Genomic DNA, 288358 nt, shown 5'->3' with positions numbered 1-288358 from the left:
TATGGGCAAGAATGCCTTAGAAGAAATGGAGTAGCCCTCATTGTCAAGAAGAGTCCAAAATGCAGTACTTGGGTTCAGTCTCAAAAATGATTTCTCTTCATTTCCAAGGCAAACCATTCAATATCATAATAATTCAAGTCTGCGCCCCAAACACTTAAGCCAAAGAAGCTGAAGCTGAACAGTTCTATGAAGATGTATAAGATCTTTTAGAACTAATACCAAAAAAAGATGTCCTTTTCATCATGAGGGACTGGAAGGCAAAAGTGGGAAGTCAAGAGATACCTGGAGTAACAGGAAAGTTTGGTCTTAGAGTACAAAATGAAGCAGGGCAAAGGCTAACAGAGTTGTGCCAAGAGAAGGCACTGGTCACAGCAAACACCCCCTTCCAACAACACAAGACACCTGACAATACACATGGACATCCCCAGATGGTGGTTACCAAAATCAGATTGATTATCTTCTTTGTAGCTGAAGATGGAGAAGCTCTATACAGTCAGGAAAAACAAGACCGGGAGCTGACTGCTGCTCAGATCATGAACTCCTTACTGCAAAATTCAGACTTAAATTGAAGAAAGAAGGGAAAACCACTAGACCATTCAGGTAAGACCTATATCAAATCCCTACATGACCTATATCAAATCCACAATTATACAGTGGAAGTGACAAATAGATTCATGAGATTAGATCTGATAGAAAGACTGCCTGAAGAACTATGGATGGAGGTCCATAACATTGTACAGGACGCAGTGATCAAAACCATCCCCAAGAAAAAGAAAGGCAAAATGGTTGTCTGAGAAGGCCTTACAAGTAGCTAAGGAAAGAAGAGAAAGGAAAGACAAAAAAGAAAAGGAAAGATATACCCATCTGAATGCAGAGTTCCAAAGAACAGCAAAGAGAGATGAGAAAGTCTTCCTAAGTGAACACTGCAAAGAAATAGTGGAAAATAATAGAATCAGAAAGGCTAGAGATCTCTTCAAGAAAATTAGAGGTACCAAGAGAATATTTCATGCAAAGATGGGCACAATAAAGGACAGAAATGGTATGAACCTAACAGAAGCAGAAGATATTAAGAAGAGGTGTCAAGAACACACTGCTGCTGCTGCTAAGTCGCTTCAGTCGTGTCCAGCTCTGTGCGACCCCATAGACAGAAGCCCACCATGTTCCCCTATCCCTGGGATTCTCCAGGCAAGAACACTGGAGTGGGTTGCCATTTCCTTCTCCAAAGCATGAAAGTGAAAAGTGAAAGGGAAGTCGCTCAGTTGTGTCCGACTCCTAGCGACCCCATGGACTGCAGCCTACCAGGCTCCTCCATCCATGGGATTTTCCAGGCAAGAGTACTGGAGTAGGGTGCCATTGCCTTCTCCGTCAAGAACACACAGAAGAACTATACAAAAAAAGATCTGTGACCCAGATAACCATGATGGTGTGATCACTCACCTAAAGCCAGATATCTTGGAGTGCAAAGTCAAGTGGGCCATAGGAAGCATTAATATGAACAAAGCTAGTGGAGGTGATGAAACGCCAGCTGAGCTATTTCAAATCCTAAAAGATGATACTGTTAAAGTGCTACACTCAATATGCCAGCAAATCTGGAAAACTCAGCAGTGGCCACAGGACTAGAACAGGTCAGTTTTCATTTCAATACCAAAGAAAAGCAATGCCAAGGAATGTTCAAACTACCACACAATTGCATTCATTTCACATGCTATTAAAGTAATGCTCAAAATTCTCCCAGCCAGACTTCAACAGTATATGAACTAATAACTCCAAGATGTTAAAGTTGGATTTAGAAAAGGCAGAGGAACCAGAGATCAAATTGCCAACATCTGTTGGATCATAGAAAAAGCAAGAGAATTCCAGAAAAACATCTACTTCGGCTTCATTGACTATGCTAAAGCCTTTGACTGTACTGATCACAACAAACTGTGGGAAATTCTTCAGGAGATGGGAATACCAGACCACCTTATCTGCCTCCTGAGAAACCTGCATGCAGGTCAAGAAGCAACAGTTAGAACTGGACATGGAACATCAGACTGGTTTCAAATCGGGAAAGGAGTATGTCAAGGCTGTATGTTGTCACCCTGCTTATTTAACTTATATGCAGAGTACATCATAGGAAATGCCAGCCTGGGTGAAACACAAGCTGAAATCAAGATTGCCGGGAGAAATATCAATAACCTCAGATAGGCAGATAACACCACGTTTATGGCAGAAGGTGAAAAGGAACTAAAGAGCCTCTTGATGAAGGTAAAAGAGGAGAGTGAAAAAGCTTATTTAAAGCTCAAAATTCAAAAAGTGAAGATCATGGCATCCAGTCCCATCACTTCATGGCAAATAAATGGGGAAACAATGGAAACAGTGACAGACTTTATTTTGGGGGGGCTCCAAAATCACTACAGATTGTGAGTGCAGCCAAGAAATTAAAAGATGCTTGCTTCTTGGAAGAAAAGCTATGACCAACCTAAACAGGATATTAAAAAGCAGAGATGTTACTTTGTTGACAAAGATCCATCTAGTCGAAGCTATGGTTTTTCCAGTAGTCATGAATGGCACTGAGAGTTGGACCATAAAGAAGGCTGAGCACTGAAGAATTGATGTTTTGAGCTGTGGTGTTGGAGAAGACTCTTGAGAGTCCCTTGGACTGCAAGGAGATCCAACCAGTCCATCCTAAAAGTAATCAACCCTGACTATTCATTGGAAGGACTGATGCTGAAGCTGAAGCTCCAATACTTTGGCCACCTGATGCAAAGAGCCAACTCATTAGAAAAGACCCTGGTGCTGGGAAAGATTGAAGGCAGGAGGAGAAGGGGACAACAGAGGATGAGATGGTTGGATGGCATCACTGACTCAATGGACATGAGCTTGAGAAAGCTCTGGGAGATGTTGAAGGAGAGGGAAACCTGGTGTGCTGCAGTCCATGGGGTTGCAAAGAGTCGAACATGACTGAGCAACTGAACAACAATGTTTCACAAATGAATAAGCCTAGGCTCTGAGAGGTTAAGTGTCTTGTCTAAGTGAGGTGATTAACTGTCATGATTTATTCAGTACCATCCTGGGTTTAACACTTCTAGGAAAACCCTTAGCCTTCAGCAAATTAGGACACCTGGTCACCCTATGCCAAAGCTACATAGCTAATAGGAAAACATGAACTTCAATGAAGGTTTGTCTGGCTTCACATCTCACTCTCTTTCCACTGTGCTAGAGTGAATCCCACTAAGGGAAAATATATACATATACACACACACAGAAGAAGGAAGGAAGGGAAGGGGACGGAGAGGAAGAGGGAGGAAGAAAGAGAAAGAGAGGAGGAATAAATCTACTTTAAAGGAAAAAGTATTTGCCTATGAAGCCAAGAAACATAATACTTAAAACAATATACTGAACTTTAACTTTTAATTCTCAAATTTTAAAAAGTATCAAAAAAAAAGGTCAAATCTATTGTAAATGGTGGACAAACAGATGGTAGGGATGGAGGAGGACATCAGGCTAGCTGATTCCTCTGAGCTAACACATTCAGCCTCTACAAAACTCTCAATGTGCTGTGGGATGCAGGTACACTTCTGAGGGTTTCCCAGCTAAGGAAGTCTGAGGTGTGATGCCACCCAGAGGGTTAAGGAAGGCTCATGGCCCCCTGTCTGCAGGCGAAATCCCTGATCCCTCAAGCGATGATAGCCAAAAGCCACCCAAAGTTCACTGGGGTCGGGTTTGGGCTGAGGCTCATTTCATCTCAGTGCTAATCTCAGGTTAGAGCGCTCTAGCAATCTGAGATCTCAGTCAGTCTCCACCAATCAAGAGTTTTTCCATTCCTTTCTTGTCTCGAGTGGAGCTGGATATGACCTGCTCACTCTGGTCTCAGTTTTGTAACCAGTCCAGGCTTTCCCTGTTATCAAAGCTGCCGCCCTTAACCTTTGTTGACAATAAAAAGCATATTTATTTTGTTCAACAAGCCAACTTGAATTTCCCCAGAGAATTTTTTGAAAGGTAAAATATCAAACATATTAATCATGTAGGACTTTGGCACCCATACTCATTGCCCAAAGGAGGACAGTTGCCATGGCAATGGTTCTGGTAAGGAGGATGGAGTCTGGCTGAAGGGTGAATAAAATACCGTAATGGGGCAGAAGCCACCCAGCCAGCCAATCCCTTATGATCCTGGGAGTGTTTGCCCAAGTTTCAGGAGTTAAGTCATAACTAAGAGAGAGTGAGAGAAAGAAGTGTCCAGCAAACATTTTGAGGGGTGGGGCTGAGGGGTCAGAATGTGGGTAGAGTTATTTTGAAAGTCAATGGAGGGTGCATGTGACTGTGTCTTCTCCTGAGAGCTCCCAGAGCCCTCCCACCAGTAACACTTGTGTAGTAAGGCCAGCCCCATTCATCTGCAAAGAGGCACAGCCAGTGGGGCAGAGAGAAGCCAGGGAAGAATGCACTGGAGACTTGGTGTCAGAATGACCCTCACGGCCACTTTGGCAACATACTCCAAGTCCCTACCTGGTTCATTCTCTGTGACCCAGTGCTCACTTCCTGGGAAACTGCCCAAAGAGAATCATGCACGTGGAGGCTCTTTCTCAGTCACGTCCGATTCTTTGTGACCCCGTGGACTGCAGTTTGTCAGGTTCCTCTGTCCATGGAATTTTTCAGGCAAAAACACTGAAGTGGGTTATCATTTCCTTCTCCAGGGGATCTTCCCCACCCAGGATTGAACCTAGGTCTCTTGCTTCTCCTATATTGCAGGCAGATTCTTTACCACTAGTGCTACCTGGGAAGACCCAAAAGGGGATCATTCTGACTTAAAAAAACTTGGTCTGCAGCTAAGGAAACCATCAACTGAAGGTACTTGGTAGTACTTCTGGTACTAGTATCAGACAATATATGTATTTCCATGTGCAAGAAATACCACTGAAAGTGGTGGGAGAAAGTTGAACACAAATAAAACTTTACCTTCTAAACAAACAAAATTCAGTCAATATTGAGAGAATAAGTCCTCCACTTGCAGAATTTACAAAAGTTCTATGCACCAACCCAGGTTCTCATTACTGCCAGGTCTGTGTCTATAAAAGGAACATCTGTGCAATGTGAGGGAAAAGGGCTTTAGATACCAAAATCCACCAGCAAACATCTGTCTAGATGATTGATGCCATTGCTGGCTTTCAATATGATTTTACTTTCTTCTTGGACTTTTCAAGGCATTAAGTAGATGTTCAAGTTACAAAATAATATGTTTTAAGACAAATACTTAAGTTTAAAGCAGGAGAGTTGATAGGTGTTCATTCTTTCCCTCTCAAGAAGTTCTGAATAGCAACATAGTTATTTTCCTTACAAGCATTTTGTTGAACTAGAATAAGTGGCAAATTTAATGGAAAAAATTTCCTGGTTCAGAAGCACTTTTATTTAACATTATTCATGTAATTCTTATTATCCTCTCCCTCTATTCTATTACAGATGCTGCAGATGTGAGCAGGATATTATTAATATTTTGATCTGAACTTGGCATCCAGACTTAAAACTCTCTCCTCATTGCCTTGGTTGCACAGTTCTTCAAATCAACAGTTCTTTAATTAATTACAGTTTCACAGAGTATTTAAATATTTGAGACCATTGTTGCTAAATAGTTGCCTTGTAATCTGCTCAGACCCAAATCAAACAGAAGTTGTACTTATGATTTTTTAATTTGTTCTTGAAGCCAAAATGTCAATATCTTTCACATGAGACCAAGAACACAAGGAACACTCCACATAGGTCCAAATGAATACACTGGACTTCAGAAAGCATCACACATTAAGTGGAATTCAAACTGTCGTGAAAGACAGGAAATGAGCGTTCGTGATGTAAATGAATCACCACTCTTTGGGAAAGTTGTTTGAAGCAGAAACCAAACTTTTCTTTTTAACCTCTTCCTCTCCCACCAAACTAGATGATTGATGATAGATACAAGATAGGTAGATAGACAGGAACAAAGGCAGGGAAAGGATTTGGGCACAAAGACGTTCAGGACAGGGTTGTTTTTAATTCTGTAAGACTAGAAAAGTGGGGTGAGGGAACCTTATTCTTAACAGCAAGAAAGAGGTTAAACTATGATGTGGTAGCATCGTGAGGTATGATGCAGACAATAAAATGATGTTTAAGAAATCACCATAACAGAGAGAGAAATGCTCATCCTTTCATATTATAAGAAAAGGTAAAATTCATCATTGTAAATACAATATGATCTGAATCATAGGGAAACCAACAAGAATCTGGAAGGAAATGCATCAGCTATTGACAGTTCTTGTCCTGAAGTGCTGAGACTATGGTAAGTTTATTTTCTTCTACTCTGTCCTTCTAGAATTTCTATAACAGGCAGGTAATTTTTATTTTCTCAATAATAATCGACTCTAAAAGACAGTATTGTCTCTTACCTCATAGCTACTCCCAACCCTCATTACTCTTATCTGCTTGTACTAAAGAGGCTGGAAAACTCAAATGGTCACTTTTCCAGCCACCTCTGACCTAGCAGAAGGCACGTTGCAGTTCTAACAAGTGAGATGTGAGTGGAAGTCTGAGACCTGCCTTTCCCCTTTCCTCCTCCTTCTTGTCTAGAATGGAGTGACTGAGGCTGCAGCAAGCACCTGGTAACCAAGCTGAAAAGGCCAAGAGACCCACACAGATGCTGGCTGTAATGCTGTCAGGTGCTGAGAGTTGTTAAGAACATGATGCAAAATGTTGGAGAAAGTTGTGCACCAGCAAGGCCAAGAGCAGAAGTTCTCAACCATTAGATGATGTATATGGGGAGATCTTATAAATACTGATGCCTGGGTCCTGACCCAGGAAATTATGATTTAATCAGCCGGGACTGTGCTCTAGACATTGTGGTTTTCTTTAATTCCCTAGTTCATTCAGCAAGAGTTGAGAACCAAGTTCTGGAGGTATACAGAACAAGGATGTCTGAGCTAACATCCCACTACCCAGTGGTTCAGACTTTCCATTATATAAAACCAATAAACCCCACTGTCATTGCATTTTCTGTTGAATGTATTTCTAACTCATGTAATTTTACTGTTTCTTAAGGCTGGCCCAAGAATCTGAAAACATGAGCAAAAAATAAAATTTCACAGCACATAGTAGTCATGTAGCTATTTCTGTGTGGACTTTTCTCCATTTGAAATCAAACCCAGGCAAAGACAGATTTATGAAGTATGTAAAAGTACAATTTCATTGCCAAGACATGACACCTCATTTCTCTATGCCTCCACTGGTACTAGCCCCTTGTGGCAAAGGTCAGGAACTATGGCAAAACTCCCTCATCTCATCCTTGTTCAGCCCCTAGTCTCCCTTCCCTTGAGGTCAGCACCTGGCTATACCTCTGAATGGAAAAGCCTTGATACTCAAAGTATGGTCCATGGGCCAGCAATTTTGGTATTGTGACCAAGAAGGACTCTTTGAGACTTTCCCAGGTCAGACCCCTCCCACATAACCTTTAGCTTTATCTCCTCTCAGATGTACCTAGCTAATAGTATCCAATGCACATTTGCAGCAGGCTCTTTCTCCCTCCCCCTTCTCCCCAGGCTAGGGTTGGGACCTGAAGCCCCCTCGGCCTCAACCCTCTCCCTACTACTGCGCATCCCAGGATGGAATGAGAAAGGAACATATTAAATCCCTTCTTTTAACATTTTTGCTGCAGCAAGTATGCCAATCCCACAGCAAGTCCTTTAGGGACGTAAAATTTCAGACAACTTTGAAGGGAAAAACATTAATCCCCTCTTCTTGTGTGTATCTAGAAGAAAATAGGACCTTAGAGGAAATGAAGGGATCAGGATGGGAGAGGAGAGGACAAGAGAAGTGGAGTTGGGTAGAGCCTATATACCCATTCAGAAATTCTTACACAACAGAACATCCACCACGCAGGAAACCTTTTTGCTGGAGGATCTGGGAGAAAGATGACAGACATCTATGCGACTAACGCTTAGATCCTGGCACAGGAGGTTAAGGCTTTAGCAACAAGAGAAGACAAATTCTGTCTCCCAGTTTACAAAGGAAAGGGCTATACATGAAGAGGAAAAAGTCACTCTGAGGCAGGAGAGAGGCTAAGTGCCCCAGTGGGTCCTGGATCAGTGATTCAGCATATCTGGCATAGGACATTTTTAAGTCAGACACAGGCTGGCATTGCTCCCTAGCCCCTTGTCTCAGCCCTTGGGAGCTTATGCCAAGGTCTAGGCAGAGGAGTTTGGAACTGGGTGGGTGGCATTCCTCTTGGATGAGAGCCTCCTCCCAGCTCAGACAGAAGTAGCTAAGCAAACTGATGCCTGTGTCAGCTGGAGTGGCAACACTCGCCTCTCAGTTAAGGTGGCAAGCTGAGCTGACACAGGATTCTCACCCCCAACCACCACCAGTTCAATTACACAGAAATGCTATACAAAATTGACCAAAACTTTTTTCTTCTCTTTAGCCAAACTGGAGTAGGGCACCCACAAGTGATGGAAATGAAAAAAGAAAGAGGGAGAAAGGAAGGAAGGTAGGTGAAAAGAAAGAAAGAAAACGGCCTGAAATAACTGAAACTATAGGGTCCCAGAGCAGGTGGAGGCATCCACATCCCACCATATACAAGCTTCCCTCACAAAAACATCTTTCACTAAAGTTAGGCTTACTATCAAAAGTTATAAGGCATGTAAGGAAATAAATTATGATGAGGAAGTCTCTAGATTTGACAACTAAGAGGAATCAGAAATCAGGGTCTATGACTAATAGAAAAATATAAGAGGCTGTAAAATAAGGACACTTTAAATGTATCCTCCCCAAAAAAGAACTGGGGTGGGGGTGGGGGGGGCAGGAAGCAGGTGGTATTTTAAAATGAACCAAATAAAAATGCTGGAAATTTAAGACTTAGTTGTTGATCTAAGAATCATGGTCAAATTAAATAGTGGACTAGACAGACACAGCACAGTATCTCAGAAGAGTGAGTAAAGGAAATGAATTAAACTATACTTAGGGACACAGTCGTGAAAATTCAGAATATCAGGAATAAGAAAACCATCTTAAAATAAGTAAAAAATAATTCTAAATCCATGGCAATGAGACTGACATCAATACCAACAAATACCAGAAGACTTTGTAATCATATCTTCAAAGTTCAGAGGAAAAATAATTCTCAAGCTAGAATTTTACACCCAGCTAGGCTATCATTTCAAAGTAAGGACAAGATGAAGGCTTTCTAGGGACCAGCATAGATGATACTAGCCATTCCCGCTGTCGTTGTGCTCAGAAAGCACAATGTGACTATATGAGCCACCCAGAATTCCCCCAGTGGAAAAGGGTCATGTCTGAGGAACTAGAGATCTTGTTGACCTTACTAGGTGGGTATTTTCCAACCTAACAGTCCCTAAAAATATTCCTAATATTCCCAGGAAAGTACTACTGAGGATTATACTCAGACACTCAAGAACAAGTGGGCCCTTAAAGATCAAGCATCATCTTTGCTTTAGTGCTTTTTATACATCAAAATTGCTTCATTAGTTTGAGAAACACAAAGATAACAACACATTCTAAGTAGGCAGAGGGACCAGCTAAATCTACATTGTTCTCAACCTCGGATGCAAACATACATGTATATCCTGATCAAGTCTTTTTGTATACAAGATCAGAAAACCCACTGTAAAATTTGGGGCCTCTCTGTCAGCTGCTTACTCCTCAACTAAAAATGGTTGTGTCACCCAGATCCAACTCTGCATGAACTTTTAGTTAAAGTATCTATTACATTCTAAGCAGAACATATGTTTCTCTTAAATTATTCTCATGAGAATCTGATTGATTTTCTAATCATTAATCAACAGAAAGTTTTGTCACCCTCTGTAAAGCGTTCACCTGTGATCCAATTAGTTCTGTCCCTGCAGTAGACTTGGCTATTCAGCATCCAATCTATTGCCATCATTTTTTCTTGCTAAATAAGTGTATCTACCACTCAAGGGATATATTTTGACTGACGTAATTCAATCATAGTGGCTCATTCCCTTTCCCAGTGATTGGTTTAGAGAAAAGAGCATATGATCCAGTTTCGACTGCTGCTGCTGCTGCTAAGTTGCTTCAGTCGTGTCCGACTCTGTGCGACCCCATAGATGGCAGCCCACCAGACTTCCCTGTCCCTGGGATTCTCCAGGCAAGAACACTAGAGTGGGTTGCCATTTCCTTCTCCAATGCATGAAAGTGAAAAGTGAAACTGAAGTCACTCAGTCGTGTCTGACTCCTAGTGACCCCATGGACTGCAGCCTACCAGGATCCTCCATCCATGCAATTTTCCAGGCAAGAGTACTGGAGTGGGTTGCCATTGCCTTCTCCTCAGTTTCCACTAGTGATTCCTAAAAGAAAGTCTGTGGGAAGATTCTAAAACAGATTTCTTCTCTCATAATGAGAAGACAGCAAAATCTACAGAACCATGCCCCAAGATACACACACACACACACACATACACACACACACGCACACACCTTTCCTCCTCTAAGCATAGAAACTGTGAAAGTCACTCAGTCATGTCCAACTCTTTGTGATCCCATGGACTGTATAGTCCATGGAATTCTCCAGGCCAGAATACTGGAGTGGGTAGCCTTTCCCTTCTCCAGGGAATCTTCCAAACCCAGAAATGAACCGGGGTCTCCTGCATTGCAGGTGGATCCTTTACCAACTTAGCTATCAGGGAAGCCCCTCCTCTAAGCATAATCAAGATTAAAAATGCTGATTGAAAACGCTGAAGCTAGGTTGCTATCAGCCTGAAGATGAAGGAAAGCAGAAGAGAAGCCTAGGAAAAGTGGATCCAGAACACTAAATTTTTGCTCATTTGCAGACATTCCATTTCTAAACTCTTTGTGATATATTATAGTTAGCTTTCTTTATTACATAACCAAGTTTCAGTATAGATTTACTACTACTCCCTGGTAGCTCCGCTGGTAAAGAATCTGCCTGCAATGCAGGAGAGCCTAGTTTGATTCCTGGGTCAGGAAGATCCACTGGAGAACGGATAGGCTACCCACTCCAATATTCTTGGGCTTCCTTGGTGGCTCAGCTGGTAACAAATCTGCCTGCAATGCAGGAGACCTGGGTTTGATCCCTGGGTTGGGAAGATCCCCCAGAGAAGGGGATGGCTACCCACTCCAGTATCCTGACCTGAAGCATTCCATGGACTGTATAGTCCATGGGGTCACAAAGAGTCGGACATGACTGAGCAACTTTCACTTCACTTCACTTCAAAGCCAATGCATTTTAATCCAAAGAAACATGGACACCCAGGCCAGGCTTTCTCAGAGGCCTTGAGCGGGTACAGTTCCCACAGAAATATCCACTGTGCCAAGTGGGTTTGGTAGACTTGAGGAATATGAGGAATAAAAAATGTCCTAGGACATCCCAAGAGAAGAAAACTGACAAAGAACAGATTTGCCTGAAGCATGAGTAGGGATGATTCTGGATGCAGCATGAAGGTGGTCATTTTGATTGTCATCTAGTCTAGTGTGCACACATAGATTTGTGCTTGAGTCTAGTGCAAGTGCATTACAAAAACAAACTAAATATAGTAATGACAATAATAGTCCTCCCCTTATCTGTGCTTTCACTTTCTGTGGTTTCAGTTATCCTCCATCAACCACAGTCCAAAAATATTAAAAGGAAAATTCCAGAAGTAAACAATACATAAACTTTAAATTATACACCATTCTGAGCAGCTTGATGAAATCTCATGCCATCCCACCCTGTCCCACTCTGTCCTGTCCAGGAAGTGAATCATCCCTTTGTCCATCATTTTCCTTCCATTAGTCACTTATAGAGGAAAAGAACAGAATGGGAAAGACTAGAGATCTCTTCAAGAGAATTAGAGATATCAAGGGAAAATTTCATGCAAAGATAGGCTCGATAAAGGACAGAAATGGTATGGACCTAACAGAGGCAGAAGATATTAAAAAGAGGTGGCAAGAATACACAGAAGAACTGTACAAAAAAGATCTTCATGAACCAGATAATCACGATGGTATGATCACTCATCTAGAGCCAGACAACCTGGAAAGTGAAGTCAAGTGGGCCTTAGAAAGCATCATGTAAGAATTGAATCGCCAGTCTATGTCTGACGCAGGATACAGCATGCTTGGGGCTGGTGCATGGGGATGACCCAGAGAGATGTTATGGGGAGGGAGGTGGGAGGGGGGTTCATGTTTGGGAACGCATGTAAGAATTAAAGATTTTAAAATTTAAAAAATAAAAAATAAAAATAAAAAAAAATAAAGAAAGCATCACTATGAACAAAGCTAATGGAGGTGATGGAATTCCAGTGGAGATATTTCAAATCCTGAAAGATGATGCTGTAAAAGTGCTGCACTCAATATGCCACCAAATTTGGAAAACTCAGCAGTGGCCATAGGACTGGAAAAGGTCAGCTTTCATTCCAATCCCAAAGAAAGGCAATGCCAAAGAATGCTCAAACTACCATACAATTGCACTCATCTCACATGCTAGTAAAGTAATGCTCAAAATTCTCCAAGCCAGGCTTCAGCAATACGTGAACCATGAATTTCCTGATGTTCAAGCTGGTTTTAGAAAAGGCAGAGGAACCAGAGATCAAATTGCCAACATCCGCTGGATCATGGAAAAGCAAGAGAGTTCCAGAAAAACACCTATTTCTGCTTGATTGACTATGCCAAAGCCTTTGAGTGTGTGGATCACAATAAACTGTGGAAAATTCTTCAAGAGATGGGAATACCAGACCACCTGATCTGCCTCTTGAGAAATGTGTATGCAGGTCAGGAAGCAACAGTTAGAACTGGACATGGAACAACAATAGGAAAAGGAGTACATCAAGGCTGTATATTGTCACCCTGCTTATTTAACTTATATGCAGGGTACATCATGAGAAATGCTGGGCTGGAAGAAACACAAGCTGGAATCAAGATTGCCGGGAGAAATATCAATAACCTCAGATAAGCAGATGACACCACCCTTATGGCAAAAAGTGAAGAGGAACTAAAAAGCCTCTTGATGAAAGTGAAAGAGGAGAGTGAAAAAGTTGGCTTAAAGCTCAACATTCAGAAAACGAAGATCATGGCATCCAGTCTCATCACTTCATGGGAAATAGATGGGGAAACAGTGGAAACAGTGTCAGACTTTATTTTGGGGGGCTCCAAAATCACTGCAGATGGTGACTGCAGCCATGAAATTAAAAGACACTTACTCCTTGGAAGAAAAGTTATGACCAACCTAGATAGCATATTCAAAAGCAGAGACATTACTTTGCCGACTAAGGTCCGTCTAGTCAAGGCTATGGTTTTTCCTGTGGTCATGTATGGATGTGAGAGTTGGACTGTGAAGAAAGCTGAGCGCCAAAGAATTGGTACTTTTGAACTGTGGTGTTGGAGAAGACTCTTGAGAGTCCCTTGGACTGCAAGGAGATCCAACCAGTCCATTCTGAAGGAGGTCAACACTGGGATTTCTTTGGAAGGAATGATGCTAAAGCTGAAACTCCAGTACTTTGGCCACCTCATGCGAAGAGTTGACTCATTGGAAAAGACTCTGATGCTGGGAGGGATTGGGGGCAGGAGGAGAAGGGGGCGACAGAGGATGAGATGGCTGGATGGCATCACTGACTCGATGGACGTGAGTCTGAGTGAACTCCGGGAGTTGGTGATGGACAGGGAGGCCTGGCATGCTGCGATTCATGGGGTCGCAAAGAGTTGGACACGACTGAGCGACTGAACTGAACTGAACTGAGCCATCCTGGTTATCAGATCAACTGTCCTGATATAAAAGTGCTTGTATTCAAGTAACCTTTATTCTACTTAATAATGACTCCAATTCACAAGAGTACTGATGAAATTCAGATGTGCCAAAAAGAAGGCGTAAAGTGTTTCCTTTAAGTGAAAATGTGAAAGTTCTTGACATAGAAAAGAAAAAATACACTAAGACTAATGATTAGAATGATTTTTTCTATCTGTGAAATTGTGGAGGAGGAAAAAGAAGTTTGCTGGTTGTGCTATCATACTTCAAAATGTAGAATTTATAGCCACAGAGCATGATAAACGTACTTTTATTAGTATCTTGTTATAATTACTCTATGTTGTTATTAGGTATCATTTAACAAGTATCTCACTGCATCTAATTCACAAATTAAACTTTATCTTAGGCATGTATGTATAGAAAAAATACAGTATACATAGGGTTAAGAACTATCCGAGGGTTCAGGTATCCACTGGTGGTTTTGGAATGTATCCCCATGGATAACAGGGAACTAATCTTACTGGCATCCTGAGAGGTTCTAGTAGTTTGGTGCTATGACCTAGCCATGTCAGGAGACTAGAGTGAAGCCTCCTTGGAGGGAAGAGAGGTCTTTGAATTGTGAGTATTAAATGGGCACAAATGTCTCCCTGTTTGGAGCCAGGGACAACAATGATTGGGTATTAAAGGTCAGACAGATTCCAACTGACTGTGCTGAGAACCAGGGCTTCCCAGGCGGCGCTAGTGGTAAAGAACCTGCCTGCGAAGGCAGGAGACGTAAAACACGTGAGTTGGATCCATGGGTCAGGAAGACCCCCTGGAGGAGAGCATGGCAACCCACTCCAGTATTCCTGGCTGGAGAATCCCATTGACAGGAGGCTGGCAGGCTATGGTCCATAGGGTCTCTAATAATCAGACACAACTGAAGCGACTTAGTACAGCATGCCCCTGCTGAGAAGGACTCAGGCATGAGAGAGTCCCATGGTCAGCAAGCAGCGTCTGTCAGGAACTGGCTGGGGACAGGCAGCACCCATGCCACCTGCCTGCCCTCCCAAATCCCTTTTAAGACCTCAGCCAACCACCACCTGCATCACAGGGAGGATGCATTCCCTCCAACACATCATGTATTCAAAAATCTTATGTTTTATTCTTCAAGCTCTTAAACAAGGATACACTTACAAAAGTGCACTGTCTCCAACCAATTCAGGCATTGCTGAACAATCCTTCAAGCACAAGAGCCACTCTCATCACATTTATTGTGCCTCGCCAATCCTCAGCTTGACACTCCTCAACTTGCTCTTTCTTGAAAATCAACAGCACTCCACCTAGTGAATTTTACTTCAGAATTTTAGCATTATTGTTATTTTAGGATTTTTCATGTCTTCCTGCTTTCATCCTAAAGATTTTAACCATGAGTAGCTTTGACGTACTTCAGAACTGCTTTTGTTCTTTCAGGGAGCTTTTGGAGAGGGTCCAACTTCACAGCGTCCCTATGAGATAAGGCCATGGATTTACCTTCCTCAAATATTTCTTGAGTACCTACTTTGTACCAGGTGCCATGGCAGATACAGAGATGAATAAAGAAGGAAAAGAAAATATCACTTATTGAGATTCTGCTGTGATGTGTAATGTCCCAATACCATGCCAGGGAATTGGAAGTGCTTCAGCTCATTTCATCCCCATAGCAACATCCCAAAGCTTCATTCTCACAATGAGAGCTGAGGAAATTGAGACTCAGAGAGGTTACATGACTTGTCCAGTCATTCTTCTAGTGATTAGTGGAGTTGGCATTAGAATCATGTCTGTCTGACTTGTGGACAAAAATGTTGCCTGTCATATCATTTAAAAAAGGATGTTGGAGCCATCAAGCCATCAACAAACTCGGTTCCTGACTGTGCACCCTAAGGGGATTCAGGATGGAGACAAACAGGACACTGGCTCTAGGTAACTGAGGTGTATGTCAAAGGAATGATTTAAAGGAGCCCAGACTCTTACATCTTCCCATGCATAGAAAGGCACTAAATTCATTAACCTGAGAAGTCTGGTTTTCTCTAATTAGCAGAAACCTTTTGATGTTCCATCTATCTGGGTATTTTTGTTTGAACTTTTGTATGTTATGGCTCCTGGCTTACCCCTTCAGATCAGTCCCTCAGAACTGTCTCCAGGGCTTAAGTCCTCAGTAAATGTAATGAATAAAACATAATTCTCGGTTTTTAGGGTGTGGACTTTTTTTCAGTCAACAGACTCAAAGCCCATAGTGTTTCAATGCACCAAGACAATGGACCAAATGAGAACTGAGGCTAAAGGAAAGGTCGAGGAGGAGTCCTGGGAAATTTGGAGCCAAACTATTTGCTAGTGAGTTGTACAAAATCAAGCCAGTTACTAACCTTTCTCAGCCTCAGCAGCCCAGTCGACACGGGCTAACATCTACCTTGCAAAGTTGTTTTGAGGATTAAAAATATTATGTGTAAAAACAACTAGCACATGGATCTAGCCTGCAAAGAATAATTATTGTTATTCATAGCTGTGCAAAGAGTCAGACACAAGTGTGCACTAACACTTGCATGCGCTTTGTCTCTCAGTCATGTCCAATTCTTTGTGACCCCATGGACTGTAACCCTCCAGGCTCCTCTGTTCATGGAGATTCTCCAGGCAAGAATACTGGAGTGGTTGCCATGGCGTCTTCCAGGGGATCTTCCCAACCCAGTGATTGAACCCAGGTTTCCCACATTGCAGGCGGATTCTTTACCTTGTGAGCTACCAGGGAAGCCCCAGAGGCACATCCAAAAGACCACTTGCTGGCACAAGGGAGCTCCCAAAGGGGGACTGGCTGCAGGGCCCACAGGTCAGGGCCTCAGCATGAGCTCTCTTTCCCTCTTCCCTCTCTCGGGCAGCATGTCCCCCCCCCCCCACATCCCCCAGCCCCTGGCCTCAGACTCAGAGGTGGGGGGACACCGTGTCTTTCAGAGCTATGCAAATTGCCATTTCTTATAAATATAGATATAGAAAACACTTTCATAGCTATGTAAATTACCATTTCTCAAAGAGACGGGAGCCATTTTCCTGCATACCAAGTTCTCAAGTTTATGGGTATAAATTCCAGAATCTAAGATAACAGAATTTTGCTATATGGCTTTGAGAAAGCCTGTGTTTGTCTCAAGAATCCCCAGAAAGTCTGTAAGAAGAGGTAAGTTCAGAGACTCATTTCCCACTCTCACATCCTTATTCAGGGTAGATATTGAGCAAGAACGCCAAGAGGACCCACCATTGTTGGAGCCTGCTTGTGAATAGTCTGGCCCCCTGGAATAGCCATGGGCCATGAGAGGAAAGCTATTATTTAAACTGCCCGGAGTGTGTGTGTGCTCAATCATGTCAGAATCTTTGCGACCCTGTGAACTGTAGCCCACCAGGCTTCTCTGTCCATGGGATTCTCCAGGCGAGAATACTGGATCAAGATTGAACCCACATCTCTTGTGTCTCCAGCATTGGCAGGCAGATTCTTTTCCACTGAGCCACCTGGGAAGCCCCAAACTGCCTGGAATCCTACCGCAAATCTTTACAGAAAAACAGACTCACATTGGATCAGGCTTTCATGGGTCTCCAGGGAATGCTGATTTTGTTTGTTAATGTCACAACAAATGTGTCCCTGAATGAGAGAATTGACAGGACACCTGTCTCTGCATTGAAACCTGATTAAAAGCAAGTCCAGCCCCTACTATTCTCAGGAGTCTTCACAGTTTCTAAGCTGTTTAGTCCTTTGTGATTTAGTCATTTCTATGGCAGGAAGGTTTCATCCCCGTTTCTTCTAGGGATAATCTATCCACAGCACAGCATGAATACTTAAGGAATGGGCTGCCTCTCAAATAGAGACGATTGTCTAAGTGGAAGGACTTGATAGGAATGAAAATGCATCACCATGACACCAAAACCCATCCCAACAAATAAGAATTTTTACCTACCTCCTGTCCCTGACACTGTGAATTCTCCTCTGGAGGCAGAGTGGCTGGCAGGCAGCACCCCAAACGTTTTCACAAAAGAACTCCTCAAAAAGAGAGTAGTAGTGAGGTGGTTGCACAACATTGTGAATATACGAAAAACTACTGAGTTGTAGACTTTAAAGTGGTGACAATTATGTTATACAAATTTCAGAAATGGGATACTTCCTGCCATATCGGTAAACAAGAATGGCACGGTCTTCAGATTGCAGCCACCACAGATGGTGAGCTGGTGAGCCCTGAGGGAACTCAGGAAAGAAAGAATACCTGCCATCTAGCACCCATCAGACTACAGCCGCTCCCTAAGGTGAGCCCTGAGGAAACTCAGGATGAGACAGCACAGGATACTGGCCCCAGATAGCTGAGGCACAGATCAAAGAAACAATTTAGTAAGCCCAGACTGTTGAATGTTTCATACATAGAAAAGTGCTAAATTCCTTAACTTGGGATATCTGGTTTTCTTTAATTAACCCATAATTTTTTGATATTCCCAACTACCTTCCTTTTGTTGCAAAAACTCCTAAATATCCTAGCTTCTCCCCTCACCTCCTCAGAGCAGTTTCTCAGCGCTATCTGAAACACTGTCTCCCAGACTGCAGTCCTCATTTTGCCGCAGATAAAGCCTAACTTACAGCTCTCACATTGTGCAATATTTTTTCAACAATTATAACTCAAAAAAACAATTTTTTAAACATGTTTTTAAAAATAGAGAAACTCAGCATTGGGAAACTTGTCCTTGGGAGGCCAGGAGAGCCCAGACTCAATTACAGTTCTAGGTCGGAACTCATTGCACATTGCATTCTGTTCCACAATATATCTATACTTGTAATGTTTTAAGGGTTAAAGCTAGTTTAAATGATCAACCTTTATCCCCTCAGATATTTGAATAAAATTGATAGCCCAGGAAGATGTGCCTTGGTTTCCTGGCTGTTTGGAGAACCTTGTGGCAGCACCACTTGCCTGTGGGCTGAAGAAGCATGAGAAGACAGCCAGGCTTACCAGGAGGTGATCCTAGGTGTTAGCATCCCAGGATCTCAGGATGCTATACCAGTGCTTACCAAAAAAATGTTGTCTGCTGTTCCAGTAAACAACAAATGCTGTCCACCATCAAGCCATCAGCCACTGCAGCCACCTCCAATGGTGCTCTATGAAAGGAACTCTGGACGAATAAAAATGGGATCCTGGTCCTGGATAGTTAGTATGAAAATCTAAGGAATAATTTCGATGAATCCAAATTCTTGTCTTTTCATATATTCAGAAAAGCACTATTATTAACTGGAGAGGTCTTTTGTGGTTAGCAGTAATCTTTCAATATTCAACTATGTTTGATTTTTTTTTTGGGGCAAAAATTTCTATATATCCAGGCTCCTCTCTTACCTCTTTGAAACAATTCATCAGAGCTATCTGAGAGGCTGCCTTCCCAGGCTTTAGTCCTCAGTAAGGTCCCTGAATAAAACATAACCTGCAACTTTTAGGCTTGCATTTTTTTGGTTGACAGTCCTAATGTGTGATTCTGTTCCCACTGAATGCAAGTTTCTTTCTCTGTCACAAAAGGATTCAGAGACAAGGCAGAGAGATTAAGAAAGTAAAGCGAGAGTTTATTTAAGCAAGGATACACTCACAGGGGGAGAGCAGGCAGACAGATGAGGAGCTGGCCCCCTGGGTTTCTTTGGCAAGCTGGTCATGCAGGGCATGCAAATGAAGGGACGGAATCTTCACTGGGGAAGGAGGAGTTTGGACGTCTTATTCCTTGATTGTCATCCCAGCTCCATTTTTCAAAGGGGAGGAGGGATTTCTATCTTTATTTAGCTTAGATCAGAAGTGTCATTGCATCGGTGCATGATGGGTACTTCTTACCTGTAAGGCTGCTGCTGCTGCTGCTAAGTCGCCTCAGTCGTGTCCGACTCTGTGCGACTCAGAGACGGCAGCCCACCAGGCTTCCCCGTTCCTGGGATTCTCCAGGCAAGAACACTGGAGTGGGTTGCCATTTCCTTCTCCAATGCATGAAAGTGGAAAGTCAAAGTGAAGTCGCTCAGTCGTGTCTGACTCCTAGCGACCCCATGGACTGCAGCCTACCAGGCTCCTCCATCCATGGGATTTTCCAGGCAAGAGTACTGGAGTGGGGTGCCATTGCTTTCTCCGACCTGTAAGGCTAATTTTATTGTAATAAGAGCAAAATAAGCAACAGGTGACATTCAGAAGCTGGAGAGTTCCAGGTGAAGCAAGAAAGAAAAGTTCCTCCATCCAGGAATGGAGCCCTGTGAGGCAAAGTTTAGGGCTGACTTTTGCAGATGAAAGGACTGTCCTTTCCTCATTGCAGGTTCAACCTGTACATCAAGAACAAAAGAAATGCTTGTTTTCACAACAGTATTCACCCTAATAGATCAAATGATAAAAAGAAGTGATGATTCCAAAGAGAAGACTTAGAGGATCTGGGTCCATCCTCACCCACAAAACTGGAACTCAGCCTGACTTCCTTCCTGTGCCAGTATGCAGAGGCCGAGGGCTGACTCCACAATCACAAGTGTGGAGGTGGTCACTGTCGTGAGGAGACCAGCAGGAGCAGTACAGGCTTAGCCCTGGGCAGGCAAGGGGCCCTGTGTCTTCAGGTGCCTTCGCTGACAGTTTCTAATTCCCCTTCAGGGCCTGGAATTTGCTGGGGCCAGCAGCGCCATCTGACCAGGCGCCTCAGGCCCAGGCCCAGGACTCAGAGAACTCCATCCATCTCTCCCCTTCTCGGTGCTGACTCTCCACCCTGGATGTGAGGATGCCCAGAGACCTCTGGAGTGTGTGTCTGTATGTCCCCACACCAGCAGTTGGCCCAGCAGCTCACCCTTCCTACTTAATGCAGTATTTCTCTGTGATGACATGCAAGATCAGGCCCTTAAAATGGTGCTAACATAGTGATCTGGGGGTGACACACTTTCCACAGAACAAGTTCAGGGCCACCCTCTCCCCCTCCTCCATGTTCTCTGCCCATTTCCATCTCAGATCTACAACATCAGGCAGCAGCAGACGTGACTTATCCTGTGTGTCCCTGCTGCTGGAGCCCAGGGAGGTCTCCCAAGCCCTCACAGGCTCTGCGCCTCACATCCAGCAGTCCTCTGGGGGTGGTCTCACCCACAGCCTCTAAAACATCTTCAGATCACCACCCTGCAACATCAGCAGGTGCATTACTTGACATCTCTTGCTCAGTCTTCAGCTGTAGAAGACAGATGGACATGCCTCTCAAAATGCTTGTACCTTTCACTTCTCACTCGCCCCTTAGGTCCCTCACCCATCCTCCCTGCAGACAACATTGCCTATCAACATTGAAAGAGATCACATCCTAGGAAGGAAGTGATTCAAGCCTAACAATTTCAAGAGAGGATGTGGTCAACCTTTAGGTTAAAAAATTCCAAACGGTAAAGGCAACAAGACCAGAAAGCTATCACTCTCGTTTTCCTATACGCTCTGGGTAAGATTTTTGTGCTCCTCCACCATGAAAGATGGCAATATTTGAGAGAGTCATTGAAAGCCAGGATTCACGATAGCCTGAGGCAGATGTTAACTATGAGGGCTACTCCATTTCATCTAAAGGATTCTTGCCCGCCATAGTAGATACAAAGGTCATCTGAATTAAATTTGCCCATTCCAGTCCATTTTAGTTCACTGATTCCTAAAATGTTGATTTTCATTCTTGCCATCTCCTGTTTGACCACTTCCAATTTACTTTGAATCATGGACCTAACATTCTAGGTTCCTATGCAATATTGTTCTTTACAGCATTGGACTTTACTTCCATCACCAGTCACATCCATAGCTGGGCAATGTTTTCTCTTTGGCTCCATTTCTTCATTCTTTCTGGAGTTATTTCTCCACTCTTCTCCAGCAGCATATTGGGCACCTACCGACCTAGGGAGCTCATCTTTCAGTGTCCTATCTTTTTGCCTTTTCAGACTATTTATGGGATTCTCAAGGCAAGAATACTGAAGTGGTTTGCCATTACTGCCATTCCCTTCTCCAGCCAGTTCAGTTCAGTCACTCAGTCGTGTCCGACTCTCTGCGACCCCATGAAGTGCAGCACGCCAGGCCTCCCTGTCATCATCACCATCTCCCGAAGTTCACTCAGACTCACGTCCATCAAGTCAGTGATGCCATCCACCCATCTCCTCCTCAGTCATCCCCTTCTCCTCCTGACCTCAATCCCTCCCAGCATCATAGTCCTTTCCAATGAGTCAACTCTTCGCATGAGGTGGCCAAAGTACTGGAGTTTCAGCTTTAGCATCATTCCTTCCAAAGAAATCCCAGGGCTGATCTCCTTCAGAATGGACTGGTTGGATCTTCTTGCAGTCCAAGAGACTCTCAAGAGTCTTCTCCAACATCACAGTTCAAAAGCACCAATTCGCTGCTCAGCTTTCTTCACAGTCCAACTCTCACATCCATACATAACCACTGGAAAAACCATAGCCTTGACTAGACAGGCCTTTGTTGGCAAAGTAATGTCTCTGCTTTTGAATATGCTATCTAGGTTGGTCATAACTTTTCTTCCAAGGAGTAAGCGTCTTTCATGGCTGCAGTCACCATCTGCAGTGATTTTGGAGCCCCCCCAAAATAAAGTCTGACACTGTTTCCCCATCTATTTCCCATGAAGTGATGGGACTGGATGCCATGATCTTAATTTTCTGAATGTTGAGCTTTAAGCCAACTTTTTCACTCTCCTCTTTCACTTTCATCAAGAGGCTTTTGAGTTCCTCTTCACTTTCTGCCATAAGGGTGGTGTCATCTGCTTATCTGAGGTTATTGATATTTCTCCCTGCAATCTTGATTCCAGCTTGTGCTTCTTCCAGTCCAGCGTTTCTCATGATGTACTCTGCATAGAAGTTAAATAAGCAGGGTGACAATATACAGCCTTGATGCACTCCTTTTCCTATTTGGAACCAGTCTGTTGTTCCATGTCCAGTACTAACTGTTGCTTCCTAACCTGCATATAGGTTTCTCAAGAGGCAGGTCAGGTGGTCTGGTATTCCCATCTCTCTCAGAATTTTCCACAGTTTATTGTGATCCACACACTCAAAGGCTTTGGCATAGTCAATAAAGCAGAAATAGGTGTTTTTCTGGAACTCTCTTGCTTTTTCCATGATCCATCAGATGTTGGCAATTTGATCTCTGGTTCCTCTGCCTTTTCTAAAACCAGCTTGAACATCTGGAAGTTCATGTTTCACGTATTGCTAAAGCCTGGCTTGGAGAATTTTGAGCATTACTTTACTAGTGTGTGAGATGAGTGCAATTGTACGGTAGTTTGAGCATTCTTTGGCATTGCCTTTCTTTGGAATTGGAATGAAAACTGACCTTTTCCAGTCCTGTGGCCACTGCTGAGTTTTCCAAATTTGTTGGCATATTGAGTGCAGCACTTTTACAGCATCATCTTTCAGGATTTGAAATAGCTCAACTGGAATTCCATCACCTCCACTAGCTTTGTTCGTAGTGATACAGTCCACGGAGTCGCAAAGAGTTAGACACAACTGAGCAACTGAACTGACCTGAACTGAACTGAACTGAAAATCACTGTAGATGGTGACTGCAGCCATGAAATTAAAAGACACTTGCTCCTTGGAAGAAAAGCTATGACGAACCTAGACAACATACTAAAAAGCAGAGACATTACTTTGCTGACAAAGGTCTGTCTAATCAAAGCTATGGTTTTTCCAATAGTCATGTATGGATGTGAAAGTTGAACCATGAAGAAAGCTGAGCACTGAAGAATTGATGCCTTTGAACTGTGGTGTTGGAAAAGACTCTTGAAAGTCCCTTGGACGGCAAGGAAATCAAACCAGTCCATCCTAAAGGAAATCAGTCCTGAATATTCATTGGAAGGACTAATGCTGAAGCTAAAACTCAAGTACTTTGGCCACCTGATAGACCCTGATGCTGGGAAAGATTGAAGGCAGGAGGAGAAGGGGATGACAGAGAATGAGATAGTTGGATGGCATCACCGACTCGACGGACACAAGTTTGAGCAAGCTCTAGAAGTTGGTGATGGACAGGGAAACCTGGCATGCTTCAGTGCATGGGGTCACAAAGAGTCAGACACAACTGAGCGACTGAACTGATGCATATGTAGCATTGTAATCAGTGATGTCATGTTACAAGCATTTAATTGCAGGTATCAGGGAATTTCAGGGACTAGAAGATGTATGTTGCTTCAATACAAAAAACCACAGTAATGGGAAGAGTAACAGCATTGCTAACTTTTTCTCATAATGAGGAGTACGAAATTAGCCAAGAATGGTGCATTTGACAATAAAGAACCTGAAGAATGGTTCCTGGACCTGAACAGGATGGGAGGATGCCAGGCCACCACAGAGTCTTCACATGCACCAACTGGACAATGAACAAATCGATAAGTACCTCTTCACCCATTTTTCTCTGTTCCAACAACAAATCACTGTGACACACAAGCCCCTGACCATGGAGTTTAAATTCTTTAAAATTAATTAATTTAAATTTTAAATTATTGCAATTCTTTGTCTTAAATAGTTTCATAGACAGCTTTACAAAAAATATTTGCTCAGAGTCCTGCACATTCTAGAGGTTTCCTGGCAGGAATGCATCTTTCTTAGATAGAGAAGGAAAGAGCTGGGCAGAAACATGCTTGGGAAAGTGCATTCAAATGTGAGAACAGGAAAACCTAGTTATGAGTGGAGACTTTTGTCCCCTTTAAGTAATCTTTATTAGCCCACTAACAGCTTCCCCAAATATAATAAAAATAAATTTTATAAAAGAAAAATAAACATACTAAGTTTAAAAACTTGAGGCTAATATCAAAAGGAAGTATAGCAAGAATAGTAGTTGCTAAAGCGTGTGCCCCATGTTTAAACCCTTCCTCTACTATGTATAGCCATGTGACCTTGAACCTACCTGGGCCTCAGTGCTCCATTCTGTAAAATGGGGAAATAATAGTACTTCTCATCAAGGCACTTATGGTACAATAAATTACCCACCACTGTCAGCTGCTATTATTTGTTTGTGGAAGGAACTAGCTAACCATATGCAGAAAAAAAAAAAATCCTAGATCAGCTTCTATAAAATCCAATTTATATCTTTATATTTAGAATACTTCAAATTTTAAAGTTCTTAAAGATATAAATCCTCCCATTTAAAATCATACTATGTCTTAATAAAGACAGACGAAAACAAATGAATCCAGGGACCTCCCTGGCAGTCCAGTGGTTAAGACTTCACCTTCAAATGCAGGGGGTGCATGTTCGATCCCTGGTCAAGGAGCTAAGATCTCACATGACTCATGGCCAAAAAACCAAAATACAAATAGAAACAATATTGTAATAAATTAAATAAAGACTTTCCAAAATGAATCCAAATTTATAAACACCATAATTAAATTGTAGAATTGCAGCAGTAAAGAGATCATAAACTTAAATCAAGAAAAAAGACAGATTGACTACAAAGCAATAGCATTTAGAGTGATAATAGATTTTCTAGAACACAGTAGAATCACATCTTTAAAGTAATGATGGAAAACAATCATCATGGTGCTAAAGAAGATTATTGAGAGTGACTGCAAGGAGATCAAACCAGTCAATCCTAAAGGAAATCAACTCTGAATATTCGAAGGATATTGTTGAAGCTGAAGCTCCAATACTTTGACCATCTGATGCGAAGAACCGACTCATTAGAAAAGACCCTGATTCTGGGGAAGACTGAGGGCAGGAGGAGAAGCAGACAGCAGAGGATGAGATGGCTGGATGGTATCATCGACTCAATGGACATGAGTTTGAGCAAACTCTGGGCGATAGTGGAGGACAGGAAAGCCTAGCATGCCACAGTCCATGGGGTAGTAAAGAGTCAGACACGACTGAGCGACTGAACAACAACAAATTCTACACCTAAGTATTCTATAATTTAAGAATGAGAGGGAAATCTTTTTATTTTCTATTTTCACTGACTCTAATGCCTTGGTAACCTAATCAGATCATCACCCCTAAACCCCTTCTACAGGGAAACTGGCAACCACCTATATGACTAAAGAATATATTGGGAACGCCTGAATCCACATCTAGAATGAGAAATATAGACACAGTCAGGGAGCATTAAACCCAAGTGTATCTGCCACCTCACCTGCAGCAGCTGATGAGTAGGAATCATGTGATCATTCATACACAGCCACACACCAGACATGGATGCTCCAAACCCTGTGTCCTTGACTAATAGGAATTTCCATGCTTTGCTGCAGTGTCCTCCCTAAATGTTTCATATCTCTCAGAATTTACATGTGAAATCCAAATGTACCTAAATCTACCCATTTGTGGGTACCAGGTAAGGTCTCATTCCTTCCTGGAGGGCCTGGAGTGCCCCACATCAACACAGAAATTCCGCCTGACCCACCACTGGCTCTCACCTTCCCAGAACTGAAGCTCCAATAATTTGACCATCTGATTCAAAGAGCCAGCTCGTTAGAAAAGACCCTGATCCTGGCAAAGACTGAAGGAAGGAGGAGAAGGGGACAACACAGGATGAGATGGTTGGATGGCATCATTGACTCAATGGACTTGAGTTTGAGCAGACTCCTGACCTGCCTTCTGAGAACTCTGTATGCAGGTCAAGAAGCAACAGTTAGAACTGGACATGGAACAACAGACTGGTTCCAAATCAGGAAAGGAGTACGTCAAGGCTGTATATTGTCACCCTGCTTATTTAACTTATATGCAGAGTACATCATGTGAAATGCCAGGCTGGGTGAAGCACAAGCTGGAATCAAGATTGTCAGGAGAAATATCAATAACCTCAGATATGCAGATGACACCACCCTTATGGCAAAAGTGAAGAAGAACTTAAGAGCCTCTTGATGAAAGTGAAAGAGGAGAGTGAAAAAGCTGGCTTAAAACTCAATATTCAGAAAACTAAGATCATGGCATCTGGTCCCATCACTTCATGGGAAATAGATGGGAAATAATGGAAGCAGTGACAGACTTTATTTTGGGGGGCTCCAAAAATCACTGCAGATGCTGACTGCAGCCATGAAGAACATGAAGAATGGTTCCTGGACCTGAATCAGGAACGCTTGCTCCTTAGAAGAAAAACTATGACCAACCTAGACAGCATATTAAAAAACAGAGACATTACTTTGCTGACAAAGGTCCGTCTAGTCAAAGCTATGGTTTTTCCAGTAGTCGTGTATGGATGTCAGAGTTGGACCATAAAGAAGGCTGAGCACTGAAGAATTGATGCTTTTGTACTGTGGTGTTGGAGAAGACTCTTGAGAGTCCTTTGGACTCCAAGGGGATACAACCAGTCCATCCTAAAGGAGATCAGTCCTGAAAATTCATTGGAAGGACTGAGGCTGAAGCTGAAGCACCAATACTTTGGCCATGTGATGTGAAGAACTGACCCATTGGAAAAGACCCTGATGCTGGGAAAGACTGAAGGCGGGAAGAGAAGGGAACGACAGAGGATGAGATGGTTGGGTGGCATCACCGACTCGATGGACGTGAGTTGAAGTAAGCTCCAGGAGTTGGTGATGGACAGGGAAGCCTGGTGTGCTGCAGTGCAGGGGGTTGCAGTCAGACAGGACTGAGCAACTAAACTGAACTGAATGGGAGAGTTTGTTCAACTCTGCTGCCCCCTGCTGGTCTCACTGGACACATTCATCCCTTCCCCTGAAGTTCAGACTGCCATTTATTAGCTTCTTCCAGGCCACCCTTAAACCACTGTCTACTACAGATCTTAGAGACACCACCTGCATCTGGTCTCAACTACTCCCTTCTCTCTTCCCAGAATGGGATGCTCTCCTTTCTGAGACCTAGTTCTCTCTCCGTGATGTGTGGGCCCCTAGTGACACAGTTATGAACCCCAGAGTTCCCACAGGGCTTTTTTAAAAGTCATTTTGTTTCTGTTATACATTAACCACAAAAGAACTAATTCCAAAGCAAAAAAAAAAAAAAGAAAGAAAGAAAAAGAAAGAAAGACAATTATGTGAAAAACGGCTCAGAACCATGAAATAGATGTTGATTATAAATATAAGCCTTAGGCATTATGAAATGAGGCAGCTCTAAATTTTCAAAGAACAAAGAGAAAGCAAGAGGATCTTTTAAATATCAAAAGGACTTTCAGGTTATAATTAGTAAATTTACTAGCCTTTTTAAAGGTAACAGTGAATTTCCAAAGCCTCAGGCATTCATGGGATTATAAAATACTGTAAGTCTACAAGATCGTCACTGCCAAGCTTCTCACTTCACAGGTGAGAAGACAAATGTTACATGACTTTCCCAAGGTCACAAAACAGGTCTGTGGCTTTCAGGATTTGAATCAGGGCTGCCTAGTTCCCTGCTTCAGGCTCTTTCCACTTAGTCTACGGTAGAAGCTATGTTTACAAATGAGTGACCGTCCCCAGAATTACTGTACAGTGGTGATGGTTGTGGAGGTGATGGTGGTGGTGGTCAGGAGGCAGAGGCAGAGGAGGTGGTGATGATGACGGAGATGCTGGTGGTGGTAGAAAAGATGGTGGTGATGGTGAGGATGGTGGTGATGGTGGAGGACGTGTGGTGATGGTGGTATGCGTACGTGCTGGGAAAACTGAAAAGTAGGGGACAATTCATCGGCAGCTCAAAGGCATGTCAGCCAAGACTGAGATTCAGTTATGACTGGGTTTATCTAGCAGATTGATGGAATGAGGCCTGGATTTGGCAGGTATGGACAAATCAATTAGATGTATCTATAAACAAACTGAAAGAAATTGGAAAGCAACTGAGGAAGCAGTGAGGTCATAAGGACTTTTCTGCGCAGGGTTGTCCCCTGGTGTTGGATACTTCCAGGCTGGGGAAACCTCCTGAGAGTGAGCCTCCTTGAGAACACAGGTTGTGAAAACCCATCAGTATCTATTGATTGCCTTTCCCACACAAGGCTCTCTGCTGGGCTTTGGCGACACAAGGGTAAACAGGAAAGCAGAACAAGTCCCTGCTCTACACTTATCTTCAAAGGTTTTTGATTTTTGCTCTTTTATTGATAAGGCAGTTGCCTGGCTGAATAAGACAATCTGCCAAGTCCTGCCCATCTGATCTGAGTGGTGGTGCAGGATGGAGGAGCCCTGGTTATCTCTTGCAGAGGGGTCCACATGCCCTTGAGAAGTCCTCATGAGCCATCCACTCTGTGGCCCACAGTGCCACTGCATGGTAGGCACCCGTGGGCTGATCTTGCTGAAAATAAAACAAGTAGCAGCTGCTAAGCCTACATACCACTTCTGGTCAGGAACTCAAAACACTTTCTCTATATGACTATTGTGCTGAACTATGGCAAAGAAAAGACACTTGAATCTTGGGGCTCGGTCCCAAGTTCTCATGGATCTCCTCTATAAGATCTCTGATTACGATCAAAATCATGGAATTAGGACTTCCCTGGTTTTCCACTGGTTAAGACTCTGCACATCCACTGCATGAGTTCAATCCCTGGTTGGGGAACTAAAACCCCACATGTCACACAGCAGGGCCAAATTACAAAAAAAAATAAATAAAAGATAAATAAATAGAGCTCTCCCTCAGGTTAGTTTAGATTGTTGCTAATGGTTAAAAAAAAAAAAAAAGAATCATAGACTTAATGAGCAGAGGGCAGATCTCTACTCCTTTAGACCACCCATTTGATCCATGCCACCGATGGGCTCTGTTAAGTATGAGCACATCTTCATTCCTACAAAGACCTGACACTGACCAGTTATTGCAGAGCCAGCAACAGTTCAGTTTATTACCTCATCCCAGCCCAGGTCCTCCCATTGACCCCCCCTCTGACCTTTATTCTGAGTCCTATCCTTTGGGAATGTTTCTTTCCTTGCCTAGGTTGGTTCTTGTGTCTTGTCATTAGGTATGTCCTCGTGACATACATATGAAGACACTCCTGGCACAGTAATTGACTTGGAATCGGCCCCGTCAGCTTATCAGATGGCAAGTGTCTAATCTCTGCAAAAACAGGTGGTACAAGCATCAGCGACACATCCCCCTCCCTAAAGAACTTAGCAAACGTTAGTGTCTGGCAGCTCTATCTTCTATTATTCTAATGCTGAACCTGCACCATTATGTCCAGCAGGGAGTCGGGTGTGTAAATGTTTGTAACAGCCACAGGCACAAGAACAGACACAGAGTAGGCCGTATGGGTCAGAATGATTCCACATCCTTTCCTCCCACAGAGGATTTGAAGGATCTCAGTGGCTCCCCTCACAAGCTGGCAGGAGATACACACCATCAGGTAGAGAGAAAAGTACAGGATCACACCTCAAGTTTTGTTGACTTTAGAGTCCGCTTTACTTCAATTCCCTATAAACTGAGAATTGATAACAGTGTATAAATTAACTTATAACATGTCATTTCACTTTAGATTTTCTAAAACTGAAACTGGTCTTAATGTGTATCTCAGGTTCCCATCACTATTAGATTCCAGCTATGATATCAAAGCATCTTCTATTTCCTAAATTATAGGTTCAGATTTTAGATAATAAAAAAAATCTTCTTCAGGATGTAGCCATCAACCTATACAAACTTCCAGTCATTGTTATCCCTGCATGCATGTTAGTCGCTCAATCGTGTCCAACTCTTTGTGACCCCATGGACTGTAGCCCACCAGGCTCCTCTGTCCATGGGATTTCCCAGGCAAGAGTACTGGAGTGGGGTGCCATTCCCTTCTCCAGGATATCTTCCTGACCCAGGGATCAAACCCAGGTCTCCCAAATTGCAGATTCTTCACCGTTGGAGTAACCAGGGAAGCCCCCATATGCATGCTGCTGCTGCTGCTAAGTCGCTTCAGTTGTGTCTGACTCTGTGTGACCCCATAGATGGCAGCCCACCAGGCTCCCCATCCCTGGGATTCTCCAGGCAAGAACACTGGAGTGGGTTGCCATTTCCTTCTCCAATGCATGAAAGTGAAAAGTGAAAGGGAAGCTGCTCAGTCGTGTCCGACTCATAGTGACCCCATGGACTGCAGCCCACCAGGCTCCTCCATCCATGGGATTTTCCAGGCAAGAGTACTGGAGTGGGGTGCTGTTGCCTTTAAGCTTATTGTTGAAGTTACATCAGAAGATACAACTTATTACATTTTTGTTTTTATGTTGAATCACGCAACCATGGAATGGATGGTCCACAGATACAAACTGTGCTTCCCAAGTGTCAGGCTGGGGACCAGAGCTGGTCCATAACCAAGCCTTTGTTTGTTCACCACATCTCAAAGTGAATGAGTGAAATGAGGGATGCATGTCGTTTTAAGGGGCCTATTCTTGGGAAGTTCAGTTTTCTATTCCAAGATTCACTCCATCTCATTCTTCTGGTATTAAAAATCTTCTATAAAATAATGGAGCTAGTGTGTTAATGGTTGCATACTTTCTGTTACAGGCAAAATAAAAGCTGTTAACCTTGAATCACATTTTGTAGATTGAGCCTACAGCACACTGCTGCCCCACACTAACATGGACTATGCTCCCCTCTACAAAGAATCAGCCTGATGGGAAATCTAGAAAGAATTGTGAGATCCAGGAAGAATTGTGAGAAACAGAACACTCTACCTACAAGTATTCAAAAGACACCCAATTAAGGTTCAAGATAGAGCTTTGCTAAGATTTCAAATGAGTTGTAATTAGGATTCATGAAGCTGCATGTTGAGCCATCCATGTTTGTTCACTTATAAGAATCTGATATAATTTCAACTTTGAAAATTAGCCAGTAGTAAAATTCTGAGATGTAAAAATAATTTTGTGTCCTGCAAGATGATGAATTTTAATGTTAAGAACAGTACAATTCTAGTGCCAAAACTGTCGATTAATGGAATAATAAAAAGTCCAAAAACAACTTAAGTAATACAATAATTTACATTTGATAAAGGGGATATTTTTTAAAGTGGGGAAAGAATAAATTGTCAAATAATGTTGATGAGACCCCTGGCTAATTTTTTGAAAAAAAAAAAAAAAAAAAGGTAACATCCTTAACTCACAGCTTATAGCCATCAATCCTCCACACACAAAGTCCAGATATATTAATAGTCAAATTTTAAATTTTGTAATAGAAGTAAAAGAAAAATATATTTGAAACTGTATGAATACTGGAATGAAAAAAAGCCTTTCTAATTCTGCACCAAAGACACACATCAGTTGGATATAAAGGAAAACATCAGTTAGATATATAAGAATTTTAAAAATCTCTCTATGAGAAGGAACCTATAAACAAAAAGACAAAAAGTAGCAATATGACAATGGATTAATATTTTCAATATGTATAGACTTTTAATATAATGTATATGTAATTTTAATATTTTATATATTAGCAATATATATATAAGCTATATGAAGCAAATTAATTAAGATATAATCTCTAAAAATCAAAAGTATAATGAAGAAACAAACCAAAGTATATAGCCATTCAGTAGCATAACCACAGAGAGAAACTATTGGATGTGATTTTAAAACATAGTAATTTAACTGCACATCCCCAGTGAGATATACCCTAAGGACCCCAAAACTCCAAAATGTAACAGCAATAAATGTTAAACTGTTTCCAATTATCACATTGTGGACAATAAAGTTGGTGTTGCTATTCTGAGACTGAGATTGTGCTGTTGGGAGCCAAGACACTTGAGAGTGGAAGAAAAAAGATACAAACAGATATTAGATCAATGAAATAAAGCAAAAATCCCGTAGTCATAAATTTGAATGGGAAATATCAGTATGAACTTATCTTTTCTTACTTATTTCCTGTCTCTGTCCACTGAAAGGGCTTAGAAGTAATGAGAAGACCAACAGTAATCAGTACCCCTTGCACCCAGATTGTGTCTGTAAATACCATTTTCCTCTAAAAGAAATCAGGATTCACCCAGAGAAATTACTAATTTCACATCTGAGGCAGGAAATGTATGTTATGAGCCTGGATCACCTCATAACAGATAGCAAGGAAGCTATCAGATTACTAAGGTCATTCAAAAGGACCCAGGAACCAACTTGAAGAGGCACCCATTGGCCAAAGATGGGACAAGTTCAGCAACAATAAGGATAACAACTACAATCAGTTTCAACAAATCAAATATGTTTCAATGTAGGAGTTCGTATGGTACCCATGGAGAATGCTAGGAAACCATCTTATTATTTTGAAAGAGGAAAGAATCAATCTCATAGGGGCCTTACCTATATAAACTATATCTTAAGGCAACCAGGCAGTTCTATTTGGGGAATTCCCCCTTATAGAAGTTTCCCAGCTAGTAAGTGCCAAAGGGATTTTGGAAATCCCTAATCAATAGATTTAGGCAATGATCTTCAATATATCAGCAATGTCATCACCAACACCACAAAAAGAGAGAACCAGGCATTATGTGCCTCCTACCAGAGGTGCATAGTGCTACATAAGAAGTTCTTGTCAAAAAAGAATAAAAAAATCATAAATGTTGAAACTGATCATGTATTCAGTCCTTGTTAGTCACTCAGTCATGCCCGACTCTTTGCAACCCCATGGACTGCAGCCTACCAGGCTCCTCTGTCCATGGAATTCTCCAGGCAAGGATACTGGAATGGTTTGCCATTTCCTTCTCCCGGGGATCTTCCTGACACAGGGATCAACCCAGGTCTCCTGAACTGCCTGCAGATTCTTTACTGACTGAGCTACCAGGGAGGCCTGATCATGTATTTAGATCTAACTACAAATTTACAGATAGTTCAGGGGAAAGAGGAATGCATTAGACACCATCATAGCAACGTAGTCAGCAAAATCCAGACCAGGGGAATTCTTCTAGGCAAATAACTGAGTTTCTTTAGCAACAAAAACAAAGTAATAATAAAGATTGTGAGGAAGAAAATGTGGGAGGGAGGGAAGGAAGGGGAAAGCAGAGAAGAAATCTATGGATTAAAAGAGTCTTAAATATATAGGAAAAGAGAGGACCCATGAGCACAGTAGATATTAGATGATGTTTAGAAGGTAACACTGATTTTTTTTTAGTGGTGGTAGTATAGTGGTTATTTTGGAAATAAAGTACATATGGAAGATACACATGAAGTATTTGTAAATATAATAACATGACTATTTGGGGGAGGTTGCTAAGAGGTTTACAGGAAATAAGAGTCATCACATATTGATAATTATTAAAGCTAAGTGATGAGAACATCAAGGTCATTATACATTCTCTGTATTTTTATATATGCTGGAAATTTTCCATAATAAACAGCTAAAGAAAAAAGCAAGTAGGAAAATTGCATCAACTGACCAAAAGAGCACTAAGAATACAATCAGGCAATTAATGAAAGAAGAAATAGAAATAAGCAATAGGAAAATGTAAAAAAAAATCCTGCCTTAGGAGAAAAATTAAAAATGTAAGTTTTTTCAAAGATGAGGTTTCATTTTTTACATATCACGTTGTCCAAGCATTTAAAGATGAATGATACCCCCTGGTGGCAAAGGAATGCTAAAAGGAGCATCTCAAACATTAGACTCAAGTGGCTCAGGTTTTCTGGAGAGCATTTATGTAACAAAAATTTCCAAAAATACACGGTGAGGAGCCAGGGCTCCAGGGCTTGCCAGCCCCATTGGATCCCAGTCATACCTCTTACTGGAGACAGGATTCAAGGCAAGTTTCTTAACTGCTCTGTGTCTCAGCCCCTGGTCCCAAAATGACTGTAAGAGCATCACCACCTCAAAGAATTGCTGTGAAGTTCAGTGAATATTCCTAAGAAGCGTGGACCAGTGCCTGGCATACAGTGCTGGCTTTCATTACCATGTTGGTTCAGCAACCTCACTTCTAAGTGCTTATCCTAAGGAAATCTTAATTAAGCACACAAAGATGTATATACATATTTGTTTATCATTCCATGATTAATCAAAGGCCCAAAGTAGAAATGCCTGGTTAAATAAATTTTTGTAATCTTTTCCATGTGATACTATGTGGTCATTAAATATAATTAAGTTGATACATATGTACTGATGTAAGGACATTTATAATCTATTTTCAAGGAAAATCAAGTTAGAGAAGAATAAATATAGTTGAACTGTAGAAAGGAGACAGACATATTTTTTTAATCAGTGCTTGCATATCTAGCAGTTGACGCTGGAATCGGGGGTTATTCAAATTCATTTTTCTTTTGGATCATCTGTGTTTTCTAATTTTTCTACATCAATCTTACTGTTTGGATAATTTTAAATAATTTAATAGATTACATATTATGATGGTTAATTTTATGTGTCAACTTGACTGGGCAGAGGAATGCTCAGATAGCTGGGAAAACTTTATTTCTGGGTATCTTTTAGGGTGCCTCTGAAAGAGATTAGCATTTGAATCAGTAGACAGAATAAAGAAAATCACTCTCACCAGCCTGGGTGGACATCATGCAGTCCACCAAGGGCCCAGATTGAACGGAAAGGGAGGAAAAAGAAGGAAGCATGACTCAGCTCTCTTTTCTTGAGTGGGATGTCCATCTTCTGCCCTTGGGCATTCCAGCTCCTTGTTCTCGGCCCTTCACACTCCAGGACCAACACCAGGGGCTCTCCTGGTTCTCCACCCTGCATACAGCAGGTCAGGGGACTTTCTGGCCTCCATACTGTATGAGCCAATTCCTATAATAAAATCTTTTCTGTAGCTAAACCTACATCTGTATCTATATCCTATAGCTTCTGTTTCTCTGGAAAAGTGAAAGTTGCTCAGTCATCCATGGAATTCTCCAGGCCAGAATACTGAAGTGGGTAGCCCTTCCCTTCTCCAGGGGATCTTCCCAACCCAGGGATCGAACCTAGGTCTGCTGCACTGCAGGCAGATTCTTTACCAGCTGAGCCACAAGGGAAGCCCGAGAACCCTGATTAATACACATGTTCCAAACTTCTTATAAATCTTGCCCCCCAATTTTTCAATGTATTTGAAAGTGGGAAGGGGTAAACACCATTTGCTCAGTTGCTAAGTCATGTCCAACTCTGTGACCCTATGGACAGAAGTACACCAGGCTTCCCTATCCTTCACTATCTCCCTGAGGTTACTCAAATTCATATCCATTGAATGGGTAATGCCATCCAACCATCTCATCCTCTATAGCCCCCTTCTCCTCCTACCCTCAATTTTCCCAGCATCAGGGTCTTTTCCGATGAGTTGGCTCTTTGCATCAGGTGACCAAAGTATTAGAGCTTCGGTTTCAACATCAGTCCTTCCAATGAATATTCAGGGTTGATTTCCTTTAGGATTGGCTGGTTTGATCTCCTTGCAGTCCAAGAGACTCTCAGGAGTCTTCTCTAGCACCACGGTTCAAAAGCATCAATTCTTCGGAGCTTGGCAAATGAAAAACTAATACATTAGTTTCCAAAGTAGAAAAACAGATTCAGAAACATGGAATTTAATGATGAACATTCAGGACTAGAGTAATTCTTCACGGATGATTATCACCAGTGTGTGTGAAAACACATGGGCTTTCATGTCTATTTCACTTGGGTCATCCTGAAAGCAGAGTCTGAGGCAAAGATTTGGGTACAAGTGAATTTATTTCAGAGGTACTCCCAAGAAGCAAATGTGAGTGAGAAAAGGGAAACCAGAAGGAGAAAGGCCAATAAAGGATGCATTAACAAGTTGTAATGTTCAAGGCAACTGGGATTCACCTATCCTGGGGACTTTGAAAATCTGTAGAATAAACCTCTGAATTGTCAAACCAAAGCGCAGGAAGCCGGAGCAATTATTCACCAACTCCCACTCCATCTCGAGTGCAGGCTGCCCTGGTAGAGTCAGCTCTCTGCCACTTCCAGGCTACACATGCACGTAGCCCATGCAGCCTCCCACATCAGAAACAACCCTGGGGACAAGCAGGAGAGACCCCAGCATGCACTGTGATGTGGGGAGCTGGCATCCATAGTGCACTCAGAGCTACAGGAAACCAGGAGGTGGCAAGGGACCCCACAAGCATCTTTTTTTTTTTTTATCCTCCCTCGCCCAAAACCTGTGAATAGAAAAGCATGACTTTGTTGGCAGAATCCTGAGAGAGGGATGAACCTCATTACCACTCCCAACTCACTGCCCCTTCCCCTCCTCACCGAGTCACTGGGATAATCCATACATATTCTCAGTTGGTCAAAGGTATAAGATCCACACAGTGAATTTACTCCCCAGCAGCTAAGGTGGGCTGACCCCAGGTCCCATATAAGGCCCTTCATAAACTGTGCCCTGGCCTCACTGAACAGCTTGGTACCGTGATACCCCCAAGCCTCCCCACCACCAGATCCCTTTATCCTCGGCAATGCCTTTCCTCCTCACTTCCCCTAGTTCTTCCCGCTAGAACCTCAGGCCTTACCACCCAAAGGTCCAAAGAAGCCCGGACGAAGAGCTACGGAGAGACCCGAGGTAGTGGGGAAAGACAGATGAAGCCAGATTGACCATGAGCTGAGCTGATAAGAATTGAAGCTGGGCGTCAGGGACATGGGCTCATCACTCTGCTCCCTCTACTCATGAGGCCTGGAGTGAACAGCGGGGCTTCCCTTTAGGGAAAACTATGGCTGGTCTACCAGTTCTCACTCTCCTGGGCACCGCAGCCCATGGCCAAGCAGGCTGGGGCGCCTGGCTCTGGCCATCCTGCCCAGTGGGACTCCCTGGTGGGCTGGGCCTGCTCTGGACCCCACCGCCTGGGTGGGGCTGTCAGCTGCACGGTGGTCTGGCCTCCCCTTGCCCACTCCTGCTCTTCTCCTCTCATGGAGGTCAGACCCACACTGCACTTGAGCACTTGCCCGGATCCAGCTTCTTCTGCCTTCACCTTTCACAGAAGTGACTCCCCACCAAACCCACTGCACCACCACCACCATCTTGGCAACTTCACCCCAAAGTCCTAAACTGACAGCTGGGGTACAGATGGCTCTGGCCCCCACCCAGTCTCTGCTGATGCTCCAAAAACAAAGAAGAAATACCAGAGAGTGATAAACATGCTGTATTTAAGGGTTTACATATAATAAATTAATGCTCTTCATATTAAAAAAAAATACTATAGATATGTATATAACCTAATTTTAGAAATATTATCAAAACTTAATTTGTGGTCCCTTGGGGATATGAGGCCCCAGCCAGGTGGCCCGCCTTCCCTCTCACCCGTGAGCAGGTCCTGAGGACATCAGCTCTGGGCAGCACTCCCGATTCACACCCAGCTGCACTGAGAGGCTCTGTCTGTACTCCCAGAACGTCCCAATCTCTATTACGACCCCGTACTTTTCATCTCCTCCCCATCTCTGCCTACACCCCGGCTCAGCAGTAAGAGGCCAGACGACCTCAGTAAGTGACTTTGGGTCAATTATTGAATGGCTGACTCAGGCGTACATCCCCCAAAGGACCCCATAAAAGACCCAGCTCTACAAGGTTTACAAAACGCTGCAGAGTAGAGACCAAGTGTCTCCTTTCAGTCTGGAGCGAGCATGGAGGTAGATGAAGGATGCTCTTTCAAGGTCCTGTTACAACACTTTCTCAGCCCTGGGACCCATGGGACACTGCCAGGGCTCTCATGGGGGAATGGGAGAAATCATATCTGTCTTCTACTCTGCTTCTGTCCAAGGAGAAGACCTCTTGGCTCCTGAGGAAGACAAGAGGCCCAGCGGCCCCATCGTTGGGGGGTTCTGGGCCAGCCCCACACAGCTGGGCAACAAGGCTGGTCCTTTGGCTCCCAGAATCAGAAGCAGGCTCACCAGCCAGGGACCCTGGGTTGACTGGGGCTCCAAGAGCTGGCACCAAACTTCTCCGGGAGCTTTGAGCGAGACAAGGGCTTTGGTTTCTCTCTCTGGTTTAGGTCCTGTGGGAGATCTTCCAAGGAAGAGATCTCCAAGTCACTCTCATCCTCAGAAAGCTGCAGGGAGAACAGGGGAGAAGAAAATGCATCTGACCAGGGAGGACGGATATGCGGAGAAAATGCAGATCTGGAAGGAAGCAGGAGGGGCCACTCCTCTCATCTTCTGGTGTCCACGTCTTTGAGAACCTGCTTCAGAGACCTGGGGTCACAGCCATTGCAAAACACCCCTGAAATTCCACCGGCCATACTGAGGCCAGCCCCAAGGCCTGTAGAAGATCAGGTTGCGCTTGTCGAAATTTAAACTTTGTCCAGATTTTTGAACTGCCCACAGTGACGAAGTCCAGGGACTTAACTTCTCCAAACTCCTGAGCTGACTCACCAGAGCCTAATGCATCCACCGCACCTGCCACAGACCGCTGGTCCAGGGCTGGGAGACACTCTGACCAAAGGTGCATGAGGGGAACTCCAAGTGCAGGAATCCTTCAGCCTGGAAAAGGTCTGAGCTGGGCCAACAGGGGAGCCCAGCGTGGGCCAAACTCCCAGGCTGTCCCCGAACCAGAATCATGGTCACCCCACCCCCACCAGAGCTCTCAGTGCCCAGAGCATTTGCCATGGAACGTAAGGAACCAATCAGAAATTTCCAGGGCCCCAGGTGGCAAGCAGGCTCTGGACAGTGCCTCAACCTGCATAGCGCGGTCGGTGCTCTCTCACAACTGAGGATGAATTCTTTTTGAATACATTTTGAATCATTTAGACTCATTACTCATAAACACACATGAGCTACATAATAAACCGAACATATTACATAGCACAGGGTGGGTGTCGGGGTTGCCAGGGGAGGTGTATGCTAGGAAAAACCGAAAAATGATTGCCCATTATTTCTGAATTTTAGAGCAATAACATAGGTCATCCTAGGATGCATCTTTCTGATTGAAAAAGGAGGGTAAAGTTACAAGAGCTTGAAATGTTTCTGCCTAAGAAAACACAACAGGAATACAGAAGTGGTTCCCTTACAGGGAGAGGGGAGGTGGCAAGGACATCCTAGCAGGAATTGTCCGGGAGGCTGAGCATCTGAGCGATAAATCTGATGGCAGCTGGAGCTGGAGAGAGGCAAGGCCATTAAGACATTCTTAGTGATGAGGAATGGCCTTGGATATTTGGAACAAAGGTGCCTAATATCCCCACTGTGTATTGTGGAGCAGTCTGCTCTGCACACAGTCCTGCACTGGGGTTCTCGGGGAGTGAAGAAAGGGGAGAGCTTGGCTGTGGGATGAGCTGGATGGAGCCCGAATAGAGCAGCTACTGCTGGAAGCCAGGCACAGAGCCAGGTCCAGGCCCCATCAGAGCCAGAAGTGGGGGCATGCGTGGCTGGGAGAAACAACCCACCGAGTGGTTGTTCATGTAATGAAGGTGAAGGTGAAGTCGCTCAGTCATGTCCGACTCTTTGCGACCCTGTGGACTGTAACCTACTAGGCTTCTCCGTCCATGGGATTCTCCAGGCAAGAATACTGGAGTGGATTGTCATTTCCTTCTCCAGGGGATCTTCCCGACCCAGGGATCGAACCCGGGTCTCCTGCATTGGAGGCAGACGCTTTCACCTCTGAGCCACCAGGAACCACAAGGCTTTTCGATGTTAACAAGGGACACAAACAACAAGCACTGGAGAGTGGGCATCCCACCACTCCTGCAGGGGCAGAGGAGACGAGGGGCGTGAGGTCAACTGTAGTGTCGCACACGGGCCCTCCCTCAGGCCCCGCCCAGGGCCCCAAACTCGAGCCAGCTCTGTAAGAGACTGCAGGGGCGCCTCTTAGGTCCTACAGCCTACCTGGGGCTTTCCTCCTGGCACAGCAGCTCTCTGTGGCCCGGCACTGGGCACTGAGAACAGACTGACCCCTCCAGCAGGCTTCTTGGCTGGAGCCTCCAACTGCTTCTCGAGGTTTCTGACCATCGATTGCACCAGCGTTCCTGGAAGGCAACCAGGGGAGAAGACCAGCGTATGAATGCATCATCCCCATGGGTCAAGTCCCAGCTCCAGTGTGGATAAAGGGAGCATGGAGAAGAGTCCGAAGGGAAAAAAGAAAGACAAAAGCAGTAGAAGAAAGGCAAGGAGAGAGAGGCTCAGGCCAGCATGGGTGGGGAAAAGAGGCTTGGAACATCCAGAAATGTGCTATGTCCTGCAGGGCACGGCTGGGCACAGAAGCTGAGCAAGCTGCCCTTTCCTCTCAGCAGGCGAAACTGCTGCTCGGTCGGTACATGAACAGCAAGATCAATGTGTAGGTTTTCCTCCAACATCTTCACAGAGAAATGAAGAAATATCATCGATATAAATTTGCACAGGGCAGACCCACTTTCTGTGAACTCCTAGCAGGAAGGCGGCTAAGCAGTGACTACATTATCAGTGTGAGAAAGCAAGGTGGATGTTCAGACCTCAGGACTGGCCAGGAAGCAGGGAGCCAGCCATGGCCTTCCAGGACACAAGTGTCTGGGGGCCTGAGCAGAGGTCGAGCGATGATGACCCTTGGCTCACTGATTGATTAAAAGCCAGTTAGTTAAGGGTCTACTATGTTCATACTATACTCCTTGCCCCTCACCACTCATCTTATCCAGATACCTCCCTTTACAACAAAGGAACCAAAGCTCTCCACGCCAGCACACAGGGAGCAAGTGACAGCCCAGAGCGTGGTCAAGGACTCCACACTCCCAGTTCCTAGGTGTCTACACCCTATCATCCACCTGGCAGGTCGTCAGTTCTTCTCCAGAGATCTGGTTCTGGTGGGTTCGATGGGCTGGCAGGCTGGGACCATGCCTCGGACAAGATGAAGTTCCGCAGAATTCATGACACTGTAAGCTTGACAGATGGCACAGAACTGAGCTTACCCCGCAGCTTGTCCACTTACTGCCTTTGGTAAGACAAAACCTAAGCTCTATAGTCTTTAAACTTTGGCTAGAAAATGCAACTGAAGCCAGAAGCTAGAAGCCTCATTAATAGTCTTACCAGAAAACCTTCCTCACCTGAGGAGGCCAGCCCGCCCGAGCCCTTGCCAGGGGCCTGGGCACTCCCCTCCGAGGTCTCGGTGTCAGACCAGTCTGAGTCATCCTGCGGCCGGGGTCCCACCCTTGAAAGAGCTCTCAGGGGCTGCAGGGAAGCACGCGGCCCAGCATCTCTCTCTGAGTCCTCTTCAGAACTGAACGGGGGCGTACTGTCAAGAAGGAGAGGAAATGAGGAGTGCATGAGCTGGAAGGAAGATGGTCAAAGCCACACTTCACCACTTGCAAGCTAGCTGGTTGGCCCAGAGCCAGTCCTGCCCCTGACACCCCTGGGCCCAGACACCAGCCAGGAGTCATCTGGAGAGGGGCAGCCACCCTCTGTTAGAAGATGAAGACCCAGCCCCTCCAGGGTGGCAACTGGGACTTGGGGATGAGTCAGTAAGAGGAGGGGAGGTTTGCCCTGGCCAGGAGCAAGGGACTCCAGTCTCTTCATGGGTTGAACCCCACCTGAGGCCCCTCCTGTTCACTTCTTTCTCTGCCCCTCACCTGTCTGCGAAAGCTGGTGGGAGGCCCAGGACAGGGTGGGAGCCACACCACGGGCCCTGCGAGAATGCAGAGCCCAGCTCACCTCAGCCCAGGCCCTGGGGAAGAAGGGGTGCCAGAGGGCCCAGGTGCTCTGGAGCGAGGAGTAGGGGTGGGCCCCGGGGCCAGGCCCAGGCTATGGCTGCTGCGGCTCTGGAAACTTGTCACAGCGGGCTCTGCAGGCTTGGATGGCTGTGCCACATGCAGGGTCCTGGCCTTTGGCTGGACCTCTTTGGTGACCAGTGGGCTCTGCTGGCTTTTGACTGGAAACACAAATAAGAATGTGTTTCAGGGCATATCCATCTGGACCCTCAAGCCCGAGAGGAGGCAGAAAGAGGCTCCAACACACTGGAAAAGAACAAGTCACTCTGTGCAGTGTACTGCTATAACCACAGCAGATTTAATTATTTCCCCCACCCCAAGTATCCCACAGCCAGCCAAGCCTGGAGCTGGGACCCACGGTTTCATCAAAGACCAGGAGAGCGGCTGGTATTCCGGGGTCATGTCATCATTCCAGGAGAACTAGGGGAGGCAGCAAGCCTAAGGAGGGCCAGCATGTCTGCAGCTCACCCCGGACACAATCCTGGAAACTGGCCCTGCCAAGGCCACCTACCCTGTCTACCCAACTCCAGCAGCTGCTGCTGGAGTTCAGGCAGCCTTGCAGGAAGGCCCTGAAGCCACCAGGGGGCACTGTAGGACCACCTGGGCCGTCAAGATCCACACACCTCCTCCCAGAAAGGGGCCTGTTGCTGGAGTGTTTAAGGCAGAAAATCAGACACAGCCCCTCCCTCTTCCCAATTACCAGGAGGGCCAAGCGTTGGGCCGGGCTGTGGTGAGGGCGGGGGGCGGGGCTGTGCGGCAGGACCCACGATTTTTAGGGAGGCAAAGTAAGTACTGTTTCATGAAACTCGAAAGCATGGACTGACCCACAGCATAAAATGCATTTCTTACTGTAGTTCAAAGTTAAAGGTGTTTGAAATGCACTACTCTCGGAGGATGCATTTACACAGAAGTGGGCCTTCTAGGAAAGAGTAAACTAAAGGTAACTTGCTAAAGTAAACTTGCTGAGGGAAAATAATAATAGCTACAGTTACAGTGCACAGAGCAAGCTAAGCACTTTACGTCCAACATCCATTTAGCCCCAGACAGGCTTCCAGAGCTTCAGGAACTTGCTCAAGACCCAGGATTCCATGGGAGTCCGTGGCAGATGCAAAGCCAGGTGGTCAGTCACCCCAAATCTCGGGCCTTTGCCACTGCCTGGACTACATCCCCCAGCTTTGCCCCCAGACAAAAGCAGCACGGTCTGAGCAGAGATGGGAGGTGCACATTTGTACAACACTCCTGGGGACTACAAAGAGAGCACGTGGGGGTGCAGAGCCTAAGAAATGTCGAGAGAACAGAGCTCATCCCATAGGTCAGTAACGGGCTCTGAGAAGGGACGGGCCCCCAGGGAAGGGGAGAGAGACAGCGGGGGGCAGGGATGTTCCCACCCCAGGTTCCGGGACCACAGGCACAAGCGCCGGGACAGGGGGTGGCACCACAAGAGCAAGAAGCCTTTCTCTTCTCTTTGAAACCAGGACTCAGAGGGGCTTCCATCCACCCCGCCAGCCCCCAGCCCCAGAGCCTGTCCCCTCTCCTCTGAGCTGCCCCGGCCTGTGTTGGCCCCATCACATCACCTAGTTCTGGCTGGTTTCCAGCTGAGGGTCAGGCCCTGGCCCAGATCAACTTCAGTAAAGGGAAAAGTGAAAGTCTCTCAGTCCTGTCTGACTCTTTGTGGCCCCTTGGACTGTAGCCCACCAGGCTCCTCTGTCCATGGAATTCTCCAGGCAAGAATCCTGGAGTGGGTAGCCTAACCTTTCTCCAGGGGACCTTCCTGACTCAGGAATCAAACCGGGGTAAATACTGCACCTCAGTAAATACTGCCCGAAATTAAACAAATTAGGAATGAAGGGCAGAGGGCTTTGTGACAAATTTCCTTCGGTCTGAGATTTCTTTCTGTGAGACTGAAAACTATCCTTTCCTTAGAGATTTTAAGGTCAGGTGTTTAAACCAAATAGAACAGTTACCCGGACCATTGACACAATTTTTACCATATTCTCATACCAACTGTCCTGTCTCCTATGTAACCTTTTTATAGAAAATGATACCACTTTTAAACATAAAATTCCCACTTTATACTTACCTAAGTAGTCATTTCCATGAGCTTTCAGGGTTGCTATGTTAGTAATATTTTTCCAATGTACATGAAGAAAAATAAAGATTAAATCTTAAAATTATTGATTCATGTACCAAATAACTAAAATATAGATAACTAAAATCATCTTGCATACCTCCCAGAGATATGTGGACCACACTTTGGAAACTTCCTTTGCACAAAGAGCTCAGGTTGGGTCTGCCTGGACATGAGGAGATAATAAAAGTGACCCTCCTCTGACCACATACACCCATGACTGCAAGGAGCTAGGGCATCGCCCTGCATGAGGATCTGGGACCCCTATAGAGATGGGGGCTCCTGGTGCAAAGACAATTCCCTTGCTCCCTAAGTTCCTTGAGGACAGAGACCAGAGGGTCCTCGCCCACATACTTCAGTCTTCCACAGGAACAACAGGGCCTTTCCTTGTCACAGCCCCCAGGGACAAAGCAGCTGGCTCGCCCAGGGAAGGAGTCTGAGCTCTGAGGATGTGTCCACCTACTGAACTGGCCCAGCCTCCCACGCCCTCCCACTGCTCTAGGGCAGAATATTCCATTTGTTTGATCCTTGCTTCCATATGCAGCCCCAGTGCTGGCAACACTCAGTTGGAGCCAAGTTCAGCCTGTGGTCCAAACAAGCAAAACAGTGCAGAACTGAGCTGCTGAGGAGGCCTTATGTCTGAGCAGGGACAATGGCCCTGGTTCTCCTCTGCTTCCCTGAGGGACCCAGGTGACCACCCCACCCCTAGACCCTGTTTTTCCAACAGAGGTCTTTTGGACTCAGCCATCTGCAAGAGCCCTATTGTCTGGCCCTTCTGAGCAACGAGCAACACCTCGATGAGGACAGAGATTATATCCCTCCTCTGCAAATGCAAACAAGCCTGGACCCTACCAGCTCCCAGTCCCAAGCAGGCCCTCTTGCCAGCTCACCTGGCACCTCGCCCTCTGGCTGGGACATCGGGGCCCTGTCCTTCTGTCTGTCCTTCACTCTGCTGGTGGCTTCCTTAATGAGCTTCTCTCTCAGGCTCAGGAACTCAGAAAACCTCCTGGCCTTCTGCTCCCGCTGGGCTCGCAGGATGGATTCCAGGTGTCTGAGGGTCTGAGCGGGAATTCCCTTGGCATCCTGGAAGACACAAAGGTCCCCTTCAAAGATGGGCTCCCCTCCTCCTTCCCTTGGCCTCTCACACCTGCTGCTGGCCTGCGAGTCGCTGGGATCCGGGCTGGTGGCTCTGGGAGAGGATGAGCTGAGCATCAGGGCAGGGCGAGCAGGCTGCTGAAAGCGAGGTGGGCTAGGGCTTGGGAGCCCCAGCAAAGCACAAGTAGGATGATGCAGAGGGGCTACGCACGTGCTATCAACATCAAGCATACAGGCTGAGATGGGACACGCCTCTCCACTATCCTTGTGGGAGACCGGGGCTTGCTCCTTTCTGTACTTGCATCATCATTTGGCCTGAAACATTGTCCTCCGTGGCTGACAATGGCTGAAAACATCAACTGCAAAAAATCGAAGCCAGGCACCCTTCCAACACTTAATGGAAGTTTCTTGGGGCTTCTGACATCCACCCTTGAGGAATAATTTAAGATTAGAAGAAATGTTTTAATCAAGTCTGAACATAGGCCAAAGTTAGATTGTGCAGTAGTTGAAAAAAGTCAATGATTAGAGAGCATCTTTGCTAAATTAAGCCTAGGTGTTTGGGGTTTTTTCTTATTTTACTCTATACACACAGTATCCTCAATGATGTGATATTCCAGCTGCCTTAGTAATAAGGTGGGTGTTTTTAATAATGGATTTCGTTGATGCCTTTAATGATAATATGCATTCTCTGGTTGAACAGGAGCATGAGAAAACAATGGTGTTCAAATATTAATTTGTACCAGATAGGGCTTCAGAGCCTGCTCCACCCACAGCCACCTGCTGAGTGGGCATGGCCAAGGGTGCTACTGATGATAGACAGTTCACCCCTCCAAAGGCCAGATTGAGCCAATTAAAGTCCCCTTGTCAGAAAATAGAGACATAGTACTTTGGAGCACATATGGTCCCTTCATCCAGTAGAAGATGGGACATCTTGTTTAATAGTTCCACCAAGACTATCTAATTGTAATTTGTCAAAATCATATCAATATGAAAAGTGAAAGTATTAGTCACTCAGTTGAGTTTTTTGGCAACCCCATGGACTGTAGCCCACCAGGCGGCTCCTCTGTCCATGGAATTCTCCAGGCAAGAATGCTGGAGTGGGTTGCCATTCCCTTCTTCAGGGGAATCTTCCCAGCCCACTGATCAAACCCAGGTCTCCTGCATTGCAGGTGGATTCTTTACCATCTGAGCCACCAGGGAATCCCTTGTCCACTTAATGTCCATCATCAGACCTGGACCTTCAAACTAAGGCACATCCCCTTATTATTCATTCTTATAGTATCCAATACTTCACTTGCAGAGCATTTCACAATGCTAAATCATTACATTTCTGGACAACCATTGTTTAGTATCTGAGTTTCCTACCATCTACAAACTCCATGAAAAAAATTTTCAGTTCTAATTCATCACTGTATTCTCAGCACACGTGTGTGCTAAGTCACACCAGCTATGTCCCTTTGTGACCCCATAAACTGTAGCCCGTCAGGCTCCTCTGTCCACGCAATTCTCCAGGCAAGAATATGGGAGTGGGTTGCCATTTCCTTCTCCAGTTTTCTCAGAACCTAGTACAACAGTTAGCATAAAGGTGCTCAATAAATATTTGTTGAATATGTGAACGACAACAAAGAAAAAGAGATGGAGACACAGAGAAAGCAGCCAGTAAGTGGAGAGCACGGAGAGGTCAGGACACGGGGTGACATCTCAGGAAGCCACTGGAGGAAACAGAAGAGATCACAGTGCCAGCTGTGTGGGTTTACATTCCCGGACACCAAGGGTGCCCCACTGGAACGAATGAGATGAATAAGCCTACACTATAAAGAACAATTGACCCTTTGTTGGTTTAAGAATGCTCTGCGTCCAAATGGTAGGTGCGGCCCTGCCATGGTGGTACCGGAACTCACTCTCTTTATCCCCATGCTTTCCAGCTTTTCCTCCAGGGTGTCCTCCAGGACTGGCCTGAACTGCTTCAGCAAGGTGGGGTTTCGCCTCAGGGCTTCCAGCACCTTCTGCTGTCCACTGTGGGAGTCCTCCAGCTCTGCAGCATAAGACAACCACCAAGGTCAGCCGGGGTGCCCAGCACCTCCGCTCCCAAAGCCCCAGTGCACCCAGCTAGGAATCATGGTCTCCAGCCCATGACCCAGGGCCACCGACCCCACCTGAGTGTCCATCCCCAGGTTGTTCCTCTGGGAATCACGGCAGCAGACCCTCCACCCACCTTTGGGATCCTCATCCCCTGGACCTTCAAGATCTGGCTCAGTCCTGTCCCAGCTTTCGGGGTTCTGACTCCAGACAGCAGCTTGTTCCCCAGGCTCCATTCTTCCTCCCCTCTCTCCCCACCCAAATTTATTGAGTATAATTTACATACAGCACTGTATACATTTAAGATGCACAGCATAATGATTTGATTCACATTCATGATATATGTATACACATATATATCGTGGACAGACAGCTGCCTGCTCCCCTCAAGTCTACTGTCTAAATTAGGTGTTCTCCCTCTAACTATACACAATAGAATTGCTTGGGTTTAAAGTACAGATTCTCTGGCCCCACCTTCCAGAGTCTGATTCCACGGATCTGGAGAAGGGCCCTGGAATCTGCATTTTAACTTGCTCAGATGATTCTGATGGAGGTGAGCCACAGACCACTCCTTAAGAAATACCGACCCAGTGTGCATGAGTGCTAAGTCGCTTCCAGTTCAGTTCAGTTCAGTCCCTCAGTCATGTCCGACTCTTTGCAACCCCATGAATCGCAGCACGCCAGGCCTCCCTGTCCATCACCAACTCCCAGAGTTCACTCAGATTCACTTTAGGCATGACCAACTCTTTGCGACCCCATGGACTGTAGTCCACCAGGCTCCTCTGTCCATGGGATTCTCCAGACAAGAATACTGGAGTGGGTTGCCATGCCCTCCTCCAAGGGATCTTCCCAACCCAGGGATCGAACCTGCATCTCCTGCAACTCCCTGCATTGCAGGCTGATTCTTTACCACTTAGCCACCAGGGAAGACCTGCTGACGCAGAGGGTAATGAAACAGGCAATTAAAATAAAATGTGATTACTGAACTGAACTGACTGCTATAAAGGGGCCGTCCAGGGTGAGTCAGGGAAGACCTCCCAGAAGTGCTCTTCAGGTCTCATGCCAGGGACCATTGTGGTTAGAGATGGACCAGCCTACTGACAAGTAATATGAGTATGCACAGGCCAGCACTGGGGACACAGAAGAAAACCCTCAAGGAGCTCAAAGTCAAGTAGTAATCTTATCCCTTGGTTGCTTATTTGAAACACCTGGACTCCATCCCAAGATAAGTACGTCAGAATCTTGGAGGGTCAGCCCCAGGCCTTAAGATCTAATTGTGAAACTTCCCAGATCTTCTAACAGCAGCCACGCCTGAAGACCAACTGGTCTAGAGCAGCGCTTCTCAAAGTGTGAACCATGGCATGGGAGCCACCTGTCACTTATTAAAAACCCAGATTCTCAGATCCCCACTCCAACCTGTGTGTGTGTTAGTCGCTCAGTCATGTCTGACTCTTTGCGACCCATGGACTATAGCCCACCAGGCTCTTCTGTCCATGGAATTCTCCAAGGAAGTTGCCATTTCCTACTTCAACCTGACTGAATCGAAACTTCAGGAGGTGGAGCCCAGCAATCTGTGCTTTAAGTCCTCCCTCGCCCCCAGGGTCGATTCTCTGCTAAGTCTGCACCGGGCATGAGCCCCAGCGGGGCTGTATACTGAAATCACTGTTGGAGCTCTGGGTACTACTGCTGCCCGAAGCCCTGCCCCACGTGTGGTGATCTAGGCAGCAAGCGGCTGGTCGCTCCTCCAGAGAGTTGCAAGCTGCCCAGGAGATTCTTAGTGTGCGACCAGTGCAGAGAGCTGTGGGACCCACAGAGGTCCTCAAACTTGAGCAAGCACCAGAGTGCCCGGGAGGGCAGGTGCAGACAGAAATGGCTAGGCCCTGCCCCAGAAGCTCTGATTCAGTCTGTGCGGCCTGGGACTGAGAATCTGAAAATCTGCATTTCTAGCCAAGTGCCAGGGGATGCTGCTTCTGCTAGTCTGACACGGGAAGAAGTAGAAAAGCAGGTGAAGAGGAACAGCAGAGTCTGATCAAGGTCTGGGTCCTCCCTGCAACGGGATGGGGTGTGGAGGAGGTGGGGAGGGGTCTCCTTCACTCAGTGACCGCCTCCTAGAACTCTGTGCCCCCGCTGGAGGATTTGCCTCATCCTCACTGTGGACCTTGTGTTACTCAGGGTTATCTGTAACTTATTTTTACTACTATATTCCAAGGTTAAGTGCACTGGGGTGGGATGGTAGCAGAGGACTGATTAAATTTTGGTTCATCTATCCAATGGAGTACTTTGAAGTCCTGAAAAAATAATGAAGCAGCTCTATACAAAGGGATAAGAAATGACCCCCAATACAGTTAAGAAACAATCATAGAAGAATATGTATACTGTGCTCCCGTTTGGAAAAAGGAAAAGAATGCATACATGCACATGCTTGTGTTTGCACCACGTGTCTCTGGAAAGAAACGTGACAAACCATTAACAATGGAATCTCCGGGCGGAGACTGGATGGCCTGGCAGGAGGGAGACCTACTGTGCACGCTTCTGCTTTTTCTGCCAAAAGCATAGAAGACTGCCTCAAAAGTAAAGAAAAACATTACATTAAAAAACAACAAATACCCCATGATGAACTCTCTGGTGACACAAATAAAATCCTTTCCTCAGTGCACCTGTTGGGTCACTCTGGAACGGTCACATCACAGCCGGGCTGGGCGTGCAGGCCTGGTCAGCAGGTCGGCTGTGAGCTCTCTCTGATCTTTTCTGGGAGTTCCTTCTCCCTGACTCACCCAGGAGAGTCTATTTTTTTCACTTCTCCTTTGCATCCCCTGGAAACACTCGGTTGAGAGCTCTGCAAATCGGAGTCAGTCACTGAACAGAGTGAATAAAAGTGGCAGGCTCCCAGGGCTCCGCAGAGGGGACCAAGGAGGATTCCTGCACATCAGGTTGGCCAGTGTGATCTGCCTGCTGCATGCTTGCCACGCAGAAGAAAACTGCAAAGGTCACCTAAGCCCACACAGTGAGGCCGCATCCACTGCTCTGGCTCATACCAGGCAAGAGACGGTGGGGCAGGCACCAGGGACGGGCTACACCGCAGGCGCCGTCACGCCAAATCCTGACTCCACCACCTGCTGCTCTGTGGCTCTGGGCAAGCCACTGATCCTCTCCGAGCAAGGGAGAACCAGGAAGTTGCACATGTGTGCCTTCGTGTCACATGCCTGACAAGCACAGGGTGCTTAAGAAATATTTACTGCATATCCCTAGTTTCCTGCAACCAGATTCAGGCAGTCAGATCCAGTTAAGTAGAGACAAACTCAACAACGAAGAGGGCAGCCCCCAGGGGAGAAATCGGAGCCTCACCTTCCTCGGAAGAGTCCTCATCTGTGTCCACAGCCTTCGGGCCTTCACAGATCCCTGAGGAGAGCAGCAGTAATTAGTGTCTCCAGGGCCTTGGGCCCCATCCCCACCTCAGAGAAGAGCTAGGACAGCATGTGAGTGCAGGCCAGAAACAGCAAGGACCTGAGTCGGTCCTCTAGCAGACAGAGGCAGGATGAAGCAGTGGGCACAACCATGACCTGGGAGGCGGAAAGATCAGAGTCCACATTCCAGCTCTGCCCCTCACGAGCTGCCCATGACAGAAGTCCTTGAACTTCACTAAGCCTCACGCGCCTCTTCTAGAAAGTGAGGACAGTCATACCTGCCCCACACTAAAGTGTGGGGACAAAGTGCTGAGACAATGGATCTGAAGTCTATGACACACAGCTCTCATTAATGGCCCACCCCAGCCCTGGGCTTCCCAGGTGGCTCAGTGGTATTAAAAAAAAAAAAAAAGTTGGCTTGCCAATACAGGAGACGCAAGAGATGCGTGTTCGATCCCTGGGTTGGGAAGGTCTCCTAGAGTAGGAAATGGCCTACCCACTCCAGTATTCTTGCCTGAAGAATTCCATGAACAGAGGAGCCTGGTGGGATCACAGAGTCGGACGTGACTGCGCAACTGAGTACACGCCCACGCCCCAGCCCCAGCCCTCAGATCACAGTCATAGAACGGTGCCTCTCTGAACTGGTTGCAAGACTGCAAAAGAAACATCTAACCTCAAGGCAGAGGCTGGGGAAGAGGTGTGGGTTTGCCAGAAAAGGCAGAAGGGAAGCTACAGGCATAGGGCAGCAGAGGTGGGGTGGAGTCGGAAGGGCTCACAAGGGGCTAGCCAGGTCCTCCAAGCAGGCTGGTCCCCCATAGGTTACTGTCGCCCTCTAGACATCAGCACCTGCATCTGTCAGACACGCACACGAAGAAGCACGCACGCAAGACGAGGCGGGCAGACTGTCTAAACAGGCATATTCAGAGATTTGGGGTCCACTTGCTGCAAGATGGAAACCAGGTAAAGTTGGATGGACCTGAACCACACTTGTGAATTAGAAAGAGCCTTTTAATGAGCCCTGCCACTCCATCCATCATCTCCCGCCCAGGATTCTCACCCCCCGCCCGACCTCATGAGACCCTGTCCTACAGAGAAGAGCAGGCCAGGCAAGAAACCCTGCTTCCTGCACAGAATGCCTTCAGCAAGAACCCAGGCTGGAGCCCTGTCTGTCCCGGAAACAAGCATCTTCTCACCCTCCCTGTCCAGCCAGAGAGCCTGACGCCACAGGTCCCCAAGCAGCTGCCACCATCCTCATCCTATACATTGACTGGTATAGCATGACAGAGACAGGAGAGGGGACCAGAGGCAGGAGAGACAGGAGACAACAGACTTACCCTCCACCTTCTGGAGAGACATGGCCTGCATCTGCAAAGACATGGAACAAAGCAGGTTACAGGCAGCAGGGGGCTCTGCTGTGAGCAGTCAGGCTGCCCAGCTCTGTGAAGAAGGGACGGCCAGTGTTTCCACACCATCCCCTGGGAGATGGAGCTCAGAATACTCTGCCCCGGCCCCGCAAGACACCTCCTGCTGTGCAGATGTGAGGGCATGGCGCCAAGATTGAACAGTGGCAATCAGGTTGGCACCAAGCTCCATTTGCCCATGGTGGGGAGGCAAGAAGGCCCCTCTATGCAAGGAACCCCCCATGCAAGCAGAGGGACATAAGCACACAAGTAACCTCAGCCAGGACAAAGGAGGCGCCCTCCTGAGATGTGGGCCTCTGAGCTGAGTGCTCCCTGGGGGGAAGGGGGCATGATGTGAACAGCCACTGACTCTCTGCTCAGCCCCTCTTTTCCAGGAAGTGCCTCTGCTTCCTCGGTTTACATAGTCACAGCCAGGACAGCCCCTTGTGACTATGTGACCCCGACACCACAGCCATAGCTGACTGTCCAGGTTTGGGCAGAGAATTCTGGATTGGTAACATGTCAACTCAAGAGCTCTGGGCAGCTAACTGGTTTGAGTTTTTGTTTGTTTCTTTTCCACATGGGGCAGACATGGAGTAGAAGCTGGCCTTCAAAGGGAAAATCAAAACAGTTACAGAAAAAGGAACAGAGACATATCACAGAGCAATGACTTGACGACATTTCACGTCTTTGGATTCAGTTCATTCCTAGACTAGCTGTTGTGCTGCCTTGAGCTTTCTGAGACACTTTGTCAAACCTTATGACAAATCTCCTTTTCTGCTTAGGCGTGAGTTGTTTTTCACTCCTTACTGATGAATGATTCATCCAATGTCCATTTCTATTCCTCCTTTGCTTATCTCTATCCTAGAAAGTATAAAGCTAATTATTTCTTTTCTAACCTCCCTCACAACTATAGGGTCCACAGTTTTGGCTAGTAAAATATAAGTAGAAGCCTTGAGAAGAGCCTTTCATCAACTTTTTCCATTGAATATGGTTGTGATGGTTGGGGCTATGGCAGCCACCTTGCAATCATCCGAGTCAAGCATAAGTCAGTATGCTAAAGTGAAAATGAAAGTGTTAGTCGCTCAGTCACTGACACTTTGTAACCCCATGGACTATAGCCCATGAGGCTCCTCTGTCCGTGGGATTCTCCAGGCAAGAATACTGGAGTGGGTTGCCATTCTCTTCTCCAGGGGAATCTTCCTGACCCACAGATCAAACTGAGGTGTCTCGCATAGCAGGCAGATTCTTTACCATCTGAGCCATCAGGGAATATGCTGAAGATGGCAATTAAAAAAATAATAACAATAGTCTAGAATACCAATGGCATAATGTTGCTGCTAAATCAAGTGTGACCTCTTTTGGTGTTACAATAAAAATAAACACCAGTTAACCTATTCTGTTATTTTTAGCCAGTGGGTTCCTAACTGAAACGACTATAAATAAGAATTCTGGTAACCAAAGAAGGAAACCTCCGGGCAACTACAGCTTTGAAGAGCTAAATGTGTTAGGGGAAGTAGTAAAGAAAAGCAGCAAGGAGGTGGGTTAGATATGTTGACGGCTAGAAGAGCAGAAGGGCACAAATAGCAAGAGGTATAGGAACAGTGGATTAGACAGTGACAGTGGTGCTCCGCCCAGGAAAGCTATGGGGAGGGTGGTTCACAGCAAGGACCTGAGGCCACAGCAGGGCCCAGCTGGGGACAGATACACATCTCCACCGACCTGGGGCTCAGAAAGGGGAGCTGCACCTGGGCTGGGCAGAGAATGATCCACTATTAGATGAAGAGTCAGAGGGGCGAGTTTTAGCAGAAGGGTGCTTAGTAAGTGATGCCTTCTCGTCATACTAGCTTATCTAACAACCTCCTCAGAGGCTGTTAACTTATGAAAAAGGAATTAGTTAAGAAATGGTGTCTGAGAACACAGTGAAAGGAGCACAGGCTTCGCATGCCACCTACCTGGCTAGGGTTGACTCTCACCCCTGCCATTTATAACACGCACTGTGTAGACTCAAGTGAGGTGCTTAAGTTCTCCAGCCTGTCTCATCCTCTGTCAAAGGAAGCTGGGGAGAAGGCAATGTCCACCTTGAAAGGCAGCAGTGAGCTTTACATGGAGGAATAAGCAAAGTATCAACCAGGCGCTGGCATTCACATGGTCTCTGCTGGTACTGTGAACCCACCAACACAGCCCCTAAGGACAGCAGTCACGTCCTCCACACCCTCATCGCTTTCTGCCCCTCAAGTCTGAAGACTCTTCCCTCTCCTAACTAATGAGACTGGAGCCAACAAGTCCAAGAGACTCTAAGGAGACCCTCACAGGGAAGGAGTCTATGGCTCCAGGTCTTGACTGGGAGGAGGGACATGCCTACCATCTCCTCCTGGGAGGCAATGAGCCTGGCTTGTTCCTGGAGCTGGGCGCGGAGGGCATGGATCTGGCGCTGGGTCTGGGCGGCTGCTTTCCTCTGATCCTGAGACAGGGTAGCCTGGAGCCTCTCGTTCTGCTCCCGCAGCTGGTGGCACAGGGTGACTGGTCAGTCACATGTCTGCAGGGACCTCTGAGAGCTCAGTGCCTGCAGGACCTGTACCAGCAGGCAAACGCTGGCCCGAGCTTCACCTGAAATAGGTGGAGGGTTTCCAGACCTGGGCGAGCAGCTTTCTAACAAGACTGACTGCCTTCCTGTTTGAGGACGTGTTAAGTGGTACTTGAGGAGAATTGAGTGCAGGCCCCTCGGCTTAGGGCAAAGGCCCTCTGTCAGGTGTGTAACCCACAGGAGGACAGTCAGGTTAAGTTGAGGTCATTCAAAAATCATCAAATGGGTGCTTTTAGGTGAAGACAAAAGATGAAGGAAATGTGGTTACAAGCTACCTCTGATGTAAGAGCAGAGAGAAAATGACACCACTTATTTCTGCATAAAGAACCTCTAGAAGAATACAAGAAAACAATAAAAGTGGTCACCGGCAGGGTGGGTGTCGGGGACAGGTAGATGGAAATGGAGCAGAAGTGAGACTTTACTCCATGAACCTTAATATAGTTCTTCTGCTCTTTGGAATAAACTTGAGTGCATTTCCCATTTTTGAATTTTTCAAATAAGATAAACCTATCGGGGACTTCCTCAGTGGTCCAATGGTTGAGACACTCTAATCCCAATGCAGGGGCCAAGCGTTTGATCCCTGGTCAGGGAACTAAAATCCCACAAGCTGCATGGAACAACCGAAAAATAAATACATAAAGATTTTTTTAAAAAGATAAACTTGTCAGAGGGGAACCACTTGAATGGGGGGCCATCCATCATACACCAGACTCAGATCTAAGCACCTTTACCTTCTAAGCTTTCTGAAGCAGAACCTAGGGCTCTTCTTAACTGGCTTCATCCTCCACTTGCCTTCTCCTCAGGGACATTTTTATAGAAGCTGGTTTCTCTGTCCTGAGGACTACTGCTCTCTCCTCACTGGTCTCAGTGTCTGAACCCTTCTATTTGAGCTGCCCCTGAACTATCGCTGAGGTCCACAACCACCTGGATCTCTCCTGGGTGAGGTTTCAAAGGAAGGCCCAAACACTGAATGACCAGGCAATTCTCTGAGTTTTATAGCACAGCCCTACTTAGAGAGCCTTAAGGGGTCACTGAAGAGGAATCCATGGAGAAAGGATGTGCTGGATTCAGAAGAGAAGGCCAAGAGGCCCCTGCTCCCAGCCAGGGAAGCAGCCCTCTGGGCCCTTTGTGTATTGACAGGGTCAGCAATGGGGAACCGTATCAGCAACAAAATATCTGCCAACCAGTTCAAGGCAGGGGGCAAAGGATGGGGAGGTGAAGGATGAGAGGAAGTCGTGGGAAACTAGGCTCCCCAAGACAGTCCAGTGAGACCTACCTCTCTCTTCTGAGCTGCGTGCTCCTCTTGCAGTGCCTTCATTTTCCTCCTCCATTCTGTTTTCTGAAAAAGATTAAATGCTTATCAAATGGGCCCCTCTAGTTATTAAAATATAGTACAAAGCTAAAAGAATTAAAATGTACTGGCTCACAGAGTCAGCAGACAGAGCAGTGAATAGACTAGAAAGCCCAAAGATAATAAGCCCAAAGGTGCGGGGGAGGCGGGGCAGGGGCGGCGGCTGCGGTGGGGGAAATGGAATCTACTCTGGGGGGAAGATGCATTATTGACAAATGGTGTTCAAACAAGTAGTTAACTACTTGAACTTGGATTGCAAAAAAATAGGAACTTGTATCCTTATTTCACATCTTAAATGTAAACAAATTCTAGGTGGTCAAATATTTCATCTTAAAAAATGTAAGAGATGTCAGCAAGATGATGGACTAGTAGGTTCCAGTTCTCAAACTACCCACAGATGAGAATACCTTTATGAGAGCTCGGGAATCCAGCTAGAGGTCCTAGCACCTCAATGAAGCAAAAAAATCCAAGAGTGGATACACTGAAGAGGGGAAGAACAGTTTCACCTTATCCATATTACCCCTCACCCAAGATAGCACAGCTCAGTGCTAAGAAAGAACCCCTCAGCCCACAATCTCTCCCACAAGGAAAGTGAGTGCAAGTGAGCACCCGACTGCCCAGGGCTTGAAGGATGCTGCCCAGGAGCCCCACTTTTGTCTCACTCCACCAGAGCTGAGGGAATCAACATAGCTGAACCGGTTTTCAGCGCTGGCACACAGATCTCAACGCCAGCTTCAGATCCTACTGGCTAGCTTGTGGACACCAGAAGGGGTGGAGGAAGAGAAGGAAAAGGGTAGACTATTTGTACGCAATCAAAGTTCAGTTGTTTCCAGCTTAAAATAGAGTGCTGTAATTATAAAATGTTTTATGACTGGAAAAGGTCAGTTTTCATTTCAATCCCAAAGAAAGGCAAGGCCAAAGAATGTTCAAATTACCATACAATTGCACTCATTTCATATGCCAGCAAGATTATGCTCGAAATCCTTCAAGCTAGTCTTCAGCAGTACATAAACTCAGAAATTCCAGATGTATAAGCTGGATTTATAAAAGGCAGAGGAACCAGATATCAATTGCCAATATACACTGGATCATAGAAAAAGCAAGGGAATTCCAAAAAAAAATCTACTTCTGCTTGATTGACTGTTAAAAGCCTTTGAGTGTATGGATCACAAGAAACTGTGGAATATTCTTAATGAGATGGGAATACAACACCACTTTACCTGCTTCCTGAGAAACCTGTATGCAGGTCAAGAAGCAACAGTTAGAACCAGACATGGAACAACAGACTGGTTCAAAACTAGGAAAGGAGTATGTCAAGACTGTATATTGTCACCCTGCTTATTTAATTTATATGCAGAGTACATCATGTGAAATACCAGGCTGGATGAATCACAAGCTGGAATCAAGGTTGCTGGGACAAATATCAATAACTTCAGATATGCAAATGATACCACTTTAATGGCAGAAAACAAAAGAGGAACTAAAGAGCCTCTTGATGAAGGTGAAAGAGAAGAGTGAAAAAGCTGGCTTAAAACTCAACATTCAAAAATGGTATCTGGTTCCATCACTTCATGGCAAATAGATGGGGAAAAGTGGAAATAGTGACAGATTTCATTTTACTGGGCTCCAAAATCACTGTGAATGGACTGTAGCCACAAAATTAAAAGACACTTGCTCCTTGGAAGAATAGCTATGACAAACCCAGACAATGTATTAAAAAGCAGAGACATCACTTTGCTGACAAAGGTCCATATAGTCCAAGCTACGGTTTTTTTCAGTAGTCACGTATAGATGTGAGAGCTGGACCATAAAGAAGGCTGAGCACCAAAGAACTGATGCTTTCAAACTCTGGTACTGGAGAAGACTCTTGAGAGTCCCTTGGACACCAATAAGATCGAACCAGTCAATCCTAAAGGAAATCAACTCTGAATATTCATTGGAAGGACTGATGCTGAAGCTGAAGCTCCAATACTTTGGCCACCTAATGTGAAGAGCTGACTCATTGAAAAAGACCCTGATGCCAAGAAAGACTGAGGACAAGAGGAGAAGGGGGCTATAGAGGATGAGATGATTGGATGGCATCACTGACTCAATGGACATGAGTTTGAGCAAACTCAGGGAGATAGTGAAGGACAGGGAAACCTGACCTGCTGCAGTTCACGGGGTCGCAAAGAGTTGGACATGACTTAGTGATTGAACAACAACAACAAATACTAATTATAAAAGAAAAACTGTAGCAAATAAACTACAGAGAAAGATAAAGGAATCAAAGTATACACACACACACACAAAAAAAATCATCAACTCACAAAGAAAGACAGCAAGAGAGAAAGAAAGGGACAAAGTAACTGCAGGACAGTCTGAAAACAACAAAATGGCCAACAGCAAATCCTTTTTTATCAGTAATTACTTTGCATTTAAATGGACTAAATTCTCCAACCAAAAGATATAAAGTGGCTGAATGAATTTTAAAAACAAGATCCAACTATATGCTGCCTACAAAAGACCTAGCTTTAAGGGCACATATAGGCTAAAACTGAAGAGATGAGAGAAGACATTTCAGCAAATAGTAAACAAAAGAGAACAGTAGCTATATTTATATCAGACAAAATATACTTTAAGTCAAAAATTGTTATAAGAGACAAAGAAGGTCATTATATAATGATAAAGGGGTCAGTTAATCAGGAGGATATAAAATTATAAATATACAGTCAGTCCTCCATATCAATGGATTCCACATCTATGTATTCCACATCCAGGACTCAATTAACTGTGGACTGAAAATATTTGGAAAAAAATTCCAGAAAGTTCCAAAAGCAAACTTGAATTTGCTTCATGCTAACAAATATGTACAGATCATTTACGTTATAGTCACAATAAGTTACATAAAATTTACATTGTAATTAGGTTTTATAAGTAATTTATAAATTATGTAAAGAATTTTAAAATGATGTTTGTGAGTTACATGCAAAATATAAGGGACTTGAGTATCTGAGAATTTTGGCATCCATAGAGGTTCCTGGAACCAGTCTCCTATGGATGGATACTGAGGGATGGCTACGTATTTACACAACATAGGAGCATCTAAACATATAAAGGAAATATTAACAGAAATGAAGGGAGACACAGACAGTAACACAGTAACAGTAGAGGATTTCAATACTCCACTTTCAGCAATGGATATATCATCCAGACAAAATCAATAAGTAAACAGTGGACTTGAACAACACTATAGAACAAGTGGGCTGAACAGGCTTGTTCAGTCCATAAATAGAATATTCTATCCAAGTAGCAGAATACACATTCTCCTCAAATGCCCAAAGCTATTCCCCAAGATAGATCATAAAACAAAGTTTTGCTAATTTAAACTTGAAATCGTATCAGGTTAATCTTTTCCAACCACAAAGTTATGAAACTAGAAGACAAATAAACGGAGATATTTCATGCTCATGGATGGAAGAATATTGTTAAAATACCCTTACAATCCTAACATATCTATTCAGTCCTAAAATTCACATGAAATCACATAGCCAAAGCAATCTTGAACAAGAAGACAAAACTAGAAGCATCACTTCCTGATGTCAAATTATATTACAAAGCTATAGTATTTAACAGTATGGTAGTGGTAATAAAAACAGACACATAGACCAATGGAACAGAAGATGAAACCCAAAATTAAACCCACGTATGTACAGTCAACAAATCTTTGACAATGGCACCCAGGATACAAAATAGAGAGAGGAGTCTCCTCAGTAAATGGTATTGGGAAAAATGGATATCGACATGCAAAAGAATGAAACTGGACCAATACCTTACACCACACACAAAAATCAACTCAAAATGAATTAAAGACTTAAATGGAAGATCTGCAACTCTAAAACTCCTAGAATAAAAGAGAGACATTGATCTTATCAATGATATTTTTTGGATGTGATACCAAAGGCACAGGCAACAAAAACAAAAATAAAGAAACAGGACTAAAGTTTCTACATAGTAAAGAAAACCATCAACAGATGAAAAGACGACTTAAAAAACGGGATAAAATATTTGCAAACCGTGCACTTCATAAGGAGTTCATCTCTAAAACAGAAGGAACTCATACGACTTAATAGCAAAAAAAAAAAAAAAAAAAAATAAACAACCCAATTGAAAAGTGGACAAAGGGACTAACTACACATTTCTCCAAAAAAGACCTTCAAAGTGTCAACAGATATATATTTTTTAAAGTAACAAAAAATAACAAATGGCAAAGATACGGAGAAAGGGAAATGTTTTACAGTGTTGGTGAAAATGTAAGTTGGCACAGTCATTGTAGTAAAACAGGATGGAGAACTCCTCAAAAAAGTTAAAAACCAAGAGAGTTACTCATTTTCCCCAGTGAGTCTCCCCATGTTTCCATGAGGTATACTTGTTAATAAACTTGTTTGGTTTTCTTAGAACTACCAAATAATCCAGTGATCCCACTTCTCAATATTGATTCAAAGGAACTGGAGTCAGGATCTCAAAGAGAGGCCCACACTCCCATGTTCATTGCAGCATTACTCACAGTAGCAAAATACGGCTACATTTACCCCCAAACTCAATGAGTTACAGACATTACATACGCACAGCTTTTTACATGTCAATCGTACCTCAGTGAGGTAACATAGATGAATGAATGAATGGATGAGCAAACTACAAAAAAAGAAAAGAGAGCATTTTTTTCTGGCCCCACTGCACAGCTTATAGGATCTTAGTTCCCCAACCAGGGATCAAACCTGGGCCCCTGGCAGTAGAAGTATTGGAGTCTTAACCACTGGACCAGGAATATTTTCTTTTCAAATCTCAGAGTGGCTATAAACAAAAAAGATTGATAATTTGATCATTTTGACCACATAAACATTATTAATTTTGCATGGTCAAAAACCATGATCAACAAAGTTTAAGGACAACAGGAAACGGGGTGAAATGGCCACAGGAGCAACGAAGAGTTGGGTTAATTTCCATCTGTTACACAAACACACAAATTGGTAAGGGAAGCAACAGGAAAAATGGGATGTGAATGGAGTTCATAGAAGAAGAATGCTTTTTAAGTTTGAAATTTGTGAAACATCAAGCGGTTGGAAACATTAAGCTCTTTCTTAATGGTCTTGGAGAGAAGCAGCAGGACAGTGTGATTTAACAACAGTGTAAATTGCCCTTCCTTGCTGTGGAATTATCAGTGAGACAGACCATATATAACTGGATTGATGCAAGTTTCAGCCAGTGGAAGCCAAGCCACCTCCTCCCAGCCAGCGAGAGCAAACGGTGCATAAGTCTTCCCCGCTCCATCTCCAGTGGCCTCATGTTGGCAGAGGCAAATCAACCATAGTGGGAATATTTTACCACAGAAAATGACAAATGCTGCAAATCAAAGCTTTCTTAGTTCCAGTCAACCGGTTGTTAAATATTTACCATCATACCATTCCAGACAGCCTGGAATGTGAAGTCAAGTGGGCCTTAGGAAGCATCACTACGAACAAAGCTAGTGGAGGTGATGGAATTCCAGTTGAGCTATTTCAAATGCTAAAAGATGATGCTGTGAAAGTGCTGCATTCAATATGCCAGCAAATTTGGAAAACTCAGCAGTGGCCACAGGACTGGAAAAGGTCAGTTTTCATTTCAATCCCAAAGAAAGGCAATGCCAAAGAATGCTCAAACTACCACACAATTGCACTCATCTCACATGCTAGTAAAGTGATGCTTAAAATTCTCCAAGCCAGGCTTCAGCAATACGTGAACCGTGAACTTCCTGATGTTCAAGCTGGTTTTAGAAAAGGCAGAGGAACCAGAGATCAAATTGCCAACATCCGATGGATCATGGAAAAAGCAGAGTTCCAGAAAAACATCTATTTCTGCTTTACTGACTATGCCAAAGCCTTTGAGTGTGTGGATCACAATAAACTGTGGAAAATTCTGAAAGAGATGGGAATACCAGCCCACCTGACCTGCCTCTCAAGAAACCTGTATGCAGGTCAGGAAGCAACAGTTAGAACTGGACACAGGACATCAGACTTGTCCCAAATAGGAAAAGGAGTACATCAAGGCTGTATATTGTCACCTTGCTTATTTAACTTATATGCAGAGTACATCATGAGAAACGCTGGGCTGGAGGAAGCACAGGCTGGAATCAAGATTGCCAGGAGAAATATCAATAACCTCAGATATGCAGATAACACCACCCTTATGGCAGCAAGTGAAGAACTGAAGAGCCTCTTGATGAAGGTTAAAGAAGAGAGTGAAAAAGTTGGCTTAAAGCTCAACATTCAGAAAACGAAGATCATGGCATCCAGTCCCATCACTTCATGGGAAATAGATGGGGAAACAGTGGAAACAGTGGCTGACTTTATTTTTCTGGGCTCCAAAATCACTGCAGATGCTGATTGCAGCCATGAAATTAAAAGACACTTACTCCTTGGAAGGAAAGTTATGACCATCATATACAGCATATTAAAAAGAAGAGACATTACTTTGCCAACAAAGGTCCATCTAGGCTATGGTTTTTCCTGTGGTCATGTATGGATGTGAGAGTTGGACTACAAAGAAAGCTGAGTGCAGAAGAATTGATGCTTTTGAACTGTGGTGTTGGAGAAGACTCTTGAGAGTTCCTTGGACTGCAAGGAGATCCAACCAGTCCATCCTATAGGAAATCAGTCCTGGGTGTTCATTGGAAGGACTGATGTTGAAGCTGAAAGAAACTCCAATACTTTGGCCACCTGATGTGAAGAGCTGACTCATTTGAAAAGACCCTGATGCTGGGAAAGATTGAATGCAGGAAGAGAAGGGGAAGACAGAGGATGAGATGGTTGGATGGCATCACCAACTCAATGGACATGGGTTTGGATGGACTCTGGGAGTTGGTGATGGACAGGGAGGCCTGGCATGCTGCGGTTCATGGGGTTGCAAAGAGTTGGACATGACTGAGTGACCGAACTGAACATTAGATACATGCCAAATATCTTCAAAGCCAAGAGACTGTCACACTTTCAAAGAATAGTTTTCAACTGTGTTGGACTCAAAGTGAGGACAAGGTTCCAGTAAGATACATGGCTGAATGTATTTTCAAAAAACTCCCCGGCAAATCTGACACTGCACACTAGAACGTCACCAGCCACACCTGAGAACTCTAAGAACCCTACTCTATGCTTTCATTAATTGGCACAAGGTCTGAAATGATAGAACTGTGATGTCTTTAATCTCCCTAAATCACTTTGCCAACAAAGGTCCAAATAGTCAAAGCTGTGGTTTTTCCAATAGTCAATGTATGGAAGTGAGAGTTGTACCATAAAGAAGGCTGAGCACTGAAGAATTGATGCTTTTGAACTGTGGTGTTGGAGAAGACTCTTGAGAGTCCCTTGGACTGCAAGGAGATCCAACCAGTCCATCTTAAAGGAAATCAGTCCTGGGTGTTCACTGGAAGAACTGATGTTGAAGCTGAAACTCCAATACTTTGGCCACCTGATGCGAAGAGCTGACTCATTGGAAAAGACCCTGATGCTGGCAAAGACTGAGGGCAGGAGAAGGGGGCAACAAAGGATGAGATGGTTGGATGGTATCACCAACTCAATAGACATGAGTTTGAGCAAACTCTGGGAGATGAAGGACAGGGAAGCCTGGCATGCTGCAGTCCATGGGGTCGCAAAGAGTCAGACAGAACTAAGGGACTAAACAACAGCAACCACCCTAAAACCAGGGTGAAAACAAGAAACACTGTTGCAAGACAGCACATTTCTTGCCTGGTTCAGGAAGAAAGGCATGGGACCTCGGCTCACCTGAATTTCCATCTTCTCCTTCAGAGCCCAGAGCTCCTGAGCCTGCCTGAGTCTCTCCTCGGGCTCCTCATCCCGCAGGGACCCCAGGTTGGACTTCATCATATTGTGGGACTGCAGTGCCTGCAGCTTCTGGAAAGGCCAAAGTGTAGTTTCATTCCGATGAAGATCTAATTGTGACATTGTCTTTTATACCCTGAGCAGTGTCAGAAGGGCATACTTACCCCAACCACAAGGCCCCAACTTGAACTTACTGGGTATCTGCATGCCTGCAAATATTCCCGAAAGTCCATACTCCCCGTCACTACGGTTCTCCTGAAAGCTCAGCTGTTGCACAGGAGAAGAAAATCCCATGGAAGAACACAATTCAAGAGTGTCATTTCCATTGCACTGAAATTCTGCTATACTTCAAGCCCAAAACTTCTGACAGCTTTCCCATTTCCTCCTCAGTCTCAAATAGGCTAAAGAGAATCAGACTCTCAGAGCCATGAGGAGGGTCTCTGGCATTCCAGACCACTCCCTGAGGACTCCTGCTCCTCCTCCAACAAAGCAAAAAATCTTGGCTGTCACCAAGAAGGCCTGGCTTTTCACAGCTTGGAGTCATGTCACCAATGCCTAGTGAGTGCTTCCTGAGCTAACAGTTCCTGAGCTAATGTGAAGGAAAAGGTAAGGAAAAGTGGATCAAAGAGAAGATACCTTTCCACCTCCTCCCCATAGTTATATTTTTAAATATATCACTACTGTAGTGACAAAAGCAATTACCTACTTCTCTATTACTATATAAACCTCATAGACCCTATTACAGCCTTAGAGAACTGTTAAGCCCCTGAGTTTAACTTCACATTCTTATTATCTTTAACTCTTCGGCTAAAGCAATATTGGGTCCAAATGTTAACCATTTCTCATACAAAATATAGTAGTCCGTCAGGGTTATGTCTGACTCTTTTGAGACCCCGTGGACTGTAGCCCACCAGGCTCCTCTGTCCATGGGATTTCCCAGGCAATAGTACTGGAGTGGATTGCCATTTCCTTCTCCAGGGGATCTTCTCAACCCAGGGATCGAACCCAGGTCTCCCACATTATAGACAGACACTTAACCGTCTGAGCCACCAATTACTCTAACTGGACTTAACCTACATCTAATCTAAAGTTCTCTCTTTAGTGAGATGATTTAGCTGAATACATTCTGAAAATACTTCTCCTCAAACCTTTTCCCTGATACAGCTCCCACAGTGACTCAGCGGTAAGAATCTGCCTGCTATGCAGGAGAAGCGCTAACCTCTCGGTCAGGAAGATCCCTTTGAGAAGGAAATGGCAACCCACTCCAGTATTCTTGCCTGGGAAATTCCATGACAGAGGAGCCTGGCAGGCTACAGTCCATGGGATCCCAGAGTTAGACATGACTGAGTGACTAAAACACAACATTCTGAAAATATTTTTCAAAATGTTTCCCTTACACAGGTTTATATGGGAAGATACAGTCCAAGGATAATTTTGATAAGTTTTTTGTGAATAAATTTGATAATATATCCAGTAGAGGAGCAGAGCTTTGAAGTTTAAGGAGCTGGGTTCAAATCCCAGCTCTACCTCTTAAAACAGCTGTTTGACTTTGGGCAAATGTGGCCTCAATGTCTTTGCTTGAAAAGGGGGAACGATAATAGCTTTTTTTTTTTTAAGGCATTTTATTTTTTACCTTTTGTACTCACTGTGCAGCATGTGAGATATCCAATCAGGGATCAAACATGCACCCTGTACAGTGGAAACCTTAACCACTGGACCACCAGGGAATTCCTTTAAAAAAATAAATTAGGGAGGATTTCCCTGGTGGTCCAGTGGATAAGAATCCACTGCCAATGCAGGGGACACGAGTTCAGTCCCTGGTCCAGGAAGATTCCACATGTCGAGGAGCAACTAAGCCCCTGCATCACAACCACTGAGCCTGTGTGCCCAAGCTCCTGAAGCTCGTGTGCCCTAGAGCACGTGCTCCACAACTAGAGAGACCTCCACGATGATAAGCCTGCGCATGGCAACGAAGAGTAGGCCCTGCTCGCCGCAACTAGAGAAAGCCCACACGCAGCAATGAAGACTTAGCACAGCCAAAAATAAATAAAATTTTTAAAAGCAAACTTAGGGACTTCCCTGGTAGTTCAGTGGTTAAGAATCCACCTTGCAATGCAGGGGACACAGATTCAATCCCTGGTTGGGGAACTAAGATCTCTAGGCTACAGAGCAACGAGGCCTGCATGCTGCAACTAGAGAATCTGTACCACAATAAAAGATCTCTCGGTGCTGCAACTAAGATCTGATACAGCCAAATAAATAAATCTTTTTTTAAAAAAGAAATTAACAAACTAACAACATGCCTACCTTTAGAATATTAGAGTTGTTTGGTTGTTATGAGAATTAAAAGCTAGTGTATATAAAGAACTTTGTACAGGGGTTAGAAATATTTCAATAAATATTAGTTACTATGTGACTCCACAGGCCCCAACAGAGTGCCTACTTGTAACCACCACTCAGCAAATACTAGTTAGAAGAAAAATGAATCCATTTACATTGTGCCTCATTTCTTGTCCAGTGAAGCCCTTTGCAAAAATAAGCATAACATCTCTGGAGCTCTTACTATAATATACGCCAGATAATGTTAGGTATTGTTGATGTGCTAATTTAACCCTTTCAGAAACCTATCTTACAGAAAGGAAACTGAAGCAAAGGAAGATTAAAAGTAACACGCCCAAGATCACACAGCCAGTATGTGATGGAGCATGGGTTCAATACCAGCCACTGCCCTCTTGTGTCTGGACTCATAGAACTAGTACAAAGAAATAAATTTTGTGAACAAACAAGCAGATTTTCAGCTAAAGAACTCTGAGAAGTCTTTTAGGTTGGGTACCTCCTCTAAGGTAGAGTTCTGGTTGGCAACACTTGTAAATTCATCCCAAAATAATTTTTTGAGCTTGTCTATTTCCCCATATAGCTTCGCCCGCTCTTTTTCTTTCCATTCATCAAATTCTTTCTTAGCTTCTGCTTCCCTTTGGCGAATGATCTCTGCTTCCTACAAAGAAAAGCAAGAACAAGAGAATCATTAATTCCACACTATGACAAATATTTACCAAGAAACTGCCAGGGCCCCTTTTCCATGTAAGTCACTATGGAGACCCAAAGAACATTTATCCCCCAGTCCCCAGTGTTTGGACTGGGAATGGGATTAGTCTTATCTGAACTGTAAAGGATGGAGATCACGTCTCTTTTCTCTTTATATTCTTCATGATGCCTGGCAAGGAGTGAAGAATGAATAAATGACGGAAGGCGTGACGCAAGTGTATGTATTTTCATTCTACAAATATTTACTGAATGCCTCCTCTGAGCTGCCTTCTGGAGTTTACCCAGTCTTTCTCCTCCAAAAGCTAACAGTATGTTGTAGGAAGTTAAAATACAGGTTCAAATGCCCGCAGAGGGTGCAAACACAGGAAGCTGCAGCTCTCTTTCGGCCACACAGTTCTAGCCAAATAACTGAATTTTCCTTCCCAGACTACCTAAAATCACTTGGCACATCCGGAAAGACACCATCCTAGTCCTGACTCTCAGCTCTGGGAAACAGCCAGAATGTCAACTCTGTGGGATCTGAGCACATTACGGGTCTCCTGGCCAGTCCATCACCAAATCCCCTGCCATTTCTCCTCCACGCCCACCTGGAGCTGCCGCTGCCTCTCCGCCTGCCTCTGGGCTTCCAGCTCCCCCTGGGTCCACTTCAGTTTGGCCCGTAGCTCTTCTAACACCTCCTCCACTGGCTGCTCCTGCTTCCTCTGCTTTCCTGTGGGAACCACGCAAAGCGAGAGTGACCAGCATGTCAGAGTCAGTGGTGTGTACAGTTCCTCGTGTGCAGCAGCACCTCAGTCTGAGACCAGCTTTACACTGTACACTGACTCTGGGCAAATTATCCCTGACCCTCTGTTTCTCCAAAGTGGAAAATGGAAGCAATAACAGCACCTAACCCAGAGGGTCAGGAGGAGGAGGACAGAGGATAAGATGGCTGGATGGCATCAGCAACTCAATGGATATGAGTTTGAGCAAGCTCTGGGAGTTGGTAATGGACAGGGAAGCCTGGCGTGCTTCAGTCCATGGGGTTGCAAAGAGTCGGACATGACTGAGCAACTGAACTGAACTGAACTGCACCCAGAGGGTCATTGTGAGGATGAAACGTGATAACGCAAAGTGCCTAGCATAGCACCTGGCAGGACAGCTCAATACATTGTCATTTAAAATAACTATTTTTTAAATATGTATTTATTTTTGTTTATTTATTTGGCTGTACCAGATCTTTGGTTGCAGTATGTGGGATCTAGTTCCCTGACCAGGAATCGAATCTGGGCCCCTTCTATTGGGAGCTCGGAGTCTTAACCGCTGGACCACCAGGGAAGTCCCTAAAATAACTGCTTTGACAGAACTTACAAATGGGAAACACGAATGTGAAACCGGTAGAGTAACAGAACCAGGATATGTACACACTGATTATTAATACAAAGAGGGGGATTTAAAGTAATGATAAGAATTGTAGTTTTAAGTTCATTCTTTTCAGTAATGTAGTACAGTTCAAATGTGTAGTTTTAAATTTCAAATTAAAAAAAGGCACTGTGCACTATGAAGAAAACTTGAATTATAGAAGAATATTCTAACTAAACCACATACTGATAAACTACGAGTTAAAGGTTAATGAAAAAGACACCAATTGAACTTCAACATTTGTTACTTTTCAAAGTACATTTAGGGATTATTAGATGGTACTTTTATTAAAACTTCAAGCTTTTTTTTTTTTAAGATATATGGCTTTTCTCAAATGGGGCTTTTTAGAAACAAGCAACTTTTAGATGCAGTGAAAATTAATTTGGATTAATAAAGTGATTTGAGGGACTTCCCTGAAAATCCAGTGGTTAAGATTCAGGGCTTTCACTGCCAGGGGCACAGGTTCGAACCCTGGTCAGGGAACTAAGATTAGGCATGTCATGTGGCACCGCCAAAAATATAAAATCACAAAATAAAAATAAAGTGATTTGAGGTGAGTCTGGAATGGGAGAACTGCAGTATCTGAGAAGTCAGCTGCCTGATATAAATTACTAAACACTAATGTAGCCAAAGTTGGCTTAATTGTTGTTGTTTTAGTTGCTAAGTCACGTCCAACTCTTTTGGGACCCCACGGACTGTAGCCTGCCAGGCTCCTCTGTCCATGGGATTTCCTTAAGAACGTACTTTTCCTCTCCGTATTTTCCCAGCACTGTTCATTAAGGAAGTAATATGGAACATGCACAAGGATTTATGCACAAGAGTGTTGCCACCATGTGATTTATAATTGGGGAATGTTTTAGTTATCCACATAAATTAAGAAATAATTCAGTTGTGAAGTAAATTATGATCACCACATGATGAAATACTATTCAGCCATTAGAAACCATGTTTTCAAAGATGATTTAATGATTTAATGATTAATTGAAAATAAGCAGTATCAAAACTGCATCTTATATGATAATATTCATACACAAAAAATAATGACCACAGACACACCAACGTATTAGCTGCAGATGATATCGTCCATGGTTTTTATTTTCTCTTTTCTACCTTTCTGCACTTCAATTTTCTACATCAAAGGCATGTATTTTCTAATTTCTTACTGTGGTAAATATACCTAACATAAAATTTACCATCTTAGCCATTTTTAAATGTACAGTTCGGTAGGACTAAATACATTCATAATGTTGTTCAATCATCACCACCACCCATCTTCAGGACATTCTTCATCTTGTAAAACAGAATCTCTGTCCTTACTAAACACTAACTTCCCATCCCCTCTTCCTCCAGCCCTTAGCAACCTCCATTCTACCTTCTGTTTCTATGCATTTGGCTATTCCATGTACCTCATATAAGTGAAATCATATGGTATTTGCCCTTTTTTAACTGACAGTTCACTTAGCAAAATAACCTATCGTAGCAAATTGCAGAATGACCTTTCTTTTTAAGGCTGAAAAACATTTCTTTGTATCTCTCTCTCTCTCTCTCTCTCTCTCTCTCTATATATATATATATATATATATACACACACACACACATACATATACCACATTTTGCTTATTCATTCATCTGTCAGTGGACATTTGAGTTGCTTCTCCACCTTTAGTTACTGTGAATAATGCTCCTAGGAAAATGAGTATACAACTATCTCTTCAAAAACATATATCATTTCCAGAAAAAAGTATTTAATAAATAGAAAATCTGTTTTTCTTTAGTTGCCTCCAATGTAGAACCAAGAAGAATCAGATATATAATAAACGCATAGTAACTAGGTGACTAGTGCTATTTTAAAATTCTGTTCTTTCAAAAGGAAATTAAAATAAAGGGAAAAATGTTTTATTCAATGAGATTTTATATTTAATTTATATTACATTTTATCATAACATATTTGCATTAACAGCTATTTCTTCTTGAACCTCAAAAAATCTCTTAAAGGGGAAAACATATAGCCTTGCTACTTGTTTTAGAACTTGAAACAGTAAAATTACAGTGATTAAATCATAATGAGTTAATGTGCATTAAAAAGTCAAAGAACGGGTCTGACTGCTCCTTGGGCCCAGTTAGGCTTATTTCATAGTCAGCACCAGATTCACAGAAGGCTGGGCGGTAAGGGCCCATCCAAGTCACTGTGTCTAACTGCCCCATTCACAGTCAAGGACACTGAGACTCAGAAGAAAACCACCCTAACCACGGTCACATAACAGAAGGGGACGAAGTGAAGACTGGAACCTACCTGTCTGACTCCCAGCCCTTTTCCTCTAAACATGGGGTCAGAAGTGTTCCTAAGCACCTGTGGGATCCCTCCACGTGGATGGTGGGATCACCGGCTCCTCGACTGGATGATGAGGTTCTGAGCTTTGTACACGTCCTCTACCTGCTGAGCTGGCTGGGAGTCAGACAGGCAACGTCCAGTCTTTTTCTGTCCCTTATATCATGTGACCACGGTCAGTGTTTCCTCTCTGAGTCTCAGTGTTCTTGACTGTGCATGGGACAGACTGAGTGACTCTGAAGGGCCCTTACCTCCCAGCCTTCTAGAGACGCCCAGGCCCTTCCACTCACCGCCTTCCACCACGCCTGCGTGCCTGCGCTGGATGTGGCCCCGGAGAAAGGTGGCATTCATGAAGGTCTTGTCACACAGGTGGCACTACACAGAAGAAAGCAGTGGGAAGTACAGGATCAGCTCACCTGAGTCATCCTGGGATGATTCTCCCTCCATCAACATTCCCATTCCTTGGGAACCCTGGGCTGCTTCACAAATGAAGAGCTTGATTTACAAAGTAAGGAAGCGATGTGAATCATATATATATACATATATAAAACATATATATATATGTTGCTGTTGTTTAGTTGCTAACTCATGTCCAACTCTTTTGCAACCCTATGAGCTATTGCCCCCAGGTTCCTCTGTCCATGGGATTTTCCAGACAAGAATATAGTAGTGGGCTGCCACTTCCTTCTCCAGGAAATCTTCCCAACCCAGGGGTCGAACCTGTATCTCCTGCATTGCTGGCGGATACTTTACCACTAAGCCATTCTATACACATACATATTTTTTATACAGCCCCTTCAAAATATTTATTTTCTGAGCTTTAAAACACTACCAGCTGTAGGGAGCTATGAACAAAAACTAGGCATTTGATAATACCAAGGAATTTTTGTGGGTTTTTCAGGGCATGATGATGGTATTATGCTTATGTTTAAAAGTAGGAGTCCTTGCTTTTCAGAGATACAAAGTGAAATATTTACAGATAAAGTCATATGACTGATACACTTCAAAATAATCCAGGGGTAGGGGGGAAGTGTGTATGGGAACGTATGCAACAACATTGGCCATGAGTTGAAAACTATTGGGCTAGGTAGTATGCAAATGAAGGTTCGTTATATTATTCTCTCTACTTTTGTATACATTTGATATTTTCCATAATTTCCCCCTCCTCCCCCCCTTCCCTGCTTCCCCTTTCCCACCCCAAGCAGCACATTCACAAAGCAGGCACCAAACACGGCCCTCTGCCATGCCAGCTCTGAATCTGGGAAAACGAAATACTGGCATTGCAGTGGCCCAACTTGCTACCACACAGACAGACTCTTTCTAAGAATGGAATCCACACTGACAAAGAATTGCCAAAAGCTGCAGAGAGAGAAACTAGATTCTGGTGCCATTATCTGAGTCCACCATAATCCTAGATTTTTCAGTTCAATTAACCAATAAATTCCTTATTGGCCTAAGCCAGGTTAAACTGCTGTTTTGTAATTTACTACTGGAAAAGGTCTGACCCTTTTATCATAATTAACATTGCATTAATTGCATTAATTGCATCCATTACCATTCTAGTCACTAACATCATATCTTAGTGATTCCTTCTGTCCAGTCGCCCTTACACTGTGAATTTCTGAAAAATCTGAACCAGCATGATTGGTGCCTTCATCCTCAGAGCCTGCCAGAGGATCTAGCCACCAACAGTTCATTAAAGGGCAACTGATCCCAATCTACACTTTTCATGGAAAGAGACGCAAATGCTCAAATGCTACTTTGGGTGGTGAGCTGTCACTTGGTTGACTAATGGAGTCACTTTTCCAGAACGGGCTTGTCTTCACCAGTTCCTTGTCGCACACTGATTTCACACATACCCTCACACATCTCTTATACATGTTTATCACATCACACCTCTACACACACACAAAGCCTTCACACATACACACTTAGGCTCTATACACACACACACCCTTCATACATCCACACATGCAAAAAAAGTATGTCTTTACATGCGCATTTTACACAAGCGTGTTATATGCCACACACTCTACACACACACATGCACACACCATTCACAGACATAACCCTCCAAGCAATCATACGCACACCTTAGGTATGTTTACCCACCATCTGTAAACTCACACACACCCTGCATGTGTTCACACATGCACAATGAGACATAACACATAAGACATCTATACTCTGAACTCATACACACCTGCCACACAACTCCACACGCATTGTAGACCTAACCAGACTGCAGAGGGCTCTCTGGTGATGAATGGCATCTCTAAAACCTGGTCCCAGCCCCAGTGAGAATGGCCACAGATGCCTCGGGGCCCAGGCAGCAGTGCCACAGAGGTGGCCACTGGCTGGGCGCACAGCCCTCCCAGGGTCCCCGCCCCACAGCAGTGCTCACGGTGTGGTAGCTGTGGGCGCCCGTCTGCAGGAGCAGCTGCTGCAGGGCACTGATCATCTTGCGCCGCCGCCGGCTCTCCTCCCGCACGCCCTTGAGCTCGTCAGCCTGGCGGCCCAGCTCCTGCTGGCCACGCTCCTGCTGGCCCAGGCTGGCCTGCAGCCGCGCCTCCAGCTGGGCCACGCTGGTGCTCAGGCAGTCCTGGCAGTGCAGCAGGTACTCAATGCTGAGCTGCGCCAGCCGCAGCACCTTGAGCAGCACTGGGTCCACGGGCTGCCCACAGCGGCCGCACACCTCCCGGTCCAGGTTGCAGAAAGTGACACCAGCGATGTTCTCCTGCAGGGTAGCCACGTCCAGCTCCCGTGCCACGCGGTCCACATCCAGGGCACTGATGCGCCTCCAGTCCACACTCTCACGGCGAGGCTGGAACTTGAAGGTGGGGAGAGTGTAGGCCCCAAACAGGGGGCTACTGAGGCCCTGGGCAGTGGGGGTAGGAGACTGCATGGGTGGGGGAAGCCCTGGGCAGGCCACCGGGGAAGGGTGCCACCAAGGCCACGGCCACAGGCACAGGAGCTGAGAGAGGGCCTGGAAAATGAGAAGAGAATTGAAGTTAGGCCTGCTGCACGTGGCTGCGTGTACCATACTGGACAGCAGAAGCCTTAGTGTGCAGTGTGCGCTGACATGGCCAAAGCAAGGGTGTGGGCTTTATAACATACAAATGTGGGTTCAGATCCTCAGCCTTGAGCAAGATCCTTTGTATTATTAAGCCTCCATGTGTATTGGGAATCATGGTGCCTCCTCTGCAGGCCTGTGGTTAGGAATGAGGCAGGAAAAACACCCAGCCCAGTGCCTGACACATAGCAGGTCCTCAGTGTACCACCCCCCCCCCCCCCCACCATGCCCAAGTGCACTGCAAGAGAGCCTGCCAGAGGGCTGGGTCAGGAAGGAGCTGTCAAATGTATATGGAAGTCTTTCTGCAACCCTATACTAATCTCAGGACAAAGTCCAGTAACTTTGCCTTGGGAGGCAGAGCCTCTTAACAGTGGACATTAAATGGTTCTCCTTCAGTAACTTCAAAATTTAATGGACGGGATGGGCTACAGTTTCCAGTTTCCCCTGCTGTAAGGTGGACCCCATGTTTTCTTTAGTGGGATGTGAGTGAAATGATGTCCAGCTCTGCCACGGGGTGGCGCTCAAGACAGCAGCTGGGCCTCTGCACAGAGATCTTGTTCAGTCCACGATGGTCTCTTTTCCAATCCTTATGGTTTAGAAAACAGCTCCAGTTTGTTATTAAAAGACTCAGATTCTACTTGCCACTCTCTTGTTAGACAAAGAAATTGTTCTCTTTGTAACTTTACAATAGCAACTGGAATTTAAAATGAACATTCCACTACTAAGAATTATAATTTATTCCACAGATAAACTCATACAGGTGTGCAAAGGTGCTTGTGCAAAAATTGTCACTGTAGTATTACTTGTAATAGTAAAGTATAAGAAAATTACAAGAAAGTACAAAGTAAGGTATCTCTATACAATGAAATACTATGCAGCTATTGATAAGAAGGCAGTTTTTTATGTACTGATAGAGAATAATGACTATATATACACACATATATATGTATTTCTGTTTAAATAATATAGTAACATGACATTTAATAATAATTTGTAAAAATAAAGGAGATCTGTGTATCTCACATATGTATGGGGACACACACACACACACACACACACACACATATATATATATATTGGAGCTTCCCAGATAGTTTAGTGGTAAAGAATCCACCTGCAGTGCAGGAGACATGGGTTCAATCCCTGGGTAAGGAGGATCTACTGGAGAAAGAAATGGCAACCCCTCCAGTATTCTTGCCTGGAAAATTCCATGGACAGAGGAGCTTGGTGGGCTACAGTTCATGCGGTTGCAAAGAGTCAGACAAACTGAACACACACACACATACACACACATACACACACGTACACACAGGCTCCAAAGCTTGTGGACTTTGAACTGCCCTACATCAATTCTTGAGGCTATCTGTCCTACAGTTTTGCTTTGATCAGATCATCACTGCTTATCCATCAAATTCATCCACTCATTCATCCCCCGTTTAGAGCATGCCTACCTTGGCCAGGCCTGGTGCCAGGCACTGGGGCCATGGAGATGCATTAACCACACAGCTCCCCCCCATTCCCCACCCCAGCAGCTTAGCACAGCTCCTTGCTGCCACAGTACCCAGTGCAAACCCTTAGCCTGGTCTTGAAGCTGCCACTGCATGCCACTGACCCACCTTTTCCATTTCAGCTCCCATGCTTCCCTTTCTCAGATACTCCTCCTCAACACAAACTCCAGGAAAAAAAAAAAAAATCCAGCCACAAGCATACCAACCATGGCCATGAGGAGACTAGCACATTTCTCTTAATAAGGCACAGTATTTTTTTAAAAAAAGAAGGCAGGTGACATGATACTCACCATGCTCAGCTGCTGGCTGCAACCTTGTCACCAGAGCCTCAGAGACAATTGCCACAACAAGCTGTACCTTGGAGCAACAGCAGGTTACCAGGCGTGCTATGGGCAAGGGTAACAGGACTCCTGCTTCCTGTCCTCCCACAGACCACAAGCTCACTTGAGAACTTGCTGTTTAACTATTTAAACTTTGGCCTCAGATGTCTGCCCACAGCCCCTCTCTAATAATAAGGCCAAGAATGTTCCGTCAGCCACTTTCTCGGCTTGCCTCCAACCTCTTTGAATGCCTCTCCCTTGAACAGTTACTATCTTTTTGCCCTTCCTTTAAGGCAGGCTATGCAGTCCCCCTGTGACAGTCTGCTGTTCACCCTCCACCTGTCACTCCGGGCACATGCTCCCTGGGGATGAGTTCACACATACCCTGAGCTTCAGCTACCATAAGCCTCAGCCACTCCCAAATCTGTTTTTTCACAGGCCTGTCTCTTGATATCTTTAGATTGACCTTCCAATATTGATTATTCTGGCTTCCCTAATAGCTCTGTTGGTAAAGAATCCGCCTGCAATGCAGGAGACCCTGGTTCGATTCCTGGGTTGGGAAGATCCACTGGAAAAGGGATAGGCTACCCACTCTAGTGTTCTTGGGCTTCCCTTATGGTTCAACTGGTAAAGAATCCGCCTGCAATGCAGGAGACCTGGGTTCAATCCCTGGGTTGGGAAGATCCCTGGGGAAGGGAAAGGCTACCCACTCCAGTATTCTGGCCTGGAGAATTCCATGGACTTTAAAGTCCGTGGGATTGCAGAGTCGGACACAACTGAGTGACTTTAAAAAAAATTGATTATACTAGAAATAGCAACAGAGAAGGCAATGGCAACCCACTTCAGTACCCTTGCCTGGAAAATGCCATGGATGGAGGAGCCTGGCAGGCTGCGGTCCGTGGGGTTGCTAGGTGTCGGACACAACAGAGTGTCTTCACTTTCACTTTTCACTTTCATACACTGGAGAAGGAAATGGCAACCCACTCCAGTGTTCTTGCCTGGAGAATCCCAGGGATGGCAGAGCCTGGAGGGCTGCCATCTATGAGGTCGCAGAGTTGGACACGACTAAAGTGACTTAGCAGCAGCAGTAGCAGCAGCAGAAATAGCAAATCTAAATTCCATCAGGACCAGGAAGGTAATGTTAAACGTAGGAAACATGCCAGGCATAAGAAAAACCATAAGTTTGATGATAAGTGGCACCTAATTCCCTAACTTAGTGTCCAAGATGTAACTGGGCAGGGACTTCCCTGGTAGTCCAGGGGCTAAGACTCCATGCTCCCAATGCAGGGGGCCCAGGTTCGAACCCTGGCCAGGGAAGTAGATTCCACACGCTGTAACAAAGATTGAAGATCCTATGTGCTACTACTAAAACTCAGTGTAGCCAAATAAATATTTTAAAAGATACAACTGGGCTGTGGTTCTCAAGTGTGGTTGCTGGCTGGCAGCATCAGCATCAACCGGAAACTCATTAGAAATGCAGATCTTCAGACTAACTGACTGAGAACCGCTGCAGGCAATGTTGGCATAGGGAGCGTTAGGGACTGGCAAAATGGGGAGTGCACGACCTGTTTACAAGGGGCAGCCACCACTGAGCTTCAGCCATACAGGAAGGGATGTTCTGTGTTCCTTGTGGGCTAATTCCAAATTGATTAAGAAGATATTCAAGTAGGTATGGGCACTATGGGGAAGTAGGAAGACCCCAGCTCACCTCCTGCCACAGACACATCAAAATTACAACTATTTACAGGAGTAACTATCTACAGGAATGACCTGAACACTAGCAGAAAAGATTTTCCACAACTAAAGATATAAAGGAGAAACCATAAGCCAGGTAAAGGGATTGGGGGTTCCGGGTGAGTGAACCACAAACAAGAGGATAAGGACAATTGCAGAGGTTCTGCCCAAGGAAGAAGGGGTCTAAGCCCCACCTCATGGCTCCCAGCCCAGGGGTCATGCACCATGAAGATGAGTTCCCAGAACATCTGACTCTGAAGGCCAGCGGGGCTTGCATACTTGCATATGGGGAGAGCTGCCACTAGCCCTGAGCCTCACAGCCAGGTGTTCCAGGACTCAACCCTGATCACCAGTGGGCTGGCAGCCACCATGTGAGGCAGGGCCACCCATGCCTACCAGCACACTCACAGCAGCTAGCCCAGCCACACAGAAAGACCCACTCAGCCCACATAGCTGGCACCCCTAGAGCATATAACTCTGGTGACCAGGGGGGAGTTTGGTGCTAGGCTCCATGGAGGTGTCCTACGTAATGCCACTTCTCCAAGATCTGGAAACAAAACCTGACCTACCTAATACAAGAAATAAACGGAGAGTTAGACAAAATGAGGAAGACTCATTTCAAAACTCATGTGAAATGAGTTTTAAATGAAGGAACAAGATCAAACCCCAAAAGAATCAAATGGAGATATTCAATCTACCCAATGAAGCATTCACGGTCATGATCATAAAGATGCTCCACAAACTCAGGAAAAGAAGGCATGAACACATTGAGAAGTTTAACAAAGAGTTATAAAATATAAAGGAGAACCAAACAGATCTGAAGAATACAACAACTGAAATAAAATGCATACTAGAACAGGGGTCCCCAACTCCCCAGACTGTGGACCACTACTGATTCACAGTGCATTAGGAACCAGACTGCACGGCAGGTGAGTGGCAGGCGATCTAACAAAACTTCATCCACTGTTCCCCATCACTCACATTACTGCCTGAACCATTCCCCTGACCCAGTCAATGGAAAACTGCCTTCCATGAAACCAGTTCCTGGTGCTGTAAAGGGTGGGGACTGCTACACTAGAAGGAATCAACAGTAGATTAGATAATACAGATGAATGGATTAGTGAACTGGAAGACAGAATAGTGGAAATCACCCAAGGTGAAAAGAAGAATGAATTTTTAACAGTGAGTGCAGGGCCTCCCTGGTGGCTCAGTGGTAAAGAATCTGCCTGCCAATACAAGAGATGTGGGTTCAATCCCTGGTCCGAGAAGATCCCACATGCCAAGGAACAACTAAGCCCATGTGCCACAAGTATCAAGCCTGTGCTCTAGAGATCAGGAAACACAACTACTGAGGTCTGCCCACCCTAAGAGCCAGCGCTCAGCCACAAGTGAAGCCACTGCAATGAGAAGTCTCTACACCACAACTAGAGGGCAGTGCCTTCTCGCCGAAACAAAAGAAAAGGCCGTGCAGCAACAAAGACCCAGCACAGCCCCAAAATAATAATTTTTTTTTTAATTTTTAAGTGAGAGAAGTTTAAGAGATCTCTGGGACAAAATCAAATATACTAACATTCACATTATAAAGATCCTAGAAGAAGAGAGATAAAAGGGAGGAGAATTTATTTGAAGAAATAAAAGTTCAAAACTTCCCTAGCCTGGGAAAGAAAGCAGACATCCAAGTTCTGGAAGCACAGAGAGTCCTAAACAAGATGAATCCAAAGAGTTCCATACCAAGACACATTAAACTTAAAAATGAAAAACGTTCAAGATAACAAGAGAATCTTGAAAGTGGCAAGAGGTAAGCAACTAGTTAGGTACAGGGAACTCACATAAAACTATGAGCTGACTTTTCAATAAAATTTTTCAGGCCAGAAGGGAGTGGCATGACATGAAAAGATGCTCAGAATCACTCATCATCAGGGAAATGCAAACTAAAACTACAGTGAGATATGACCTCACACCTGTGAGAATCGCTATCATCAAAAAGACAAGAAATAACAAGTGCTGGGATCGTAAACTAGTACAACCCCATGGAAAACAGTATGGAGGAGGGTCCTCAAAAAATTAAAAATAGAACTACCATTCAGTTCAGTTCAATTCAGTCGCTCAATCGTGTTCGACTCTTTGCAACGCCATGAATGGCAGCACGCCAGGCCTCCCTGTCCATCACCAACTCCCGGAGTGCACTCAGACTCACGTCCATCGAGTCCGTGATGCCATCCAGCCATCTCATCCTCGGTCGTCCCCTTCTCCTCCTGCCCCCAATCCCTCCCAGCATCAGAGTCTTTTCCAATGAGTCAACTCTTCCCATGAGGTGGCCAAAGTACTGGAGTTTCAGCTTTAGCATCAGTACCTCCAAAGAAATCCCAGGGCTGATCTCCTTCAGAATGGACTGGTTGGATCTCCTTGCAGTCCAAGGAATTCTCAAGACTCTTCTCCAACACCACAGTTCAAAAGCATCAATTCTTTGGTGCTCAGCTTTCTTCACAGTCCAACTCTCACATCCAAGCATGACCACTGGAAAAACCATAGCCTTGACTAAACGGACCTCTGTTGGCAAAGTAATGTCTCTGCTTTTGAATATGCTATCTAGGTTGGTCATAACTTTCCTTCCAAGGAGTAAGCGTCTTTTAATTTCATGGCTGCAGTCACCATCTGCAATGATTTTGGAGCCCAAAAAAATAAAGTCTGACACTGTTTCCACTGTTTCTCCATCTATTTCCCATGAAGTGATGGGACCAGATGCCATGATCTTCGTTTTCTGAATGTTGAGCTATAAGCCAACGTTTTCACTCTCCACTTTCACTTTCATCAAGAGGCTTTTTAGTTCCTCTTCACTTTCTGCCATAAGGGTGGTGTCATCTGCATATCTGAGGTTATTGATATTTCTCCCAGAAATCTTGATTCCATACAATCCCAAAATTCCACTTCTGAGTATTTTTCTAAGGAAAACAAAAGCACTAATTCAAAAAGATACCTGCACTCCTGTGTTCACTAGAGCATTATTTATAACAGTCAAGATATGGAAGCAACCTAAGTGTCCATCAACAGATGAATGGATAAAGGAGATAAATATATATATTATATGTGTGTGTGTATATATATATATGTATATATGTGTTACATATATATATATATATGTATATATGTGTATATATGTCCAGCCTTAAAAAAGAATGAAATCTTGCCATTTACAACAATATCGATGGGCATAGAGGGTATTATGCTAAGTGAAATAAGTCAGACACAGAAAGACAAATACCATATGATCTCACTTCGTATGGAATCTAAAAAACAAAACAAGTGAACAAACATAACAAAATAGAAACAGACTTGTAGATACAGAGGAAAAACTGGTGATTGCCAGAGGGGAGTAGGGTGGAGGAATGAGGACAACAGGTGAGGGAGATTAAGAGGTACAAACTTTCAGTTACAAAATAAACAAGCACTAAGATGTCATGTAGAGCACTGAGAACACAGTCAATAAAATTATAATAACTTTGTATGGTGACAGATGGTAACTAGACTTATAGTGGTAATCATTCTGTAAAGTGCAAAAATATTGAATCACTATGTTGTATCCCTAAACCCAATATAATACTGTAAGTCAAATACACGTCAATAAAAATTAAGATATTCAAACACTTCTACAAACTGTTTCCCAACTACCCTTCTAACTGCATTTCCCACCTACCGTCTACTTGCTGTCCAAACTTTCATATCTCTGGGTTATTTACCCAAAGGCACGGTTTTTAAGTGCTTTATAAAGAATAACTCGAGACTTCCAGCTCAGGATGGCGGAGCAGAAGGACGTGCGCTCATCTCCTCCTCCAAGAGCACCAGGATTGCAACTAGTTATTGAACAACTATCGACAGAAGTGGAGCAGAGCAAGACCATATGGTCCTTCCCCACCCTGCACCATCTCCTCTGCCTGTCTTTTGCCTACGGAAAACGTTAGTCAAAAAATAAGTTTAATCAGAGAAGTGAGAAACAAAGGAAAACAGTCTAAGGAAACTAAGTAATAATAAGGTAGTCATTAAGCAGAGTCAAGGACCTTTAGTTCTTTCTCAAGGGCTACAGGTAATATTCTGAGCCATATCCTGTGAGCTGTCTAATAGATATACCAAAACGCCAGGTGCAGAAGTGAACTACACGATGACCAGACTACCCAGGACATGAGCTGCCACAATTCAGGGAACTGATGCAAAGAAATGGGAACAAGTGAACCCAGGAACTGAAGATTAACTATACCTAAAACAATCAAGATGATGCTAGTCAGACAACTGATGACCATTTGGAAGATGACTGTTAGAAATGACTGTACTGGTTCTGCATGTTTCCCAGACACACACTTTGTCCATAAAAGCTCTCACCCTCTGCTTGGAGGAGGGGGCCACCCACCCCAGTTGCCAGCATCTGAAATAAACCAAACTTTCCTTTCCACCAACCTGGCCTATTTACTGACTTTTGAATGGCAAGCAGCCAGGTCCCCAACACATACCCTTCGGTAACAGAAGGACACTGGAACCCACCAAAAAAGATACTCCACATCCAAAGACAAAGAAGAAGCCACAGGAACGAGACAGAAATTGCTAGGCAGTCAGTGAAGGACTCTGAGACCTCAGTTTTGTTTTCAATAAACATCTCACTCCATTAGCCTGAAGCTATACCTGTTGTCACAAATTCCTGGAATGTGTCCTTGGTCTGATAAATTATCAGCAGTGGGATCCAGGAAAGGGTAGTGATTAACTTCCAACCCATTTGCCTGAGGAAAAAACAACCGTTAATCTTAAGGCCATTCAGTTCAGTTCACTCTCTCACTTTCCAACTCTGCGACCCTATGAACTGCAGCATGACAGGCCTCCCTGTCCATCATCAGCTCCCGGAGTTTACTCAAACTCACGTCCTTTGAGTCGGTGATGCCATCCAACCATTTCATCCTCTGTCATCCCTTTCTCCTCCCACCTTCAATCTTTCCCACCATCAGGGTCTTTTCAAATGAGTCAGTTCTTTGCATCAGGTGGCCAGAGTATCGGAGTTTCAGCTTCAGCATCAGTCCTTCCAATGAATATTCAAGACTCATTTCCTTTACAATTGACTGGTTGGATCTCCTTGGAGTCCAAGGGACTCTCAAGAGTCTTCTCCAACACCACAGTTCAAAAGCATCAATTCTTCGGCGCTCAGCCTTCTTCACAGTCCATCTCTCACATCCATACAAGATTATTGGAAAACCCATAGCCTTGTCTAGACGGACCTTTGCTGGCAAAGTAATGTCTCTGCTTTTTAATGTGCTGTCTAGGTTGGTGATAACTTTTCTTCCAAGGAGCAAGAGTCTTTTAATTTCATGGCTGCAATCACCATCTGCAGTGATTTTGGAGCCCACGAAAACAAAGTCTGTCGTTCTTTCCATTGTTTCCCCATCTATTTGCCATGAAGTCATGGGACCGGATACCATTGTCGTCATGTTTTGAATGTTGAGTTTTAAGCCAACTTTTTCACTCTCTTCTTTCACTTTCAAGAAGCTCTTTAGTTCTTCCCTTTCTGCCATAAGGGTGGTGTTATCTGCATATCTGAGGTTCTTGATATTTCTCCCAGCAATCTTGATTCCAGCTTGTGCTTCACCCAGCCCACCATTTCTCATGATGTACTCTGCATATAAGTTAAATAAGCAGAGTGACAATATACAGCCTTGACGTACTTCTTTCTCTATTTGGAACCAGTCTGTTGTTCCATGTCCCATTCTAACTGTTGCTTCCTGATCTGCATGCAGATTTCTCAAGAGGCAGGTCAGGTAGTCTGGTATTCCCATCTCTTTAAGAATTTTCCACAGTTTGTTGTGATCCACACAGTCAAAGGCAATAAAGCAGAAATAGATGTTTTTCTGGAACTCTCTTGCCTTTTTGATGATGTTGGCAATATATCTAGTCTATTTTCAAATGTCCAGGGGGCATGAAAAAGGGTGGTACTTTAATCCAAGGATCAACAAGAGTCATAAAAATGTTAAACATTGTGACCTTTAAACCGATTGGTTAAAAATGATGTATTTTAAGGACAGGAGCCAACAAAAAGTGTACAAATTAATACTGGTAAGGATACAAAACTGCTGTAATACCCACCCTTTGGGAGACTCTTTACCCCTGCTCAGCGCCTTTGCTGAGAGCTTTGTACTTTGCTTCTCTTTAATAAATCCTATTCACTTGCTACTGTGTTTGCATGTTTGTGAAGTTCATGCTCCACAAACAAGAGCTCGGATTCCCATTTCAGCAAGATGGTAGGAGGGGCAAAATCACGATAACATCAACTCTCACACCTGCTGGATAGGTGACCTACAGCCTAGACAACAGTAATACCAAAGAAGTTCTCACACTATTATGAAGGTTCTGAACCCCACATCAGGTTTCCCAGCCTGGGGATCTGACAAAGGACTGGGAATCCCCAGGGAATCTGGTCTTGAGGGCCAGAGAGATTTGATTGTAGACCTTCCAGAGGACTGAGGGAAACAGATTCTAGTCTTGGAAGGCATAAACAAAATTTTGCATGCACCAAAACCCAGAGGAGAGGAGCAGCGATCCCACAGAAGATGGAACCAAAACTACCTGCTAGTATTGGAGGGCCTCCTGCAGAGGCATGGGTCGGCAGGGGCTCACCACAAGGATGGGGCACTGGAAGGTCCCCCTTGGCCTAAGTCTTCTTGGTCAGTCACTCAGTCATGTCTGACTCTGTGACCTCACCAGGCTTCCCTGTCCATCACCAGCTCCAGGAGCTTACTCAAACTCATGTCCATAAAGTTGCTGATGCCATCCAACCATCTCATCCTCTGACGTCCCCTTCTCCTCCCACCTTCAATCTTTCCCACCATCAGGGTCTTTTCAAATGAGTCAGTTCTTTGCATCAGGTGGTCGAAGTATTGGAGTTTCAGCTTCAACATCAGTCCTTCCAATGAATATTCAGGACTCATTTCCTTTACGATTGACTGGTTGGATCTCATTGGAGTCCAAGGGACTCTCAAGAGTCTTCTCCAACACCACAGTTGAAAAGCATCAATTCTTCAGCACTCAGCTTTCTACATAGTCCAACACTCACATCCATATATGACTACTGGAAAAACCATAGCTTTGACTAGACGGACCTTTGTTGGCAAAGTAATGTCTCTGTTTTTTAATATGCTGTCTAGGTTGGTCATAACTTTCCTTCCAAGGAGCAAGCGTCTTTTAATTTCATGGCTGCAGTTACCATCTTCAGTGATTTTGGACCCCCAAAAATAAAGTCTCTCAAACTGTTTCCATTGTTTCCCTATCTATTTGCCATGAAGTGATGGGACCAGATGCCATGATCTTAGTTTTCTGAATGTTGAGTTTTAAGCCAGCTTTTTCACCCTCCTCTTTCACTTTCATCAAGAGACTCTTCCTCGCTTTCTGCCACAAGAGTGGTGTCATCTGCATATCTGAGGTTATTGATATTTCTCCCAGCATTCTAGATTCCAGTCTGTGCTACACCCAGCCCACCATTTCACATGATGTACTCTGCATATAAGTTAAATAAGCAGGGTGGCAATGTACAGCCTTGATGTATTCCTTTCCCTATTTGGAACCAGTGTTCCATGTCCAGTTCTAACTGCTGCTTCTCGACCTGAATACAGATTTCCCAGGAGGCAGGTCAGGTGGTCTCGTATTCCCATCTCTCTAAGAATTTTCCACAGTTTGTTGTTATCCACACAGTCAAAGGCTTTGGCATAGTCAATAAAGAAGTAGATGTTTTTCCAGAACTCTCTTGCTTTTTTGATGATCCAACAGATGTTTGCTTTTCTAAATCCAGCTTGAACTTCTGGAAGTTCACAGTTCACATATTGTTGAAGAATTCTGAGCATTACTTTCCTATCTTGTGAGATGAGTGCAATTATACAGTAGTCTGAACATTCTTTGGCATTGCCTTTCTTTGGGATTGGAATGAAAATTGACCTTTTCCAGTCCTGTGGCCACTGCTGAGTTTTCCAAATTTTCTGGCATATTGAGTGGAGCACTTTCACAGCACCATCTTTTAGGATTTGAAATAGCTCAATCACTTCCACTAGTGATGCCTCCTATGGCCCACTTGACTTTGCATTCCAGGATGCTTGGCTCAAGGTGAGTGATCACACCATTGTGGTTATCTGAGTCATGAAGATCTTTTTTGTATAGTTCTTCTTGCCACAGTGTATTCTTGCCACCTCTTCTTAATATCTTCTGTTTCTATTAGGTCCATACCATTTCTGTCCTTTATTGTGCCCATCTTTGCATGAAATATTCCCTTGGTATCTCTAAATTTCTTGAAGAGATCTCTAATCTTTCCCATTCTATTGTTTTCCTCTATTTCTTTGCACTGATCACTGAGGAAGGCTTTCTTATCTCTCCTTGCTATTCTTTGGAACTCTGCATTCAAATGGGTATATCTTTCCTTTTCTCCTTTACCTTTCGCTTCTCTTTTTTTCTCAGCTATTTGTAAGGCCTCCTCAGACAACCATTTTGCCTTTGTGCATTTCTTTTCCTTGGGGATGGCCTTGATTGCTGCCTCCTGTAAAATGTCACAAACCTCTGTCCTTAGTTCTTCCACACACTCTATCAGATCTAATCCCTTAAATCTATTTGCCACTTCTACTGTATAATCATAAGGGATTCAATTTAGATCATACTTGAATGGTCTAGTGGTTTTCCCTAATTTCCTCTTGGAGGTCACCATTAACCTTACCATACAGCCCTTAGACCCTAGGGCTGAGTCATCTCAGGCCAAACAACTACCAGGAAGGGAAACAATCCCACCCATCAGCAGATAATTAGATTAAAGCTTTACTGAGCAAGGCCCTGCCTATCAGAGCAAGACCCAGTTTTTCCCACCATGAGTCCCTCCCATCAAGAATCTTACACAAGCCTCTTTAGCCTCATCTATCAGAGGACAGACAGAAGCAAGAAGAAGCAGCTAAAACAAAAACCAAGTTACAGAAAGTTAATCATGATGAAAAAGCAGAAGGTTATGTCTCAGATGAAGGGATAAGAAAAAATCCCAGAAAAACAATTAAATGAAGTGGAGACAGGCAACCTTCCAGAAAAAAAAATAATGATAGTGAAGATATAGCGCAGGTGGCTGCGAGCCGGCGCACTAAGCGCGGCAGAGAGAAGCTACCCCATGTCCGAGGTCAAGGGCAGTGGCCTAGAGTGCCAGGCTGCAACGGCGCAGGAATGGCCGAGAGGAGCTACCCCGCATCCGAGGTCAGGGGCGGCAGCTGGGAGGAGACACCCTGTGTCCGAGCTCAGAGGCAGCGGCTGGGAGGAGCTACCCCGCGTCCGAGGTCAGTGGCGGCCAGGAGGACACCCCGTGTCGGAGCTCAAGGGTAGCCAGGAGAAGCCACCTCGCGCCCGAGGCCAGGGGCGGTGACCCTGAGGAGCCACCCTGAGCCTGAGGCCAGGGGCAGCAGCTGGGAAGAGCCACCCTGAGCCCGAGGCCAGGGGCAGCAGCTGGGAGGAGCCAACCATGCCCAAGGCCAGGGCCGGTGGCCTGGACGAGCAAGCAGAGGAGCGGTGGCTGCGCAGACACAGGAGGGCCTAGAGGAGCTGTCCCACGTTGAAGGTCAGGAACGGTGGCGGTAAGGAGATACCCCTCATCCAAAGTAAGGAACAGCGGCTGTGCTTTGCTGGAGCAGCCGTGCAGAGATACCCACGCCAAGGTAAGAGAAACCCAAGTAAGATGGTAAGTGTTGCAAGAGGGCATCAGAGGACAGACACACTGAAACCATACTCACAGAAAACTAGTCAATCTAATCACACTAGGACCACAGCCTTGTCTAACTCAATGAAACCAAGCCATGCCTGGAGGGAATGGCAAACCACTTCAGTATTCTTGCCTTGATAACCCCATGAACAGTAGAAAAAGGCAAAATGATAGGATACCTAAAGAGGAACTCTCCAGGTCATTAGGTGTCCAATATGCTACTGGAGATCAGTGGAGAAATAACTCCAGAAGAATGCAGGGATGGAGCCAAAGCAAAAACAATACCCAGTTGTGGATGTGACTGGTGACAGAAGCAAGATCCGATGCTGTAAAGAGCAATATTGCATAGGAACCTGGAATGTCAGGTCCATGAATCAAGGCACATTGGAAGTGGTCCAACAAGAGATGGCAAGGGTGAATGTCGACATTCTAGGAATCAGCAAACTAAAATGGACTGGAATGGGTGAATTTAACTAAGATGACCATTACATCTACTACTGCAGGCAGGGAATCCCTCAGAAGAAATGGATAGCCATCATGGTCAACAAGAGAGTCCAAAATGCAGTACTTGGATGCAGTCTCAAAATCGACAGAATGATCTCTGTTCATCTCCAAGGCAAACCATTCAATATCACAGTTATCCAAGTCTATGCCCCAACCAGTAACGCTGAAGAAGTTGAAGTTGAAAGGTTTTATGAAGACCTACAAGATCTTTTAGAACTAACACCCAAAAAAGATGTCCTTTTCATTATAGGGGACTGGAATGCAAAAGTAGGAAGTCAAGAAACACCTGGAGTAACAGGCAAATTTGGCCTTGGAATGTGGAATGAAGCAGGGCAAAGACTAATAGAGTTTTGCCAAGAAAATGCACTGGTCATAGCAAACACCCTCTTCCAACAACACAAGAGAAGACTACACATGGACATCACCAGATGGTCAACACCGAAATCAGATTGATTATATTCTTTGCAGCAATAGATGGAGAAGCTCTATACAGTCAACAAAAACAAGACCAGGAGCTGATTGTGGCTCAGATCATGAACTCCTTATTGCCAAATTCAGACTTAAATTGAAGAAAGTAGGGAAAACCGCTAGACCATTCAGGTATGACCTAAATCAAATCCCTTATGATTATACAGTGGAAGTGAGAAATAGATTTAAGGGTCTAGATCTGACAGATAGAGTGCCTGATGAACTATGGAATGAGGTTCGTGACATTGTACAGGAGACAGGGATCAAGACCATCCCCATGGAAAAGAAATGCAAAAAAGCCAAATGGCTGTCTGGGGAGGCCTTACAAATAGCTGTGAAAAGAAGAGAGGCGAAAAGCAAAGGAGAAAAGGAAATATATAAGCATCTGAATGCAGAGTTCCAGAGAATAGCAAGAAGAGATAAGAAACTCCATACTAAGGATTATATAACAACATGTATCCTGCTTGAGGACAGTTTCTCCTTCCTGAAACCCTTCTGGCTAATCTTGTTATCTTAAAATGTAAATTATGGGAGTGGATCTAGTAAGATCTTTACAACTTTGAGACATTCTTTTGATTTACTGTAATAATTAATTACAAAGTATATAACTCCCTTGATAACACTAGTGAGGGGGGCATTCTCCGATCCCTTTCTAATGTCTATGTCAGAAACTTTCTCTGTCCCTTTTCTTACTTTAATAAAACTCTGCTACACACACACACACACACACACACACACAACATAAATGGATTAAATGCACCAGCCAAAAGACACAGAATTACTGGGTAGATAAAAACATGTGCAAGTATGCACTTCCAATTACCACATCACTCTGCTTGACCCCCAAATAATTGTATGTAATTATTTTATATTGTTAAGTTAATCATGTTCCCATTATGGCTTGCAATTGTAATTGTCTTTTAATTTTTGTCTGGCTATTGATAGTGAAAACTGACAAACATTTCTTACTCTTGTGATTATGTAATTATTACTCACTTAATACCATTATATCATTATTGATCAACAGAAAAATTATAGAACTCTATATCACCAAAACTAGGATCTAATAGAAAAGCCTGTAATCATTTATTAAAATCCAGATGCATATCAGAATTATCTTAAAATTTTTTAAAAAAATGCTAATGCTCAGTAGTCATGTATGGATGTGAGAGTTGGACTGTGAAGAAGGCTGAGCACCAAAGAATTGATGCTTTTGAACTGTGGTGTTGGAGAAGACTCTTAAGAGTCCCTTGGACTGCAAGGAGATCCAACCAGTCCATTCTGAAGGAAATCAACCCTGGGATTTCTTTGGAGGTACTGATGCTAAAGCTGAAACTCCAGTACTTTGGCCACCTCATGCGAAGAGTTGACTCATTGGACAAGACTCTGATGCTGGGAGGGATTGGAGGCAGGAGAAGGGGACTACCGAGGATTAGATGGCTGGATGGCATCACTGACTCGATGGACATGAGTCTGAGTGAACTCCAGGAGCTGGTAATGGACAGGGAGGCCTGGCGTGCTGCAATTCATGGGGTCGCAAAAAGTCGGACGCAACTGAGTGACTGAACTGAACTGAATGCTCAGGTATTGCTTATTTTCTCCAGAGCTCCAGATATGTGTCTAATGAGCAGTCATGTTTAAAAACAACTGCACTATATGATGACCTTTTACTTTTATCTAGTTTATTTCACTTTTTTCTATTCATATTCAGTGCTCCCGTATCATTAAGTTTATGCTCTCCAATTTCTCCATCTCTTCTTTTTTTTTCTGATGTTCTTTCTCAAGCCTTTATCAAGTGTAGCAAAAAAACTTTTGTACACATATATATATATATATAAATATGTGATTGAACAAGGAGCACGTGATTGAGGCCCTCTGCAAGGCTAGGTTCAAGTTTATTTTTTCTTTTTTTTTTTTTATCTTTTTTTTTTTTTTTTTTAGGTTCAAGTTTAATGCAGATGAATATGAAAACCTGGCTCATCCCAGAGGTCAACTATATTCCTAATCATAGCCTCTGGACAAACAGCAGAGCGACTCTCATGAGAGCCTTGGCCCTATCCCCTCCTTACTCATGCCCACCAATAAATCCTAGTTTCCTGTCAAAATAGGAAAAAAAAGAATCAGGACAAAGAGTAAGAATGGAATTGTACTTTGCAACCACATGGACTGTAGCCCACCAAGCTCCTCTGTCCATGGGTTTTCTCCAGGCAAGAATACTGGAGTGGACTGCCATGCCCTCCTCCAGGGGATCTTCCCAACACAGGGATTGAACCCCGGCCTCCAGCATTGCAAACGGAATCTTTACTGACTGAGCCACCACAGAAGCCCGAGAATTGAGTTAGGGTAAGTTAATTTGGACTCCTTGGAGAGAAATGCCATTCGGACAGTAAAATGCTCGATTTGCTGACCATCTGTGTCCTCAGCTTAATCCCCCAGGCTGCTAATGAAAGCTTAGCGTGCAGGAACCCTTATGGGTGGGTGCAAGCTCATCAGGGAGACGTCCCAGGGTGCACATTGACTGACAAGTGGTAACAGCTGTGTTCTAGCTGGCCTCCTAAGCAGCCCTTAAACCCTCATGTTTACACTCTGAGCACACTCTGTAAATACCCAAGGTGGCAGCCCCAATCCCAGTTATAGAAAATACTGAATTAGGGGGTCTGTGTTCATGAGTTTTTGTGTTGTGTGGCATGCTCAGTCATATCTGACTCTTTGCAACCACATGGACCGGCAGGCTCCTCTGTCCATGGAATTTTCCAGGCAAGAATACTGGAATGGGTTGCCACTTCTTAATCCAAGAGATCTTCCAAACCCAGGGATTGAACCCACCTATTCTGCATTGGCAGGCGGATTCTTTACCACTGCACCACCTAGGAAGCCCTCGTGAGTTTTTACTGAACCACAAAAGTATCATCCCTGAAATCCTAAGAGTCCAGTTTTCAGAAGTCCCAGGGCTCTGACATAAAAAGATGAGCAGAATTCCCTGGTGGTCAAGTGGTTAAGAATCTGCCTGCCAATGCAGGGGACACGGGTTCGATGCCTGGTCCAGGAAGATTCCACATGCCGCAGGGCAACTAAGCCCATGCGCGACATCTACTGAGCCTGAGCTCTAGACCTCAAGAGGCGCAACTACTAAAGCCCATGTACTCTCCGCCACAAGAGAAGCCACTGCAGTGAGAAGCCCAAGTGCCGCGCTAAAGACCCCCTGCTTGCTGCAACTAGAGAGAGCCCACGCACAGCAATGAAGACCTAGCACAGCAAAAATTTATGTATATATTTTAAAAGGTGAGCAGAACTGTGGAAATCTGAAGTTGATTAAGATGACAGCAGCTATCACTTATTAACTATCCATGTGCCAGGCACTGTGCCAGCATTTTATAGTTCTATTTCTAACCATCATACAGCCTTGTATGTGGCTATGATTTGCCTCATCTGATAGATGTAGAAACTGAGGCTCAGATAGGCTAAGGGACCTGTCGCCAGTCCTTCAATTACGAAGTTAGGAAGCCAAGATCAAAATCAAGTTCTGAGTCCAAAGCTTCTGAATTTTGCCAAACTACCTCCCAATGGTGATGATGATAATACAAAATATTCTTTCCCATTTTGTAAATTATAATACCTCAGATTTCTTGATCAAACTGCAAGGACTGAAAGAGTTTACAGCACATCATAACAGATCAGTGCTGGAGACCCTAATGTTTCCCTGTCTCCTTGTAGAATTTAGCCAAACACAACTCAGCTCCTCAGCTTGCATCCTGGTGCAGATGGGTGGAAGGCAAAGCCAAGTGAGAGTGCTTCTGGTTACCTGGAGACCACACACCCCAGAGGCAGGAACGCCGTGTTTTCTTCAAACTGAATTATCAGCAGACTGCTTTCCCACACCTGGGAACAGAAATGCAAAGCAAAAATGACTCCCCATCATTAGAAAATCAGGAACTATTAACCATCTCTAGATGTTTCAACGGGGTCCCAGGAACTTCCCAATACTAGACCACTGTCATGAACTAGTGGGATCCAAAAGAACGATATTTATGCTAGCATTCCAAATCATTCATTACTGAAGAGACAGTTTCTACCTGGAGTAACCTCACAGCTGAGATGGCAAGCCCATCTACCACCTAGCTTTGCACACTCCCAATGATGGGATGCTCACTACCTCACAAGGGAGCCACCTCTCAGTGAAACAACTCCTGGAAACTTTAAAATTCTTCTGAAACCTGCCACCTATCAACTGTCAAAGATGGTTTCCACAAAAACGACCAGTTGATTTTTTCAAAATAAAATTCTGATTTTTTTAACATAAATTAACAACTAGTGTACACCACCACCACTGCCACTTTGCTGTCTGTTCTGCTTCTTCAAGGATGCTGCCAGCACTTCCCTGGTGGTCCAGTGATTAAGAGGCGAAAGTGAAAGTCACTCAGTCACGTCCAACTCTGTGACCCCATGGACTGTGGCCCTCCAGTCTCCTCTGTCCATGAAATTCTCCAAGCAGGAATACTGGAGTGGGTAGGGATCTAACCCAGATCTCCGGCATTTCAGGTGGATTCTTTAGTGTCTGAGCCACCAGGGAAGCCCAAGAAAACTGGAGTGGGTAGCCTATTCCTTCTCCAGGGCATCTTTCCAGCCCAGGGATCAAACCAGGGTCTCCTGCATTGCCGACAGATTCTTTACCAGCTGAGCTACCAGGGAAGTCCAGTGATTAAGAATCTGCCTGCCAATGCAGAAGACGGGTTTGATCCCTGGACCAGTAACTTAGTTGCCTCATGGCAACTAAGCCCACACACCACAATGTGCCCTAGAGCTGGGGCTCTGCAACTAGAAAAAGGCCACGAGCAGCAGTGAAGACCCAGTACAGACAAAAATAAAAATAAATAAGAAACAACCTCTCAACACTTTTTTTTTTTTTTTTTAAGAATGCTGTCAAGCCAAGAGGAGCATTTGGAGGAGCCAAGCTTCCAAGGCAACTGCCAGGCAATCATTTACAAGCCTGCCCTGACTAGCAGCTAACTTGGCAGTGCAGGCCCCGGGGGAACTCAGGTGTGTCATTAGCACTAATTGTTCTGGCTGCCAAGGAAACCCTGGCAGAGTTTGCCAACAGGCTGTGTACACATGGTAGGCAAGGGAGCACTAGAGACCCCAGTGGAGACAAGAGTGACCCAGGAGCACTTTTGGAGCACTACCATTACAGACCTTGTTCTGCCTTGCTCTCTGTTTCTGCTTCTTTTCTAAAAAAGGAGACTTCCCTCCCCTTTTCAGTCTTTCTTGCCCATTATGTAGCAAGAAAGAGATCCACTCCACCAGGCACACAGCTCTCGCTTTATAGAACGTCTCCAATTTTTAAGAGACGATACCTTATTTTGGTTAAAGCCTATTTTAAGTTTGCCACAAAAGACTTTTCTTTAAAATAAAAATGGGATGTGACTTCCATGGAGATCCAGTGGTTAAGACACAACACTTCACTGCTGTAAGCATGTGTTCGATCCCTCGTCAGGGAACTAAGATCCCACATGCTGCGCAGCTCGGTCAAAAAATAGAAATAAATAAATAAAGTAAAATATTTTTTAAAATGGGAGATAAGGATTTGATTGACATCTCTTCGAAGTATTTTAGACATGACTACATACTGATAAGATTAATCTTCCCAGGTGCAAAACCGTCAAAAACCGACACAACTTTTCACATCTAAAAGAACAGCAGTTTATATAAAACTCCTAGAGGAGAACATAGGCAAAACACTCTCAGACATAAATCACAGCAGGATCCTCTATGATCCACCTCCCAGAATGCTGGAAATAAAAGCAAAAATAAACAAATGGGATCTAATTAAAATTAAAAGCTTCTGCACAACAAAGGAAAATATAAGCAAGGTGAAACGACAGCCTTCTGAATGGGAGAAAATAATAGCAAATGAAGCAACTGACAAACAACTAATCTCAAAAATATACAAGCAACTTCTGCAGCTCAACTCCAGAAAAATAAACGACCCAATCAAAAAATGGGCCAAAGAACTAAATAGACATTTCTCCAAAGAAGACATACGGATGGCTAACAAACACATGAAAAGATGCTCAACATCACTCATTATTAGAGAAATGCAAATCAAAACCACAATGAGGTACCACTTCACACCAGTCAGAATGGCTGCGATCCAAAAATCTGCAAGCAATAAATGCTGGAGAGGGTGTGGAGAAAAGGGAACCCTCCTACACTGTTGGTGGGAATGCAAACTAGTACAGCCACTATGGAGAACAGTGTGGAGATTCCTTAAAAAATTGCAAATAGAACTACCTTATGACCCAGCAATCCCACTGCTGGGCATACACACCGAGGAAACCAGAATTGAAAGAGACACATGTACCCCAATGTTCATCGCAGCACTGTTTATAATAGCCAGGACATGGAAACAACCTAGATGTCCATCAGCAGATGAATGGATAAGAAAGCTGTGGTACATATACACAATGGAGTATTACTCAGCCGTTAAAAAGAATTCATTTGAATCAGTTCTGATGAGATGGATGAAACTGGAGCCGATTATACAGAGTGAAGTAAGCCAGAAAGAAAAACACCAATACAGTATACTAACACATATATATGGAATTTAGGAAGATGGCAATGACGACCCTGTATGCAAGACAGGGAAAGAGACACAGATGTGTATAACGGACTTTTGGACTCAGAGGGAAAGGGAGAGGGTGGGATGATTTGGGAGAATGACATTCTAACATGTATACTATCATGTGAATTGAATCGCCAGTCTATGTCTGACGCAGGATGCAGCATGCTTGGGGCTGGTGCATGGGGATGACCCAGAAAGATGTTATGGGGAGGGGAGGTGGGAGGGGGGTTCATGTTTGGGAATGCATGTAAGAATTAAAGATTTTAAAATTTAAAAAATAAAAAACTAAAAAAAATAAAAATAAAAAAATAAAATAAAATAAAATAAAGTAAAAAAAAAATAATAATAAAAGAACAGCAGTTTAGAACATACTGGGCTTTCCTGATAGCTCAGTTGGTAAAGAATCTGCCTGCAATGCAGGAGACCCAGGTTCGATCCCTCAGTCAGGAAGATCCCCTAGAGAAGGGCATGGCAACCCACTCCAGTATTCTGGCCTGGAGAATTCCATAAACAGAGGAGCCTGGCGGGCTACAGTTCATGCAGTCGAAAACAGTCGGACACGACTGATCAACTCTTTTCTTCTTTCTTAGGACATACTGGTGTTTTTCTTCTCCATGGAGAAGCCACTGCTTCTCAGTAGAGTTTTTCCAACTTCAGATCCTGGGACACCAGACCCCCTTCAAATCCTCCCTAGTGGTAGGAGGTCCGGTGACAGATGGCATTGCAAGTGGTTAGCCTGCTGATCAGGACTGGCTCTCCCTGCAAGGGGCCCACAAGGAGGGCCCATCAAGTTATTTCCTTCCCTCTTTCTGTCAGTTTCAGTTGAGCCAACTGAAAGTTTGGTCCAAGAAGTTGGACCAAACTTCAGTTCCCTGGCAGAACCCAGTTATGCTGCACAAGTGAATCCGAGTTTCTGTTTCCACCTAAAGCATATAGCTTCATGTGACCATCTTATCAAGTTGGATGGTATCCAAAAAGATTTCCACGTGACAGAAACGTCTCCAGAGCATTGGTGCTGACGGAGACGACGGAATACCTCTTATCAGCCACTTGACTGCAGAACCGGCCTTCTCTAGGTGGGTTTGTCCTCACTGGCCAGTCCTCAGCTCCAGGAGGAGGCGTGAGAAACTGAGAGAAAGACCACCCACCCAGTCTGCCTCTGTGGGAGGCCGGTCAGAGCACCTCCCACTCATCAGGCCTCTCTTCAAAGTCTGGTTAGAAACGTTCCAAGAGACCCTGCAGGGGCAGGGCCTTAAGGAACAGGCCTGGATAACCCCTTCCCAGGTCCCAAACCTCTCCTCTGACGGGCCTCCTGGACACTTGTCCGGTACTAAGCAAGTTCCCCTGGGCTTTTTTATCTGCAGCCACCCCAAACGAAAAACATGATTGCTGCCTCCTCCTACACTCCAGCCTCGGGAAGCAAGGCGGAGGAACCAGAGATGCTTAATCCGTTTGTTTTTACATCACCTCATTACTAGAAGATCCCCCTTTACCTACAGAACGCAAAGCAGCAACTCCACCAGACCCCCAATCATTTTACTTTTTCCAAAAAGTGAAAATCCGAGGCCGCCCTCCCAGGGAAGCCCAATCCTGCGGGTTCAGTCATTCCTTCTCCCCCGCCCCCGAGTACCTGGGTCCGGAGTGGGCCAGGCACCGGGGATGGGGAAGCCGCCGGGCGCAAGGGGCGGCGCGTCCCGAGGCGGAGCTCCCCGCCGGACCCCGCTGGGCGTCGGAGGCGCTGCTGTTGAGCCTACTGCGACCAAGGCTCGCGTCGCTTGGACTGCACGCCGCTCCCGCTCGGGCCAAATTCCTGGCATAGTTTTCCCACGTGGCCCGGCTCACCTGGGGGTCCCCGGAACCCAGGCAGTGGGCAGAGGTCGCGAGAGAGCGGCTCCGCCCCTCCGCCCCGGCCCCGCCTCCCGACTCGCTCCACCGCCCCGGACCGAGGCTGTTCCCGGAATCCTCGCCGCCGCGCCGGCCTGGGATGCTTCCTCCGCTTTCAGCCCCCCACCCCGCGCGGCAGTTCAGGCTCTGGACGGCGCGGGGCAGAGCGGCCACCTGCTGCCAACCTGCGGGACCGGGGGCACAGAAAACCTCCGGGCGCCCGCAGCTGGAGGCTGGGGTCTCCGCTGCCTCCTGCTCCCGCGAGAGCCACCCCACCCGACCCCAAGGAGGGGCGGAGCCTCTCCCCAGTCCCTCCGGGACAAGCTATTTTTAGGTCCGTTACGGAAGCGGGAAGGAGGGAATGCCACGTTTAATCCTTCAGGAAAATCCAGGATCCTAGTGAGTGGCTCCCAGGCCTTGCTGAGAAGCAGGGACGCCCTCCCGTCTACACACACACACACACACACACACACACACACACACACACACAGCCCCCTACACCCCACCCGGTAGTCGCCTGACCTGCTGAATGCTGGGTCTACCAGTCCCAAACTAAAGGGACCTTCTTGTTTTCTGATGGAGAAGGAAATGGCAACCCACTCCAGTATTCTTGCCTGGAGAAGCCCATGGACAGAGGAGCCCGGGAAGGGGGCTGCAGTCCATGGGGTCGCAAAGAGTCGGACACGGCTGAAGCGACTTAGCACGCACGCATGCACTTGGTTTCTGATCCGAACCCATGCTAGCCCTTTGAGTAAATCCCAGGTCTGTTCAGATGGCCACGACTTTCTCGCCAACCCCCAACCATCTGGTCAGCCCCGGGGATCCAGTTGGGAAGTGCAGGACCATAGAAAGCTCTTTTTGGGTAACAGTCTTTGACCCCTTCCTATAGCCATTTGTTGTTTTACTGAGACTCGGATTTCTGTGGGTGGTTTTTTTTGTGTTTTTTTTTTACCCCCTTTAAGCCTTCTTACCACCCCAGCTACCAAGCTGTGTGAGGGGATATTCAAAACAAAACTGCATGGGGAAAAGTGTTGGCAATAACGTGGAGAAATTGGAACCCCTGTACACTGCTGTAAAAGTGTGAAATGGCATAGCCATTGTGGAAAAGAAAATGGTGACTTCTCAAAATATTAAACACGGAATTACCATATGATTCAGCGATTCTACTTCTGTGTATATACACTAAAGAATTAAAAGCAGAGACTCAAAAAGATGTCTGTACACCCATGTTCATAAAAACATTAGTCACAATAGCCAAAAGATGGAAATAACCGGAGTGTCCGTTAACGAATGGAAAATAAAATGTTATATATACATACATATATGCAGGCACACATATATATATCTAAGTCCTTAAAAAGGAATGAAATTCTGATACATACTACCACATGACTGAATCATGAAAACATGCTAAATGAAATGTCAAGCACAAAAGGACATAGATGATATGATCCCATTTATATAATGTACCTAGAATAGTCAAATTCATAGAAACAGAAAGTAGTATGGTGATTGCCAGGGCTAGGGGAAGGAGGGAATGGAAATTATTGTCTAATGGATACAGAGTTTCAGTCTGGGATGTTGGAAAAATTAGGTGGATGGTGGAGCTGGTTGCACAACAGCATGAATGTACTTAATGCCACTGAATAGTATACGTGAAAATGGCTAAAATTGTAAATGTGTAAGTGCACATTTAGGGTATGTGCATTTTACCACAATTTTTTAAATGTTAAAAAAGAAAAAAGAAAAGAAAAAAAAAAAAAAACGGGCAGGGACCAGGCCCAAATAGGAGTATCTGTGAGCCACCAGCTCTCATGGGAAGCCTTGTTCCCATGTTTTCCTGGCCAGGGCACCCTTTTCCCTCCAGGACTTCCTGCAGGAAGGCAGAGAATAATCCAGACTGTGGCGTCAAAGACGCATTTACATTCCACCTTCCCAGGCTGTGTAACCCTAGGAAGTCACTTACCCTCTCTGTGAAGTGGGGAAAATAAACTCTACCTACTTGCTAAGTTGCTTCAGTCGTGTCCAGCTCTTTCCTATCCTATGGACTGTAGCCCGCCAGGTTCTTCTGTCCTTGGGATTCTCCAGGCAAGAATGCTGGAGTGGGTAGTTATTTCCTCCTCCAGGGAATCTTTCCCACCTAGGGATCAAACTTGCATCTCTTATGTCTCCTGAATTGGCAGGCTGTTCTTTACTGTTAGCACCACCTGGGAAGCCCAGACTTTACCTAGCAGGTCATTATGAGAACCAACTTAGTTAAAACGTCTCAGCCAAGGGCCTAGCAGTCGCTAGCATGTCTTCAGAAGTTCCGTCAAATGTGAGGGCCGGGAGGCTTCTCAACTTAATTCCCTGAAGTATACGAAAAGTAGCTCTGTGCATGCGGACGTGTGTGTGTGTATGTGCACATGTGTGATTTGCACCAACCTCAGTTCCCCCCGTAGAAATGGGTGCTATCTGTTGCAGGGCTGTTGTGGGAAAATGAACTTGACATGCACCCAGATCCACCTTCTCAGTGATGCCAAAAGCTAAAGACTCCATCTTCAGCTGACCAAGACCTTCCATGCATGGAACCCACACACTCTGCCTTTACTGGGCCACAGTTTGACATTCAATAGCGCCAAGAGTTTCCAAGTGCCTGCTAGGAGGCAGGCTGCGTTCTAAGACCCACTAGATCATGTAGCGCTAGGAAGCCGTCACCTCTGCTGTGTCCCCTGTGCCACAGCACACACAAGACGTGGTGGCACGAGTGACAGCAGGTATGCAATGCAAAACACAGGAACAGGCCAAAGGAGACTGCCCTAGACGCCTACTCCAGGGGACATCCTGTCACCCTGAGTGGCGGGGTCATAACCATAGAATGGGAGGACAGAAGGTGGGTTCTCAATATCCGCGGTTTCCATTTTGCCCTGTAGCCCCTCACCACTTCCTCAGGCCAGTGCCAGATACCCACTGTCTGAGAGGCATAGACACCGCCACAACTGGTCTCCTTCCTGCACTTGGGGATGTGCCAGTGGGACATGTCTGCTGATTGAGGGTCTACATTAGACTCTGTTGTTATTGTTTAGTTGTTGTGTCTGACTCTTTTGCAACTCCAGGGACTGTAACCCACCAGGCTCCTCCGTCCATGGGATTTCCCAGGCAAGAATACTGGAGTGGGTTGCCATTTCCTTCTCCAGGGGATCTTCCCCACCCAGGGATCACCAGGGAAGCCCACTTTAGACTCTAAGGAGTCCACAGTTGGAGTGCCCTCTGCTGTCAACTGCTGGCATCACACTTTGGAAGCCTGCCGGGTTCCAGATCCCAATTTTTCAAAGGGCTTCTAGTGTGTGAGGGACAGGTCTCCCAGGGCTGGGCTGCTGACCACTGATGGTCCCAGAAGTGATTTGAGGTCAAAGGTGTACTGTTGGGTTCTCACCATATTAATATATATAGACAGGCATATAGTTAGAAGGACATTTTACATAAAAACCTGGTTTGCTAGTTTCTTGAAAAATCTGAGGATCTGGCATCAAAAAGCCTGCACTCACATACCAAGAACTGGGGGAACCTCTTACCTACTCTCTAACCCATTCCCTGAAAAAGTTCACTTTGAAGAAGTCTGTGTGCTTAGAGAAAGACCTCTTTTCTCAGGAAAACTCTCTCCTCTATTGCAGAATGAGATGCAGGATCAAGTTAACCAGGAACCACTCTCTAAGTCTAGAAACAAACACTAGGTGGGGCGGGCTGAGACAGATTGAAAAAAAAATGCAACAAAATAATAAAATGTTTGTGTCCTTGATATACAAAGACCAGTTAAAAATCAGATAGAAATAGAAAAGCAATCCCATAGAAAAGTGAACAAAAGATTAGGCAAGTCATAGAATAAGGAAACGTACCAGTTAAACATATGAAACAATCAACTTCACCAAAAGTAAAATAACTAGATATATTTTTAAACAATCATATTGGCTAAAATTAAGTAGAATGTTGGCACTGGTGAAGGATGGGAAAATGAGAAATTTCAAGCAGGCTTTTCGAAAACAATTTGACAGCACATATCAAATTTTAAAGTCTTCAAATTGTGGTAATCAGAACTACAGTACCACTTGTATGATTAAAATTAGAATCACCTTAAATGTCCACCAATTGGGTTTTAAGTAAATAGGTTATGATATATCCTACAATAAAACGCTCTGCAGCCCTTATGAAGAATATATTTTGTTAATGAAAAAAGGTGTCAAGACATATGCATTGTTAAATTAAAAAACAACTAACATAATACTATGCATTATGTGAATCCATTTATGTTTTTTAATTACACATATAAGAAATCAGGGGTGATATTCAAAATATTTAACCATTATGCTCACACAGTCATTAGCCCTCTGGGGCAAGTCTTCACACATTAGTTGCTGCATCATGGAAGTCCTGGAGAGAAGAGTTAGGGCAGATAAGCTGATAGTGGGGGATACTTGGAAGACTATGGCCAAAACTATTTCCAAATAGCACGGACATATACTCAGAGAAAAGTGAGAGACATACCAAACTTGACAGTGGTACAAGACGGACTTTCATCTTTTACTCCATTCAATCTTATCATTTGAAATTCTAAGAATGAGTGTCAGATTTGAAAAAAGAAAAATTAAAATGGGGGAAACACTAGCATGACCTAATTTCAAAATGTATCATGATGTAAACGTGTGGCATATATTCACCAAAGGCCAGAAGGAATCCAGGGTCATCTGGAATCCACATTTCTGATGCCCATTACTCTCTTTATTTTGCCCAGTAGCCTCCTTACCACCATGTTTTCTTTCCAGCTTTATTGAGAAATAATTGTTATTTATCACTCTATAAGTTTCAGGTATACAGCATGACTTACATATATTGTGAAATGACAACCACAATGGTTTCAACTAACATCCGTCTTCTCATATAGATACAATAAAAAGAAAAAAGGAAACAATATTTCTCCTTGTGATGCAAACTCCAGTATTTACTCTCTTAACAACTTTCCTGTGTTTCACACAGCAGTGTCAGCTATAATCATCATGTTGTACGTTACATCTCTAGTACTCATTTTTTAATCACATACCTTTTAGTCTATGCATTTTTCCCATCACCACCAAGTTTTGAAATATTCTTTTCTACTAAACAAACTGCATTTATTAAGTAATACATTATTAATTTATGCCTGACGTCTTATCAATCAAAAACATCTTGCTGCCAGGTAAAACTCTCTATAACCATCAAATTATCAATATTGCTACAGTGAATTCATACCATCACAGCCCAGCATAGAGAAATGTGACATTCAGCTTGACCTATTTGATCCCATCATATAAAACAGTTCATATTTTTTTGAAATATTGAAAATATTTCTAATCAAACTTTTCAAAACCCTAGTGATTGGGAACATTAGTCATACATTTGCCATGCATTCTCCAGATGCGGAAATTAGGCCCAGTGTGTGACCTTGCTCCACCCTCAAACAGCTAGTGCTAGAAGACATGCCTGTGGAGACAGGCAGATGAGCTGAAACCCAGCAGGGACTCTGGGGACACTGATCAGAGGGCCAGCAGGGTGAGTAGCAGCAGGTCTCAAAGTCTCACTCTAGCGTCAGACTGGACCTAAGAATCCAGAGCAATTAGCTGGGAATAAACAAAGCTAGGGCAGGAGACATGACTTGCAATTATTTTTTAGTAAGACAGTCAGAGCAGTGATTCTCAAAGCAGGAAATATCAGAATGAAAGGGGATGGGTGGATGTAGTTTGAAAAGCATTATTACTTTATATCTGGAGAAAAACATAAATTTATGCTTTCCTTAAAAGCAAACTATCAAAAAAATTTTCTAGAAAATCTTGATTGATGACTATTTGTGGAAGAAATATTAATTCTCATACCTCCTAGGAAGAGGAAGTAAATTTTTATGTGACTGTAGAAGGGGCAGCTGTTCTTAAAATTTGAGTGAGTGATTTGCTTTTTTAAGACAATTAGGGTAGAAAAGGGAATAGCAGGCACCCTAAGGAGCAGAGGAGACTATCCCAGGGGGGATATGGCCAGTCATTAGATAAGTACTGGGGACCTCCAATGGACTGAGTGTGATCCCCCCAAAATTCATATATTGCAATCCTACTACCTTAAAGTGATCATATTAGGGAGCGGGACCTTTGGGAGGTAATTGGGTCATGAGGGTAGAACACTCATGGATGGGATTAGTTCCCTTATAAAAGGGACCCCAGAGATCTCTCTTGCCTCTTTTCACCATGTGAGGATTCAACTAGAAATGTGCTATCTGCCACTTGGAAGAGGATCTTCACTAGAGCTCAGCCATGCTGGCACCCTGATCTTGGGCTTCCCAGCCTCCAGAACTGTGACAAATACATTTTTGTTGTTTAACCACTCAGTCTATAGCACTTTGTTATTGCAGTCCAAGCTGACTTAGGACCTTGTCTGCTTGATCCAGCTGAATCTTCAGCATCTAAATCAGTGCTTGGCACACAGAGAGACAGAATTAATATTACTGACTGAATGCTTTAATGAGTATCAAATTAAAGGGTAGAAATCAAGTCTTTTTTTCCCCCAGCCAATTCTCTAATGCAGCAGTCCTCAACCTATATGTCACCAGGGACGGATTTCATGGAAGACAATTCTTCCACAAACCAGGGGCTGGGGGGAGGGGGATGGTTTCAGAAGATTCAAGTGTACTTCAATCTAATTCCACCAATGATTTGACAGGAGATAGCCATCCACAGCCCAGAGGCGGGGGACCCCTGCTCTATCAGATTCTGTAATTAATTTTACAGAAGTAAATTTAATACTCTATCAGACTCTGTAATTAATCTTACAGAAGTAAATTTAACATGTAGTAAAACTGTCAGCCGCCTATCATAACACCCATTTTTCCTTCCTCCTTAAATGTCCCAGCCTCTCTTGCAGCTACATACTGGTCACTGAGATGTAAAGTTAAATGTTATATGGCAAGTTGCAGGAAGAGTTTATAAAGTAAGGAAAGGGCACCTTTCCGCTTTCCTTCATCCTGCTGCCTGAAATGCAGAAATGGGCTGGAGACCAAGCTGCAGTATGAACCATGGGCTGTGGACGCTAGAGATGGTAAGCAGAAAGATGCAAGAAGCCAGGGTCCCTGATGACTGCAGTGATCATACCCACCCTGATCTGCCTACCTTGAGACTACTTTTACATGAGAGAGAAACTTCTATATTTTATATACCAATGGTCTTGGGATTTCTATTGTAGATACAGTCCACCCATCCCAACTGACAAGTGGGGCCTGCAGTTCCGCCACCGCCCGCAGGGAGCGTCTGAGAGTTTTCCTCTCGCTCTGTGGCAAGAGCTCAGCCTCCTTCAGCACCGGTGCGGGTTCCGCTTCCTCATGCCGCAGGTCAGCGCTGTCAGTTCTCTGAGGACCTGCTGAGGTTTCAGCTTGAGGACAGCATGACACTGTGTCCATGCAGATGGGAACAGATTTCTCAGGACACGCCCCGGGAGGTCCCATAGGGAGAAAACGGTGAGGGAAAAGGGAAGTGAGGGAAGGTGGAGAGAAACTTCTTGTGTGCAAATGATTGCCGGGAGTTGAGGGTCGGTGGCAGTTGGGGGGAGTCCATCTTCAGAGGACCCAGGAAAGGAAGGCCTTGATATGGAAAAGTGTAGGTTTCTAGCCCATGGTATGTACAATGTATACTGTGTCCAGTGTCATTCTTTAGTGTGGAGTCCAGTTTTCCTTGCATTGTTTACTGAGGGGATTGCCCTTGCCCGGCTGTATGTTCTTGACCCTTTGGCTATAAATAAGCTGACCACATCCATGTAGGGTTATTTCTGGGCTCTCTCTTCCGGTCCTCTGGCCTGTGGGTCTGTCTTTGACCTCACAATCGTTCTGGTTACTACCGCTTCAAAATACTTTTGAAGTCAGGGAGCAAGATACCTCCAACCTATTCTCCTTTTTGAGGATTGCTTTGGCTATTCCTGGTCCTTTGTTGTTCCACATAAATATCAAGATTCTTTGCTCTATTTCTGAAAAAAAATGCCATTGGAATTTTGGTATAAATTGCTTTCAGTGTGCACATTGCTTTGGGTAGAATGGACATTTTAACAATATTCATCCTTCATGAGCATATGATATCTTTCTGTTTCATTGTATCTTCTTCATTTTCTTGATCAGTGTCCTAAAGTTTTCAATGTGCAGGCCTTTCACATCCTTGGTTAAATTTATTCCTAGGTATTTTGTTCTTTTTGATGCAAATGTAAATAGAATTGTTTTCTTTTTCTTTCTGATGGTTCATTATTAGTGGTTAGAAATGTAGCTGATTTTTGTGTATTGATTTTGTCACCTTATTGAACTCATTTTTTAGTTTTGATGGTTTTTTGGTGAAACAACATGGAAAATTGTGACTGTACGTGATATGTGGGTGAGCCTCTGCACTCCAGGGAAGTGGAGATCAGGTGAAAGCCTGGCACTCCAGGAAGTGGCTAAATCCACAGTGTTGCACCAACAACCCAGCATTGGCTTATTTGTTACCTGGACTCTGCTCCCTAGTCACTGACCCCTCTGGACCTTGAAGCAGGTCCTTATAAGTCTTGGGACAGTGCTTACGGTAGAGATTTTCCACCAGTGTATTGCTTCCTCTAACCACAGCCTTCCCTTCCTGGTTCATGTGGTTCCACAGATGCAGGGCATAGGAATCATTGAAGCTCGGTTCTGTATCCCAGACTTCATAGTAGCGTCGCCAGGCTCGAAAAGAGATAGGGTAAAATCTTTGAGGGTGTAGGAAGGAGAAGTTTAAACACTTGAGGTCACTCACCTCCTGGAAGTCTCTGAGTTTGCACCATACTCTCAAAAGCCTCGTCATCAATTCGGGACCCTGGTGGCCCCAAATACGTGGATTGTAATTTTCCACAAAGTTTTCCATGCACTCCCACAGGAAAGGGTGGTGAGGGAGGAATCCAAACACCCCATTACTTGAGAACTGAGATTTCTGTGCAGCCAGAAAGTTGTCCTCAGGGATGGGTCTGATGGAGATGACATCTGTGTCCATGTAGACACCGCCGTACTTCCAGATGAAGGCCAAGCGGGATGCATCTGAGCTGATATGGAGCCAGAATCTCTCGGTACTGCTGTTGATCTGCAGGAGCAGGTACAAATCAGCCCCCAGAAAAGGGAAAGGGGAGGCCCGGTACAGGTAGCAAAGGAGGAAGCAAGTAGACCTCCCAAAAATCTGTTTGCCAAAAGCCCAATGTTGCAAATTTATCAAAATTACCTCCAACCCAAAAAAGTTGCCTTTAAGTTGCCTTAAAGTAGTAGTTGATACTACTACTACAGCAGTAGTATAAATAGGAAGATTTTTAGCAGCTTCTAAAGATTTCATGAATGGTTTTTTTATAAAAGCAGTAGAAAGATGAAACCCAGAAGGGATTTCATGAGTCACTTTCAGCAGAATAGAAATTAACCACAAATATGAAACTGTGAAGAAAGAATTTTTTGTACAACCTAAAAATGCTGAGAACTGATAAAGGAAAAACTGAACTCTGAAACCATAGGATATATTAATATCTATGTTCTTTGAAAAGTTGGTAAAAGAATCTTAAAAAAATAAAAAGAATCTTAAAATGCATCCATGCCTTCATCCACTGGTTAATTCATTTAATAACATTCATTGAAGTCCTACTTACCACTCACACAGCTCTAAGCTGCTAACGATACAAAAGTGAACAAACAGACAAAAATATGTACTGGCAGAAGATAGACAATAAACAAATAAATATATCATATGTTGTGTTTTCATAAGGCCTCAGAAAGAAAAAGTCAGGCAAGGGGATTATGAAGGGGACAGGATGGAGCACTATCTTGAGTTCAGACAGAACCTTGGATAAAGCGGATGGATGAACTATGTTGGTATCTCTGAGAGGAGGGTTCTAGGTAGAGGAAACAGCAAGTGCAAGGGCCCTGAGGCAGGAACACAGTCATGGTGTATAGGATCAGGAAAATCGCAGTGCAGAGTAGTGAAGGGAGAGGGATAGGAAACAAGATCGGAGAAGGGGCAGGGCAAGAGTGAGGACAGATGTTATGCTGGGGTAGAGACCAAAATGATTTGGAAGGTTTGGAAGAAAGGAGATATGATCTGAATTAGTCTAAAAAGGGTCACCCTGGCTATGGTATGGAAAATAGATGGGGGCAGGTGCAAAGAGGTAAATTTGGAAGCTGTTGAAATAATCCAGGCAGGAGATGATGATGGTTTAGACCAGGGTGACAAGAAAGGAGATGGCAGAAGTAGTCAGATTCTGAGCACATGGGAAAGATAAAGCTGGTCAGGATTTGCTGATGGATTGGATATGGAGCTGGAGACCGAGGAGTCAAGGACAACTGAAAAATGCTAAAATGTGAGCAGAACAGAAAATGACTTTGAAATGAATAAAAATAAACCATTATAAATTAAATATCCATGTTCCCAAGTAGAATGCTAAGATTTTGAATATAAAAAACAAAGTAGATTTTTCTGAATTTAAACATGTTGATTAAAAGATTACACTGTGACCCTTGGCTTTTGACAAAATAAACTTTTTTTTTTTTATTCTGCTCTAACACCAAACAAAAGAAAGTCAGCTAAGACTGCCATAATCCTCACCTGAACTATTAATAGCATTATATTGTATACAATTACCAAAAACCTCATGAATAATAATAGCTAAAATTTATCAATAACTGTTATAATTTCTAATCTACACAAATCCTCAAAAATCATAGTACCTGGCTTCCCTGGCAGTCCAGTAGTTAGGAATCTGCCTGCCAATGCAGGGGACATGGGTTTGATCCCTGGTCTGGGAAGATCCCACATGTTGAGGAGCAACTACGCCTGTGCCCAGGCACCGTAACTACTGAGCCCACGCACCCTGGAGCCCGTGCTCTACAGCAAGAGAAGCCACTGCCATGATAAGCTGGCACACCACAACTAGAGAGTAGCCCCTGCTTGCTGCAGCTAGAGAAAGCCCAAGCACAGCAACCAAGACCCATCTCAGCCAAATATAAAAAAATAATAATAAATCTTATAGTGTATATATACTATGATTATTCCTGTTTTCAAGTGAAAAATTAAAAGGAAGGAAAAAGAAGTTCAATCCTTTGTCCAAGGTAAGAGAGGCAGAGGTTGGATTTTAACCCAGGCAGTCTAACTCTGGAGGCCCACTTATTTCCAGTAAAAATAACTGAAGTTGATTGTTAGTAAATTGGTGATTATTAATGAACAGACCCAGATATCAGAAGCCACGCAGAACCAGGAGGAGGAAGCCTGCCTTGATGTGGACACTGGACTGACATCAAGGTAAAATAAAACCTTCCCTAGAGGTGAGCACCAGAAAGGGGAATCGGATTCTGGTTGCTCATTCCCACCCCAAGTTCACAGTACTCATCCCTGGGCATCTTCAAGGGCTGCTGCTGCTGCTGCTAAGTCGCTTCAGTCGTGTCTGACTCTGTGAGACCCCATAGACAGCAGCCCACCAGGCTCCGCCGAGCTTGAGATTCTCCAGGCAAGAACACTGGAGTGGGTTGCCATTTCCTTCTCCAGTGCATTAAAGTGAAAAATGAAAGTGAAATCCTCAGTCATGTCCAACTCTTAGCGACTCCATGAACTGCAGCCTACCAGGCTCCACTGTCCGTGGGATTTTCTAGGCAAGAGTACTGGAGTGGGGTGCCATTGCCTTCTTCTCTTCAAGGGCTACAGCTGCTCAAATTAGTGCAGTGAATCCAGTGATCATCAGCAGGTGATGGCACACTCAGTCATCCTCACAGCTGGCCTCCAGCTATCCTATCGTGGCTAACTAGGGCAGAAAATGCCACCGCCCAGCTCCCCCAAGGTGCAAGCATGTCCCCCACCCAGGACACCCTACCCAGTCCCTAAGTGACTGAGAGAGGGTGTGGGACAGAAGTTTTCTCTTTTTTTTAATACAAATACTATAGTAGATTGGATAACAGCCACTCAATGGTCCTAATTCCTGAAACCTACAATCACCTCCTTTAGAAAAAGGGTCTTTGCCGATGTGATTAACTTAAGGACCTTGATCCGAGGAGATTAGCCTGGATCATCATGGGCCCTAAATGCTACCACAAGTGACCTTTAAAGGGAAAGGGAAAGGGAGATTTCGCACAAAATTACAAAAATCCTAAGAGCCCCAGGAGTTTCTTGATCACCTCTCAATATTACACAATCCTATATAGCTGCACCCACCTGATCTTTCATGAATTATCTATTTAAATCATTTTCAAGTACAATATTGCCTAATTTCCCCTCCTCAGGTGCAAAAAAAGTTTAGCATAGATGGGTTTAAAACTGTCAGTGAAAAAAGAATGGTCTATATACCTAGAAAAGATACAGAAACTCATTCAATTAAGAGTAGTTTCAAGACATCCTAAGAAATAAAATGGAAACAAAAGGCAGCAGGGTAGAGATAAGCTTAAATCAAGACTCTCCTGTTTCCTTAAATTGGGACACAACACTGTAGAAAGAAGACCAGGCAAGAGTCAAAAGATCTGGGTTCTTGCCTATCTTTGATACCCCATCTCAGCCTATCTCTGAGCCCTTATCCTCAGTGTGAAAGTGAAAAGCGAAAGTGAAGTCGCTCAGTCTTTGCAACCCCATGGACTGTAGCCTACGAGTCTCCTCCATCCATGGAATTTTCAAAGCAAGAGTACTGGAGTGGGTTGTAATTCCCTTCTCCAGGGGATCTTCCCCACCCATCTATCCTCAGTGTACCCATCTATAAAATGAGTAGGTTGGATCCAGTTTCTATGGTCTCTCCCAACACTGGGATTCTGAGGTTCTCTAAACACTTACTCGAGTATACCACGAAAACAATGGTGTGTCTTCAAACAGGCTTTTCATATCCAAAGGGAAGAGAAAAACATTGTCAATTGCTGAGAGGAGGGAAAGGGCTGGGGAAGTGGAGTTTGGGGGCAGCTGCATGGAATTATTGAGCCCTTTCATAAGTAACAGCACAGGCTGCTCGGGGTAAACCTTTGCAGCTGACTCCACAGCACAGCAGACAAGCGGGGTTGGCTCCATTCTCTCCGAGGTCTCTAGGAACACGATGCTGCGCCCACGGCCCAGGAGGGCTTCCAGCCCCTGCTGGGACTTGTAGGAAGGTAGGTAGCAGATGAGGCAGCTGGGTTTCAGGGTGAACTGGTAGAGGAAGCCACAGGCAAACAGCAGGGTGACCGACAGGGAGAACTGGAGCTTCGTCAGCATGTCCACCCCTTTCTCCTGGCCTGCTCCCTAAAATCAACAGTATTCATTAAAAATTATATTCATAAAACCTGATAAGATATAGTACACATGAAGATAATATATGAATATCACTTTCAAGCTTAGTTTTTTAATTGAAGTATAGTTGATTTATAATATCAGATTACTTTCAGGTATACAGCATAGTGATTCAGTATTTTTATAGATTATATGCCAATAAAAGTTATTACAAAGTAATGACTATAATTCCCTTGCGAGACAATATACCCTTGTTGCTCATCAATTCTATATCCAGTGTAGTTCATATTTGTTCATTCCCTCCCCCTGTTTGCCCCCGACCCCTTTCCTCTACTCTTTGGTCACCACTAGGTTGCTTTCTCTCTCTCTGGGTCTGGTTTAGTGTTGCGTCTGCATTCATTTATATTACTTTTTACATTCCCCATGATAGTGATACCATACAGTATTTGTCTTTGTCTGATTTGTTTCACTAAACATAATATTCTCTAGGTCCCTTGACATTGCTGCAAATGGCAGAATTTCATTATTTTTATGGCTGAGTAATAATTCCATTGTGTATATATATATATATAAAATATTTTTATCCATTCATTTATTGATAGGCACTTGGGTTTCTTCCATATCTTGCCTGTTGTAAATAGTACTGCTGTGTACATTGGGGTACATGTGTCTTTTCAAATTCATGGTTTTGTTTTCTTTGGATATATACCAAGGAATGGAATTGCTAGATCATATGGTAATTCTATTTTTAGTTTTTTGAGGAATCTGCATACTGTTTTCCATAGAGGCTGTACCAATTTACATTTCAACGGACCCTGTATGAGAGTTCTCTATTCTGTACCTCTTCACCAACATGTGTTATAGACTTTTTGATGCTAGCCATTCTGACAGGTGTGAGGTGATATGTCTTTGTGGTTTTTATTTGCATTTCTTTAATAATTATATGCTTTGATTTTTAAAATTCTAAATAAAATGTGATCCAATCAAATCCAGCAATGTTCAAAAGAAAGGTACATTGATTAGGTTTTACCTGAGGAATTTAAGGATGATTTGCAATAGGAAAATAATTAATTAGTAGGAAAACTATTAATGAAATGCATTATTTTAATAGATTAAAAAAGAAAAACTGTATGATCATTTTAGCTCAATAGATGCTGACAACAAGATATCCATCCAATTTGATATCCATTCATGATTTTTTAAAAGCACAAGGAAACTTTCTTAAACTGACAGTGTCTACCAGAACATATAGCAATGATCATGCTTAATACGAAGCATTTGAAACCTCCCCATTAAGACCAGGAATATAGTATGGATGTCCATTATCAATGTTACTTTCCCCATCATTCTGCTAAGTCTAACCAATGCAATGAAACAAGAGAAAAGAATTTCTACTATGAATATTAGAAAGGAAGAGACAAAAATATCACTAGTTGTAGAAAATATGATTGCCTATAGAGAAAATCCAAGACAACTTACCGAAAAACTAATGGAATTAAGAAGAAGCAAACTGAAGGTTAAATCACTTGCCAAGATTACACAGTTAGCAGAGCCATGACTTTAACTTGAGTCTGCCTGTCCCCAAAACCTAGGCTCTGAGCAGATACCTGCAGCACCTCCCCCTCCTTCAACATAAGCTCTAACTCCAGCCAACACCAGGAGAGCAAACATCTCATTCATTAGTGGTTAGTTTTTTTGCTTTACTCTTTCAGAAAATACAAATCCAATAAATCAGAGCTTACCTTCTAGCCAGAAACTTGTAGTTGGCCAATACCTGTGGTCTTAGCAGCAATGACAAGTTTTTTCCTACTGCGCTTTCTGATAAGTGACCACCTAATCTTCAATTCAACAGTGCCAAGGGAAGTAAATCATTGGCAGAAGATTAATGCTAAACACCAGAATTCCCAGGAAGCTCCACCCTTTATTTACTAAGTTGCCCCAAACACAGAGACTTGCAGATCAAGGGGTTCACATGATTTTTCAGGTGACCCACACACTAATCCTACCTTTTGGTGGGCCTGTCAGGGTGCTATAAGGCAATAATTTCACCTGGGGAAAACTGAGTCCATAGTATAATCTTGGAGCCAACAAAGTGTGCACCCAAGTAGTTTGGCCTCAGTCAAAATCATGGGCAGAGACTTGGGAAATTTCTTCAGTACACAACCCTGTTTGTCCAAGCTCTGCAAACAAAAGGTTTTGTTGAGGGAAAAGAATATCCACCTCCACAAATAGGTAAGTAGTGTGCAAACCCCAAGGGCTCCCCACGTGGCTAAGTGGTTAAGAATCTGCCTGCCAATGCAGGAGATGTAAGAAATGAGTGTGTGATCCCTGAATCAGGAAGATCCTTTAAAGGAGGGTATGACAGCCCACTCCAGTATTCTTGCCTGAAGAGTCCCAAGGACAGAGGACCCTGGTGGGCTACAGTCCATGGGGTTGCAAGAGTCATGACTGAGCAACTGAGCTCACACATGCAAACCCCAGTAGTCCAAGGCCTGGTGATCTGGAACTAGGATTGATTCCCTGGTTTCAGTTATGGTGGCTTCAGGAAGGGCTTCCCTGGTGGCTCAGATGGTAAAGAATCTGCCTGCAATGCAGGAGACATGGGTTTGATCCCTGGGTTGGGAAGAATCCCTGGAGTAGGGCATGGCAACCCACTCCAGTATTCTTGCTTGGAGAATTCCCATGGACAGAGGAGCCTGGCAGGCTGCAGCCCATGGGGTTACAAAGAGAAGGGTGCCTTTGCCTGGGCTTCCTCTCAGTCTCATGAGGTCAGTGTCACCACGCTCCACTGATGTGGTAATCCCCACATTTCCCCAGACAGTGTGACTCTCCTGTGGTCTGCTCCCCATCACCCCTGACAGGTTTAATTTTATGCATGCTAAGTTGTTTCAGTCACGTCCGACTCTTTGTGACCCTGTGGACTGTAGCCCCCCAGGCTCCTCTGTCCATGGGGATTCTCCAGATAAGAATTCTGGAGTGGGTTGCATTGCCCTCCTCCAGGGGATCTTCCCAACCCCAGGATTGAACCCAGATCTCTTATGTCTACCTACACTGGGAGGTGGGTTCTTTACCACTGGCACCACCTGGGAAGCCAAACAGGCATGTGTAGTAATCCTCTTTTGAGCTATCTTTTGCTCTGAGTTCATCCAGAATCTTCTCTCAGCCATGAATAGGTATCCACTGGATGCTCTGGTATGGATGGAGAGGCTGTCTCCTGAGCAGACTTTGGATCCTGATATAGCAGCTCAAAGGAAGTAAAGCTGTCCCACTCGTCGATGGCTTCTTGTTTTCTGTTTGGTTGGCCAAAGAGTTCATTTGGGTTTTTCCATAATATCATACAGAAAAACCTAAGTGAACTTTTATTCAACCCACTATGTGCCCGAGGCTCCCCAGGAGCATTTCTTGGGTCTCTACACACACCTCTTCCTTTTGGAACTGAATTTCTTCTTTGGACCTTGTCAGGTCCAGGGTCAGGGTCCTTGGAATCTTTCCAAAGTTCCCTAGACCTGGATAGATGGGTTATTCCTTCCTCATGGAGGGGTGGAGGAAGCAGAGCTCCTGGTTCTCACTCTGGGGTAAAGAAAGGCCTCCATTAGTGGGAGTGATGCGTTCCTAGTGCCCACATTTCAGGAGGATCATGGATCCTGGTGCCTTCCAGCTGTTTGCAAGATAGCCAATACCATCACACAAGTGGTCGAGGTAGAGATCAGGGAAGTAGTTGGTGATCTTTGTCACAGTCACAGGGATGAAGGTGAGCATGAGTGATGCAGTTAAATCTTTTTTCTCACTTAAGGAATTTTATTTAATATTGGAAAAGTGTAAACATCAATTCATTGCACCTTTACAAGTCTAGTATTCTACCCATCTATTCAGTTTAGTTCTGTTCAGTCACTCAGTCGTGTCCGACTCTTTGCGACCCCATGAATTGCAGCACACCAGGCCTCCCTGTCCATCACCAACTCCCGGAGTTCACTCAATCTCACGGCCATCGAGTCAGTGATGCCATCCAGCCATCTCATCCTCTGTCGTCCCCTTCTCCTCCTGCCCCCAATCCCTCCCAGCATCAGCGTCTTTTCCAATTGGTCAACTCTTTGCATGAGGTGGCAAAGTATTGGAGTTTCAGCTTCAGCATCATTCCTTCCAAAGAACACCCAGAACTGATCTCCTTCAGAATGGACTGGTTGGATCTCCTTGCAGTAAACCCATCTATTAGGCTCACATTTGATACATTTTTTAAATTTTTAATTGGAGGATAATAATTTTCCAATGTTGTGTTGGTTTCTCATGTACAGCAATATCCCCTTCCTCTTGAGCCTCCCTTCCTCCCCTCTAGGTCATCACAGAGCACTGAGCTGAGCTCCCTTGTGCTGTACGACAGCGTCCCACTAGGTATCTTTTTTACTCATGGTCGTGTATATATGCCAGTGCTGCTCTCTCAATTCATCCCACCCTCTCCTTCTCCACCCTGTATCCCCAACTCCATTCTCTACATCTGCGTCTGTATTCCTGCCCTGATGCAAGGAAACCTTCAGCACAAAACATAGGGCCTGTCTGACCAGGGACAAAGTAGAGGGTATAACAGAAAAAGCACTGAGCTTGGAATCATGCCTCTACCCACTATAGGTCGAGGGGGACAGGGCAAGTCCCCAGGCTGCGCAGAGCCTCTGCTCCTCTCTGCAGTGCTGATCTCAGGCCCATTGTGAAGACAGAAGTCTCTGAAAGCCAAAGAAGTGATTCCCTCTTTCCACCGAGCCTAAGAGGAGAACAATAGAACACTTGTACTGTAGATGGCATGGATTCCCTGATGATAAACATTAAGTCATTACTGTTTTCAGATGAATGAAATCTTCATACTTGCCAGTGAACAGTTAAGAAGGAAATTCTCAGCCCTGTGTGAGAATTGTTGAAATGGGTGCAGAGGCCAGCAGTCAGCCTCTGGTACCTGGGGTCTTTTTAGGATCACAGCCTGATGTCCTTGTAGAGTCTTTCCAAGGAGGCCTCCTGTCATCTGAGCTGCTCTACCAGGAACATCCCCAGATTCTTCCAGCCTTCCCTCTCATGTTCAGAGCAGGACTGCCTTCCCTTCTGTCTGCTCCCATGTCTGCCTTCTCTGGCCTGTACCACACTAACTTTCTGTCTGTGCAGGTAGCTGCCACAGCGACAGCTCCTGTCCTGAACGCCACAGACCCTTAGGGGCTCAAGGATGGGCTTCAGGAGACCCTAGATGCTGAAGCCACAGCTTCCATCAGTACCTTTACCCTGGATGCCACTTATCCACAGCTTCTCCTACCTATCACCTAAGGAACGTCCCTACTCTTTGACCCTCTCTGACATTAATTCTGTTTAAAATTCCTGAAGATGTCTTCACCATCCAATCTCAGGTCTTCTCCAACCAGCCAAACAATCCTTGGGAACCTCAATACAGATATCTGAGTAGAGATGGTCCCAGAGTTCTTTATCTTTACGCAGTGGTTGGGTCTGAATGCACTGAATGACTGAATGACAGTCACATATGCATCCAGGTCTATTTTGTCTCCTTTCGAGGAGTTTTGGCCTCCTGTAAGAGAGTTCTTACTTCCTACACTATAATGTAAGCCAGACTTGGTCAATCCAGTGGATTATGAAGCCTGGGTAATTGTTGCTCAGTGATGAGACCTTAGGAAATGTGGATTGGTGTAGCCTCAAATGGGGCTTCCCTCGTGGCTCAGATGGTACAGAATCTGCCAACGATGCAGGAAACCTGGGTTCAAACCCTGGGTTGGGAGGACACCCTGGAGAAGGGAATGGCTACCCACTCCAGTATTCTTGGAGTTTCCAAGATAGCTCAGACGGTAAAGAGTCTGCCTGCAATAAGCTAACAGGATGGGTAGAAACTCTGAATCCATGTTCTTTTTATTTTACAAGGCTGTTCTTTGGATGCTTGAAGCTAGTGCAAAGAAAAGGGAGTAAAGGGAAGAAAATCAAAGAAGAGCCTAGTTTTCCCCCACTTGTTGGCCCTACAGATAACCTCTGATAACCTCAATTGGAAATAGTTTGGTGTTTGGATTTGAGCTACCTCTGTTGTAAAAGATTCACTGTGTCAAGAAGGAAACATTAAAGGAATTTTTAAACAATAAATGTTTGTTGAGTGCAATTACACATGAAAAGCCTACCTCTTAATTCTGTAGTTTCTTTGAACTCCGATTTACTGCAAGAAGGAAATATTCAAGCCAACAATACGTGTCCTGTTTTCTTTGGAGCCGTTGGAACCCCAGTTCCTGTTTTTAACATATGTATCAGACCAGTGGGACTGATAAACTTGTTAAAGCATTTAGCTATTAGCAGGGCAAAACCAATACACAGAGTGATATCTTATCAACCTTGACAATTCCTCTCACCACTTTTCTGAAGCTGAGACAGGCTGGTGTGTTGGTTTTCCATGACTGGAGAGCAGATCGCTGGACAGAGGCAGTTCACTGCTGCAGACTGAGAAAGAATCCACAGCCTAACCCTTGGCACACACTGAGGAGTGACATTGTCAACATCAAATCTTGAAAAACATTTTTGTTACTAAAAACCAGTGAGTTCATGCCAGAGTAAAATCTCTGTTTCCCATGGCAATAATTTAAACTATTCTGCATTTCCAAGAAAAATGCTTCTAGCCTCGTGTGTTTGGAGATAATGGTTTTTGTTCTCCACACAGCCATACTAGTCAAACATGCTCCTGTTGACAAAACCTTATATAGCTACCAAGAATGTGCTCCTGGGTTTATCCTGGAAATTACTCTATTCACACATGTAATTTCCCCCCTTTTTAAATTTACTTGCAGATAAAAGAAGGGGTGGGGAATAAGGGCAGGGATACAAGGGGAAATAATCGTTCTCCATAAATCAGCTGTGCCACAGACGCCACTCTTCCAGGCTGGAGAACAGGATCTGCAATAAGCCCACAAAAGTCAGTGGAACCAGCCTGATCCTGGCAGGTTGCTCAAAGGGGCTTTGCTGTTAAGTTCTATTTGTTGTTATTTAGTCCCTAAGTTGTGTCTGATTCTTTTGCAACCCCTTGGACTGTAGCCCACTAGGCTCCTCTGTCCACGGGATTTCCAGAATACTGGAAAGGGTTGCCATTTCCTTCTCCAGGGCATCTTCCCCACCCAAGGATTGAAACTGTGTCTCCTGCATTGGCAGGCAGATTCATTATCACTGACCCACCAGGGAAACCCCATTAAGCTCTGTAAGTCAATGCTTAATTTCTTCTTCCTGTAAGGAATTGGGGACATCTTGGAGCCATGCATGCCAAGAGTCCACGTGACACAGGACCTTTATAAAGACTGTGGCCTTGAGAGTGAACACTTCCCATTCTGACTGAAAGAAACTGCTATGGACTGAATACTGTGCCACAAACTCCCCCATCACCAAAACTCATCTGTTGAAGCCCTAAGCCTAATGTGATGGTATTTGGAGGCAGGACCTTTCAGAAGTCATCAGCTTTAGATAAGATCATGAGGGTGGGATCCTTATAAGGAGAGGAAGACAGAGAGTTCCCTGTCTCCACAAGCACACACAAGGAAAGGCCATGTGAGGACGCAGCAAGAAGGCAGCAGTCTAGAAACCTCCACGAGGGGCCTCGCCAGGAATCCAGTCTGTACCTTGATCTTGGGCTTCCCAGCCTCCAGAACTGTGAGCAGCAAGTTTCTGTTGAAGAAACCACCAGTGGGCAGTATTTCGTGTAGCAGCCCAAGCTGACTAAGACGGAAACCTCGCAGTAAGCTGCTGCTCTCTGATCTCCATCCATATGTTTTCCTGAGAATATGTTTTTGCAGTTGGAGCTACTCTTAAGGTTTAGAGAACCAACACTAAGCCTCCAGTGTGGAAGGGCAAATTCATCTGCAACAGAAACCTGTACCAGGTGGAAGTATCCTCCTTACCTGAGACTTCTCTGCCTTCCCTTCCTTTTGTTCTTCCACATACCCCATAATCTGCCCTCTTTTTATGACTTCTCTTTCTCTGCCTTCCCTTCCTTTTGTCTTTCCACACACCCCACAATCTGCCCTTTTTACAACTTCTCTTTTTAAATGGAAATCCCTGGTCTCCCTCATCTCGTGCCTGACAGTCACCAGGCACCCACCATCCAAGTCAGAAATCAGGGACTCATTCTATTTTTTTAATATTCTTTTTTAAAGTGAAGTATAATTGATTTACAATATTACTTTAGTTTCAGGTGTACAACATTTATATAGATTATACTCCATTTAAAGTTATTAAAAATAATAGATATATTTCCCTCTGCTGTACAATATATCCTTATTGCTTATCAATTTTATACATAGTAATGTCTATCTTTTAATGTACATGCATGCTAAATTGCTTCAGTCATGTCCAACTCTTTGTGACCCTATTCCATGGTCTTCTCCAGATAAGAATACTGGAGTGGGCTGCCATCCCCCCCTCCAGGGAATCTTCCTAACTCAGAGATTGAACCCACATGTCTCCTGCCTTAGCAGGCAGATTCTTTATCACTAGCGCCACCTGAAAATCCTGTACCTCTTAGTACCCTACCCCTATCTTGCCCCTCCTCCCTTCCACCACCTCGCTGGTAACCACTACTTTGTTCTCTATATCTGTGAGTCTGTTTTGTTATATACATTCATTTGTTTTATTTTTCAGATTCCACATATAAACAATATCATACAGTATTTGTCTTTCTCTGACATTACACTAAGCATAAGATTCTCTAGGTCCATTCAGTTCAGTCACTCAGTTGCGTCTGACTCTTTGCGACCCCATGAATTGCAGCACGCCAGGCCTCCCTGTCCATCACCAACTCCCAGAGTTGATTCAAACTCATGTCCATCGAGTCCTGATGCCATCCAGCCATCTCATCCTCTGCCGTCCCCTTCTCCTCCTGCCCCCAATCCCTCCCAGCATCAGGGTCTTTTCAAATGAGTCAACTCTTCGCATGAGGTGGCCCAAAGTGTTGGAGTTTCAGCCTCAGCATCATTCCTTCCAATGAACACAAAGCACTGATTTGCTTTAGGATGGACTGCTTGGATCTCCTTGCAGTCCAAGAGACTCACAAGAGTCTTCTCCAACACCACAGTTCAAAAGCATCAGTTCTTCAGCACTCAGCTTTCTTTGTAGTCTAATTCTCACATCCATACATGACCACTGGAAAAACCATAGCCTTGACTAGACAGACCTTTGTTGGCAAAGTAATGTCTCTGCTTTTGAATATGCTGTCTAAGTTGGTCATAACTTTCCTTCCAAGGAGTAAGTGTCTTTTAATTTCATGGCTGTAGTCACCATCTGCAGTGATTTTGCAGCCCCAAAAAATAAAGTCTGATACTGTTTCCATTGTTTCCCCATCTATTTGCCATGAAGTGATGGGACCAGATGCCATGATCTTAGTTTTCTGAATGTTGAGCTTTAAGCCAACTTTTTCACTCTCCTCTTTCACTTTCATCAAGAGGCTCTTTAGTTCCTCTTCACTTTCTGCCATAAGGGTGGTGTCATCTGCTTATCTGAGGTGATTGATATTTCTCCCAGCAATCTTGATTTCAGCTTGTGTTTCTTCCAGTCCAGCTTTTCTCGTGATGTACTCTGCATAGAAGTTAAATAAGCAGGGTGACAGTATACAGCCTTGACGTACTCCTTTCTCTATTTGGAACCAGTCTGTTGTTTCATGTCCAGTTCTAACTGTTGCTTCCTGACTTGCATACAGGTTTCTCAAGAGGCAGGTCAGGTGGGCTGATATTCCCATCCCTTTCAGAATTTTCCAGAGTTTATTGTGAACCACACAGTCAAAGGCTTTGGCATAGTCAACAAAGCAGAAATAGATGTGGTTTTTTTTGGAACTCTCTTGCTTTTTTGATGATCCAGCGGTTGTTGGCAGTTTGATCTCTGGTTCCTCTGCCTTTTCTAAAACCAGCTTGAACATCTGGAAGTTCACGGTTCACATATTGCTGAAGCCTGGCTTGGAGAATTTTGAGCATTTCTTTACTAGCATGTGAGACGAGTGCAATTGTGCAGTAGTTTGAGCATTCTTTGGCATTGCCTCTCTTTGGGATTGGAATGAAAACTGACCTTTTCCAGTCCTGTGGCCCCTGCTGAGTTTTCCAAATTTGCTGGCATATTGAGTGCAGCACTTTCACAGCATCATCTTTCAGGATTTGAAATAGCTCAACTGGAATTCCATCACCTCCACTAGCTTTGTTCATAGTGATGCTTTCTAAGGCCCACTTGACTTCACATTCCAGGATGTCTGGCTCTAGATGAGTGATCACACCATTGTGATTATCTGGGTCAGGAAGATCTTTTTTGTACAGCTCTTCTGTGTATTCTTGCCACCTCTTCTTAATATCTTCTGCTTCTGTTAAGTCCATACCATTTCTGTCCTTTATTGAGCCCATCTTTGCATGAAATGTTCCCTTGGTATCTCTAATTTTCTTGAAGAGATCTCTAGTCTTTCCCATTCTGTTCTTTTCCTCTATTTCTTTGCATTGATCGCTGAGGAAGGCTTTCTTATCTCTCCTTGCTATTCTTTGGAACTCTGCATTTAGATGCTTATATATTTCCTTTTCTCCTTTGCTTTTCACTTCTCTTCTTCTCACAGCTATTTGTAAGACCTCCTCAGACAGCCATTTTGCCTTTTTGCATTTCTTTTCCATGGGGATGGTCTTGATCCCTGTCTCCTATACAATGTCACGAACCTCATTCCATAGTTCATCAGGCACTCTATCTATCAGATCTAGGCCCTTAAATCTATTTCTCACTTCCACTGTATAATCATAAGGGATTTGATTTAGGTCATACCTGAATGGTCTAGCGGTTTTCCCTACTTTCTTCAATTTAAGTCTAAATTTGGCAATAAGGAGTTCATGATCTGAGCCACAATCAGCTCCCGGTCTTGTTTTTGTTGACTGTATAGAGCTTCTCCATCTTTGGCTGCAAAGAATATAATCAATCTGATTTCGGTGTTGACCATCTGGTGATGTCCATGTGTAGAGTCTTCTCTTGTGTTGTTGAAAGAGGGTGTTTGCTATGACCAGTGCATTTTCTTGGCAAAACTCTATTAGTCTTTGCCCTGCTTCATTCCACATTCCAAGGCCAAATTTGCCTGTTACTCCAGGTGTTTCTTGACTTCCTACTTTTGCATTCCAGTCCCCTATAATGAAAAGGACATCTTTTTTGGGTGTTAGTTCTAAAAGGTCTTGTAGGTCTTCATAGAACCATTCAGCTTCAGCTTCTTCAGCATTACTGGTTGGGGCATGGACTTAGATTACCGTGATATTGAATGGTTTCCCTTGGAAACAAACAGGGATCATTCTGTTGATTTTGAGACTGCATCTAAGTACTGCATTTCGGACTCTTTTGTTGACCATGATGGCTACTCCATTTCTTCTGAGGGATTCCTGCCCACAGTAGTAGATATAATGGTCATCCGAGTTAAATTCACCCATTCCAGTCCATTTTAGTTCACTGATTCCTAGAATGTCAACATTCACCCTTGCCATCTCTTGTTTGACCACTTCCAATTTGCCTTGATTCACGGACCTGACATTCCAGGTTCCCATGCAATATTGCTCTTTACAGCATCGGATCTTGCTTCTATCACCAGTCACATCCACAACTGGGTATTGTTTTTGCTTTGGCTCCACCCCTTCATTCTTTCTGGAGCTGATCTTCAGTAGCATATTGGGCACCTACTGACCTGGGGAGTATCCTTTCAGTATCCTATCATTTTGCCTTTTCATACTGTTCATGGGGTTCTCAAGGCAAGAATACTGAAGTGGTTTGCCATTACCTTCTCCAGTGGATCACATTCTGTCAGACCTCTCCACCATGACCCATCCCTCTTGGGTCTCCCCACACAGCATGGCTTAGTTTCATTGAGTTAAACAAGGCTGTGGTCCATATGATCAGATTGGCTAGTTTATTGTGATTATGGTTTCAGTGTGTCTGCCATCTGATGCCCTCTTGCAACAGCTACCGTCTTACTTGAGTTTCTCTTACCTTGGATGTGGGGTATCTCTTCATGGCTGCTCCAGTAAAGTGCAGCCGCTGCTCCTTACCTTGGACTAGTCACCCCTACTGACCTTGAACATGGAGTAGCTCCTCTCGGCCCTCCTGCGCCACGCACCCGCCGCTCCTTGGATGTGGGGTTGCTCCTCTCTGCTGCTGCCCCTGATGGTCCATTCACATTACTGCAAATGTGGCAGAATTTCCTTCTTTTTAATGGATGAGTAATATTACATTGTGTATATGTATATGTATATGTACACAATGCAATAATACTAAATATATTATACATCATATATAATATATATACACACATATAGATACATCACATCTTCTTTATCAATTCTTCTATTGATGGATATGTGTTACTTCCATATCTTAGCTATTGTAAATAATGCTGCTATGAGTATCGAGATGCATGTATCTCTTTGAGTTAGTGTTTTAGGGTTTTTTAGATATATATACCCAGGAGTGAACTTGCTGGATTGTATGATAGTTCTATTTTTATTTATGAGGAACTGCCATACTATTTTCCACAATGGCTGTACCAATTCATATTCCCACCAGCAGTGTGCTTGGATTCCCTTTTTTCCCACATCCTTGCCAACATTTGTTATTTGTAGACTTTCTGATGTTAGCCATTCTGATGGGCATGAAGTGATAGATGTGGTTTTGATATGCATTGCCTTAATAATTAATGATATTTAGCATCTTTGCCTGTTAAAAATCTGTATATCCTCTTTGGAACACTGCCTATTCAGGTATTCTGGCCATTTTATAAACACCATTTATATGGTATTTGGTTTTTGGTATTGAGTTGTAGAAACTGTTCATATATTTTGGATATTAACCCCTTATAGATCATAATATTTGCAAATATTTCCCCCCGTTTAGTATGTTGTCTTTTTTTTTTCTTGGTGGTTTCCTTTGCTATGCAAAAGCTTTTAAGTCTGATTGGTCCCATTTATTTATTTTTGCTTTTATTTCTTTTGCCTTAGGAGACAGATCCAGAATAATATTGCTACAATTTATGTCAAAGAGTGTTCTGCCTATGTTTTCTTCCAGGAGTTTTGTGGTTTCAGGTTTTACATTTAGATTTTTAATGCACTTTGAGTTTATTTTTGTATGTAGTGTGAAGAAATGTTCTAATTACATTCTTTCATGTGTAGCTGTCCAGTTTTCCCAGCATGACTTATTGAGGAGACTGTCTTTTCTCTTTTTTATATTCTTGCCTCTGTTATTGTAGATCAATTGAGCATGGATGTGTAGGCTAATTTCTGAGCTCTCTGTTCTATTCCATTTAATCTGTTTTTGTGCCAGTACCATGCTGTTTTGATTAATGTAGCTTTGTAGTATAGTCTGAAATAAGGTAGTATGATACCACCAGCTTTGTCCTTTTTTCTCAAAACTGCTTTGACAATTCAGGGTTTTTTGTGGTTTCATATAAATTTTAGGATTATTTGTTCTAGTTCTATGAAAACTTTCTTCTTTTGATAGAGATCATATTAAATCTGTAGATTGCTTTGGGTAGTATGGACATTTTCACAATATTAATTCTTCCATTCCAGGAGCACAGGATACCTTTCTATTTCTTCTTCTTATCTTTGATTTCCTTCTTCAATGTTTTATAGTTTTCAGAGTATAGATCTTTCACCTCCTTGGTTAAGTTTATTCCTAGATATTTTATTAAAGATCATGGCATCTGGTCCCATCAATTCATGGCAAATAGATGGAGAAACAGTGGAAACAGGGGCAGACTTTATTTTGGGGGGCTCCAAAATCACTGCAGATGGTGACAGCAGCCATGAAATTAAAAGACGCTTGCTCCTTGGAAGAAAAGCTATCACCAACCTAGACAGCATATTAAAAAGCAGAGACATTACTTTGCCTACAAAGGTCCGTCTAGTCAAAGCTATGGTTTTTCCAGTAGTCACGTATGGATGTGAGAGCTGGACTATAAAGAAAGCTGAGTGCCAGTGAATTGATGCTTTTGAAGTGTGGTGTTGGAGAAGACTCTTGAGAGTCCCTTGGACTGCAAGGAGATCCAACCAGTCAATTGTAAAGGAAATCAGTCCTGAATCAGTCATTAGAAGGACTGATGTTGAAGCTGAAACTCCAATACATTGGACACCTGATACACAGAGCTAACTCACTGGAAAAGACTCTGATGCTGGGAAAGATTGAGGGCTGGAGGAGAAGGGGATGACAGAGGATAAGATGGTTGGATGGTATCACTGACTCAATGGACATGAGTTTGAGTGAACTCTGGGAGCTGGTGATGGACAGGGAGGCCTGGCAGGCTGCAATTCATGGGGTTGCAAAGAGTCAGACATGACTGAGCGACTGAACTGAACTGAACAGACCTTAGAAAAGTTAATGCATCTATGAAACCTATGGGTACATTACAACCAGGAATCCCATTGCCTACCACTATTCCTCAAAATTGGCATATTATTATTATTATTGATTTACAAGATTGCTTTTTTGATATACCTTTACCCCCTTTAACCAAGAGATTCACTTTCTCTCTCCCTTATCCTAATCATATTGGACCTCATAAACAGTACCAATGTACTGTACTGCCACAAGGGATGATGAATTCTCCCACCATGTGTCAGTATCATGTAGCCAAAGCCCTTGAGCCTGTGAGAAAGCAATTTCTTAACTTTCTTGTTATTCCCTATATGGTTGATATATTGTTTTCGGCTCCATCTATCTTAGAAACTCAACACACGTTTGATATAGCTCAACTATGCTTTAAAAACTCCGGATTAATCATTGCCCCTGAAAAAATTCAAGCCTCTACACCTTACCATTACTTGGGGTTTGTTGTTAACAGACAATGTATTACTCCCCAACTAACTCAGATCCATACTGATAAATTATCAACCTTAAATGATTTTCAAAAGCTCTTAGGTGATATTAACTGGATTAGACCTTCTTTGAAAGTGAAGTCGCTCAGTCATATCTGACTCTTTGTGACCCCTTGGACTGTAGCCTACCAGGCTTCTCTGTCCATGGGATTCTCCAGGCAAGAATACTGGAGTGGGTTACCATTTCCTTTTCCAGGGGATCTTCCCGACCCAGGGATCTATCTCCTGCATTGGAGGCAGACAATTTAACCTCTGAGCCAGGAGGGAAGCCCTTCTTTAGGCATTGCTAATTATCAACTGAATAACTTATTTAATACTTTAAAAGGAGGTCTTGATTTAAATAGCCCTTGTTCACTTTCTCAAGAGACATAAGAGGAACTCTATTTGGTGCAAAATAAATTACAAAAACAATTTCTTACCTGCATCAAACTAGATTTACCTCTGGAAATGTTTATAGTCCCCTCTCCTCATTCTCCCACAGGACTTCTTGCCCAGTAAGAACACCCAAAAGAATGGATCTATACCCGTTTTAGGGGAATAAAGTCACTTACACCCTACCTTGATTTAATTGCTCTAATCATTATCAATGGAAGAAATAGGACTAAAACTCTAATTGGCTCAGATCCTCATAAAATTGTAATACTTATCAATAAATCTCAATTTGAGAATGCTTTACAAACTTCTACCGATTTCCAAATAGCTTTTCTGGAATATTTTGGAGAAATTTTGTTTCATTATCCTCTGGTAAGCTGTGGAATTTCTTCAGAAATACTGAATTTATTATTTCTCGCATTATCAGCTCACAGCCTATACCACAGGCTGAGGTTTTTTATATAGAAGGGACCAGAAACACCAAAGCTTCATTCTGGTCTCTTAAGGAATATAAAGTCTTTTATACTAAATTTCATTCTGCTCAACAAAATGAATTATATGCTCTTATTCAAGTTATTTGCCTACATCCTCACCCCATTAATGGCTCCCATGGTAAAGCGTCCGCCTGCAATGCGGGAGACTCGGGTTCGATTCCTGGGTCGGGAAGGTCCCCTGGAGAAGGAAATGGCAATCCACTCCGGCACTCTTGCCTGGAAAATCCCATGGACGGAGGAGCCTGACAGGCTACAGTCCGTGGGGTCACAAAGAGTCGGACAGGACTGAGTGACTTCACTTTCACTTTCACCCCATTAATATAGTCTCTGACTCTATATATTCTGTTTTTGTATTAAAAAATATAGAAACCTCCACCATAAACTCCAATCAACCTATTATTCAACAACTCTTTTCCGAACTACAATATGTTGTTAGAAATTGCAATTCTCCCTTTTATGTTACATATATTCGAGCACATTCTTGTCTTCCTGGCCCAATGACTTATGGTAATGAGCAAGCTGATAAACTGATTTCCTTTGCTACTCCAGAGGAACAGCATGCTCTGTTCCATAACAATGCTGGCTCCCTACAACAGCTATGGAAAACCCCATACCGCCAGGCTAAAGAAATTATTAGTAATTGCTCTACTTGTAGATCCCTACATCTTCACCCATCGCACAAGGTATTAATCCTCGTGGTTTGCAACCTAATGAACTATGTCAAATGGATGTAACTCATTGCCCTGAACCCTCTCCATCTTCTTTCTTGCACGTCTGTATTGACACTAATTCTTCTTTTATTTGGGCCACACCTCTTCATGGTGAGGCTACACAATATGTTGTAACTCACTTATTAGCTTGTTTTGCTGTAATGGGAACTCCTAGTTCTATAAAAACAGACAATGGCCCTGCCTATATTTCTAGACACTTTAAACAATTTTTACAATCTTTTTCTATTAAACATATTACAGGTATTCCTTATAATCCACAGGCACAAGGCTTAGTCGAACAAGCACATCACACACTAAAGTTGCAAATAAAAAAATTTTAAAAGGGGGAATACACAGGAACACTACTATCTCCCTTATCTAAAGCAGACTCTACTAGATTCCAACATAAGATATTTTCTAAACCTATAACTATTGTTAATACAGCTTTATTTGTTTTAAATTTTTTAAATTTACCACAGGGAGATATCTTACCGAGAGCAGAAAGGCATTTCAAGGAATTGAAGGACACTTCTCTTCCTCTGCCCATTTGGTACCATGACAGGTTAACAAAACAATGGAAATCTGGGAAACTAATCTTACAGGGAAGGGAGTATGCTTGTATTTCCCCAGATGGATCCAACAAACTCACATGGCTTCCTCTTCGGAAGATTTGACCCAAGGGGGCCCCCGGCCTTCAAAATGGAGATGGAACAACAAGGACCCCAGGAGGAAGAAATTCCAATACGGGCCACGGCAGCTCTAAAGATCTCCAGGAAGCACCGCCCTCGGCAGCATCACCCCTATGATCTCCCCACTTGGGGGCAAATAAAAACCCTTACTAATCGAGCTGAAAATTTGGTCTCTCAACAAGGAATTCCTCAGAGTCCCGAATACATTTTCCTGGCAATGCTCAGTCTTTTGACCTGTACCCACCCCCACCCCCCACCCCCCACCTGGAGCTCTGACTAATACCCAACCCCCTCTATTGTAGGTCATAGAATGGACAAAGAAAAGACTGATCTTATCAACCAATAACTCCACCTATATGCTCCCTCCCTGGAACTGAAAGGCCCTCACACCCTGGGGAGGAGGGAAAACTTTTCTTTAGGCTATGAAGTCCTTCCCTTGTGCATGGGCCAGCAGAATTGAGCATAAATGTCAGCCGACAAACTTGGGCTTTCACCCTGCCTCCCAAAAAGGACTTTCGGACGTTGCTTAGACCATTTACTGCCCTTTCTTTGTCTCTGAACCATGTTTATACTACTGAGACTTTAAGGAAAGAGTTAGGGAAAGAACAAAGAACATTATGCAAAAGGTTTACTTATAAAAACTTTACATATACTCCTGTTCATTGGGACAAATGTCAAACCAATAATGTTTGTGGCTAATCATACAATTGTTGATTGGGGACCCCATGGTATGTGGTTATCTGACTGCTCAGATGATATTAACAACATTGTGTGTGATATGGAAAGTCACTGACACTATGATGGAACATTACTACAACAAAGGACTTCTTGGGTGGCTTGACGGTGTGTTAGCCCCACCTCATCCTAGGAGCATCCTCAATAAACAGAGTGGGCCTGAACAATGGGACATTTGGAAACGTGCTGTGAGCACCAAAAAACTTGGAACTTGGACCGGACATTTTACAGGGACCAGTCATGGTCATAGTAACTATTTCTACAATCAGTCATATTTTATACAGGCCTATGTCCCACTTCCTTTTGTTATAGCCATAGGAAATTTACCATTTAATAAGACTTTATGTTTTGTAACTTATATTAATTGTAAACTGTATACATGTCTTAAATCCTCTCTCTCTTTAAGAAATGATTCCCTTTCGATTCTTCGATCTTGACGTAATTTGTTCAGTTCAGTTCAGTTCAGTTCAGTCGCTCAGTCGTGTCCGACTCTTTGCGACCCCATGAATCGCAGCATGCCAGGCCTCCCTGTCCATCACCAACTCCCGAAGTTCACTCAGAGTTGCATCCATCGAGTCAGTGATGCCATCCAGCCATCTCATCCTCAGTCGTCCCCTTCTCCTCCTGCCCCCAATCCCTCCCAGCATCAGAGTCTTCTCCAATGAGTCAACTCTTCGCATGAGGTGGCCAAAGTACTGGAGCTTCAGCTTTAGCATCATTCCTTCCAAAGAAATCCCAGGGCTGATCTCCTTCAGAATGGACTGGTTGGATCTTCTTACAGTCCAAGGGACTCTCAAGAATCTTCTCTAATACCACAGTTCAAAAGCATCAATTCTTCGGTGCTCAGCCTTCTTCACAGTCCAACTCTCACATCCATACATGACCAATGGGAAAACCATAGCCTTGACTAGACGGACCTTAGTCGGCAAAGTAATGTCTCTGCTTTTGAATATGCTATCTAGGTTGGTCATAACTTTTCTTCCAAGGAGTAAGTGTCTTTTAATTTCATGGCAGCAATCACCATCTGCAGTGATTTTGGAGCCCCCAAAAATAAGGTCTGACACCATTTCCACTGTTTCCCCATCTATTTCCCATGAAGTGATGGGACTGGATGCCATGATCTTCATTTTCTGAATGTTGAGCTTTAAGCCAAGTTTTTCACTCTCATCTTTTACTTTCATCAAGAGGCTTTTTAGTTCTTCTTCACTTTCTGCCATAAGGGTGGTGTTATCTGCATATCTGAGGTTATTGATATTTCTCTCGGCAATCTTGATTCCAGCTTGTGTCTCTTCCAGTCCAGCATTTCTCATGATGTACTCTGCATATAAGTAAAATAAGCAGGGTGACAATATACAGCCTTGACATACTCCTTTTCCTATTTGGAAACAGTCTGTTGTTCCATGTCCAGTTCTAACTGTTGCTTCCTGGCCTGCATACAGATTTCTCAAGAGGCAGGTTAGGTGATCTGGTATTCCCATCTCTTTCAGAATTTTTCACAGTTTATTGTGATCAACACAGTCAAAACCTTTGTGGTTACCAGTAAATCTCCAATGACTCTGGGAAGAAGGTCCCATGGCTGGACTTGCTCCCAGATTACTTCAATTTTGTGTTACTCTTGATTCATTTAATCATAGTGCCTAAAACTGGAAACAAATCAAATTTCATTTTACAAATATAATAAAATAGGGGGAATTGTCAGGAAGCATTTAACAGGAGGCTTCCTGTGTGCTGTTTTGGATCTGTCAGGAATCCTCTGTTCCTTATTAATTCCTGAACATTCAGGAATTAAGAGGAGAGGCAAGCCTCTCCCGGGGCTGAGGAATCCAGGCATTTCCTTCGTTAGTTTTTCAATACGGTGATAAGTACCCTCTTCCTTCTTATGAGCCATACGGTTATGAGCCATACGGTAAAAGTGATTCTTTACAACTCTCTCTCTCTCTTTGATATGGATCACCTATGTTTTGTAAGTCTGGAATTTTAATCTTTATCTTTGCTGAAGAATAACTACCTTGTAAGACAGTATATATGCCCACACCATGTTGATTAAAACACCTTTGCTCCATCAGAGCTTTGGTCCCCGTGTCTTGCTTTCTCTTTCTCTCTCTCTCAGGCTATTTCTTTGGAGCGCAGAGGCCCTCTGGGTTCACTTTTCTGCTCAGGCTTCTAAGACCCTCTCGAGAAGGTGCTCTGCACCTTCACCCCATCGAGAGGGCGCCTGAGGCCTTCGTGAACAGAGCAAGCCCCGTGTCAGGACTTTATTGGTTTTCTGCATAAACCAAGGAATATCAGCCTCTTTCTCTCTCCTCTACTTTCTTATCGTCGACTTCAGACCACCAGGTTCTGGTCCATTAAAGGACCTCAACAGTTTCTGATTGCTTTTGTAGTTCTATGCTTTGTGTCTTTTTCATTTCTTTCTTTCTTCCCTTGTGGCTTGATGATTTTCTTTAGTAGTATACTTGTGTTTCTCTCCTTTAAGTTTCTCTGTATCTATTACACATTTTTAATTTGTAATTACCATAGGGTTCATGTATGCTGGCCTATAACTATATCTGTTTGCTTTAACAATAGTCATTAAGTTCAAACACATTCTGTAGGTTCTACCTTTTTTACTCCCCTCCCCATTTTGTGTTTTTGATGTCATATTTTACATCTTTGTGTTTATCCCTTAACTGCTTATTGTAGTTATAGTTACCTTAACAATTTTTTGTCTTTTGATTTTCACACTGGCTCTTTTAAGTGGTTGAGCCTCAACCCTAACTATGTATTACCCTTTTCTACTGGGATTTTCCCCTTTCCTACTACTTCTTACTTCTTTTCCACTTAGTGAAGACTCTTTAACATTTATTTTAGGGTAGATTTAGGACTGATGAACTGTTTTCCTTTGGGCTTGTCTGAGAAATTGTCTCTCCTTCCATTCTCATGATCTTCCTGGGGAGGGTATCCTAGGTTGCAGATTTTTCCCTTTCAGCACTTTGACTATATCATGCCACTTCCTTCTACTTGTGAAGTTTCTGCATAGAAATCAGCTGTGATAGCCTTCTGGGGATTCCCTCTTACGTGACTCTCTTTTTCTCTTGCTGCCTTTAGATTTCTCTCTAACTTTTGCCCTTCTAATTATGACTTTATTGGTATGGTTCTGTTTGGATTCATCTTGTTTGGGACCCTCTGTGCTTCCTATGATACCTGGATAGCTGTTTGCTTCTTTGAATTGGAGAAGTTTACAGCGATAATTTCCTCCAACACATTTTTGACCCCCTTCTCTCTCTTTTCCTTCTAGGACCTCTACAATGCAAGTGTTGGTATATGTGATGTTATCCTAGAGACCTCTAAAATAGTTATTTTTATTTGTTTGTTTGTTGTTGTTGTTGTTTGCTATTCTGGTTGGATGATTTCCAACCAGATCTGGAAGATTTCCAAATCACTTGTGTGTTCTTCGCTATCACGTAGTCAGCTATTCTTTCTTTCTAGTGTGCTTTTCACTTCAGCTATTGTATTCTTCAGTCCTAATTCATTCCTTTTTACATTTTCTAGTTCCTTATTAAAATTCTCACTGTTTCCATCTGTTCTTTTCCATAATTCAGTTAGCTTTCTTACTACTAGTGCTTTGATTTCTTTATCTTATAAATTGTTTATTTCTGTTTCATTATTTCTTCAGCGGTTTCTCTTGCTCATTCAATTGAGATCAGTTCCCCTGTCTTTTCATTTTGCTTAACTTTTTCTGCCTCTATGAATTTAGGTGAAACAGTTGCCAATTGCAGGGGTATCCTTGAAGGGGTATTCTTTGGGGGCATTCCTATGCAATCTGTGTGTTGTTGTTCAGTCGCTATGTTGTGCCCAACTCTTTGTGACCCCATGCACGCAAGGCTTCCCTGTCCTTGATGTGAACAGGAGATCTGATGTGAACAAGAGTCACATCAGCTAGATCTGATGTGAGCAGGAGTCACATCTCTCCTCAGGGTGTGCTGGCAGCTATCACCTTGGTAGGAAGTAGGGCAGGAGATGGAGGGAGTAGGGCCAGAACCAGGTGTGAGGCAGTGCTTCCCCTCTGCTCAGGGGCCATCACCATCCTATTGGGAGCAGGGGCAAATCCCAAGTTGATTCAGAAGCAGACCACAAGAGGAGATGAGACTGAGATGAGATGAGGTTAACTGTGCAAAGAATGCATTAGGAGAAATGCCAGCATGAGAATAGGAAGGGAGATGTGTACAGCTGGGAGAGCTGTCAAATCACAGGGCAAGTCTGAGAGAAGCTGGAGTGGAATGATCCTAGGTTGTCGTGCCCAAGGCTGTCCTTGTTTAAGGAAAGCTCAGCAAAGTCATCAGAGTCCTCAAACCAAAGTCAGCCACTAGAGGAGTCTTGTGTCTCCCGGGAATGAGTCTACCTCAGTATTCTTGCCACATGCAGTGACTTCTGGGAAAAGCCTGTGGAAAGAGTGGCCTCAGCACAACTCAGTGATTTATTTCATAGTGCAGTAGCTGGGGCTGTTGGTCACTTATGCCCCCTCCAGTTGGAGAGCCATGAGGCACAGTCTCACGACTGCCACAGTGCAGCCCTTGAGATGCACGCATTTACTTTTCCAGATAGTTTTGGGGAGCAGTGTTTCCATGGTTCCCACGGACCTCTCTTACTGAGGGGAACTAACAAGCAGCAGGTTAGAGGAGTGCCCTACAGGCCCTGTCACTGTAGCTGAAGTTGATCTCAGGGCTGCGACTCATCCTCTCCCTTCTCTAATGTCCATTGCTTCACCCTCAGAGATCACTTCTTCATAATTTAGCTGGTTGTGGAACTTATTTCCCTGAAGTGCCTGAGCCTTTCATAGTCATACTCTTCCTCAGGTCAGGGATGCTGCACATGCCTGTTAATTTATCGTGGGGTCAGGGAATACCCGGAAGCCCCAAACTGAATCTCCTGAGTTCAGTACATATTCTTCCCTGGTACCATTATGTAAAAGTAGCCTGACCTCCTCCTTCTGATTAGTCAGTTGCCTTCACCAGGGTAACTGCTCCCTTTACTTGCTGGTCCCTGGACATGAGAATCCAACGTGCCCTTGCAGCAGTTTGTAATTCAACGAGACACTTGCTGTATCACCTGGCAAGAATCTGCTTTATTGGGGACCAGAACCTATAACACTGAAGAGTCCAGATTTACAGGGCCAGAAGCACAAAATCCTCTAATGAGGCCATTCAGAGTGGTGGTCAGTGGGGCCACTCCTATTTACAGCCCTTGATTCCCAGATCCATCTACTCTTTCTATTAGGAACAGAGCATCATACACAAGTCTCTGAATTGACATGAATATGCTGTGTACTGAAGGGTAATATTCAATTCTCTCAGAGTGTTTTCTCCAAGCCAGCACTTCAACTGCACCTTTAAGATTGTCTTTTCAGAAAACCATCCCTGGATGGTGCAAAATATGATACAACCAGTAGATTCCATTATACTGGAGCCACTCCTGCACCTCCATAACTGCAGAGTGAGTCCCTTTTTCAAATGCTATGCTATATGAGATCCCATGCCTGTGGAACACGCAGTACATAACCCCAAATGTTGTAGCTGAAGCTGACCAACAGGAAAGGCAAACTCATACCTGGACTATTCATTCCTATGACAATGAAGCATTAGCGTTTCCAATGGAAAAGACCTGATGTAGTCAACCAACTGGGCACCAAGTAGCCAGCTGGTCTCAAGAAATAATGCCAAACCAAGGACTCGGTGGTGATCTCTGTTGCTGATAAGTTGGATTAATCTTGGGAAGTGGGATTCTATACTATTGGACAACATATGGCCTCTATCTTTGCTACCATATCCATTCCATTAATGTGCCCTTTCATGTGCCCATCATGCCAGTTCTAGGCTGGTAACCAATTGTTAGATTGTCATCAGTATACCAGCATTCTGTTAGGTACCTCACCATTGCTGTAAATTGCACTTCTCTGATAACTAATGAATTTGAGTACCTCCACACATATTTGTTTTCCTCTTCTATAAATTGCTTTTCCATATGCTTTGCTGGTTTTTCTGTCATTTGTTTTGGCTCTGCCTTCTTCTTGTAAATCTACAAATCCCTTTTAGAATCTAGATATTAGTTTTGTATTGTTTTAAACACTGTAATTCTCTTTTCCCAAAATGTCATCTGGATTAATTTGTCTTTGACGTCCTCTATTTAACAGATATTCTCATCTTGATGCAATAAATACAGAAGTTATATTTTGTTGAATGATTTGCTTTTGGGGAATCCTATTAAAGAAAACCTTCCACACTCCTAAGTGACAAAGATATTTTCCCACATTTAAAAATTTTCTCATTATGTCATAGTTCACATTAAGTTTATTCATCCACCTGGAACGTACATTTGTATGTGGTAGCATATAAAGACTGATTGTTCTTTTTTCTCCATGTAGTGAACTAGTTTCTCCAACATCATCTGCAGTAGAGATGCGCTTTCTCTATTGGGTGGTGATATCAGCGCTCTCATGTAGCAAGTCACCATATTATGTCCCCATATACATATGTGCACACCTGTCTTTGAGTTTTCCCTTTTGTTCCACTGGTCTGATTCTTCTGTTCCTATAACTGTACTTGTTAAATTCTATTGGCTTTTTTAAAAATTTTTATCTGTGGTAGGCATTGAAGAAGTACTCCCTTTTCTGATTTCCCCGCAAGCCTTTGCAAAAGCTGCACTGGCAGCACAAAATAGCTGGAAGGATGATGGTGAAACTTGTCCTTAGAATAAATTGATGGAAATGAAGAGTTAAGAAACATGCAAAAAAGTTGTGACTGGATGGAACATATTCTTGGAGGAAATGAAACAGAAAAGAGGAGGGGGCAGAAAAGGAGAAAAAAGAGCAAGCAACCAACCATAACTTCTTGGGGCGGGGGTAGAATTTGCAGAAGAATTTAAATTATGTAAGATAAGAAAACATTGGTGAACTATTAGTGAAAAGCAGTGGTCTAAAAGAAGTACATGACATGATAAAAACATAAATTTCTCTTGAGGGATTTTGGCAGGATTCTGGGAAAATGATAATAGCAGCAGTATAAAATCTAAATCCAAATCTCTATGTAAAAACAGGCAGAACAACGAAATTATAAAGTCAAAAATCCCACAGACAACATTTACAGCAAAACTAGGTGACAAGGTATCTCCTTAAATCCCAAAATACAAGTGGATGGTGACAAATCACCAATAGCCCGAAGAGCTCCATGGTTTCAGCTTCTGTACTAGAGGAAGCAGAGAGAAGCAGCCAAACCTGAGAGGAGGGGAAAATCAAAGTATCCAATTGATATTTACTGGAAAGTGTGGCCACACTGAAACAGGGAGGTGTTTTATCCAGTACAATAGTAGGTGAGGCAGGACTTCCCTGGTGGTCCAGTGGCTTAGACTCCACATTCCTGATATACGGGGCCCAGTTTCAATCCCTACTCAGGGAACTAGACCCCACATGCCTCAGCTAAGACCTGCCACAGCCAAATAAATAAATAAAAACAGTGGATGAGGGCAAGGATGAGGACTTCCAGTAAGATCTGAAGTGGGTGACATAGCTCTGTGAGCTTTCTCTTCAACATAGTGCCTCACACAGAGGAGATACTGATATGAATGAACAATCAAACACATACAGGATAAGGAATTCCACTTCCAGAGGCAGAATAAAGGAACCAGGTATCCTCCCACCTGAAACAAACAAAATGTAGAACATATGAAACAGGGATTTTCAAGATGCTGAGCATCAGGCAATAAAGGACAATCATCCCTGATTGATGGGAAACAAGCAAGGTAAGACTTCTGGTTAACCCAGCTTCCTGAGAATTTCTAGCCTCAGCGCAGAGAGTGGGAGCCCAGGTAGAACCCACATTTTGTACTTGGGAGAAAAAAAGAGAGCTGAGAGTCCAAAAGCCTGAGGTAAGCAGAGTACTAGAGACGAGTCACAGAGCAAAAATTCCAGAGACCTACAGACAGGGTTATGCTTGAGAATTCAGCAAAGCAATAATCAGAGCAGGTGTGTGAGATAACCATCTGAGGCTGAGGAAAGAACCACCAAAAGGGATCAGAAGAAGAGTACGTGGCACTCACACAGGGCCAGAAACAGCACCCAGGCCCACCAGTCAGGCTGAGAAACCTGATAATTAATAGGGTATGGGGTAGAAAACTCAGAATGCTCTTGTCTCAGTACTGGGGGAAAAAATTAGCCTTACACTAAACACAGCTCTGATGTTGCCAAACAGACATTTTTTTTCTGCCTAACAAATTCTAAAAGCAAGACCTGAGAGGATGGAGCAGAGAAGATGGCCAAGATGTCAGAGAAAGAGGACCCTGAGCTCAACCCCCAGGCACACAAACATCGCAACTATGTACAGAGGAACTATCGTTGAGAATGACATGGAAACTAACAGAAGAGATGGTCGGGGCTTCCCTGGTGGTCCAGTGGATAAGAATCCGCCTTGCAGTGGAAGGGACACCCTATTCAATCCTTGGGTCCTGGAAGATCCCACATACCGCGGCACCAGAATTACCGAGCCTGCGCTCTAGAGCCCCACAAGTTGCAACTACTGAGACTATGCGCTGCAACTACGAGCCTGCATACCCTAGAGCCTGTCTCTGCAAGAAGAGAAACCGCTGTAATGAGAAGCCCATACACTGCAACTAGAGAAAGCTTGCCTGCAGCAAGGAAGACTCATCACAGCCAAAAAATAAATAAGTAAATCTTTGAAAAAATTATTTTAGAAATCTATTTTTAAGAAAATTTCCACAACTAAAGATATAAAGAAGAAACACAGTGAGTCAGATAACAGAGATGAAATGGAATATAGTCAAGACCCACACCCCTGGGAAGGCAATCCACAAGAGGATAACCAAAATATGAAGGGTTCTCCCCGAGGGAGGGGTCCAAGCCTCAATCAGGCTTCCCAGCTAGGAGGTCCTGCACCAGGAAGATGATTCCCAGAACATCTAGCTTGGAAGGCCAGGGGGACTTCTGTTTGGGAGCCAGAGGTCTGTGGGAAACAGAGACTCCATTCTTAAACTGCACACAGATCTCAAACTCTAATTATTTATTTATTTTTCCTTCCTGTTATGTTGCCCTCTGTGTTTCCAAAGCTTGCCACAGATTCAACAGGGAGAGTGCTTCCTGGTGTTTGGAAACCTCTCTTCTTAAAATTCCCTTCCCGGGACAGGCTTCCCTTCCCAGGACGGAGCTCCCTCCCCACCTCCTTTGTCTCCTTTCTCGTCTTTTATATTTTTTCCTACCTGTTTTTGAAGACAATGGTCTGCTTTTCTGGTTGCCTGATGTCCTCTGCCAGCCTACAGAAGTTGTTTTGTGGAGTTTGCTCAGCGTTGAAATGTTCTTTTGAGGAATTTGTGAGGGAGAAAGTGGTCTTCCCGTCCTATTCCTCCACCATCTTTACAGTTCCCCAGATCTCATACTCTAAGAATCAGCACAGAGGCAGTAGCTTGAAACAGCACTCAGCCAGACTGACTTGCTGGTCTTGGATACCCTCCTGGAGAGACAGGAGGCAACCAGGACTCCCCTTGGGGACATAGATGCTGGTGGGACACAGCTAGAACACAGGTTCTAGCAAGTTCCATACCGGAGTCCTCCGTCTAGCCTGTGAGTGCTGGGGGCCTACCTGTTCACCAGCAGCCCAGAAGCAGTCCTGGACCTCCCCAGCCATCCAAGACCAAGCCCTTCTGATCAGTGGGGCCAGCATCAGTGCCAGTCCACTCAGGCCCCCAGCCAGATGCCCCAGGTTCTGGCCCATCTCCCAGCAGGTAAGCTCCAATCCCGGAACCCCAGGCTCTGTGGCCAGCCACACAGGGCCCAACCCTGCACACCAGTGGGCCAGCCCTGGTACTACCCCACCCCTAGATTATGTAGGACCCAGCCTACCCCGTAGAAGGCCAGTACCAGCCTTTGATATCTTGGGCCACACAATCAGACATAACAGGACCCAGCCCCACCTACCAGTGCACCCACATTAGTCAGCCTAATCACAGCAGAAGGGCTTATTCAGCCCAAGAGCTGGCACTCCTACAGCATATAGTGAAGTGTGCTGCTGGATCCCCTAGGAAGTCTCCTACATAAGACCACTTCTCCAAGATCAGTAAACATAACCAACCTATCTAATACATAGGAAAAAAGCACAGAAAATTTGGCAAAATGAGGAGACATTCTTATATATTTATCTAAGAAGACAAAGGAATATGTTCCAGATGAAGAAACAAAACAAAACCCCAAAAGAAGGACTAAGCAAACTGGAGATAAGCAGTCTAACCAATAAAGCATTCAAGGTCATGACCATAAAGATGCTCAGGAGACGACTTGCTGAACACAGTGAGAAGCTTAACAAAGAGTTAAGAAACACAAAGAAGGGCCAGATAGGTTTGAAGAAAAAAGTAACTGAAATAAAAAATACACTGCAGGGAATCAACACTAGGTTAGATGATAAAGAGGAAAAGATCAGTGAACTGGAAGACAGAGTAATGGAAATCAATCAAGGAGAAGAGAAAAAAGAATTTTTAAAAAATGCTAGCAAGATCATTCTCAAAATCCTCCAAGCTAGGCTTCAACAGTACATGAACTGAGAACTTCTAGATGTACAAACTGGATTTAGAAAAGGCAGAGGAACCAGAGATCAAATTGCCAACATCCATTGGATCATTAAAAAAGCAAGATGATTCCAGAAAAACATCTACTTCTGCATCATTGACTATGGTAAAGCCTTTGATTGTGTGGATCACAACAAATGTGTAGAAAATTCTTAAAAGAGATGGGAATACCAGACCACCTGACCTGCCTCCTGCAAAACCTGTATGCAGATCAAGAATCAACAGTTAAAACTGGACATGGGAAAACGACTGGTTCCAAATTGGGAAAGGAGAATGTTAAGGCTGTATATTGTCACCCTGCTTATTTAGCTTACATGCAGAGTACATAAAGAGAAATGCCAGGCTGGATGAAGCACAAGCTGCAATCAAGACTGCCGGGAGAAATATCCATAACCTCAGATATGCAGATGACACCACCCTTATGGCAGAAAGTGATGAGGAACTAAAGAGCCTCTTGATGAAAGTGAAAGAGGAGAGTGGAAAAGCTGGTGTAAATCTCAACATTCCAAAAACTAAGATCATGGCATCTGGTCCCATCAATTCATGGCAAATAGGTGGGAAAACAGTGGAAACAGTGACAGACTCTATTTTGGGGGGCTCTAAAATCACTGCAGATGGTGACTGTAACCATGAAATTAAAAGGCGCTTGCTCCTTGGAAGAAAAGCTATGACAAACCTAGACATCGTATTAAAAAGCAGAAACATTACTTTGCTGACAAAGTTCTGTACAGTCAAAGCTATGGTTTTTCCAGGAGTCATGTATGGATGTGAGAGTTGGACCATAAAGAAAGCTGAGCACTGAAGAATTGATGGTTTTGAACTGTGCTATTGGAGAAGACTCTTGAGAGTCCCTTGGAAAGCAAGATCAAACCAGTCAATCTTAAAGGAAATCAATCCTAAATACTCTTTGGAAGAACTGATGCTGAAGCTGAAGTTCCAATACTTTGGCCACCTGATGCATAGGGCCGACTCATTAGAAAAGATCTTGATTCTGGGAAAGATTGAAATCAGGAGGAGAAAGGGACAACAGAGGATGAGATGGTTGGATGGCACCACCAACTTAATAGACATGAGTTTGAACAAGCTCCAAGAGATGGTGAAGGACAGGGAAGCCTGGAGTGTGCTGCAGTCTACCAGGTTGCCAAGAGTCAGACATTACTGAGCTACTGAACAGCAACAACAATATACTTGGAAACTCCAATAAGCTGACTTTTCAGCAGAGACTTTATAGGCCAGAAGGGAGTGGCATTAGAAAACCAAACTAACAAGAGAAAAAACCCTACATCCAAAAGGTTAAGGGAAACATCCTGCAATCCTTGACTTTGAATTGGAAGGATCAGTGTGAATGTGTGAGGTGTTTTGATGTGTGTGTGTGTGTGTGTGTAGACACTTTTCCTAGCTCTGTCCATTTAAGAGACCTAGAAACAATGACCAATTCAACTGTAAGTAACTATTCTTGTACTCAGATTATGGTCTTGAAATATAATGTCTCACCAAGAGAAACAAGGACTTCTGGGGGAAAATGATTTATTTCATGCCTGAGGCAGAAAAACGTATAAGGTAGGTCTGAAATATATTTTCATACCAGATAGCAAGGAGTCATGCAAGATGATTCAGTGATAGGGTTTCTACTAACAGAAATAGGATACTCTTTGATTTACAAGGCATAAGTGAAACTGATTGAAATTCAATATGTTTTAACCCATAGGTTTTAAAAATTTATTGACCAGTTTTGGATTGTGTTATTGTTGTTCATCTCTAAGTCATGTCCAACTCTTTGCGGATCCATGGACCGCAGCACACCAGGCTTCCCTGTACTTCACTGTCTCCCAGAGTTTGCTCAAACTCATGTCCATTGACACAGTGATGCTCTCTAACCATCTAATTCTCTGTGCCCCTCTTCTTTTTCTGCCCTCAATCATTCGCAACATTAGGGTCTTTTCCAATGAGTCGGCTCTTCTCATCAGGTGGCCAGAGTATCTGAGTTTCAACTTCAGCATCAGTCCTGCCAATGAATATTCAGAGTTAATTCCTTTAGGATTGACTGGTTTGATTTCCTTGCAGACCAAGGGACTCTTAAGAGTCTTCTCCAGCACCTCAATTTGGAAGCATCAATTCTTTCACAGAAAAGGCATTCAGTCTTTTCTATGGCCCAGCTCTCACATTCATATATGACTACTGGAAATAGCTTTGACTATACAGTCCTTTGGCAGTAAAGTGGTGTCTCTACTTTTTAATACACTGTCCAGGTTTGTCATAGCTTTCCTTCCAAGGAGCAAGTGTTTTTTAATTTCATGGCTACAGTCACTGTCCGCAGTGATTTTGGAGCCCAATAAAATAAAGTCTATCACTGCTTCTACTTCTACTTTAGATTGTGATAGAGAATCTATTCACTGTGTGAAGACTTTTAAGAGAAAGAATCAAATATTCATCCTATATTTCCCATATAAAATCGCACTGTTGGTTATTGGCTATACAGATAGCATTGTTATAAAAGATATTCCAACTAATAAATGAAAAATACATTATTGAATTAGAATATCACTATTTTTCAACCCCCAATAAATGACTGGATCTACACATTGGGCATGAAACACTGCTAATATCACAAAAAAAATTAAAACCAGATATGTGTACCTGCTGATGAAGGAACACAGCACCACCTATGGTCTTTTCAGAGGAATTTCCCCTAAGTCTGATAAAGCATCTGGCTTCAGCTGCCAATTTGCAGGAAAAACAGATAGGGGAGTATGGTGAACTGCACCAAAAACCAAATCCACACTGGGGGAAACTACACATCAAAGGCATAGATTTTTCATCCGAAATATTGTAAATAAAAGAAAAAATAGACTGAAGTCCTGAAGATTGAAAGCCCCTTAAACACATAATTTTTGAATGGACAAAACTGTAGTATCTAGGATTGCTCACAGATGAAAAACTACAAAGAAACACAAGAGAGTGATTACTATAAAAGGCAGGATAATGGATACTTTTGGAAGAAGGAAGGCTACTGAGATCAGAATGGAGACATGGAATGGAGCTCCTGGGGTAAATGGCAAGGTTCTAGTCACCTGAGTGTCCTGGATTATACTTACAAGGGTCTTCACCTAACAATAATTCAGTAACAACACATTGTCTTATGAGGTATTCTGATCCTGTTTTATTTGATTTTATAATTTTATTTTCTAAAAAGACCTATAGACCCTACAGTGATTACAAACTCCTTAATAGTAAGTCAAAGATAATCAAATAGTAAAGTTTAAAATTGCATGTTATATATAAATTTTATAAATAAGTAAGAAATTAAACTTCAATTCAGTAGAAAATTAGGGAAAAACTATGACCAGGAAGCCTACAGTAAGAGAAATCCAAATAGACTGCAATATATTAAGACAGTCTTACTCATAAGATAATTAAAAGCTGCCCTGAGATACCATTTTTCATCTCTCAATGCCTATTAAGTTTAATAACATTGGGAAAGGTATGGAGAAACAGTCACTCACAAATTGCTGGGAGCATAAATCTGTATAGCTTCAGCAGAGGACAGTCAAACTCTACTTATCAAAATTATAAACCAATATATGTCCAGGAATTCTGTTTCCAGGAATTTGTCCTAGAGATCTAGGTACACCTGAGAGAAATGACATGTTTTCATTTTTGTTGAGTTTATGTTCAAAGGGTTGTGAAAAACTTAATGTCCATCAAATGACATAGTCGCTCAGGCAGTAAAGAATCTGCCTGCAATGCAGGAGACCAGGGCTCAATCCCTGGGTTGGGAAGATCCCCTGGAGAAGGAGTTGGCAATCCACTCCAGTATTCTTGCCCGGAGAATTCCATGGACAGAGGAGACTGACAGGCTAGAGTCCATGGGGTCGCAAAGAGTCAGACACGACCCAGCAAAACACTTACGTAAATTTAGATGCATCCATAGGGTCGCGAAGAGTCGGACACGACTGAGCGACTTCACTTTCACTTTTTACTTTCATGCATTGGAGAAGGAAATGGCAACCCACTCCAGTGTTCTTGCCTGGAGAATCCCAGGGACAGGGGAGCCTGGTGGGCTGCCATCTACGGGGTCGCACAGAGTCGGACACGACTGAAGTGACTTAGCAGCCTCAGCAGCAGCAGCAGCATAAAATGGAATTGGAGGAGGAAATGGCAAACCACTTCAGTATTCTTGCCTAAGAAATCCCATGGACAGAGGAGCCTGGTGGGCTACAGTCCATGGTGTCACAGAGTCGGACACGACTGAGCACACACACATACAATGGAATAATGAGCTTCCATAAAAAAGGAAAACATTTTATATATAGACATGGAATCATCTCCAAGATACATACTTTAAGTGATTTAAAAAACACGGTAAAGAAGAGAACCACTATCATTCTTAAAAGAAAACAAAGCAATCAAATGACTCGGAAATAGAGACACAAAGAGATTTTTCATCATATGCACCTAGTACTATTGGAATTTAGTTCTATATGAATATACAAGCAATTCCCCCCAAAAAAGTTTGAGTAAGAGCAATTGAGTATCCCAACAGAGTGATGAACAGATTTTATGATGAGGGTTCAAAAGTTTGATACAACTACTAGTGAAGAATTCAGGAAATCATCAGGAACTTCCTATCTTGGATTCAGTAAGTCAATAGGTAGAGAAGTCCAAAGTGGACATAGGAAAGCAACTGAAATGCTTTGGAATCCTTTGATATTCTTCCCTAACCTTGCCTCAACAGACTGGTTCCAAATTGGAAAAGGACTACGTCAAGGCTGTATAGTGTCACCCTGCTTATTTAACTTATATGCAGAGTACATCAGCAAAATGCTGAACTGGATGAAGCACAAGCTGCAAGCAAGATTGGCGGGAGAAATATCAATAACCTCAGATATGCAGATGACACCGCCCTTATGGCAGAAGGTGAAGAGGAACTCAAGAGCCTCTTGTTGAAAGTGAAAGAGGAGAATAGAAAAGCTGGCTTAAAACTCAACATTCAGAAAACTAAGATCATGGCATCTTGCCTCATGACTTCATGGCAAATAGATGGGGAAACAATTGAAACAGTGACAGACTCTATTTTGAGGAGCTCCAAAATCACTGCAGATGGTGACAGCAGCCATGAAATTAAAAGACACTTGCTCCTTGGAAGAAAAGTTATGACCAGCCTAGACAGCATATTAAAAAGCAGAGACATTACTTTGCCAACAAAGATCCATCTAGTCAAAGCTATGGTTTTTCCAGTAGTCATGTATGGATGTGAGAGTTGGACTATAAAGGAAGCTGAGTGCCAATGAATTGATGCTTTTGAACTGTGGTGTTGGAGAAGACTCTTGAGAGTCCCTTGGACTGCAAGGAAATCCAACCTGTCAATCCAAAAGGAAATCAGTCCTGCATATTCTTTGGAAGGACTGATATTGAAGCTGAAACTCCAATACTTTGGCCACCTGATGCAAAGAACTGACTCGTTTGAAAAGACCCTGATGCTGGGAAAGATTGAAGGTGGGAGGAGAAGGGGACGACAGAGGATCAGATGGTTGGATGGCATCACCGACTCAATGGACATGAGTTTGAGTAAGCTCCGGGGGTTGGCGATGGACAGAGAAGCCTGGCGTGCTGCAGTCCATGGGGACACAGAGAGTCGGATACAACTGAACGACTGAACTGAACTGAACTGATCCTTTCCTCTTCACGTTTTATACATTAAAAATAAAAATAATGGTCACATCAATAATTCATAGCATTCTTTCTTGTTACCATAGTTTTATATACTGTTATATACTGTTTTATATACTGTTAGGAGCTGATACTGAATCTTCTTCCAGTACAATAATTTATATTAAAATTTAATTTGCCAGCCTTTGTTAAATTCCCAGGATGGAGTCAATATTTTCTCCCAGTGGTTTGGGATAATTGGTAGCTGTTGATACAGCAAAAATTGACATCTTTACAATGTTAAGCTATCACATCTGGAATCCTAGACCATTCTCTTATTCATTTAAATCTTATTTACTTTAAAACAGTTTTCAGTTTTTCCCTACTGAAGCTTTGTGCAATTTTGATAAACTATTTCTCATAAGTGTTTTCACTTTTCTTGTTGCTATGCTGCTATATCTATGTATCACTTTTGCTTATTGATTATTGCTGTTTTAGAAACTAAATACTGGCCATCTGGTGGTTAAGACTCTGTTCCCAATGCAGGGGAGCACAACTGGAGAAGTGGGATCCCACATGCCACATGGCCAAAACAAGTTTTTTTAAATGCTGTGATTTGTAAAGTTTTTTTTGAACTAGCAACTGTCATTGATCTTGTTCACTTCTATAAATCTTTCTATTTTGCTTTTTTCCTTTCTGTATAGATGATCTAGCTATAGATGGTCTGAAAATAATGATGTTTCCTTTCAAAATTTCATATATTTTTTCTTTTTTTAAAGATACATCTATTATTTTACATCTACTTAAAGCAAAAATATACATTCATTTGCTTATCTTTTGTTATATGGCAAAGCCTTTTTATTTTTGTATAATTTTTAAAGGTTACTTTCCATCTACAGTCATTATAAAATATTGGCTATATTCCCCATGTTATATAACCTTCCTTATTTTATAGCTTCAACCAAGACCCTGGTCATTTATATTATACTGTGAATATATCTGTCCTTTTGATTTGCTCTTATGGTACCGTGTTCCTCTCATTTGTCACACTGCCATAGTTGGAACTCAGTTATTGATGTGATTATTTAATTAATGTTAAATTCCCTCATTGTACTTAGAGCACCATGAAAGCTGGAGTTATAACCAGGTGTAGTGACTGGGACATATTTATCTCAATAAATATTTCTTGAATGAATAAATAAATAAGTGGCATATGTTGATAAAGAAATGCATAATAGATGACCTGACTTCTTATTTTGCTTTTTCTTTGCCTATTCCAGTTAGAACCCCATTAACATCCAAGAGCATATGTATCAGTCAGGATATTTGCATTGCAAGCACCAAACCTCATACTGACTAAATTAAATAAGTGGAGAATTTAGTGGAAGAAGATCAAATAGGGGGTTGGGATTAGAAGATGAAAGGAAAGCTGAAACACTAGGTTAAGAAAAGAGCAATTCTGAGGGTGTGGAGCAGATAGTAGAAACTGCTCCGGAGTATTGTCTGGGTACTGCCATGGGAACAACTATTTTCTTCCTTTTATCTCTCTAATCAAGAGCCATATTCCAAGGAGGGAGCATCCAACTAGTGTAACTGGAGTCACATGACTGCCTTTGGACAGGTGAGGGCAGGGCACCAGTGCAGTAGTGGTGATCCCCAAAGAAATAATGTGTGGTGCTACTACCAGAAAGAGGAAGTGATGCTTGCAGGCCATAAATCAATGGTCTCCACAACTTACAAGTTTTGGGTGTCTACCACTTTAAAGATCTACCTGAAATATCACCATTTCAGACACTAGGATTAAACAGAAACTAACAAAAAGAGTTGGGAAAGAAAAAAAAAGAGTTGGGGAGGGAGTAACAGGGTAAAGAGGCTCAGGACTGAAGGAAGACATCTCTGAGTACACCTTTTAAATACAATTTGACAACTACATTAAGGTGTCACCTTGCACTGGTCAGAATGGCCATTATCAAAGTCTATCAGTAATAAATACTGGAGAGGGTGTGGAGAAAAGGGAACCCTCCTATACTGTTGGTGAGAATACAAATTGGTACAGTCACTATGGAAGACAGTATGGAGGTTCCTTAAAAAACTAAAAACAGCCACATATTACCCAGCAATTCCACTCCTGGGCATATATCCAGAAAAGATGAAAGCTTCAATTCAAAAAGATATATGCACCCCAATGCTCATAACATCACTATTTACCATAGCCAGGACATGGATGCACCCTAAGGGTCCATCAACAGATGAATGGATAAAGAAGATGTGGTGTATATATACATATATATATATAATGGAATATTACTCAGCCACAGAAAAAGAGTGAAATACTGCCATTTGCAATAAGCAGATGGACCTAGAGAATATCATACCAAGTGAAGTAAGTCAGACAGAGAATGACAAATGTTATACGATACTACTTATAAGTAGAAGCTAAAAAATAATACAAAGTACTTTATTGACAAAACAGAAACAAACTCACAGATACAGAAAACAAATTTATGTTTACCAAAGGGAAAAGGAAGGAGGGGGAGGGATAAATTAAGAGTATAGGATTAACAGTTACACATGACTATATGTAAAATAAATAACAAGGATTTACTGTATAGTACAGGAAACTATATTCAGGAAACTATAACCTACAATGGAAAATAATCTGAAAATATATATATATATATATACAAATCACTTTGCTATACACCTGAAACTAACAGAATATTGTAAATCAACTACATTTCAATTTTTAAAAAAATTTTTGACTTTTGAGATATGTACATGTTTTACAAATTTAAACCTAAAAGAGAAACAAGAAAGCAAGGGAGTGAAATTTTCCTTCTCATACAGAAAATATACACTGCTCTCTACATTGATTTTTTTTAAACTTAATATAACCTAAAATTTACTCTGTATCAGTTCATGAATCTCCCTTTTTTTAGTGTACAATTCAGTTGTTTTTATATTCACAGTATATTCACAGAGTTGTGTAACTGTTACCATAATCTAATTTTAGAACACTTCTGTCACCCCAGAAATATATATCCATTAGCAGTTATTCCTCATTATTACAGACTCCATTCCCCAAGTACTGCTGCTGCTGCTAAGTCGCTTCAGTCACGTCCGACCCTGTGCGACTCCATAGATGGCAGCCACCAGGCTCCCCCATCCCTGGGATTCTCCAGGCAAGAACACTGGAGTGGGTTGCCATTTCCTTGTCCAATGCATGAAAGTGAAAAGTAAAAGTGAAGTTGCTCAGTCATGTCTGACTCTTAGTGACCCCATGGGCCGCAGCCTACTAGACTCCTCCTTCCATGGGATTTTCCAGGCAAGAGTACTGGAGTGGGGTACCATTGCCCTCTCTGCCCCAAGTACTAGGCAACCAATAATCTACTTTCTGTTTCTCGGGATTTGTCTACTGAGGGCATCTCATATAAATGGAAATCAATTAACAAACAATTCTTTTTGTATCTGGTTTCTTTCATTTATCACAATGTTTTCAAGTTTCACCCATGTTGTAGCATACGTCAGGACTTCATTCCTCTTTATTGGTGAATAATATTCCATTGTGTCGATATGTACTTTCTGTATTCATTCATCAGTTGATGGACATTTAGGTGATCTCTCCTTCTGGCTATCATGAATAATGTTGCTATAAACATTTGTGTACATGTTTTTGTATTCCACATTTTTTGTACTACTCTCTCACACTTTTATTAGTGAAACAGATTTTTTAAACTTTTTATTTTACATTGGAGAATAGTTGATTAACAATGTGTTAGTTTCAGGTGTACAGCAAACTGATTCAGTTATACATATACATGTATCTATTTTTCAAATTCTCTTCCCATTTAGGTTGTTATATAATATGGAGCAGAGTCCCCTGTGCTATACAGTAGATCTTTGTTGGTTATTTATTTTAAATACAACAGTGTGTATATGTCAGTCTCAGGCTTCCCTGGTAGACCAGTGGTAAAAAAAAAACTCGCCTGCCAATGCAGGAGATGTGGGTTTGATCCCTGCATCAGCAAGATCCTCTGGAGAAGGAAATGGCAACCTGCTCCAGTATTCTTGCTGTGAAAACTTTATGGACAGAGGAGCCTGGTGGGATACAGTTCAAGGAGTCACAATGAGTCGGACACAACTTTAGTGACTAAGCACACACAGAATCACGTGTCAATCTCAGACTCCCTAATTACTACCCCCTCCCTCCAACCATAAATTCATTCTCTAAGTCTGTGAGTCTGTTTCTGTTTTGTAAATAACTTCATTTATATCATTATTTTACCTTTTCTATATAAGCGATATGATATTTCTCTTTGGCTTATTTCCCTTAGTGGGGCTTCCCTGTAGCTCAGCTGGTAAACAATCCACTTGCAATTCAGGAGACCCTGGTTTGATTCCTGGGTAGGGAAGATCCTCTGGAGAAGGGATAGGCTACCTACTCCAGTATTCTTGGGCTTCCCTGGTGGCTCAGTTGGTAAAGAATCTCCCTGCAGTGCAGAAGGCCTGGTTTCGATCCCTGGGTTGGGAAGATCTCCTGGAGAAGGGAACAACCTACTCCAGTATTCTGGCCTGGAGAATTCCATGGACTGTATAGTCCATGGGGTCAGGAAGAGTCAGATGAACGTGACTGAGCAACTTTCACTTTTCACTTCATTCAGTATGACAGTCTCTAGGTCCATCCATGTTGGTGCAAATGGCATTATTTCATTCCTTTTAATGGCTGAGTAATACTTTACTGTATGTGTACCACATTGATTCTTTACCATCTGAGCCACCAGGGAAGCCTCTGTATCCATTATATAGATGTAAAAATCCTCAACAAAATACTAGCAAACCAAATCCAACAACACATTAAAAGGATCATACACCATGATCAAGTGAGATTCATCCCCAGGGATGCAAAGATTTTTCAGTATTTGCAAATCAGTGTGTAATACAGTATATCAACAAGTTGAAGAATAAAAACCATATGGTCATCTCAATAGAGTCACATTCTTTTTTAAACCTGTGTATTACTCCACTGGGTATTTGCTCAATCAGTCCTCTCCTGGTGAACATTTAGACTGTTTCCAATAGTTTGTTATTACAAATAATGCTACAATGAATACTCCTGTGCTTACGCTTCCTTTTATTGTGAAGACAGAATGGCAACCCACTCAAGTATTCTCGTCTGGGAAGCCCATGGACAAAGGAGCATGGTGGGTTACAGTTCACAGGGTCACAAAGAGTCAGACACAACTTAGTGACTGAACTACATCTTTAGGCTGCCCTATCCTACAAGTGTAATTACTGGGTCTATATAGAGTTCTTTGTACTTTGCAAAGATGAGCCCTTTATCTGTGCTATGAGCTGTAAATATGTTCTTCCATTCTTGTCATTTACCATTGTTTATAGTGTTTTGTTTGCCATGAGAAAGGTGTCTATTTTTGTATATAGTCACATCTGTCAGTCTTTGTTTCTGGATTCAGAGTTACAAAGGTTTTCCTCAGTTCCAGACTATAAGAAATTGTACCCATGTTTTCATCTGATATTTTTATGGTTTGATTCTTTACATTTATCTCTCATATATTGGGATTGAATTTTGCTATATTAAAAAAAATGTTTCTTTCCAAGTGGATATCCAGAGATCCAATCTTTATTTATTTAAAATGTCATCTTTTTCCTCACTGATTTGAGATGCCACTTGAATAATATATTAAACTCTTATATATGTTTGGGCCTATTTCTTGTCTTTCTGTTCCACTGGCCTGTCCACTAAGGGAATAGCACCGTGTTGTTTAATTAATATAGAGGCTTTATGGTATGTTTTAATAACTGATGTGGGCAGGATAGGTCCATTACTCTTTGAGGGGTGGGATTTTGCTATTTTAACTTATTTATCCATATGCACTTTAAAATCAACTTGTCTAGCTCCAGAAAAGCAAACAAAAAACCATGTATTGATTTCTAACTAATGCTAAATTTATGTATTGAGAATTGGCATCTTTATAGTATTATCTATCCAAGAATAAGAGATGGTTTTGTATTCAAGTCAACTTTTGCATTCTGGGGGTACATTTTAAGTGTTTCATTGTAGGCTTTGCACATTTCTCATTAAGCGTTTCTTTTTATTGTTTTGCTTATACCATGCCACTCATTAGTAATTTCATATGTGAAAACCGTTGATTTGCATGTTAATTTTATCTTATTACTTTGCTGTACTGCTTTATTTACATATTACTTTAGTGATGTTGATATATTTAGTTTTGATATTCTGATGTTTTGCTATTCCATGGAAACATTCAGGTCATCCATATAAAGATGTTTTTGCCTTTGCAATTCTGATTCCCCTCATTGTTCTATCTGTTTTGCTCTTTTCACAAATATTATCATGTAATGGAGATAGTAGGTATCTTATTCCTTGATTTTGTTACTTTCCTTTGATGGGAATGCTTATAGTATTTCCCTGTTAAACAAGATGCTAGATTTTACTTTTTAAAAAATCAGTGTTCACCTTTGTCAAAGGCCTTTTCATCATCCATGATCATATTTGTCCTTAGATCTATTAATATTATTGTGTAAATCTATGAACAGACTTCCTAATATTGAACCATCTTTGTATCAGTCATGCTGTATCTTAAAAATGTGCTATACATTCTGTTTATTAATATTTTATTTAGGACTTTACTTAGGGTTCGATATTCATATGTAAGATTGGTTTGTAGTATTTTTGCGCAATCTTTGTCAGATTTAGGTATCAATGTTATATTAGCTTCATGAAAAGAAACTGAATTTTCCTTCATTTTCTATATTTTGGAACACTTTACATAATGTTAGGGATTTCCCAGTCTTTAAAAGATTTGGTAGTTTCTCCTGAAACCATATAACAAGTAGTCCCTTGATAACTCTATTCCTTCTCCAGAAATTATTTTCATTTTCTGCCTTTACTAGGATTTCAGTAAATTCTATTTTCCTACAAAATTAATCATTTACTTATCAAATTCACTTGTACCAAGCTGTGTAGAGTAATCCTATTAGTTTGAGTATCCTGTTTCAGTGGCCATTTCTCCCTTTTATTTATTCTTTTGGTATTTGTGCTTGCTCTTTCTTGATTAGGTAAGCTAGGGATTATCTTTTTTTTTTTTTTTCTTGAGAAAGAGCACTTATCAACTCTATTATTTATTTTACATCTAATTACTTTCTGCTTTAAACTTTATTAAAAATTTCTGAAAAAGAATAATTGTCAGAGTTTATGGAAATTTAATTAAATCAGTGATGGGGAAAATCCATAGTTTTTAAATATTTTATGTGAGAATTAAAATCAGTGAATTATTCAACTCAAAAAAGAAAGTAAACAAGAAGATGGAAAGCAATAAAGATAAAACCCCCAAAGTCTAAGACATTTTTCAAATCAGATGTTAACAAGACGGAAGCCAAATGCCAGCACATTCTCCTAGATTAGCTCCTGAATTTCAACTGCTGTGGGAGGATGGGATCCTGGAACAGCCTTTGGGTTCCATGAGTTCTGACCCAAGGGCTGGGTGACAATATCCTCTGGTGGCCCAAGCATTCTAACCAGAGACAGAACAGAATGCGGCTTCTCCACATGGATCTTTATACACTCTTTAATATTAGTAACCTGTTATGTAGCATGAGAGGCAGCACTGATGCAACTTGATCCCTAGTAATAACTTTTATCTTTTTAAATGTGGTGTTAGATCATACATTTTTCAATTTTTTTAATTCAAGTAGTTGATTTACAATGTCATGTTCGTTTCAGGTATACAACACAGTGATTCAGTTTTGCATATATATATGTTTACCTTGTGGTTCAGCTGGTAAAGAATCTGTCTGCAATGCAGGAGACCTGGGTTTGATCCCTGGGTTGGGAAGATCCCCTAGAGAAGGGAAAAGCTATCAACTCCAGTATTCTGGCCTGGAGAGTTCCATGGACTGTATAGTCCATGGGGTCACAAAGAGTCAGACACAACTGAGTGATTTTCATTTCACTTCATGTACGTACATACATATATATATATTCTATTTAAAATTCCTTTATAGGTTATTACAAAAATGTTTTCTCAATAATTTTATTTTTGGCTGTGAGATCTTTGTTGGGCCGGCATTTTTCTCTAGTTGTGGAGAGTGGGAGCTACTCTGTAGTTACAGTGCAAGGGCTTCTCAGTGTGGTGGCTTCTCTTGTTGCAGAGCATGGGCTCTAGGACACACAGGCTTCAGTAGCTGCGGCTCCCAGGCTCTAAAGCATAAGCTCAATATTTGTAGCACATGAGCTTAGTTACATTAAAATTAAAGTTAAATATAATACGTAAATGTCAACAGGTTTAATCTCAACAAATAAGTATACAATTTTATGTTTGCCAATGTTGAGTACTTACTTCCTGAAATCTTATCTACCCTCTTCATTTTCAATTATATTTGAGACATTAATGGGGAAACAGTGGAAGACTTTATTTTGGGGGGCTCCAAAATCACTGCAGATGGTGACTGCAGCCATGAAATTAAAAGACGCTTACTCCTTGGAAGAAAAGTTATGACCAACCTAGACAGCATATTAAAAAGCAGAGACATTACTTTGCTAACAAAAGTCCATCTAGTCAAAGCTATGGTTTTTCCAGTAGTCATGTATGGATGTGAGAGTTGGACTATAAAGAAAGCTGAGTGCCAATGAATTGATGCTTTTGAAGTGTGGTGTTGGAGAAGCCTCTTGAGAGTCCCTTGGACTACAAGAAGATCCAACCAGTCCATCCTTAAGCACATCGGTCCTGAGTGTTCACTGGAAGGACTGATGTTGAAGCTGAAACTCCAATACTTTGGCCACCTGATGTGAAGAACTGACTCATTTGAAAAGACCCTGATGCTGGGAAAGATGGAAAGCAGGAAGAGAAAGGGATGACAGAGAATGAGATGGTTGGATGGCATCATCAACTTAATGGACATGAGTTTGAGTAAACTCCGGGAGTTGGTGATGGAGAAGGAGGCCTGGCGTGCTGCAGTTCATGGGGTCACAAAGAGTCAGACACGACTGAGTGACTGAACTGAACTGAAGAGCTGACCAGAGAAAATATTTATAACAAATGAAAAGAGAGCACATATAAATATAGATACAATAATGACTTAACTCTGTAAAAAAATATATAAATATGCCATATTTTATACACCAAAATACTTATAGTGGTAGTAACTCTCTGAAGGCAAGAATCCTTGTCTTACTCATCCTTGTAGTGCCATCTTATAGAATAGTACCTGGTACAAAGTATGTGTTCAGTAAGTGCTTGCTCAAAAAAAATTAAAGTGAATAAGTTCTCAGAAAAAGCGGTACTCAATCAAGTAAATATATGAGATTTTAATATCTTTTTCATCTGAAATATACAAAGTTCTAAAGATAAAGTCTATACCTAACTAAAATCTTCTTATGTAACTTCATTATTACAAACTTAAGTCTTGAGTCAAAGATCCAATTCTAAAAATATAGTCTTAAAAATCATGTATCTACATATAATACTAAGACGAGTAAACTGTCTCAGGCTGTATCATTATCATCCACTGCGGCATAGATGGCTTGATTCCTTCTCTTGATTTTCTTTCTTTGTTCAGGTTCATGTTCATCACTCAGCCTCTTCAATGGCACCGTGGTTAAGTCCTTTCCATCCCCCACCTCCACAGGGTCACCAGAATTCCCCTCCTTGCACACTGGGGAACCTGAAGTATCGTCAGAAGATACAGTCATGGAACTTGGCAAGATCCTGATGTCAGAGAAGCTTGCAGAAAAGTCAGAAGCTTGATCAGAAGACGGTTCTACAGACGGTGTATTCACGTCACTGTGTGCACTTACAATACTATCATCATACTCCTCTTCTTCATCTAACATGATCTCATCTGGATTAATAGAGGACAGGGCAGATGTGTCTGTGTTATATTCACTAGGGTCTTCTCCAGAGTCATTACCCTCCACGTCATCCAGCCCTTCATAGTCACCACACAAGTGCTGGTCTTCCTTGGCCTTCTGAAGCCTGACATTAATGTCTGTGATGCCAAGTTGGGCACAAAATTCAGTCGTCTGAGGATTGATCCTATGAACCAACTGCATCTGTGTCTGTGGCTTGCTAGGGTCATAACAAGCAGCTGTTATACTAAAGTTATTTGGAACTTTGAGGTCATGATTCAATCTCTCCAGTACTTCGTTAATAGCTTCTTTTGTCGCACTGTAATCCCATCTAAAAAGTCCAAAACAATAGCTTTTTACATTTTATCGACCTCAGCAATAAATAATGAGATCTAACTATGGACTGCAGGTGAAATAATTAAAAAATTAACCACAGTTCAAAATTAATAAAATTATAGTTAACTTAGCAAAGGGCCATTTTTTAAATTAAAACAATTTTTAGAAAAAGCTGACCTTAACTCATGCCCTAAAACAAGTACAAATTATTTTAATGTGCAAACCAAATCTCCACCATCTTACAGTTTGATGCACTTATACACTTATTAGAGCTGGTGCTCAGCAGTCCATTTTCTTGGATTTCTTAGATGGAAAACATGCAGTTTTCATACCAGTCGGTAAACTCTGAATTGTTCTGATAGTCATTGAACAATAACTCCTTCGATTAAAAAAATTATAACAAGGTGGAGGGGACAAAAACTGTGCATACATTGGAGACAGCAAATCCTAAATAAGGCCAGACCTACCTTGTATGCAGGCCATTATTCTCAGGCATATTCCACAGGCGCTCAGTCACATTAATAAGATCATCAGTAGCCCTGAGAACAGTGAGCCATTCAGCATCATATTCCAAGGAATCAGGAGCACTGGGGTCATGTTCTACTTCTATTACCTACAGGAAGAAATTGGTAATTTTAAGAAATACATATCTATTCTTATATTCTAGGAATGTCAATATAACAATACAGTTTAGGAATTTAATTTAGTAGTGTAAAAACATTAATGTAACTTAAACATTCCCAGAGTAAATCTCAGAATATATAAATTACAAACAGCAACAATAAATTCCGAAAGAATAGTTAGTAATTTTTTTTTTTAATCATTGGAAAAGCAAACTACATGGCCAAGTTATTTCATTTTCTCTTTACCTGAAGAAAGTCTCTGTGTGGTAAGCACTTGTCCAAGGCTAGAAATTTGGTTGCTTTGGTTGATTGTCCTTTATCCATGGTCTAGAAAATATGAACCATGATTTAATAAAGAATGTTAAAACATCACCTCAGGTGGGTGGGGTGGGGAGGGAGAGGTCATATGTACACCTATGGCTGATTCATGTTCATCATGGCAGAAACCAACACAACATTGGAAAGCAATTATCCTCCAATTAAAAATTTTTTTAAAAAATCATCTCAGGCAAGTCATACATTGAATAGGATAGAAATAATCTTTATTACCCATACCTCTAAGTTGTGTGCTAAAGGAACAACTGTTACTTTTCCAAAACAAGTTAGCTCTATTTCTACTTGTACAATGGTAAGCAAGGCACTTAAATTCTCTGGGTTTCAATTTCTTTACAAGAGGACTTCCCTGGTGGTCCAGTGGTTAAGAGTCTGCCTGTCAGTGCCGGGGACACAGGTTTGATTCCTGGTCCAGGAAGATCCCAGATGCCACAGAGCAGCTAAGCCTGGGTGCTACAATTACTGAGCCCACACACTGCAACTAAAGCTGTGCACCTCAATTAGAGAAGTCCAGGCAAAGCAACAAGGAGAAGGCAATGGCACCCCACTCCAGCACTCTTGCCTGGAAAATCCCATGGATGGAGGAACCTGGTAGGGATCACTAGGAGTCGGACAGGACTGAGCGACTTCACTTTCACTTTTCACTTTCCTGCATTGGAGAAGGAAATGGCAACCCACTCCAGTGTTCTTGCCTGGAGAATCCCAGGGACGGGGGAGCCTGGTGGGCTGCTGTCTCTGGGGTCGCACAGAGTCGGTCATGACTGAAGCGATTTAGCAGCAGCAGCAGCGGGCAAAGCAACGAAGACCCAGCACAGCCAAAAGGAAAAAAAGTCCTTACAGTAGTCACAGCAGAAAGTAATGGTGGTAATGATAATGTTAAAGCAAATAATACACACAAACCAAAGCGTATAACACAAAGGTTAAAGACCAGACAAGAGATGAGTTTAAAAGTAAATTGGCAGAGCTAAAACCATAAAAATTGTAGAATTAATAGGAAAAAATTTTTGTAACCCTGGGTTAGGCAAAGATTCTTAGATATAACACCAAAGTAGATATTCACCAATAAAAATGAAAGAAATAGTGACACACGCTACAAGAATGATTCTCAAAGCAAGTAAAAGAGAGAAATCAGAAACCAAAGACTATTTATTTTATGATTCCACTTATATGAAATGTTCAGAAAAGGTAAATCCACAGAGATAAAAAGCAGTGGTTGGCTGGGGCTGAGGGCAGGAACACAGATTGACATGAAAGAGGCACAAAGGATCTTTTGGGATGATGGAAACATTCTAAAATTGGATTATATATGATGTTTGCACAAAGGAAATTTACTAAGAATCACTGAATTCTACACTTAAAACAGGTGAATTTTTTGATATGGAAATAAAAATCCAATAAAGCTCTTTTTAAAAAGTGAACTGGCAGAAAGCAACATGGGGGATCACAAAGATCAAAGTCACACTGGAAGAAGTAAAAAGTGACTCACTAAGAACAGCAGTGAAGCAAGCTCTTGGACACCCTGCTGAGAGTTTTGATTCCGTGGTGGGAGGCACAGAGACCACCGGCAGATCGGGAAGCAGGGTGGTTCTAAGGAAAGGTGATCTCTGGTGTTGGTTAAAGAGCTCAAACAGAAGACTGGTGAAGTCAGAGATGCCAAGAAAAAGGGGATCAAACATAGCTTTAATTCAGAGACACAAGCTCCTGAGGTTGATACCAGAAGACTGAGTTGGGCAGGTGGGGGGGGGGGGGGGGGGGGAGTATCAAGTCAGGTGCTTCAGTAACAGTCCAAGAAAGTCACAAGCCCAGAAGAGATTAACAGCGATGCGGGGCAGGTGACTGACAGAAACAGAAGATTTGGAGGTGAGGATAATCACGCTGGCAACAGCCCAAAGGAAAATGAAAGAGGTCACCTCACTTCCTTCCCCCAGTGAAGCTGGAGAGTGAGAATCAGAGAGGGCCCACAGGCATGTTTTCAGACAGAACCTTCCAGACTGTGTTTGAGGAGCATCACTGAAGTACACCTCTACCACTGAAGAGGATTTGGTCCAGTAAGTTCAGGAAGCGCTGCACACCCCCATCCCCGATCCTGGAGAAAGGTGATGCCCATTAGGACATTAAAGACTCTCAGGTTGACTTCCCAGATGGTCCAGTGGTTAAAAAATCCACCTTCCAATGCAGGGGACACAGGGGTTAGGGTTAGGGCAATAAGCTCCCACATGCATGGGGCAACTAAGCCCACGCTGCAACTACTGAGCCTGAGAGCACGCTCTGGGGCCCATGCACCATAGCTAGAGAGACGCCCAAGTGCCACGCGCGATCCCACATGTTGCAACTAAGACCCAGTGCAGCCAAAGAAATAACAAAGATGCTCAGAAATTCTAGAGAAGCTTCTGAGAAGGTATCTCTGTTAACCCAGCATTTTCTAAACATTTTCCCTAGGGAATACTTTATGGGAAAGTCAGAATTAAGTCAGAATTGGAGGTGAAAGGAAGAACCATGTATTTCCATAATAGCCTAGCAACGGCACCCCACTCCAGTATTCTTGCCTGGCAAATCCCACGGACGGAGGAGCCTGGTGGGCTGCAGTCCACGGGGTCGCTAGGAGTCAGACACAACTGAGCGACTTCACTTTCACTTTTCACTTTCATGCCTTGGAGAAGGAAATGGCAACCCACTCCAGTGCTCTTGCCTAGAGAATCCCAAGGACAGGGGAGCCTGGTGGGCTGCCGTGTATGGGGTCACACAGAGTCGGACACAACTGAAGTGACTTAGCAGCAACAAAGTCTACATTATCTACCTGCCATCAAGCACAATCAGCTATGCAGCTACTCAAGGAGCACTCTGGGAGTTTTCCTCCCTCTGTCGCTAAATCCTGATGATTATGCTTCCAAAATCTCTCTGGAGCCTGCTTCGTTCTGTGTTCCCTCTTTGCCATAGGTTAGAACCTCATCTTTTACTTACATAGCCCCCTCTGTCTCCCACTTTACATTACTCCAACCCACACACAAAACTGTTGCCAAACTGATCCTTCTGAAATGAAACTCTGATGTCATTATCTCCCAACTTTCCCAAACTCCAGAGCATGGCTGGAAGGCAGCTATGATCTTTCTCCAGCTTTCTCTCTCCCTGTGCCTCAGCCCCAGAGACCAACTATGCTTCCCCAAAGAGGCCACACTCTCAGACTTACAGCCTGTGCACACACTGGCCCCTTGGCCTAGATTACCCTGATAACCTGCTTCTTCCTGGCAACATCAATTCCTTTAGAAAACCTCCTCTATCCCTTCATCTCTCTGTCCACATCCCCATCTCACCATGGCCTGGTTTAGGTGTTCCCAAAGTACCCTAGTACTTTTATCACAGACTTACTATACTATTCAATAATTGACTGCTTGTCCCTTCTCCCGATTGGATGCTGAGTTACTCACAAAAGGAAACTTACATTTGATTTCTTTCGCAAACTTCCCAACTGTGCCCATGGTGCCCATAGATGTTCAGTAAGCGTTTATTAAATCAAAGAATAAACATTTTGGTTCCTACCTGGTGCTGCATCAAGGCTGCAAACTTTACGTGGAGGTGGGCGGAAAACCAGTAAGTAGGTTTTAAGTGCTCTAAAAGCTCGGAGGCAGCGGGACTTCCTAGTGTGTTATTTTCCACTTCTTGTCGGAAAAAAGATTTAGTCTTAAGAAGTTGCTTCTTGTTTCCATAATGATAGATACTTCTTGGCCAATCATGAGATAAGAATATGTCCATAGGCTGCTTCAGCTTTAACAGAAAAAGAAAAGAAAGCAAGCTATTAAAAAGAGATTAAACAAAAGGAATTCCCTGCCTTCCTTCAGCTACCACACCATTTACCCACGGAGTTCTCTAGATTTCAGTGTAATTCATCCTAGGGACACTTTGTTTACTGAAGTTACAGAAATACTGAGCTACTCACTCATTAAAGCAAAGAGAAATAACTTTCTCTCTACCTCATAAATGATCCTTATTTTCTATGGCAAAGCAGCTCAGTAGACACACTTTGATTAGACTGCCAGGCTCAGTTCAGCCTGGCAGACTCTACCACTGAACAGTGCGGGAAGTCTCCGGCAGGTAACTTTACCTAATTGAGCCTTGGCCTCTCACCCTTAGTGTGACAAAGCTGAGTAATATCTATCTCACAGAATCTGAGTGACATTTATATGAACTGTCACAGATGAAAATTGCTAGCTCATCAGTCATGTCCAACTCTGTGACCCCATGGGCTACACATTCCATGGAATTCTCCAGGCCAGAATACTGGAGTGGGTAGCCCTTCCCTTCTCCAGGGGATCCTCCCAACCCAGGTCTCCCAATTGCAGGCAGATTCTTTACCAGCTGAGCCACAGGGGAAGCCCAGGCACTGAATGGGATCACAAACAAAAACCCAGTTTCACCCACTCTCCAATTAAGCCAGTGTTTCAATATCACCTTCATGATTTTCCCATTTCCTCTATTATCACTATTATTTTCTATTTAATATCACTATTTAAAATAAGTAATACTTTCTGTAAACTATCACTTTTTTCCAATATGTATTCTTTAGCTTTACCTTAAGAAATAGTAGCTGAAATCATGGATCAAATATTTTATTATTAATCACTAAAATAAATGTATAGCCATTAAAAATTTATAAATGTTCATCTGGAAACCTCCTAAAACCAACTCAAGATCCAAATTTTAGAAATACAGAATTAAGCTCTTCTTGGAAGTAGTAGACTAAACTGATCAAAATACATTCTGGTACACAATTTCTTTACATTTTTTCAAGTCTGCCATAGTATAGTTTTTACGTACCTGTTTTAATTTGTAGACTTCAATATTTCTCACATGATATATACTCCTTATTGTAGCTGCATTATAAGGGGGGCACTCAAAATGACCTTAAAGAAGAGACGTTGTATTCAACTCCTTTAAATACTGAAAATATAAATATATACATATACTTCTCCAAAACTGATGTTTGTCAATACTTTTGGTTCTTTAAAATTTTATTTGAAAAACCCTGCTCTCAAAATGCTGGTATTTTCTAATAAGTAATTACAAAGTATAAATCTAAATGAATAGAGGGGCTTCTGATTTTTTAAATTAAATTATATTTAATTTTGGAATATACTGCTTATTCACATAGTTTTAAGATTTGAAAGATACCATCTGAAAGGTATAGGGGAAGGCGAAAGAAGAGTGAGGGAAGGATGGATGGGGAATTTGGCATATGGCATGTGGGATCTTAGTTCCCTGACCAGGGATTAAACCTAAGCCCCCTGCAGTGGAAGCTTGGAGTCTTAACTACTGGATCGCCAAATAAGTCCCTATATCATGATATACTTCACTAGTTCCCATCTTTTGCTATTACAAAGAAGACTGAAATAAATAAATTTGTTTATATCATTTTGTACTTGTGGACTATATCTGTAGATAAATTCCTAGAAGTAGAATTCCTTAGTCAAAATACTTGTATAATTTCCACAGATATTACCAATTATCCTCCAAAGAGTGGTTTCTATTTGCATCTACACCTGCTACATATGAGGTGGCCTATTTTTGTAGACCTGTTCCAACAGTTTACAACAGGGAGCAGGGCAGCAAGGAACAGACTTGAATTTAACAGTTATACTGAGGATATAAATTTTAGCTGCCAATTTAATTCATGAAAGTTTAAAATCAATGGGAATCCAAGCTATTTCTTTAAAATCAAGGTATGATTCATTCAGATTCAGTGTGGTATACTTATACAATGGAATACTATTCACAAGTTAAAATGAATACAGTTATATGTATCAACATGGATTTCAAAAACATATAAACAAACATGTGGCAGAAAAATATATGTAAAATGATACACTTATAATGAAGTTTAAAGCATCCTATATAATACAATGTTTAAAGCTATTAACTGATATGGTAATGACATAAAATAGTCAAGTGAATGATAAAAAACAAATTCAGAATAGTGACTGCCTGGTGAAGTAAGAAAGGAAAAAAAGGGAGAGATGGGATTGAGGACAGACAAACAATGAATTTTGATTGTATCTGCACTTTTTTTCTTAAAAATCAAAACTAAAAATGGCAAAATACCAAATAAAACTAAATGGTGTATACACAGATGATACATTCTAATGTTCTGTATGTTTTCATATGTATATAATATTTTATAAATTTAACAAATCTATTCATAGAAGACGGAGAAGGCAATGGCAACCCACTCCAGTACTCTTGCCTGGAAAATCCCACGGGTGGAGGAGCCTGGTAGGCTGCAGTCCATGGGGTCGCTAAGAGTCGGACACGACTGAGCGACTTCCCTTTCACTTTTCACTTTCATGCATTAGAGAAGGAAATGGCAACCCACTCCAGTGTTCTTGCCTAGAGAATCCCAGGGATGGGGGAGCCTGGTGGGCTGCCGTCTATGGGGTCGCACAGAGTTGGACACAACTGAAGCGACTTAGCAGCAGATTCATAGAAGAAATTCAATGAAAAAGTCAAACTATATACTCTGTTTAAGTTACTCTGTGGCATATAAGTTCTAAAGTTTAAAAACAATTCTCAGGGGACCACCCTAGCGGTCCAGTGGTTAAGAATCCACCTTCCAAAGCAGGAGACATAGGTTTGATCCCTGGTTGGGGAACTAAGACCTCACAGCCATGAGGCCACTAAGCCGACAAGCCACAACTAGAGAAGCCCCCACAATGAAACTAGAGACATCCTCCCACCACAACAAAGACTAGCGCAGCCAAAAATAAAATAAAAACTTTAAAATAATACTAAAAATAAATAAGAACAAATTAAAACAATTTTCAGAATAATAATACCCATTTTGCTATACACCTGAAATTAATGTAACAATGTAAGTCAAGTATACTTCAATTTTTTAAAAAAGAATGTAACGTCTTTTGTTGTGTTTTTTTAAAAAAAGGATAATATTACCTTTTCGATAGTCATGAGATTTAAAGATACCAGAGATTCCACCAATCCTTACTCCTCGGTATTTTACTACTCCTGCCAAACCTGAAAAATTACACAATTAAATAAAATTACTATAGGAAAAAGCAATCTCATTACTAACTTAACAGTTTAGAGGTCAAGAATACCATTCAGTCCTAAAATTATGTGAAAATTAAGTATCATGATGAGGTTACCCTTTTGCATAGAAATATGCCAACAATATATAAGGTGGTGCTCGCTTCGGCAGCACATATACTAAAATTGGAACGATACAGAGAAGATAGCATGGCCCCTGCACAAGGATGACACGCAATTCGTGAAGCGTTCCATATTTTTAATGGAGTATTACTCAGCCATTAAAAAGAATACATTTGAATCAGTTCTAATGAGGTGGATGAAACTGGAGCTGATTATACAGAGTGAAGTAAGCCAGAAAGAAAAACACCAATACAGTATACTAACACATATATATGGAATTTAGAAAGATGGCAATGATGACCCCGTATGCGAGACAGCAAAAGAGACACAAATGTAAAGAACAGACTTTTGGACTCTGTGGGAGAGGGAGAGGGTGGGATGATTTGGGAGAATGGCATTGAAACACGTATACTATCATGTAAGAAATGAATCACTAGTCTAGGTTCGATACAGGATACAGGATGCTTGGGGCTGGTGCACTGGGATGACCCAGAGAGATGATATGGGGAGGGTGTTGGGAGGGGGGTTCAGGGTTGAGAATTCTTGTACACCTGTGGCAGATTCATGTCAATGGAGGGCAAAACCAATACAGTATTGCAAAGTAAAAAAATAAAATAAAAAATATATATATATGTATATCTATATATAAGGTGGACTAGGGAGAGGGGACTAGAAGCAAATCAGGCAAGAGACTGAGCGGAGAGGGAGGAACAAATGAGACAGGATGTGTGAAGAGGGAAATTGTTTTGTTGTGTAGTCACTCCAGTACTCTTGCCTGGAAAATCCCATGGACGGAGGAGCCTGGTAGGCTGCAGTCCATGGGGTCTCGAAGAGTCGGACATTACTGAGCAACTTCACTTTCACGCATTGGAGAAGCAAATGGCAATCCACTCTAGTATTGTTGCCTGGAGAATTCCAGGGACAGAGCAGCCTGGTGGGCTGCCATCTATGGGATCGCACAGAGTCGGACACAACTGAAGCAACTTAGCAGCAGCAGCAGTCATTAAGTCCTGTTCCACTGTTTTGTGACCCCATGGACTGTGTAGCCTTCCAGGCTCCTCTGTCCATATGATTTTCCAGGCAAGAATACTGGAGTGGGTTGTCATTTCCTTCTCCAAGGGGTCTTTCCCACCCAGGGATCAAATTCATGTCTCCTGCATTGGCAGGCAGATTCTTTACCACTGAGTCACCTGGGAAGCTTGGTACCTAATGGAATATGGGGAGAGGGTGGGGGAAATAGGGAAAAATGTTCTATGATGGATTTATATGTTATAAACCTGAAACAAATTACAGGGAACACACAGGATAAAAGAAGTGCTAAACAACACGAGGGAATCCAGTCAGCTAAACCTAGAAAGCAGGAAAGCCTTACTGCCAGATAAATTCCCCATTTTCTTCAACAAATAAATAGCATGGGGCAGCGGGGGGGCGGGGGGGGCGGGGGGGGGGGCGGCAGAAAGTGACAAGGGACAGTTATGAGATTTCAGAATCATGACAATCAAATAAAATGCACAGACCTTGTTTGGATCCTATGTGAATAAGTCAACTGTAAAACAGACTTCTTTGTGATAATCAGGGAAATATGAACATAAACTAGGTAACAGATAATAATAGATAATTGGTAAAATCCTAGTACTGTAGTAGTGGTATTTTTTAAGTCTTCATCACTTAAAAATATGTGCTAAAGTATTTCCAGGTGAAATAATCTGATGGCTAAGATTTGCTTTAAAATACTACAATCACCTCCTCCCACAAAAGAGTTTAGTGGGGAGTGGGTTAAAAGAAGGAACGCAGTATGATAATCGTTGTTAAAGCTGGTTAATAGGTACAGAGATTCACTATACTATTCTCTATTTTATGAATGTTTAATAATTTCCATTATTAAAAGTTTATTTCTTTAATTTAATAAGAGGAATAGGAAAAAATAAAAAGAATGCAAATAGTATGGAAGCTCTTTGCAGTTACATTAAGTATTGCTTAAAGCACTAAATGATGCATGGGCATGTTCTCAAGATTGCCTACTTATGTGAATTATTTTAGTTAAATTTTCATAATTAACTATTTAAATCAAGAGAGTCCCCAAACACCACACATCTCAAGATGCTAATCAACTGATATACAAATCCTGGCAGGCTCTTCTATGCCATCAGACCAAGAAATTAACCATAAACACATACCTAAATAATAAATGTTTGGTGCTACCCAGCCACCGTAGGGTAACTCTTGCAAATGATTTGAGGCTTCATGGTTTCCCCCAATGAAAATCGTGAGAACTGGGGCCTTTTTCTCCCCAGAGTAATACCTAGAACATAAGGTTAAAAGTTGTCAATTGGTATTGCAGAAAAGAGAGACAGAGAAAAGCAAGTGGGCACGCCTATACAATTAGTCACAGCAGAAAAGCAAAATGATCTCAAGGGAAAAAATCTGAGCTCATCATAAAAACTTTAAAAGCTCTTTCTAAACGAATTCCCCATCCTTTTCCTTAAGAATGAAGAGCTGCCACTTTGGGTTTCAAGCCAAAGTATGTTCAGTGAGGTCAAAAACTTTTGCCGGTTCACTGTTAAAACCTTAGTTTCTAGAATGAGGACTGCGCTGTGCGTGCTGTGTTTAGTCCTCAGTCGTGTTCGACTCTTTGTGACCCCATGGACTGTAGCCCGCCAGGATCCTCTGTCCACGGAATTCTCCAGGCAATAAAGGAGTGAACTGCCATGCCCTCCTCCAAGAGATCTTCCCAACCCATGAGATCGAACCCAGGTCTCCTGCATTGCGAGCGGATTCTTTACCGTCTGAGCCATCGGGCAAGCCCTGAACAAGGACTAGCACACAGCAAGGATCCAATAAAAACTCTTGGATCATTAAATGAACAAGTCTCAGAGTCTTATCAAGCAGTGAGGTAGAAGAACCTGTCAGTTTCTTTCTCCAGGTGTCCCTCGCAGGCTAAGATCCCTTTCGAAACAAATAAAACAGAAGAATGGAAAGAAAAGTGACATTTACTAAGCGCCAGTTCATAGATACACAGCGTGAACAAAGGCGAGAAACGAGAACTAAGAGAGACAGCTGGTCAGTGGTAGGCAGACGGACTTGGAACCCAGCCCCCACCGCTGGCTGCCCCACACCTCGTACCGCGGGCAGGGCCGCGTCCCTCACCTGTAGAAGGTTTGCATGTGGCGGTACTTGGGCGGCACGGCCATGCAGCGCAGGTCGGCCTCGTTGCGCACTGCCTGGAAGTCGCCGCAGCAGAGCAGAATGTCTATCCGCCCCGGGCCACGCCGCTCCGCCAGCGCCAGCGTCTCATAGATCTTGTCCAGCTCGCCGTGGCAGCAGCCGGCCACAGCCAAGCGCATCCTGCCAGTCCGTAGAGGGGAGCGCTGCCCGCCACCCCTTAACCAGAACCAGACAGCGAAGACCAGACTGAGATCAGCAGCCGCCCGCCTTTCCTGACATGCCGCCTCCTGCAATTGACTCTCCAGTAATATAATTCACTTCCGGTTTTCAAATCTCGCGAGAAAGGGATCGGACGGGCAAGATCCACTCAGGGATTCCAGGGAACTTTCAAATAGACTCGGATTTTGCCTGTCTCGGCGGGGTTTTGAGTCCGAACAGATTGACAGATGCTAGAAATTAAAACCAGAATAGTAAAATAAACATTCCCGAAAATAGTGTAGTTTGATAATATGAAACCAAACTTAGGGTGTACCCCTCACGGCAAAGATAGTTGCCTAAAAATGATTAGAAATTAAAAGGTTTCTAAAAGACACTACAAAATAAAAACAAATTTAAAATAAAAACCCACTGACGATTTTGAAATTATCTCTTCGAAGAGTTTCTAAAATTATCAGGTTTTTGGTTTGTTTTTTTTTCAAAGGGGGCCAGGGACTCTTCATTTTCCTACCAGTTGTTTGCATAACTAGACAGCAAACTCAATGAAAGCGAAGAACGTCTCGAAAACATCCAGGAGGGAAAAGGACCAGACTGACAATTGATGAATTAGTGGCCAAGGCAGAAACAGGTAAACAAATAAAACCCTTATGGCAAATTTAATCAAGAAAAGAATCGAACATCCTGAGATCAAACCCGGGTTTTCTTGCATTGCAGGCGGATTCTTTACCGTCTGAGCCACCAGGGAAGCCCAAGAATACTGGAGTGGGTAGCCTATCCCTTTTCCAGGGGATCTTCCCAAGGCAGAGACAAGTAAACAAATAAAGCCCTTATGGCAAATTTAATCAAGAAAATTAATCTAATCGAACTTCTCTGGTGATCCAGTAGTTAAGACTCTATTCTAACTTCTAACATGATGCATCAGCTTTACTTGTTTTTAAATTTCATAGAAATGTCAGTGTATATTATGTATTCTTTTAAGTCTGGCTTCTTTCACTTAATATCTGTGAAATTCGTTCATGAATCTTATATAACCGAGCAGGAGGACACTGTGGGGTCTTCCTAGGGCAGAGGACCACACCACCACCACACCACCCCCAACCCCCATAATGTCCTCCACCCACACCTTGTTTGTAGAGAGGCTAGCCTCCTAGGTCTACCCCAAAATCCAAAGAATAAATTTAATTAAAGTGAGAAAATGCGGAAGCAAAGGGAAGCAATCAAACAAGACAAAATAATAATTGTTTAGCTGTTAAACAAAGTCAAGGACCTTTAGTTCCCCAAGAACTATTATAGATACTATCTTGAGCCATATCCTTTGAACTGTTTTACAGATACTGAAACCCTGGGTGGAAGAAGTTAACTGTATGCTGTCCACTAGCACAGCGACCTCAGGCTGGTTGGAACCAGAAGGTTGATGATATGTCTCCTGATTGCTTCACCACCAACCAGTCAGAATGTCCACGAGCTAATCATGCACCCCACAACCCTTTCCCTCACCCTGTCTGTAAAAATCTTTCCCTGAAAGCCATCAGGGAGTTCAGATCTTTTGAACACTAGCTATCTGGACTCCCAGCTTGGCGTCCTGCAATAATTGCTGCTCTTTCCTTCATCACAACCAATAGGTTTGGCTTGACTAGAAATGGGCAAGCAGACCCAAGTTTGGTTTGGTATCATCTTTACTATGGATAGATATAGCCATAGTATGCTGTTTCATATTACTGCGTAGCATTCCATTGTGTGAACATACCACAGTTCATGGATCTGTTTTTCTGTTGAAGGACATTTGGATTGTTTCTAACTTGGGCTGTTATGAATAAAGCCACCATGCACATTTTTGTAAAATCTTTTGGTGGACATAGCACTTTTTCTCCTTGGATTATGGCCAGGAATGGAATCTGTGGGTAATGTGGCAGATATATATTAGTCCCTCAGTTGTGTCTGACTCTTTGTGACACCATGGACTGTAGCCCACCAGGAGAATTCTCCAGTCAAGAATACTGATTCTGTTAGAGTAAAGACAATATCTAGACAGAGGTACTCATTTTGTTTAGTCACTAAGTCATGTCCATTCTTTTGTGACTCAGTGGACTGTAGCCCACCAGGCTTCTCTGTTCATGGCATTTCCCAGGCAAGAACTGGAGTGGGTTGCCATTTCCTTCTCCAGGGGATCTTCCTGGCTCAAGGATTGAACCAGTGTCCCCTGCTTGGCAGGTAGATTCTTTGCCTCTGAGCCACCAGGGAAGCCGATACTCAATGATGAGCAAGACGAAAAAAGAAACCACATGTGAACTATGGAAGCATGCTAAAAAAAAAAAAAAAAAAAAGCCTAATCTAGGGTAAAGCTGAGCAGATATTAATTAAAAACTTTGTAGATACAATCAGACCTTTCTCCTCTAAATCAAGTCTGCTTGTTGAAGTGGTTGATTCCAAGGCAGAGAAAGTACAACATGAGCCTGGATCATCTTGTGCCATAAAACAAAGGTGTGCTCCTTGAAAATATGTGAGTTATTTTCAAATATCTTTTGATATTAATTTCCAACATAATTCTACAGTGATAAGAGAACAGACTCTAGGATTTCAATACCTTTAAACCATGAAATTTTTGCACCTTGTTTTATGTCCCTGGATATGTCCCCTATTTTATAGTCTGTGGGAACTTGAATAGAATTTGTATCCTACTGTTGTATGAAAATTGTATTTTCACCTAATTGTGCTTTTTAGGCCTACTGTATCCTTCTACTTTTCTTTATATTCATTCTATTAGTTTTTAAGAGTTTGATAGTGAAATTCCAACTAAAAGTCTTAATTTATCTACTTAAAAATAATTGTAATATATAGTGGAACTGTATGTAACTCTGTTCTGTATTTTCCAAGTCTCCTATAAATGTGTTATCATACTTTCATAATTTAAAAAATAAAGAGACAAAAAGAAAATGAAAACAGGAAGTACTCAAAGAATCTGGAACACCAAAATGTCGTTGACTGAAGGTTTTCTTACAAGCCAAATCTGAAACAATTTCAACAACAGAATGCATAATTGTAGTAACAGACATTAGCCTGTTGAATAAAGTAAGAATACACTATTTCATCCTGGCAGAAGTAAGTGAATAAACAAGTAAGTAGGAAAAGAGAGCTCACATTTACATAAGAATGCTGATTGATAAGTATAGAAGGAAAGTTGGAGTTAAAAATTACCATTTACCATCATCATCATCACTGTTTCAAGTAAGAATTTTCAGTTCAGTTCAGTTCAGTTCAGTCGCTCAGTCGTATCCGACTCTTTGTGACCCCATGAATCGCAGCACACCAGGCCTCCCTGTCCATCACCAACTCCCGGAGTTCACTCAGACTCACGTCCATCGAATCAGTGATGCCATCCAGCCATCTCATCCTCTGTCGTCCCCTTCTCCTCCTGCTCCCAATCCCTCCCAGCATCAGAGTCTTTTCCAATGAGTCAACTCTTCTCATGAGGTGGCCAAAGTACTGGAGTTTCAGCTTTAGCATCATTCCTTCCAAAGAAATCCCAGGGCTGATCTCCTTCAGAATGGACTGGTTGGATCTCCTTGCAGTCCAAGGGACTCTCAAGAGTCTTTTCCAACACCACAGTTCAAAAGCATCAATTCTTTGGCGCTCAGCTTTCTTCACAGTCCAACTCTCACATGAATGTTAAAACAACTGGGAAAAACTCTGAAGAGTAATAGGATATTTATAGGGCTTCCCTGGTAACTCAGCGGTAAAGAATCCACCTGCAATCCAGGATACACAGGAGATCTGGGTTCAATGCCTAGGTCGGGAAGATCCCCTGGAGGAGGACATGGCAACCCACTCCAGTATTCTTGCCTGGAGGATTCCATGGACAGAGGAGCCTGGAGCGCTACCATCCATGAGGTCGCAAAGAGTCAGACACGACTGAAGTGACTGCACACACACGCACATACTCACACACAAAGGATACTTATATAGTCTCAACACAGCTATTATTTGAAGCTATTTATATGATCTCAATTATTGGAGAAGGAAATGGAAACCCACTCATTTATTCTTGGCTGGAGAATTCCATTGACAGAGAAGCCTGACAGGTTGCAATCCATGGGGTCACAAAGAGTCAGACAGGACTGAGCGACTTTCACTTCACTTATATGATCTCAAAGTAGCTTTCCAAAAGATACCTTTTTTTTTTTTTAAACAAAAAGACAAAAAGGGATTTTGCACTAGAGAAACCTTGCAGACACCACTTAATAGAGTGATCAAAGTTAATCTCACTAGGAATGGACAAATCCACATCATGTGCCTCCTGAGATGACTTATGTTATTTCTGTGGTATTCCTGAAAAAAATGCATAACCTGAATCTAATCTTGAAAGATAGGAGATAAATTGAAATTGACAAAAAATATTAAACTACCTGGCCTGTCTTTTATTTTTAATATGATTGTTGTGAAATACAAGGACAGACTGAGAAAGATTAAAAACTAAAGGATACTGAAGCTTTGTGAGAACTGAATGCTATGTGCTGCTATAAAAACGCATAATTAGGATAACTGCAAAATCTGAATAAAATCGGTAAATTAGATAGCACTGTATCAGTGTTAATTTCCTGCTCTTGATCATTTTACTATGGGTACATAAAGGATTCCCTTGTTTTTAGAAAACACACACTGAACTATTTAGAAATATATGTATCTGCCCATTCATGTATTGCAGGGGCTAGAGGCTAAGAAACTACATTTCTTACAGTCCCTTGCCAGCTGAAGTCTGGATTAGGTTTTGCAAATGAGAAACATTTGTGTAAAGTTAGAAAGTAGAAAAGTAAAAACCATTTCTTTTCTCTTCTGGCTCTGGCAACAGTTGTGGCAGCTCAGCACCCTGAGCTCATTTAGTGATGGTAAACTTCTTGCTGTTCCTGATCTGGAGTAAACTATTCCCTCCCTGTTAACCCAATAATTTTGTAATCCTTTTGCTTAAAATACCTAAAATGGGTTCTGTATTCTTGTATGTTATACCAGCCTAGATATCATTCAAGTAAAAGGCAACAAGCAAGATATTTTCAGCCATGAAAGGCCTCCAAGGAGACAATACCCATGAGCCCCTCTTGAAAAAATATGACTTGACAATGAAATCCAGCCAAATAAGAGTTGAATAAAAACAAATGACACAGGAAAGAACTGCATTTAAAAGGTGGAAGATTTAGAACAGAGTGAGGGAATCGGAAATGCTATGGTAGGAGTAGGGCACTTAATGAATATAGGGTGGTTCTGCAAGACTATGTTGATAGGGTGAAATTGAGCTTCATGAAATAAGGGAATGAGCTCTGGAGCTGTCTGGGCAATGAGTCTTCTAGTCAGTTTATAAATAAAATGTTATACATCAAGATAAAACATCCATCCCTGCTATCTGTATCTTGTAATTGAACTAGGTGGGTGTGGCACCTACTACACCTGATGGTGGTAGGCTAACTGCAAGAAACAAGTGAGCAAGTCTGCGGTGGGAAAACTAGAGAGGCAAGCATCACATAGATATATTAATAAAAAGAGTTCTGTGGCGGCTCTAGGCTCTGCATTTTTAACCTGTCAGACATTCCATCAGACTTCCTGATTTCATCAGACTTTTTTATTTAAAGCTAGCAATATTTCTTGTTTATAGGTTTGATGACTTCTGGATTCCATTCCCATCTTGTAAATGGTGAAGATTGGATTTACTTTGCCTAACTTGTCACCTTTACATCTCCATTTTCAAACTCATTTGCCTATTATGGTCATTATTGCTTGGGGTGGGGGTGTAGGTGTCTTTTCGTCTCAGTTCAGTCACTTAGTCATGTCCGACTCTTTGCAACCCCATGAACCTCAGTACACCAGGCGTCCCTGTCCATCACCAACTCCCAGAGTCCACCCAAACCCATGTCCATTGTGTTGGTGATGCCATCCAACCATCTCATCCTCTGTCGTCCCCTTCTCCTCCTGCCCTCAATCTTTCTCAGCATCAGGGTCTTTTCAAATGAGTCAGCTCTTTGCATCAGGTGGCCAAAGTATTGGAGTTTCAGCTTCAACATTAGTCCTTCCAATGAACACCCAGGACTAATCTCCTTTAGGATGGACTGGTTGGATCTCCTTGCAGTCCAAGGGACTCTCAAGAGTCTTCTCCAACACCACAGTTCAAAATCATTCATTCTTCTGTGCTCAGCTTTCTTGACAGTCCAACTCTCACATCCATACATGACCACAGGAAAAACCATAGCCTTGACTAGACAGACCTTTGTTGGCAAAGTAATGTCTCTGCTTTTAATATACTGTTTAGGTTGGTCATAACTTTCCTTCCAAGGAGCAAGTGTCTTTTAATTTCATGGCTGCAATCACCATCCCCAGTGATTTTGGAGCCCAGAAAAATAAAGTCAGCCACTGTGTCCCCATCTTTTTGCCATGAAGTGATGGGACTGGATGCCATGATCTTAGTTTTCTGAATGTTGAGCTTTAAGTCAACTTTTTCACTCGCCTCTTTCACTTTCATCAAGAGGCTCTTTAGTTCTTCACTTTCTGCCATAAGGGTGGTGTCATCTGCTTATCTGAGGTTATTGATATTTCTCCCAGCAATCTTGATTCCAGCTTGCGCTTCCTCCAGCCCAGCGTTTCTCATGATGTACTCTGCATAGAAGTTAAATAAGCAGGGTGACAATATACAGCCTTGACGTACTCCTTTTCCTATTTGGAACCAGTCTGTTGTTCCATGTCCAGTTCTAACTGTTACTTCCTGATCTGTATACAGGTTTCTCAAGAGGCAGGTCAGGCAGTCTGGTATTTCCATCTCTTTCAGAATTTTCCACAGTTTATTGTGATCCACACAGTCAAAGGCTTTGGCATAGTCAATAAAGCAGAAATAGATGTTTTTCTGGAACTCTCTTGCTTCTTCCATGATCCAGCAGATGTTGGCAATTTGATCTCTGGTTCCTCTGCCTTTTCTAAAACCAGCTTGAACATCTGGAAGTTCATGGTTCACGTATTGCTGAAGCTGGCTTGGAGAATTTTGAGCATTACTTTACTAGCATGTGAGATGAGTGCAATTGTGCAGTAGTTTGAGCATTCTTTGGCATTGCCTTTCTTTGGGATTGGAATGAAAACTGACCTTTTCCAGTCCTGTGGCCACTGCTGAGTTTTCCAAATTTGCTGACATATTGAGTGCAGCACTTTCACAGCATCATCCTTTAGGATTTGAAATAGCTCAACTGGAATTCCATCACCTCCACTAGATTTGTTCGTAGTGATACTTCCTAAGGCCCACTTGACTTCACATTCCAGGATGTCTGGCTCTAGATGAGGGATCACACCATCGTGATTATCTGGGTCAGGAAGATCTTTTTTGTATAGTTCTGTGTATTCTTGCCACCTCTTCTTAATATCTTCTGCTTCTGTTAAGTCCATACCATTTCTGTCCTTTATTGAGCCCATCTTTGCATGAAATGTTCCCTTGGTATCTCTAATTTTCTTGAAGAGATCTCTAGTCTTTCCCATTCTGTTGTTTTCCTCTATTTCTTTGCATTGATCTCTGAGGAAGGCTTTCTTATCTCTCCTTGCTATTTTTTGGAACTCTGCATTCAAATGGGTATATCGTTCCTTTTCTCCTTTGGTTTTCGCTTCTCTTCTTCTCACAGCTATTTGTAAGGCCTCCTCACACAGCCATTTTGCTTTTTTGCATTTCTTTTTCTTCGGGATAGTCTTGCTCCCTGTCTCCTGTAAAATGTCACGAACCTCCATCCATAGTTCATCAGGCACTCTATCAGATCTAGTCCCTTAAATCTACTTCTCACTTCCACTGTGTAGTCATAACGGATTTGATTTAGGTCATACCTGAATGGTCTAATAGTTTTCCCCACTTTCTTAAATTTAAGTCTGAATTTGGAGTCCCCAGTAATCCAGAAGATGGTAAGCCATCTGAAGCCCTGTTGGTTTTATAGTGTCTCTTTTCCTATAAATAATTGAGGTCCTCATCCTACCATTGATCTTGGAAGGTCTGTCAGTGTTTCCACAGCTAAATGCAGAGAAGTGGTGTCTTAATTGTTTCATTAGACAAATATTTATGGAAAAGCCAAGCTCTGTGTGGAGCAGCACCCAGAGCTTTGCCTGGTCTGTTTCTGTTGACCCTTTAGGTCAGAGCTTGGGAGCCACCTCTACCAGAAGAACTTCTTATGACTTTAGTCCTGATGAGGTTTCCTCGTAGACCCTCTCTTAGCCCCACACCCTTTCACTAGTCATCCTACATTCTACATCCTAATGACTTGTCTTTCTTCTTCCCCACCCCACCCCCCCCCCAGACAGTGCCACAAGTGTGATATTAGTTCCGTAAGATTGAACTCATGTCCCCTGCAGTGGAAAGTGGAAGCAGAGTCCTAACCACTGGACAGCCAGGGAAGTTCCTCTCTTTCCCTTTTTGAAAGCTCTGGGATTACAGGGAATATGTTTCTCTTGTTAATTGTATTACCACCCCTGACCACAGTTCCTGACACATAGTAGGTACCTAGTAAGTACATTTTGTTGATTGAATTAATTTCCAGGATCCTTGGTCTTCTGATAATTATTCTCTAAATGAGTTCTTTTCTCATTATTAAAGAAAAACAGTTGCTTAACCCACAGTGACTCCGTTTTTACACTTAAATTCTTCACTCTGTGTTTCCTAAGAACAAAGATATTTTCTTCATAACAGTACAGTTATCAAAATCAGTACATTAACAATGATACCTCATCCACAGAATTTGTTCCCACTTAGCCAGTGTCCCAGTTTATGTGCTATGTAGCAAGAGAGGAATTTTATTTTTTCAGGATTCAATCCTAGAACACAAATTGCGTTTAGTAAGTGTCATGTCACTTTAGTTTCCTTTAACCTATAACAGTTTTTCAGCTTTTCTTGTCTTTCCTGACAGTTTTGAAGGATATAGATGTGTTATTTTATTGGATGTCCCTCAAGGTTTGTCTGATGTTGGCAGGAATATCACAGAACTGATGTTATATCCCTTTCAGTGAATAATACCATGGGATGTCTATTTATCTCACTAGTGGTATTATTAATTATAATCACTATAATAAAGTGGTATCTATCAAGTTTGGAAGTGAAGTTGCTCAGTCGTGTCCGACTCTTTGCAACCCCACGGACGGTAGCCTACCAGGCTCCTCAGTCCATGGAACTTTCCAGGCAAGAGTACTGGAGTAGGTTGCCATCTCCCTCTCTAGGGGATCTTCCCAACCCAGCGATCGAGCCCAGGTCTCCCGCACTGCAGGCAGACGCTTTACCGTCTGAGCCACCAGGGAAGCCCATCCATCAGGTTTACCTAATATCATTAGTAACTTGTGGGGAGGTTCTGTTTTTCATCATATTTCTCCCAATTAGTCTGAGCATTCATTGTTGATTCTTGCCTCAATTATAACTCCTATGGTTGTCAAAAGAGTGGTTTTCAAATTCATCATTTCTTCTATATTTGTAAGTTGAAATTCAGCCGTAGCAGTTACCTAGTTATAAAAAGTGCATTTTGTGGACTTCCCTGATTGTCTGGTGGCTAAGACTGCGCTCCCAGTGCAGGGGGCCTGCGTTCAATCTGTGGCTAGGACACAAGATCCCACGGGCCAGACCTAAAAGATTCCGCATGCCACAACTAAGACCCAGCACAACCAAATACATAAAAAACAAAAAGTGTACTTTCTTTTTTTCCTACTCTTGTTTCTATTAAGAGACTTTTTGAATATTGTACTAATTCTGCTTTATGTGTATACATACCTTACATCCTCCAAGCACCTGAATTATGGATGCATTATTTCTCATTGCAAAGCTCTTGTAGATTTTCTTTAATTGGTTGCTTGCTTAGCTGCTCTGTAATCCCATGTGGGAGAGTCCTATTGGGTCCCAGAGGACTATGTATTAGAGAGCAAAGTATTGAACCTCTCAGAGACTCACTCTTTTTCCTGTCTGCTTGAAGGCAGGAGCCACATCTTTATTCACTTTAAATCCCTAGGGCAATGTGTGCAAAGTAAACCCACAGTTAGTGTCCGTTGAACCAAACTATATCTCCTCTGTACCACTGTTAGTCCATTTTTTTCTTTTTAATTGATTTAAGAAATAGCTTCTATTTTCAAATCTTTTAAAGGGTCCTCTAAATTCCTTTTGGGATCATTCCTTTTTTGTTTAGTCGCTAAGTCATGTCCAACTCTTGCAGCCCATTGACTGTAGCCTGCCAGGCTCCTCTGTCCATGGGATTTTCCAGGTAAGAATACCAGAGTGGGTTGCCATTTCCTTCTCCAGGGGATCTTCCCAACCCAGGAATTGAACCCAGGTCTCCTGGATTGCAGGCAGATTCTTTACCAGCTGATCTATGAGGAAAACTCTTTCTACACCATAAGCTTTCCTTATTTTTTTTTTCTTTCACATTGGTATGCTTCTACTTTCAAAAGCATGGTTTTATTTCTCTACCCTGGCAATTCCCTTTAGACGTTTATAAATACTTTTCAGAGTTCTTTCCTGCTGTGCTGTTCTTAGTTACTCAGTCATGTCCAACTCTTTCTGACCCCGTGGAAGGTAGCCCACCAAGTTTCTCTGTCCCTGGGGGATTCTCCAGGCAAGAATACTGGAGTGGGTTGCCATGCCCTCCTCCATGGTATCTTCCCAACCCAAAGATCAAACCGCATTGCAAGCAGATTCTTTATCATCTGAGTCACCTGGGAAACCCAAGAATACTGGAGTGGGTAGCCTATCCCTTCTCCTGGGGAACTTCCTGACCCAGGAATCGAACCAGGGTCTCCTGCATTGCAGGAGGATGCCTTACCAGCTGAGCCCCCCTTATTTTCTGTTATGTATTCCTACTTTTTCTTTATTAAACTCATACTTTGTTGTGATTTTTTTGATAAATTAATACTGCCCTGAGAAAGGGAAGGATTGGGTAAAATTTCATTCCTGTTTGTTGAAGAGTCTGTGTTTTGTTGTTGCTGTTCCATGGACACTGAAACAAATTTTTTAAATTACCCCTCAATTTCTACTCATTATTTAGCTTTGAAGGATGTACTTAAGATTCAGTTCAGCTCAGTTCAATTGCTTAGTCATGTCTGACTATGACCCCGAGGACTGCAGCATGCCAGGCTTCCCTGTCCATCACCAATTCCCAGAGCTTACTCAAACTCATGTCCATTGAGTCGGTGATGCCATCCAACCATCTCATCCTCTGTCATCCCCTTCTCCTCTCGCTAAAGATTATTTATTAGCAAAATTTGGACTAGAAATGGGATGCCTGATCCCAGAGCTTAGGGCTTTGCTAATCAATACTTTCTTCCTGTAAAACAGCAGTGTCATATTCTGGAAATAAAACAGGAAAGCCTGGATGCTCTGATTTTAGCCACAGCTGTAATGAGGGTTCTATTGCAAGTTTAGATGCATGCTATCTAAATGCACGCATGCTCAGTTGCTTCAGTCATGTCCAACTCTTTGTGACTATAGCCCACCAGCCTCCTCTGTCCGTGGGAGTCTCCAGGCAAGAATACTGGAGTGGGTTGTCAGGCCCTCCTCCAGAGGAACTTCCTGACCCAGGGATCAAACCTATGACTCCTTCATCTGCACTGCAGGTGGATTCTGACCCACCAGGGAGATGTTCTCTGCATTCTACCCCAAATGTAAGCCTGTACATTCTGCTTTTCTACATCAGGTTAGGGAAGCCCTTTCTGTTCTCTGCAGAAGTACAATCCAGGAGGGTAGAGAATTAAAAGCTGTGGGAAACCCTCAACCAATACAGGATGGGAGTGGTGAATTAATGCTCCAACCTCACAATGGCTATCCAGGATTGGGGGCATGCTGTATGTGTCTCAGGGGTCCTTAAGGAATAACCAGTGACTTCAACAATGGACCCTTATACCGACTTTTTCTTCTTTCTTGTCTCACTCTTGCTGATCCATCAATTCTGTTCCACGGAAACACTTTCTAAATAAACTAGCTGCACCCAAATCATTGTCCCCAAGATCTACCTTTGGGAGTGCCCAAACTAAGCCACCTGGAGGAGGAGGGCATGGCAACCCACTCCAGTTTTCTTGCCTGGAGAATTCCATGGACAGAGGAACCCAGTGGCTACAGTCCATGGGTTCACAAAGAGCTGGATATAATATGAATGCAAACTAAGCCAACAATTCATTCAACAAACATTTACTAAATGACTTTGTTGTTGTTTAATCACTCAGTCATGCCTGACTCTTTTGCCACCCCATGGGCTATAGCCCACCAGGCTCCTCTGTCCACAGGATTTCCCAGCATAGAATACTAGAGTGGGTTGCCATTCTCATCCCCAGGATACCTCCCAACCCAGGAATCCAACCCAGGTCTCTTGTATTACAGGCAGATTATTTACCACTGAGCCACCAGGGAAGCCACTAAATGACTAGTCTATGATAAAATTCCTAGTGCCTGCTCTGAAGTGTATAACAGGGAGACCGAAAAGTAGAACATTACCTCAAAGTTACAGTCTGTTGTTGGAGATGCTATGTTAGAGGCAAGAACAGGATTATGCATCAAGACATGGGGTAGTTTATTTGGAAAGTGTTTCCACAGAACAGAATTGATGGATCAGCAAGAGTGAGACAAGAAGGAAGACAGAGTCAATATAATTAACAGACAAGCTAATTAATGAAATGTGAATCAAATATACAGCAACAACTGTATACCATGCAAATGACAACTAAAATTTGAGTTGATACCTTTGTATGCTCTGTATAGGGCTTCCCAGGTGTTGCTAGTGGTAAAGAACCTGCCTGCCAATGCAGGAGGTGCAGGAGACACTGGTTGAATCCCTGGGTCGGGAAGATCTCCTGCAGGAGGACATGGCAACCCATTCCAGTATTATTGCCTGGAGAATCCTGTGGACAGAGGAGCCTGGCGGCTTATAGTCCATAGGGTCGCAAATGGTCGAACACAACTGAAGTAGCTTAGCAGGCACGCTCTGTACAAGGGCTATGCTCTGCTCTTTTGTGGTTTGTAGTGGTATATGATATGATCCTAGGTGATACATGGATGGACATTTAAACATTTTTGTAGTTATTATGTTAATGTGTTCAGTTCAGTTCAGTCGCTCAGTCGTGTCCGACTCTTTGCGACCTCATGAATCGCAGCATGCCAGGCCTCCCTGTCCATCACCATCTCCCTGAGTTCACTCAGACTCATGTCCATCAAGTCTGTGATGCCATCCAGCCATCTCATCCTCGGTCGTCCCCTTCTCCTCCTGCCCCCAATCCTTCCCAGCATGTTAATGTGTACTAGACTAAAAATATACTTGACTTTTCAGAGCTTTATGGTTTAGGATGAGGCTGAAATTAATGAGTTGAAATTGGTTTTAAAGAAAAACATTGAGGGAATAATACCTGGGTGCAGATTGGCAAACATTGTGTGGGTGGTATGCAGGGTAATGAAATTTGGGGAATAGTGTTGCTGTAGGAAGAAAACCTAAAATGAAATCCCTGCTTTCTAGAAGGTCAACAGTGAGAGAACACTGGCCCACAAGCAAGAATTCACCACAATAAATTTAGAAACCAAACACAGGGAGAAGATAGGAAAACAGTGAGGAGCAAAGTGAAAGCTACGCTAGAGCTACCACCTCCATCGGAAGGCTATTAGCCTAGTCCAGGGGAGAGGTAATATCAGCCTGCATTAGGGAGTGTCTTCAGCAATGGCATCAGTTCAGTTCAGTTCAGTCGCTCAGTCGTGTCCGACTCTTTGCGACCCCATGAATCGCAGCACGCCAGGCCTCCCTGTCCATCACCATCTCCCGGAGTTCACATCCATCGAGTCGGTGATGCCATCCAGCCAGGTCATCCTCTGTCGTCCCCTTTTCCTCCTGCCCCTAATCCCTCCCAGCATCAGAGTCTTTTCCAGTGAGTCAACTCTTCGCATGAGGTGGCCAATGGCATGAGGACGAGTAATATATAATAGGTTCATTGCAATCATCCTATGAAAACCTCGCTGGTTGCGAACAGCATGAAGTTGAAACCTGTTCAGCCAAATCCAGAGCAGCTTTGTTCACATATATACACAACCACACAAATGGAATGAGAGAGCTGAACTCGTCAGTCAGAAATTAGAATTAGAAGCATATTTTTATTTAGCTTCAACGATCAGAGCAGTAGTGTGAATTAATCAGATTCTTGCCCCCATTTTTTTTTTTTTTCTACTTGACTCAGCGGCTCGAGAAACGCTAACACATATACAGCGCTTTCTATGTCTCAGGCATGTTATAAGAGCTTTACATTTTCCATTCTTCTAACCCTTTATTTGACACAGGAGGAAACTGAAGCATAGGAGATGCCCAGGTAATGCAGCTCTGTGAAACAGCAAGGATTAAACTCAGGCGTTCTGGCTCTAGAGTATCTATTCTTTACACTAGAATAAAAGAGTCGGATAATGCTGAAACAGCATCGGATCGTGACACACTCTTACTGGTGGCAAAACACTTGGCTCTGGGATCACAGTTTCTCCTTCTGTAAGACGGAGATAATAACGACGCTAGGAGTTTGGTGCAAAGGAGTGAGATAATGAATGCGAAAGCGAACTTCAAATTATGTAGGTGGGTCCACACACCAGTCTTTTGGAATAGTAAGAACGGGAACTCAAGAAATTGTAACGAATCAGTCTAAGAAGCTTGCAGCGAGACTCCGCCCCTGACGCTCCTCCCTCCGCGAGCCGCAGGTGGGGCCGGCAGATCTTCTTTGCGCATGCGGGAACTGCTGCCCGCTCCCACCTCTAACCCAGGCTGAGAGTAGCTGCCGTTTCTGAGAGGACGATTCGTAAGGAGGCCCCTGGCGCGGTTTCCCATTGCTCGTCCCTCTGCGGGCTTTGGCCATAGTTCAGCGGTGTCTAGAGGGTGGTCTGTTCTCGTCTACCTGCCTGACTTTCTGGAGAGGTACCTGTGGTTGGCCCAGTAGTCGGCTGTCGAAAGTGCCGGCCCCCGCGCCGGCGCCGGCTGCAGCCGGGTGGGAAGGCTCAAGATGGCGTGCCTGTTGGAGACCCCAATCCGCATGAGCGTCCTCTCGGTGAGTGACCCGCCGCAGCCGCTCGCTTGCCCGCGCGGGAGCTCGGGCCCAGCCCGCTCCATTCACCACCAACGCCGTCTGCCTTCTTGGGCACCACCCCTTGGGGTGGCCTCTGGCTCAGCTCTGGGCCGGGGAGTGAGAGAGGGTGGGCGGGCGGGATAGACTGGATCCCAGCCGAGCCCGAGACGTCTCCAACTGCCGGAGCGCTCACCGGTGCCGGTTCTCAGGACGGCGTCCGGCGGGCGGGCTGGTTGGGCGTACGGGCAGCTGGCCCAGCGGCGCGGCTTGGGCTTTGCCAGTTTCACCGAGCCCTCCTCTTAGCGATGCCGGTTCCCCGGGGCCGAGCACTCTGCTCCGTGAAGCGCCGGGCTTGCCGCTGAGCTGGGGATGAGTGCCCACTTAGCCACCCCTCCCCCCGGCCGCTGTGGCAAAAAGAGATAGAGGGTCCTTGGCCCCCACAGACTTGGGGCTACCACGCCAGATCTGTGTGGCTTCTATCGCTTCCCAGCACCCGGTCACGGGCTGGAGCTGCTTGCTTCTTGGCAACGGGTATTTCATATCAGTTGCAACGTCTCCTAGTGTGTGTAGTTATTTAAGCTCCCTTTCTCCGCTCTGCTGTGGAGGTCTCAGCCCTGTGAGTCTGAAGGAACCTGTGCTTGGCATTCCTCTTTCCTTCAAGGGGAGTCAAACGTTAAAAAAAAAAAAAAAAAAAAGGAATGTATTGACATGCCAGAAAGCAAACCTAGTTTGCTTGTTGAAGTTTAAAAATAAAACCAGAACGCGACTTTCACCGTTTACTGTGTTGCTCTTGAGAGAACCAGGACCAGGGGTGAAAGTTACTAAAAGGTACCTTAGAAGGGTTTTGCAACAAATGAAAGCTGTGCAACTGAGAAAAGTCAGTTTACCAGAGGCCCATTTGTTGTAGTTGGAAACCAGCCGGCAAAGACTGGTTGACCATCTTTTAGACTTGTCGTGGAAGTCAGTCCGATGTTGAGAGGGTGGCTGGATTGTAGGTGACTTGTCAGGTTCGGTGAGTCTGTGGCTTCAACTGGTTTCTTTTCTCTTCGGTGACTTCTCCCACAAACACACTCACCTATCTTAGCAGTTAGCACATTTGCAACAATTCGCGTTTAGAGCATTGTTGCAGTTGCAGAATTGTGGTATATTCCACCTTGATAATTTTTTTGGAGGGAGGGGAGCTGTACAGAAATCTTTTCTCTGATCCATTTTAGTAATCCTTTTTTTAAATTTTTAAACTGTGACTGGGGAAATAATGTTCACCTAAGCATTGAATTTAGATTCAGTTACCACACCTCTGACTGACACCTAGGAACATTTTATGGGAGAACAGGCCAATGACTTTTCCATCATTATGCTGTTGTTTTTAAGTCACTTTTCTCAATTCCCTTTAATTATTCTCGTTTATCCTTAACTTCGCTTGAAGCGTCTTTATTTTTGTACATCGTCAACTCGTATAGGGTACAGTTGATTTTTTTGTTTGTTTGTTTTCACTCCCTTAGTAATATTTCCTATTAAACTTTGTGCAAAAACTTCTTGAAGAGTGTTCTGTACTTCTAGTGGGGATTTGCTTTAGCCCCAGTCTCATTGGGCCTTTCTTCCCCTCCACCTCCAACCACCTGTTTTGTTTTGTTTTTTTTAAGGTTTTCAGAGTCTCAGGGTCTGGTCTTTCAGTTCATCAGTTCTGGAGCCTTGGGAAATCAGAGCTTTGGATAAATGATTTAAACTGTCAAACCTTATTGATTATAATAATTTCAACTGAAGCCTGGATCTTTCAAAGTTCTACCCAGGACACCACTTTTTGAAATACAAAATGCAGATGGAACAGGAATTAATAATCAAAAATTATCTTGAAAATAATTGACCCCTTTAATAGGCTACTTATTTTGTACCAGCTGTGTACAACACTCTTTAACGTATGCTTTAGGGAATGCATGATTGAGCTCAGCATACCCTCAGGGAACTCACTGGTCTGAATGACTCCATAGCTTGAAAAACATAATTCACACCAGGGGCAGATCAAATGGTTTAGAGAATTTCCATTCAAGGCCCTTTATATCTTCTCTCTGGTGGCTCAGATGGTAAAGAAATCTACCTGCAATGCGTGAGACCCGGGTTCAATCCCTGGGTTGGAAAGATCCCCTGGAGGAGGGAATGGCAACCCACTCCAATATTCTTGCCTGGAGAATTCCATAGACAGAGGAGCCTGGGGTCACAAAGAGTCAGACATAACTGAGCGACTAACCACAACCTCTCTGAGAGATTTCATACATTCTAAAACGTTAACTGTAGTCGAGTCACACATCTGCATGGTAAGCCTTGACTGTTCTCCATCTGGTCTCATGTCTTCAGTTGTGTGGGTGTTAGCCATCACTTCCAACAAAGCACATTCCTTCTTCTAAGAGAACTTGGTCCTGACTTCCCTTTTCTGTTAATGGTACTGTCTTTCATGGATCACCCACCATTAAACCACTTGAATCATCTTTGACTCTTAGCTCTTTCATGCCCCTGGAGCTAATCAGTCCTTAAGTTCTTTTGGCTCTTCATTCTCAGTGTTTCTCACATCTGTCTGTTCCTATGACCGTCTTCTTTTTCAGGACCTTATCATTTTATGCCTGCATCACCACAGTTCCTTGCAGTTTATTTTACTGCCTCTAATAGTTTTTACTGCCCCTAGTAGTCCAGTTCTCCACATTAATTTTCCTATACAGCACACAGGACACACGGTTTCCTTGTTTCAGTTCTTCACTGGATTCCTGTCAATGAAAGGATGCATTCCTATTCAGCTTTGGATGTAAGATTCTTTACCCTCTGCACAAACCTCTTATCCTATATAAACTGGCTTTCTCAAGTTAGAGTGATCTCGGATTCTTACAAACCCCAGTAGCCCTTGTCTGCCTGCTCATTTGCACACATGAATTCTAGCTTCATATGTAACATATTTTGAGCTTCTGTCATTTGCCAAGCATGGCATTGGGTTTGAGAATACAGTGGTGAACTGCGCAGACTGTCTCTGCCTTCTTGGAGATTAGTCTAGTGGGGGAAAGAGATGTTACAGATCAAAATGTCGCAGAGGTCTTTGTGAACGATGATTAGTGTTACGAATGAAAAATGTAGGATGCTGTACCAGCATGTAATAGAGGAATGTGTTCAAATATAGAGGTCAGTGAGCTAGGAAAGGTTTCCCTGAAGAAGTGACAATGAGCTAATAGTTCAAGGACAAGTAAGAACTAACTAGAAAAACAAGAGCATTCCAGGCAAGCTGGAATCCAGCTGAAATCAAGATTGAAATCAAGCTGGAATCAAGATTGCCAGGAGAAATATCAGTAACCTCAGATACATAGATGACATCATCTCCCTGATAGCTCAGTTGGTAAAGAATCTGCCTGCAATGCAGGAGATCCCGGTTCAATTCATGGGTTGGGAAGATCTGCTGGAAAAGGGATAGGCTACCCACTCCAGTATCCTTGGGCTTCCTTTGTGGCTCAGCTGGTAAAGAATCCACCTGCAATGCTGGAGACCTGGGTTCGATCCCTGGGTTGGGAAGATCCCCTGGAGAAGGGAAAGACTACCCACTCCAGTATTCTGGCCTGGAGAATACCATAGGCTGTATAGTCCATGGAGTCATAAAATGTCAGACACAACTGAGTGAGTTTCATTTTATGGCAGAAAGCACAGAAGAGCTAGAGTGTCTTGATGAAAGTGAAAGAGGAGAGTGAAAAAGTTGGCTTAAAACTCAACATTCAAAAAACTAAGATCATGGCATCTGGTCCCACCACTTCATGACAAATAGATGGGGAAACAATGGAAACAGTGACAAATTTTATTTTCTTGGGCTCCAGAATCACTGTAGATGGTGACTGCAGCCATGAAATTAAAAGACACTTGTTTCTTGGAAGAAAAGCTATGACCAACTGAGACAGCATATTAAAAAGCACAGGCATTACTTTGCCAACAAAGATCATCTAGTCAAAGCTATGGTTTTTCCAGTAGTCATGTATGGGTGTGCGAGTTGGACTATAAAGAAAGCTGAGTGCCGAAGAATTGATGCTTTTGAACTGTGGTGTTGGAGAAACTCTTGAGAGTCCCTTGGACAGCAAGGAGATCAAACCAGTCAATCCTAAAGGAAATGAGTCCTGAATATTCATTGGAAGGACTGATGCTGAAGCTGAAACTCCAGTACTTTGGCCACGTGATGCAAGTAACTGACCCATTAGAAAAGACCCTGATGCTCAGAAAGAGTGAAGGCAGGAAGAGAAGAGGGTGACAGAGGATGAGATGGTTGGATGGCATCACCCACTCGGTGGACATGAGTTTGAGTAAGCTCCGGGAGTTGGCGATGGACAGGGAGGCCTGGTGTGCTGCAGTCCACAGGGTTGTAAAAAGTCGGACATGACTAAGCAACTGAACTGAACTGAACTGATTCCAGGCAAAGGAAACTTGTGTTGCAGAGGCCCTGAGGCTTTTAGTAATTATTCTGTTTTATCTTCTTAGAGAGTAAAGTAATTCAGAGGTAAATGCTGGACCTTTCCTTCTTTTTAATCTAGCTACTCTTTATAGAGCTTCCCTGGTGTCTCAGACGGTGAAGAATCTGAAGGCAGTGCCGGACACCCAGGTTCGATCCCTGGGTAGGGGAGATCCCCTGGAGGAGGGCATGGCTCTCCAGTATTCTTGCCTGGAGAACCTGGACAGAGGAACCTGGCGGGCTACAGTCAATGTGGTGGCAGAGTTGGACACAACTGAGCCACTAACACACTTTCACTCTTTATAACACTGTGTTTTTTGTATGCTAGATTCTCAACAAATACTTGATTGAACTGTGTATTTGGAGGAATTGGAGGAAATCTCCAGGTGTCTTTCTTGGTCATAGCCATGATCACCCTATCCCTCTTTGGTTTGCGTTTAGCATTATAACATCACTGTTTTCAACACATTTATACATTTTCCCAAACTTTTGGGTGATTTTACATTGATTGCATTTTTTTTTTAAGTTTTTATTTTGAGATAGCTATGGATTCACAGGAAGTTGCGAAGGTAGTACAAAGAGATTGTTATGTATACTATGCCCAGTTCCCCCTTTTGGTCACGTTTTATCTAACTATTGTATAATATCAAAACCACATAACTTATTGGTATAAATATGTATGTACCTCTCTATCATATCACATGTGTATATTTCTGTAACAACACAGTCAAGATCTCCCTCATGCTACTTTTTTACAGTCACACCTGGTATCTCTAACCCTGGGCAACAGTTATTAATCTCTTCTCCATCTCTATGATTTTGTCATTTTGAGATTTGTGATTTTGACCTTTTGAGATTGGCTTTTGTCATTCAGTGTAATGCCCTGGAGATCCATCTAAGCTGTTGTAGATGTGTCAATAGTTTCTTCCTTTTAATTGCTGAGTAGTATCCCATGATACAAAGAAGGCAATGGCACCCTACTCCAGTACTCTTGCCTGGAAAATCCCATGATGGAGGAGCTTGGTAGGCTGCAGTCCACAGGGTCGCAAAGAGTCAGACACGACTGAGCGACTTCACTTTCACTTTTCACTTTCATGCACTGGAGAAGGAAATGGCAACCCACCCCAGTGTTCTTGCCTGGAGAATCCCAGGGACGGGGGAGCCTGGTGGGCTGCCGTCTATGGGGTCGCACAGAGTCGGACATGACTGAAGCAACTTAGCAGCAGCAGCATCCCATGATATGGAGATATAATATGGATGTCTGAAAGATAGTTTGCTTAACTGTTTTCCTATTAGAAATTTCAGTTGTTTGTAGTTTTTGGCTGTTAAAGCCTGCTATGAACAAACAGGTACAGGCTTTTCTGTGGACATAACGTTTTGTATCTCTGAGATAAATGCACAGTAGTGCAATTTTAGGTTCTGTGATCAATGTATGTTTAGTTCTTAAAGAAACTGACAAACTTTTCCAGAGTGACTGTACTATTTTACAGTCCCACCAGTAATATAGGAAAGATACGGTTTCTTTATCATTAGCTTTTATTTTAGCTGTTCTAATAGATGTATAGTGATATCTCATCATGGTCTTAATATACATTTCCGTAACAGTAATGTCAAAATATTTTCATTACTTGCCATTCATATTTTATTGAAATATGAATAAAATATTTTAGTGAAGTATTTTTTCATGTCCTTTTGCCCACTTTCTAATTGGACTGTTTGGTTTTTGACTGTAAGGTTTTGAAAGTTCTTTGTATATTCTAGATATGAGTCCTTGGTCAGATAGGTACTTCAAAAATATTTTCTCCCAGTGTGTAGCTTGTCTTTTCATCCTCTTAAACATAGTTTAGAAAAGGAACTTTTATCTCAATTTCACACCAGAAATTAATTAAAAATGGATCATAGATTTAATTGTAAAATATAAAACTTCTAGAATAAAGAGAAAATTTCCAGAACCTTGGGTTTGGTAACAAATTCTTAGATATAACATCAAAAGCATGATCCGTTTTTTTTAAAATTGATAACTGGACTTAAAATGAAAATTTATGCTTTTTGAAAGACCCCGTCAAGAGGATGATTACACTTTGGTCACTTTGTAATGGTTTGACAGACAAAATGATAAAATACCTTTGAATCATACTGTAGGCTGCAGAGACAGCTAAGGCCTTCCTTACATTCTTTTTCCAGTGCCATTATGCCTATTTGACAAGCAGCTATTTGAACGGTATAGGATATTCCAAGTCTGGATATTCCTTGATTTTGTTCTGTTCTTGACGATTATAAACATTTGTTGGTCTTAAAGTGCATAGTGATTTACTTTCTTACATGGACAACTGACAAGAGTTTTAAAAAGTTGTTCTTTTCTGTGAAGATCTTCCCTGGTGGCTCAGACAGTAAAGCGTCTGCCTATGATGTCGGAGACCTGGATTCAATCCCTGGGTCGGGAAGATCTCCTGGAGAAGGAAATGGCAACCCACTCCAGTGTTCTTACCTGGAAAATCCCATGGACGGAGGAACCTGATTAGGCTGCAGTCCATGGGGTCGCAAAGAGTTGGACACAACTGAGCAACTTCACTCACATCCTATAAGTATGAATTTGGTCTCTCTTGGTTTTTAGTAGTAAATGCAAAGTAAAATCTCATAAGTGCATTTTAAAGTTTTCTCTTTGTTTACAAAACACCAGTGAACACAAGGTATGTTAGGAGGTGGTGCTAAAAGAAAATCAGTATAAACTTCCTAATCTTTAATAGGAATGTGTGAAGAACAGAAGATGCTCATTGCATGTTTCTGGACATCTTGCTATCTTTTTAAGGAAAGATTGCCACCTGAATTCAGACATCAAATGGTCAAGAAGTCATTTATGCTTTACCAAGAATTAGGTAGGGTCTTCCCGTTTCACTTGGAGATCTACTTTTATTTCCTCCCATTCTCATCAAGAAGTTTTAAAGTAGTGCCAAGAGCCAGGAATTTCAGTTACTTTGATTTTTAGTTTTTTGATTTTGACAGTTGTTTTGCAGTGCTGTGTATTGTGTTGGCTTCTAAGTAAAGGTATGGAATTATTGACAAAGGAGAATTTCTGTTATTTTCTGGAGATTGGAGAACAGCTACCCTCACTGAGCAGTAGTGCTGTGATCCTTAGGACTGTTTAGATAGGAATGAAAAGTATTCCAAATAAGAGCTGTTTTGCAGAAACATCTCCCACTTGTCACTTCGGTAAAAGAAAACTGTTTTGATCTCATTTCATAAACTCAGAAGAATAAAGAATTATCTGCATTCTCTGGTATAGTCATAAAGTTATTGCGGGAGGGGAATGATGAGACAGAGTTGTGCTTTCTATTAAAAATGAAAAGTTCAGATTCCAGCCTGTAGAATCTATTAACATTTGGAAGTCTTTACCACTTGCAAAATGATTACAGAATACACGATTCTTTTGTTTCAGGAAGAATTTATTAAGCTTTCAATAAGTTGTAAGACATGACTGATTGAATAAGGGGAATGAAGAAAAGGAAAGAGTCATAATCATGATCAAGTATGACTGGCAAGATTTTTAGCTTTATATCTAGGTGGTATCCTCTACCAAGATGGTGAGGATTAGAAGCAGAACATGTTAGAGGAAAGTGAAACTCTCTCAGTCTGGTCCGACTCTTTGTGACCCCATAGACTATACAGTCCATGGGATTCTCCAGGCCAGAATACTGGAGTAGATTGTTCCCTTCTCCGGGGAATCTTCCCAACCCAGAGATCAAACCAGGTCTCCCACATTGCAGGCAAATTCTTTGCCAGCTGAGTCACCAGGGAAGCCCAAGAATACTGGAGTGAGTAGCCTATCCCTTTTCCAGCGGATCCTCCCAACCCAGGAAATCGAACCAGGGTCTCCTGCATTGTAGGCAGATTCGTTACCAGCTGAGCCACCAGGGAAGCCTGTGTTAGAGGAATAAGGAAGAAAAATGAGTTTTATTTTGGACATGCTGCATGAAGTGTTTTCTGGGAATTCATTTAGAGGCGTCCAATAGGCAGTTGGATATTCTGGAACGTTTTCCACAGCACCGAGCAGTTTTCTCCAGTCCTCTGTGGATATCAACTGGATGCCCTACAGTTTAGCCCAATTCTGATACTGTTTACTTGGAAATAGTATCAGATTCCACAGGTTAAGTCCTGCAAGACTGTCCCTGCTTCAGACAGCAGTTCCAAGTCCACATTGTTCTCCTGTCCTCTGATTGACCAGATATAAATCAAGGGATTGTACTACTCCCTTCTTGGATTCAATTATTTGTCAGAATGGTTCACAAAACTCAGCAAAACATTCACTTATGTTTACCAGTTTATTATAAAGGATAGATGAATAGCCAGGTGAAGAGGTACATAGGTCAAGATCTAGAAAGGTCTCAAGTTCAGAAACTTCTGTCCCTGTGGAACTGGGGTGCAAAATCTTCCTGGCCTGTGGATCCATTCACCTACCTGGAAACTCATCACATTTTATTCAGGAATGTATATAGAACTTTAATCTCCAGCCTCCCTCTCTTCCATTTTCCAGAGGTTGGTGGCTGGGACTGAAAGTTCCAGCCCTCTAATCACTTGGTATTTTTGGTAACCAGTCCCAACTTGAGGCTATCTAGGGCCCCAGCCTGATCATTGATTAGCATAAGCTCTTGAAAAATATTCCTTATGAATAAGTAAAGATACTCATATAATGCAGGAAATTTTTCAAGAGTTTCAGGAGCTTTTTGCCAGGAACTGGAAGAAAGAATGGATTGGATATACTAGGCTGACCAAAAAGTTCACTCAGGAATGGAAAATCTGAATGAACTTTTTGGTTAACCCATTATTTATTAAACTACAGATATAAAGGTCTAATGGGCTTTCCAGGTGGCACATTGGTAAAGAATCTGCCTGCCAGTGCAGGCGATGCAGGAGACACGGGTTTGATCCCTGGGTTGAAAAGATTCCCTGGAGAAGAACGTGGCAACAAAGTCCAGTATTCTTTCTGGGAAAATCTTGTGGACAGATGAGCTTGTCAGGCTACAGCTCATGGGGTCATGAAGAGCTGGACATGATTGAGTGATTGAGCATACATAGAAGTCTAATGCTTAAACCTGGGGAGATGATTATTATTGGGATTCATCAGTACATTGATCTGTTGATCTTAGCCTTTTCAGTTTAAGAGGCTCAACACCATCTTCCCCAGAAAAACATGCATCTGCCTAAAGAATCACATAATTTCAAGAGGCTCATGAATTCCCTGAAACCCACACATAAATCTTGAGTTAACAGTTCCTATTCTTTATTCATTCCAGTCAGTCAGAAAAACATATCACAAAATTTAAAACTCATTTAAAATAATTTTAGAATGGTAACAAATTATAACACAAGGTTTTAAAAGTCATGTAAGGTAGCATGTGGGAGACTTGGCTCTGAAGAACTATAATCTTTTTCCCAGAATATACCAGTGATCTTCCCCAAGGTGTATTATATCTACAGAAAGGACTTTGTTGTAGCAGATGGTGTAGCAGACCTGGGAGACAGAGCTAGGTGAGAAATTTCAGTAGGACAAAGTAACGTCTGGACACAGGCAAAGTGGAATAGATTAAAAGTACAAGTGGCCCATGATATTGGCATAATAGTCACAGACCTCAATGTGGATGATGGTCAGGCAGATCCTGAGTGGTACTATGATCAAAAAGTTAACGCACCAGTTGCTGGAAGAAATAGACTGAGTATGGGTCAAGCACCATGGATAGCTCCGAGGCAAGGGTATTTACTGCCTCTAAAACTCTGAAACAAATAAAGCCTTTTTTTTTTCCCCCTTCTTTTTTGAATAATGAGGCAGGTAGCCTATCTGGACTGTGTCACCTCTGAGGTGTACCATGAAAGATGGTACCCTGGATTTCTAAGTCATTACATGACTGCAGTTTTGAAGAATAATTCAAACTATTCTTATGGTCAAGGACAATATCACATCCATGTCTGAGTAGCCTCGCTCTGTTATGTCACGATTGAGAAGTAGGCATTTCAGTGCACCCTAGTGGATTTTCTGGGCTATCTTAACATTTTAGAAGGCATCTAAATAAACCTTTGCCAACCCAGAGGATATCTCAATCTCTGTAAAACTCCTCACAACCCTTGTCACTCCAATGAGAAGGTTCTTGCTCCCTTGGACTTCCAGATTCTCCTGTTTGGCACCATAAATCCTTACATGATTCGTGTATTCTATCTAGAGGGATCTCTTCTTGGCCCTCAGTCTTCAGACATTTTTGTCTACATTGAAGAGTAAATGAATAAAATTTAATAGTGAGAAGGAATCTTAAAAATCATCTAGACTCAATATGTAAAGAAAGCTGAGTGCTGAAGAATTGATGCTTTTGAACTGTGGTGTTGGAGAAGACTCTTGAGAGTCCCTTGGACTGCATGGAGATCCAGCCAGTTCATCCTAAGGAAATCAGTCCTGAATATTCATTGGAAGGACTGATGCTGAAGCTGAAACTCCAATACTTTGGCCACCTGATTTGAAGAACTGACTCATTTGAAAAGATCCTGATGCCGGGAAAGATTGAAGAGGGGAGGAGAAGGGGACAACAGAGGATGAAATGGCTGGATGGCATCATCAACTCGATGGACATGAGTTTGAGTAAGCTCTGGGAGTTGGTGAAAGACAGGGAGGCCTGGTGTGCTGCAGTTCATGGGGTCGAAAAGAGTTGGACACGACTGAGCAACTGAACTGAACTGTTGATATTTTTTGTATCATTCCAGAGGGAGGTAGATTTTATCCCGTCAATATTAGGGAAAAAAATTCTCCAGCAGATAGTTTTCTTTAATGGTGAAATTAACTCTATGGCAGAGAAATATAGTCTCACTAGAACTCTTCAAGTAGCAATGAGGCAGTATTTAGAATCTTGTGACTTTATTGTCACCAGAACACAGTTAGAACGTGGGGAAGGGGCGACATATGATTTGACAGTAAAGCACAGTTGAGTAAAATTTCAAAGTGTCAGATTTCTGATGTTCTGGGTTGTGACGCCTGAATCTCTTTAGTGACAATATACAAACACATCAGGGACTTCCCAGGTGGTGCTAGTGGTAAAGAACCCACTTGCCAGTGCAGGAGACCTAAGAGACACTGGTTCGATCCCTGGGTCAAGAAGATCCCCCGAAAGAGGACATGGCAACCCACTCTAGGATTCTTCCCTGGAGAATCCCATGGACAGACGAGACTGGCCGGCTACAGTCCATAGGGTCGCAAAGAGTCAGACAAGAGTGAAGGGACTTAGCACACATGATTGCACAGACACGTCAAGTGTTCTTGGACTTTAAAATGAATAATTGTGAATCTGTGACTGACCTAAGCAGTACAGTTATTTGGGAGTTCAGAAAATTGGGAAGCATTTGTTTGGACTGAGAGTTTTGGAGACATCAGAAAATCAAATCTTGGTTTTAAATTGGGATGGAGAAGACGTTCTGAAGCTCACAGTTGACTGGAATTTTAAGAGCTGTTTCATTTAGCGGTTCTCAACTCTACCAGACTCCACACCCTGTTCTTAAAACATATTTGTGAAAGTGAAGTCGCTCAGTCGTGTCCGACTCTTAGCGACCCCATGGACTGCAGCCTACCAGGCTCCTCTGTCCCTGGGATTTTCCAGGCAAGAACACTGGAGTGGGTTGCCATTTCCTTCTCCAATGTATGAAAATGAAAAGTGAAAGTGAAGTCGCTCAGTCATGTCCAACTCTTAGCGACCCGATGGACGGTAGCCTACCAGGCTTCTCCATCCATGGGATTCTCCAGGCAAGAGTACTGGAGTGGGGTACCATTGGCTTCTTTAGAAGCACCTCTTTGGCTCTCCTGAAGTGAAATTCACTGGTAACTGTTCTTACATGTAAATTTTTAAGGGTTGGCATGATGCCTCAGCTGTGTTAAGGGAGAAAGAGTAGGAAACTATGCCATTTAAGTGAGTAAATACTCAGGTACTGGAGAGAAGTAATAAAGTAGTGCTGTGCTGTTCTCAGTCATGTCTGACTCTTTGTGACCCCATGGACTGTAGCCCACCAGTCTCCTCTGTCCATGGGATTCTCCAGGCAAGAATACTGGAGTGGGTTGCCATGTCCTCCTTCGGGGGATCTTCCCGACCCAGGGATTGAACCCAGGTCTCCCGCATTGCAGGTGGATTCTTTACCGTCTGAACCACCAGGGAAGCCCAAGAACACTGGAGTGGGCAGCCTATCCCTTCTCTAGAACTTCCTGACCTGGGAATCTAGCTGGGGTCTCCTGCATTGCAGGTGGATTCTTTACAAGCTGAGCTACCCAGGAAGCCGAATAAAGAGGTGATATATTTGCAAGTAAGGTTAGTTTAGCTATAAATATGACTGTTGTAGGACAGATTGATATAGGTATGATGTGATGGTTACTTAAATATAATAAGTGATATTGATTTTGATGTGACTTTCTGAAACAAAAGGTACTTTTGGTAAAGTACCTAACAAGACAGAGTTCAAGTCCAACCTCTTCTATATTCTTTTGGGAATTGCATTTTTGGAAAATGTTATAATAAAATGATGCTGAACATATATTGTGTTTGTATGTAAAATGGAGTTAGAGTCTAGGCTCAGGATATTAAAATAAAGTTTATTTTGCTACATGACTCTATAATGGAAAGTCTTTTGGAATGTGGGCCTATTGTCCACTCACAGGACATGTAGCATCCTTAGTCCTTTCGCACTAGATATTAGTAGCATCTACTTTCGTTCTGACAGTCCCAAATCACTTCCATAAATTTACAAAACGTATTTTAGGCAGTAGTGCTGTCCGTGTTGAGAACCACTGAGATGCTGAGGGTATGTGGTTCTCTGGTGATGTGTGTGTAATAGTGTGCCTCCCTCTTTCTCCTCTGCGCTTCTCCGTTCCCCCAGCTTGTGCAGTGTATAGTATAAGGAGATGGAAGTAAAATGTGCTGTTAAACACTTCCGCCATAGCATGTATAGCCCTCTAATATCTGGCATCATTTATTTATTGTATTTATTGCTTTTTATCATGCTCTCCTTGCTGAAATGTCAATTCTGCAAAGGTGGGCCTTTTTTGGTCATTGCCTAGGCTGTGTAGTTGTTTAACTGTTGACTGAATTTAAGAGTACAACTTAAGCTTTTCTTTTGTAGTCCCGAGTGTATACTGTAATCACAGTAGTACTAAATTGCATTTCTCAAACACACCACTTTGCTTCAGAACTCTTTTGCATGTGCTGTGCTCTCTACCTCGAGTCCTTGTCTTTTTTTCTTCCGTTTTCACCTAACAATAATATTAGTCTTTCAGATTAATCATCCTGCTGCTTAGATACCATCTCCCATTCCACCTCTAACTTCTGTATTTCAGTTAATTATATCTTCAACTTTCTTTTTATTATGTGTTCATTTTTATGGTTATACTTATCCCCTGGTAGAAATAACAACTGTAACTTACTTACCTGTTTCCTTTCTGTGTTGAATGCCTTGAGGGTAAGGGACTGTATCTAATCTCTGTTACCAGCACCTAGTAAATTAAAGATATTCACATGTTGAATTTCAGCATGAAATAGGTTTTAAATGAATCTTTGTAGAGCTCAGACATTCTATTTTTGGGGTTGTGTTCCTTTCATCTCTCCCCTAAACCAAGGTTTTCCCTGACAATGCTGAATGATCAACATTATGAATAATTTATCTTGAAGTTCCTAGTAGTTTTTGGAATAATTGACATATTAAAGTTTGATTGGCAATAACCAATTTAAAATTCATTTCTTAGGGGTCAGAATTCCCCATTGAGAGTTAGAATATTTTAGTTTCTAAAGAACACATGAATTAAATGAGAAAATAGATATGAAAATGCTTTGTAAACTATAACTTGCTAAACAAGTGTCAGGTATTATAAAAATATTTGTATTCTGTCTACCTTTTCTTTCTGGGTTGGTTGTATGGGAACAAGAACACTAGGAAGATTACTCCTTGGAACTTCCCCAGTGGTTAAGACTCTGCACTGCACTGCAGCGCGTGTGGGTTTGATTTCTGTTTGGGGAACTAAGATCCTGCATGCTGTGCACCATGGCCAAAAAAAAAAGATTACTCCTTGACCTATGTGATCAAATATTTTCTGAGTCTGTTGTTATACCTGCAGTTATAATGAAAGGTAGTAATAAAAAGTGCACTAATGATTGCTTTTAATGATTCTTTTCTACATTTTTAAGTTTTTAAAAAATCTCAAGTAATGAAAGGTTAGAGTTTTAAGTTCAGCACTCAAATGCGTATTTATTTCTCGCTAAGTGCTTAGTTTGCTCTGAGAATAAGGCCGTCATCAGGTGAAGACAGGTATCTGTCTGAATGTGCTGTGCTTGGCCACTCAGTCGTGTCTCGCTCTTTGAGAGCCCATGGACTGTAGCCTGCCAGGCTCCTCTGTCCATGGGGATTCTCCAGGCAAGAAGACTGGAGTGGGTTACCATGCCCTCCTGCAGGGGATTTTCCCAACCCAGAAATTGAACCCAGGTCTCCCACTTTGCAGGCAGATTCTTTACCATCTGAGCCACCAGGGAAGCTGATCTGTCTGAATAATTAAGCTTTGACCATTAATATGAATATCAATACCTGAGAAGAGCATTTGTTACACTTAAAAAAAAATATTTTTTAATTCAAAAATATAATTTTCCTGAAATCAGTATTTGTATGGATCATTTACAGGGGCTTTTCCTGTAATACCTGCAAATGTATTATCTCATTTGCTCCATACTCTGAACTATGCGGTGACATCACCATTTTATGCTTGAAGACAGCAGTCTCAAAATTTTGTTTTTTGCCCTGAGTCATGAAGTAGTAGAACTAAGTTTCAAACCCATCTTCTAATGCCGGATCATGTTTTCTTGTCTACCACTCAATGCCTGAATATGGTAGAAATAAAGAACATACTATTTTAAAGAAATATACATAGAGCAAGATTTTAATGAAATGAAATTGATAACTTTCTAATTAACACTTAAATTCTCACTGTTCATTGTCTAATAAACCCATTGTTTCATTTCAGGTTTTAAAACTTCAGTTGAACACATTTACTTCTAATCTTTGAGTTAAATCCCATTCAAGTGTAGGACTTAGTAGTTTAGTATTCAAGACCTTTCCCAAAGAATTTTTTTTTTCCCCTAAAGTTAGGGTTTTATTCACCCCAGCCATGGGTAGTTTATTCAGAAGGGCAAGTAGAGAATGTTCTAGTGGGCCTTTTCAGCATGTGTGACCAGTTTTCTGAGCTATCATTAAGATTTTCCTCTTTTGTGCTACTAAAGAGGAATAAAAGGTAGGGGGAGCATATAGCCTGGTCTGTCTCCAAAACTCTTCATTTATGTGTGTTATCTGTGACAAGTATTAATAGTGCTGTCTTTCAGTCCTAAAATTATCCTGGTTTGGATGGTAAATTTGAAGGTCTATTCATTGTCTATTCATTTATTGTTATGTAACAAAATACCCCAAAACTTATCTGCTTAAAACATTTGTTATCTCAGTTTCTGTAGGTCAGGATTCAGATGTGGCTTAGCTGGTGCCTCTGCCCCAGAGTTCCTTGTGAGGCTGCAGTCAGGGTGTCAACAGGAGCACCTCTTCTCACCTGAAGACTGAATTGAGGGGGCATGCACTTCCAGGCTCACTCACAGGGTTTTTGGCAGGATTTAGTTCCACATGGGCTGTTGAACTGAGGGCCTCAGTTCCTTGCTGGCTCTTGGCCAGGTGCTCCCCTTAGTTCCGTGCCGTGTGGACCTCTCCATGGGGCAGCTTGCAACAAGGCAGCTGGCTTTTGACAGAGGGAGGGACAGACAGACACAGACATGGACACACAGAGAGGGAGAGCTCTGCAATGACATTATATCACTTCCGCTGCTGCTTTCTTGCTAGAATCAAGTCACTATGACCAGTCTTCACTCAAGGGGAGACATCACACAGGACTTAAATTTGAGACGGTGGGATCACTGGGGCTATCTCAGAGACTGCCTATCACCTAATAAAAGGGAAATTGCTTCCACATAATAGTTCTCCACAGTGGAATGCAACTTGTTATTTGTTTCTGTCTTCCTTCAAAAAGAAATTTGCTTCAAGCGTCTCATCTTTCTTTAATGTTTAGTACCTGTTCATACATATGTACATTCAGCTCTACTTAGAATTAACACTAATTCACAGATTTGGCATATATAAACTTTCCACTTGAAGGGGTCTGTATGCATATTCACATAATCTGGTTGGGTGCTATTAAGCATAGAAATGGAACAGGTTTTTAATACATTTGCGGTGGCTTCTGGAGCTTTGAATGGGTAAAAGGAGTTTAGAGCTAGGTTTTGAGGGCTTACTAGGTCATTTGTTTGAAGCCTTGTGCCAAAAGGCAGAGGTCGTAGTGTGACCCTGGCTAGCATTGCTCTCCTTCATGGGCACAGACTGTACCCTGAACTTCAGCTGGCTCCTTGGCACATCTGCACTCTTGGTGGGGAGGATGGAGCATCACTGTGTGTAATCCCTTCCAGCTCCTGAAAGCTATAACTACAGTTGAAAGGGTATTGGTGTTTTGAAGTGAGGATGAAGCCACTCTTTGAAAGGACAGATCATCAGAAACTCTCCTGGCCTTTTGGCCTCTATGGGCAGGAGGGAGGACGGAACTCTAGTGCTTTTCATATTTCAGAAGTAAATAAGTGCCCAGATGAAACTGTCCCTCACCAAAATCCACGCTGTTGGCAAGAATGAAAGAGCCCCCAAGTTCTCTTCACCCCACCTAACCCAGTATCACAGCCTCACTCATCCTTCCCTCCAGGTTGTCAAGATTAAACTCTTATTCTCTGTTTACATTAACCTCCACAAGAAGCCCAGGACTCTAGGGTCCTTCCTCTTGCCCGTGTATCTCTGTCCATTTACTTTCCTAGCCAGATTCCTTGCCTCTCTCCTTCTTTCATGGGATTTCCCTTATCCTCAGTCTCTTCTCCAAACATTTCCCTCATCTTTCTGTTTAGATTGAAACTGAGCTTTTCACTTGTTGACATCCCTTTCCTCAGTTTTCTCCTGCAGTCTTCTCAGCTGGTGGCTCTTTTCCTTCCCATGTCCCTCATATCTCTAGGAGGCATAGGAGAGAATTGTTCTCATGGATCTTTTCAGACCCCTCTCTTCCCTTTTTCTGAACGTTCCAGCTCTGCATCTCATCAGACTCTACCTTGTTGAGTCATCGATAGATCCCCCGGCTTCCCGGGTGGCACAGTGCTAAAGAATCCTCCTGCCCATGTAGGAGACACAGGAGATGTGGGTTTCATCCCTGGGTTGGGAAGATCCCTTGGAGAAGGGAATGGTTACCCCCTCCAGTATTCTTGCCTGGAAAATTCCATGGACAGAGGAGGCTGGTGGGCTACAGGCCATGGGGTTGCAAAGAGTCAGACACAGCTGAGTGACTGAGTATGAGCACAGATCTTCTGGATCATTCCCCCTCCTTTCTTTTAAGATTTGAGCTCCTAGCTCGTGTAATTTATGCAAATTTCACTACCTGTATAGACAATTTTTCTAAAATTCTAGACTTCTCCAGTGATCGTATCCTCTGTCCCACTTTGAGGTATTTGTCCTCATGGTGTTTTCTTAGACCTTGACCTTCATGTAATAACTAAATCCCTTCACTAACTAAAATCCCTTCATAATCTCAATTTTTCACATCCTGGCCACCACCTTCTGTCCTCACTAACCGTTCCTCCTACTCCCCGAACACCTGCAGTCCTTCTTCAGTTCCCTTGTTACCTGCATTCTAGTAATTCTACCACTCTTCCACTGGCCTTCAGTAGGCCTGCCACAATCGCAACCTGGCACGTATACTCTCAACTCAGCCGACCTCTTCCTCTGGCTTTGTCATCCTTGCCTGGTGCAATTCCAGCTCTGGTTAAACCCAGCTCTCTTATTCATGCCTACTTCTGTATATTTAAATGTAGTTGGAGAAAAACACAGCCATGCTGACTGGTCTCACTTTGAATTCATAATCATGAGCCTCAGGAAGGTTAAGTGCTGCCTGGCAGCGCTGATATATTTTCTGGCCCATACAGTGTCTTATTCTCGTCTTTTTCTTCACCCACCCTCACATCCATCCCCACCATTTTAACTTTAAAAAAGTAGAGATAATTGGAGAGAATGTCCACAAGCTTTCACCACCATATCCACCTAATTAATTGCCTCTGGCTATTGTACTTTCCATGCTCTACTTGGTCAGTAAATCCACTTTCTTCTCAATTATTCATGAACATTGTTCCAGAAGTTCTTCCCGTACCCCAATGCAGCATGTTTTTCTTTATATAAAAACAATTCCCTCAATAAATAAATATGCTTTAATTTATTCCATCTTAAAAAACAAAACAAAAAACTTCTGACTTCACCTCTCTCTCTAACTACTTCTCTCTTCTCTTTCCTTCACAGTGAAACTCCTTGAAAGAGTTGTCTGTATTTACTTTCTCTAATTCCTCTTTACCCATTCTCTCTTAACCCTCCCCAAGCAAGCTTTGGCCCCACCACTCGCACATACTGTTGTTGTCAAGATCACTGATGATCTCCACGTTCCTGAATCCAACTTTTGTTATTGTTGTTCAGTTGCCTAGTCGTGTCTGACTCTTTGCTACCCCAAGGACTGCAGCACACCAGGTCTCCCTGTCCCTCACCATGAACAAGTTTGCCCAAGTTCATGTCCATTGCATCAGTGATGCCATCCAGCCATCTCATCCTCTGATGCCCTCTTCTTCTTCTGCCATCAGTCTTTCCCAGGGTCAGGGACTTTTCCAGTGAGTCAGCTGTTTGCATCAGGTGACCAGAATACTGGAGCGTCAGCTCCAGCATCAGTCCTTCCAATGAGTACTCAGGGTTGATTTCCCTTAAGATTGACTGGTTTGATCTCCTTCTTGTCTAGGGGACTCTCAGGAGTCTTCTCTAGCACCAGAGTTTGAATTCATCAATTCTTTGGCGCTCTGCCTTCTTCACAGTCCAGTTCTCACAACCATGTGTGACCACTGGGAAGACCATAGCCTTGATTATACGGACCTTTGTCAGCAGAGTAATGTCTCTTTTTCAATACACTGTCTGCGTTTGTCATAACTTTCCTGCTGAGAAGCAATCATCTCTAATTTCATGGCTGCAGTCACGATCTGCAGTGATTTTAGAGCCCAAAAGAGGAAATCTGTCACTGCTTTCTACCTTTTCCCCTTCTTTTTGCCATGAAGTAATGGGGCCAGATACCATGATCTTAGTTTTTTTAATATTTGGTTTTAAGCAGACTCTTTCCCTCTCCTCCTTCACCCTCATCAAGAGGCTCTTTAGTTCCTCTTCGCTTTCTGCCATTTAGAGTTGTATCATCTGCACATCTGAGGTTATTGATGTTTCTCCCACGTATCTCGATTCCAGCTTGTAACTCATCCAGCCTGGCATGTCTCATGATGTATTCAGCATATAGGTTAAATAAACAGGATGACAGCGGACAGCCTTGTTGTACTCCTTTCTCAGTCCTGAACCAGTCAGTTGTTCTGTTCAGAGTTCTAACTGTTGCTTCTTGATGCACTTACAGGTTTCTCAGGAGACGGGTAAGGTGGTCTGGTATTCCCATCTCTTTAAGAGCTTTCTGAAGTTGTTATCATCGACACAAAGGCTTTAGCATCGTTGATGAAACAAGTAGATGGTTTTCTGGAATTCTCTAGCTTTCTCTGTGATCCAGTGAATGTTGGCAATTGATCTCTGGTTCCTCTTCCTTTTTTAAACCCAGTTTGGACATCTGGAAGTTCTTGGTTCACATAGTGCTGAAGCCTAGGATGCAGGATTTTCAGCATGACCTTACTGGCATGGGAGATGAGTGCAATTGCTTGATGGTTAGCACATTCTTTAGGGCTACTCTTCTTGGGAATTTGGGTGATGATTGACCTTTTCCAGTCCTGTGACCACTGTTGGGTCTTCCAGATTCGCTGACATATTGAGTGCAGCACTTTGATAGCATCATCCTGTAGGGTTTTGAATAGCTCCATTGGAATTCCATCACATCCACTAGCTTTATTAACAGCAGTGCTTCCTAAGGCCCATTTGACTTCACACTCCTGGATGTCTGGCTCTGGGTGACTAACCACACCATCTTAGTTATCTGGCTCAGTAAGATTTTTTTTTTTGTACAGTTCTGTGTATTCTTACCATCTCTTCTTGATCTCGTCAGCGTCTACTAGATCTCTACTGTTTCTGTCCTTTATTGTGCCCATCTCTGGGCAAGATGTTCCCTTGATATCTCCAGTTTTCCTGAAGAGACCTCTAGTCTCCCTGTTTCTGTTGTTTCCCTCTGTTTTTATGCACTGTTCGTTGAAGAAGGCCTTCTTGTCTCTCCTTGCTGTTCTTTGGAACTCTGCGTTTAGTTGGGTGTACCTTTCCCTTCCTCCCTTGCTCTTTGCTTCTCCTCCTTCTTCAGCTATCTGTAAGGCCTCTTCAGATGACCACTTTGCCTTCTTGCCCTCCTTTTTTCTTTGGGATGGTTTTGCTGGCTGCCTCCTGTACAGTGTTAGGGACCTCCATCCGCAGTTCTTCAGGCACCCTGTTTACTCTCATCCCTTGAGTCTATTTGTCTCCTCCACTGCATATTCATAGGGGACTTGATTTAAGTTGTATCTGACTGGCCTAGTGCTTTTCCCCACTCTCCTTAGTTTAAGCCTGAGTCTTGCTATGAGAAGCTGATGATCTGAGCCACAGGCAGCTCATCAACCCAACATTTAGGTCTTAGTTATTATCTTGTGCTACACATCCATAGCATTTGGCATAATTGATTACTCCCTTCTTAAAACATTACCTTATCTGGCTTCTTAGGCTTCTTCCCATCCCACTGGCTGCTTGTTCAGGTGCTTCAGAGTTCAGTCTTCGGGCTCTGCTTTATCTAAGTGAATTTATCCTGTTTATACTGCTCCTGTTTATACTCATCTCCCTAATTTGTATCTCCCACTCAATAGGTCTCTCCTAACCTCTCAACATATATTCACCTGTAACTTGACATTCTCACTTGGAAGGCTAATAAAATTTTCAGTTCTAACAAAAACTGAACTTTGATCTTCTCACTCAGAGTTGCATCTCCCACAGTCTTCCCCATCTCAGTAACTGGCAGCTCAGTCTTTCTGGATGCTCAGGCAGAAACTTTAAGTATTATCCTTAGCTCCTCTATTCTTTCACATCCCTCATCTATTCCAACAGCATATCCAATTTGATAGTCATTTCAACTTTAACATTTATCTGGAATCTGAGTGACTCTTACTACCTCCAAAACTCTTGCCCTAGTCCAGGCTTCCTTCATCTCTCTGAAAGAATAGCACTTCTGGTTACTGAAATAGCCTCCTACCTAGTCTCCCTGCTTTGTTCCCTAGCCCAGTCCACATATTTGTCCGTTTCTATAGTTGCAACTAGAGCAGTCCTTTTAAAGCAAGTCAGTTCATGTCTAATGGCTTCCCAAATCATACTATAAAAATAAAAATTCTTACAATGACCAGCCAGACTCTAGACCAATGTTGTCCAGTGGAAAAATAATGCAAGCCACGTACATAATTTTAAATTTTCTAGCAACCATGCTGTAAAAATAAAAAGAAAACAGATGAAGTTAATTTAAATGTTAAATCTAATTTAAACCTATATACAGAATATTATTTGAACATACAGTTAATGTAGGAAATTGTTAATGAAATTGTTTTACTTTTTTATATTAAGTCTTCAAAAATCTGGTATGTATTGTACACAATTTTGATGCCAAAGTTTGGTTGGAAATACTTGATTTGTATTTTGCTTGGAAATACTTGATTGGTATTTAGGTTTCATGAAATACAGTTGAAAGTAGATTTACATACCCAAGTATTTCTAAACAGTCTTAAAAGTTTTCTAATAATTGAATCTAGCATTGGTTTTTAAATAATTTTAATTAAAATTTAAAAATTTTAAATTCAACTTCTAGCCACATTTCAAATGTCCAGTAGCCATATGAGGCTAGCAGCTATCATACTGGACGCCGCAGCTCTTTACCATCTGGCCCCTCTTCTCTGAACTCATCTCCTGCTGTTTTCTCCTTTGCTCATTCTGCCCCAGCTGTCACAGCCTCCTGTTCTTTGATCCCCTCAGACGCTTCCCATTTCAGAGCCTTTGCATTTGTTGTTCTCTTTGCTTAACAAACCTGGCTCCAAGATAGCTGCATGACTTACTCCTTGACCTTTTTCACCGCTTTTCTCAAGTGTCATTTTTTCTCTGAGCACCTATTTAGTATCTGTACCAATCACCTTCTCTCTCAAAGTCTTTTATTTTCAGGCTGCCCTTTTTTTAAAAAAATATTTATTTTTATTTATTTATTTGGCTGTGCAGGCTGTTAGTTGTGGCATGTGGGATCTAGTTCCCCAGTCAGGGATCAGACTCAGGGTCCCAGCATTGAGACAGCTCAAGAGTCTTAGCCACTGGACCACCAGGGGAGTCCCTCCAGGCTGCCTTTTGAAAGACAAGAGAAGAGGGCTGAAAGTGGAGAGATGGCTTGATCTACAAAGGAAAGCAGTGAAATAGGAGAAATGTCCCATACAAACAACTAAATGAATATGTTAAGCGGAAGCATAGAGTAAAATCACTTTGGACAACCGACCAGATCCTCTAGCTTGCTACTATGTAGGCAACTCACAGGTTCCATTTTTGTACATATGACTGGCCCCTTTATAGGTGTAAGCTTTGTACAATTCTGCCTTAGCTTCCTCTTGCATCTCTTTGGCACCTAGCATAGAGCTTTGACCCAAAGGCAGTGTAGCGTTTCACTTATTGGCTACATATTGATTAACCTTCTGTGCTTTCTAGTCTGCAGTTACCTCTCTACCATCTACCCTTCGTTTTCAGTGCCGGCAACTGGAATCCTTGCTGATGGTATTTGTGTGTTGGCTTCACTCGCTTTATGGCTGTGGTTGTGACCCTGATTCTTTCCTTCTCTATTCTTGTGCACTGTTACTCATCTTCTAAAACCAACTCCTCTAAGAAGTCTTCACTGATTCTCCCAGTTTATTAATACTCTCCTAAGTGCTTACCTTTATTTGTGTATACTTCTGTTTTATATTCTAATAGGGAATATAAACATGTAAACATAGTTAGAATAGAATATGAATTCTTGAGGGAGAGACCATGCCTTCCTTTTTTTTTTAACTTTAATGCTTTCCTCTGTACCTTGCATATCTTATTAATAGATAGGCAGTGTTTATTAAATGAATGTACAGAGAATTAGTACAGAGAAGTAGACTTGTTGTTAATGGGAGAAAATTGTTATTTAAAATAAAGGTTTTAAACCCAAGTACGTTTTTAAAAACCACATTGAGAGGCAAGAGATATAGAGCTGTGGAGACAAACAGTAAAATCAAAGATCAGTCCTTACAAAGCAGGGAATACGGACTTAGCATTATTGGAAAGTCAGGAAAGCACATGTGCTCAGATGAAGTGAGAAGACATATCTGTATTATGGGAGTGCTGTTTTCAGTTTTATCCTGGATTTTGCTCTTGGGTATATTATTTTGAGGAAACCAGACCCGTTAGCAAGTGCTTTATGTTACCTGTCAGGCATAAGAATTTTCATCAGTGTGTCTTATTGCTGCCAGTTTGTTCTTTATAAATGGAGTATGTATTAAAAATAGGTGTCTGCATTGCCTACAAGGATATTTTTGTTGCAAACCCATAATATGAAAATATACTTTGATTTTTAGCTTAACTATATTGCCTGAAATTTTTTCCAGAGTTATTTTCAGAGACTCAGAATTTTAAGCTGACACTGTGTCTTGGCAGTTAACTCTTTTCTGATCAGGGATTCTGGATGAACTGGAAAAGTATTTCTTCCTCTCTATAAAAGCTTACTGCTAATGGTTGATAGTATATGAGCAGCGTATTCCAGCAGGCATCAGAAAGAAACAGCAAGGGATAAAAGTTCTTTCTCTCTGGTTCTTAAACATATGTTCTTTGTTTTAAATGATGTTAAGCATTGAAAATTAAATATAAAAATAAGTATACCCCCCAAATAAGTATTACAGGAAATAACATAATAGAGCAAACCCCAAAATACAAATAAAAGGAGGTAAGTGTCTCCCTTGTTCTTCATATTCTAATTCCTCCCTCTTCTGGTCAGCTTTAGCCAATTCAGACTGGGTAACTCATTTGGACCTGATAAATCACCCTAATTTTTAATTTTGTTTTTCCTCACAGAAAGTGTGACAACAACTCCTTTATATTAGTTTTTATTTTTTACTTACGTCTGCTTCTTAGCAGTAGAGCTCCTCTGTGTCGCTCTGAGGGTCTTCCTCTTGCACTGAGACTACCCTTCATAAACTGTTCATGAAGTCCTTTCCCATTTTTCCTTGCTGAGATCAGATTTTCCCTCCCTTTAGTGGATATAAACAGAAACAGCATTCCTATCTTTTTTCATATGTAGGTGACATCCAGCACTTAGTTAAGAAACTTAGCTTGCTTCTTAATACTTAGGCCCAGTTCTGTTAGCAAAGCTTGCAGTGCTCACTACAAAAGTTCCTCTGTCTAGTTATGTTAGTAAGAACTGGGTATCTCTTTCTTGCTCATTTTATTTTTTATCTTGTCACAAGATTTTCTCAGATTGATTTAATATGATAAGTATATATAAAAATGTGAATGCTTCTGCTTTAAGTTAGATTATATAGCCATTTGATGTTATAGGTGATACTGTGAATTTGTGATTTGCATGGCTTCAGATGTCATAATTTTTCCCCCCACTTTCTAGGAAGTAACAGCTAGCAGTCGCCACTATGTTGACAGGCTATTTGACCCTGATCCCCAGAAAGTTCTACAAGGTGTCATGTAAGTAGTATGTATTTAAGAGTCTATCAAAAAATCTTGTTTGTTTTATGTTTGAATCTGATAAGTATTATAATTCTGAACATATAGGGTTATAACTTTTCTGTTTTGGAAAGACCCCTTGACATTCATGACTTTAATATGATACTGAAAAGAATTGTCTGTTGGGTAGTTAACTGACATGGTTAGCTTCATTTTTTTGTAGAATATTTGCTTTACATTTTAAAAAATGTTTAGTTTGGAGAAGGCTTTTGTTACTTTAATATCCAGCAAAAGCAAGAGAGTAGAATTGGTGATCTTTTATCATTTGAAAAGGCTGGGAGAATAGGTCATTGGGGTTAGAGGTGGTTTTGTTTTGTTTTTGGTTAACTCATTGACGGTCTCTAAAGTTTGGATTTCCTAGTGATGTTTTAAATATCAGGATTTAGAAAGCTGTGTTAGGAAATTTAAATAAACTCTTGATAACCTTAATGTTCTTCTTTTCTCCAGAATTGCCTCATGTTTAATGAGAGGAAACATTTTTAAGCAATATATCTGAGGTGATTATACTTAAAAATAATTAAGTGGTACAAGTGCAGTAAGATTGCAAATGATTGAAAGAATTCTCGCTCCTAAAAGCAGGTTTTTATGCTCTTATCACACCACTTCTAAGAAAGAAAAAAGTGAAAATGAAAGTCGCTCAGTTGTGTCTGACCCTTTGCGACCCCAAGGACTATATAGTCCATGGAATTCTCCAGGCCAGAATACTGAAGTGGGTAGCCTTTTCCTTCTCCAGGGATTCTTCCCAGCCCAGAGATCAAACCTAGGTCTCTTGCATTGAAGGTCTAGCCTAAGACAACTCACTGGGTTGGGAAACACAGAGCATCCATAGGCGTGAGCTGTGTCCTGGGGAAGGAGGACCCCAAAAATATCAGGATGAGATACATTTGAGATAGCAGTGAGGCACTCATTTGTCCCTTTCTTCTTCTTGCCCTGTTAGTGTGATCAGCAAAATAGCATCTTTAGCTTAACTCTTGCTCAACCTTGGCACGACTAGGATGCTTTGTTTATGGCAGTTTCTACTGACTATTAATTCTTATTCAATGCTCACCCCCCACTTTCCAAAAAAGGCTGTATATAAGGGATGTCTTGGGGAAAGTGGTTTATTTCTAACGTAGAGGCAAGATAAACAAGCAAGGCTGCTTAACTATTCAAACTGAGCTAGAAGGAAAAGTGAAGAGGAGCTGAATGGAGACCCATGTGGGATACTTGACACCTTTTTTTCATGTCTTCTCAGTTTACAGAGACAGGAGATGGTATTTCTTATTTTCTCATTATGTTAACTTTGCCTTTATCTTCTTAACTAGGCTGGGAGACTTAATAATGATTTAATCAACCCCTGTAGGTCTAGTTTGATTAATACCAGGGCAAGTGGTATTAAATCCATCTGTTAAATCAGTTTGGTTGTACCTGCACACACAAATTTCAAATCCTGCAAGATGATGCTGTGAAAGTGCTGCACTCAATATGCCAGCAAATTTGGAAAACTCAGCAGTGGCCACAGGACTGGAAAAGGTCAGCTTTCATTCCAATCCCAAAGAAAGGCAATGCCAAAGAATGCCCAAACTACTGCACAATTGCACTCATCTCACATGCTAGTAAAGTAATGCTCAAAATTCTCCAAGCCAGGCTTCAGCAATATGTGTACCATGAACTTCCTGATGTTCAAGCTGGTTTTAGAAAAGGCAGAGGAACCAGAGATCAGATTGCCAACATCTGCTGGATCATCGAAAAACATCTATTTCTGCTTTATTGACTATGCCAAAGCCCAAGCCTTTGACTGTGTGGATCACAATAAACTGTGGAAAATTCTGAAAGAGATGGGAATACCAGACCACCTAACCTGCCTCTTGAGAAACCTATATGGAGGTCAGGAAGCAACAGTTAGAACTGGACATGGAACAACTGGTTCCATGGTTTCAAATAGGAAAAGGAGTACATCAAGGCTGTATATTGTCATGCTGCTTATTTAACTTACACGCAGAGTACATCATGAGAAATGCTGGACTGGAAGAAACACAGCTAGAATCAAGATTGCTGGGAGAAATATCAATAACCTCAGATACGCAGATGACACCACCCTTATGGCAGAAAGTGAAGAGGAACTAAAAAGCCTCTTGATGAAAGTGAAAGTGAAAGTGGAGAGTGAAAAAGTTGGCTTAAAGCTCAACATTCAGAAAACGAAGATCATGGCATCCGGTCCCATCACTTCATGGGAAATAGATGGGGAAACAGTGGAAACAGTGTCATACTTTATTTTTTGGGCTCCAAAATCACTGTAGATGGTGATTGCAGCCATGAAATTAAAAGACGCTTACTCCTTGGAAGAAAAGTTATGACCAACCTAGATAGCATATTCAAAAGCAGAGACATTACTTTGCTGACTAAGGTCCGTCTAGTCAAGGCTATGGTTTTTCCTGTGGTCATGTATGGATGTGAGAATTGGACTGTGAAGAAGGCTGAGCACCGAAGAATTGATGCTTTTGAAGTGTGGTGTTGGAGAAGACTCTTGAGAGTCCCTTGGACTGCAAGGAGGTCCAACCAGTCCATTCTGAAGGAGATCAGCCCTGGGTGTTCTTTGGAAGGAATGATGCTAAAGTGAAACTCCAGTACTTTGGCCACCTCATGCGAAGAGTTGACTCATTGGAAAAGACTCTGATGCTGGGAGTGATTGGGGGCAGGAGGAGAAGGGGACAACAGAGGATGAGATGGCTGGATGGCATCACTGACTCGATGGATGTGAGTCTGAGTGAACTCTGGGTGATGGACAGGGAGGCCTGGCGTGCTGTGGCTCATGGGGTCGCAGAGTCGGACACGACTGAGCAACTGAACTGAACTGAACACACACAAATTAGTTGAAGGGATAGGTCAAATTGACATGCTTTCTTAGACAAGCAGACACTCCCCCCATACAAAGCCAATTGATAATCCTAGATATCACTTAAGATTCCTCAATAAACAGTTCAGTTGGAAATGTCAAACTCATTAAGTGTTCAGTAAATGATAGAAGATGTTATTGTTGTTGTTTTTATTATTTCTGCTACTATGGTTGTTTAGGAGAAAAGGTAAATTTCTCAGTTAATGATTCTTCATGAAAGACTTGTATCTTGAGTTGTATCTGATATATGTAGCTAATTCAAGTGTTAATTGTCACTGTTAGAAATTTCTCATTTACCCAAAAATACCGTAGCTTCTTGAAAGGTGATAAAATATCAAATAAAGCATAAAAAACACTGGGAAGAGTGTATTATTACAAACCAACTAACATATAGTTTGATAAACTTAGTGCCTCTTAAAAAATTGTCAAGTCTTTGGCACTTGGCTGTCAGCTAAGAAGATAAGAAAAGTTTTGGGGAAGGAATGGATAGTGGAGTGAAAAGAATATGGGCTTTCAAGCTGGACAACTGTAAGTTAAATACCTGCCTCTGATATTTCCTAGTAGAGTCCTTTCCTAGTGTAATGCTTGGGCAAGGTATCTCATTTCCTTGAGCCTCAACTTGACCATCTTTAAAGGGAGGGTAATACTGCCCATCTTGCCAAGTTAAGGATTGAGTCAGAAACATAAAATTCAGTACCTGGTATGTTGTGGATACCCACAAATTGGCACTTCAGTGGTTAGTAGTTAGTTATCAGCCCTAATTTAAAACAACTTCAAAAGTAAGATGATTCTTTTCAAAGAAGAGAAAGAAAAATTTAAAAAATATCAAAGAGATGAAACAATTCCCACTGAAAGAAGAGGGAGAGGAGCTAGAATTTATGATTCAGATAAGAAAATGTGAGTGATAACATTTTTAGTAAACATGATTGCTGCCTATAGTTTTAAAATCTATTTCTAGCTTGAAATGGACAAATCAACCCAAGTCCTTTCACTTTATGGCCTTCTAGAGGTGTGTGTAGTACGATTTGATAAAGCTTTCTTTACCCCAGAGAGAAAAAGTTATGTTTTCTGACTTAATTCTTGCCTGAACTTTGTTACTGCCTGAAAATTAATTGTGCATAGTCAAGAGAATGAAAAGTGAATCACATTTTTAACATTTTATTCATTTGTAAGCAACCTTATCTAATATAAGAATAATACAGTATTGATAGACAAAAAGAGGGAACCAAAATGATGTTTAGGAATAGAGAGTTGACCAGTTCTTTTTTTTTTAATACACATTACACAGCCACTGTTGAGTCATTCATACAGAGACTATTACTAGACCAAAATAAGCAGGTAGAAGGGAGATGGCCACAGATCGTAAACAACCAAAGGTAGATTTCTAATTTTAGAGAAGGAAAAGAACAGAGGCTGAAGTAATCTGCTTTGAATCTAAAATATCCAATGAGAAAGACATAAAAGAATTGACTAGCTTTAGCTATAAGAGTTCTATCATTTTTCTGGCAATATTTATCTGATTTTTCGCTAGTGGGAAAAACAAAATTGAAGAAATTAAAGATGAATTATAACTTTTCATCATGACCAGTAGCTAATTTACTCATTTGAGTTAGAGCCATAGCCCTACCTGTAAATGGAGGGAACTTTGTAGATAACCTGTGTTGTGAAGGACCATTTTATCTAGTTAGTGATGATTGAGGATTTATCGTAGAACAGCTTTTTTGTTGTTGTTAATAGTGCAGTATTTAGCATATATTTGAATGGTCCTATTATATTAAAGGTTGAGAGCACTGAATCTTAACCACTAGACCACCAACGACGGTATATTAAAGCTTTGAAAACAGAATTAGATCCTGAAAAGCAAGGTTTCAAATGTATAACTGAGTAGTTGTGGAATAAGATAGGAGTCAGAGAGAACAGGGGGTCACCTGTGTAGGCCATAAATGTATAGCCTTTGCAACTACAACAGAGAGTAGGTACATCAGATAAGCTACATTGTATTGCAGATTTTGAGCTTCATCTAGTGTGGTGATCTGTGTGTGACTTAAAACAGTTACAGACATTTTTGGTGGAGTTACTCTGGTGTTAGCTCAACCATGTTAAATCTCATAGTTGCAGTTGTTGAAATATTTTTGTAGATCTTAGGTCAAAGCTGCTTAAACATTGTGCTTTTTGACATACCTAAGTTAGAGCACCTGAATCTTTTTACATTAGTGATTCTCCATGAAAAAAATAGGTATCCCTATGTGGCCTTATGTTGATGATATTCCCTATGTTGAAAGGTAAAAGATAGTATAAGCAAATGTGGCTAGCTTTGTAGTTTCAAAGTTGAATCAAAGTAGAGAACTAGATAACTAGATAATCAAACTCTTTCTGATAAACTAAGGCAGGCAGTTGTGGATACTGTAGAATTGTGTGGGTTTCGCCAAGTATCTGTTTTTAAAAAGTGTCTTCTGAAGTGTTTTAATGTACTGAAATCATTTGGTAATGATTTTTCCATACGTCATTTTCTGGTTTCAGGGAAATATATACCTCTGGTTTCAGTAGAATATAGACACTTTCCATTTTCTTGCATGAGCTAAAAATATGAGCTGCCATAAAAATGAAGACTCTGGTTTTTGGAAATTTCAAGTTAAAGGATAAGTTTTAGGATAATTCAAAAGAAATATCCTGTTAATCTTAACAGTTATAAGTTAACTTTTAAAGGTAAACAGGTACAGGCAGACACAAGTGAAGATGCCCTTAATACCAAATGAAATGGAGTGATTCCTGAGAGTTACTTGTTTAAAACTTTGTATCCTGAGACAGTTTAGTCTGGTTAAAAGAGTAGCAAGATTTTCCAGACATTATGAGAACAAATTGACATAGTTTTGTGTTCAGATATTTAAGCTGTTTATATACGTATGTTATCTTAACTTTGAACATAAAAAATAGTGGAATATTTGTACGCATATGTGTATATATATATCTTTTCATATTTATAAGCCACTTAACTGTATGCTTGCATATTCATAATGTTCTAACACATTTTTTATGTTCTTTGGCATGATTACATATATTAAAAAGTTTATTAATGTTCTGTAAAAATATTTTGGCATTTATTAGTGCAGTTATTACATTGTACTTTTCATCTTTGGAGAATGTAAGGTGATTTGTGACCATATATTGACAAGACAGAGTTAAATACAGCTCCTAATTTCTGAACTAGTGTTTATACAAATCAAAAATGTAGCTCATACTCCTTACATTCCAAAAATATACACCTCAGAGTAATTTGTTTATAAGAATGAATTAAATTACTGTCAGTTCTTAATTTTCTTCAGTTTATACGTACAGTAGCTGCATAATAAATGCCTTGACTTGAAGTTCACTATAAGTCTCAATTGTCTGCTGAATCAAAGCCTTATATTAAAAAAACTTTAGTTTGAATAATAGATCATCATTATCTAATCTTTTAAAAATTGACAGTTTACATATGGTAATGGTGATTCTAATTGGAATATGAAGACTCTCATTCCTTAACCATGTTGGTTATTAGAATGCTTATTGTACTTGGATATTTGGATGTTACATTCTCCAGAAAGAACATCATAGCAATTATTCTTACAGGGTCAGAACAGTGAGTATGTTTGTAATTTTCCAAGTCCAAATAATTTTTTTAACGTGTTTATCCTGTTACCTTATTGTAGCTACCCACAAATACGTATTTTTTTCTTTATATCTTGTAAAAAGTTAGTTTTCATAAATTGATCAGATTTTATACTGAGATTGTAGTTTTCCATATCTGCTGTACTTTTTGGCTATTTCACACTAATTAGATCAAGAATGAATGTACATATTCCAAATAAGAGCTACTTTCAGGTAAGTGAAAAGTCATACTGGTTCAGAATGAAAATGACATCATTGATCTTTAATTTTTGGCTTTAGCCTTCAATGATTTTAAAGATAATTTTCTATTTTTAGATGCTAATTAGGTTTTCAGTTAAAATTTATGCTATTTTAACTTTTTAGGAATAAATATGCTCATACTTGATTGACTTAGACTTTGTTTTTCCAACGGGTCTAGATTCCAATTCTTATTATTATTATTTTGCTTTTTCTACTATTTTAATGGCAACATGTGGTTTTACTTTCTTGGTTCTGATCACAAATCATAATACTCTGGTTTACATGTATGCTATAATAGGCATTATATATGTTTCTTTCATATTCAAGATCTTTTTCTCTACCACACTAAAAATTATTCACCGAAAGAGCAAAGAAAGGAATTTGAAAGATTAGCCTCCGTGTAAAAGTGGCCACATTTTGAGTCTACTTATTAGTGGGCAAATTTAAGATTTTAGCTAGATGTTAGCTGAAAATGTTCCCTGACAAATGCATTTCTATAACATCTTAATATTGGCTCCTTTTCTCCCATCCTCAAAGAGTAGACTGTCCCCAAGGCTTACATTTTAGCTTTTCTATCTGGATATTCTTATCTTCAAAGATAATTCAATATGTATAAAGTCAAAATAGATCCTTGTCTTGCTAAGAATTATTCTCCAAGCTTCCTGTGTTCCCTGCACCCAGGCACCCAGACCTGAAGTAGTCATTTAAGACATGTCATATGTCACTTTCTCTCTGCTTATAACATCATCTTGTTAACTGCTTCCATAAAATGTCCTCTCTATTAATGATTCCTGTGGCTGCTACTTAGTCAGTCTCATATAACCGGATACCTGGGTGGAGTAATTTCTGTAACAAGCATTGAGTGCCAGGCAGGTGCTAGGTAGGCATTGTGCATTGTGCCTGTAGTCACTGCTCTGGGGAATGTCTAATGCAGGAACCAGATAGCTAAAGAGATAGTTCACTACAGTCGGATTAGTGAATGCTGTGATAGTGATAAGCACAGGGGGTCTTGGGGCCACAAAGGAAGGGCATCAGCCATTTAGTTGCCACTCTTGACTCTAGAATTATTGTATTCCAATCTGTTCCACATTCAGCTTATCCTCCTTTGTCATTGCTTCCTTCATGTCCTTTTTCTGAGCAAGAACATGATTTCTCTTTAATTCATCTCCCTTTAGTTTGTCTCTTCTCCCTGTTACTTTTCTAACTTTGTTCCAGGCTTAATGTTCCCACCTTAAAGGGAATCTCCTTTTCAGTGCTGGTCCTAGTACTGCCCCAGAAATATGCCATATTCCATTTCCAATATGATCCCTTTTGCCCTCCTCATCCACTTACCTAAATCCTAGCCATTTCCTAGGCTAGTTCATCTTAGTTCCTACCATTGCCTAAAAACCTGTTAAGCTTGTCTTATCTCCTTTTCTCAACCCTCTAAGCACACTGTTTATAAAACGTCACTGCCTTAGTGATTAGTTGTTAGTGTTACTTTTGTCTCCTCAAGAAGATTGTAAACTCTTCAGGTCAGGCATCTCATTATGTGATGCTTTTGTATCCTTCATAGAGCCTTGCACAGTGCTGAGCCAAAAAAAAAAAAAAAAATCATTGAATTTCAGTAGTGTATAAGCAGGACATTCCCCTCCTACCATCAGTATTAAAGAGTAGTGGACATGAGATTATATTTTTTTGATCTACTAGGAAAAGGATGTTTTTGACTAAAAGATAGGCTTTTATTTTATATAAATTGAAAGATAGGAGAAAAAAGAAATACAGTTACTGAATTCTTTTATCTTTTCAGTCAGTTTGTTCTGAATGCCTGATATGCTGGAGGTGATGGAAAAAACACTTGGCATAAAAGACATGGGTTGATGGCTCTGTTATTTATTATGGGGCTCTGAGAAGTGCCCCAAACCTGAGTCTTAGCTTCCTCATCTGTAAAATCAGGTTAATATTACTTAAGGTTGTGATGATTAAATAATAGGTATGGAATGCTTTGTAAACTTCAAAGCAATGTATAAGTTTTGCATAGTTTTGTTGTGCTCCCATCTTTATAATTGTGTTTCTAGTTTACAAAAATATGGATTTCTATATGGTATGTTTTGTGATCCATTAATAGTAACTTCTGATATTTCCAGATCATACTGGTTTCTTGCCCCTGAAGAGGAAAAAAGTAATGAGTGTGCTATGATAAAGAGCACTAGAAAGGATACCTACCCAGACCTGGGAGTTGTCAGGGCATGCTTCCTGGAGGATGACACTGACATATAAGCTCAGACCTGAAAGATGAGTAAAGTTAGCCAAGGAATGATATAAGGGAGGGGAGGGGATGATAAGGAAATGAGAGAGAGAGAATAGCTACACTCTGGAAACTGAAAGAAGCTTCATTTGGCCGGCTCTGAAATTGAATCTATCACTGTACTTAGGTCTGCTAAAAATGAGTATATGTGTTGATTATTGTCTCTTGCAGTTTTTAACTCTTTAATAGAAATGATCTTCTGCTATCCTTTTATATTAACAACTAAATAGAATTTATTTGCAGGGCGTTAACATCTCTTCTTTAGTATAGATAATATTTTACTTGTTAGAACCAGAGCAAGAATTGTTTTCTTTAGACATTGGTCCATTTAATTATTTTTAAATTTGTTTATTCATTTTTTGGCTATACTGAGTCTTCATTGTTGCACTTGGGCTTTCCCTAATTGTGGCGAACAGAGACTGCTCTTCATTGCAGTGCGTGGGCTTCTCATTGCAGTGGCTTCTGTTGTTGCTGACCACAGGCTCTAGGTGCAGAGGCTTCAGTAGTTGCAGCATGCAGGCTCAGTAGTTGTGGCACATGGGCTTGGTTGCCCCATGGCATGTGGGATCTTCCCAGACCAGGCATCGAACCCGTGTCTGCTGTATTGGCTGGCAGAGTCTCAACCACTGGACCACCAGAGAAGCCCCATTGGTACCTTTTATTAATTGTGTTCTCTTTAGTCTGCAGTTACTTTATAACTACCAGCTGCCTCCGTCATGTCCATTTTTCAAACTAGTAAGGAAATTGGAAAATTGGTTTTGGAGGAGTTTTGTTTGCTTTTGTCTGTAAAAACATTTACTCTGGCATGGTTTCAGATATTTGGGTTGTATTTACAAGGTTAGGGTCATTCATTTCTGCTCAGTTTAGGAAGAATGGGGAGAAATCTGGGAAAATGTTAGAATTAGAAGTTCCATAATAGAAAGCCTCTAGAATGGCACCTGGCAAAAATAAACTTTCAGTAATCTCCCGGATGCATGAGTATGCTGCGTTAGTATAGGCAGAACACATTAAGAGAAGAGAAGAAGAAGGAAAATGACAGACTGCTAGGTTAGAGTCTATAAGCCGACAGTTGGGAAGTCAGTCTCTAAGAAAACAGCAGGCATCTATAAGGAGGCAGGAGCCTAGATGTACAGTCTCTCATTAATTGTGTTTTGCTCAGTGAAGCTTCGATATCACATGAATTTTAAAATCATATATCAGAGCTTGGTTAAAACCATAGTAAGCTTCATTCAATTTAGTCCTCATGAGCAAACAAATGAACAAAATACTCCTGCTTATCTGCTGTAAATCATATGGAAGATCTGAGGGATATTCTAAAGAGAGAGAGAGAGAAAGAGAGAGAGAGAGAAGGCCCTCAAGCACTGAGCTAAAGGAAGAACCCTAATAAGTACAGTGTTTGGCTCAAGACTGGTGAAAATGCTATTCTTATGGGGAGGATCAGCTTTCAGCAGACCACCACATCATAACAGCACTTTCCTATAATAATCAAAAAAGATAATTAAGGAGAGGGGTATTATCGTTACCAGGGTTTTTAATGCTGATGAAATTGGCTGGTGTTGGAAACACAAGCTGACAATAACATGAAGTCATTGATTTTAATAACTCCCTCTCCACCTCCACCCCCCAACCTTTCCCCCTGGTTTTCTATCCTGTTTTTCTATAAGATCATAGTTTGCCAATTACAGGACTTTTTTAGGAGTATAATTTCAATGGTTGACAAAAAATTTCTATGTTGTAGAGCTCTGCCACCTAAGAGAAGTTAGGAGAGATGCTCAGCAAGTAACTAGGGGAATGTATTTTGGCATATGAAAGAAAGATAACTTATAATGTTTCAATATGTTAGTGCTTAAGCATGAACATGTTAGAAAACTTAATGAGGTATGAAAGCAAGAGCTGAAACTGTGGGCTGATATTGGTATGGTATTGATGACCCCATCTACCATGAGTGCCACTTATTTGATTTTCCAAAATGAAGTAACTTTTAATAAAAAGTATAATCTCCCTTTTATTTACAAAGCAGGTACAATACTGAAAAATACAGTTTTCTTGAAGATTGTGCAAAAACTGCTTTCTGTTTTAAAACTATGGCCAGAAATTTTCAGACATCTTCATAAACATCTGAAATGTCCCTGGGAGGCTCTGATGCCTTCTTCCACAAGAAGAAGAAGGTTTGAGAACCATAGTGTTTTTATATTAAGATAGCACTACTGACCAATTACCTTTTTTTTTTTTATTAAACATTTTATTAGTACTGGGCTTGCTGCTGCTGCTGCTAAGTCGCTTCAGTCGTGTCCGACTCTGTGCGACCCAATGGACAGCAGCCCACCAGGCTCCTCCATCCACAGGATTCTCTAGGCAAGAATACTGGAGTGGCTTGCCATTTCCTTCTCCAAGTACTAGGCTTATTTTGAGCTATTTATTTTTTCTTTGCCTGTCCTTTGAGAACAACCATGTGTTTGTGAACCAACTGGTCATTGATAGAGATACTCTTATTGTGGAAAAGAGTTTCGCTCCCAGAGAAATGGAGATCTGAGTGTAGCAAGAGTAAAAAATACTGGTGAATAAATGGGAAATATAAAAGATATTTTCTGGGACTTCCCTGGTGGTCCAGTGGCTAAGACTCCCTACTCCCAATGCAGGGGGGCTGTGGTTCAATACCTGTTCAGGGAACTTGATCTCACATGCCACAACTAAGACCTGGTGCAGCCAAATAAGTAAATATCTTTAAATTTTAAATAAAAGATGTTTTTGTATTTTTTAATCTCCTTAAAAGTGACTGTTTAAGCAAAAATTGTACAATATAGAAAATTCCCTGGCTGCCCAGGGGTTAGGACTCTGTACTTTCACTGCAGGGGTCCAATCCCTGGTGGGGAAACTAAAATCCCACAAACCTCATGATGCAGCCCCCCCCCCCAAAAAATAGTGCAATATATCATGTTGTTTCTAACTAGTTTAAAGATGTATAACAGCAGGTCAAAGAATGAATGGGAAGATGGAAGTATGTTTGCAAGGCTCTTACAGTTCACATGAAGTAGGACACTATACCTTGAAGACTGTGATAAGTTAAAAGGTACATATTGTAAACTGTAAATCTACCATTACAAAACAACAAAACAAAACCCAAAGAAGTACAGCTAGTTTGACAATAAAGGAGATAAAATGGAATCACAGGAATATTCGGTCCAAGGAAGTCAGAAAAAGAGGAAAGTAAAGTCATGGTCCCTGAAACAAGGTCAGGTCTATTCCTTGGGCTGGCTGCTTTTACTGCCTACTCCCAGAGCTATGCATGAGAAGATAGCCTGTATTTCTTATTATTCAAAGGATCGGTGGTCTTTTTTTTGAAGAACTCGGCTTTCTTTGTATTGAAAGTCTTTTGCTGATTCTCAGGCTGTCTCTCACTCCCCCTCCACTGCTGCCCTCCTGTTTCATAGCCCCTGGTTGCACAGCCCTGTCTCTGTCCCGTCTCTTTAGCACTCCAAGCAGAGAAGTGTCAGGGTTTTACTTTGTCACTTAACATCCGTACTTGACAATCCAAGATGCTGTAAAATAAAGATAAATTAGTATCTCAACACATCTTACCCTTTTCTCTTTTCCTTGAATTCAGAGACATGAAAAATGCTGTAATTGGAAACAACAAGCAGAAAGCCAACCTCATTGTTTTAGGAGCTGTTCCAAGGTAAGTTTGCTACTATCCCCTTTTCTGCTATTCATATGAAGTTTCAGATGTGTTCTCATTCTCAGTCATAAGACCCTTCTTTTTTCTGTATTGTCTGTCCTACTTTTTTTTTTTTTTAATAAATGCTTTGAAGTATATGAAGCATCTCTTTTAAAAAATTAAGATACCAAGGAGTGGAATATATGAATACTTTTTACAGGTTTGGGAAGATCATTGACCCTGCCATAAAAGGACACGTTGGGTAAATAAGCAATGTACACCATCCTGATTCTTCCCGGTCTCCTCAGAGCTCTGGCAACTTTTATATGATGGGATAATAATTTCTTAGGATTCTCAAAACCTTTTTTGAAACTAAAAAAAAAATTTATTTTTTGACCCTGCTTTTTAGAATTTGCTGGCTTTTAAATTAACATAGAAAGTTTCATGTCTTCTGATGAAGCTATTAAGCTTCTTTTTGGCAGACAGTGATAATTGTTTAACTGCTTCTTTGCCTTTGCTACCCAGAATTAAGTTTTATGTGCAGTTACAAATTTTTCATTCAGAATTTTTAAATGTCTTGCTTTTCTTTCTTCTTTTTTCTTTCGTGTCTTTTAATGTAGGATTGTTTAATGGTTTTGTTGTTTTTATTATAATCAACCATTGGTAACTGTAAAGCTGTCAGCAGCCTTTCTTAGGGGACTAGTGCTCAGTATATATAAATATGCTTTAGGGAGCATGAAGGATGTACCTTAGAACATAAAGGAGATAGTCATATGTTGTAGACAATTGGAATTTGGGGAGTAGTTTTTTGACAGGCTAGCCTAGAATAGAATAGGATCTTTTGATGCCCCAAATAGGAGAATCAGAGAAAGAAGAGAACTTCCCTTGTTTGAAGAGCTGCACAAGGACTCTGAGTATTCCCTCTAGGCTAGATGTCTGTGATCTCTGAACTGTGGTAGTGGATATTCAGGGTCCTTAAGATCCACCAGCACTTGGCTTTGGGAATCTTCATATCTTGAAGTGTCAGATAATGTGGACTGTCGTGCTGGCTGTTTCTACAGGACATCGCTTGTGGACAACTCTCAGATTTTGAAGTTCTGACACTAAGATTGTATGATAATTCTGTTGTTCACAAAGAAGAAAATCTCTTTTGGTTCTCCCCGCTGCCGATATTCCTTTATTAAATTAACAGCTTATATAAAGATATGACCATTTCCTAGCAGCCTGTAAACTCACCTACCATATTTTCAGTGTGTGGGATGTATTGGTAGCCTTTTCTGTAACATTACTTTTAGCTAATGTTTACTTTTAAGTTTTTTAGTCTCTTCTGTTTATCAAGTTCTTTCTTTTTAGATTATTGTACTTGCTTCAGCAAGAAACCTCAAGCACAGAATTGAAAACTGAATGTGCAGTGGTATTGGGAAGTCTTGCTATGGGTACTGAAAACAATGTTAAGTCTCTACTAGATTGCCATATTATCCCTGCCTTACTGCAAGGTATGTAAGGAAGTCATTTTTATACAGGTAAAAAGTAGAATCAGTTTGCAGCGTTTTAAATATAAGTTGGAAGCATGAGTCTCAAATCTGTTTTCTCTTAACAGGACTACTGTCCCCAGACCTGAAGTTCATTGAAGCTTGCCTCCGATGCCTGCGCACCATCTTCACCAGTCCCGTCACTCCAGAGGAACTACTGTATACAGTGAGTTTTAGGTGTTTTTCAATCATCAAGTTACATTTTTACTAACAGCATACTTCTGATTTACTTAGCTTAGCATCTCATAACTGATCTTAGCTGTGATAACTATGTTATAGAAAAGTCTCAAGAAATATTTGAATTGCTAATTTGCAAATATCAAATGTTCTAGGCTTTGTAAAGCAGTGAAAGGTAGTCCCAGACCTTGAGAAATTTATAAGCTGGGGTTTTTTGTTGTTTTTTGTTTTGTAAAGACCTTTCTTAATTTCTTAAAAGGAAACACATTTAATGCACTCACTATAGGTTAAATCTGGTAGAGGAGGCTTTATGGAGAAGGTAGAATTTGACCTGATCTTGAATAATGGATAAGATTTCAAGAAGTGTAGAGAAAAGAAGCTGTTCTAGGGCACATCTTTGAAAAAGAGAATATGCAGGACAGTGGACAGAATAGTTTAATGCAGGAAGGGAATCATTGTTCATTTCAGCTGAAAAGGTGAACCAGAAGCACTTGTTAGAGGCTTACTTACCAGGCTAGGATCAGAGAATACATGTGAGAGAATCTAAAGATCTTCAGAGTCATTCATTGGTTTTCAGAAACTTCAGGGATTATTAGAGTGTATTTTTATCTGTTGCTTATCTGGGGCTTTCTTAATAAATTTATCAAGGCTAGTATTTTTTAAACTCTCTTATCCACAATTCACAGTAGAATTATATTTTCTACGGCCACACTGTGTGTGGGGGGTGGGAGGTGGGGGCGCAGAGTGGTGGTGGGAATATCTTGAGATAGTCTTCACAAAACAATTGCATAAATGTGGTGCCTTCTGACTTCTATTTTATCCTTTTTCATTTTAAAAAATGCTGGTTGTGATTCTCTGAGCTGAGATGCAGAATCATAGTTTCAAAGTGGACACATATGTATTGGAGATCTTGTCCAGGGTCATGTTTTACAAATACTTCAAAAATATAAGTAGTCAAGAGGCATAGGCAAAGCAGGCAGGGAGAGGGACATGTCATGTGCCTCCAGAGTTTGTTTTTCCTATATTAGACACTTGCTCCTCTGGCCTGTAATGATGCCTAAGGTCTGTAAATGAGGCTTGTGGGTCATCTCACACAGCAGGGAGCTAAATTATGAAGCATCTTGATTTTATACCTTGAGGATTTGTGTAACATTCTTTGGGGAACCATGGCTCATAAATCCATAGACCATTTACCACAATGGTTCTCAAACTTGAGCAGGGACCGAAATTACCTGGAGAGCGTATTAAACACAGAATCCTGGACCCCTACCTCCAGAGTTTCTAATTCAGTCAGTGTGGGATGGGGCCTGAGAATATGCATTTCTAACAAGTTTGCCAGTAACTGGTAAACTTTAGTATCTGGTAAACCAGATGCTACTGGTCCACTCTCTGAGAACCACTGGTTTACTGTAAGCATTTCTAAATTGAGGAAGCATTCTCACAGCATTCTATATAGAACTCTCCATCTGAGTATCAGTCTGTTTACTTAAGGATTTCCGATTGTCATTTTTACAAAGAAATTAAGCCAATCACTCATCTTCTTTACCCTAGAAGTTTTTCCCCAACCCTCAGCCCAGTATTGGGGAAGGAATTGACCCTGGTCAACTTACTCAGCTCCTTCCTTCTCTCTCTCTAAATTGATTTCATGATCTGCTAATGGATTGTGGTTCGTAATTTGGAGAATGCTGCTATATACCAACTTAGCTTCTTTTTGCAAGAAAAATTAAGACACAGGGACTTAAGGGACTTTCATAGGATACCTAAATTATGAAACAATTTTATGCCTCAGAGACCGTGGAGACTCTAAAAAATGCTGGATGGGATAATGACAGAGAGTAGTATTTCAGTGTAACTAACTGACATCTGTGGGTAGGATTGTATAGAGACCAGCTGCCATAGCAACTCAGGCACTAAACTAAGGAGCGCAGAATCCTGTTGAAGAGGGCAGAATGTGTAGTTTGAAATTGTTTATAAGATGAATGACTTTGGGGGAAATTATGTAACTGTACTTTGCCTTGTTTAATCAACCAGAAACTGCAGATATGTAACACAGCAGCTTGCAGTATCTTAGTTCCCTGGCCAGGGATTGAACGTTGGGCCCACAGTAGTGAACACCCTGAGTCATAACCACTGGACTGCCAGGAAATTCCCTCATTTTGTGTTTAAACTGCTTATGACAACACAGGGTTATAACAAGCAAGGGGAAAAGATTCTATTTGTAGGCATCTTCTACAAAAATAGCCTACTATTTTCCTACTTAGCTTTTATGTATCTTGCCCAAACCTTGTTTATCCCAACAGTGGTATTCTTTTAAGTTTCCTTCCTTGCCCTCTGTTGTCTTTTGTCAAAGTGTGGTCTGTGGACCAGCAACATCAACCATTAGTTGGGAGTTTGATAGAATGCCAAATCATAAGTCGTACTTCAGACCTACAGAATCAGTCTATACATACAGAGTATCCCCTGAGAACATACATGCAATGCGCGTTCGTATCTGAAGAGCATTGCTGCAGGACTTACGACAGCACTGACTAGGGCACTCGAGCTAAGTCTCCTTTTCCATCTGTGGTTTGGGCCAAATATCCTCTCAGTGTTTAAATCATGAAAGAGGAGATTTTTTGAGAGCCCTGAGGCAGATTGGGTGGATTCTTCTTTCTTCTGTACCATCATGTATGCTGTGAAGTGTCAGTAGTAGGCAGAGAGTGGGCTGTAAGTGAGAAGCTGCTTTTATATAAACTGTCTTGTCTTGTGAAGACTGAAATTAGCTCACTACAGTTATTAGAAATGTTAATCTGTTACTGATACTTACCAAAACATCTCAGACTTCAAAATTGTGAACTTTTATTTTAATACAGTAATTCCTCCTTGTAAGCTATGTAGTAAGTATTTATCTCATTAATTACGTCACATTTTGGTTTTGGAATAGATTATGTCAAGTCTTATTGAAATGATCTTGTTTTATTGTGGGGATGTTTATGGGAGAGAAATTGAGAATTTCCTGTTCTTTTATATTATTATCAAGCATGAAAATTGAAGCCCCTTTCCTTGTCCTTTGCCTAAACAGTTTTGATTACATGTTGCTTTTGTGTTGCTGTGTTCCTTAAACAGACTTGATTTACTGTCATTAAGATAAGAGGCTTATGACGACCCTGTATGCAAGACAGGAAAAAAGACACAGATGTGTATAATGGACTTTTGGACTCAGAGGGAGAGGGAGAGGGTGGGATGATTTGGGAGAATGGGAATTCTAACATGCATACTATCATGTAAGAATTGAATCGCCAGTCCATGTCTGACGTAGGGTGCAGCATGCTTGGGGCTGGTGCATGGGGATGACCCAGAGAGATGTTGTGGGGAGGGAGGTGGGAGGGGGGGTCATGTTTGGGAACGCATGTAAGAATTAAAGATTTTAAAATTAAAAAAAAAAAAAAAGATGCTTACATGCGTACCTGTCCTTGGAAATCAGTGTTAAAGACACTCACCGAGTCTGAGTTCCCTGTTGCTCTGCTCTTCTTCCCTTTCACTCCAGGATGCCACGGTGATACCGCACCTCATGGCGCTGCTTAGCAGGTCCCGCTACACCCAGGAGTATATCTGTCAGATCTTCTCACACTGCTGTAAAGTAAGAACCAGGATAATGTTCTCTGTAATATAAATACTTGTATGCCCTCAGGAGATGTGCCTTCTTGGTATGTCCTCCTGGAGCTAATCTGTACACATATAAGCAGACCTATGTATGTATATAATTTCTCCTCTTTTTTTTTTTGACATAAATAGTAACAGACCATACATACTGTTCTGTACCTTGCATTTTTTACTTAACATTTTGAGGGATATTCCATATCAGTACATAAGGAGCTTCCTCTTTCTTTTTTAAAAAAACAGATGAATAGTATTTTTTTGTATAGATGTACAATAATTTATTCACCTTTTTTTCTACCATTGGGCAGTTAGCTTATTTCCAGTCTTGTGCAGTCAGTGCTGCAGCAAATACCCTGTATGCAAGACATTTTTATAATTTACAAGCACCCTCATGCCACTAACAGAACTCAGCTTTCTTTTAGACTGATAAGTAGCATTTGCTAGCTCTGTTCAGGATTATCCATCAGTTTAGGTAGTTAAATATAACTAAACTTCAGGAAACATTGTAGCATATATAAACCCATGTAGCAGTGACAATAGTAATAGACTAAAATCCAATATTGATTTTCCTACTGATACACCAACAACATGTGTCTTTGAAAACAACTGATCTGATGATCTCTGTATTGTCACTAATTATAAATTTTTTTTTTATTTTGTATTGTTTACATACAAGCCGGAAGTAAAATTTGTAATAGCATTTTAAGACTGATCTACAAATTTGCATATACTAGTATCAATATGAAATAAATTTACATACTTTGGACAGGGGAGATAAAGAAAGAGGTTTCTAAAACATTTGTGTTCTGAGCTTTAAAGTTATCATTAAAGTTTTGAAATTCTCTCCTTGATTTATTAAGAAGCAAAAAAAGGGTGGTAATAATATTGATTGAAATCCTAACTTCTAAGTTGTTGCCACTTCCTAAGCAGTTATTCAGATTTTGATAGCAATTATTTGGTGTTTAGTTTAGGAACATGAGGGCTTATGTACTTCCTACTCTCAGGAGACTGCTTCACTAACTCCAGGTTCATGCAGGTTGATTTGGAGAGATTCAAGAGAGACTTAATAAGAAGAGAACAATAGTTCGTCATCTTTAGTTGGCTCAGCCACTAATTCCTTCATTGTAGTTGTTTTTACACAATCCTGTCTACAACCACAGAGAGAAGGAAGAGGTTCTTTTGTAACATATTTACTGCAATTTGGACAAAGAATGTGAGGAATTAAAAGGTACAATATCTTGTAAATGATGGAGAACGGTATGTACAGAGAATTGCTTTGTGTTTCACCATAATTTCTAAACATAACTCCAAGACTGAAAACAATCTAAATGTCTAACTATATGTGAATATATGTAGTATTTATATCGGGCCTCCCTGGTGGCTCAGTGGTAAAGAATCCACCTGCCAATGTAGGCATCACAGGTTCAATCTCTGGGTTGAGAAGGTCCCCTGGAGAAGGAAATGGCAACCATTCCAGTTTTCTTGCCTGGGAAATCCCATAGACAGAGGAGTCTGGCAGGCTACAGTCCATGGAGTCACAAAAGAGTCAGACACAACTTAGCAACTATACAACAAGTATTTATATATAGTATTTTTTATATATAAATATATAGTATTAGTTCACCATTTGTGTTAAAATAGAGGAAAGAATATATTTGGGTATTTGTTTGTATATATGTAAAATGTCTTGAAGAGTATAAAATAATCTATTAGTATTAGGTCACCTGAAAGCAGGAACAGCTTGGCTGAATACAATGGGAGAGCAGTGAAGTACAGGGAATAAAAGCAGCCCCCTGCCCACTTGGCTATTCTGTTGAACATTACCTGTATATAAGTCAGCATGTTAAAATTTGTAAGCCAAGGCTAACTGAGGCTTATCTTCATAATTTATTCTAGTTATGTTTTATTAATAGATAAGAAAAAAATGGATCAAATTCTTAGAAGACCCTTCTTTTCCTTGGCTTCCCCATCATAGTCTCCACCACTACCCTTGTAATGAATAAGCCAGAGACCATGTTTCAAATGAGTCAATTCAAATAGAGAGCATTTAGAGCAGGGCTCCACATGTAGCAGGTACCCAGTAAGGAGTACCTATAATTGTAACTGCAGATGCATGGGTGAGAATGAGGTAGGAAAAGAATATACTTCAAGCCTGTGCGCTGGGAATGTCAGTATTTTCAGTTATTATAAAAGCAAGTTTGTACTGTTCTTAGTGGATATATACTGATAAATAATATCAAGAAGTTGTACTCTGGGAATTTGTCCTCATACCCTAAGGATCTGCACTGAGATGCCGCTTTACTAATATTCAACAAAACATTGTTTATAATAGTGTGACATTAGAAACTACTTAAAATATGTAATGGGGGTTTGCATGAGTAAACTGTGGAATATTATGTAGTGATTAGAAGTTAGAAAATGTATAGGATCAATTAAACTTCAGTTTTTTAAATGTGTGGAAATTAAGAGAGAAATTGCTGTTTTTTTTTTTTTAAGTACTCTTAATAATAGATAAAATATTTAGGAGCCTATAAAATAGAATATGGCTCTTTTACTACTTGGAGGTAAGAAAATGCTAATCTTTCCAGTTCAAATGATGGATATTTTGGTCTAAGAAAGAATGAGCATCTGTAAGATCGTTATTAGCTAAACAGTGAATTGGAGAAGCGGGTTGAGAGCTCTTTTTCTACACTAGGAACTGGTTTCTTCTGTTGAATCCAGACAGATAGCCTACTTTTTGATGCTACACTTTTATCTCCTAAATAATGATAAACATGAAATACCATCCTTGTCTTGGCTTTAATTGACTTTTCATTATTTGAGTGGATGGGTGGGATATAAAAGAAATCAATTAAGTACTGGGAAAATCAAAACCTTGCATTAACCTTTAGCCACTTTGAAGATCTTCGGTAAATTGATTAGTAGAAAACAGGTATTTTATTCTTCAGGTAAAGAATAAAATAGCTGAATGTTCCTATTTCTTCGCCTACTAACTCTAAGAAGTAGTAATTTTTAAAAGAAATGAGAGAGAAAGAGAACTAAAACATGTTTACTTCCCAGTTACAGAGTGTTGTTTCCCACCCTCCACTGCTCAGACCTCCCTGATGTGTTGAGGTAGCTTGGGCTCTGGTCTAGTTTCTCTTGCAGCTGATTAGTTTTAGACTTCTTCTGACTAAGTCATCAGTCTTAAGTTGTAAGAATGACTACACTGTCTCCTTGGGCATAGGGGATAAGGGTGTACAAGTGAAATGCAAAATTTGGAGTGCTTCTATTGCTGTGATGATGAGGGCCAATATCAGAATATTCTGTGCCCCCTTCCTTATTCTGCGGAGGTAAGGGGCCAGCGAGCCGTTCTAGAGAACTGAGATGAGAGGTAGACTGTGACAGCCCTTTGCAGGACTGAAAACAGTGTCTACCCTGCTCTTTGGGAATGGGTTTATACAAATGTAGAACTGAAAATTCTACATTGCAATGAATGTGGTTTTCCGCTTTTAAGTAAATGTATTATTGGAATGAATTATTACTCTTCTTAATATATTTTCTCTTTTCTTACAGGGTCCAGATCATCAAACAATTTTATTTAACCATGGTGCAGTTCAGAATATTGCTCACCTACTAACCTCAGTATCTTACAAAGTAAGATGTTAAAAATTATGGCCTGATTTTTATATTTTATTTTTGGTTTTTAGAGTCTTGGTCGGGAAAGACTGTTATTTCTTTGATAGATATTGTGATCAAGAATTGTATTTTATCAGTATAATGTTGTGAGGCATTGTTTTTTCTATAGAATGCTTTTAAAAACAATCTACCTTGCTTTTCCTTTTTTTTTTTTCTTTTTTTAGGATATGGTTGTGGTATAAATTGCGATTTGATTTTTACTTGTGATCATTGGTAGTCTCTTTTGGTATGGTATCAGTGCAAAAGTTGCATGTACCTTGAAGTATGTAGGAGCAGGGGCTCGCTTGCTAGATCAGGAAAGACTTTGGATTGACTTCCTATTTGAAATCTTTATTTAACCACAATTGACTCAAACTTCCAGCATGGTGTTAGTAGTTTAATTGCTAAGTCATGTCCAACTCTTGCGACCCTATGGGCTGTAGCCTGCCAGGCTCCTCTATCTGTGGGATTTCCCAGGCAGGCATACCGAAGTGGGTTGCTGTTTCCTTCTCCAAAACTTACAGCATATACCCACATATACATCAACATTTAAAATGTGTTCTATTTTGTATTTTGAGTTAAAAACATCAAGGGTTTTCAGGTGTGTTAATTTAATTTCTTTACTATCTTTTATATACAGGTAAGCAGTATCATGATATTCTATCAGGCATTTAGTTAAAACTTCGATCATTTCAGTATTGTCCCACTGGTAAGTTGTAGCAAATATTGGGACATTGTCTTTCTTGTGTCACATTAGAACTAAGTATGGTAGGAATTTCTTTTAGAGCAGAGAAGCAGTCATTCTTGTCTTCTATCCATTTATGCTGATCCTAGTCTGCTGTTGTGGTCCTTAGCTTTATTGCAGGTATGGCCTGCTAATATGTATGTTTTCCCTACCCCAGACATCCAAAGTTATTAATAGATCTTGGTGAAGATCTCACAAGGATAGGAATGGGGACTGGAATCAGCTTGAAACTAGCTAGAGGCAAGGGGAAGAAGTATATGCTATAACTGCTTCCTCTGCTTTGCACAGAGCATTGTAGGCTGAGACCAGTCAGCACTTGCACATCAACAAACAGTTGCTAGGGTCGTGATCTACTGCTCTTCTTTTCCATCCTCTAGCTTCATTAATTCCCCTAGTTCTTCCTCCATTTCTTTCTTTTTTCCACACTAGACTTCCTTATCTACTATGACACGTTACAGGTTGTAGAAGGAAGAAGATTTTGATAACTACTCTCGCCAAGGTTTGCTCCACTGACAAAGTGTCATGAACATATTCTAGGTTCCACCTGTGGGCTTGTGCTTGTGCTGCAGAGCATCACCCAGATGAGGGACAGGGCTTCCTCACATCCCAGCTACCTATGCTGCCACTCTTGGGCTCCACAGAAGAACCTTACTCAGACTTAGAAGTAAGGATTAGGTCATTTGGTGAAAACTGAACAGAAAGAATGAAAACTAACAACTTAATAAACTATGTTGTGTATGGTCAAGAATTTGAGCCTTGGTGTCATCCCAGACCAATTACCTAGTTTTGAGGTATAGTAGCATAATTCAAGGAGAAGGAAATGGCAACCCAGTCCAGTACTCTTGCCTGGAAAATCCCATGGATGAAGGGGTGGGCTGCAGTCCATGGGGTGGCTAAGAGTCGGACACAACTGAGCGACTTCACTTTCACTTTTCACTTTCATGCCTTGGAGAAGGAAATGGCAACCCACTCCAGTGTTCTTGCCTGGAGAATCCTAGGAACAGGAGAGCCTGGTGGACTGCTGTCTATGGGCTCACACAGAGTCAGACGTGACTGAAGCGACTTAGCAGCAGCAGCAGCATAATTCATACAGGCTTCCCTGATGGCTCAGTGCTAAAGAGACCACCTGCTAATGCAGAAGATATGAGTTTGATCCCTGAGTTGGGGAGATCCCCTGGAGAAGGAAATGGCAATCCATTCCAGTATTCTTATCTGGGAAAACCCATGGACAGAGGAGCCTATCAGGCTACTGTCCGTGGGGTCGCAAAGAGTCGGACACGACTTAGCAACCAAACAAAAACAACAAAACACAATTCATAAGTATTTCTGAAGTTGAATTAGTCCTTTTTTGAACTTTTTTATAACTTTCTTTCCTGTTCTCTTCCCCCACTTCCCATGCCATACACAACTATAAGGGTACTTTTTTTGGTCTTCTCTTCAGTTCTCTGGTTTGCAATTTGGGAAGAAGAAATGTCTCACTTGAAAAGCAATTAGTTATTTATTGTTATTAAGTTCCATTTGCCTTATCAACATTGTATTTTTTACAGCATTCTTTTAAATATGATTGGAATTTATCTAGTTCAGTTTTAGTTGCTACTTCTTTCCTGTTCTTTCTTTTCCATTATTTCAAAATTAATTTTAACTTTTTATAATTAACTCTAGTTTACTGTACTCTTCAGATATACAAGTCTTATTTTTATTCCCTCAAACCCTTCCTTTAGTACTCTAAGCAGGTTTAAATAGTTATTTCTTCAGAAGAGTTTAGAATCTTCGAGATTAAAATTCATATTTGCAAAATTAAAATAAATGCTTTGTTTATTTTTATAGGTTCGAATGCAAGCACTGAAATGCTTCTCAGTTTTAGCTTTTGAAAACCCCCAGGTATCGATGACCCTGGTAAATGGTAGGCTGGAACTTTCAGTGGCACCTACATGATTTAATTTATGAACTTTGTAGATTTAAAAAATTCCTTACTCCTTGTTACTTGTTTTATTTCTAGTTTTGGTTGATGGAGAGTTGTTACCACAGATTTTTGTGAAGATGTTACAGAGGGATAAGCCCATTGAGATGCAGCTGACATCGGCAAAATGGTAAAAGTGAAGATGGTGTGGGAGAAAGACACAGCTTTACCTGTCTACTGTGGGGAGAGAGAGAGCACTTCACCTGTCTGCTGTGGACGGCCTAGTCAGCTCACTCTCAGTCCCCATCTTGTCTGGGGATTTTGAAGTTTGACAGTCATGGGATTGTCATCTTCTTAAATGGTTATGAGTTTTGTACTCAGTTTGCAGGCAGAACAAGAACTCTCATAACATCTAAGACTGCCTACAGAAAATTACTTCAGTACATTCCCTTCTCCTTGTATTTCAGTTAAAATAATACAGAATTAGATCAGATTTAACCAACACAGATTATGCTAATATTGTCAGAAGAATATAAAGAAACAGAGTTAGTTGAAGTTTATAACCAAGGGATGATTTCAGAGAATGGGACTTCTTCCTCTTTAGAAAAAGAAAACAAAGATTCCTCATAGAGAGCATTTATAAAATAGTTATTTAAAGTTCTTATTAGCACAGTTCCTGGCTCTTGTAAGCATTCAATACATGTTAATTCTGTAATTATCAATTCATTGCCAGATAGAGTTAATATCTGTTGTGTAGGGTTCTGTGCTAAGTGAATGGTTTAGTTACAATATTTAAGAAGCCATGACTCTAATATTTTGGCCCAGATGAGGAATTTTCAGTGAATCATCCTTGCATCATGAATTTTCTGTTTTCTATTTATTTATGTGGTTTGTATTTTTTGTTCATCTGCTTTTCGTCTTCAAAGCAGCATTTGCCTTTTTGTTAGTAAGGTAATGGTCTCATGGAACTGGCTTCAAAAAACAATGCAGTAACAAATCTTAAGATAATGATAACAGTAATAAAGCATTTAACTACTACAATATAAGTATGGAATTTTACTGATTTGTTTAAAGCTTTCCCTCAAAGCCATAACATGGGGTATTTTATTTTATTTTTTGCCCTCCTGAAAAGGAATCTAATTCAAAATGGAAATTCATTAATTTAAGTGCTTAATGTTCAGTACTTGCTTAGAGAGGAGAAAGTAATTTTGTTCTTATTCAAAGTCAAATATAATTGTGAAGGTAAATTGTTTTTCAAAAGAACCAAATCATTAACTAATTCTCAAAGCCACTACTGTTAACATCTGACTAGTTAGTTAATATCTTAGGGATAGCTGTAAGTATTACAAGTTAAATACTTCTTCTGTGATAATTCTACTGTTATTAGATTTGAAATATCCCAATTTAACCTCATTTAAACTTAGATACTTTGTTGAATTTATATTTTACTTAAAAATTTTTTCCTTTTTGTTACGGAAAATTTCAAACATAAAAAGTATAGAGAAAAGTATAAAGGCCTCAAGTGTGCCCAACACCTTGCTTTAATGTTTATCCACTCATTTGGCCATTTAATTTTGAAACAATTTTGTAGGTATTTAAAAAATATCTGGCTTACTGTCTGCATATATCAGGTAGTTTTGTTTAATTAACAGAATCTCAGGTAAGAAAGTGTCAAAACCTTCTCCCTCATGATAAGTAAGAGTAGGTGTCTTTTTTCTCCTCTATAATATCTTAAAAGCAAGTAGAGTTGTTGTTTTTATTTTAAAATACTAGCAAAAACTTACTTTCTGCCATCTTATTCCAGTTTAACTTACATGTGTAGAGCTGGAGCAATTCGGACAGATGACAACTGTATTGTATTAAAGGTGAGCTAATTAATTCTTTCTAAAAACGTGAAAATTACCCAGCTATTTAAGCGTTGACTATAAATATTAATATTCCTTTTTCCTTTTACATATTTATCACTATGGCATTTGAACGTGGCAAGAAATAATATTAAAACATCATGCTCTTCTGTGGGATGACTTGTAGTTTTTAAAAATTGGTTTTAGATGTGTTTTGAAAGTTAAATCTTTGCATGTCAAACTTTTTCACTTTTATGGTATTTAGAAGGATGTAAATACTATAAAAATATGTAAGATTCAAGTTAAATAGAAAATGTATTTTAATACTTGATTTTCATTGTTTTCAACACAGTTTTGTAGGCAAGCAGTTTGCTAACTCTTCAGACGAAGATTTAATTTCACCCTCATGCCAGATAATAAAAAGGCGTAATGAGAAAGAATAAGAAAAAAACACTTGAAAGCAATCATCATTATTGTGGTGTGTCAGATGCAACTAGAACTCTGAAAAGCCCAGATGAAAGACTAGCCCTAAAAGTCCTAAGACCTGGATTCTGGTTTTAGCACTTCCACCAGTGACTCGGTTGGTAGCCTTGGGCACATCCCTTACTCTTTTGGTGCCTCAGATTCCTAATTATGAAAATGAGAGCAATAATTCCTGCTCATCTATCCCACAGGGTTATTGAGAATAATAATAATATATTAAATGCATTAAACTTCTTCTTAACTCTAAAGAACAGAATAGCTGTAAATAGTGTGTCATTTTGTCAGTGTGAAATCTCTCATTATCTGTGTTCAAAATGAACCCAAGGATAAAAGACCGTTAAGAAGATTAATGTTTCCTTTAGTTTTGGTGAAGCAGACAGTTGATGTAATGAGATCTGAGGACCCCTAAGTAGGTAGCGCTGCATAGAGCACTGAGGGCTTCCACATCCTTACTTAACTGCTCTATCCCTACTTTTCTTTCTCATGGATAAACTTGTTTAATAGTATCTTCTTTGGATAGTAGTTGTGAGCATTAAATTCAATAATCCATGAATTTATGGTATTGATAAATGTTGGTAACTATTCAAAGGGAAATAAGAATAAGGCTTTCTTCTTGGAAGCCTAGGGTTGTATCTTAAAGATGGACCCAGCCTGATAAGAGATCAGTAGTGAACAATGAAGTACTGAACTCTGTGGTAAAGCTATGATAGGAACTTAGAACAAAACATAGTTGACTGTGGTTGTAGAGGAAAGCTTCATATAATTCTAAAGTTTCAGTTTCTATATCCATATCAACCTTTAAAGTTAATTCTTCAGCCTTAGAAATATAAACATGGGATATTTTTAATGAGAACCTAATGTATGGACAGGGAGGCCTGGCGTGCTGTGATTCATGGGGGTCACAAAGAGGCGGACACAACTGAGCGACTAAACTGAACTGAGTGTAGGGCTTCCCACGTAGCTCAGTCAGTAAAGCATCTGCCTGCAGTGTGGGAGACCTGGGTTCAATTCCTGCATCAGGAAGTTCCCCTGGAGAAGGAAATGGCAACCTACTCCAGTATTCTTGCCTGGAGAATCCCATGGACAGAGGAGCCTGGCAGGCTACAGTTGATGGGATTGCCAAAGTTGGACATGACGTAGCGCTGTCTTTATCTTTAAGGTAGGTTAATTACCAAGCCAAGATTTTCAGAGGACCTCAGAAGTAAAACTGATATCACAGTCATTCCAGGGAGTTCTTTGGAGAACCAAGGAATTGTGATTGGTGCAGTTCACTTGGATTAGAGGAGAACTGGTAGAATCTGAGCAATGGGAAGATCACTGAATTTTTAAAGCTGTATTTTGTTTTTGTAATCTCTAAACAAAAAATTGAAAGTCATCCCAGCCATAACACACTCATTAAGGAAAAAATTCTGGAGTAGGAAATGGCAACCCATTCCAGTATTCTTGCCCAGAAAATTCCATGAAGAGAGGAGCCTGGCAGACTGCAGTCCATGGGATCACAAAGAGTCGGACACGACTGAGCAGCTGAGCACAAGGAAAAGATAGTGTGCTTTTTCTAAGGCAAAATTTTTCCTAATTAAACTGCTGAATTAATTTAGGTAAATAAATACATTGACAGGGCAAAAGCATCAGCAGTGATATATTAGGGATTCTTGAATGTCTTTTGTAAGGTCATATGATAAAGCTTCAGTCTCATCAATCACAAAAGCCTAAAGTGCTTTGAATATATGTGAGTTTAGTGTGCCAGTATAAATGATTAATGCGCACTGAATTTTGTTTTTACATTCCAAAAAAAATCCTTTTATTCTCTGAAAGTCTTTATTGAAATATTTGATTACCAACATGACTCCCAGTAAAAACCATTGGGTCTATTTAGTTACTATATGATCTCCATCGTGCTTTTCCCTTTACCAAAAAAGCAAATAATTAATTTCACTCCTTCCAGACATTGCCTTGTTTGGTTCGAATGTGCAGTAAGGAGAGGTTACTAGAGGAGAGAGTTGAAGGAGCTGAGACACTCGCCTATCTGATTGAACCAGATGTTGAGCTGCAGAGAATTGCTAGCATTACTGATCACCTCATTGCCATGCTTGCTGATTACTTCAAGTATCCCAGCTCTGTGAGTGCCATCACTGATATTAAAAGGGTATGTTCTCTTTTCCTTTTCAGCAGCTCAAGAGAGGGATTTTAAAAAAGATTTTCTTACTGTTCACTACTTTGAACCACTTGATAAATTACAGTTCAAAGCCCTTTTAAGTAAAGAAATCTTTTACTTTCGGTAAGAAACATGATGTTGCTTTATGAGTTTTTGAATTCAGTCTATTAAGTTTTTTAGTAAGGAGGTAATCAAGAAATTTCATCCCTGATTCCCACCTAACCCCAAAATAGCAGGGTCTCTAAGCTAGGGTTATTGACATTATATCAACATCCTCTAATCCTTTTCAAGGTTCCAGAATCATCTCTGTTGCTATATTCTCATTCTTTAGAGCAAAGATAATCTTCTGTTCCAGGAGGCTGAGTGGCTTTATTTTACTCTCTGCCACTGTTTTTTCCTATCTTTCCTTCTAATTTTTGCCATCTCCTCTTTCTTTTCTGCAGTTTCATACTGTGTTTGGGGCCTGGTAGTTGACAGTAAAGCACCACCTAACCTCTAATTTGAAAGCATCAAGGACCAAATTGTGCTAACTTTTTCTCAAACTATCAGTTCCTTAGAATGGTAGATATTCTTTTTGGCTTTGTTTTTCTCAACCTGTTTGTCATATGCACTTCTCTAAGCATGAGAGATAAACATTCTGTTAGAGAAAGTTTATTTAAGGAGGTCACAGTAGAGAGAGCATTGCCTCTTAAATGGTAACCAGTACTGTTTCACATATGTGACTGTGTTTTTAATGCTACTGGCCCCTATGGTAAATTTTAAAAACTATTCTTTTGACCTCTCCCCTGCCCTTGGGTTCCAAAAAACTTCATCTGGTAGGCAACTGTTCTTTTGGCATTTAACACTAAAAATAAAACAAACTATTAAGGGTATACCTTTCTCTGTCTCAGAAAGGGCCTAGAATAACTTTCATTGATATTTGTATTAATGTACTCTGCCCTTTGTATATTAAAGTTTTGTGCCTACCCTTCCTTCAGTATAGCTCAGTTGATAAAGAATTCACCTGCAATGCAGGAGACCCCAGTTTGATTCCTGGGTCAGAAAGATCCTCTGGAAAAGGGATAGGCTACCCACTCCAGTATTCTTGGGCTTCCCTCATGGCTCAGCTGGTAAAGAATCCACCTGCAATATGGCAGACCTGGGTTCGATCCCTGGGTTGGGATGATCCCCTGGAGAAGGAAAAGGCTACCCACTCCAGTATTCTGGCTTGGAGAATTCTATGGACTGTATAATCCATGGGGTCACAAAGAATTGGACACGACTGAGTTACTTTCACTTTCATTTCCTTCAATAGTATTGTTTTTCTAGTAGAAGTGATAGGTTGTATTGAACCATCTTGCCTTGTCTGTTTTCCCTCTGACTACTTGCTCAAACTAACACAGTACTTCCAAGTACAAAGATATATGAGCAAGTCCTAACTATAGCCTCATGAACCCCTTTAGTTGACCATCCCAGCAAGGCAAATAGAACACTTTGATGAATATGAGAGTGAAGAAACAGTTATAAGAACTTCTAGCCTATATATATGCAAAACATTTAACTGGTATATAGATTACCCTTCTCCTAGGGTTTTTTCATCACAGTAAAACTGGGATAATAATGACTTTTAAAAATCTCCTAAACTTGAATATTAGTTTGTTTTGTCATCTTTATTTTTGATACAGTGGTTTCTGACATAGAAGTGTGGATACTAGACCGAAAAGGGACTTTTTGCATGTTAATAATGTGTGATTTTCACGATACTTTGCTTAAGTCCAAGTTAGTATTCTACTGAGTTATGACTGGAAAGTAGTTAAGACATAAGAACACATATTTTAGAACTTACACATCAAAATGAATATTGTGTATTGGGAGACTCCTCCCATAAACCATCTGTGCCTGCTTTGATCAAGATATTTTTGGAGCTACACTTAAGAATTGCCTTTAGAACCACCCCATCTGAGTTTCAGGTTTTTTTTACTCTGGAGTTTTTGTTGTTGTTACTCTAAATGACATTACCCAGCTGGGTTTCTCCAACTTCACACACCAGTGACAGTTAAAACTCTCTTAGTTGATGAAAATGTTATTGTCAAGGTTTTCTTGCTAGTATGCCATTTCTTTAGGAATTTTCAAAAGAGGCTTTCAGAATATTATGAACAACACCTACATCTTTGCATAAGGGTGAAGTTTTCCAAGGCAACTTATTTGGAAAAAGTTGCTGTCATTTGGATGAGTAAGTTATATCTCTTAGTTGTGAAATTATTTATTGATATGCCTTATAAATTTACTGGTTTGTATTTAGTCACTGAAAGTGTCCTAAGAACATACTTCTTTTTTATCTTTTTGGTAGTTTGGTGATAAATCAGGTATTTGGAAGAACTGATAACTGAGAAAGCCAGTTATGCATGTGAAAGACAGCATTAATTATTTCATACCAGTAATTTTAATAAATTTATCCCAAAAAAGTCTCCTGAAAACAACTCTCAGATAGCTGTAATAGACAGATAGTAATGATCACTGTTTTCTGTTGTTTATTAAGTATTTTTACAAAGATTTTCCTGCTTCTAAAAAGCTTTTTAAATGCTAAAATTTGGCTAGCACTTTTAATGTTTGGGAAAACCTTCTCAAAGATTCAGCAGCACTCAAGTTATCAGCTGTATTCTAGGGCTGGAAAGGCCTGAGTATGCCATGTTTGTGAAAGTGTTTCAAAGAGCTGGTGGGGAATTCCCTGGTGGTCCAGTGGTTAGAACTGCACGCTTCCATTGCTAGGGGCACAGATTCAATCTCTGGCTGGGGAACTAAGATTCCACATGCCATGGCCAAAAAAAACCAACTGGTGCAAGCAAGCATCAGTGCCACTAAAGAAACACTGAATTTTTAGGGCTCAAAGATCACAAAGGTTTTTCATATACCAGTGTTATCACATTTTAGACAGAAGCAAACTGCAAGAATTCCGGGTCTTCCTGACACAGACCCAGCAAGGTCTTAGTCATATGTGAGCCAAACCCCAAAATAACCAGCACTAATATGTTAGTAGCTGTTAAGCATTCTTTTTTTCTCAACTCTATTTGTTTTATTGAAAATTTAATTTGTGGACTGGGTTGGAACACATCTTTTTTTCCTCCTGTAGCTTGATCATGACTTAAAGCATGCTCATGAACTTCGCCAGGCTGCATTCAAGCTCTATGCCTCTCTCGGAGCAAACGATGAAGACATCCGGAAGAAGGTGAGTCTGGGAGAGGGGCGTCCCCCAGTCCTGACAGCCAGCAGGCAGGGAGTGACGTCAACCTGAAAGTCGTGGTGAAGAGCACTAACAGTGACTGTTTGAATATAATAAAACAGAGTGACTAAAGGCATAATTGAAGAATGAATGGGACCCGGATTTGGGGGGTTGTTTTTTTTTTTTTAGAACATAGAGTGGCATGGCCGTGCTGGAATGACAAATAACCGGCGTGCTTTTTTGTGTCATTAATATGGATTATTATGTTGCACATTTTTGCATGTGTTCTGATAAAAATCAATTCTAGCACTGTGAAGCTTCAGATACCTTGAAAGACCTAACACTAGAATTGTAAATGTTATTTATGGAAATCCTTTCCAATGCCATTGAGAAATTCATATCTCTATTGTATATTGTTCTTTGATATGTGGCTTAGTTATGTTTTGATTTTTTTTGCTACTGTGCAAGTTTGATGTGAATAAAATCTTTATGGAATAATGATTTTATGTTTAGTGAGTGGTCATCTGAATTTTCCAGCTCCCAAAAAATGTATCACTGGTATAGCACCTTATGTTATTGCAGTCTAGTCCAACACTGAGCTCATGTTCTTCATGAGAATAGTTCTAAGCCGGGAGTCAAGTATTATAAGCTCTGATCTGGCTCTCTCCCGCAGACCAAAAGGCTGGAGCTTACTACACACAAAAATGTATAATCTCATAAATTATACACAAGACTTTAGGAACATCAATAAATTAATTCATATGTTCTGTCCTGATGAACCATAGCAGAAAGCAAAATGTGGCAGTTTACTAAATTTTCCCATCCTGTATTGGTATTTTAAGGAGCCCTGAGAGAGAAATCACAAGTGTTGGGACTTTAACATGATTTAGAGAGGTACTTTGGGCTTGTAGAGAGAGAAGTATGGAATTAACTATAGGTTTATTAAAATAAATTGGACCACAGTTGGAGAAAATTGAAATTAATAGCAGTAAGATTAGATATGTAAGTAACTTTGATTTAAAATTTGTGCAGAAAACACAACTAAGCTGAATGTTTTCCATGTACCTCAATTTAGTTCAGTTAACAAGATGTTTTTGACTTGATATGTTTTAGTAAATATCTATAAAAATCCTTTTCAACACCTCTAAGCTTTAATTTGTAAACTGTTACTTCAAGGCAGACATACTAGTGATACGATATTCCCTCTGTCTAAGCATGATTTATGGATATTGATGTTCATATGTTTCATTCAGTTTAGGAACATGGTATATTGCCTAGGGGAGAGGATTTTATGGCAATTCATATAGATAAAACATTTTAAAAATTGACGTGGACTGTGTAACTTAAATACATAATGATTTGTTTGGGGATGGTTTAGTAGAGCCCAATGGAAAGAAAAGTATTTTACCCATTCTTTTAGCTCAAGAAGGCCATGCCATGGACTGAAAGGGAGGTAGATAGATGGACCGTAATGAGGGGGAAATAGGATGTCCATTTGTACTTCTTTGTACTTTTTTGTTAATAAACTATTGTTTTGGAATTAATGACTTTAATTTGTGATATCGTGTTCTAGAAATACAACATAACAGTCTGGTGATTAGTAGTCTAAACTTGTATTTATAATGTGTATAATTTCCTGGTAAGGCTAAATCCTGATAATTTCTGTAGAAAGATGACAAATAAAGAATAAGTTATAATTATTATAGTTTTTTTTGTGTGTGCTGAAGAAAAGATACTGTGGTATGCTGATGTAATGGGGATTCTATAGAGTTTTTAGGAAGATATTTAATTTCTGTGGAATCAAGTGAATAATTTACAGTTCATAGCAACTACTGAAGAGAGAAATTGTAAACTGAAAAATATAAAATAATTTTGTGATAAAATCTGCATGAAAACAGTTCCTAGTGGAGAATTCTTATTTTCAGTGTAAAAAGTGATAAATGATAACTCTTCCTTTGAATGCATTTATTTCTATTCTATTTTTTGTTGAAATAATTATTTGGATAGATTTTTATTTAGTTTCTCTATGAAATATTTATTTACCTTTTGCACTTATGCCTTAATGAACTTTGATTGTATCTCATTTTTTGGTGTAGATTCTTGAAGTACAATGTTTATTATTGTTTTATTTTTTAATGCAATTTTCGTACATGCCAAGATGGAATTTTAGTTTACTGAGTTAATGAGTGGGTAATAATCTCTGAAAGAGATTTCAAGGGCTGTAGACCTATTTCCACCCCCTCCTTTTCCCTCACCCCAAACAAAAGCAACAAAAAGGCTTTATGTTTGCTCCAGGATACAAATAAGAGATGTTCAATTGGTCTGCCCTTTAAATTGAAGATAGGAATGTGATTCAATAAATATAGGAAGAAACATATATCCCATTGCCTTTTTATGACCAGTTAAGGAAATGAGGCAGAATGAAGAAGAGAGAACTAGAGACAGTGAGAGGTATACACAGAAGTAAAGGAGAAAGATACAGGCCTCCTTTCTTCATGGAATTATGGCTGCCTCTATCTTACTGCTTCTAAAGGCTTCTTAAGGCCTGCTGTGATTTCATTTCTTGATACCTTCTCTCTGGGCCACACAAAATTAAGCTGAAGACTGATTATGACCTATAGGTCAGAGATGTACCAGTCCTGCTCTGAAGCAGTGTTGGTGTGTTCCCATTAAAAGTAACTAACTGTGTAACAGTCCCAGAACCTCATAAGCACTCAATGAATATTGTTAAATGAATATATATAGAGAGAGAAATATAGAAATGAAAATGCAGAAATCATATGCAGAGTGACATTTCCTTTAATACTTCTGGATCTTTCGGTATCCTGTGCAGAACAAAGTTGTTATCCTTATTCCTAGCTTGGCATCCTTTATCACTCTGTGGCATACCTACAAATTTCCTGATTTCCTGTGGTGTCCTGTCAGTGAAAGAGGGTGGAAAGAGTCCTGCTGTGAAAGTGGAAAACATTACCATTAGCTGTGACGTGAAGAGGGAGAAGAAGCCCAAGAAAAGATGAAGGACCACTCAGCTTGACAACAGAGTTGGCCTGGCCTTATTAAACTTAGATAATTCACAATTTTGAAAGCAAGGGCAGAGTAGGAGTTGAGAGCTCGGTAAAAGAAGGGTCCAGAGCACAATAGCAGTGCCTGCACTGACAACTGTGCCAGGTAAAAATTAGGTAAGATGCCAGAGAGTCTTTGCCATGGGGAAAGTCTAGTTTCTAATGATAACCTTTACCACATAGTAACACTGACTAAGAAGTATAAGTTCAGTTAATGGGATGGTAACAAAGAAGTTAGAAAACTAACAAATTATTTCGAGTACTGGTATCCCAATCAAAACCCCAGTCATGCAGAAGCAGCAGTGGCAAACAGTCCTGTAATTGTGAAGTCCATTGTTTTATAACAAAGAACTGCTTTTTTGAAGACCGTCTCTTGGCTGGTATCTGTTGATCATCAATTAGGTTGGAAATTTAAAAGGATTGTCTCTCTTACTTTCTTCAAGGAGGTTATAGAATTTATCAGAAATAGCTAGGAAGTATAAATTGAGGAAAATTAGGAATATATTAAATATGAATAAATTAAAATGTAAGGAAATTAATAAACTTAACTAGATGTTATTTTTATTTTTGATAAAAATAAAACATGTTACAAATGTTAATGTAATGCTTATTGTAGCCTTTGCTCCTTTGAGATATCAGACTAATGGAGCCTTTCAGAAAGCTTTCCTCTTGGATTTTGAGTACTTTTATTTTAGCTGGAGATCCCCTTTAAGGAACTAGACTGTAAGCCCCACGAGGGCAGGGATTTTTTAAAATATTTTGTTCCTCACTGTATTCCCAGCATCTACAATACTGTTGAGTGCATAGTTGACACTTAACTAGTATTTGAAGAATAAATGGATGAATGGGAAGAAAAAAAACAAGCAGATAATCGAACCATATTGCAAAATTGGATTGTTAAGCACTGTTAATTGTATTATAAATGGACCTCTCTGCATTAAGAACTTTCATAACTTTACTAGCAATTCTACAGATATGTGAAGAGAGATTTAAAATAGAGAAAACCTACATCTGATCATATAGACAGGGGTTTCACTATACTTAGCATAGAGGGGATATAGGAATTCTCTATTTTCAAGAGACAGACAATTCCAAGGGCATGTCTTCTACTTACTTTGATACAGATCAAAGAGAACATGTTTTATGATATGGTATTTGTTTAGTTTTGAAATAATTTTTTACCATTTCTCAGTTTTTTCCTTTCTAAGTGTGTGATTTTTAAAGATGTATAGCACTCACAAATGTGAATCTGCACAATTTTTCCCCTAGGGATAGAAGTATGATTTGGTTTATAGAAATTAGCCCAACTCTTAGAAATCAACCTATTCTGTAAAGTGATATACAACTGGATGAAATAATTCCCAATTAATGAATGTCAGATTTTTATGAAAATCATAATTAATGAGGGTCAGTAATTTAATTCTACATAGATTGACTGAACTTCCTACATTGTATAAATAATATTAGATGGGTGGAGAGAGGGGGAAAACAGCAGGTGTGATAGAGAAGTCAAGACACAGCCTTAATATTCAGAATTTATAATAAAACCTTAGTAAGTCAGAGAAAAGTAAGGAAATCCCAGTAAGAATTTGCAAGGGGCTCAAAGAATTACTTGGAACCAATTAAAGTGGACTTGGTGATATCAGTGGACCTATCCTTGAATCAGCTTGGAAATGAATAATTTAATATTTTGATGTTTTCTAAATGCCTGTTCTATCTTCAGGAATCAAAAACATGAAATCTTAAGTTTCTGTTCTTTGTTAAGGGGAAAAAGACTAGTCACAGTGGTTTTTACATAACACATGTGAAGAAGGTAGCCAAGAGTGAGATATATTTTCTTTTTAAACTGAACAATCTTTTTTCTTGGACAGTGTTTTTGAGGAGTATAGGCAGAGAAAAATGAGGAAAGGAAAGCAAAAAGAAGATTGAGACTTTGTCTTACACCCTCTTTTTCCTAGCAGAGGAAGTTTTATCTTCAGGGACATTTTAGTTTGAGATACAATGTATTTGAAATATCTAGCATGGTGTGTGTAGGTGCTCAATCATTGGAAGCATTTGTTAGAATACCTTCCATGAATAATTTTATTGGAAGATTAAAGAAAAATATGTTTTTAAGTATATTAGGAAAAAAAATTGAATGATATTGGGGCATAAATAAAAAGGTTTATAGTGAAGACTCCTTTTGTGCTATAAATTTCCAAGACTACTAGTTATTTGTTTTAGTAAAAAGAATATTTATAATTCAGAAACATAGGTCTTTCCTTAGTTTATCTTTTATTAATAAGTTGTCTTCCTACTCTTATATTTTAAACTGTATTTAAAATACTCATCTTCAAAACTTTTTTGTTGCTATATCATGCCCTCTGAAGCACAAAAACACTTTTGTTTTTCTTGGAATGAAATAGAATTTACAATCTAAATCAATAATTGGTTAAAAGCATAGGTAGTAGATGTCTTGAGCAAAGTAAGGAGGCCAAATTCTATCTAACTTTATCTAAGTATTAATTATTACTGTCTATGATTGCCATAGATGTCATTTCTCCAAAGAATCATCATTCTTCTGAAACCATATCCCAAATGCACATGTTCAAATTTTGAACAAATGTAAATCTTCTGTGTTTTTGAAGTTATATGATTTTAAAATACATTTGTAAATTTAGGCCAGCTTTTCTTACTATCTTTTTAATATCTCAAAAATTTAATAAGTGCTTCACTTTGATCTTTTTAAATCATTTGTTGTAGCTTTATTTTATTTTATTATTGGTCTTCTGTGTAACAGTATAATTGTACCATGAATTTATATTTTTAAATATTTTGTGAAGTTCATTAATTCTAAATGGTTATCTAAAAGGTATACTGTCAAAATTATGTATTTGTCTCTGCCATGAAATCAGGCAGATGCAGAGAATTCTTTCTAAGCCTTAGTCTACATGTTGAAACAAATGCCTTGAACATTTTGAAGGTTTTCGACGGTACCACAGAAATAGCACCCTTCAGGACTTGGTTCTGCTACTGAATAACAACAAATCATTCAGAATTCAGAATTACTTGATTTAATCTGTGGTTAAATTGTTAGTTATCATCTGAAAGCTAATCTGCTAAAGAATTTTAAATGAACTCTGCAGCATTGATTCATGATGGTAAGTATTTTTAAAGAGTTCACCATGACAGGACCAGGTTTTGCCACTTGCCCACAGTATTAAGACCCTTGGCCTTCAACATACTGAAAGAAGCAAACCTGGGAGCAATAATGCTATATACAGAATAGAGGTATTTATACAATAATGAACTTATAGTTTAGAGTTTCATTAAATGGAGACATAAAATTGAGAGTTATACTGTTTTTGTGGTATTGTAGTGGCATAAATCATTGAATTAAAGTTCTTGTTCTTTTTTTCAATAAGAAGTACAAACTGGTTGTTTCATTAGTTGTTTATAATATAATTAAGACAGATGTCTAATAAACCAAGAAATTGGCTAAAATATGGTATATATTAAAGACCATATTATATTATGGTCTGTGTAGAGCTAAAATTAGTGATTTGGTTGGATTTTCAAGAATGTTCTATCTAGAAATGAATGAGTTGTTTGGGATGATGAAATATTTGTAGAGAAGTAGACCTTGAGAAGATTGAGTTTGTGATGAAGAACCAGAATCAGCACTGCACACTTCCCTGTACTGATACTAGCACAGGAGTTGGCAAACTGTATCCTGTGGGTACTTGTCACCTGTGTAATAATTCTGTAGCCTGTGAGCTAAAAATGGTTTTTGCATTTTTAAATGGTTGGAAGAAGAAAACCAAAAGAAGAGTAATATTTCCTGACATGAAAAGTAAATTAAATTCTAATTTGTGTCCATAAAGTTTTTCTTCCTCTGTATCTTTTTTCAGCTTTATTGAGGTATAATTGATGAAATATCTATCGAATTTTATTGGAATATAGCCATGTTGACTTGTTTATGCATTGCCTGTGGCTATTTTGCACAATCACATGGCCCAGAAAGCCTAAAAGTTTACTGTTTGGCCCTTTGCAGAAAAACTTTTCCCGCCCTGTGCTAAAACTGCATAGCTAAATAGAAACACCCATAAACCAGTCTGATGAAAAACTGTATTTCTCATTCGTCTCTTCATACTGGACTGTAGAAAGAAATGGGGCCCTACCAAAACCAGAGGGGAGGCAGGGGGGACTTGGAGATCAGTTGTCTGACTTCCTGAAAGAGAGGCAGTGTCAAGTGTTGACAGTATGACATTGCCACTGGCTGCTGTCCTACGTGCTGTTTCCCTTGTTTGAGTGATTTTGGCATGTGGCAGATAGCAGGCAAATTGGATGGTAATTACAGCTTTTTGTTATGGTAGGAAACCTTAGATTCTGTGTATTGATTAGCAGAGTTGTCAGAATAAGATTTTTCACCTTGTCAGAAAAATTAAGATCCCATCCAGTTCCATTATTAAGTAAATATCTGTTTAGCCTTTACTACATATGAAGCATTGTGTTAGGTGTTGTTGTTCAGTCACCTAGTCGTGTCTGACTCTGTGACACCATAGACTGTAGCACGGTGGTATGGGGCATGTAAAAATCATGTAATTCAGATATTTACATCAAGAGATAATCTGTTGGGAAACCAAACTTAGCAGAATTAACGTTTTTTGAGCACTTACTGTGTGCTGGGCACTGTGCTGATAAAGGTGCATTAGCACATTATCTCCCTTAAACCTTACACAGCCTTGTAAGGTCAGTTGTTACAGATCAGGAAACAAGTGGTTTGACCAAGACCATCCAGCCAATAAGTGGTTGCCCCTAAATTGTGTTCCAGTCTCTCTCACTCCAAAGCCATTGCTGTAAACCACTTCATTACTTTACTCATCTAAAGTTAAATGCCCACTAGAGCCAAATCATGAAATGGCAAGAAATTTCACTGGGAGATATGTGATAGTCTGAAAAAAAAGTGCTATGAATTCAGAAAACTTAATCATCTGTATTAAGTGGTTGCAAAGTATAAGATTCAGGAAATGTGTTTTTTCTCTCACATAGCTTTTGGTACAGAGTGAATAATGAGATGCATTAATCACATCCATTTATTCATGTGGCATTTATGATGTACTTCGTCCTGTATTCCCAAGAATAAAGCACTAGACTCATATGTAGCTTGTGGTAGCCTACAGCTTAAAGCAGTTAAGGAATGAGACACTAAATTGCTGTGTAGTAATTCTAGCGCCTCATGTGTGTGTAAAAAGTCTCATCTACATTGAAAGCCACTTTTGCTGTGATCCACCTAGATATGATTAAAATAAGACTGTAGTTGAAGTCCATTTATATATTATAAAGAAGTTTACTTAAAAACATTCTCATCTTTTCCTTCTAAGATATTAAGAAATAAAATATCTCCATATCTGTTTTCCTTCTGCATCCATTGAAGCTGTTAGTTTCTAAGGCCACTATCTTGATATGACTACACTGTAAATTAATATTCTGGAAAGGAAGCATCCAGAGTTAATGATGTCATCTCAGAATTTTATTTTGTAGACAGCTTCCTTATGGAATAGATTTGAACTTGAGGCAGCATTTTGAAATCTTTTAGTAGTTATCTCTTATCAAGCTATAATGTTCATAACTAGAATGTAAGCTCCATAAACACAGTACTTGATAGATAACTATGCTTGTATTTATTGAGTAAATTGTGTATGTCTGGACATCAGAAGTCAGGTAGCCAACCTGTAGGATATTTAAGACTGTTGCGTGCACAGCTTTGTGCTGAGGAGCAGGGGCTGAGCGAGCCATTGTGTTGCATGGTTCTTGGGGCAGCACATCATTCAAACCCCTGAAAACCAGTAGGAGATGGAGGGGAAGTTTCTAGTTCTGTTGTTTGAATAGTCACTTATAATGGTTTTGTCTGTGTGCTAAAACAAAAGTGTAACTCAGCAGCTGTATAGGTTTTGTTGTGCCATAAAGCTAGTGGTTGGACTTTTAAAATTGAACTCTTAAAAAAAAAATAAAATTGAACTCGTATGTGTAGAGAAATACGTTTTTGACTGAGGAAATGTTGATCAGTTTTTAGATGTTACAAGTATTCCTCACATGCTGTATTTATATTTTTGGTTTCAAGAGAAGGACAGTTTGGACCAAGAGAGTTCTCCTATTTTTTTCTCTACAGTGTAGAAAAGTTTAGAACTTTGGAGTGTTTCTTTTAAACACTTAGCATAAATGAAGTTTCACAGCTGTTAAGAATCCGCCTGCAATGCAGGAGACCCTGGTTCAATTGCTGGGTCAGGAAGATTCCCCAGAGAAGGGATAGGTTATCCATTCCAGTATTCTTGGGCTTCACTGGTGGCTCAGACGGTAAAGAATCTGCCTGCAGTATGGGAGACCTGGGTTCAGTCCCTGGGTTGGGAAGATCCCTTGGAAAAGGGAACAGCTACCCACTCCAGTATTCTTGCCTAGAGAATTCCATGGACACTGGAGCCTTGTGGTCTACAATCTGTGGGGTCACAAAGAGTTGGACATGACTGAGCTACTTTCATTTTAAGAAGATAAAAAGGTCCAGAAGTAGAAATTACAAAATGCCACTTAAAGAGGCTTAAAAGCAAGAATGAAATACAGAAGGCCCACCCTAAGAAACCCTTCCTCTTTGGTCCTCCACTCCTAAAGCAGTGATACTGCTCCCAGGCTTGGACCTGCAGGAGAGCTTAGATGTTAATTTAGTTCAGTGCCTTCAAGAGAAAGGACCAAAAGGAGGCCCTGCAGATCAACTCTTATGATGTTTGGTTTTCAGTTTCTCTGGCTGAGAGGACGTATACTATTTCCCCCAACCCCCTGTCTCCCAAGATTGTGGGGTTAGAGAAGTTTGGTATGAATGTTGAAATGAGCCATGGAATACTGAGAGAAGGGAAGAAATGCGTTGTAAAATGTTTGCTGAGACTCCAGGATATAATGTTTTGATCAGTAATCTGTCTTTAGAGAAACTGTGAATATTTTAGAGGAAAAAAAAAAAAGTCTCCGGTAAAAAATTACCCTTTCTTCTTTAAATATTTGCTAGAGGAAAATGTCGGAGAAGGCAATGGCAACCCACTCCAGTACTCTTGCCTGGAAAATCCCATGGATGGAGGAGCCTGGTAGGCTGTGGTCCATGGGGTCGTTAAGAGTCTGACACGACTGAGTGACTTCACTTTCACTTTTCACTTTCACGCATTAGAGAAGGAAATGGCAACCCACTCCAGTGTTCTTGCCTGGAGCATCCCAGGGACGGTGGAGCCTGGTGGGCTGCCGTCTGTGGGGTCACACAGAGTCAGACACGACTGGAGCAACTTAGCAGCAGCAGCAGCAGCAGTAGAGGAAAATGTCAGGAAATCTTGTATGGGACAGTGGCAAAAATATGACAGAATAGGCTGTCGTTGGGGAAAACCTGCAGGTCTCATCCAGAGCACGTAGGGCTTGCAGCCTAAGAACAGTAGAATATTGGTCTGTTTAGTTGGTATCTGCTGAAGCTGGGTCCTGATTCTAGAATGGAGAGCAGATTATAAGGGAATTGAATTTCACAGTCAGTGGAACTCACTCTTCTGGTTTCTTCACAGTGTTCTCTCAACTTTTCTTCATTGACTTGCAACCTCTCTGACCTTTGGCATTTATACTCCCAACCCAGGCTGAATGATTTGTCATTTTTCTTTCATGTAGGTGTTGTGAATTGGACCTTTTCTGTTATCTTTGTCTATCTTATTAACAATGCCCTCTCTTGGCTTGTATAGTATATACTAATCTTCATTGGCCTAGGATGTCAATAGGTAATCTATAGTTCCTACAACCCTAAAGACTTTGAAGTTCTCTTCATTCCTAATTTTCAAACTCAGGTCTCAACCTCATAACTGAGGCTAAGCAAATATCTCATCCTTAAGCACAGTGAGCAGAAAGGACCTCAAACTAGAAGCCGGAAAAATCGGGTGGAGTTGACTTGTCAGCTCTGCCCCAAATTTGCCTAGAGAACCTGAATCAGTGACTTAATCTTTCTGAACTTCGAAGACCTCATTGTCAATAAAGAAATTTATTTCTAAGACCTCTGTAGATTTTAAAACCTTTACAGAGTTAATTTCCAAAACCTGTGTAGATTTGAACATTATTCAAGTAAAAATTAACAGCCATAAGTTCATTTAGTTCTTTGAAAAGTTGTGTCTGCTGCCATTAATGCCATGGGAATGCAGTAAGAGGGTCGGATTTCCAGCTAAACCTGTTTAAGAGCTAGCATTGCAGCTGCCCTTGCTTGATTCATGGAGGGCCATGTACTGTTGGGGGATTTTGTTTGTTTTGCTTTGTTTTAAAAAAGGAGTAATGGCATGAAGATGTACTCAGGAGTTTTAAGTGCTCGAGCATTTCCATGATATGCATGGCAGCATATCCTTTAGTTAAGTATTCTGTGGCAGAATCAGTATGCTCACATCCTAAAACCTAGGACAAGTTTGATTTTCTACTTGTAGGAATAGATCCCTCTCCAGTCCGCTGCAAATGCTACTCAGTCTACCAGATCGGCTGGCTGTATTTACCTCACTCCAGTGTTTACTTTGTTATCTCTTAACCCCTTTTCATCCTCCCAGCCTTTACCTCATTTCCAAAGCCAGTCAACTGCACTGTCATCTGATCTTGTGTTCACAGGGCTCATCTTTTAAAAAGATAACTTAGATGAGGGGCTGGACCTTATGTAAATGGCCCCCAGTAGGAAGGCCCAAGTGTGCGCCCTGAGACCGACACTTGTGAGACTGAAGTGTTGACATAACAGGTTCAGGGCTCCTGTAGATCCTTTTCCCTTGCCAGACCTACTTTTTCTCCCTGACCTCCTTGTGCCAAAGTCTGCTTGACTGCTTAGTCCTTGCTGCTTTAACTAGACTTTCTGGATTTGATACTTTATCATCTTAGATGGCAGTGTCTTCTGACTTAAAAGTTTGATTCCAAGTCTTCGCTCTTTCTGGACAGTTCTGTTTTGTTATCCTCTGTTGGAACTCTTTCTAGGAACCTTTCACAGAAGCCCATTTGGAATTAACTTGTGTTTATCTGGCCATTGTGCACATTAGTATAAATAACTGAGCCCACCTGCTTTGAATTGTCTAAGAAGTTTGGTGACGCTGCTAAGAATCTGCCTGGTTTCCATTTCCACATCTTCATCTGATTTCATCAAGTTCAGAGTCCACTCTGAAGTTTGTAGTACTTGGCAAATGCTTCATCCTGGGTCTTGCTGGAAGAGTAGCTGTGTCTTGTTTTGTTTTTAGTTCTCTGACCCTTCAGTTCTTCAGTTTTCTGAGAAAGAGGTGGTTTATGACTTGGCCACAACTAAGTTATAGATCCACTAGAGCTCATGGAGGGCTGGGGAATTCCCTTTTAAGCCAAGGCCATGTGGGGTTGCAAAGAGTCTGACACGACTGAGCGACTTTCACTTTCACCTTTAACTTGGTAATATTCCCTTGTATGCCATGCACCTCTGCCTTAGGATAACCTGGGTTCTACATTTTCCCCCTGACCCTCTAGGCTGACCCCTTCTCTCCCCCAGGCCATAGGGATCTCCTGTCCCAAAACAGGGGTCTCACATGCTATTTCAGTACATCTTCATCTGCCCCTACGAGAGCTCCAGTGTCAGAGACAAAAAGCTTACCAAAAGCACGTAGTGATGAAGACACCAGCAGAGGGTACATAGCACCTAGCCCACTGACCTCAAATGTGGTCAGTTTAGGGCACGGCATTTTTTATATGCTTTAATTCTGTAGTTAAATGTACAAACCAGTCCCCTTGAAGAGCAGGGAAAGAGAGATGACTCCACTCTGAGGATTCAGTCCATTACTAATATTCCTCCTGGCCAGACGCAATGTCTGTGTATCTCTCTCTTAGAACAGATTCAACAAGCTATGCCACAGGGCATATTTGCTGAGCTATGGTGAGGAATCTCCAAGAACCACGAGGCGGAACAACTTCAGACCCCACTTAGCATTGCTCTTATACCTGGAAAGACCTAAAGATCCTTTGCAGGGACTAGGACTGGCTGTCCATCATTATCAACTCTATAGCACAGTACTAGGGTCGTTGAAAGACACCTTGGAGAATGTTTTATTGTATTTGGCTTTCCAGCCCCACATCTGAGAAGCTATCCAGTGCTCTGTTAGACCTTCACGTGGGCCAGAGAGCTACTATGGCAGTGGCCACTGCCAGCTCCTTCCCAGGTGACCTGAAAATTGTTCCTCTGGATTTGATTCCACACTTTTTCCTGTCTCCAAGAAGCAACAGTTAGACCCAGGCATGGAACAACAGACTGGTTCCAAATTGGGAAAGGAGTACGTCAAGGCTGTTTATTGTCACCCTGCTTATTTAACTTATATGCAGAGTACATCATGAGAAATGCCAGGCTGGATAAAGCCCAAGCTGGAATCAAGATTGCTGGGAGAAATATCAATAATCTCAAATACACAGATGACACCATCCTTACGGCAGAAAGTGAAGAAGAACTAAAGAGCCTCTTGATGAAAGTGAAAGAGGAGAGTGAAAAAGCCGGCTTATAACTCAACATTCAGAAAGCTAAGATCATGGCATCCGGTCCCATCACTTCATGGCAAATAGATGGGGAAACAATGGAAACAGTGATAGACTTTATTTTCTTGGACTCCAAAATCACTGCAGATGGTGACTGCAGCCATGAAATTAAAAGACACTTACTCTTTGGAAGGAAAGTTATGACCAACCTAGACAGCATATTAAAAAGCAGAGACATTACTTTGGCAACAAAGATCCGTCTAGTGAAAGCTATGGTTTTTCCAGTAGTCATGTGTGGATGTGAGAGTTGGACTGTAAAGAAAGCTGAGTGCTAAAGAATTGTTGCTTTTAAACTGTGATGTTGAAGACTCTTGAGAGTCCCTTGGACAGCAAGGAGATCCAACCAGTCAATCCTAAAGGAAATGAGTCCTGAATATTCATTGGAAGGACTGATACTGAAGTTGAAACTGCAATACTTTGGCCACCTGATGCAAAGAACTGACTCACTGGAAAAGACCCTGATGCTGGGAAAGATTGAAGGTGGGAGGAGAAGAAGATGACAGAGGTTGAGATGGTTGTATGGCATCACTGACTCAATGGACATGTGTTTAAGCAAGCTCCGGGAGTTGGTGATGGACAGGGAAGCCTGTTGTGCGACAGTCCATGGGGTTGCAGAGTCGGACACGACTGAGCAGCTGAACTGAACTAAATCACATTTTAATCCTCATTTTGGTTAGTGTATTCACTACAGTGCTCCTTTTATTCCTGCATAGATGTCTCAGTATGCTCAAGGCTACAGTTGCAGTTAGATCCTGTTGCTCATTCATGTAGCCTCTCAGAGCACTCTGGGGTTTGAAACCTAGATTCATTCACATTCTGACTTTGCATCATTTTTACCGACTTGCTCCCTGACTGATACCTTAATGGAAAAGGTAGATCAGACACTTAAGTAGTGTGCTTTCTGGACCTAGCAGGGTTCCGCTATGATGAATTTAGTTACAAATCTGGGCCTCCTACTGCAGACATGTTAATAGACTATGACCAATAGTCTGAAGGGAATATACTTCCAGATAGTTCTGCTACTTGATATCCTAAATGAGGAGCGAGGTTTTCCATCTGCCTTATAGCTCCCCTCTATCCCCGAAGTGTTAGCCACCACAGCCCCCAGGAAACGTGAAAGAAAATTCAGAGCCCCACTCCATATTTCAGTGACTGACCACTAGCACAGTTCTCCAGTGTCCCCTGGTCTGAGCCAGAACATCTTCTTCTCGAATTAATGTCTACTCCCAGTTGATAAGAGAACTCTTGTTCTTGAGAATGGGCGTTTTTCCTACTTACCTTTTGCTCTTGTTTCACTCTGTTTGCCTTAGCCCCACGACTTGTGTCATTCCTACAGTGCTCTTACTGACGTAGATTCAAGTGCCATAGCACTCTTTAAAGAGTGGATTGCACTTGCTTATTCAACACTGTAAGTTTATAGGGAACAAGGGTTCTCTCTCCTCCATCACTGTATCTTCAAGTTTTAAAACCATGCCTAGCACTCAGGGAGTACACAGATATTTGCTGAATAGATAAATGCGGGCATGTAAATAGGAGCTGTGTCCTGTTTGCCCTTCCTTGCCTGCTCCCTGATTTTGTCCCCCTGTCCTGCACTATCTCCATTCTCTTCTAACCAACCTGGCTCCCCATATCATTTCTGAACATCATGGCAGTTTTGCCCAGACAGACTTACACAATTTTTATTTCCCTGACTGCAAAGAATTGGAGTTAAAATAATTATTGCTGTATCCCCTAGTTTTCCTGAAGGCCCAGAGAGGTCAAGCGAGTTGCTCAGACGCAGGAATGGATCTGTATGTCTACATGATTGCTACACCTGTCCTGTGCCTTGGCAGATTTCCATCTTTGCTGGGATGCAGCCAGTAAATATTGTCCAGGAGCCTCTTACACATCTGTATTTACTGTGCCCAGGTTTCTTAAGCAGCAGAGCCAGTCTAATAGTATTTCTCAGGTCTGGGAGCATAATCAGGTGTCCCTGCCCCTGCGCCTTCCCCAGCCCTCAACACTTTATTTTCTGGTAATGTGATTACACTCAATACAGGGAACTGTTTCTCCCAAGTTATCCCTTCTTATTCTTAAGTAGGAATTATTTCCCAAGTCATGGAGAAGGAGCTTTCAGACTTCTGCATCGAGCTATTCAGTGCCCAGATTTTTGCCCCAACTTTTAATTTCCTTCCTGTGCCAAAGGCCCATGGTTTCACCTTGCCTTTTTCAAGAACAGTGGCTAGTGCTTGATTGAAGGAACCTGTCAGTTAAGCAGTCTTTGACAGTTGCTGTAGCACGGAAGATTAGATAACTTGGGAAAGGCTGTAATCCCAAAGAAATAGTAATAAGGTCCTAAAACAAGTTTATTGGAGTGAGATCTGTAAGAGAATGAATAAAAGGTGTAGAGTGCAAAATCACTTGATTGGGTGTTCAGGAAGAGATGAAATCAGAATTAACAAATGTAGCACCTGGGTGATGGGGAGAATAATAACACCTTTAACAGAGTGACAGACAGACATGGAGAAAGAGCACATTTAGGAGGGAAGATAAACTCAGTGTGGGACATAAGGGGTAAGACTTCATGGAAATTAAGTTTGGATTGAGCAGGCAGTTAGGAATATGAAGCTAGAATTCAGGAAAAAGAAGTATCCATATCGAGCTGATTTCAAAGTCACAGCCTTTTCATTTATGTAGAGTGAGGATGAACAGAGCTTTGGGACGCATGTCCATTTAAGGAAGGGAAAGGGTGAAAAGTCTAAAGTTTGAGCACTTATGTCTTTTAAATAGAAGTGGGAATGGAAAGGTGGCGGGGGGAGACGGAGGAAGGGGACTCAGTGGGGTAGAGCAGAGTAAAGATTCAAGAAGAGGAGTGGAGAAGCAAGAAGGGCTTTGAGCTGGAAGTACCCAGCCTCAGCAGGAGTGAAGAAAAGTATGGAGACATGTTAATGAGAAGAGGGAAGTTGAGGCAACTTGTGTCCCAGAAAGAAAGCAGTGTCCTTGGAGAATGAGATGAGCGCAGAGGGACTGAGGGTGTAGGGAGATAAGAAGCACTAGAAGGAGGAGATAAACATCGTGAGAAAAATGGTGTCTCCTGCAGCAGAGTGCGAGGCTCATGGGCCCACAGTGAGCAGGGTGGCGTGCCCTGGGACCAGGCAGGCAGGGTTGGTGGTTTTTCTGTTCTAATATCAGCAGGGTTATTTATTTATTTATTTTTAAATTGGAGGAAAATTGCTTTACAGTGTTGTTGGTTTCTGCCGATACAACAGCAAGAGTCAGCCATTAAGTATCCATAAGTCGCCTCCCTCCTGAGCCTCTCTCTCCTCCCCGCTTTCCACCCCTCTCAGTCATCACAGAGTGCCAGGCTGGGGTCCCTGTGCTATGCAGCAGCTTCCCACTAGCAATCTGTTTTACACATAATAGAGTGTATATGTCAGTATTACTTTTTCCATTCGTCCCACCCACTCCTTTCCTTGCTATGTACGCAAGCCTGTTCTCTACATCTGCGTCTCCATTGCTTCCCTGCAAATAGTTTTCATCAGTACCATTTTTCTAGATTCCATATTTATGTGTTAATATACAGTATTTGTTTTTGTCTTTCTGATTTACTTCACTCTGTGTAACAGGCTCTAGGCTCATCCACCTCACTACCACTGACTCAAATTTGTTCCTTTTTATGGCTGAGTAATATTCCATTGTGTATATGTAGCATATCTTCTTTATCCATTCATCTTTCTGTGAACATCTAGGTTGCTTCTGTGTCCTGGCTATTGTAAATAGTCAGCATTTTGGGATCTGAAGCAGAACTGAGTGGTGGGAGGACAGTGGAAAGGAGTCTACTGTGTGGAGTATCTGAGCATGACATCCAGGTCAAAGAGAAGATATATGAGGGTTAGGCTGATCAGTAGACAGTGAGAAGGGTGGCATTCAGGGGCTGGAGATGACAGTGAGGACAGAGGCGGATGTGCACAAAGGTAAGGCTGAGATGAGGTTTGGTCTAGGGTGAGAGAAATAGATCAACATGTATGTTTTCATCAGTCACTTTGGAACCTGCAAATCATTACTCTTTTTTTCTTTTTTAAAATGAGCATTCCTCCTGCCCTATGACTGCAGTGTGGTTGCCTGTCCGTAATAGTTGATGGTCTTTTTCCTAGGCACCATTCATTTCAATTCTGTTTTCTTCTCTTCCCGTTTGGCTTGACCATCCTGAGATTTCCCATCCTCTCCTGTTCTGAGGTCAGGCTTCTAACGCCTCTCATTTTAGTCTAGGTCAGTGACTCTCAACCTTGCTGCACACTAGACTCTAACTAAGGAGCTTTCTAAAAACATATGGGTGCCTGGTCCCAGCGCAGAGAATGTGATTTAATTGGCCTGGGAGTTTATTAAACTCCACAGGTGATCTTTGCACATGTTTCCCCAGCTGAGTGTTCTCCCGGGTGAAAGCAATGACTCCAGTTGCGTTGCCCGCACTGGGAGCTACCTGACGAGCTCAGACCCACCCCTTCTCTGACCAGGGCAGCATGCCAAGTGTGGCTGCGCGTGAGGGCTCCAGAGTCTGATGCCTGGGTTCCTGGCTCAGCTCTGTGATGCTAGGCAAACTCTCAGTTATCTAGACTCCTCAATTTCCTAATGTGCTGATGGGGAATAATAATGCCTACAAAAGGCTTAATTCTCAGAATGTAACATACTTATTAGCACAATGCCTGCCACATAGAAGTGCTCAACAAATAGTAGTTGTTTTTGTTAATATTTGTGTTATGATTACATTAGCTCTTTTTCTACTATGCTGTTTTTTCATAGGACCACACAAATTAATTTCTTCCACATACTATTTTGTGCCTCTACATTGGAAAATCATAGGCTGTCTTTTTTCTAAATTTAAACAATAATAAAGCTTCATGACTGTAATGATTACAAGTAGCAGGACTTAATGCTACAATGAAAGTTGGTAAAGATTACTTTTCTAAATATTTATCTTAGTTTAATTTGCTTGGTAAGAGAGTGGCCACAGGATGGCTCTGTCAGAAACCCACAGATTTTTTAAGGACTGAGTGTGGACCATGATTTTTTCAAAAAATTCACTCTGGCAGGAAGCTGCCCAGTGGTAGTTCAGTTATATCTTGCTTTTTCTCAAAACTATTTATGCAACACCACCACACTATTTATCACATGTAATTATTATTTTAAGTGTCTTTAAAAATAAAGAAAACATAATTTGCCCTTTACGCCTACGATTCCGCCTGGCAGTTCCTTGGTGGGGTAGTCACACCTTTCTGATCAGCTGTCTGCCCCCACTGCAAAGTGATTGTTCCAGAGGCCAAAACTCTTGCTAAAATCAACATTAAACGTAAAATGGACATTAACATACTTGCATTTACAAGCGGTGAAGTTTGTCATCTTCGTGTTGTTATTTATGCAGCATTAACCTTTTTCTCCAGATCATTGAGACTGAAAATATGATGGACCGAATTGTGACTGGCTTGTCTGAGTCTAGTGTCAAGGTGCGGTTAGCTGCCGTCAGGTATGAGCTTTAAATGGCCTGAATAAAAATCCTTTGCCATGTGTTTAACCTTTTTCCTTTCCGGACCTTCACCGAGTAAGCACAGAATCCAAATGTTGCTTGACCGTATTCTCAGGTGAATTCGTACAGTGTGTAACACTATTTAACAGAGAAGCTAGCTTGAAAAGCCCATGAAGTCCTGAAGTAGTTGAATTAACGATGTGTGTAGATAAACTTGAAATGTATACTAGTAATTGTGCAATGCCCAGCAGTGTGTTTTAAAAGGAAAAGTTTTGGCTTCTTGTGAAGCTAATTTTGATTATTCTTTGTAGATGTTTGCACAGTTTATCTAGATCTGTGCAGCAGCTTCGAACCAGTTTCCAGGATCATGCTGTGTGGAAACCTTTAATGAAGGTAAGAAAAAAACATCAAGTCCACACCTATTCCCGCAGACCCATTGTGGGCAAGGTAGCTGACAGCTCTCCCTGATCTAAGAGTGTGTCTGATTTTTATGTTAAAGCATTGTGAACATTTATCTCCTCAGATCTGATGTTCTAAGCCTCTTTAGAACACGCAGACTGTGTTTCTGAGGTCAGCATCTCATGTATGACAAGGGAAGTACACACCTGGCTTTCTTTCATTAAATAAAACTTCAGTTACTTTTTAGACTTATATCCAGAGTCATCTTTGTGATTTTTATTTATTAAAAAAGAAAGGAATCAGCCATTTACAGATATAACCTGTTCTTAGTCTTTTGGCACTCCCTTAATATTTTTTAAAAGTTGTTACTTCCTGCCTCTCCACTCCAGAAAGACTTCTTTGTTAAGACCTAAAGGTCTTTCCTTTGAGGGTGCACACACAAAAAAGGGTGGTTTAGGTCAGAGAATTATCTGAATTGAGATTTAGAATATGCATCAGATTTCTGCTAATAATGTTATCCCTCATACATTACAGAACCGCAAGTCACTGTGGTCTCACCATCTTTTTTCTTTTCTTTTTTTTAAGCAACTGTATACTTTGCATTTGATCTGCACATTTTTTTGTCTAAGTTTTTGGCTTTTTGTTTTGCTTTTTAGTACCTACTGTGAAAGCCTCCAGGCACAGTAAGTCTACCAAAAATTTGTACTACAGAGCTCTTGCCCTCAGCTTAAAGCCTCGGTAACAGTAGAGGCTTCTGTGTGGTAGAGTTAGTCAGAATAGTTGGGGGAGGCTTCTGTCAGATTCTAAAGTGACTTTGAAGGCAGAAGGAAGGCCAGGAGGATTTCCTAGAGAGGAACAGCCTGAAGAGCAGAAACATTACGTGTGGTGTGTGAAGGAGGACTGAGCACGCCTTCAGGACTGCAGTGGAGGGTGCATGGTGGGCACCAACTGGAAGGGTTGGGCCAGTGCCTTCCCCAGGAAAGGGAGTTTACTGTTGCCACTCTTCCTTGTTCTTAGATTGTTCCTTTTTTGTAGCAGCTTCATCTTAGTTTATTGATTCTGTCCATTCAAGATTTTTTTAAAGTGCTCTCTTATTTCCCAAAGTAACTTCCAGATATTTTCTCTGGAGCCATTTTCTAATTACTCCGCTCAGTACCCCTCTGTCATATAAATCAGAAGTGGTTTCTGACTAGTTCTGCCTGGGCACAGGTTGGGTGAGCAGTCTAAAAGGATTTGTGCACTTGGGTACATGTGGGTATAATTACCATCAAACTATTACTATTTTTGCACATTTAAAGTATAGTATTAAAAGCCTGAAAGTAAATGAGTGATTTATTTCAGGTACTTTTAGGTTTTTCTTAGTTCAGAGATTGCTTGCATGTCTATTGATTCTTTTCCCCCTTTTTCTTGTCTGTGTTTTTAAATGTTGATTAGCAAACTGTGTTTTTAAATGTTGATTAGCATGTGAAACCAGGTTAAAAGCCCAGGGCCCCAGGGAAGACGTCGGGCTGCCTCACTTTTCTGAGTCTAAAAATGGGATGACGACCTAGGGCTTTTGGTGACAGAGTGTGCAGCTCTAAAGCACATGTTCCAGCTTTCTTGCGTGTTTAGCTTGGGTTTTGTGAGTGCATTGCTATTTACCCCATGAAATCACGTGTACAACACTCAGCTTTGTAACTGGACTTGTATTATCACTTTTTTCTGTTACCACCCATTTCGTGTTAGCTGCATTGTTAGTCAGCTTATAATTAAATTAACCGTGAATCATTTTAGCGGCCTGTTAAGTGGTAACTAGTCCATTTTGTGGTCTTTTGACACAGTTTTTATAATTTGCATCATTGGCTAATTAGTTGATATTTAAAATTCTTTGACGATTTCTCTGTGGTTTCATGCTTGATTTCTTTCCGAGTATTTGTTAAGGAACAGTTCAATATGTTTTCCTTGCTGTTGGAGTTCTCTGATGGTGTGTCTGCTTTCATCATTGGTTTTGATTTCCTGTCTCATCCTGTTGTCTGCTTAGTCATCGTCAATCCAGACTGCCCCCCCACCTAGCCCCTGAGGCTGTAGTTTACCCATCCTTCTCTCCCCCCGCCCCCCCGTCCCCCCCACCGCTTGCTCTGGTCATAGTTGTGCTGTGGTCCACAGGGTTTGTGCTTTGTCTTCATGTCTCATTAAATGGTGTTTTTCCCCCATAGCAGTAAGTTGAATTGGTGTATCACTATGCAGTTACAGGAGAAGGCAACCCACTCCAGTACTCTTGCCTGGAAAATCCCATGGATGGAGGAACCTGGGTGGCTGCAGTCCATGGGGTCGCACAGAGTTGGATACGACTGAAGTAACTTAGCAAACTATAGAAGAGTAGGCATTCAGTTTTAACTAAAACTTTCATTTGTGGATTATTATTTTGGTGAAATTCTATTTGGTCAGTGTTGGATGTCAGCTTCTAAATTTCATGTGTTATATCTGATACTGTACTGAGTAAATGCTCTCAAGAATTTCTTGAATTTTTCTAGCATGTCTTCTGTTTTATCATTTAGTGGTATCTAATTTGAGAATAAAACCTGGTAAAAGCACATGAATATCTGTAAAACAAATAATATATTTTAAAAATGAATCATAAAAGTAAAGCAACTTTGTGAAACAAGTAGTAACTATTTATTACTGGTTCTTTTTTTAAAAACTATACATTTTGAAAGTTTTTTTTTTTCTTAACAAGACACAGAATGTCCCTTCCTCCCAAAATACACTACCCTGAATTCATATTGTAAATTCCTGAACACATAGACCAGAAACAAAGCAACTTTTTAAAGCCTTGATTGGCATTCACTTATTTCAATGATTCTAAGTAGTATAATTTTGGAAAATCATTATTTCTCTTAATTCATAAGCATTCTTTGAGTGCCCACTTTGTGCAGTACCACTTAGGCCTGGATAAATTAAACTATAGATATTATAGATTATTCTTTCAAAAAGCTTTAGTTTGTAAGTAGGAAAGAAGATTAGCAGGGCTGCACAAAGAATTTGAATAGTGGACAGTAATACGGGCCCTAAGGGAGCTCACAGACAATAGCAGTGAACTCAGGAATATAGAATGACTTCTTTTTGGAAGGGCTTCAGGAAGGCTTCTGGAAGAAGATGACTTTAAAGCATGGATAGAGATGTAGGAAGGACATGGCAAGGAAAAGGAAGGGTGAACAGAGTCTTAGAGTAGATTATGGCAAACACAGAGATTGGCCAGCCATAGTATATGAGATTTGATCTTTATCACCCAGCTAACAATTCACAGGAGACTTAAAACACAGTATTTTAGGAGAATTGCTTTGATTTTGTAATTCTTGTTTGTTCTTAACATGGGAACTTCAGACTTGATTTAGCTGAAGAAAGCAGATAATCATTTAACTGTCTGAATTTTTTCTTTTTTTTAATGATCCATTTCCATTTTGTGTAATTAGAACTCCTAGGATTCCTTTTGGGGTCATAAGCCTGATCCTGGTCTGATTCCAAGTGCAAAGGATTTCTTTGAAGTGGATATGGCATATAACTGGTGGTGCTTATGAAGCCTTCTCTCTTTGAATCTAGAAGGAAGGGGTTCTGATAATAACTAACGGCAGTTAACCTTTGTCATCAGGCTGTGTTGTCTTCTCTTAAGTTCAGCAGGAGTCCATGATGGTTTGCTGTATAACTTGTATGAGTCTGATATTGTGCCTGATAGCAATTATGGCAAGGAGTTACCTTTTTTAAAACCTTATTTTTATGTAGCCATTACTGTGTGATAGTTTCTGCTCTAAAATCTTTTTATATATTAATTTTCATACAAATCCCTAAGCAGACTCTGTTGTTATCCTCATTTTACAGGCAAGAAATTCATGAACTTATTAAGTAGTTGAACTGAAATTTGCATTCAGGCATTCTGCATTCTTATTTCCATGCTATGCCACTTCCCTTATTCAGCAGATGACATTTAATCTTAAATATTCCCATCAAGGAAGTGTTGTGAAGTCTCAGAGAGGTTAAGAAATGTGCTTAAGTTCACACGTCTAATAAGTGGAGGAGTGACGGTTGGAACCAGGACTATGTGATTCCAGTCCTGAGAACCAGTTCTTCACCTTGCTCTTCCTATGTGGTAGTTTGATCCATCCACATTCCTGTTCAGACGGGTCCTTCCAGAAGCAATGGAAAGGCTTGGGCCCTCAGGCAGTTCTGTGGTTTCATAAATGCCTGATGTGGTGGAATCAATTGGGTTAACTTGCCTCAGAGCGGTTCTCTGGTCTTCAGACTTTTTGCATAGAGCACCCCATCCCTGACTCGTGTCTGTCTCCTTTTCCATGTAGCAGTGAGCTGTAGTTGTCCAGCAAGACAGACCTGAGGGCCCTGGTCAGTCATGATGACAGCACTAGGTGAAGTCTCACTCAGTGTCAGGTGGATCTTTCCTCTCGCTCCAAGATGAGAAATCAGACTAAAAGATAAATTGTTTCTGTTCTCATTTATTCTGGTGATCTCACCTGCATGATTGCAAACTATTAATAGTATCCTTTTTTTTTAATTCCATAGGTTTTACAAAATGCACCAGATGAAATCCTAGTAGTAGCATCGTCCATGCTATGTAATCTCCTTCTTGAATTTTCTCCAAGCAAAGAGGTTAGTGTTGATTTTCTCTTCCTAGATGACTTCTGCCCAGTCTAGAGCTTAGTTAAATAATTTTCACTGTAGTTGACATTAAAATTTGAGGCTTGGGATTTAACACTACTTCTGAATTGTTTGGATGTTGGGTGTTGGGGGGCATTAAATTAATTTTAAAATATAGTTGTCATTCTCTGTTATCCCTTCTCTGCCTGGCATATGCAGTTTATTTTAAAGATATTATAGCTTATAGTCAATCTGAACTGTCTAAAATTGTAAATATAGAAAATAATTACACAAGTAATAGACTGTTTTCAAATTATATTTACTAAAGAATAAATTAAGACCCAATTTTGTAAACCAAGATTACATGGCATTGCCTGGAGATAACTGCTGGCACTGAAAAGTAATTTTGTTTTTTAAGCTTTATTTTGAAAAGTAACCTTTTTAATATTAATGGTACTTATTTAGGGAGGGTTTACATTTGGGATTTTTTTCCCCCTTATATGCATTTTATAAAATGTTTTTATGATAGAGAAAATGGAAATAAACTTTAATAAAGGGAAGAGGTTACCTGATAGAATTAGTTTTACAGTGTTAAAATATCTCTGGTCTGCCTAGTCATGAGCTAGGTTTGGACACCATCCGTTATTAAGTGCATTTAGTGTCCCATTTTGGTGAAGTTCTTTTCTGCACTGTAATACTTCAGGCTTTCGACTGGTATTTAGGAAGACATTAGTAATGAAGTGGTGGTTCAGAGACTGTCATTCAGCAAGCGGAAATCTTGGGACAAAGTGGGAGAGACTGGTAGTTGTTCTGAAAGAAGGGGAGGCAGGATAGGACACCAGAGCGCCTGTCTCTGCTGAGGATGATGTGGTTGCAGTCAGTGTGACACTTTCAATCATCCTGAACAGCTACCTTCAGAATATTTAGGGTGTAGCTAGAAAGGAAGGTAGGTGGGCTCTGGTGTAGAGTCATTAACATGATTAATTTTTTAGTATTAAAAGTAAACTGGATTCCTAACTGGAAGGGAAGGAAATGGTATAAGCATTTATTGGGCTAGTTGACACAATTGGAATATGGACTAGTTTCAATAAAAGTACTGTTTTACTGTCAGTTTTTCTGAATTTGGTAACTGTTCTATGGTTATCTAAGAGAATATCCTTGTTCTTAGGAAATACTCATTGAGGTATTCAGGGTAAAGTGGCATGATGTTTTCATTCTACTTTTAAATGGTTCAGAAAAAGGATAAGTAATGTGAATATGGGTGTGTAGAATGCGAGACATAATGATAAAACAAATATGGCAGCATGTTAAAAATTGGTGAGTGTGGGAAAAGAATATATGGAAGTTCCTTAAATTGGTCTTTCTACCCTATAAGTTTAAACTTATTTTAAAATAAAAAGTTTTTTTTAACTGTACAGCTTGTACTAGTAAAGTGTAGTTTTCTTCAAAAATGTCATCTTGAAAGGCACTGACCTTTGTCTTGGTATGCAAGTCTGAATTGCTTAAGACATTTCTAGAACCCAGTTCAAAAATAGACCTTTCAAGCATTCGTTGGTGATGGTAAATCAGTCCTCTAAGGTTTGAATTTTTTAGAAACTATCAAAACCTATTTTCAGCCAAATATCATAAATAAAGCAAGTTGTCAGACTAACACATGCTATTTTAGGTATTAAAATGTATCACATTTAATACCTAAAATATTTGACTGAATATTGATACCTATACTTGACTATAAAAGTACAAGACTATTTTGCTTGTATAACTGATAGGTAGTCCTGAAAGTAATTCCAAAAGCTGAATTCTGCAGCACATTGCTGAGTAAGATTAATAGTTGGGAAGGAAGTTAGTTCTGTTCTAAACCAGCCGTGTCGCGTCGTAGTCACCTTTTGTGCAGAGCACTGGGACACGTGCTGCAACAGAGCAGGGAGTGGCTGTCTCAGAGGAGGGCGGGGAGGGAGTGGAACTAGGTGACAGGTCGGGAGGGCAAGAGGGAGCGCACACAAAAGTAGGGTGTCTCCTGAGCCTTTCAGGACTAGGGACAGGGAGACGACAGGCTTTACTTTGGCTTTCGGATCTGTGAGAGTCATTGTCCCTACACTTACCCTTCTCAAGGGGATTTTTGTAGCCACCTCACTCCCTGCCTTGTGAAGGTTGCTTGGAATTGGTAAGAGGAGGAAAGAAGTCATAGGCAGAGTGCCAGGCTGTGTATGTTATATACATTTCATTTACAAACCTGACTTTAAATCTGTTTTTTCTCCTTTCCAATCACAGCCAATTTTAGAATCAGGAGCTGTAGAGCTACTTTGTGGACTAACCCAAAGTGAAAATCCTGCTTTACGAGTGAATGGAATTTGGGCTTTAATGGTATGTTTCACAAAGAGGAGAAAGCAGTTACTGAAGTTAAAACTAAAGAATGTTTTATTTGAAATGTCTGAAATTTTCTTTTTTAAAAATTTTAACTCTTTTGGCTCAGTTTTCTAAAGACTTAAGACCTAAAAGATTTCATTCACCTTTCAGATTTGAATATAAGCAAGTTTCTTGGCCACTGTGTTCCTTGGTTCTCCTGTTTATTAAGAAAAGGAGAATTTGGGGGGAAAAGTTTTCCTCATCATGAACTCATTGATATCTGTGTAGAGCTACGTACTTTACAGGGTGGTTTTGTGTCTCCTTTAAAACATCTTTGTGAAGTAAGCTAGAGTATACGTATTTTACAGATGAGAAAACTAAGCAGAGTGGTTGAACAGCTTGCGCAAGGTAAGAGAGTTAGGGTGTACATGCTCAATCATTTCTTAGCAGTTTCTAGTGAATAACGTAATAATCTGAATTCTAAAACGTGTAACTATGAAGTCAGAAAACCATTTTTCCTTAAAATTTTTTCAAATAAATCTATTGAAATTGAAAATAAAGCATAAGTCTACATGAATTTTTTAAACATAATTATAGCAGTTATAATTCAATCCAATATGCCAGAAACTAACCTAAGAGTTTATATTTGCTATCTGTAATTTTTATTTTACATTATATTGGTATAGATCCACCTTACAATTGAGAAATAGAATTTAGAGGGTAAATTAATCATCTTAGGCCTCACAGCTAATACATGCTAGAAACAGGTTCTGGGCCTGTCCCTGGCCCATGTTCATCCTCTGGTACTGTGCTGTGTCTGCTGTCTTTTCACCCAAATTTTGGGATGGAAATAATTGTCTTTCAGGAAAGCACTGAGTGTATCAGATTCAGTTCTTTTTCGTCTTAACCTAACAGCTTTTGGACTTCTCTTTCTTGAAACTCCCAGGAATTTTTTTCCCCCTCACTTTGTACTCAGCCTCCTTTTCAAGCTTTTTCTCAGGAGACATTCCCCCAAGTTTCATTTCCCGGTTTCCACTTCCTCTTTACACTATAGTTTCAGGGACTTCATCTGCTCTTATGGTTTCAGCTCCCCTCACAGAAGAGATTGCTTTGGAATATACATATCCAGATAGAATTGTTCCCTGTTTCCCAGGTTGTCACTTCAGTGGCTAATGGGACTTCATTTGAGGGCTCTCTGACAAGTACAGTTTTAATTCTGAAAACTAAACTTACCCCACTCTTCAAATTCATATTAACTGTCTTACTGTCATCAATCTCCTTATTACCAGTTGTTATGTTCTCGTTCACAGAATATAAAACCTTGGAATTCTCTTTGGCCTGGGTTTCTTGACACTTAACCCAGTACTCTTTTTGCTCTGACATGTTGCCTGTATTTGGAATTTCATCTTTCATATGTCTTAGATCTTTAATTTCAAAAAGTTCTTGGAGGGCAATAACCACATATTATATTAGTTTACAATATAGTTTACAAGAGATTTTTAAACCAGAAGTTGATTTATGAATTATTTGGAATTTGCCTTTTTTTTTTTCCTTCAGACTTGTTGTTATAGCTTCAGGTTAAGCTAGGGTAATCTATAATATGTCCAGAAAGGAGAAAAAGGAGCAAAATAGCTCCTGGCCATCTGGGGCTGCTGGTCTTGGGTACATCTCCACCCCCAAGAACCTCCTGCATGGTATGGCCAACCATATCAGTAGTAACAGAGATCTGTGAATGCAGTAGGTGGTTTATGCCAGTAAAGTTAACAAAACCCGCTGTTTATTTTCACGCATGATAGAGGAGTAGCTTTAAGTCTTTCTCAAAGTACTTGTCACAGTATAGTCGTTAGCAGTCGTTTTGTTATTGAAGTACACAGACAGCAACTTGATAGCCAGAAGGGTATTCTCAAAAATAATAACCAAGCTCATACATACAGAGAACAGATTGGTGGTTCCAGAGGTGGGGGTGGGGTTGGGAGAAATGGGTGAACTGTTTTGTTTTTACAGTTTAAATAAATTGAACTAAATAAATGAAATTTTAAAAATTATAATAGTAGATTTTGTATTTATTTGAGAAATCTTAAGACATGAAAATGCCATGTCAGAAAGTGGTCATATTTCTCATTGAGGAGTATGTATAGGAGTGGCAGTTAACTTTTCTCTTGACAGACAGAATTATAGGTGATAAACAAGAATTAGAAAAATAATGTGACTTATCCTTAAGGATTTTCTGCAGATTCTGTTTATACTTTGAAAATTATCAGAATTACTATTAAAATATAATTTAATAAAGTAAATGTAGATGTGATTCTTGAAACTTCTTTAATCCTTCCAGAATATGGCATTTCAGGCTGAACAAAAAATAAAAGCAGATATTTTGCGAAGCTTGAGTACTGAACAGCTCTTCCGGTTATTATCAGATTCAGATTTGAATGTGCTGATGAAGACATTGGGACTTCTTAGAAACCTACTCTCTACTCGCCCTGTAAGTAAAATCACCCCAGTTTCCAAATTAACTAGCCTGGCATATATATTACAGAGCACTGCCCTGCCTCTCTGCTCCCATCAACATCTGCCCAGAACTAATGATCGAAGGTGTGCCCCTTGTCAGAGAAGCCAGGAGCTAATATTTAGACCTGTCACCTTCCTAGGCATTCTGGAGCTGCTTCACCATGTGGCCTCCACTCCTGCACTGCCTGTCCTGTCTCCCCTTCTTGGTCCTACGTGCTAGAGGCAGGGAGCCTGCCTCTGTTGCTTTATTCTGACTTGGTTTGCCAGCCAGAATGGGTTTTCTCATCTGCCTAAATCACTTCTCTCTGGGGCCTGAGCTTCTGTCCCTTGAGAGACTCCTCAGTGCCATCTCCTTGCCCACATTGACTGGACTGACCTCTAGAGGTGTCAGCCTGGAGAGCAGTGGGCATATGTCAGAGCAGGAGAGGCTGAGCCTTGTTGTGAGGTCTTTCTTGCTGTTCTCTAATGTTCCCTAAGCAGCAGGGTCAGTGGCCTTCAGGCAAAAAAAGAAACATGGGTGGTTCCTTTCTGCGTGCATCACTTGTGTTCAGAGTCCTTTCTGTACATTTGTGCCCCAAAAGAGTATTAGTAAATCTACACCATATTTTCCAGGTCCCTGGCTTCTCCTCCTCCCCCATCCATTTTTTAGCTTCCTTTCTATTTAGTATCTTTGGCCTCAAGAATCCTCAGTGATTGCAGTTCTATATTGTCAGGCCAAGTCTCTGCTATCTTCATCTTGAAGTCATCAACAGCAAAAAATTGAAGGCAAAATATAGCTTCACAACATAATACAGGCACACCTTGGAGATGCTGCTGGTTTTGGTTTCCAGACCACTGCAATAAAACAAGTCACAAGAACTTTTTTGATTTTCCAGTGCATATAAAGGTTACATTTACACTGCACTATAGTCTGTTAAGCCTGTAAAAAGCATTATGTCTTAAGAGGAAAATGTATTTTTAACATGGTCTAATTTAAAAATAATGCTGTTGGAAAAATGGCACCGATAGACTTGCTCTACACGGTTACCACAAACCTTCAATTTTTTTTTTAATTAAAAAAAAAACCACAATGTATCAGCAGCATGCAATAAATTGACTTGAATTTGAGCAAAGTGGGAGATAGTGGAGGACAGAGAAGCCTGGAATGCTGCAGTCCATGAGGTTGCAAAGAGTTGGACACAACTTAATGACTAAACAGCAACAACATACTTGTAAACATGGTTCTGTGGCCTCTGGTCCTATGCTCATGGTGTTCTCTTTGAAGCAATTGTGTACTGCACTGTATTGTTTAACTTTTGGAAGCCTTCTGTTCTTTCCTATTGTCTTTTTCTTTGTTCTCCAGATGATAATTGTGGATTTCCTATTGTTTTGCAGCACATAGATAAAATAATGAGTACTCATGGAAAGCAAATTATGCAAGCTGTCACCCTTATTTTGGAAGGGGAGCATAACATTGAAGTCAAAGAGCAGGTATGTGTTCCCTTTTTTTTTTTGGAGGAATATCTTTTGAGTGTGAGTACCAAGAGGAATGGTAGTTAGGAACCTCCTGAGTCACTCTGTTGCAAAAGACGGTGCTGAGTTCAGAAGTGCTATAGACACAGGAAGGGTCTGAAGGAAAAGGCCCTCCACCATCCCTGAAACTCTTTTCAAGAATTCTTCCTCCTGGAATGGAAGAAGACACGAGCAGAGTCTGTAGTTTTACCCTCTGTGTCATGCACTATATATACTCTGTCACTATGGGGATGGACACCTCTGACCATCTTAGAGTGAATCCTTTTCCCAGGGTTCACATTTCTAGCCCTCCTTATCACTATGATCTGAACCAAATTCCTGCAACTTCCTGATGAAAAACCCCTTATGCTGAAGACATCTTTTATTTCTTTACTCTCATACATCCCTCTTCCTTATTTCTATCCCATACCCCTTCTTTCTGTTGTGTTTCAGTAGGGCAAGTTTAGGATAGACATAAAAGTACAGAGGCTGAATTTCAATAAGGATGTTCATTAGGGAACAGGTTGGGAATTACTTTTCTTCTCTAGTTCCTGGGGTTTATTACAAGATTTTTAACATAGTATATATGACATTTTGTCATAAAGGAAAAAGTCACCTGCACACATATTTTTAACACAAGATCTGAGATAATGGTAATGTTCAACTTTCTGACTTAAATGTTGGCTCTATGGGTGTGTTCATTTCACAGTTCATTGAGCTGTACACTTACATGTATGGAAGAAACTTGCCCAAGATCATCTGTGGAGAGTTGGACCCAAAGTCTAACTGCAGGGCCCACTTCCTTACCCTCTGTGTTCCTGAGTTAAAGCAATTCATCAAGCTTCAGAAGAGCAGTCCGGGAGGCAAGAGTAGTAGGACTTGGGAGCTTTGTTGGAATTTGTGAGCAAAGAAGGTGATAGATTTGACAAAGTGATTTTAGGCAAACATTTTAGGTGATTCTTATTGAAATTCAGTAGTGAACAACTATGTTTTTTGATGAACAAAATTTGAACACAGAAAAACTATGATCTTGTAGGCATCACTGAAGTTAGGGTAAATGAGATTCATTTCTAGAACACAATAAAGAAGACACAGTGGTCAAAATAAACTATTCTACATGGAGAGCATAGAAATTTGTCTGTAAAGACAGCTCACATAGAATTCCACTAACTTGAAAAGCGAAGCAAGGTAGAAAGGTGAGGCAAGATTCGGATAGGGGCAAAAGAAAAGACCAACAACAGTAAGGTGTTTCGGTAGAATCCAGTGATACCCGCTCACACAGGTTTGGGTAATGGGAAGTGTGGATGACTATGGGGAGGCTTAAACTGCCTGCTTTTTAGGTAGAAGTTTAATTCTTCTCAAAAGAATCAAAGATACATTCTCTTTTTCTATTTTATTGAGGTATATGAATATACAGTAAGGTACATATATTTAAAGCATACAGTGTGATAAGTTGACATATGTATATGGCATGAAACAATCACTGTGATCAAGATAGTGAACATATCTATCTGTCCTTAAAACAGGAACACAAGAAGTGTTCCGTTCTAACCACTCCTATTGAGCATCATCCTAAAACTGCATTATCCATTTCAGGGGTTTAGCACACTGTTTCTACAAAGGGCAAGGTAAATATTTTAAGTTGGCAGGCTATACAGTCTCTGTAGCAACTTCTTAACTGCGATGTTGTAACCTGAAATCAGGTATAAACAGCATGTAAGCAAGTAGATGTGGCTGTCTTCCAGCAAAACTTGATTTACCAAAACAGGTATTGGGTTGGGTTGGATTCAGCCTACAGGCCATAATTTGCCAATTATTACTCTGTATCATTGATTTCCAGTTGTTCACATGAAAGCGTGTGTGTGTGTGTTGCTTTTCCCTCTGCTCCCTAGCTCATGTGTTAAATTGGCTTGGCCCAAGAACTAAATTAGTCTCTTTTAAGATTTGGTTTCTTGTCTCCATCAGAATACTCAGTAGGAGTGTGTGGGCTTGAGAGCAGAACTGTAGCTCACTATGCCATGCTGGACAAGCCTGAGGATGCGTGGGTGTATTCTAACCTGCAAGAAGGGGAATCACTTGCCTATCTTGCTGGCCTAGTCTATTCTGAGGGTTGTTTCCTGAAATCCTCCCTTCTATCCCTTGTCCTAGTCGGTAAGAGAGAGGTAGTTCTTCCCTGGGTGAATCTGAATTCTTGTCCATAGTTAGAGTCCAATCCTGTTTTTCCTCTTTGCTGTCTCCTCAGTCCTAAAAAATTCAAGGGCGTTGTGCCTGTCAACACTTCTGACAGGCTCACCATGTACCAGGTCACTGAATCTGACTTCTTCCTCAGGTCATCTCTCTCCCACTTGTGGGTCATATCAGGGTCTCCTCATCTAAGCACCCTGGAATAATAGTCCCCCAGTACCTTGGATCATAAATGGTCCATTTTCTGTTTCCTGTGTCCTAGGGACAACCTCAGTACTCACTCCTCAACAATCTATACACTGTGGTGTTGTTAACCCAGGAAAAATAAGACCATATACCCTTTAAGATATTTGGGGGTCTGGGCCATAGGAAGAAAACATCCTCCTCAATTAGCTATAACCTGTAAGCTTAACTAACTAAAGTCTAGCAAAGAAAAAGTTTAAAATTGGAGAAAATATATTTGAATTCAAATCCCATGCCCACCTCTAGTCACTTTTCTTTGAGTGATTCCTTACTGTGCTCGTGGGCTTGGTGTCACTTCCTCCAAGAAACCCTTCCCTGGCCCTTCCCTGCCCTTGTGTTATCACACAGATGGACTTAGTGCTTTCTCAGTTCTGTTTTCACCTCAGTTGCACCACAGTGAAATGTAACTGTGTGTTTGCCTTTGGAGTTAGGGAGTATGTCCTGTTCCTATCTCAGCCTGTTGCTCAGTAGAGTGGGCAGAGTTCAGGCACATTACAGGTGCTCAGCCAGTATTTGTGGAATAGCTGGGGCTGGCACTGGCTCACTATCCCTGCCACAGGCTCTTCACCTTTACCTTAATCCCTGCCACCTGCTGGTCTGGCTGTGAGGATGTAACACCTGACAAGAGCAGGCTCTTTTTCCAGTACCAGGGTGGGCACTGTCCTCAAGAGTGCCAGCTGGCGCAGGCTCCCTCCACCCTCCACGTTAGGCCGACCTGCACCAGCTCCTGCACACATTTTGCTTCGCTTTCTGTTCCCTCTGGTAGGGTTCCAAAAGGTCAAGAGGTCCTCATCTCATGAGGCCAATGGACAGGGTCAGGTCTTCACCTAGAAGGTCATGGGCTTGGAAACAAGTAGCATCTAGGAGGAGGGGTAGGGGGAGTTATAACACCTACGAAGCTTCTACTCAAGAGACTACCACTTTGAAGAAACCTTATGGGTTAGTAGTAAGATTGCCTCTTAAAAATGAAATTTTCAAGAAAATAATAATAAATTACATTTACCCTTTGGATTCTGTGATTACATGGCTGTGGCTGCCTTTGCCTGGCAGTGATGGCTTACGCCCAGAAAGAAGCCTCTGAAGCATTTGGGTTCTTGTCTACCTAAGGCAGACTTTTCTTAGGTGTGGTTACTTTTTTGGGCAGCGACGTTAGGGGATAAGAAATCAAGGCATTCAGAGGGGAACATGTGAGAATTGGGAACATGTACTGCAGGTGGGAAATTGCCCAGGTTCTTGAAGGAGCTTGAGTCTGGGGACTTCAGAACTTTCCTGACCTCCCGCCCTTTGTTCTTTTCCAGACACTGTGCATCTTAGCCAACATAGCAGATGGGACAACAGCAAAAGAACTTATTATGACCAATGATGACATCCTGCAGAAAATCAAGTATTATATGGTAGGCCTTTGTGCCTTGCATGACTCCACTAGCTGCACATTAGAAGGCGAGGACAGGTAGTGCTGCTAGCTCAAAACAAATTGTGCAGAAATTAAAGAACAGACTCTAGCTCAAAACAAATTGTGCAGAAATTAAAGAATAGACTCCTCTGTAACCAATTCCAGATATCCTCTTCCATCCTGAAAACTGAAACAACACTAATCCCTTGAGGCTTGTACCACTGGGCAGTGTTCCCACTCGTCACCCCATTTTTCACCCTGTCATCTGATTGCACCCTTCTTACGCAGTGAAGAACTTGGGCCCTTGGCCTTCTCTCAGCACCCCTAATCCTATCTTCCCTCTCAAAGCTTCAGTCCTGTGCAGATGAACCCTCTAGTCTCTGGTACCTCTGGCTCTTACTCTTTGGCCAGTTTGCTTTCAATCATAATCTGCTACCTACCTGTAGACACCTCAGCTATGTACTGCCAAAGCCTTACCCGGGATCTTGTCATCACCAGAAACTGCCCCTTGCCAAAATCTGGACGTTAGACATGCTTCCTCTCTTCACTCTGTCAGTGTCTCCTAGGGAAACCCTAACTGTGGGTGAACCTGTCTTCTCTCTGCCTGCATGGCAGAGTTAACAACTATAGAGAAAGGCGCAAAACCAGACGGACTGGTTTCTTGCTAAATGCACACCCGCGTGTGCACTCAGCGCTGCTCAGTGTCCCCCTCTGCTTCTCCAGCGTGTGGGCACCTCCATGCTCCACAAGAACAGGCTCTTACCTTCTCATTCTTTAGACCTCACCTTCTCTTTCCCTCATCACTCCTGGGGGTGACCTCACCTTTTGTTTTGTGAAGGAAATAGAAGCCAAAGTCCTTCAGTGGGTGCCTATTACACCCTGAATAAAATCCATCTTCCCCCCACCTTTTGCTGCCCGTGAAGTCCTGCATGACCTGGCTCATCTGTGCCCCCAGCTCCTTTCTTTCTCCTCATACCTGTGTTCACACTAGTGAACAAAGGTTCACTTTTTGTTCTTCAGAGAGGCCATGCATGTTCTTTCCTGCCTTGGGACCATCACACATGCCTGCCCCTCTGCCTGGAGCACTCTCCTCTCCATTCCTTCATGGGGTTCCTTCTCACCTGTTGGATCTTAGCTCAGCTGACACTTCCTCCTGGACTCTTGTCTGCGCAGGTTATTCTTTGTTACTGCATCCTATTCCCTTCGGAGCACTTAGCTCAATTATCACCCCTTATAGTTGTTTGTTAGTGAACCTAGTGAGCATAAGCTTCACGAGGGCAAGGATTATGTCAGTTCTGTGTACAGTTGTATATCTGTCACCTTGTACAGTGCCTAGCCTTTAAGTATATGCTTGGTAAGTATTTGATGAATAGAAAAGTACAACTTCAACAAGGAACTCCACTACCTTTCCAATACCAGATCCACGTAGGATCGCCATAATCTGTTAAAGGTTTCTCTGGACTTCCCATGCCCGTCGAGGACACCTGTCTCTCTGCTGCTGTTCAGAGCCAGACTTCTCAAGAGCATCTTCTGAATGTGCTCCCTCCTTCCTCACCTCTAAATTCACTATCTAGCCCACTTCATCTGGCCTCCGCCCCCATTGTTCAACTCAAACTGTTCTGATTAATGTCACCATTGACTCCATGATGCCAAGTCCAAAGTCTAGTTTTCTTTCCTCATCTTACCTTGTTCACAGCAGATTTCAACTCAGCTGGCTGTTTCCTCCTCCTGGAAACATTCGTTCCCCCTGGCTTCCATGGCATTATGCCTCCCTTCTTAGCCCTGGACCCTCTTCTTTTCTCTTCCTCATATGGTCCTGAGATTGATGGTTCAATGCCTCTGTTGCATAGCAGAGGGAGCTTGCAAAGACTGTTGTTTGGCCCCTTTCCTCATGAGATTCTGAGTTAATAGTTCTGGGGTATAGCCTGGGCATCAGTGTTTTTAACCAACTTCCAGGTGGTTCTTTTGTTTAACCAGAGTGGAGAACCATTGGTTTAGGGAGCCTCATCCACTCCCATGGCTTTGACTGTCACCTCTGTTCTTTGTTTGGTTTCTGGGCTCCGATTCAGTAGTCAGTTCTGATAAATTAGTCATTATAGTTTTTACACTGTCATTATAGTATTATAGTCATTATAGTATTTACATTGATACCAAGCAATGCAAAACACATCAACATGGCCTTCAAAAGCCTTGACAAGAAGCTACTCCGATGGTGTCTACAGTTTTGCAAATGCTGGTGGTTTTCTTCATGAGGGGAGCAAGATCCAAGGGCCACATGGAGGGTACACCTCCAGCCTAGACCTCTCTTCGGAGCTCCGGACTCACATATCCTCCTGTCTCCTCCGCATCTCCATGTGAAGCTTCTTAACATTGATGCTTAAAAATCAGTTCTTAAGTATCTTCCCTAAACCTAAATTTCCCTCTCCTGACCTTTTCTGTCTCAGTATAGTGGCTCTGCCATCTACCCTGTTGCTCACCTCTAGGAGTCAATCTTGATTTCTCCAGCTCCTTCACCTCATTAATCCAGTTTGTCAGTAGGTCCTGTTAGCCTTCCCCAAGACCGGTCTGTATGCTGTTGACTTTTTTCTGTCACCATAACCCTCACCCTAGTTCAGGCCACACCCTCTTGTGCCCTGTTGACCATGATAACCTCCTAGACACCTCTACACTGTCATTCCAATCCCTTCAGCCTGGATGATCTTCTAAAAATGTAAATCAGATGTTGTCCCTCCACTGCTTAAATCCTTCAGGGCTTCCTGTCGACTCAGTGAAATCCATCCTTCCTCTGGCCTACAGGGGCCCACAGTTAGCCATGCCTGCTTCTCCACATTTTACTCTGCTTTTCCTTCTCAATATGCGTAGCTTTACAATTTCTTCTTACCGCAAACCCTTTCAGGAACTTTTCCTTCTTCTTGGTGCCTCTTGATCTTTGTATGCCTGGCATCTTCCTATTTGTTATTCTTCCTCTACATAAGTATTGCCTCCTTTAAAGAGATCTTTTCTGTACGTTTCACTTAAAATTAGTGAAAACTTCACCCTTCAGTTTTCTCTATCAAGCAGTTTGTTTTCTCAAAAAAAATTCATTGAGTGAATGCTGGATGTAAATACTTAGTGTTGCAATATAAATAAGTTTGTTTATTCAGCAAATACTCATTCATGGCCTGATGCTGGGAGTAGATGGTGCATTTTATTCTGTTTTGTCTTAGTGGAGCCCAAACTGGACAGCTCTGTAAAAGCCTTGGCAGGTAGGAGGGGAAAAGAATCACCAGCCATAGAATTCTAAGGAAGGAAACCATGTCCTTTGTCTCTGCTTAGTTTAGATACAGTTTTACGTGGCAAGAAGAGTCCATCCCGGCCTTCAAGAAACTGTTGAGCATATATTGTGTCATTGTATTTCCCAGATATGCATGAGTTATTTAAGTGTACTGAGAACTTTATTTTTTAAATTGACCAATTGAAAAATCATCTGTATGAACTTCCCTGGTTGTCCAGTGGTTAGGACTCCATGCGTCCACTGCAGGGTACAGATTTGACCTCCAGTCAGGAACTAACATCCCACATACCACATGGTGCAGCCAAAAAAATCATCTGTAAAGATGTTTAGGGTCCTCTTTCATTTAAGAAAAAGCACTCTATATGGATTAATAATAACTTAAGCAAAAATGGTTGTACTTTCAGTACATTATTAAGAGAAATCAATGAGAGTGTGTTTTAGAAGAATAAGGAGACTCCTTAAGAATAGTAGAGACTCAGTCAAGTTTTTTATGCTGTTCCTAGAGAAACAGGAGCAATTTGTATCAGATATTCAGTAGCCAAAGAGATAAATATTAAGTGCACATCCATCCAGTTTATTGGCCCTGAACGCTTCCTGATGTAGACAGAGAATAGTCAAAAGCATAGACTTGTCCTAGGCCAGTGTTCCTGTGTGTATGGGTTGAGTTTTGCAGGCTGCACCTGTGGCCCTTGAGGTGTTTTGTTTGGCCAGCCAGAGGGTCTCTAAAATTTGAGTGTGGAGTCCTGGCAAGCCTTCCTCCCTGGTGTACCAGATTTCCCACCACTCTTTGTTGTCTTTAGCCCAACCATTAGCACTAACTTTGTACCCCTCAAGACATTTGGATTTGAGGCCCCTGCTTCAGACTCTTAGGCTATTGGAATTGTCTGTGTTATGTTACAAAAAATTACCTCAAATGAGAGTATCCTTTTTTTTTTTTCTGTTTCTGCATCAAATAGGGTCATTCACATGTCAAATTGCAGCTTGCCGCTATGTTTTGTATATCAAACCTCGTATGGAATGACGAGGAAGGTAAGAGATTGGTGAGATTTGTTCTGAAAAAAATTATGGAGAAGAAGGTGTCAAACAGGAATGGCATCAGCTGCCTCAAAATCCTGGGTAGAGGCACTACTCATTGGGCCCCAAGCACCCAACAAAGTCTCCTAGGTATGAATGAGAATCTGCTGGCCTAGCTAACATGTTGTCCCCACCTTGGAGTCAGCACTGTTCCAGAGTACTGAGCGTGGGGATTGGAGGAGACCCTAGAGAAGCCCTTGCCCTTGAGAGAGCTGAGAAGGAGGATGGTGAGATGCACTTGAAGAAGATGAAAGGTGAGGGTGGGCGGGAGGGTTGACCTTTCACTGTGTGCACGGGGAGCACATAGAAGGACCACAGGCAGGTAAGCTTAATGGAGAAGAGGGTGGTTGGTGAGAAGGGAGAGCTATACCGTGCCTGGGGAGGCGATGTGTGTGAGCAGGCCTCTATAGCGCTCCGCCTTGACTGCATTAGAATCACCAATTAAATCAGAATCTCACAAGTGGTTTTTTAAATTCCCCTTGTGATTCCAATGAACAGCCAAGGTAGTGAGGAGCGCAGTGGGCCTCAGTGTTGGATTGGCTGCATGAGCATCACCTGAGGGACTTTGTAAAATGCAGATTTCTGGGCACCACCCCTGGAGATTCTGGTTCACTGAGTCTCAAGGAGGTCAGTGCATGACTGAGTCACTCTGGGCTCCTCAGTGAGGAGGAGAGAATCTGGAGGAAATTGCACTTTGCAGTGGGTCCAGAACAAAGCAGAAAGAGGAGGAGCTGGGTTCAGTTTGCGGGCCAAGAGACCACATGCCGGCCCAGGTGCCAGGGAAACAAGCTGCCCTCAAGAAGATCCTAATCTAGTTGGGAGACAGGACAAAGCAGTGTGGAATTAGAGGTGCCATGGTCTGAGAGGCAGCAGGAAGTGCTGGGAAATCAGAGAAGAGTGGGAGGGAATAGAGGGGTTGGGAAAAGGGACTGGTTTGGAGTAGAAAGAGCCTGGCTAAGTCTGTCCAGAAAAAAATGATGAAGATGAGGCCTGATGACAGGGCCTTGTGCCCAGCTGAAGACTCTGGCCTTGACCCTGTGGTCTGTGGAGAAACTGATCTAGCAGCAGAACCGAGGGAGCAGGGTCCAAGAGGCCAGTTAGAACACTGTTGGAGAATGCCGGCACAAGGAGATGGGGTTACACTGGGGGGAGCCAGTTTTGGGGGGATGGAGGGGGCAAGAACACGGATAAGGCTCCAGACTGTTGGCTGCACATTAAAGAGAGCAATGGCCTGGGTAATATTCCCAGTAACCTGCTAGCTTTCATCTCTCAGGCTCACAAGAACGCCAGGATAAATTACGAGACATGGGCATCGTAGATATTCTACACAAACTGAGTCAGTCACCAGATTCAAATCTTTGTGACAAGTGAGTATCAAAGTTAAAGGTCTTTGCTTTGGGGTATGTTGAATTCTTTGATGAAAGAGTTTAAATTGCTTAGTAAGCCACAGGGTCAAACTCTAAGTCTGTTAGATCCTTGGCTTCCCTTTTTAGTAATATATGAGTCAGCTGTGTGACACCTGAGTAAGAGATAAACCAATAATTGGCAGATTATTAAAGATTTTCATCTCACTGTGAATGAATGTGAGCCTGGACCACCATAATGGGAATCTGGAAAGGATCCTGAGGCCATTCCCTTTCAGTCTCTTGATCTTTAGAATAGAAAAGCATGTGGCCTTTTGGAGAGCAGAAATGAGGGCCAATTATAAAAGCATTCATTAGCTCAGAGACACACTAAGTGCCTGCCTTGTGCCAGCCCAGCCTAGCTACTGGGGCTGCAGCTGTGACCAGTAGGGAGTCCCTGTCCTTAGTGAGCCCACCATTTACTAGAGGAGGAGAAAGTCACAGTCTGAGACCCCTCTAACCTCTAGATAGCCAAGAATGTTTTTCCTGGCTGTGAACACTTATAATACAGCCTCCACTTTCCAGCTCACTTTCATCCTGCAGACTCTTGAGCAGGTCTCAGAGTGCTCTGTGGTCTGGCCCTGCCTTCCTCATATCCCCATGCCCCCATGCCTACTCTGTGCTGCAGCCACACCTGCCCTCTTACAAGATCACACCTTCATGTGTTTACACATTCTGTTCCACCAGATTTGCCATCCCAGGCCTCTCTCCTCTGACTTACCATTCATTCAACAAGTACTTTTTTTTTTTAATACTGACCTCTGCCAAGCATTGCTTTAGGCATCAAAGATATAAGGGTGAATAAAATTGATGAAGTCCTTGCCCTCGTGGATCTAATGTTCTAATACAGAAGACAGACAATAAGCAAATGAATATGTAATGTGATCACAGATAATGAGAGGTACTGAAGGTATAACCAAGATGAGGGGATGGAAAGTAAGAAAGTTTCTTGTCGTATAAATTAGTCAGTAAAAGCTTCTCTGAGGATGTGACATTTGATCTAAGACCTCGGTGAAATGAGAGGGTCTGCCCAGCAGATGATTAGAAGAATAGTATTCCAGACAGAAGGGACAGGGGGGTCAAGGTCCTGAGGCAGGAATGAGCTTGAGCATTCAAGAAACAGCAAGAAGACCAGTGGACTAGAGAAAAATAAGTGGGCGGGAGAGTGAGAAGAAGTAGACGCAGGGAGGCAGTAAGAGCCTTGTAGGCTGTAGCATGAACTTTGGCTTTTATGTAGAGTTTAATAGGAGGTCATTGGAGGGTTTTGAACGGAAGAGATAGTATCTGGTATGGTTCTGGTGGCTCTGTGGAGAGTGGTTGGCAGTAGCGCAGGGATGGGAGCAAGGAGGCCAGTCGAGGCTGTTCTAGTTGTGTTAGGTGAGGAGGGAGGGAGGCAGTGGTGGGAGTATTGAGGAGTGGTTGGATTGAAGATTTACTATAAAGGCAGAGCCAACAGATTTGCTCATGGATCCAATGTAGGATATTAAAGAGAGGGAAGGAAAATGCCTCGAGTGTCAGCCTGAGCAGCTGAAGAGAGGTCTACCAAGATGATCATTTGCCAAGATGCCAAGAAGAAGAGAAGGATGATCAAGTCTTGGAGAATCAAGATTGTCATTTGGTGTGCCAGCTTTTGGATGCTATTAGCCATCCAAGGGACTCAGGAGAGGGGCTGAAGATATGAATTGGGATAGGATATCAACCATGGAGCTGCCTGGAGTCACCTAGGGAGAATAAACAAGAGGAGAGAAGACAGAAGGGCTAAGGACTATGGACTGGGATACCACACATCCACCCCAGCATTTAGAAGAGAATGAAAAAGGTCCAGCAAAAGGTCAGAAAGAACAAGCACTGGGAGAGGCAGAGACCTGGGCACATAGTGTCCTGAAAGCAAAGGTAGAGAACGCTTGGACAGTGACCATCCATCCTTCAAATCAGGTTGTCACCTCTGTGGAAAAGTCTTGCCAGATCCATTCTGCACCCTGGTCCCCAGACTTTGCTAGGGGCCCCTCCGTTCTCCCATAGCACCTAGAGAACACATCACACTGTGCCGTGGCTGTCAGCTTGCTTATCTGCTCCAGGGAAGGGAAGAGGCACTTGTTTAAGGACTCCTCGAGTAAGTGGCTAGGCCAGATAGAGCACACAGAGTTGGGCTCTTGCCTCCCTGAAGCTTGGTAAGTGGGTTAAGGAAAACAGATCCCCAAGCTGCTGCTCAGATGAGTGTTGCGTCGAAGGCACTAAGGCAGGATTTGAGCTCCACCTTGAGAGTGGGAACCTCCGCCTCCACAGCAGCAGTAACAGACTCTGTCAGCCCATCTCTTCTGGCCAAGAGCCAGGCTGTTCCAAGGGCCTTTTCTTGTGTTTGTTCAGAAATTAAAATAGTTCTGCTTAAAACCCTCTCTGGAACAACCTTAAAAGAGACCTCACCAGCATGAAGTGGGGTAGGTTTAAGCTCTGGCCTAACATTACTTAGACCAGTCTAGTATTGTTTCCCAAAACCTGCGTGGTACATATGTTTTCAGCATTTCTTAGACCCCATGAAAAGAATCAAGGTCCAAGCTACTCTACCTCAGTCCGTTTAAGGAAAGGTGACCTTGCCTTAAAGCCATCCATTGGAAGGACTCCTGAGATAGTCATAGGTAGCAGAAAGATCACAGGGGCACAGTCTCTGAGGTCCAATATAATCAAACATAGCCAAACCCTTAGAAAGATCCACAAGGAGTCTGATTTGGCAGTTTTAAAAAGTAATGCAGAACTTTGATCAAGACCCTCACGTAGACATTCCCACCATGGCACAGTTTATGATCTAACAGCAACATCTCTAAGGTTCTTTCTGTCTTCAAGGCTGTGTGACCTTTTGACTTTCAGACACTTAACAGATGTGGAGTTATTGCCAACTAGACCTCTCCACCCCAGGCTCAGAGGGCCTTGAATTTGTGAAGTTATGGCCAATGAGAGGTAGCCTATGGCATTATTCAGAAACTGTTTCCTAGGAAAACGACCTCATAGAACCCAACTCGCTCATAACTTGGAACGGTTTTTATGGAGCTTTCTGTTCTAATGGATTGGACTGCTTGCAACGATCATCTTTATAGAGGCTTAAATAATTGCAGGAGTATCCCTGAGCTGATTCCTTTTAAGACTATAGATTGTATCCATTACTACACCAAAGAAACTGGGCTTGAGTCCAGCTCTTTGCATGCCCTGTCTGCTTTGCTATATAGCTAATAGTAACAGAAAATTTTAGCCTTTTCTTCCCATAACTTAGAAGGGGAAAGAGACCATTGCTAAAACCTGACTTCCACAGTTGCAGCCTTGACCAAGCGCGTGATGGGAGAGTAAAGGAGGCCTTCTCAGTCCCAGGTCAAAGGAAGGCACTTCTGCAAGGATCGGGACAGGTTAAGACATGGCCTACATTGCACAGTTTCCTCTTCATCTAGCTACCTTCCCCAGTCACCATAACAACCCACATCAGGCATGATGTGAAGGAGAGGATAAAATCGTAACCTACCTCCGTCAGGTTTGAGCCATGCGACAGCCTCATCCCATGAGCTCTTGGCCCCTCCCATGCACTTTCTAATCAGCACCTACTCACTCCTGCCTAGGTCAGGTTTGACAAAGGAGAACTATAGAATGTCCATGAGTTGCAGCAGCTGTAAGGACAAGAGCAGGACTACAGGAAGGGGATGTAGCCAGCATGAGTTTGCAGTGTGTGCTGACCACAGATCTCTGTCCCTTATATAGTAGGTGCTCTGCTGGGCTCACCCCAGTTCCCTTGGGGGAACCTATTTTTTTTTACTTTCCCAGCTGCCATCTTTGAGCCTTGATTACACTTCTGACATGATGGCTAACAGGAACTCTGTGATTCCAGGGCAAAGACGGCGCTGCAGCAGTACCTGGCGTGATGAGAACACCCCGGGCACCTGCGGGCATCCCACATCCTTGTTAAAGGAAGTACAGGAACTAGCCTCATTTGATTCCTTCTATTTGCACAAGTCACCTTGGACTGCAGGGAGCTGTTTTACAAAAGCAGTTTGGTAGGCTTAGATCTCAAATTCATCTTGAGAACATTTTTTTGAGGTAGTAATTTCCTCAGAGGACTATTGTGTTTTGTTTTGTTTCTTTCTGAGCTACCTGGACTCTTTATTAGAACAATCAATTATTTTCCTTTGGACCTACAGTTTTTTGCCTATGCTGCAGCCACTTTGTGAGTGAGAATGGATATGTGTCTGCACACACAGATGTGTGTGTGTGTGTGCGTGTGTGGATGAAGGTCAGGATGAATGAATATGTGTGTGTGAGGGATACCTCAAAGTTTTCTTTTCTTATTTTGTGTGAAAATCTCTTTTCTACAGATTTTCCAGGGTTTAAGCATTGCTTGCTGTATAAAAAAAAAAAATTACTGAATTATATACAGTTTGAATGAAATGTTATTTTAAAAACAAAACAATTGTTAAGTGTTCCATAAAGTTTATGTTGAATTTTGGTCAGATGAATATTTGTAAGTAAAAAAATATATGCATTTCTGAACCTCAACTTACATAGATTTTCTTTATAAAAAAAAAACAAACAAACAAAAAAACAAAAAAAAAGAAAAAAATTAAAAAGAAAAGGTTGGCTATAGTTGGCCTGAGTAACAGGCATGATATATGGTGCTGTGCAAAATAGTAAGCTAGCATCTTACTGCCGTCAATATCAGCAGGTACAGAGCCTCTTTTCAGACTAATTCAATAAGCTCTCAGGCTTCCAAGTCAGATGGACAGGTTGGAGTGGAGGCGACAAATACAGACATCAAAGGGAAATGTAACTACTGATAGTGGAAACCCAGCCATGACTGGTGGACTATGCTTGGCAGGAACTGGGCACCAAGAGCCTCCCAGCTGCCCTAAACCCTGTCACTCGTGTAGCAGTAGATGGCAGGATTTAGATCCAGTCATGGAAGCTTGTGCTCCAGCTGAAGTAGGTCACCACTTCCTGGAAACAAAGTCCAATCACCTTGTGCTTCCTGAAACAGCATATATCACTGTGAAACTAAAGAATGTCCTACAGACGCATCTGTAGGAAGAAGCAGAGAACAGAATAGTTTAGAAAGCTGTTTTTCTCTTGGCTGTACTCAGCAAATTCTATATACTTGTCACTCAGGACTGCTATTCAGTGTGTTTTTGTAAAGTGAGATGGAAATTTTAGTAAATGATATGGCTAAGATCTTTTCCTGCATGAAGCCCAAAGCACTGAAGTTTGAGAGAAGGGAAGGGGGTCCCCTTGGGAGGACCGAAGATGACCGCTTTTTCCAGTCAGGACTGCTTTGCCCTTTGGCAGCCCTCAGCTTGGTACCTGCTCCAACTTCTGGGTCAGCTTCAAGGTGAACTCAACATGATTACTCCTGACTGTTCGAAGGTACAACCAACCTTCCTTTTCCCTTGGCTATAAGAAGTTCAGAGGCACCGTGGCCAGGAAGCAGGGTCTATGCTCAGAAGCTTGCCCTGAGTTTGTACACCCGATGGGCTCCCAAACCTGCCTGCCATTCCTGATGGAGCTGCCGGTGGTGCAGCCACTCCCATCACCAACCTGCTCCTTCCTTGGAAGATTTAAATATGTTTGATTGCAAATGAATGTTTTTAAAATGTATTTAATGCCATTTATTTTTTCTGTTCTCAACATGACCATCCAAGATTCAAACACAGAGATTTCCAAGTTGTATTTTTTCTTTCAGAACATTACTGATTTTAAAATCTGTCCCAACAGGGACTTGGGTTTTGTGCAACCATCAGAGTGCTAATGTGCAGAAGCCAGTTTAAAGAAAATGGAGTGTTCTGGGGGTAAAAGCCTTGTTTAGGCCCACTCACTGACATTTCTAGTACTGAGAAAATATCCTTGGTTGGCATTTGTAACACAAAACACTATAGAGTTGGTATTTTTAAGTACCAGGTAAATATAAATAAACCAATAATGAATTGCTGAGACAATCTTGAACCCAGATAGCATTAGAAAGCTGAAAGCCCAATGAAATGACACTTTGACACTTAAACTCTGTGGATAAATCTTGCCTGTGGCTATAAACAGATGGTCAGAGGAAAAGTGCTTTATGGTAATTAACTTTTCTGAGTTGAATGAAGGAAAATGTATTTATTAAAACAAAGCTGTTGGCTGCTTTATGCAGATGCAGTGTTCTGTCTGCAAGGAAGTGGGGGGAATGGAACGTGGGCTTGTGTCTCCACCCAAGTTCTTAACTAAGCTTCTCGCTCTAATACTGCATTCTGTTTTTCCTTTTGTGCCCTTATTGTAACCCAAAATTTATGAACTAGAAAAGAATGTCCAATTTAATAAGTTGCATTTTTTTTCCTTAAGCACTTTATGCAGAACAATACGTGTTCTTCTGGTAGTGTTTGGATAATATGATTTTAACACATGCTAATAAAAGCCAAGAAAAAGGCATGGCAACTTCTAAAAAGGAGTCTGTTTTCCAAATATCTAGAACAGTAGGAAACATTAGAAGATGATGTGGACTGACTTGCAAAACCTGAGATTCTTGATGATTGAGAGGCTGGGAAGTGACTGCATTTCAGAGATGAGCTAGTGCCCTAGGGTAACTGTGGCTTCCGGGAGCCTCTGCAGCCATCTGAAGCGCCCCTTCCCGCTGACAGGTGCCCACTCCAGGGCTCCCCCTCCGTCCTCTCCTCTCCTCTTTCTGTATGCCACTCCCCTGCCAGCGCCCGCTGGACTCAAGCCCGGAGCTTAGCAGATGACCACCTGCACAGATGTTCTGCACTTCCAGGGCACCGCCTTCCCCTTCTCCCCCGTGTCTGAAACGTAGGGACATGCCACCTGTCTCCTGGCCTCACTAGAGTCTGAGGGAAAGCCAAGGATGCCTGCCCTAGAGCGTGAGGGGAAGATGGTGAGGTGGTTGGTGGGGGAGGCAATTCCCCGGCCACAGGGGGAGCTTGGAGGCAAGGCTTGGGAAAGCAGGGACTGACCACTGATCCTGCTGGAGAGCTGACAGAGAAGTCCCGGGACCTTGCCACCTGGGGTGGGGCTAGTGCTGCCCCGGACCTGCCCCTGGCACTGACCTCCTTGGGTGCTGGGCAGGAGGCATGTGTCCATTCCCAGCCTGAGGAGGGTTTTGGTCTTGACCTGGCTTCAGGGCAAGCTGAGGGAGCCATGCTATGGCCCCCCAAGTGCCTTCCTCCCTCTATCCCTTCAGCACCTGGCCTTGGCCTTGGCTTTGCTGGACAGTCAGCCCCCTGGCTGAGTGGAGGGCCTGAGACAGTCAGGCCACCTCCTTGACTTAGTGGGGCTAGGCCTGCCCTCCACTGTGTCGGGTGCTCACACCCAGGAGAAGCCTTAAGGCCTAAAACAGTGCCCACCCCGCAGACCCGGGGTGTCTACCAAGGAGTTCCCTCCTCTGTTGGTGAGCAGACATTTCCATCACTTTCAGGAGCTTCTCTTCCTCTCCACCTCACCCTCATTCCTTCTGCCAGGAACCTTCTGGACTCTGAGAAAAGAAGCACCCTTGTAATGGAAGGGGTGTGTCACCACACCTCCTACCCCAGCCGTGTCACCTGTGTCCTGCTTTCCCCATCCCAGCCCTGCCATCCCAGCCACATCCTGGGAAGGCTGCAAGATCATCACAGATACCGACACACACAGGCCAGTCCCTCCACCTGCTCTTCTCTCCCCTGCTTTCAGAGGCCTCGGTCACTCTATTTCTCACCTCACCTCTCTCCAGGGATGGAAGCTTGGCATCCCAGCTTCTGGGGAGACGAGATAGCTGTCAACTGGGTGTACCCCAAGCAACTCATTCAGAGCTAAACAACACCCATGGTGTGGAAGACCAAGTGTGGGGCTCTGGAGCCAGCTCAGAGATGAGCCCAAACCAACAGAGCTGCCCCATCTTGAGACCACTCACAAAGGTCAGAACAGAGCCCCTTGGTGGGCTCTGTGTCTGGGGGGATCTGCCTTGGCGGAGTCAACTTTCCTGACGGAATCTGTCAGGGAGGGCTCCACTGAGTGTTCTCACGGGGCTTGTACTGATGGTGTTGAGTATGACGGGCAGGCAACTTTCCATCCAGAGGTGACCCAAGGTCATGGGAAACACCAAGACTCTACGCATGTACATCACCAGATGGTCAATACTGAAATCAGGTTGATTATATTCTTTGCAGCCAAAGATGGAGAAGCTCTATATAGTAAGCAAAAACAAGACCAGGAGCTGACTGTGGCTCAGATCATGAACTCCTTATTGCCAAATGCAGACTTAAGTTGAAAGTAGGGAAAACTGCCAGACCATTCAGGTATGACATAAATCAAATCCCTTAAGATTATACAGTGGAAGTGATAAATAGATTCAAGGCATTAGATCTGATAGAGTGCCTAAAGAAATATGGACAGAGGTTCGTGACATTGTACAGGGGGCAGGGATCAAGACCATCCTCAAGAAAAAGAAATGTAAAAAGGCAAAATGGTTGTCTGAGGAGGTCTTACATATAGCTGAGAAGAGAAGCTAAAGGCAGAGGAGAAAAGGAAAGATATTCCCATCTGAATGCAGAGTTCCAAAGAATAGCAGGGAGAGATAAGAAAGCCTTCCTCAGAGATCAATGCAAAGAAATAGAGGAAAACAATCGAATAGGAAAGACTAGAGAGTTTTTCAAGAAAATTAGAGATACCAAGGGAACATTTCATGTAAAGGTGGGCACAATAAAGGACAGAAATGGTATGGACCTAACAGAAGCAGAAGATATTAAGAAGAGGTGGCAAGAATATACAGAACTATACAAAAAAGATCTTCATGACCCAGGTAACTATAATGGTGTGATCACTCACCTGGAGCCAGACATACTGGAATGCGAAGTCAAGTGGGCCTTGGAAAGCATCACTATGAACAAAGCTAATGGAGGTGATGGAACTTAAGTTGAGCTATTTCAAATCCTAAAAGATGATGCTGTGAAAGTGCTGCACTCAATATACCAGCAAATTTGGGAAACTCAGCAGTGGCCACAGGACTGGAAAAGGTCAGTTTTCATTCCGATCCCAAAGAAAGGCAAGGCCAAAGAATGTGCAAACTACTGCACAATTGCACTCATCTCACATGCTAGCAAAGTAATGCTCAAAATTCTCCAAGCCAGGCTTCAACAGCATGTGAACCAAGAACTTCCAGAAGTTCAAGCTGGATTTAGAAATCCAGCAGAGAAACCAGAGATAATATTGCCAACATCCATTGGATCATCAAAAAAGCAAGAGAATTCCAGAAAAACATCTGCTTTACGGATTATGCCAAAACCTTTGACTGTGTGAATCACAGCAAACTGTGGAAAATTCTTCAGGAGATGGAAATACCAGACCACCTTACCTGCCTCCTGAGAAATCTGTATGCAGGTCAAGAAGCAACAGTCAGAACTGGACATGGAACAGCAGACTGGTTCCACATCGGGAAAGGAGTACATCAAGGCTGTATATTGTCACCCTGCTTATATAAATTGTATGCAGAGTACATCATGTGAAATCCCAGGCTGAATGAAGCACTAGCTGGAATCAAGATTGCTGAGAGAAATATCAATAACCTCAGATATGCAGATGACACCACCCTTATGGAAGAAAGCAAAGAAGAACTAAAGAACCTCTTGATGAAAGAGGAGCATGAAAAAGTTGGTTTAAAGCTCAACATACAGAAAACAAAGATCATGGCATCTGGTCCCATCACTTCATGGCAAATAGATGGAGAAACAGTGGAAACAATGACAGACTTTATTTTTGGGGGGCTCCAAAATCACTGCAGATGGTGACTGCAGCCATGAAATTAAAAGACACTTGCTTGTTGGAAGGAAAGCTATGATCAACCTAGACAGCATATTATAAAGCAGAGATGTTACTTTACCAACAAAGGTCCATCTAGTCAAAGCTATGGTTTTTCCAGTAGTCATGTATGGATATGAGAGTTGGATTATAAAGAAAGCTGAGTCCTGAAGAATTGATGCTTTTGAATTCTGGTGTTGGAGAAAACTCTGGAGAGTCTCTTGAACTGCAGTGAACCAGTCTATCCTAAAGGAAATCAGTCCTGAATATTCATTGGAAGAACTGATGCTGAAGTTGAAACTCCAGTACTTTGGCCACCTGATGGGAAGAACTGACTCACTAGAAAAGACCTTGATGCTACGAAAGATTGAAGGTGGGAGGAGA

The 288358-nt window shown here is 41.9% G+C and overlaps 4 protein-coding genes and 2 non-coding genes across 26 annotated transcripts; 2 read left to right on the top strand and 4 right to left on the bottom strand.

Moving 5' to 3' along the window:
• Window positions 1-36153: 36153 nt before the first annotated feature.
• On the bottom strand, window positions 36154-96913 carry DZIP1L (DAZ interacting zinc finger protein 1 like). 6 transcript variants are annotated; one of them, XM_060395433.1, is made up of 21 exons: window positions 96591-96913; window positions 91932-92008; window positions 75652-80357; window positions 73185-73766; window positions 71071-71155; window positions 67641-67762; window positions 66842-67003; window positions 63952-64080; window positions 56087-56149; window positions 54589-54729; window positions 52158-52188; window positions 50765-50818; window positions 49884-49979; window positions 47242-47375; window positions 45136-45328; window positions 44346-44411; window positions 44198-44230; window positions 42062-42278; window positions 41458-41645; window positions 40271-40410; window positions 36154-38502 (listed from the first exon to the last, which is right to left on the bottom strand). In XM_060395433.1, exons 3-21 carry the CDS (start codon window positions 75652-75654, stop codon window positions 38341-38343), a joined length of 2601 nt encoding a protein of 866 aa, XP_060251416.1. In that variant the 5' UTR covers window positions 75655-80357; window positions 91932-92008; window positions 96591-96913; the 3' UTR covers window positions 36154-38340. The 6 variants fall into 6 exon arrangements, with proteins under 6 accessions (XP_060251416.1, XP_042092596.1, XP_027815901.1 ...); XM_042236662.2 differs by lacking the exon at window positions 75652-80357; XM_027960100.3 differs by lacking the exon at window positions 49884-49979 and having other exon boundaries at window positions 96379-96651.
• On the bottom strand, window positions 39988-40060 carry TRNAW-CCA (transfer RNA tryptophan (anticodon CCA)). Its single transcript has one exon. It is a non-coding gene; the product is annotated as a tRNA-Trp (tRNA).
• Window positions 96914-100899: 3986 nt separating the features above from the next.
• On the bottom strand, window positions 100900-137581 carry A4GNT (alpha-1,4-N-acetylglucosaminyltransferase). 6 transcript variants are annotated; one of them, XM_042236697.2, is made up of 4 exons: window positions 136993-137581; window positions 121954-122061; window positions 109454-109891; window positions 100900-105751 (listed from the first exon to the last, which is right to left on the bottom strand). In XM_042236697.2, the coding sequence occupies exons 2-4, from the start codon at window positions 121960-121962 to the stop codon at window positions 105137-105139; spliced, it is 1062 nt and encodes a 353-aa protein (XP_042092631.1). In that variant the 5' UTR covers window positions 121963-122061; window positions 136993-137581; the 3' UTR covers window positions 100900-105136. The 6 variants fall into 6 exon arrangements, with proteins under 6 accessions (XP_042092631.1, XP_060251460.1, XP_042092626.1 ...); XM_060395477.1 differs by having other exon boundaries at window positions 109634-109891; XM_042236692.1 differs by having other exon boundaries at window positions 137373-137581.
• A 15750-nt stretch (window positions 137582-153331) lies between these two features.
• Window positions 153332-165809, bottom strand: DBR1 (debranching RNA lariats 1). The gene is made up of 8 exons (XM_004003309.5): window positions 165481-165809; window positions 164511-164635; window positions 162118-162198; window positions 159991-160076; window positions 158716-158940; window positions 155092-155172; window positions 154690-154835; window positions 153332-154217 (listed from the first exon to the last, which is right to left on the bottom strand). Exons 1-8 carry the CDS (start codon window positions 165675-165677, stop codon window positions 153524-153526), a joined length of 1635 nt encoding a protein of 544 aa, XP_004003358.2. The 5' UTR covers window positions 165678-165809; the 3' UTR covers window positions 153332-153523.
• LOC114111067 (U6 spliceosomal RNA) lies at window positions 162367-162471 on the top strand. The gene has a single exon (XR_003587195.1). It is a non-coding gene; the product is annotated as a U6 spliceosomal RNA (small nuclear RNA).
• Window positions 165810-180444: 14635 nt separating the features above from the next.
• ARMC8 (armadillo repeat containing 8) lies at window positions 180445-284636 on the top strand. 11 transcript variants are annotated; one of them, XM_042236585.2, is made up of 23 exons: window positions 180445-180744; window positions 205977-206053; window positions 218747-218818; window positions 220151-220293; window positions 220398-220495; window positions 224033-224125; window positions 227701-227781; window positions 230375-230450; window positions 230547-230637; window positions 232252-232312; window positions 234720-234920; window positions 238039-238134; window positions 257165-257247; window positions 257559-257640; window positions 262198-262284; window positions 264544-264636; window positions 266951-267100; window positions 268501-268596; window positions 272343-272494; window positions 276668-276740; window positions 276931-277039; window positions 278059-278152; window positions 282057-284636. In XM_042236585.2, exons 1-23 carry the CDS (start codon window positions 180700-180702, stop codon window positions 282088-282090), a joined length of 2187 nt encoding a protein of 728 aa, XP_042092519.1. In that variant the 5' UTR covers window positions 180445-180699; the 3' UTR covers window positions 282091-284636. The 11 variants fall into 11 exon arrangements, with proteins under 11 accessions (XP_042092519.1, XP_042092546.1, XP_014948133.1 ...); XM_042236612.2 differs by lacking the exon at window positions 234720-234920; XM_015092647.4 differs by lacking the exon at window positions 276931-277039 and having other exon boundaries at window positions 272343-272438.
• Window positions 284637-288358: the final 3722 nt, after the last annotated feature.

This window comes from Ovis aries, chromosome 1 (assembly GCF_016772045.2).
Source record: "Ovis aries strain OAR_USU_Benz2616 breed Rambouillet chromosome 1, ARS-UI_Ramb_v3.0, whole genome shotgun sequence".
In the NCBI taxonomy this organism is placed as follows: Eukaryota; Metazoa; Chordata; class Mammalia; order Artiodactyla; family Bovidae; genus Ovis; species Ovis aries.
This window is presented reverse-complemented; position numbering and strand designations above follow the sequence as displayed.

Coding starts and splice junctions, on each gene's coding strand:
- DZIP1L (XM_060395433.1), bottom strand. Junction 52,189..54,588: donor TTGCCTCCCAGGAGGAGATG/GTAGGCATGTCC, acceptor ATGTCTTTGCAG/ATGCAGGCCATGTCTCTCCA. Junction 45,329..47,241: donor AAAGCATGGGGATAAAGAGA/GTGAGTTCCGGT, acceptor TGTGTCTTCCAG/GATGCCAAGGGAATTCCCGC.
- A4GNT (XM_042236697.2), bottom strand. Junction 105,752..109,453: donor TGTTTTCGTGGTATACTCGA/GTAAGTGTTTAG, acceptor CTGCTCCTGCAG/ATCAACAGCAGTACCGAGAG.
- DBR1 (XM_004003309.5), bottom strand. CDS start 165,677: ATGCGCTTGGCTGTGGCCGGCTGCTGCCACGGCGAGCTGGACAAGATC. Junction 162,199..164,510: donor ACCAAACATTTATTATTTAG/GTATGTGTTTAT, acceptor GTAATTTTTCAG/GTTTGGCAGGAGTAGTAAAA. Junction 154,836..155,091: donor CACACAGAGACTTTCTTCAG/GTAAAGAGAAAA, acceptor TTCTTCCTGTAG/GTAATAGAAGTAGAACATGA.
- ARMC8 (XM_042236585.2), top strand. CDS start 180,700: ATGGCGTGCCTGTTGGAGACCCCAATCCGCATGAGCGTCCTCTCG. Junction 272,495..276,667: donor ACATTAGAAGGCGAGGACAG/GTAGTGCTGCTA, acceptor TGCATCAAATAG/GGTCATTCACATGTCAAATT. Junction 277,040..278,058: donor GCACTTGAAGAAGATGAAAG/GTGAGGGTGGGC, acceptor TTCATCTCTCAG/GCTCACAAGAACGCCAGGAT.